The 288,358-nt window shown below is 42.6% G+C and overlaps 3 protein-coding genes and 1 long non-coding RNA gene across 18 annotated transcripts in view; 2 read left to right on the top strand and 2 right to left on the bottom strand.

The window, feature by feature from the left end:
• The window catches only part of MTM1 (myotubularin 1), a 141,141-nt gene extending 53,540 nt beyond the window's left edge, over positions 1-87,601 (top strand). For 5 of the 7 annotated variants that reach the window (XM_037821227.1, XM_037821230.1, XM_037821232.1 and 2 more), the window contains 10 exons: positions 1,888-1,989; positions 24,207-24,290; positions 26,442-26,591; positions 30,496-30,684; positions 34,012-34,197; positions 40,538-40,744; positions 42,355-42,447; positions 43,030-43,143; positions 81,591-81,767; positions 85,774-87,600. In XM_037821227.1, the coding sequence (XP_037677155.1) occupies positions 1,888-1,989; positions 24,207-24,290; positions 26,442-26,591; positions 30,496-30,684; positions 34,012-34,197; positions 40,538-40,744; positions 42,355-42,447; positions 43,030-43,143; positions 81,591-81,767; positions 85,774-85,941 (1,470 nt within the window). In that variant the 3' untranslated portion in view covers positions 85,942-87,600. Of the gene's footprint in view, positions 989-1,887; positions 1,990-24,206; positions 24,291-26,441; positions 26,592-30,495; positions 30,685-34,011; positions 34,198-40,537; positions 40,745-42,354; positions 42,448-43,029; positions 43,144-81,590; positions 81,768-85,773 lie in introns of all 7 variants that reach the window. The other 2 variants (XM_037821234.1, XM_037821233.1) reach the window with 2 other exon arrangements.
• Positions 87,602-94,221: 6,620 nt separating this feature from the next.
• On the bottom strand, positions 94,222-98,327 carry LOC119522626. 2 transcript variants are annotated; one of them, XR_005214486.1, is made up of 5 exons: positions 98,253-98,327; positions 97,663-97,809; positions 97,273-97,370; positions 94,717-94,744; positions 94,222-94,506 (listed from the first exon to the last, which is right to left on the bottom strand). It is a non-coding gene; the product is annotated as an uncharacterized LOC119522626 (long non-coding RNA). The 2 variants fall into 2 exon arrangements; XR_005214485.1 differs by having other exon boundaries at positions 94,222-94,744.
• Positions 98,328-98,430: 103 nt separating this feature from the next.
• On the top strand, positions 98,431-155,668 carry MTMR1 (myotubularin related protein 1). 5 transcript variants are annotated; one of them, XM_037821087.1, is made up of 17 exons: positions 98,431-98,700; positions 104,204-104,309; positions 113,984-114,007; positions 116,127-116,177; positions 119,687-119,762; positions 126,176-126,270; positions 126,647-126,754; positions 128,886-128,987; positions 129,275-129,358; positions 130,163-130,312; positions 131,042-131,230; positions 132,318-132,503; positions 132,868-133,074; positions 139,796-139,888; positions 144,842-144,955; positions 149,268-149,444; positions 154,306-155,668. In XM_037821087.1, exons 1-17 carry the CDS (start codon positions 98,567-98,569, stop codon positions 154,423-154,425), a joined length of 2,016 nt encoding a protein of 671 aa, XP_037677015.1. In that variant the 5' UTR covers positions 98,431-98,566; the 3' UTR covers positions 154,426-155,668. The 5 variants fall into 5 exon arrangements, with proteins under 5 accessions (XP_037677015.1, XP_037677013.1, XP_037677014.1 ...); XM_037821085.1 differs by having other exon boundaries at positions 98,432-98,700; positions 154,056-154,444; XM_037821086.1 differs by lacking the exon at positions 113,984-114,007 and having other exon boundaries at positions 98,433-98,700; positions 154,056-154,444.
• Positions 155,669-156,437: 769 nt separating this feature from the next.
• CD99L2 (CD99 molecule like 2) lies at positions 156,438-265,660 on the bottom strand. 4 transcript variants are annotated; one of them, XM_037822365.1, is made up of 11 exons: positions 265,531-265,660; positions 198,057-198,122; positions 171,889-171,951; positions 171,636-171,707; positions 171,199-171,282; positions 169,590-169,655; positions 163,621-163,659; positions 163,196-163,315; positions 160,474-160,491; positions 159,520-159,583; positions 156,438-158,224 (listed from the first exon to the last, which is right to left on the bottom strand). In XM_037822365.1, exons 1-10 carry the CDS (start codon positions 265,595-265,597, stop codon positions 159,531-159,533), a joined length of 648 nt encoding a protein of 215 aa, XP_037678293.1. In that variant the 5' UTR covers positions 265,598-265,660; the 3' UTR covers positions 156,438-158,224; positions 159,520-159,530. The 4 variants fall into 4 exon arrangements, with proteins under 4 accessions (XP_037678293.1, XP_037678294.1, XP_037678295.1 ...); XM_037822366.1 differs by having other exon boundaries at positions 156,438-158,219; XM_037822367.1 differs by lacking the exon at positions 160,474-160,491.
• Positions 265,661-288,358: the final 22,698 nt, after the last annotated feature.

The raw sequence follows: 288,358 nt of genomic DNA, 5'->3' as shown, positions 1-288,358 counted from the left end.
ATCTGGAACTATAATACAGCTGCAGATCTTTCCTGAAACAAGTAGTTAGAACGCCTATAAATCTTGTTCTACTAGCTGTGCACATGGGATTTCTTCTTGCTGGTAACAACTTTCACATGGTAGCTGTAAGTCACAGAGGAGAGGGTGAAATCACAGAAAGTAGCTCTGAAGTTGGGAATTCTTACGCACCAGGTCCCATACCTCCACAAAGCCTTCTCTCTTCTTCCACTCCCCACCCCCATTTACTAGGTTCGAAGATGATGTCATATTTTGAAGTTAGTCGTGATGTGTGTTGTGTATTAAGGCAGAAATGATGGATGCCTTAATAAATCAACCCTTCATTAGAGTTGTAAGGGGGTGTGCTTATTTCGGCTCTTGTTATATAGCAAGGCTGTGAGCATTGCCATATGACCCGCTTTTTAAATACTTCAAGGGTCTGGCCAGACTTCTTTGGCACAAGGATCTTTGCCAGGTACCTTTCCCTGACGAGTCTAATTCTGAGGAGACCAGGTGGAACTCAACTGGTTAGTATTTGCTCATACTTCTGTTAGGGATATGGTGAACTGCTGCCCATGAGACATTAACCTTGTCCACTTCAATTTTCTTGTTTGAAAATGGGGTTGTAGTCCTTTCTGCCCTTTAATTAGATCTGAATCGGGTGGCAAAAATCAGTTACTTGAAGTATTTGAGCTTTGGCACATTAAGTGTGGCTGTTTAAATCACTTATAGGTCAGAATAAATATTTACCTAGAATTGGTCTTATTTCTGGCTGAGTTGTTAAGAGAATGATGTTATAGAGTTATCATCTGCCTGGGAAGAAAGTTCCTCGCAGGTCACTGAGCCCTGAGATGCTCAGCTAATCAAGGGTTGTATTTGTGGCTGTTTGCAAACCCTTTTACAGTATATCATCCCATTGAAATAACCTTTTTCCTTCCTTTTGACTGTCACTGCATCGTGAACCAACAACTACTATCCCCATTTTCTCCAGGTATGTTTTAGTAACCACTTTAAAGAATATGAATTGGTTGTTGGGTTTATTCAGTTATGATCTTTTAAAAATGAAAGCACAGAATCTTGGAGCTGGAAAGGACCAGTAGATGCCATCTGTATGCGGAGTGATCAATCTTGAAACATTGCTAGAGGTTCTAGTCTATAGAACCTGAATAACTTATTCAGACTTTATTTGCTGTGCTTTGCATTTTGAGATGTCTTGTTCTATGGCAAGGCCTTTGCTGGTCCTTCAGATCAAAGACTTATACAGCTTTAAGAGTACTCATGAAATAATAAATGAAAAAAACACTAATATGGGGTACTTTAAGGTGGCTCATATAGGACTCTGTGAAAGTAAAATTACATAGCAAAAATGTATTGCTTATATTACTTACATGAAAGCTTAAAAGGCCAATCATTTCCTGATTTTTACAATGAGACTTTAAAGTAAAAGCATGAGGGGGGAGGGAAAGCATCTGTATATTAATGGCATGTTTGACAATTTTGAGAGTATATTTGGTAGCAGATACTCTTTTAAAAATTTATATGAATAAAATTCTGTTTTAGAATTTAAATAACCAGTTCATGTAGATAGACACATTGGATGATATGCAAGGCAGGGTTTGCTTTTCTTTTTATAAAATAAATTTTAGCTCTGTCTTTTCTTTAGTGCCCTAGTTGCTTTATTTTGTCTTCACATTCATGGCTACAGTGGGAATATTTTTGGGTGTTTTAAAATCAGGTATCTCAAAATATGATACAAAAATGTTTTTCTTAGTAGTCTAGATTAATTGCCCTTGCAGGTAAGTAAATCCTCTACCCCCATGGTTAAATGGAAGATTTTTTGCTCATTAACCTGACTTTGTTTGCAGACTAACTGTCTCCTTTGTCCTATAGGACATGAGAAACCTGAGGTTTGCATTGAAACAGGAAGGCCACAGCAGAAGAGACATGTTTGAGATCCTCACAAGATATGCCTTTCCTCTGGCACACAGTCTGGTAAATTCCGGGGCTCTCCTCAGCGTGGGAGGCTTCTCAGGGGGTTTCCTCTGTGAAAACTGCCTGCAGGCAGGAATTTTCTTTCATGTACTCTCTCTCTCACCCTTCCTAGTGTGATAAGTATGGGGGGGTTGTTTATTAAATATTATTTAATCATTCCCAGAGGAAACAGGTCTCTTCCCTGCTAGTCTGTGCTGGATGATTATGCAGTTGACTGAAACATGGGAGCGTTACGCAGAGCAACGTGTGCTCTCCCTCCCTGCGTGAGCCCTCAGCCCCGGCAAGACTTAGTGCAACACAGCACATCCCAGAGTTCATTGCTGTCAACTTTGGAGCTAATGAGCTATGTGTGTCAGGTTTTGTGGCTCAAGTTAGAAATGGGAACAAATCATCTGAGCTTAAATGTCATTTACACAAATGCACTTTTAAAATACAAATGCATTATATAGGTACTACAGACAGTAGCCAAATAGGGTGGATGCATTTTTTAAAAGCATGACATTCCAAATATCATCTGGTGGCATTTAGTATATCTTTGGCTAGACAGATTTATTGTACATTAATTAGTTATAATCTGTGATCTAGTCCATAAGGTGATTGAGTATTTGTACCTAAAACTCTTCCTTCCTATTCTTCATACTGTTTGAGTACTTGTAACTTTCTTTTACCCGGTGGCTGAAATAAACCTTTCCATGAGTCTTGTTCTTAAAGCAGTCTTTCTTTATGTTCTGCCTTGGTCTTGCCTTCTTTTTTCCTCCTATGGCATGCTTGCATCTTTTTACCTCTCGCCTTCTCTGGTTGACTCTAAACAAACTTGAAGGCAAACACCTGCTAAGGAGAGAGTGATGGAATAATCGTTTGTAAGATATATCTATAGATCCCTTTATTTTGAGTATAGGATAAATATAATGCAGCCTACGATGAAGGAGGTCATTAAGTAGAAAAACTGCTTTGTGCTGTAGCTCTTCTTCCTGTAGTGGTCTTTTTCTTATTAAATTCAGTTTTATTGACATATATTTACACATCATGCAGTCATCCATGGTGTACAATCAGCTGTTCACAGTACCATCATATAGTTGTGCATTCATCACCCAGTTTATTTTTTGAACATTTTCCTTATACCAGAAAAAGTAAAAATAAGAATAAAAAATAAAAATAAAAAAGAACACCCAAATCATCCCCCCCATCCATCCCTATTTTTCATTTAGTTTTTGTCCCCATTTTTCTACTCATCCATCCACACACTGGATAAAAGGAGTGTGATCCACAAGGCTTTCACAATCACACCATCACCCCTTGTAAGCTACATTGTTATACATTCGTCTTCAGGAGTCAAGGCTGCTGGGTTGCAGTTTGATAGTTTCAGGTATTTACTTCTAGCTATTCCAATACATTAAAATCTAAAAGGGGTTATCTATGTGGTGCGTAAGAATGTCCACCAGAGTGACCTCTTGACTCCATTTGAGATCTCTCAGCCACTGAAACTTTATTTTGTTTCATTTTGCATCCCCCTTTTGGTCACAAAGATGTTCTCAGTACTATGGTGTCAGGTCCAGATTCATCCTCAGGAGTCATATCCTGCGTTGCCAGGGAGATTTACATCCCTGGGAGTTGGATCCCACGTAGGGGAGAGGGCAGTGAGTTCCTGTAGCTGTCTTTTAATTTTAATTTTTTTTTTGGCAATAAAGGCCTGAAGTGGAACAAGGCTTCTTCATCCCCATATTTCACCAGCAGTTGTTTCAGTCAAAGGAAATTCATGGTTGAAGAAAAGGACGATTACACAAAGACCATGGAGGTCTAGAAGGAAATGCAATACTCATGCATCATCTTGATTACAAAAGAAAATTTAGTGCTTTGAAACAAATGTAACCATAACATATAGTTGAGTACATTTTCAGCCTTTACTTAGTGTGCCAGTTTGAATGTATTATGTCCCCCAGAATGCCATTGTCTTTGATATAATCTTGTGTGGGTGGACCTATCAGTGTTAATTAGATTATAATTCTTTGAGTGTTTCCATGGAGATGCACCCCACCCAACTGTGGGTGATGACGCTGATTGGATAACTTCCATGAAGGTGTTGGCCCACCCATTCAGGGTGGGTCTGAATTAAATTACTGGAGCACTATATAAGATCACACAGAAGGAGCAAGCTGCTACAGCCAAGAGGGACACTTTGAAGAAAGCACAGGAGCTGCAGATGAGAGACATTTTGAAGACAGCCATTGAAAGCAGACTCTTGCTCCGGAGAAGCTGAGAGAGGACAAATACCCCAAGTGCAACTAAGAGTGACATTTTTGAGGAACTGCAGCCTAGAGAGGAACGTCCTGGGAGAAAGCCATTTTGAAACCAGAACTTTGGAGCACACACCAGCCACGTGCCTTCTGAGCTAACAGAGGTTTTCCAGACACCATTGGCCATCCTGCAGTGAAGGTACCCAATTGCTGATGTGTTACCTTGGACACTTTACAGCCTTAAGACTGTAACTGTGTGACCAAACAAACCCCCTTTTATAAAAGCCAATCCTTCTCTGGTGTTTTGCATTCTGCAGCATTAGCAAACTAGGACAGATTTTGGTACCAGGAGTGGAGTGCTTTTGCTGCTGAGTTTGCAAATACCAAACATGTTGGAACGGCTTTTTAAATGGATAAGGGGAAGATTCTGGAAGAATTGTGAGGAGTTTGATAGAAAAGGCCTAAACTGCTTTGAAGAGACTATTGGTGGAAATATGGACTCTAAAGATACTTCTGACGAGGCCTTGAACAGAAATGATGAATGTGTTGTTGCGAACTGGAAGAAAGGCGATCCTTGTTTTAAAGTGGCAGAGAATTTGGCAAAATTGAGTCCTGGTGTCAGATGGAAGGAAGAATTTGAAAGTGACAACCTGGAATACTTAACTGAGGAGATCTCCAGACTACGTGTGGAGGATGTACCCTGGCTTCTCCTTGCAGCTTATAGTAAAATGCAAGCAGAGAGAGATAAACTTAGAACTGAACTCTTGGGTACAAAGAAACCAGAAGCTGATGGCTTAGAATATTACGGGCTTCCAGGGGGTGGAATCCCAGAAGCTACAGCCCAACATGAGGATGTAATCAAACATGAAACCCAGCCACCATTTCAGTACAAGCCAAGATTGGAAAAGGAGTTAAGCAGAAAGGATTTGTGGAAAGTCATATTGTCTGATGGCTTTCACCCCTGTGTGCTTCATGTGAAGTCAACAGAATTTTTGCGAGATCTTTATAGACAGAGCTGTTGCCAGTCTGGACTGGAGGAGACAGACAAGGAACAAATTGAAGGAAAAATTTCTTCAAAGACAGAGCCATGGAGGTTGAGGTCTGGAGTCAAGAGGCCTTGGGCTGGGAGAGTGGAGTGGCCTACACACATGGAAAGGGTGAGTTTGCCCTGGAGGTCGAGGGCGGGTCTTCTGACTTGATGCCCAGGAAATGTCCTGCCACCCCAAGCCCCAAAGAGGGTGGAGCACATTCCCAGGGAATTGGGGAGAGCCTGGCTGCCACCCCACTGTTCTGAAGGGGTTGAGCGTGTGCCCCGGAGATGGAAGGGAATCTGGGTGCTGCCCTGATGTTTGAGGAGGTTGGGGCTGAGAAGGTGGTCTCCCCAACGTGTGGATATATTGGAGCACTCACCCAAGCTTTTGGAGAGGAAGGGGCTGCCACAAAGGCCCTTAGGAAGGGTTAGACTCCCGCTCTCTGAAGCCCCAAGGATGTAACGTTGTTCTCTTAATGACTCTCAGACTGAAATCTAATCAAGTTTGTCCTGCAGGTTTTAGGAACTGTTTTGGTCCCTTAAACCCTGTTTTCTTTACTGTTTCTCCTTATGGCAATGGGAATGTTTATCCTATGAATGTCCCTCCTTTGTATATTGGAAGCACATAACTTGTTCTAAGTTCACAGATCCACAGCTAAAGGAGAATTATGCCTTAGGACTGACCACGTCTATAATTGATTTTGATGGGATCTTGTATTTAACTGTTGTTACTGAAATGATTTAAGTTTCTGTGATGTTGTGATGGGATGAATGTATTTTGTATATGGAAAGATCATGTCATTTTGGGGTCCAGGGGGTGGAATGTGCCAGTTTGAATGTATTGTGTCCCCCAAATGCCATTATCTTTGATATAATCTTGTGTGGGCAGACCTATCAGTGTTAATTAGATTATAAATTCTTTGAGTGTTTCCATGGAGATGCACCCCACCCAACTGTGGGTGATGACTCTGATTGGATAATTTCTATGGAGGTGTTGACCCGCCCATTCAGGGTGGGTCTGAATTAAATTACTGGAGCACTATGTAAGATCAGACAGAAGGAGCAAGCTGCTACAGCCAAGAGGGACACTTTGAAGAAAGCACAGGAGCTGCAGATGAGAGACAGTTTGAAGACGACCGTTGAAAGCAGACTCTTGCTCCAGAGAAGCTGAGAGAGGACAATTATCCCAAGTGCAATGAAGAGTGACATTTTTGAGGAACTGCAGCCTAGAGAGGAGCATCCTAGGAGAAGCCATTTTGAAACCAGAACTTTGGAGCAGACACTAGCCACGTGCCTTCCCAGCTAACAGAGGTTTTTCTGGGCACCATTGGCCATCCCCCAGTGACGGTACCCCGATTGGCTGATGTGTTACCTTGGACACTTTATGGCCTTAAGACTATAACTGTGTTGTAACCAAATAAACCCCCTTTATAAAAGCCATCCATCTCTGGTGTTTTGCATCTGCAAGCATTAGCAACTAGAACACTTAATTTTTTATTAAATTGTGCAATTTGAAAAATATTTCTGTTAAATGTATTTTTTTAAATTCTGTGGATAAAAATGTTTTTTGGAAATACATCTTCTAAATTACAGTGGAAGTGAGAATGTAAAACTTAATTCACAAAACTTCATTAGGGACCATGTCCTGTCTTGGTTTTTGCATATCTGGCTTAACTGATCAGAAATTTGAAGAATGGTTCACAGGGCATTGTGAAGTAGCCCCAGTCTATCTCCTACAAGGCTTTGTTTCCATCAGTCATCCCCTTTCTCTGGCCTCTTTCTGTCTTTCCTAGAGTTTGTGTGCCTAAAATAAGTCAAGTGTTGGATTAGTTTTTCTCTAAACTGCTTTCCCATTTCTCACTTCAGTGCCAACTTCTGGAAAGAATAGTCAGGTCTGTCCTCATCTCCAGCTCATTCATTCCTCCAGCCCATTCGAGTACCCGGCTTATTGAAGCTACGGTCTTAGAGCTCATGACCCCTGACCAAATCTAGTGGCTCATTTTAGTCTTCATTCTGTTCGACCTCTCCCCACCCCCTTCTTGAAGCTCTTCCAATTTGGCTTCTGTGTTACTCGACTGTCTTGACTGCTCCTTTCCAGTCTCCACTGCCTCTGTCTTTTGCCTAAATGTGAGCACCTTGTTAGTATTCCGCTCTCAGCCCTCTTCTCTTCTCATGCTGCTGGCTTTCCTTGGTGGCTTCATTTAGTCCCAGGGCCTGAGCTGTCACTGCTCTGTGGGTGATTTCTAAACCTAGTCTAAGGGGCCTAACCCTTTAACACCTTCATACGTAAATCCATGAGAATCACAAACACAACGTCTCCTTACCTCTTTTCGGTTTCACCAACACCACCTCTTCATCTATAGTCCTGTCAGGTGGATGATCCTCAGTGCTCAGGGCTGTGCTAACTTGCCAAGTCAACTTTTTTTTATTCTTTGCCCCTGACTTGGCCTCCCAAAGCCGCATCACTTCCAACTCATCTAAGTTCTACCTTCTTAGTAATCTCAAATCCCTTTCCCCATTTCTACTTGTGCATACTAATTGTCATCCATGGTAAGCCATGAGCTGTTGCAGCTGCTTCTCAGGCTGGCCCCTTCCCTTTCTATCATTTTCTTCCCTCTCCAAACCATCCTACACAATTTTGCTGCCATTTTTTAAACATCTTAGGGATGATCATGTCACACACACCACACACACACCACCACCCCGCCAAGAAAAAGCCCTTCAGTGATTTCCCATAGTGTGTACTATACTGCCTTGTGCTCCCAGCTCCAGGTCATTGCTTTTACCATCCCATTACCTACAGTCCTCTTCCTTCTTCAGCACCCATCCTCCACACACTCATCCTGCAACATCTGGTCAGAAGCCTGGGTTCTGTTCCAGGCCATTTGCGTCCCCCCAGTGGGAGTTAATCTTATGTCTTACTTGTTCTACTGATAGACTTTGCAGGGCCCTCTATTAGAGCACTTATCCCAGTCTGCCTTACATAGTAATTTATGCCTAACATGTCTGTCCCCTCTACTATGCTGCAAGTTTATCAAGGCAGGGACTGACCTTTATCTCTCCAGCTTCAACATAATGACTTCTACATGGGAGTTGTCTAATGACAGCTTTTTTTTTTTTTTCAAATGAACTCAAGTTTAGTAGATACCAAAGGAAAAATCATTATATGGAAACAAATAGGATGGATGTCAGAGGGGCTCTAACACCAGTACCTGGGATTCCTATTTGCTCTTGTTAGAGTCATCCACAGAGGGGTTGATTTCTCCAGCCTGTAACACCTAGCCATCTTTTTCAGATCTGTGCTAGGAATGTCTCCTTCCTTTAGGAAGTCAATAAAGTAACAAATTTGAGAAGAACGTGAACTGAATTACTCATACAGAGTTTGGAAAATTGCACTGAGTTTTAACCACTTAAAGTAATCCTTTAAAAAATTCAAAACCAGTCACCAACACAGTGCAAGATACCAGCCCTGGATATTCAAGTTGACATGTGCAACTGTTTCGTAAATCAAGTTGCTTTCAAGAAAATAGTGTCAGAGATATGACATCTAGCAGAAATGATATGGCAAATATGTATGGCCCCAATATGGGTTAGATTACATTCAGTGCTGTAAGAGAAATGCACAGGAAGTCTGCTGGGGACCCATGGTAATGAGAGCATATCCAGCTGAGATTGGAAAACATGTATGGAATTGGTAGTCGTTTGATTGGGCCTTGATGGTGGAATCAGTGGTACTTCAAGCAGGGACAAGACCCAGACCCTAGGCACAGAGAGGGACGTCTGGGAGCATTGCAAGGTCTTTGCAGGGAGAGCCAGTGATGTTTGGCTGGCACAGGGCAAGAGGAGGAGATTTGGAGCCATCTAGGGGAGGGTCTTGAATGCTAGGGTAGGGAACTTATACTTCAGGAAGTAATGGAGACCTCCTCAAGGTTTTGAATCAAGTGATATTGACTGAATACGTTATGATGCATGGATAGGAGGGGAGAGCTCACAAAGCTAGCAGGATGAGTCGGAGGGCCTGAACTGGGATGCTGGTGGTGAGCTGCAAAAGGGAGGAGGAGGAGAACCTACATATTGGGACATCAGGTGGTGGGGGGGAGGAGGAGGAGGATGAATTTGCCTTCCTTCTGAGATTTGGGGCTTGAGTGCTAAGAAGGATGAGGCACCATTAATAGCGTGGGAAGTCAGAAAAGAAATTCATTCAGGGAAACGTAGAAGAGAGGGGAAGGAGGGAAGAATGGTGAGCTCTGTTCTGGACACATGGCATTTAGTGGTATTTTGACAATTTACAGTGCTCCGTTGTAGGCCTGACCCTCAGAAAGGAGTCTAGAGATGTCAATTTGGAATACTGGCTCTTAATTTTTTTGGAGTGATAGACTCATTTGATAACATGATGTCAACTATAGTTTCTCTTCTTCTGAAAACTGCACTTATCCCCAAAATTTGTATAGAATTTGAGAGGACTCCCAGGCCCTGTGAAGCCCATCTCCGGGTCCCTGGTTAAGTAACCCTGATGCATATAGGGAAGTCCAAAACCAGAACCTTGGAAAAGGCCAGCTTGTAGGGAGTGGAAATGGAAAAGGAGCCAGCAAGGGAATGAAAAGAGCCTGTCTGGGTTGCAGAGGGCCAAATGAAGAGAGAGGTTTAAGAAGATGGTTATCAACGTCAAATCCTGCAGAGGGATCAAAGAGAGGGAGGGTCAAGAAGAGGCCTTTAGGATCCGTGATTCTGAGCTCTCCCTGGGATCTGTGGGCTGCTGGAGGCTGGGACTGGCTTTCCTTATCTTTGTATCCCAGGGCCTGGGACAGTGCCTGGCCTATGGTTGCTGAACTCTGTTGAATCCAGGAAAATGGTCTCACAGTGGAGGAGGCAGAAGCCAGTTTGCAGGAGTTTAAAGTGAGAGTAGGTGACTTAAAAAAAAATAAGGGCAGTAACCAGGTTGAGGGAGTTTTTTTTTTTTTTTTTTTTTCTTACAATTGGATTAAGTCAAATATATTAATGGACAGGGCAAAAGGCATCTGCTGGGAAAGAAAGTAAAAAGGCAAGAAATTGTGGAGCTCTTTTCTAGAGCAGGGTCTGGAGAAGGCAGAGGGGGATGGGATCATGCCCAGTTTGTAGGGCAGTTTTGGAAAGGAGAAGAGACTATTATTCCTCTGAGACAGAAAGGGGAGAAAAGTTTTCAAACTGCCCCAGTGGGGAATGTGAGAGCATGCCAAAAAGAGATTTCCTGGAAGTGGGATCTAAGACTGATTGATTTGAACAGTACAAAGGGCCCCTGCCTGAAAATATCCCTGTGTTAATGTTACTGAAACTGTTAAACCAGCCACAGATGATTTCTGTGATTCTTGTATTGTCATTTGAAGTCAGAATTTAACTTTGCGTTGTATCCATGAAATGGTGTGTGGCAACCCAGGGAGCTGGGTTCCAAATCCAGCCGTGGGTTGAATAGATTATGAGTAGGCTTTTGGCTTCAACCACCCCTCTCTTGCCTCCATCCGCATTTGTATTTTCACCACTCAGGGTGTTCAAGTCAGGACTTCAACTTCCACTTGAACTTTCCCCACCCCTTGAGCAATTGGGCAGCCCAGAGTGGATCCCAGACTGTTACCTTGATTTTTTCTGTATTATTTCGATTCATTAATTAAGATGTGAAAATTTTTTAGATAACATGTTTCAGCTAAAGCATTTATGTTCTTGTTTTATTTTTGCTTTGCTTTTCAAACACTAGAAATTGTACTGAATTCTCATAAACTGTTTGAAACTCACTACTAGTTCTAGGTAGATGATGAATTTTTATGATAAGAAATGTGGCAATCTTTCTAATATGATGTGGTTTTTATTTTTATTTTAAAAAGGCAGAAACCAAAATTATGTACAAAAGAACAGAGCCTGATAGTGCTACAGAAAAATAAAGAGTATGATTTTCAGGTGTACATTCAAGTACAAAGTTCTTCTTTCATTGATATATTTTACCATTTGCTCATGATACTCAGATGTGGATAATCAGAGATAATATAAATGTTAGATGGGAGTTTTTTAAACTGTGGATCCCAACCTATTAGTGAGTCATAAAATCAATTCACTAGGTTGCTACCAGCATTTTAAAATCGAATCGAATAGAAAATATAATGAGCATAATGGGTAATAAGGCTAAGTATAGGTTCATGAAACATTTCTTTCAGTTGGATGTGGGTGGGGGGATGTATAGGGTCCCAGTGTAAATTGTATTGCTTACTGTTAGTCACAGTCAAAAAAGTTGGAAGACCACTATTTTAGACAAGAGTATCAGATATAGAATAAAACACATTTTAAGTTAATTTAGGAATTCCATTCTCTTCAATTCTCTTGAATTGCTTAGTGTATAGGACTTGAGTTCATGAATTAACTCATGGGATGTAGCCTCACCCAAGGGAAGGAGAGCCAGAATAAACGAACCCCGAGGCCCAGGATCTGGGCTCACAGCAGCCGCTGACAAGGCATTGTGGGTCCAGCTGCATCACTTTCTTGCTTGGGGACTGTTGTAAGTTGAATTTTGTTCCCCCAAAAGATATATTGAAGTCCTAACCCCCAGGTCCTCAGAACATGACATTATTTAGAAATAGGGCCTTTGCAGATGGAATTAGTTAAATGGAGATGAGGCCACACCGGAGTTGGCATTGGGGAGGGGGGTGTCTTAATCCAGTGTGGCTGGTGTCCTCATAAGAGATGTTTTCCTCCCTTGCCTTTGGCGTCAGTAATCCAGACGGGTAATTTTCCCTGGGGTCCCCAGATGGTTATTTCCCCTTCATTCTTCCACTGAGGTTGCCCTGGGTGAGAAAGCCAATGTGCTCCTCTCCCATCTCCACATCCCTGTTTGCAGATCACTTTTGGCTTCTGAGTAGTTTTCCTCCCTAGCCAGCTTGATGGTGTGTTTTAAGTCTCAGCTATGACAGCTAGGCCATCATACTTCCAGACACCTTTACCACTGTCTTTGAAACATAACTTCCCCTGTTGCTTCCAGGATCTCAGTTGCCCAGTCCTTCTACCTCTGCCCTTTTCTGGCTTCTCTTCCAACTGCCTCCTAAATGTGGGTTTTCTGTAAAATTATATCCTTCCCCTTCTTGCTCAACACTATCCCTTTGGCAGTCTTTCTCACTCTTGTGTCTACCGGCATTGCCTTTCTGAACTAGACTTCCAAATCTGCAGCTTCACTTGTCCCCGTAGCTGCTACAAACCTTCTAGTGACACATAAACTCTTGTTTCAAGTAAATCTCTCATCTTTCCCCGAACTGACTTCTCTTGTGCCTCCATTTTCTCTTAATGGTCTCCTCTTCTTCCTCCTCATTCACACTTGAAATCAAGGCCATCCAAGTCATCCCTGTCCCTTCACATTTACTAAATTCTACAGGTCCTCCCTGTCAGTGTGGCCCTGCCCCCCAGCAGTCTCCATTTTTTTTTTCTACCTCTCCTACACTCTGGCAGCAAGACCGAGGTGTGTGTTCGCAGCCACATAGTCCTTGAGTTTTGCCACCATTTGTGCCTTTTTGTCGACATCCAGAGGCATCTCATCCTTTAAGGGTAGCTCAGATGCCATTAACGTCCCTCCGGGCCCGTCTGTCCAGAAGTGACTTAAGCTCAGTGTCCTCCATACCTCTCACGGCACTTGCCGCTTTCCTCTTACGCAATTGACAGCTGTGCCCTCGTCTCTCCTTTGGAAGCTTTCTAACTCCTTAAAGGTAGTGGCCATGTCTTCCTCACTTTTGTCCCTGCTTACCACCTTGCTCAAAGTAGGCCCCGAGTAAGTATTTGTGGAGTGAATATATTAGTATAAGTAGAGGGAATAAGTAGAAACCAATAGCAACCAAGCAATCAATAAGAAGCGCATTTATTCAGCAAGCATTTACTTTTTAATTTTTAAATAGATAGTATATACCTATGATTGAAAATTCAGGGAATGTAAAAGGGCATAGAGGAAAATATCTCCTTCCCAGCATGCTTCAGCCACCCCACTCTCCTCCCCACAGACAACTAGAGATGGGGTCTGCCCATACAGGCAACTTGTTTGTTTGTATTTGTTTCCCATCCCTTGACCCTAATGACAACATGCTATATGTTGATTACCTTGCTTTTTTTCCTTCCCCAATAGATAGTGCCCAATGAATGGCTTCTTTACTCTCTTTATGACCGACAGTATTCTGTTGAGTGCACCATGATTTATTCAATCTTCTATTAGCAGACATTTAGACTGTTTCCAATCTTTTTGCTATTCTATAAAATGTAGTGAATAACCTTGTGTTTCATATGTGTTCAGGTATATCTGTATGATAAATTCTCAGAATAGAATTACTGTTATTTTCAAATTCCCTTTGTAGAATATGTGCCAGTTTGCACTTCCACACCCGCTGGGTGACCCTGCCTGTTCCATACGTCCGCTTCAACTGTATTAGTTTCCTAGGGCTGTTGTAACAAATCACCACAAACTTACTGGATTAAAACAACAGAAATTTATTCTCTCATCATTCTGGAGGTCAGAAGTGCAATGTGGGTCTCACTGGGCTAAAATCAAGCAGCCAGCAGGGCTGTGTTCCTTTGGGAGGCTCTAATGCGTTTCCTTGCCTTTTCCCGCTTCTAGAGCTCACCCACATGGTTGGCTCCCGGCTCCGTTCCTCCATCCTTCAGAGCCAGCGATGGGGGGGGGGGGGGCTCACATGGGTTCACTCTGGCCTCCTCTTCCGTCTCCCTCTTCCACACACAGGGACCCTCGTGATGACACCGGGCCCACCTGGGTAACCCAGGCCGCTCGCCCTACCTTACTGTCAGCTGTCAGCAACCTGAATTCCATCCGCTACTTTCATTCCCCTGGGCCGTGGAACCAAACACAGTCACAGGTTCCAGGGATTATGACCTGGGCACGTTTGGTAGGCCACTGTTCTGCCTACCATACCAACATAGTATGTTTTCGGGCTTTTGATTTTTGCCACTCTGTTAGGGGAAAATGTAGTTTTATAGTTTTATTTTGCATTTATTTTATTTGAGTGAAATTTAATATCTTTGGGTTTGAGCTATGTTCCTATTTGCTAATGCTGCCATTATGCAAAATACCAGAAATGGATTGGCTTTTATAAAGAGGATTTATTAGGTTACAAAGTTACAGCTCTAAGGCCATAGAAGTGTCCACACTAAGGCACCAACAAGATGGTACCTTCACTGAGGAAAGGCCAATGGCATCCGGAACACCTCTGTCAACTGGGAAGGCACGTGGCTGGCGTCTGCTGGTCCTTTGCTCCTGGGTTCTGGTTTCAAAATGGCTTTCTCCAAACTGTGTCTGGGCTTCCGTCTTCACTCCTCTCTCTCAGCTCCTGTATGTCCTTGTTGCTTTCTCCCAGGGGGTTTTCTCTCTAAGCATGGGGGTTCTCTCTTAGTTTCTCTGAGTCAAACTCTGGGCTTCATCTCTTAGCTTAGCATCTCCAAACGTCCTTCTGTCTGCGTCTCTAAGCATCTCCAAGCATCAGCATCTGTGTTGGCTCTTGGGCCCTCTTAAGTACCCCAGTGAACTAATCAAGACCCACCCTGAATGGGCGGGGTCCATACCTCCATGGAAATAATTTGATCAAAGGTCTTACCCACAGTTTGGTGAGACACATCTCAATCAATCAGAAGGCTCCAACCTAATCAAAAGACTAATAAGTCTGCCCCCACAAGATTGCATCGAAGAACATGGCTTTTCTGGGGGACATAATATATTCAAACTGGCACATTCCACCCCCTGGACCCCAAAAAGACATGTTCCTTCCAAATGCAAAAATACATTCATTCCATCACAATATAGATAAGTACAAAGTCCTAACATTCACCTCCAGCTGTGGACCTGTGAAACTCAGAACAAGTTATCTGCTTCCAGTATACAAAGGAGGGACAGTACAGGGTAAACAGTCCCATTGCCATAGGGAGAAATTGAAGGGAAAACAGGGTTCATGGACCGAAACAATTAACTCCATTAGATTTTGAAGTCTGAGAGGCATTTATAGAATGACGTTTTATCCTCAGGGCTTGAGAGAGCGGCAGTCCTACCCTTTACAAATGCTTATGCAGAGGCCTTTTTCTCTCCAAACGCTGGAGTGAGTGCTCCAACATGTCCACACACTGGGGAGACCACCTTCTTTTCGACCTCACCCTTCTCAAGCATTTGGGTGCCACTGGACTCTGCCTCTCTGGGGCAAAGGCTCTCCCCTCTCTGAACAGTGTGGTGGCAGCCAGGCTCTCCCCAGTCCCTAGGGAATGTGCTCCACCCTCTCTGGGGCCTGGGGTGGCAGCACTCTTCCTGAGCATCGAGGCAGAAGGCCCACACTCTGCCTCCGGGGCAAACTCACCCTTTCCACATGCATGGGCCGCTCTGCTCTCCTTGCCCAAGATTTCTTGACTCTACACCTCAGCTTCCATGGTTCTGCCTTCTCTGAGGAAATTTTTCCTTCAGTCAGTCCCTTTTCTGGCCCTTTTAGTCCAGACTGGCAGTGTTTCCATTCATTTGTATTTCTATTTCTGCATTCTCTGTATCATCTGCTCATTTTTCTTTTGGGATTTTGGTCTTTTTCTTGTCAGTTGTAGAAATTCTTTATAAAATGAGTTTCTTTATATAATGGCTTGGAATCTGAGCTGCAAGTATTTTCCCCATATATCTTTCAACATTACTTTATGGTAGCCTTTGTAATGTAGAATTTTTAAAAATATTTATTTGGTAGACCATACCAATCTTTTCGTGTCAGGGGTCCCTGAGACCACCTCCATGTCTGATGATTTGCTAGGAGGACTCACAGGACATGCATCAACATGGGGCACAGTTCAGAGGAAACCAAGCACAGACTTCCAAGGGTCCTCTCCCAGTGGAGTCACACAATTCCTTCCTCCAGCAATGAGTTGTGACAGCACACGGGAAGTGTTGTCTACCAGGAGAGACTCAGTGTCCAGGGTTTGTATTGGGGGCTGGGCAGATGGGCACCCACTGCCTAGCATGCCCCAGAATTCCAGACTTCCAGAGGAAAAGTAGGTGTTCCATATAAATGGCGTTGTTTATACAAGCAGCTTACGCACACTGAGTCCCTCTTCTCAGCTGGGGATTGCTGGGAACCCTCCTGAATCCAAGTTTCCGGACACCAGCCAAGGGCCAGCCATGCGAGCAGGCCTTTCTAAGGGGGACAGTCTCAGTCTTTTCTGAACACTTATTTTATAGCTTCTGGGTTTAAAGTCCTAGTTAGGAAGGTCTTCTCCACTTCGAGTTATACAAGAATTACCCCATGTTCCTCTGGTACTTTGATTTCTTTTTTAAAATGTAAATCTTTGATCAATTTGGAATTTATTCAGAGATAAAGTATAAAATATGGACCCAATTCTTTCTGGCTCTGTTGTAACACCTTTTGTGGAATATTCCACTGATTTGAAATACCACCTCTATCTCATGCTGAATTCCTCTGCACATTTGGTTTTATTTCTGAACTTTTCTTGCATCAATCACTGAATCTGTGCACCACCAACCCTCACTTTCAACTCTTAAGGCCTTGTAAGATGTTCTAGTGTCTGGCAGGGCAAGTCCCCTCTTGTTCCTTTCCTTTTTCATTCCTTTCCTCCTTATTTTGGCTCAACAGGCATTTACAGAATGCCTGTGTTATAGCTAGACCTGGGGACCTAGCACTGACACCCATTCCCTGTCCCCAAGGAGTGCAGTTTGCTTAGGTGATATGGACAAACAGATGCATACCATATGGTGGTGCACAGGACATCAGGGAAGCTTCAAGGAAGGGGGTTGGGGAAGTCAAGGAGGAGTTCCTAGAAGAGGTAGATTCTGAAAGGTGAGTAGGAGTGTTAGCCAAGCGGGAAGGACGTGCCAAACCGAAAGAACAGAATGTGCAGGTGTGAAGAGGACAGCACACGCTAGACCTGCACACAGGAGCCAAGGCCATGTGGGGACAGGTGAGAGGTGGTGCTGGAGGGAAGGCTGGGACCAAAGCTTGTGGAGCCTCCCTGCCCTCCAAGGAGTTTCCTTGTTATCTGAAGGCTAGGGGAGCTGTTAAAGGGTTTAGGCAGGAAAGTAACATGATTGTGTTTGCAGAGTAGGGAGGGAAACCATTTCTGGGGCTGTTAGTCACCCAGGTGGGTGCTGATGAGGCACAGGAGAGAATGGACTTGAGAAAGAACCAGAAGGGAAAATCAGTAGAATGAGGTGACTGACTGAAAATGGGTACGAGGAGGAGGCGGGATGATAGGGAAGGAGCCACTGGATAACCGGGCCGGTGGTGGGGGGTGGGGCGGTGGCTGAGGTGGGGGGTGGAATACAGGAGGGGAGTGGGGCAAGGTGGCAGGTTCCATTTTGATATGCTGCGTAGGAAGTGTCTGTGGGACAGCGAGGTAGAGGTATCCTGGAGGCAGGCGACGCTGTGGGCCTGGCACGCTGACCCCGGGAGAGGTGTGAGAGGTAGGTGACAGTGTCGTGGCTGTGGCCAGAGTTGCCTGGGGAGGGGATTCGAGTGAGAAGAGAGGCAACACCTGAACCCTGAGAGATGTCAGCTTGAAGATTGTGATTGTGGACCAGTAGTAAAGAATAGTTTTTTTTTTTTCCAAAATGACTTCAAATGACATTTCCAATGTACTTTTGTGTGGTCCTTTCCTGAATAAATAAATATATATATTTATATATGAAGGCATTCAAGCCCCAGGATGATTAAGCAATTTACCAAGAGTTACAGGTTCAGTAAGCAGTAGAGCTAGGGTTAAGAGGAATTATTTACTACAAACTGAAGTATAAATGGTAACTTAAGTACTAACTCTTTTGGCTTACAAAGCTTTTGTCAGGTTTGTGGACTCAGTTTTGACACAGTTCTATAGGTTAGTACCCTGAAAACACTGTTCAGCATTAACATGCTACTTAGAATTATAAACTTCGCCAAATTTCAGTACCTCCTCTGATTCTTCCTTAAAATGTGTAGGCTTTTTTCCTTCCAACTTTAATGGAAGCACTTTTTTTTCCTTAAGTGTAATCGAAAAGATAAAAATGGGAAAATTTTACCTTGCTGCACCCTTAAATGGCAGGTAGCAGCTTCAAAAAAGGTGCATGTCTTCAATTTCAGGAATCAGATTTTTTTAAATGTTCACTTAAATTCCTGTTCAAACGTTGCAAAAATCTATCAGAAAAGAAGCAGTTAGCGTTTCCCTGAGTTTTTAAGGTTAAGAATTCAGCAACTTAGGTACATTTGCTCTGTAAGAAGGAGCTGATCTTCCTGAAAATCACAGGAAGATCAGCTAAGGCTCGGCAGCAGTACTTTGTGAATGTCATCAGTAACACTGAATTGTAAACTTACTGTAGAGCAATTTATTCCCCAGAATACTATGAGAATGATTTTCTTCTTACGTGTCTCCCTTTTGAATGAGATTTGACTTTTCGAAATCTGAATCTGACATCCAGTTCTGAGATGTGAGCTTGCAAGTCCTTGGAGATCCAGGAATCCTAAGGCAGTGGCACACACACAGAAGGCAGCTCAGGAATCGCTCAACATTTATAAATTCTGCTACGTGAGAATAAAACCACTCAAGGTTTTAGGCAAGTCAGTGGATCTTTATATAGGTGCCATTTTAATATAATGGCAAAATAAAGTGATAGCTAAACTCTGTTGTCATTTTGGATTTTTCCCCAACAGGACACGACAAGGTAAACATAGCTAAATGAAAATGACAAGTTATTTTCTCTTTATCAGAGCTGGTGTTATCCATAGTGTGACATCAAAAATTTTCATCTCAACTTTGTCCTTTAACATTTTTCAAATGTTACATTGTGCTAGTTTTAATCCTGACAAAGAAATGTGCACTATTGCTGTCTTTAAGTCTTGATGCATATCTCTCTCTTTAAAAATTTTATTGTGGTAAAATATATTTAACATAAAATTTGCTATTTTAACCATTTTTAAATATACAATTCAGTGACATTGATTAGATTCACAATGTTGTGCCACCATCACCGCCATCATCTCCATTTCAAAAAACCTTTCTATCACCCCAAACAGAAACTCTGTACCAGTTAAGCATCAACTCCCCATTCCCTGTCCCCAACCCCAGCCCCTGGTAACCTGTACTCTACTTTCTGTCTCTCTGTGTTTCTATAGTATAGCTATTTCATATAAGTGAGATCATACAATATTTGTCCTTTTGTGTCTGATTTCTTTCACCCTGCCTAAAGTTTTCAAGGTTCATCTGTGTATATAATATATCAAAACTCCCTTTTTATGGCTGAATAATATTCCATTATATGTACAAACCACGTTTTGCTTATCCATTCATCTGTTGATGGACACTTGGGTTGTTTCCACCTTTTGGCAATTGTGAATAATGCTGCCCTGAAACATTGGTATACACATATCTGTTTGAGTCCCTCTTTTCAATTCTTTGGAGTATATACACCTAGAAGTGGGATTTCCCAGTCATATGGTAATTCTAATTTAACCTTTTTGAGGAACTGACAAACTGTTTTCCACAGTGGCTGTACTGTTTTACATTCCCACCAGCAGTGTACAAGCCTTCCATGTTCTCTGCATCCTCACCAATACTTGTTATTTTCTGTGTTTTTAATAATAGTCAATATTGTGACATAGTATCTCATTGTGGTTTTCATTTGCATTTCCCTAATAGCTAGTGATGTTGAGCATCTTTTCATGTGTTTATTGGCCATTTGTGTATCTTCTTTAGAGAAACATCTATTCAAGTCCTTTGCCCATTTTTTAATTCATATTTATTGAGATACATTCACATACCATGCCATCATACAAAACAAAGCGTACGTTCAGTTGTTTACAGTGCCATTATATAGTTGTGCATTCATCACCAAAATTAATTTTTGACATTTTCATTACCACACACACAAAAATAATAAGAATAAAAATTAAAGTGAAAAAGAATTAAAGTAAAAAAGAACACTGGGTGCCTTTCCTTTGCCCATTTTTAAATTGGGTTGTTTGTCTTTTAGTTGTTGAATTGTAGGAGTTCTTTATATATTCTGGATATTAAATCCTTATCAGCTATAATTTGCATGGTCTCTTGATTTTAGTAGGAATCTGAATTGATGAAATCCCAAATACTAGTAGAGCAAAATAAAGGAATACCAGCTCACGTGAGGGAGCCAGGGGTGAGCACTGAGAGTGCATGTTGTCTAATAGCAGTTTCCTGCTTTTGTTATTGTACTGTAGTTATGCAAGATGTTTACATTGAGTGCAGGGGACCTTTCTGTACATTTCTTTGCAACTTCTTGGGAAACTATAATTATGTTTAAATAAATTAAAAATTTTTTTTAAATAAAACAGTGCCCCAGAGAGCTTGACCAAACAGAACCTTTAGGTTAGATTCCTAAGGGTTCTCATATATTCTTCGAGTCCCTTCTAGGACTAGGGCAGTCACCTCTTAGAGATTTTGGCTCAGGGGTGGGGTGAGGAGAGGCACAGGCATTGATTGGCATCTAGAAAAAGACATTACCACCACCCTTCTCCCGATTCTAAGGTTTCTGCCCTATTTAAGGACCATGCTGTAGAAGAAAGCCATAACATTTGACAAAATACCTCTGTGTTCTAAAGCTTTGCTATGTTGAGGCTGAATGATGCTAGCTAGCACTTTTTCATATTCAGTGAAGTGAAATTGATGCTTGGATGGGTTAATGGAGTAGACTTTATTATTACCCAGATAACAAATGAGACTCCCTGCTTGATCATTATAATGGAAAATACTCTCGAACCAGTTCTCTCAAGCAGTTCTGTTTCCCAAATAAAGGGTCAAAATTGACCAAAGTTATGGTCAGGAATAAAAAAAAAACCTGAAGGATTAAAAAAAATGTATTGACTGGAAGAGAAGATAAACAACAGTTCCAAACATCAGGACATGTAACCCATTAACTTGAGTGTTTAACAATTTTCAGACAGGAGATTTAATTAGGACTGTAACAGTTACAACTTGTAGGGAATTTTGCACTTTTAATAATGAGGTCTAGAGAAGTGGGTTTTCTTACCCTTGCTTTAATGCTTAGAGTTTTTTTTAAATTTTTTGTAATAACTCACCTTTATGTTACTTTGTTGAGAGCTTAAAATTCAAAATTCTTGCTTTGTTCTCTTACCTTGTTTTCCTTAAAGCATCAAAGGGCTACCAGATATGTAACTACCATGGGGACATTTTCTCATTCTCACATTAATAACAAAAAATGTGTTTAATGTTGCTTGTGTTTGGAGTTCTCATAAGTTAGAAATATTAAGGAAATTGTGGAAATAATTTTGGTTTGAGTCATCTCTACATAACTTTCATATTTTGATGATAATTTTGTGAATTCTCATCGGTAACTTTAATAGAAGAGGCAAGAGATCCTTTGAAGCGAAAAAGGAGTTACTTTTAATACTAGTGATTGCAGTTATGTCACATTGAAAATGTTGCTGGAAAGTCAAAGGACCCCGATAGCAGTAATCCACAGGATGATTTTTTTGGAGAGACAAGTTTTATCTGGGCCTTTGATTTAGCCATTTTAGTCACTGTTTTTAAAAGGCTGCAAAATTACCCTGCCCAGGAGCTCATGCAACTATGTATTGCTCATTTGCACTATAAAATACGTACAGAAAAGAGTAAACACAGCACGCCTGACACTGCCCTCCTTAGAAAGGCCGGCTCACAAGGCTGGCCCTTGGCTGGTGTCTGGGAACTTGGGTCCAGGAGGGTTCCCAGCAATCCCCAGCTGAGAAGAGTGGCTCCGTGTGCCTAAATAAAATAAGCAATTCCTGCTAATTGAAGCTTAACTCAAAGACAGAGGGACTTCTAGTGAAAATAGTACTAAGTGTGTGATGCACTTCCTTATCCACAAACAGAATCTATGGAACATTTCTAGGCAGTCTCTTGGTGATGGACCATCACTTTGAACATCTGCTGCTACACTGGTTAGTACATGACAAAGGTAAAAACAAACAAAGACTGCGCTGAAATCCGGGCCTTCTCCTTTGCCACGTTCTGACCAGATATGTTCCACAGATTCTGTTTGGGTCCAGAAGACAGCCTGGTGGGGTTGTGCACCTTGAGAACGTCGAAGTTAACACATCTAAAGCCTAATTCTTGACTCTGACCAATGTAGCATGATAGATACTTTGGAGTCACTAGGGTAGGGATGGTATTTTTTTTTTTTTTTATTAAATTCAGTTTTATTGAAATACATTCACACACCATACAATCATCCATGGTATACAATCCACTGTCCACAGTATGATAACATAGTTATGCGTTCATCACCACAATCTATCTCTGAACATTTTCCTTACATCAGAAAGAACCAGAACAAGAATAAAAAATAAAAGTGAAAAAAGAACACCCAAATCATCCCCCCATCCCACCCCATTTGTCCTTTAGTTTTTATCCCCATTTTTCTACTCATCCATACACTAGATAAAGGGGGTGTGATCCACAAGGTCTTCACAATCACACTGTCACCCCTTGTAATCTACATTATTATATAATTGTCTTCAGGAGTCCAGACTGCTGGGTTGGAGTTTGGTAGTTTCAGGTATTTACTTCTAGCTATTCCAATATATTAAAACCTAAGAGGTGTTATCTATATAGTGCATAAGAATATCCACCAGAGTGACCTCTCGACTCCATTTGAAATCTCTCAGCCACTGAAACTATTTTGTCTCATTTTCCATCCCCCTTTTGGTCAAGAAGATACTCTCAGTCCCATGATGCCGGGTCCACATTCATCCCCGGGAGTCATATTCTGCATTGCCAGGGAGATATACACCCCTGGGAGTTGGGTCCCACGTAGGGGGGAGGGCAGCGAGTTCACCTGTCGAGGTGGCTCAGTTAGAGAGAGGGCCACATCTGAGCAACAAAGAGGTACTCAGGGGGAGACTCTTAGGCACCATTACATGCAAGTTTAGACTCTCCTTTGTGGTAATGAGCTTCATAAGGGCAAGTCCCATGCTCGAGGGCTCAGCACATCAAACCGCCAGTCCCAATGTTTGTGACAACATCAACACCAGTCCAGGTGAGGATGTCCAACACATCCGCACCTTCCCCCAGATCCTCGGGGCTGGGGAGGGGGAGGCTGTAAATATATTTTTTATTATCTGCCCAAATTACTCTGGGATGTGTCACTATTTCACTCCAGCCTATACTAACCTACCGTATCTCACTTCCTATTCAAAGTTCCATGCAATTGTGGTGTTTGAACAAATCGACTGTAGAGTTGTACCGTTTAGAAAATTTAGATCCTGTACCAAATAGATATCTATTTAGGGATGGTATTTGAAACCATAAAATTCACCAATATCGCCTCCAGGGTGAGCAGAGATAGAGAAGAGAAGAGATGAGAGGTTTGAGCCCTGTCCCATCATAGACATGACAGTATTGATTCAGAGATCATCGAGAACAGTTAATTAAAAGCTTTCCTAATGGCCTGCCAGTTTTTAATAAACATTTCATTGTTCCCTTTTGAGACTCTCATGCCACTTAAGAATCATTCCTGAATTTTCTTTTTCTTTTTCTTTCTTTCTTTCTTTCTTTCTTTCTTTCTTTCTTTCTTTCTTTCTTTCTCTCTCTCTCTCTCTCTCTCTCTCTCTCTCTCTCTCTCTCTCTCTCTCTCTCTCTCTTTCTTTTTTTCAAGTGGCTTGTGTATCTGATCTAATGCTAATATTCTTTAAACTTGAAAGGCATTTTTGGGTCTGCAAATTTGAACAACTTAAAAGAGATGTTTGTGGCCGTAGAAATTTGCAGTTTCAAGAGTATCTAAAAGAAGATAGAGGTTAGCATAGGTCTGGTCTGAATTTCCTGCTATTATTTCTTTGTTAAAGTCTTGGTTATGGTTGTGATTTCATGGTCGGCAGATCAGGGAAAATTTATTTTGTGAAAAAAATCATAGGATATGCTACTAATAGACGATTAGTTCCTTCACACTGAACTTTAAATTATTTGTTTTCTAGCCATTATTTGCCTTTTTAAATGAAGAAAAGTTTAATGTGGATGGATGGATGGTTTATAATCCAGTTGAAGAATACAGAAGGCAGGTGAGTTGACAGAAACTATTGTCTGGTGTGTGGTTAAAAGCAAACACATGTAGTGACAATATGTTGTTGGTCTTGCTCTTTGGAAACCAATAACATCCTTGGTAAATATATTTTTAATGGCAGTGGTATTATCCACATTTTATATAATAGCTCATTAAGTCTGTCTACTTGAATTGCCATATCTCATTTCATGGCCATATTCAAGCTGTATTGAAGGCTGGGTGGCTAAATTCCACTTCCTTCTCCTACATGAAGAACATCAGTTATGCCTTTTATGAAATTAATCAAATACTTAGGGTCTGGAAAAGTCAAACCTCTATATCTTACTTATTGGGAGTTGATGTTGCTGTATATTTATATTTGGGAATGTAACTATCACTAGCAGTTAGCTTTAGATTATATTCACAACAATTTGGCAGATTCAAATGAATTAGAATTGGTTTCCCATAATGATTTCTTTTCCAAAAAAGCTTTGATAAGTATATGTTATAATTGCCTTTTCTGTTCTCTTGTGAAAACCTCACCTTTACACATGTTTATTTATTATAATAAAGTCAAGAGGTCTGGAATAATGCCGCCATTCAGGGACAGAGGTCTTTTGTAGCATTTTTGTAAAGAAGTTCCAGCATACTTTATGTAACGAGAGCCACAATTTGACCTCTGGTATAACCAAATCGGTAGGACAGCTAGGAATTTTAAGATGGAATTTTTCATAATTCTCTTTCTACACAGCTCTTAAAACAATGGGGAAATTTTGTTGAATGAGCTTTGAGAATCAAATCAAGCGCAATTGCTTTGTATTAAAAGGCAGTGAATCTAAAGTAAAATTATACTTTAAGAACCCTACACTTGAGAAGAACCTTCTAGCCATCAGCTCCACCACCAAGCACCTGGGTTGATGTCCTTTTTCAGTCTTGATGAGTGGTTTGTGTGTTCATAAGCAGATTCGATGGTCTGGAATGTGGATGTGAGGTAGTGTGTCCTGTTGGTGCCAGCATCAGATAGACACTATTGGGTTTTCATTTTAAAGCCTTCTGCTCTGGACCAGCCATTGAGGTGAAAGAAGGAAGATTAAAACATTTTGCATGCTTGGGAGACCTCTGTAGCATTATATATGGAAATATTTTTACCTTATTTTTGGAGTGATATTGGACAATATTGAGACCTATATGTTTTTTTTTTTTTTGGTTCAGAGCTTCTAGCTTGAGACAAAACAGTTCTTGTTGTTAAGACTGCATGCATAAATGAACTGTTGAAGGTATTTTCTTCCAGACTGCCATTATATTCCATCTTTTTTCTTATAACTTTCTGATGGGACTTTTAACTCTCTAAATGGACTCAGCATCAGACTCAACGTCTTTCAGGTCCATGGCCTATATGGCCAGACCTAAAGAAAAGGTACCATGTCTGTCCCCGAAGCAAACATCCACATGGTTCACTTTCGTGTGTGTATTTGTGTATTTGTGAGTATGGGGAGAGAATATTCCACCACCTCTGGATATTGTCCATACTAGAAACAATTTTGTGGGCAGATGATAGGATGGGATGACTGTATTTCTCACATGACCTATAGGGCAACCAGCAACCCCAAACCATTTGATTTAAAAGTCTCCTAGGAGGTGGCGAAATGAGCCTCCCCAGAGGGGGTTTTGCCCTGATTTCCCCTCTGTGACTCTCTCGTGAGCTTAGCCTCTTTCTACTTTGGCACAGACTGAAGCATTCACTCTGTTTTGAGTAGGGAGAGGAAGTTGCCTGATCTCTTGTCTACCCTCAATTAGATGCAGATTAAGAGGACATGATTTACTTTTTTGGGGGGTAGGGGGGTGCATGGGTGTGGGTTGAACTTGTATTTCTCTGTGTTGTACAACTAGTAAAAAACATTTTGACATGAAATAAAGGACGATCTCAAATTCAAGAGAATCTGCCTTTACAAACATAGTTTAGAACTGTGGAAACCACCAGTGTTTTGTCCTGTGTTCTTATGTTGTCTATATTATTGCTTTGGTTCCCTTGTGATAAGTAGGTAGGCCATTACCACCTGTGCTTACAAAAGCATGTGCAGATACTGTTAGAAAGAAGAAAGTAGGCCTAGGGGCCAAATCCAGAGATGAGGTCATGCAGTACTGACTTGAACTTCCTTTCTTTCTGCAGGGCTTGCCCAATCACCATTGGAGAATAACCTTTATTAATAAGTGCTACGAACTATGTGACACTTATCCTGCTCTTTTGGTGGTTCCATATCGTGCCTCAGATGATGATCTCAGGAGAGTGGCAACTTTTAGATCCCGAAATCGAATTCCAGTGAGTACTATGATTCATGTGTATCTCAAAGAGTGACTTTTATTATACATGAACTGTAGTCAAGCAATTCAAAGGAACACTCGTTTGGAATTTCAGTCCAACAAACCATTATCAAGAGCCTCTGAGTACAAAGCACCAAGCCAAAAGGGAAAGAGGTAAGACAGTACCTGCCCTCCAGGAGCCTCCCCATCAAGGACCGACAATGAACACAGGATAACTCTTACACAAGAGAGGGTGAAAGTCATGCTGGAAGACACATGCTCTGTGGAATGGACAGGGTGTTTGTTCTTTTTTTCTTTGTCTACAATACTTGACATGTAGTAGGCTCTCAATAAATGTCAGATGAATCATACTGGAAACCACACACCCTCGGGTCACAGTGTATAGGAGTACAGGCTCTTATGTAGCTCACCATTAGTAGGGTTAGTTTATCCTCATCACATTTGCAAGCACCTCAATGCCATTAGCAACCTGGAGTCAAGTGCAGATTATTCCTGACCGTATACTTCCAGTATCATGGGCCCTAGTTCATGTAGTCCTATTGTGTTCCTTGAATATTTATGTACATGGCACACTGTCAGCTCTGTATACCAGTTTTATTGACTAAAGATAATAGAGATTTTTTTTCCTCTGTTAATTTTCTGGGTCTGTCATAATAAGTAGGTGTGTTTTTTCTAAGTTAGTAGGCTTTTAAAAACAAAGGTTGAAGAAATTAAGATTTAATGTCACTTGTCTTTATCTTCCAAGTCTAGACATTCTTGTCCTTAAAAGGATAATCATTTGAAACTTTTGTAAAATGTCAACCTGTAACTTTAAAAATTCACTGGCTTCTCTAATAGTGTCTTTTCGTATCTTCACGGTGTAGGTTATACTTGAAAGTATGTTCTTTAGCTGATTTTGTTAGAATGTGGTATTCATGAAGCCAAGGTTACAAGTTCAGTCTTTTCATGCTCTGCTTATAGCCGCCACCCCTAACCTAGCCGCCTGTCTTGCCATATGGAGAACTGGGCTAGTGTCACGTGGATCAGTTTTGTCCACTCATTCATTCAGTTAACATTTATTGAGCATCTGTTTGTCAAAAATTTGTGTGTGTGTGTGTGTAAATTTCATGGGATTTGGGGCAGGAGAGGAAAGGAAACAACTGCCCAGCCCACCATCTTGATCCAATAGTCCCCATTTCTCTGAATGAATGAAAACCCACTGTAGAGCAAATAGAAGTCTTGACTTTTTACTTATTTAACTGTTTTATTGATCCTTCTTACTTTGTGATGGCCACCAATTTGCTTTTATTTTTGCTAACTCTGTATCTTTATAGATGATCTGTTATTAGATATTAATCATCATGGTAATAGGCCCCTTGCAATATGCCTTCCAACCACCTAACTAAAGAAAATGTATGTGGCTTTGATTATATCACCAGTAACCTAAAACCATTAATATTTAGTATTCAGTTCTTTTTTAAAAGCCCTTATAAACTACGAAGAATGTTGATGAAAAAAAGATCTTGTTATTTTGCACATAAATAAAATGTAAACTATAATAATATATCATTGTGTAATGAAAGGACCCACATGCATGAATATTCCCAATAACAGAAGTATATTTCTTTGTTTTCAAACAGGTTTGTCTTAATTTTAGGGAATTCATTAACATATAAGTAATATGTGTTCATTTACAACATTTTAGAAAAACTGATAAGCAAAAAGAAGGCTGCCACCAAGTGAGAACCACTGTGTATATCCCTCCAGCCTTCTGTGTCTGCATTTATACATTTTATTTGAAAAAAATGAAATTATTCTATAATTTATGTCTCATAATCTACTTTTTCTTCTTAGCAGTATCCTGTAAACAACTTTCTACATTGATAAATATGATCCATTCATATGCCAGTGTATGGAAGTACTATGATTTATTCAGTTTTTTATTGTGGCACATCTAGGTTCTGTTTAATATTTTACCGTTACAAACAGTGCTGTAATAAACATCCTTTGGTGGCTAAATCTTTGCGTACATCCTTAATTATTTATGGATTCCAGATATTAACTTTAATAAGAATAATATAAAATATCATATATTTTTAAAGTACTCATAGTAGTTGATCCTGTGAAGTGGAGTTGGTATCGTGAAATTAGCGTTATTTGTTACCTGTTCGGCTATCCAGAAAAGCATCATTTTAAAAAGGTAGTGAGAATCCCAAAAGAAAAATTAAGAGGCGAACAACTCATAAAAGGAGCATTTCCTAACATGGCATTATGATTCCAGTCTTAAATCTCCCAAGCAGTGATAAAAGGGATGGAAGAAGGGAAAGCGTTGGGAAGGGGCAGTTTCTTGCATTTGGCCCAGTTTAAATATAATACTTGATGAGGGTCTTTATCAAATAATAAGTCACTTGTATGTCTAGCAATTTGCTCTTTTAAAAGCATTCACATCACCCATTTTTCCTGGTACAAGGGCCATCGGAGGTAGATAAGGGAGGCGGGCCCCAGCTCCACTTTGCAGATTAGAAAATCGAGATTTAGGAAAGATAAGTGCCTTTCCCAGGGTTTCCCAGTTCTGAGCCTTTGGACTCATAGTCAGGGGGGACAGTGGTGTTTTTCATTGGTCTCTAGAGTGGAGCGAGGACTCAGATATTTGTTCAGTGAATGAGTATTCTAAGTATCACATAATCTTTTCTCAGTAAACCGTTATCATCATTATGATCGTAGAGGGATGACTTCAGAGACTACAGGGCTATTTGGTCTTCTATTAAGTGAGTCCAAATGGTTATGCCTTTTCAGACTTATGTCTGCTTTTTGTACTTTTTGGTATCTAACCTCACTAGCCAGGAAGATGCTAAATGCGACCTAGTAGTTCCGGTGTACTTTGCACCTTGGAGAGAACACAATGACCCAAAGAGGAAAGGGAAGTGGGAGCAGCTGTGAGTTAATTGCCCAAGGTTACCAAGTTAGAGACGCGGCAAACCTGGCCTGACCCCAAAGCCCATACTGTTGTCCACCATGCTGCACCTCCCAGCTATTTTGTTTTGTTTTGTTTTGTTTTGTTTTGTTTTGTTTTTTATTAGAGAAGTGGTAGATTTACAGAAAAACCATGTATAAAATACAGAGTTCCCATATAACACCCTATTGTTAACACCTTGCATTTGTGTGGTGAGTTTGTTACAATTCATGAAGAACATTTTTATTATTGTACTATTAACTGTAGTCCATTGTTTACATTAGGGTTCACTGTTTGTGCTACTTGTGACATGTAGGGTTTCTCATCCGCTGTGAGCTGGTCAAAGCAAGTATAAAACGTGATAGAGAAGATTGACTTGGAGAAAAGGCTCCAGGAGCTCTTCTGTGACTCAGATAGCTAGGCTTTCTTATGTAGATTATGCTAACTCTTTTGGCCATTCAAGATCTTTTTTGCTTCCCTGGGTCTTTTCTCCCATGTTATATTCTAGAATTGAGGCTGTTGGGAAAAAAATAACCGGTAGGCGTGAGTGAGTTGGTATTATGTGAAACATTGGACGAGAGGTATTTTCCTTTACTTCTCACTTTTCATTAAAGCTGTTCCTATATGATAACAATTCTAGTTCAAAGTACAGAATTAATATCAGAGGCTTTCTGTTTCCTTTAAATGATACAACTTTTTTAGGTAAGCATTTAATTTCTATTAGATGTGGTGCTAAATTAAGAATAATAGAGTGAGTGATTCGTTATTCTAATTGTTTTTGAGTAGTTATAATTGTTAAGTGTGTGTTTCTGGGTACACACACAGTGAAACCGCAAATGGACAAGTATTCCGTCTCAGCAGAATCAGATTCACTTCACTATGATTTTTAATGCTTTATTTTTTTATAGTTTTGATTGTTTTCTTGAGATTTGGTTTCTTGCTAACTAAAAAATTTCTTAACTAACCGTAGGTGCTGTCATGGATTCATCCAGAAAACAAGACGGTCATTGTGCGTTGCAGTCAGCCTCTTGTCGGTATGAGTGGTAAAAGAAATAAAGATGATGAGAAATATCTTGATGTTATCAGGGAGACTAATAGACAAATTTCTAAACTCACGATCTATGATGCAAGGCCCAATGTAAATGCAGTGGCCAACAAGGTGAGTGTACTTAAGGACCTCACAGAAACTTACCTTACTTACAGAATGCAGTGGTTTACGTGAACATTTTTGCCATGGTATATAAACTCGTTGGGTTAACTTAATAGTTAAATTGAGTTTAAATAACAAAGCTAGTTCATTTAGATAGAAAATCGTTTTAATCACAAAACTTCTTTTAACCAAAAGTTGAATACATTAAGGTCAAATGCAAATAAACTTTAGGAAAATTAGGCAAGTCTAGAACTGAAATGAGCTTGAGTTTGGGACCAGAGTCTTGGACAAAAATTAGGCTGTTGATGATCACTCTCATTGTATACCTGTTGGAACATTTGTAAGGAGTTGTGGAAAGCTGTAATTGTTCAAATCCTAAATTCATAGCTTTACCGAAACACTGCCCCCATACCCATATGTACTCATAAATGTATATTCTCATTTACATAAAATAATTCAAGAAACAAGTAGTTCTACATATATGACTTTCCAAATAACAAAACTCACTGCTTTAAGTGCGCGACACACACATGCACACACACACACACCATTTTAATGGTTTCAATGTTTTCAAAGAAATCTGTCTCAGTTGTCTTCGTACCTTCTTGATCATTGTGTACTGAATGCATTTAAGCTGATTAGGGTCATCGGTATGAACGTCAGAGATTGCATGGCCTTGCCTTCAGGAGTTCCTCAGAAGCTGTCCTTATATTAAATAGCTCCCGACTGTTGCACTTTTTCCATTTGATGTCCCCTTCGCAGTGTTTTTTCTTCTCCCATTATTGCCAGCTGTCACTTCCAGGGGAGCTCAGTGTGCCTGACCTGAGTCGTCCACTCCCATTCTGCTGTTCAGGTGTATTGTTGCAAGTCTGCTGTAGGCTTGAGTTGCATCATCTTTAATATTCACTTAGCCCAAGGTCATTGATCTGGCATCTTCAATTATTCAGAACCTAACCAGAAAGCAAAACAAGTCCTTGAGCAGTTAAGATAGATGCAGTACCTTCATAAATGGGATCAGTGTTTCCGTGTGCACCAGCATTTGTATGACCATGCATGAGGGGAGGGTCAGCTCTTAATTATCGGCACAAGGATCTTCCGTCTTATACACTAATTCTGGGGTGCTTCGCCTGCCACCAGCATGCTCTTGGACCACCTATGTGTTACCACAATTGTTTTTGTTTAGGGAGTGAAAATGATTTTGAAATTATAAGTAAAGCAGTTAGGAAGTTAATCAATAAATAAGTTAAGAATTATAAGTGAAACATTTAGGAAATTAAACCTAAGTTTCTTCTTGGATTATCCTTAGTTTTATTTATTTCTGTTCCTTCTCTCCTTCATATATAATTCAGAGTTGAATACACATATAAAATGCAATATCTCCATCTATATACTTAGCCTGAAATAGATATGATGTAACATTAAAATGAAGTATTTAGAAGGGACATTTTAAAATCCTAAATTGTATAAAATGGATACCTTAATTATATTAACACTTAAGCTTGTTGTTATAGCAGTATCATTCTTGGATGCCTTTTTAACTCTCAGGAAATGTGCTTCTATTTCTATTCCTCTTAGGCATGAAAGAAAGGAAAAAAATTACGAAAAATGCCGAGGCTTACAGACCTGTGTGTTGTCCTTTTCAAAGCCACACTCCCGCTCCCCCTCTCCCCAGGGCTGTTCTCTCCCTCAGTTGTCTGTATCCATAGCAGCAGGCCCTTAGACCTTTACGTTGTTGTGCTAGGTAATTGGAATTGCTCTGTTTGCTGTAGAATGGAAACCTGCAAAGAGCACTTCAAAACTTACCAGAGATGGAGATTTTGAACTTTGGGGAGGCTAGTCTGTGCTTGACTAATTGATTTTTACCCTTCTGTCTTCTGATCTCTTTGGACCTTATTTTTTTCTCCCTTGTGGATATTTAGAAATTTACAAGTCCAGCTGTAACAAGCAACATCACCCCATTTTAAATTAAACAGACAAAACTCGGGAGGTAGGTAAGCTCTAGCACCAAGCTGCTTCTATTTTGTGGCAGTGACACAGTGTGATGAATTAAAGCTGAATTGTATTAATGTCTGTTTTTGCCAGAAACTTTGGCAATGAGTAATCAGTTTACTTTTCCTTTTTTTTTTTCACGTCGTTTTCAGTTATTTATGAAAGAAATTCCAGTGTCAAGAACCACTATGAAAATCAAAAGTGTAGAGAAGCAGATTGCCTGTCTGTGGGAGGGTGGCATGTTTTGTTGCATTGTAGGCTTGCAGACCTAGCAAAACTTCAGCTCAACATTTCTCCCATGCCCTGAGTCTTCAGTTTGCAAAAGGACAAGATGGCTGTAAAGATGAACCAATGCTTGCCCAGGCAAGTTAAGATCTGTAGGCTGTAAGGTAGGTGGTGGCCATCTTGTCCTCTGGAGCTTTTTATTTTTGAGGGCCTGCTCTGTACTGTGCTGTCCTTGGTGTCAACATGGCAGAGAGCTTGCCATGGTGTAGTAAAGAAGGTTCGGCTTTGAAGTCAGACTAGATTCAAATTTCACTTGTTACCTGTGTGACTTTGGAAGTAAAGAGCATCTCTGAGTTTCTCTGTGTTTATACACACACACACACACACACACACACACACACACACACACATGCCAGTTGGGGATAATAATATCTGTCTTGCAGTTTTTGCTGTAAGAGTTAGGTAAAATTATGTAAATCATGTACATAAAATTATGTAAAATTATGTAAAGCAAGAAACAGTACCTGGGATATCGGAAGGACTTATTAAATGGCAATCCTGTGAGACATAGGTATCATTAGCCCCTAGTCTACAGCAGAGGAAATGGGGACTCACAGAGGTTCAGTGCCTTGCCCCAGGTCACACAGTGAAAGAGGGCTGAAGTTGAACTATCAACCTAGATCTGTCTGATTCCCAAGCCTGTGGTTTTCCTCTAACCCATTATGTCCCATGTGAACACCATCACGGGCTCTGTGAGGCCCCCCCGCCGTGAATAGCACTGTCATATCCACTGAATCGATGGAGGCCAAGGACCACTCAAAACCTGCACTTGCCTGTCCAGATCTGGAAGAAGACTTAGTAATTATAGAGCATTTTGAAAATGTTTCTTCTCACAAATGCAGATCCCTAGGGAATTGTCAGCCTGCCAACTTTTTCCTAGTTCAAAGTATGGTTATGTTCTTGAGGCTTAGTGTTGGATAGGAACTCAAGTCTAATCAATTATCGTATTTAAATGGGAGGTTTTTAGGTTGATATTTGGAGGACAAATAACTTTTGAAATATTTATTAAGTTACTGGTGAAATAGAAAACCCAACTGGTTGTTTGTGTATCTTGTTTCTTAGGCAACAGGAGGAGGATACGAAAGTGATGATGCATATCATAATGCTGAACTTTTCTTCTTGGACATTCATAATATTCATGTTATGCGGGAATCTTTAAAAAAAGTAAAAGACATCGTTTATCCTAACGTAGAAGAATCTCACTGGTTGTCAAGTTTGGAGTCTACTCATTGGTTAGAACATATCAAGGCAAGTGTATTTTTAAAAAAAAATATTTTCATGTTTTAAAAAGAACAGGAATTTTTAAATTTCTTAAAATTTAAAAAATTGAACACAGGGAGGAAATATTTGTAGTTTAGGGTTCTATGTTTGACACTTTCATGTTTCTTTATAATTTGCTTACTGATGTTAAAGATTGCATAATATCGCCTTCAGACTATTTTTAAAGTGTTTGTACATATCTCTTTCTACCTCATCAACGGTAAGTAGTTCAGTCTTTCATGCAGGTTTATTTAGTAGTGGCCAATTTATTACCTAATCATTACTGGTTATGGTCCCAAGGACCTAAATTGAGGTTATTTTTGTTGAAACTAATCTCAAATTGACTTTTCCTAAAGGTTGGGTTTTTTGTTTTTATTATGTCCAATCTTTCATCTTGATAAAAGGTGCCAAAAATCGTCCACTCTCTTAAAAGTAAAAGTACCTAAAGGTCTTTGAGGAAACTAACACTTCTAGAAGTCATTTATTCTGTAACCAAACAAAAACCAACAAAACCCACCCTACTTTAAATAGGTGAATTATTAAGATAGATTGATTTCTAGTCACATTTTATTTTCCAACATGATAGAAATTGTATTTTTATTTTGCCTACCTACATTTCATGTTTTCTTAGTTTATCATCCTCAAAAATTAATTGCAAAAAAAATGAATTGTGACAACTAAATGTATGGGTGGGATCTTGGAACAGAGGAAGGACATTTGGGAAAAACTAAGAAAATCTGGATAATGTATGGATTTTAGTTAATATGTATCAATATTGTTCATTAGTTGTGACAAATATGCCATACTAATTTAACATCTTAACAATAGGGGAACTGGATTGGATATATGGGAACTTTCTGTTCCCTCACAGTTTTTCTGTAAATCTGAAACTATTCTAAAATTAAAAATTTATTTAAAAAAAGGATTGCACACCTACTGTGTGCAAAGCACCAAGCTTTGCCTGTGAATGGGGAGAGGTTTAAGACTTATTTCCTGCCTCAAAGGAGGTTCATACGTGGTACCATGTTTTAAGTACCACGTGCGCCTTCATAGCAAAGTCAGTGGAAGGAACAGACCCTTTGCGATTTCATGGGACTTGATCTGGGCCAAAGGGATGGGAGAATCCATTCCTGAGAAAGAGGACAGCCTCAAAACCCAGAAGCAGGGGTGGGTGAGGCCTAGTTAGGACAAGTAAGGAGGGATTTGGGGGAAGCCATATGTTCAGGGTCCTTGACTGACAGGTTAGGCTATGGGGGGACCCTCAGAGATTTTTGAATAGAAGGGTATTTTAGGAAGATGTTCTGGCAGCTGCTTATAGAATAGATAGAAGGGGGAAGAAACTGACATCAGAGAAAACAGAATCATTTCAAGATTCTGGAGATGAGGTTCTAATAGCCTAGATTAGAGTACTGCCACAGGGGGTGCTAGGAAAGGGATGGACACAAGAGATGTTTCCAGTGAAGACTCTGGAGTACCTGTAGCTAGCTAAATCTGAAGAGCTAAATTTAGGATGATACCAAGAGGGTGAGCCTGGTTAACAGAGACGATGATGCCACCATTTGCAGATGAGGGGATCAGGACTTGATCAGGGCCTTGTTCAGGAAACACCAACTGAGACTCAAGATAGTGGGTTAGGACAGAGAAGTAGGTTTGGGAAGCATCTGCTAGGAAATAACCAATTACCCCTGTGCCAGTTTGAATATATTCTGTCCCCAAACGCCATTATCTTTGATGTAATCTTGTGTGGGCAGAAGTTATCGGTGTTGATTAGATTATAATTCTTTGAGTGTTTCTGTGGAGATGCGCCCCACCCAACTGTGGGTGATGACTCTGATTGGATAATTTCCATGGAGGTGTTGGTCCACCCAATCAGGGTGGGTCTAAGTTGAGTCACTGGAGCCATATAAATGAGCTGACGGACAGGGGGAAGTCAGTGCAGCTGTGAGTGATGTTTTGAAGAGGAGCTACAGCCAAGAGGGACACTTTGAAGAAAGCACAGGAGCTGCAGGTGAGACAGTTTGAAGACGCCTGTTGAAAGCAGACTCTTGCTCCAGAGAAGCTGAGAGAGGACAAATACCCCAAGTGCAACTAAGAGTGACATTTTTGAGGAACTGCAGCCTAGAGAGGAACGTCCTGGGAGAAAGCCATTTTGAAACCAGAACTTTGGAGCAGACGCCAGCCACGTGCCTTCCCAGCTAACAGAGGTTTTCTGGACACCATTGGCCATCCTCCAGTAAAGGTACCTGATTGCTGGTGTGTTACCTTGGACACTTTATGGCCTTAAGACTGTAACTGTGTAACCAAATAAACCGCCTTTTATGAAAGCCAATCCATTCCTGGTGTTTTGCATTCCAGCAGCATTAGCAAACTACAACAACCCCCCAAACCCCAATGAGTACTTTACATCCCCCCGGGATTGGGAGCTTCTGGCTGTAAAGACAGAGGTGCTGACGTGGGTTTCTGTGTGTGATTTATGATGCAGGGGCTCTCCTCAGCTGTATACTTTCCTGTGGCTGCTGTAACAAATGACTACAAACTTGGTGGCTTAAAACGGCACACATTTATTCTCTCCCAGTTCTGAGTCCAGAAATCTGAAGTCAGTTTCTCTGGACCAAACTCAAGGTGTCAGCAGGGCCAGGCTCCCTCCAGAGGTGCTAAAGGAAAGTCTGTCCCTTGCCTCTTCCAGCTTCTGGTGGCACTCTTTGACTTGTGGCCACATCACTCTAATCTCTGCCTCCATTGTCACATGTGCCAAATCTCCCCCTGCCTCCCTCTTATAAAGATACATGTGATGGCATTTAGGGCCCACCTAGATAATCCAGGATAATCTTCCCATCTCAAGAGCCTTAATTTTATCACATCTACAAAGTCCCTATTACCATGTAAGGTAGCATTCCCAGGTTCTGAGTATCAGGACCTGGCCATCTGTTCCAGTTTGCTAATGCTGCCATTATGCAAAACACCAGAAATGGATTGGCTTTTATAAGGGGGTTTATTTGGTTCCAAAGTTACAGTCTTAAGGCCATAAAGTGTCCAAGGTAAGGCATCAACAATAGGGTACCTTCACTGAAGGATGGCCAGTGGCATCTGGAAAACCTCTGTTAGCTGGGAAGGCACGTGGCTGGTGTCTGCTTGCTCCCGGTTTGCATTTCAAATGGCATTCTCCAAAATGTCTCTAGGCTTCGCTTCTTGGGGCAAACTGGGCTAGTATCTCCAAAGCATCAGCAAAAGTCTGCTTTCGATGGCCATCTCCAAAATGTCTCTCTTAGCTGCAACACTGAGCTCCTTCTCTCTGAGTTCTTATAGGGCTCAGGTAAACTAATTAAGACCCATGCTGAATGGGCGGGGCCACACCTCCATGGAAATAATCTAATCAAAGGTGTTATCCACAGTTGAGGAGGTCACATCTCCATGGAAACCACCTAATCCAAAGATTCCAACCTAATCAACACTAATACGTTTGCCCCCACAAGACTGCATTAAAGAACATGGCATTTTGGGGGATAATACATCCAAACCATTACACCATCTTTGGGGGCCATTAGTGAGCCTACCACACTGAATCCCAGTGAGTACTCAGGTGACGAGGTCCTACCACTTCTCTTGTGAAACTAGGGAAAGCTTTTGTGGCATGTCTTCCCAGTCCTCAGTCCCATCAGTTGACGGCACCCACGCTGGGTGGAAGAGGGGCTCTGTGGTTTCTGGAGCTTGCATTTCCCTTTTGTCCCTTTCAACACTCTTCCCCTATAGTTCTCTTGTTTTAAAGTGATGTGTTATTTTGTGCTTCTTGGAAGGCAGCTACCTGAACATGTGCTCTGTGTCAGCACTTCATGGGGATAATCTCTTTTAAGTCCAAAACCAGCTGGTGGAGATACATTCCTATCATTGCTTTACAGAGAGAGAAACCATGGTTCCATGAGGCCCAAGGTGAAGCTGTGTGCTGCCCAATGGCTGTTGTTTCCATCAGTGACCAGTCCTCCAAATGATTGAACAATTTTTAGTGTGTGGTTGCTGAAAATCTGATTTGGTTTCATTGGTTAATTACAACTCTTCCTGTCAGGCGTAATTGTGGGAATTCATACTTTATTGGTAAACATCTAGCTACTGAAGAACAGAGAAACAAAATTTGGTCTATCCAGATGGTGGAATGTTATTCAGCCATAAAAAGGAATGAAGTTCTGATACAAGGGACAACATGGATGAACCTCAGAAACATTATGCTAAGTGAAAAATGCCAGACACACAAGACCACTTACTGTCTGGTTCCATTTATATGAAATTTCTATAAAGGCAGACTATAGAGATAGAAAGCAAACCAGTGATTGCCTGGAGCTGAGGGTGGGAGCAGGGATTGATCTCAAACAGCATGAGGGAACATTTTGGAGAATGGAAGTGTTCTCCAACTGGATTATGGTGATGGTTGCACAACTGTATAAATTTACTAACTCTTACTGAACTGCATCCTCATGATGAGTGAATTCTATGGTTTGTGCATTATACCTCACTACCCAAATCATCAAAAAATGACATCACGGTAATTACTCTTTGTACGCATACATTTAGTGATACTTCTAAGTCTCAAGTTTTTACTGGAATGCCATAATTTTATTTTTAGGACAAATATTCCGCTATTTACAATTCAAATAAGAGTTCATATTTTGTCAGTTTAAAGGCCAAAAGGCGATTTCCATTGTGTCAGACCTTTATGGTCTAGTTTACACAGGTTGGGCCAGTGATTTTGCAGTTTGGCTCTTTGTTTCTGTTTTTTGTTGTTGTTGTTTTTGTTGTTGTTAAATACTTGGGTGGGTTTGAATACAACTTTTGTAGAGGAAGAGTGACAGAGTCTGCAGCTGCTGATGTTACATTTTCAGAAACCTTTTTGTTCTAGACATAAATCAATATTTTTTAAACAAGACGTTTTCTAGGATCAAAAAATACAGTTTCGAATATAAGCTTGCTAAATGTATTGACTTGGAAAAGTACAACAGATGATCTCTAAGTCTCTCCCATTTATCAACTTTTATGATGCTTGTGCCGGTTTGACTGTATTGTGTCCCCCAAATGCCATTATCTTTGTAGTTTTGTGGGGCAGAAGTTTTGGTGCTGGTTAGATTTACTTGGAATGTGCCCCACCCAGCTGTGGGAGATGATTCTGATGAGATGTTCCCATGGAGGCGTGGCCCCGCCCATTCAGGGTGGGCCTTGATGGGTGGAGCTATATAAATGAGCTGACTGGAGGGGGGGGAGGGGACGGAGTGCAGCTGGGAGTGATGTTTTGGAGAGGAGCAAGCTTGCTAGAGAGGAACGTCCTGGGAGAAAGCCGTTTTGAGGCCGGAGCTTTGGAGCAGACGCCAGCTGCCTTCCTGGCTAGCAGAGGTTTTCCGGACGCCATTGGCCATCCTCCGGTGAGGGTACCCGATTGCTGAGGTGTTACCTTGGACGTTTTGTGGCCTTAAGACTGTAACTGTGTAGTGAAATAAACCCCCGTTTTATAAAAGCCAATCCATCTCTGGTGTTTTGCATTCCGCAGCATTAGCAAACTAAAACAATGCTCCTCTTTCTTTTTAGCAACAATCATTGTTGGACATTACTTTTTCAGCTTCACATTCTTAAGATGGTGAAACCCATGTATGTAGATCGTTAAAACTCTAAGCAAAGATGTTTGTATCATCGGAACCTGAGTTACCTTAGGTAGTCTACTAACCTTGATGGGGTTTGGAGTTTCCCATTGCTTATTAAGAGCTTTTTAATTGCTTTGGCTCTTTAGTATTTCTTTTTGCAAAATCCTTCCTGCCACTTTAACTAAAAACCAAAGATTTGTTTTCTATTCATAAGCAGATTATAGAAAATTTGCCTTATTTTCAGAAGCACTTCATTAAAGGCTTAGGTTTCAGTAGATATTCAGAGTAATCACTGGAACAAATAGTTCAAACTAGTAAAAAATATGGGAAATAAAATACTTAGAAATACTTTATTGACATGAATTTTGATAAGGTCATGTATGAATGAACTTAAATTTATAATCATTTTTTGCATGTAGAAAATTAGTTCTAAAGTTCTTAAACAAAAATAATTTAGGGACTCCCTGAAATTTTATTTAATACTTTCCAAACTTTTACCCTTATTCTGTCTCTAAAGATACATTTAAGTTAGCCCATGTTGAATTATCAAATATCTAATAAGTGGGTCCTGAATTAATGGTTTTTGTTCTGAATTAGCTCAGTTATTTTAGACACTGCTTCCATTTGGTTTTTAATTATTAATTTAAAATACCAAATTGAACCAAAACAAAACAAAATATACTGACTAGCATCTCTTTGGTTGCCAGCTTGTTTTGACAGGAGCCATTCAAGTTGCAGACAAAGTGTCTTCTGGGAAGAGCTCGGTGGTGGTGCACTGCAGCGATGGGTGGGACAGGACTGCCCAGCTCACGTCCCTGGCCATGCTGATGCTGGACAGCTTCTATCGGAGCCTGGAAGGTTTTGAAATATTGGTACAAAAAGAATGGGTCAGTTTTGGACATAAATTTGCATCTGTAAGTAAACAAGCTAAAATTTTAAAAAGTCAACTTGTTGCCATTTGAGATTAAAAACTAGTTGTTAAACTGTGTATCCCCTTGTAAAAAGAAAATCTAAGGAACACAATAAAAACCACTTTATGGTTTTGAAAATGCATGATGCCTTGGATTATTAAGTCTTTTTGGAGACATTTGTCTCTATCTTCACTATTTACACTTTAAGTTGAGAGTAATAACAAAGTCTGCAGATAAATGTTTAAATTGAAAATAAGCAAAGGAAGGAAGATAAGATGAAAATTCTTGCTCAGCTATATTATAGCTTACAGCCAAATATAATTTATAGAACCTCTAGACTTTAGTTCAGGCCTTTTTAATTATTGTTCTTTGTTATATATTTTAAAAGTCACCTAGAGAGCCTGTTAAAATTCATATTCCCCCACTGAATGGTATGCCTGGGAGTGATTGAGATGGGAAAGTTTATCTTGTACATATGTTTTTACAATTTTTTTTTAAAAAGCCCAACTAAAGAGATAATGGCAATTAAATGCAGTATGTGATCCTGGACTGGATCTAATAATGAAAAGACATATGATAATAATAATTGGAACATATGTAACGTTGGAATACAGACTGTAAATTTTACATCAACATTAAATTTCTTGAACTTGATAATTGCACATGAGGTGTTTATGTGTATATCTGTGTTCTTAAGAAATGTATATGGAAGTATTAAGTATTCAAGGAGCATGATGTATATACATACTCTCAAATGTTTAGAAAATACACAGAGAGAAAGATGGATGGATAAATAGGAAGACAGATAGATAAATAGAATGATACAGCAAATGTGGCAAAATGCTGAAATCTAGTAGATATGGGTATCTGGGTGGGAGATATGTTGGAGTTCTCTATATTTTGTATTATTTTTGCAACTTTCTTGCAAGTTTGAAATTATTTTCAAATAAAAGTTTAAGAATAAAAAAATTCATATTCCTAGGTCTTATCTGCAGAGGCCCTTTGCACAAGCATTTATTAATAGACTCCTGGGGTAATTCTCATAAATGGGATCCCTACACCCCAGTTTCAGAAAGCCTGCTGTATGGTCTTTCATCCAAATTTCCTAGATAGTGTGAATAACATTTTCAAGTAGAAAGAATCGTTTGATAAATGAAATAATGATGAGGTTTTTGTTTTGTTCTTGTTTTTTTAATATAAAAGAACTTTTGATGGTATTCATACCCTCTTTGACATGATTTCAAGTCATGAAACTTTAGGATTGGTCACCTAGCAACTGAAAGAATTACTTTGAGTAGGCCTAAGTGCATGTTTTGGTAACATACTATTCAGCATAATCCGGTAACACTCATATAGGATGGTAATGCTTTGCCAGTTTTTTTTTTTTTTGGTGCTGTATAGAAGTATATATACTGAATCTTCATGATTTTAAAACCCAGTATTATTTGTCTATATTTCCATGAAAAAATGTATAAAATACTATTTACTCTACAAGAGACTTGGCTTTTAGAAGGCAGGTTGCTGTGCTGTCTCATCAAATTTTGTAGGTTATGTGCTTTCTTCAGATTTGTACCCATGAGTTAAAACAAATCACCCTCCCTCATTCATTTCAGAGAATAGGTCACGGCGATAAAAATCATGCTGATGCTGACCGATCTCCTATTTTCCTCCAGTTCATTGATTGTGTGTGGCAAATGTCAAAACAGGTAAGGGATATAGAGGAAGAAAAATGCATTTGAATTAATGTTAGAATTCAATATCTTGATATGATATCTGGGATTTGCTTCCAGATAATACAGGGCAGGAGGTAGAGAGGAAACAAGATTGGTCATGCATGAATAATTGTTGAAGCTGGGTGATGGGCACATAGGGTTTATTTTTCTATTCTCACTGCCATTTATATGTCTGGAATTTTCCATAATAAACCTTTAAACATTAAATACTTTACAGCATTATATCTGTCAATGGAGGAACAACAGCAGTGACAAGATCGAGTCGTTTCTCACACACTTTAAATACTGAGACGATCCTTTCTGCTCAGGAGGACACAGAAAGTGGGCCCATTTTTCTTGCCTTTTGTCTCTGGTTCCCTTTCTGGCCACTTGGTTAAACTTCTGGTCCCGTGCAATGCATCAACAAATGAGCAAGAGGGTGTGTGCAGACTGCAGCCTCTGCTGGCTTTGCAGGAACTCTGCACCGGGGCAGCCTATAGCCACTTGTACAGTGCAGCTGTATGAATGACCGATCTCAAGTTGTCATGCTTTGACTGCTTGCTTGTTTTTGTCTAGTTCCCTACAGCTTTTGAATTCAATGAACAATTTTTGATAATGATTTTGGATCACCTGTATACTTGCCGGTTTGGTACGTTCTTATACAACTGCGAATCTGTTCGAGAAAGACAGGTAAGCAGAAATGCTCACTCATCTCTTTGGCAAAGGTTCTCCAAAATGTGTATAGCCTGACATGATATAAAAGGGGAATACGAAAGCTTGGTTTGTGGTAGATGAAAAGTTTCTCATTTAAAAAATTTTTTATTTTATTAGAGAAGTTGTAGGTTTACAGAAAAATCATGCAGAAAATGCAGAGCTCCCATATACACCCCCCAAACACACCGTTTTCTCTATTATTAACAATTTGCATTACTATGGTACCTTTGTTATAACTGATGGAACAGTATTGTTATAATGATACTATTTAATTGTAGTCCATAGTTTAATTTAGGGTTCACTATTTGTGTTGTATAGTCCAATGATTTAAAAAATTTTTATTCTAGTAATATAAATACAATCTAAAATTTCCCCCTTTTACCCACATTCATACATAATTTAGTGCTGTGAATTACATGGAAAATGTTGTACTAACATCTCTACCATCCATTACCAAAACTTTCCATCACTAAAACAGAAACTCTGTACCAATTAAGCATTAACTCCCCACTCCCTACCCAACCTATCCCTGGTAACCTGTATTCTAGTTTCAGAATCTATGAATGTGATTATTCTCATTATTTCATATCAGTGGGATCATATAATATTTGTCCTATTGTGTATGGTTTATGTCACACAACATGATGTCTTCAAGATTCATCCACGTTGTTGCACGTGTCAGAACATCATGCCTTTTTACGGCTGAATAGTATTTGAACATACGTACATACCACGTTTTGTTTATCCATTCATCAGTTGATGGACACTTGGGTTGCTTCCATCTTTTGGCACTGTGAGCATCGTTGTGCAATTATCTGTGTCCTTACTTTCAATTCTTTTGGGTATACCTAGAATATGGTAATTTTATACTTAACTTTCTGAGGTACCGCCAACTATTTTCCACAGCTGCTGGGGCTGCACCATTTTACATTCCCACCAGCAAAGAATGAGTGTTCCTATTGTTCTATATCCTCTCCAACACTTGTTATCTGCCCCCCCTTTTTTTAATAGTAGCCATTCTAGCGGGTGGAAATGATATCTCGTGATGGTTTTGATTTGCATTTCCCTAATAGCTGATGATGTTGGGCATCCTTTCATGTGCCTATTGACCATTTATGTATTTTTTGGAGAAATATCTGTTCAACTCTTTTGCCCATTTTGACTGTCTTTTTGTTGTTTAATTGTAGGATTTCTTTATCTATTCTGGATATTAAACCCTTATTGGACATGTTGTTTCCAAATATTTTCTCCCATTCTGTAGGTTGTCTTTTATTTTCATGATGGAGTGCTTTGCACAAAAGTTTTAAATTTTGATGAAATCCCATTTATCTGTTTTTTCCTTTTTCTTCTTGTCCTTTTGGTGTTTAAGAAACCAGTTCCTAACACAAGGTCCTGAAGATGCTTCCCTATGTTTTCTTCTAAGAGTTTTATGGTTTGTATTTTTGTATTTAGGTCTTTCATCCTCTTTCACCTAACTCTTTTGCATATAGATATCCACTTTTCCCAGTACCATTTGTTGAAGAAACTGTTCTTTCCCTATTGAGTGGACTTTGCACCCTTCTAAAAAATCAGTTGGCCATAGACGTGAGGGTTGATTTCTGAATTCTCAGTTTGATTCCATTGGTCTACAGTGTCTCTTCTTGTGTCGGTACCACGCTGTTTTGATAACTGTGGCTTTGTAATAAGTTTTAGAATTGGGACGTTTAAGTCCTCCACCTTCGTTCTTCTTTTTAAAGATGGTTTTGGCTATTCAGAGTCCCTTACACTTCCATATTAAATATGATAATTCACTTCTCCATTTCTACAAAGAAGGCTGTTGGAATTCTGATTGGGATTGCGTTGACTCTGTAAGTGGCTTTGGGTCAAATTGACATTTTAACAACATTTAGCCTTCCAGTCCATGAACACAGAATGTCCTTCCATTTATTTAGGCCTTCTTTGATTTCTTTTAGCAATATTTTGTAGTTTTCCATTTGTAAGTCCTTTACATCCTTGGTTAAATTTATTCCTAGATATTTGATTCTTTTGGTTTCTATTGTAAATGGAACTTTTTCTTGATTTCCTATTTAGATTGTTCATTACTGGTTTATAGAAACACTGCTGATTTTTGCATGTTGACCTTGTACTCCACCACTTTGCTGAATTCGTTTATTAGCTCTAGTAGCTTTGTTGTAGATTTTTCTTAGTTTTCTATATATAGGATCATGTTGTCTGCAAATGGGAAAAGTTTTACTTCTTCCTTTCCAATTTGGATGCCTTTTATGTCTTTATCTTGCCTAACTGCTCTGGCTAGAACTTCCAGAACAGTGTTGAATAACAGTGGTGACGGCGGGCATCCTTGTCTCATTCCTGATCTTAGGGGGAAGGCTTTCAGTCTTTCACATTGAGTATGGTGTTAGCTGTGGGTTTTTCATAAATGCCCTTTACCATGTTGAGGAAGTTTCCTTCTATTCCTAGTTTCCCAATTGTTTTAATCGAGAAGGGGTGGTGGGTTTTGTCAAATGCCTTTTCTGAATCAATTTAGATGATCATGTGGGTTTTTTCTTTGTTATATTGAAGTGATGTGTTATGTTAATGAATTTTCTTATGTTCAATCACTCTTGCATACCTGAGATAAATCCCATTCGATTGTGACAGTTTGAATGTATTATGTCCCCCAAACGCCATTATCTTTGATGTAATCTTGTATGGGCAGATGTTATCAGGGTTGATCAGATTGTAATTCTTTGAGTGCTTCTATGGAATGCGCCCCACCCAGCTGTGGGTGATGACTCTGATTGGATAATTTCCATGGAGGTGTTGCTTCACCCATCCAGGGTGGGTTTAAGTTGATCAGTGGAGCCATATAAATGAGCTGACATAACAGAAGGAACTCAGTGCAGCTGTGAGTGACGTTTTGAAGAGGAGCAAGCTTGCTAGAGAGGAATGTCCTGGGAGAAAGCCATTTTGAAACCAGAACTTTGGAGCAGATGCCAGCTATGTGCCTTCCCAGCTAACAGAGGTTTTCCGGACGCCATTGGCCATCCTCCAGCGAAGGTACCCGATTACTGATGTGTTACCTTGGACACTTTATGGCCTTAAGACTGTAACTGTGTAGCCAAATAAACCCCCTTTTTATAAAAGCCAATCCATCTCTGGTGTTTCGCATTCCGCAGCATTAGCAAACTAGAATAACGTGTAATTATTTTAATGGCTGTTCAATTCAGTTTGCTGATATTTTCATGAGGATGTTTGTATCGATATTAAAAAGGGATATTGGTCTCTAAATTTCTTTTCTTGTGGTATCTTTATCTCGCTTTGTTTTTAGGGTGATATTGCCCTCATAGAATGAGTTAGGAGGTGTTCCCTCCTCTTCAGTTTTTTGGACGAGTTTGAGCAGTATTGGTGTTCATTCTTCTCGTAATGTTAGGTAAAATTCACCAGTCAAGCCATCTGGGCCTGGGCTTTTCTTTGTTGGAAGGTTTTTGATTACTGATGTATTCTTTTTGCTTGTTACTGGTCTGCTGAAATGTATTTCTTCTTGAGTCAGTGTAGGTAATTTGTGTGTATCTAGGAATTTGTCCATTTCATCTAGATTATCTAATTTGTTGATATACAGTAGTTTTAGTATCCTGTTAAAATCCTTTTTATTTTTGGGGAGTCAGTAGTAATATCCCCCCTTTCATTTCTGGTTTTCGTTATTTGCATCCTCTCTTTTTTTCTGTGTCAGTTTAGCTAGAGGTTTGTTGATTTCATCAGTCTTTTCAAAGAACCAACTTTTGGTTTCATTTATTCTATTGATTTTTTTTTTTTTACTTTCTATTTCCTTTATCACCACACTTTTCTTTTGTTATTTTCTTCCTTCTGTTCAATTTGGCGTTAGTTTGCTCTTCTTTTTCTAGATCCTCCAGTTGTGAGATTAGGTCTCTGATTTGAGATCTTTCTTCTTTTTTAATGTAAGTAATTTAGGGCTGTTACTTTCTCTCTCAGCCCCATGTTTGCTATGTTCCATAAGTGTTGGTATGTTGTGCTTTTGTTTTCATTTGCCTCAAGATATTTCCTAATATACCTTGTGATTTCTTCTACCCACTGACTGTTTAAAGAGTATGTTATTTAATTTCCACATATTAATGAATTTTCCAGTTCTCCCTCTTTTACTGAATTCTGATTTCATTTCAGTGTGGCCAGAGAAGATACTTTGTATGATTTCAATATTTTTGAATTTGAGACTTCTCTTGTGACATACCATATGGTCTGTCTTGGACAATGATCCTTGTACACTAGAGAAGAATGTGTGTTCAGCTGTTGTTGGGTAACATGTTCTGTGTATGTCTGTTAGGTCAAGTTGTCTTATAGTATTTTTCAAGTCTTCTATTTCCTTATTGATCTTCTGTCTATATGTTCTATCTGTTATTGAAAGTGGTGTACTGAAGTCTCCTACTATTAATGTAAAACCTTCAGATTTCTCCCTTCAAATCTGGCAATTATTTATTTATTTTGGGGCTCTGCTTTTAGGTGCTGTGCTGGTTTGAATCTATTAGCCATGTTCTTTTAATCCGGTGTTGTGGATGCAGACTTATTGTGGGTGGGATCTTTTGATGAGGTTGTTTCCATAGAGATGTGACCCACCCAACTGTGGGTGAGACCTTTTGATTAGGTTGTTTCCATGGAGGTGTGACTCTGCCCATTCAAGGTGGGTCTTGATTAGTTTACTGGAGTCCTTAAGAGAGCTCAGGGGCCAATACAGTCCCAGATGCTTGGAGATGCAGTCAGAAATACACTGGGAGATGCTAAGCCAAGGACTCACAAAAATAGCCAGAACCTGGAGAGAGCCAAGGGAAGCCAAGAGGTGAAATCCAGAGTTTACCCTGGAGAAGCTAAGAGAGGACCCACAGATGCTTGGAGAGAAAGCCACTGGAATCAGAAGCTAAAAGCCATGCAACTCGGGAGCAAAGAGCCAACAGACGCCAGCCACGTGCCTTCCCAGCTGACAGAGGTGTTCCGGATGCCATCAGCCTTTCTTCATTGAAGGTATCCTCTTGTTGATGCCTTAATTTGGACACTTTTATGGCCTTATAACTAAATTTGTAACCAAATAAATCCTCCTTATAAAAGCCAATCCATTTCTGGTATTTTGCCTAAGAGCAGCTTTGGCAAACCAGAAGAGGTGTATATTCATTTATAATTGTCATGTGTTCTTGTTGAAGTATATAGTGACCTTCCTTGTCCCTCTATTTTTGACTTAACTCCATTTTATCTGATATTATAGCTATGCCAGCTCTCTTTTTGTTTAACATTTGCATGGTATATATTTTTTTCCATACTTGCACTTTCAACTTACTTGTGTCTTTAAAGTTCAGGTGAGTCTCTTGTAAACAGTGTATAGTTGGGTCATGCTTTTATATCCATTCTGCCAATCTCTGTCTTTTGACCAGACGGTTTAATCCATTTATACTGAAAACAACTACTGATAATGCAGGACTTGCTTCTGCCATTTTGCTATTTGGTCTTTTTGAATCTTATACCATTTTAGTCCCTCAATTCTTTCATTAATACCTACTTCCATATTTATTTAATTTTTTGTAATGTACCATTTTGAGTCCCTTCTCATTTCTTTCTTTATATATATCTTTTCTTTGTGGTTACCATGGGGCTTAAATTTAATGTTCTAAATCTATAACAGTCATGTCTTATTTGACACCTACTTAACTTCAACAGCATATACAAACCATGTCCCTACACTCCTCTGTCCTCCTTCCTTTTTGTTGTGTTGTTACAAATTATATCTTTCTACATGGTATGTCTAAAACCATAGATTTATCATTACTTTTTTTTATTAGAGAAGTTGTGGGTTTACAGAACAATCATGCATAATGTCATTACTTTTTTTATGCAAGAACCTATCTATATTTGTAGTGTTGATCTGTGGGATATATGCCTTTAAACAACCCCTTTCAATCCTATTCACCTTCAATACAGCTCTGATACTTATAATCCCATTAACAAACAATCATCACCCCTATCCATTCCTATACCTTTGAATTCACCATCATTAACATATCTCAACATATTAGATTATCATTCTCCCTCCACTAGCTTCTGTCTATCACTTGGTCCCCAATATTCTACAGTATAAGACATTTATTTTACATTGTTCAGGGAGTTCATAGAAGCAGTAACATACAATATCTCTCCTTTTCTGTCTGACTTATTTCACTCAGCATTATATCTTCAAGGTTCATCCATGTTGCCATGTTTCCTATGCCACATTTCGTTTATCCACTCATCTGTTGAAGGACATTTGGGTTGTTTCTAACTCTTGGCAATTGTGAATATTGCTGCTATGAACATTGGTGTGCAGATAGCTGTTTGTGTCACTGCTTTCAAATCTTTTGGGTATATACCGAGAAATGGAATTGCTGGTTCGTAGGGTAATTCAATATCTAATTTTCTAAGAAACTGCCAAACTGTCTTCCACAGTTGCTGTACCATTGTACATTACCACCAGCAATGAATAAGAGTTCCAACTTCTCCACATCCCCTCCAGCATTTATTGTTTCCTGTTTGTTTAAATGGCAGCCATTCTAATTGGTTTGAGATGATATCTCATTGTGGTCTTAATTTGCATCTCCCTAATAGCTAGTGAAGATGAACGTTTTTTTCATGTGTTTTTTAGCCATCTGTATTTCCTCTTCAGAGAAATGTCTTTTCATATCTTTTGCCCATTTTATAATTGGGCTGTTTGTACTATTGTCATTGAGTTGTAGAATTTCTTAAATATGCAGGATATCAGTCTCTCACCAGATACATGGTTTCCAAATATTTTCTCCAGTTGCATTGGCTGCCTCTTCACATTTTGGACAAATTCCTTTGAGGTACAGAAGCTTTTGATTTTGAGGAGTTCCCATTCATCTGTTTTTTCTTTCATTGCTTGTGCTTTGGGTATAAGGTCTAAAAAGCAATCTCTTAATACTAGGTCTTGAAGATGTTTCCCTAAATTATCTTCTCTTCTGTTGAGTTTTTAATCCACTTTGAGTTAATTTTTGTGTAGAGTGTGAGGTAGGGGTCCTCTTTCATTCTTTTGGATATGGAGATCCTGTTCTCCCAGCCCTATTTGTTGAAGAGACTATTCTGTCCCAGTTAAGTGGATTTGGGGGCCTTATCAAAAATCTGTTGACCATAGATCTGGGATTCTATTTCTGAACTCTCACTTCAATTCCATTGGTCAATATGTCTATCTTTGTGCCAGTACCATGCTGTTTTGACTACTGTGGCTTTATAATAGGCTTTAAAGTCAGGAAGTGTAAGTCCTCCCACTTTGTTCTTCTTTTTTAGAATGTTTTTGACAATTTGAGGCTCCTTTCCCTTCCAAATGAATTTGATAACTAGCTTTTCCAAGTCTGCAAAGTAGTTTGTTGGAATTTTGATTGGAATTGTGTTGAGTCTGTAGATCAGTTTGGGTAGAATTCAAGGGATGTTGAATTTTGTCAAATGCTTTTTTAGCATCTATCAAGATGAACATTTGATTTATCCCTTTGGATTTGTTAATATGTTGAACTACCCTTGCATGCCAGGAATGAACCCTTCTTGGTTGTGGTGTATAATTCTTTTAATGTGCCTTTGGATTCAATGTGCAAGTATTTTGTTTAGGATTTCTGCATCTATATTCATTAGGGAAATTGGCCTATAGTTTTTCTTCTTTGTAATATCTTTATCTGGTTTTGGTATCAGAGTGATATTAGCTTCAGAAAATGAGTTCGGTAATGTTCCTTTTTCTTCAGTTTTTTGAAAACTTTTGAGCAGGAATATGGTGTCAATTCTTTTTGGAAAGTTTGGTAAAATTCCCCTGTGAAGCCATCTGGCCCTGGGCTTTTATTTGTAGGTAGATTTTTTTAAATTGAATTCAGTTTTATTGAGATATATTCACATACCATACAATCATCCATGGTGTACAGTCAACTTCACAGTACCATCATATAGTTGTGCCTTCATCACCCCAATCTATTTTTGAACATTTTCCTTACACCAGAAAGAATAAGGACAAGAATAAAAAATAAAAGTAAAAAAGAACACCCAAATCATCCCCCCCACCCTATTTTTCATTTGGTTTTTGTCCCCAATTTTCTACTCATCCATCCTTATACTGGATAAAGGGACTGCGATCTACAAGGTTTTCACAATCACACTGTCACCCCTTGTAATCTACATTGTTATACAATTGTCTTCAAGAGTCAACGCTACTGGCTTGGAGTTTGGTAGTTTCAGGTGTTTACTTCTAGGTATTCCAATACATTGAAACCTAAAAAGTGTTATCTATATAGTGCATAAGAATGTCCACCAGAGTGACCTCTCGACTCCATTTGAAATCTCTCAGCCACTGAAGCTTTGTTTCGTTTCATTTTGCCTCCCCCTTTTGGTCAAGAAGATGTTCTCAATCCCACGATGCTGGGTCCAGATTCATCCCTGGGAGTCATATCTTGCCTAGCCAGGGAGATTTACACCCTTGGGAGTCAGGTCCCACATAGGGGGGAGGGCAGTGAGTTCACCTGCCAAGTTGGCTTAGAGAGAGAGGCCACATCTTAGCAAAAAGAGGCACTCAGGGGGAGACTCTTGGGCTCAAGTATAAGCAGGTTTAGTCTCTCCTTTGCAGTAACAAGTTTCATAAGGGCAAGCCCCAAGATAGAGGGCTTGGCATACCAAACTGTCTGTCCTCAGTGTTTGTGAGACCATCAGCAACGATCCAGGTGAGGAAGTCCAACACTTCTGCATTTTCCCCCAGCTCCTCGAGGGGCCCCTGCATATATATTTTTATTCTCTGCCCAAATTACTTTGGGATGTGTCGCTATTTCACACTAACCTGTACAAACCTATCAGATCTCACTTCCTATTCAAAGTTCCATGTAGTTATGATGTTTGAACAAACTGTACAAGTTAAATTGTTTAGAGAATATAGATCCTGTACCAAATAAACATCTCTTCCCTTGGTCTCACATAGAAGTTGAAGTTCTAAAATACGCTGAGTATCGATCTTTACCTGATTTGCCCTAGTCCTAACCATATCTGCTTCATTCATATCTCTAATTGAAGTTTGGGCTCTTTTTTAGCTTTTTTAAACAGTTGCTGTATGTGCTAACATTGACATTCATAGCTGCCGAGTTCTTGCTCTGAGTTTCAGGTGTCACACAGCTATCCAAAGTTCCAGTGAAATCGATCAGGTTATACAAAGGGATCAGCATCTCAGAATCTGGAGATAGCCATTACAATTCAGGAATAGATGTGACCGTTGTAAGAGCTTACAATCCAGAGACCATTACAGTAATCATTCCCCTGATAAGCTGTGCTCTAAGATTCAATTCTGAGTTTACACATTGTAGTTAGTGCATATGGTGAGGCATTATAGTGTTTGCCTTTGTTTCTGGTGTACTTCACTCACAATGCTGTCTACAGGATCCATTCACCTCCTTACGTGTCTCACAGCTTCACTCCTCATATTTACTCTATATCCCATTGTATGCATACACCACTTCACCATTCTGTTCCTCAGTTGATGTACCCTTAGGCCACCTCCACCTGTTGCAAATCATGAATACTGCCTCCACGAACACCAGTGTGCAAATGTCCATTCATGTCTCTGCTCTCAGATCTTCCAAGTATATACCCCATGATGAGGTTGCAGGGCCTTATGGCCCCCACATACTTAGCTTCTTGTGGAACCACCACACTGACCTCCAGAAAGGCTACACCATTCTGCCTCCTCATCAACAGTAAATAGGTACATGCCTCTCTCCACGTTTTCTCCAGCACTTTTATCCCTATTTATATTTTTTCCTACAATTTTATAGAGATATAGTCACATACCATGCAATTATGCAGAGTTCAGTTCAATAAGTTCAATTCAGTAAGTTGAACTGAACACCAAAGGGTAAAGAACAAAGCCAAACAACAAGAAAACCCTAGGTAAAAGAGTGAAAACTAACTCCAGAATAAACTAATCAAGAAAATCAGATGCCTAGACAGTTTAAATTAACGAGCCATACTAGGAAATATGAAAATATGAATCAGCCAAAGGAACAAACTAACACTTCATCTGAGATACAGGAATTGAAACAAATAATAATCAAACAGATCTTCTAAATCAATTAAAAAATCAAATCAGTGAGCTGAGGGTAAATATGACAAAAGAGATTAAGGATATAAAGAAGACACTGGATGATCATAAGGAAGAATTCACAAACTTGAAAAAACAAATGTAGGTAGATTTTTAATGACTGATTAGATCTCTTTGCTTGTGATTGGTTTGTTGAGGTCTTCTGTTTCTTCTTGGGTCAGTCTAGGTTGATCGTGTGTTTCCAGGAAATTGTCCATTTCCTCTAAATTGTCTAGCTTGTTGGCATACAATTGTTCATAGTATCCTCTTATGACTTTTTTTTATTTCTTCGGGATCCATAGTAATTATCCCTTTGTCATTTCTGATTCTGTTTATTTGGGTCTTCTCTCTTTTTTACTTTGTTAGTCTAGCTAAGGGTCTGTCAATTTTGTTGATCTTCTCCAAGAACCAACTTTTGGTTTTATTTATTCTCTCTATTGTTTTTTTTGATCTCCAGCTTATTTATTTCTGCTTTAATCTGTGTTATTTCTTTTTTTCTGCTTACTTTACAGTTCATTTGCTGATCATTCTCTAGCCTCTTCCGTTGTTCAGTTAGGTCTTTGGTTTTAGTTCTTTCTTGCCTTTTGGTATGTGCATTTAGAGCTACAAATTTCCCTCTCAGCACTGCCTTTGCTGCATCCCATAGATTTTTTTAAAATTCAATTTTATTGACATATGACAAACCATGCAATCATCCACACTGTACAATTAATTGTTCACAGTACCATTATACTGTTATGCATTCATCACTACAATCAATTTTTGAACATTTTCATTAGCATGCAAAAAAAAGAATAAGAATTCAAGTAAAAAAGAACACCTAAAACATCCCATACTGTGCCAGTTTGAATGTATTGTGTCCCCCAAATGCCATTATCTTTGTAGTCTTGTGTGGGGCAGAAGTTTTGGTGTTGGTTAGATTTGCTTGGAGTGTGCCCCACCCAGCTGTCGGAGATAATTTTGATGAGATGTTCCCATGGAGGCGTGGTCCCACCCATTCGGGGTGGGCCTTGATCGGTGGAGCTATATAAATGAGCTGACTCAAAGAGGAAAGGGAGTGCAGCTGGGAGTGATGTTTTGAAGAGGAGCAAGCTTGCTAGAGAGGAACGTCCTGGGAGAAAGCCATTTTGAGGCCGGAGCTTTGGAGCAGATGCCAGCTGCTTTCCTAGCTAACAGAGGTTTTCCGGAGGCCATTGGCCATCCTCCGGTGAGGGTACCCGATTGCTGAGGGTACCTTGGATGCTTTGTGGCCTTAAGACTGTAATTGTGTAGTGAAATAAATCCCCATTTTATAAAAGCCTATCCATCTCTGGTGTTTTGCATTCTCCAGCATTAGCAAACTAGGACAGATTTTGGTACCAGAGAAGTGGGGTGCTTTTGCTGCTGAGTCTGCAAATACCAAACATGTTGGAACGGCTTTTTAAGTGGATAAGGGGAAGATTCTGGAAGAGTTGTGAGGAGCTTGATAGAAAAGGCCAAAACTGCTTTAAAGAGACTGTTTGTGGAAATATGGACTCTAAAGATACTTCTGATGAGGACTTGAACAGAAATGATGAATGTGTTGTAAACTGGAAGAAAGGCGATCCTTGTTTTAAAGTGGCAGAGAATTTGGCAAAATTGAGTCCTGGTGTCAGATGGAAGGAAGAATCTGGAAGCAACAACTTGGAATACTTAGTTGAGGAGATCTCCAGACTACGTGTGGAGGACGTATCCTGGCTTCTCCTTGCAGCTTATAGTAAAATGCGAGCAGAGAGAGATAAACTTAGAACTGAACTCTTGGGTTCAAAGAAACCAGAAGTTGATGGCTTGGAAAATTACAGGCTTCCAGGGAGTGGAATCCCAGAAGCTACAGCCCAACGTGAGGATGTAACCAAACATGGAACCCAGCCGCCATTTCAGTACAAGCCAAGATTGGAAAAGGAGTTAAGCAGAAAGGATTTGTGGAAAGTCCTATTGTCTGATGGCTTTGACCCTTGTGTGCTTCATGCAAAGCCAACAGAATTTTTGCGAGATCTTTATAGACAGAGCCATTGCTGGTCTGGACTGGAGGAGACAGACAAGGAAAAAATTAAAGGAAAAATCTCTTCAAAGACAGAGCCATGGAGGTTGAGGTCTGGAGTCAAGAGGTTTAGGGCTGGGAGAGCGGAGCAGCCCACATGCATGGAAAGGGTGAGTTTGCCCTGGAGGTCAAGGGCGGGCTTTCCGCCTCGATGCTCTGGAAGAGTTTTGCCACCTCAGGTCCCAAAGAGGGTGGAGCACATTCCCAGGGAATTGGGGAGAGCCTGGCTGCCACCACACTGTTCTGAAGGGGTTGAGCGTGTGACCCGGAGATGGAAGGGAATCCGGGAGCTGCCCCGATGTTTGAGGAGGGTGGGGCCGAGAAGGTGGTCTCCCCAATGTGTGGAAATGTTGGAGCACTCACCTAAGTGTTTGGAGAGGAACGGGCTGCCGAAAAGGCCCTTAGGAAGGGTTAGGCTCCCACTCTCTCAAGCCCCAAGGATGCAACGTTGTTTTGTTAATGACTCTCAGACTTTGAAATCTAATGGAGTTTGTCCTGCAGGTTTTAGGAACTGTTTTGCTCCTGTTAACCCTGTTTTCCTTACTGTTTCTCCTTATGGCAATGGAAATGTTCATCCTATGAATGTCTCTCTTTTGTATATTGGAAGCACATAACTTGTTCTAGGTTCACAGATCCACAGCTAGAGGGGAATTATGCCTTAGAACTGACCAAGCCTAAACTGATTTTGATGGGATTTTGTACTTAACTTTTGTTACTGAAATGATTTAAGTTTTTGTGATATTGTGATGAAATGAATGTATTTTGTATTTGGAAAGATAATGTCATTTTGGGTTCCAGGGGGTGGAATGTGCCAGTTTGAATGTATTGTGTCCCCCAAATGCCATTATCTTTGTGGTCTTGTGTGGGGCAGAAGTTTTGGTGTTGGTTAGATTTGCTTGGAGTGTGCCCCACCCAGCTGTCGGAGATAATTTTGATGAGATGTTCCCATGGAGGCGTGGTCCCACCCATTCGGGGTGGGCCTTGATCGGTGGAGCTATATAAATGAGCTGACTCAAAGAGGAAAGGGAGTGCAGCTGGGAGTGATGTTTTGAAGAGGAGCAAGCTTGCTAGAGAGGAACGTCCTGGGAGAAAGCCATTTTGAGGCCGGAGCTTTGGAGCAGATGCCAGCTGCTTTCCTAGCTAACAGAGGTTTTCCGGAGGCCATTGGCCATCCTCCGGTGAGGGTACCCGATTGCTGATGTGTTACCTTGGATGCTTTGTGGCCTTAAGACTGTAATTGTGTAGTGAAATAAATCCCCATTTTATAAAAGCCTATCCATCTCTGGTGTTTTGCATTCTCCAGCATTAGCAAACTAGGACACATACCCCCATCCCTCCCAATTATACATTTACTTTTTGTCCTTATTTTTCTACTCATCTGTCCATACACTGGATAAAGGGAGTGTGAGCCACAAGGTTTTTACAATCACACAGCCACAGTGTGTAAGCTACATAGTTATACAATCATCTTCAAGAATCAAGGATACTGGGTTGCAGTTCAACAGTTTCAGGTATTTCCTTCTAGCTATTCTAATACACTAAAAACTAAAAAGGGATATCTATATGATGCATAAGAATAACGTGCAGAATGACCTCTATTCCATTTGAAGTCTCTCAGCCACTGAAACTTTGTTTCCTTTCTCTACCTCCTTTTGGTCCAGGAAAGCTTTCTCAATCCCATGATGCCAGGTCCAGTGTCATCCCCATGAGTCATGTCACATGTTGCCAGGGAGATTTACACCCCTGGGAGTCATGTCACATGTAGGGAAGTAAGTTTACCTGCAGGGTTGGCTTAGAGAGAGGGGCCACATCTGAGCAACAAAAGAGGTTCTCTGGGGGTGACAGGCATAATTTTAAGTAGTCTTAGCCTCTCCTTTGCAGTAACAAGCTTCATAAGTGCAAGCCCCAAGAGTGAGGGCTCAGCCTACTAAACATGTAGCCCCCAATGCTTGCGAGAATTTCAGGAATTCCCCAGATGGGGAAGTTTAATATTTCCACATTTTTTCCCAGACCCTCATGAGGGTTTTGCAAATACATTTTTATTCTCTGCCCAAATTACTCTGGGATGTATCAAGGCTTCACACTAACCTGTACAAACCAACCATATTCCACTCCCCATTCACAGTTCTTTGTAATTATGGTGTTTGAATAAACTGACCATAAAAGTTAAATTATATAGCATGCTACAGAAAATATAGATTTTGTACCAAATAAACATCTCTTCCTTTGGTCTCACACAGAAGTTGACACTGTCAATATCATCCTTTACCCTTTACTAATTTTCCTTAGTCTTAACCATTTCGTTCATATCTCTAATTGAAGTCTGATCTTTTTCAGCTTCTTTAACATTTGCTGTATGCGGTAATGCTGACATTCATAGCTGCAGGACTCTGGCTCTGAGTCTCAGGTGTCACTCAGATACCCAAAGTTTCAGGGACTGACCAGGTTACACACAAACGGCTCATCATCTCAGGATTAAGAAATAACCATTGCTACTCATGAATGGATGTGACTGCTGTAAGAGGTTACAATCTAGGAACCTTTACGATAAGCCTTCCCCTGATAACCTACACTCTCAAATTCCATTCTCAAGAGTTTATAGATTATAGTTTGTCCATATTAGTGAGACATTATAATGTTTGTCTTTTCATTCTGGTTTATTTCATTCAAAATACTGTCGTCAATGTCCTTTCACCTAGTTGCATACCTCACAACTTCATTCTGTCTTGTTGCAGCTCAGTATTCCATTGTAAGTATACACCACAATTCACCATTCCATTTATCAGTGGATATACCCTTAGGCCACCTCAATCCACTGCGAATCGTGAATGATGCCACCATAAACCTCACTGTGCAAATGTCCATTTGTGTCCCTCTTTTCAGTTCTTCCAAGTATATACCCAATAATGGGGTTTCAGAACCATTTGGCAACCCCATGCTTAGCTTCCTGTGGAAACGCCACACTGCCCACACTGCACCATTCTATTTCCCCACCGACGATGATTAACTACATCCCTCTCTCCACACTTTCTCCAGCACTTGTATCCCTTGTTTATTTTTTGATGGTTTTATTCACATACCATACATTCCCTCCTAAGTAAACATCAGTGGTTCCCAGTATAATCACATAATTATGCATTCACCACCACAATCTATATGAAGACATTTCCATCTCTTCTCCAAAGAAAGAGGAAAAGGAGAAAAAAAATGAAGAATGAAAATACAAAAGATAGAAGAAAAATAAAAATCAAATACACTGAAAAGGTCAGACAACATCACCACCAAGAATCCCATATCATTCCCTTATATCCCCCTCTTATAGACATTTAGCTTTGGCATATTGCCCTTGTTACAGTTAATGGAAACTTATTACAATGTTACTGGTAACTATAGACTCTCATTTGCATTGATTGTATTTTTTCCCTTATACAAATCCCATTTTCAACACCTTGCAAAGTCGACATTCGTTTTTCTCCCTCATGTGAAAACATTCTTATATTTGTACATTTAATCACAATCATTGACCACTCTAGGTTTCACTAAGTTATACAGTCCCAGTCTTTATCTTCTATCTTTCCTTCAGGTGTCCTACATGCCCTGAACCTTCCTCTTTCAACCGTACTCACAGTCATCTTTGTTCAGTGTACTTACAGGATAGTGCTACCATCACCCAGTATTGTGCTATCTATTTCTGGATCTAAACAATCAATCCTGTTGAACATTCTGCACTCCTTCAGCATCAAATGCCCAATCTTTGCCCTCTTTGTATCTCTGGGTATCCTCATTTCTACACTCTTCTCCAAACCTCTCTCCTGTCTTTTCCTATCTGTCTGTAGCACTCCCTTTAGAATTTCTTGTAGAGAGGGTCTCCTGTTCACGAACTCTCTCAGTGTCTGTTTATCTGTAAATATTTTAAACTCCCCCTCATTTTTGAAGGACAATTTTACCAGATATAGGATTCTTGGTTGGCAGTTTTTCTCTTTCAGTATCTTGAATATATCATACCACTGCCTTCTCACCTCCATGGTTTCTACTGAGAAATCCACAGTCTTATTGAGAATCCCTTGTATATGATAGATTGCTTTTCACTGACTGCTTTCAGAATTATCTCTTTGTCTTTGACATTTGACAATCTGATTAGTAATTGTATTGGAGTAGGTCTATTTGGATCATTTCTGTTTGGGGTACGCTGTATTTCTTGGACCTGTAATTTTATGTCTTTCATAAGAGTTGAGAAATTTCCATTGATTATTTCTTCTCTTATTCTTTCTGCTGCATTTCCCTTCTCTTCTCCTTCTGTAACACCTATAACACATATATCTATGCACTTCATGTTGTCATTCAGTTCCCAGAGACCCTGCTCATATTTTTCCATTCTTTCCACTATCTGTTCTTTCTTGTGTAGGATTTCAGATGTTCCGTCCTCTCATTCAGTAATCCTTTCTTCTGCCTCTCTAAGTCTGCTGTTATATGTCTCCACTGTGTTTTTCATCTCTTCTATTGTGCCTTTCATTCCCATAAGTTCTGCCTTTTGTTTTCGCAAGCTTATGAATCTTCCTCATGTTCCTCCAGTGTCTTCTCTATATCCTTCATCTCCTTTGTCACATTTTCTTTCAATTCATCGATTTGACTTAGAAGGTTTGGTTGAACATCTTTAATTAGTTGTGTCAACTCTTGAATCTCCTTTGAAATGTTAGTTTGTTCCTTTGACTGGGCCATATCTTAAAGTTTCCTGGTGTGGCTCATGATTTTTTGCTGTCTAGGCATCTGATTCTCTTGATTGGTTTATTATAGAGGTTGTTTTCTCTCTTTTGCCTTGGATTTTCTTGTTTGTTTTATTTGATCTCTGTATTTCTTTGTTTGCCTTGCTGGCCAGATGTCATATTTGCTCTGTCCCACAGTCTTCCCCCAAAATCAGGCGCCGACTGTGGCCTGCCACAGGGATGGGAGATAGACATTGGGCACCCCAGTAAGTTCACTGTGTGTGGTATTATAGATCTGCTGGCTTCCAGTGGTGCTCTGTTTTCTGCTGGCCAGCAAGACCTGGGTTTGTTTTAAAGCCCTGCTTTCACAGTTGGGTTGTCTGTATTTCTCAGCCAAAACAGGGCCGGGTTTCCTTATAGGGCATGTAGACCAGCTCTTGTCATCCTAAGAAAGGGTCTGGGGCATCTTTTTAAAAGTGTTTCTATTCCCTTGCACTTTCTGGACTGTCCAGCAGAAGGCACTGTTCGGTATCTTAATCATTCTCAGAGGCTGCTTTGCCTCCAAGCACAGGGTGCATCTACACAGGTGAGCTGAAACTGTGGGATTCCTATGCCTCACTTCGCCAACCACAGTCTGGCTCAAAGTGGTGCTACACCTGTGGCAGAGGACTCCCTCAGCTGACCCAGTACTCCAGCTGTCTCCGAGGCAAGGAAACTGCCAGCTGCTGCTTCCCTCTAGGGTGGGGGAAGAGGTTTCAGACCCAGGGCTGGAAATGCAGTCTCTGTCCACTTTTTCTCAGTCTCTTTGTCCCTCACTGACCTGGGCCTTGAAATGTCCTCCTCTGTCCCCTGGGTCTTCAAACAGTGGGTGTATGTCTCACTGCTATGATTTTAAAATCTGTGTCCCTGGTGGGAGGGTTTCCATCTGCTGATTCTGTGCCTCTGAGACCAAGTGACAGGGAGGGGAGAGCACCGGCTTATCTGGGATGGAAGATTCCTACCTGATATTTCTTTTCTTCAATTCAGCATGTGCAGGGTCCTTCTCCAGTCTATATCCTCCTCCAGAGTTTCAAACAATTCAGAATTGTCCTTTTTTTCATTGAATCTCTGGAGAGGAGTTTTTGGTAGCTATTTAAGTCACCAAGTTGATGAAGTCACTCTAGTTAACTGCATCCCATGGGTTTTGATATGTTGTATTCTTGTTTTCATTCATCTCTAGATATTTACCTATTTCTCTTCCAATTTCTTCTTTGACCCAAAGTTGTTTAGGAGTGTGTTGTTTAACCTCCATATATTTGTGAAAGATCTGGTTCTTTAGTGGTTATTGATTTCTAATTGCATTCCATTATGGTCAGAGAATATGCTTTGAATAATTTAGTCTTTTAAAATTTATTAAGACTTGTTTTGTGCCCAAGCATATGATCTGTGCTTGAGAATGTTCCATGGGCACTAGAGAAGAAAGTATATACCTGGTATGTTGGGATATAATGATCTATATATGTCTGTTAAGTTTTATTCATTTATCATATTGCTGAGGTTCTCAATTCTTTATTGGTCCTCTGTCTAGTTCTATCTATAGAAAAAGGTAGTGTATTGAAGTCTCCCACTATTATTGTAGACGTGTCTATTGCTCTCTTCAGTTTACCCAATGTTTGTCTCATGCATTTTGGAGTCCCTTGATTGGATGCATAAACATTTATGATTGTTATTTCTTCTTGATGAATTGTCCCTTTTTAAATATATAGTGTCCTTCTTTGTCTCTTATGACATTTTTGCATTTAAAGTATATTTTGTCTCATATTAGTATAGCTACCCCAGCTTTCTTTTGTTTGCAGTGTGTGTCGAATATTCTTGTTCATCCTTTCACTTTCAGTCTCTTTGTGTCACAGGGTCTGTATCAATGGGTCATACTTTTTAATCTGTTCTACCAATCTGTATCTTTTAATTGGAGAGTTTAATCCATTCACATTCAAAGTTATTACTGTGAAAGGAGTTCTTGAACAAGCCCTCTTATCCTTTCATTTTTAGTTGTTATATTTATTTTTCCTTCTCTCCCTCTTTTTTTTTTTTTTTTTTTTTGCTTAAAGTTATCCTTACTAATACTCTTCAGTTGTGTGCCCTTCTCCAGACCTCTCTCTCCTTTTTTTTTTCTCAACAGGTAGAGCTCCCTTTAGTATTTCTTGCAGGGCAGGTCTCTTTTTAACAAATTTTCTCAGCATTTGTTTGTCTGTGAATATTTTAAGCTCTCCCTCAATTTTGAAGGAGAGCTTTGCTGGATAAAGAATTCTTGGCTAAAATCAACAAGGAGCCAAAAGAGGCTACAAGAACTAAAAGGAGACATGGTCACCGTCGACTTTCCTGTGAATGCGATGCCTGCGCGGCCTGAGAGAGCCGTCATGATCTCTCCATGACTTCTCACACTTTGTATGCCAGGATTTACTGGAAAAAACTGTGAGAAAGTAATTGACCACTGCAGACTGCTCAGCATCAACTGTCTGAGTGAAGGATGGTGTTTCAATATAATTGGAAGATTCAGAAGCAGCTGGGAATTACCCAAGAACTACATGAAACAGTGTTTTCGGGGTCTCCAGTAACCAGTCACACATTGGACACAAGTTTGGAATTGGAGGAAAAGCTGAGATTGCAGCGAACATTCTAAGTTCCCTGGACCAGGGGTCTGGCGCCCCTCCCCACCCAGACCTCACAGATTGTCTTGCTGCCGGCTCCCTGAAAGGGGGGGAAAAAAACCCAAAAAACAGCAATCTGCTGAGGGCAAGAAGGGAGGCTCAACCCAGCCTCAACTGCAGAATTAATTCACAAATTAATTAACTAACTTTGGGAGCTGGGGTGCTAAAGAAGGGCTGGGCTCTGAGAAAGTGGGGGCACGTGAAAGCGGGCACCCATTCCCAGACTCCAAAAAAGCCATTTTTTTTTCCCTCTACATTTTGTCCCTTCTGGCTTCTCACTGATCCCTTATCTTTTTGCATTTCAGTAGCCCCCAGCAGGGGTGGAACTGAAGCCTTTGGAGAGTAATTATCAGACAATAGCCCAAAGCATATCTTTAAATGCTCTATTCTGACACTGACAAAACTTCCAGGCTGGGGAAAGACTTTTAAAAGAGACTCTTTTTTTTTTTTTTTTCCTTTTTTCTTTTTCTTGATTTCTTTTCTATTTTTTTTTTTTTTTTTAAATCTAAAAGTAATATATGTGGTTATTTTCTATCAGAAAGCCCAGGTTGAGGGACTAGGCTGGGCTTGGGGGAGACAGAGTACCCACAGTGTTTTTGAATTCCGTATTCACTACTGAAGGCCTCCATCCCCGTCTTTAATTGGCAACTCAGGCTGACCAAGGAATCTACCTGGAGAGGCCCCAAAGAGGAGAGGGGAGAAGGGAGTAGTGCCCCTGAGAGACAACTGGAGTTCTGAGGATTGGGAGAGTGGAGGGAGGTCCAGCTCAACTGGCAGTCCTCCTTCTGGGAATTCAGACCCCAGGGGCTGGAATTCAGATTCCGGCTTCAGTCAGCCACGCCCCTGACAGGATCAGAGTCACCAGGAGAACTAAAGGCTCCATACCTCCTTACACTGGTGGGGGAGCTGCGGGCTGGCCAGCGCCACCTGCTGGACAGGAGAGGAAAAGCACCAATTCTAAAGGCCTCATAGGAGGGTCTCATTCTCAGGAAAACCCCATACCCTCCCAATGAGACCTGGGCCTCACTAGACTGGGAAAATCTGACTAGGGTCGACCATATCTGAGGAGACCCACTCACAAAAAGGTTACATAGAGGCAGAGCAAGAAACAGAAAAAACAAGAGGGGAAAAATTCTGATCAACTAAATAGAACCTAAGTTAGAGGTCTAGAATAAGTTGAACTGAATAACAGAGGCCAGAGAACAAAGCCAACCAACAAGAAAACCACTAGGTAAAAGACAGAAAACAAGCTCCAAAATAAACTAATCAAGAAAATCAGATGCCTAGACAACTTAAGATAACAAGCCATACCAGGAAACACGAAAACATGGACCAGCCAAAGGAACAAACTAATAGCTCAGCTGAGACACAGGAGTGGAGGCAACTAATGCTAAATAAATTTGATGAAATGAAGGAAGATATAGCAAAAGAGCTGAAGGATATAAAGAAGACACTGGCTGACCATAAAGAAGAATTCATAAACTTAAAAAAAACAAATGGCAGAACTCATGGGAATGAAGGCCACAATGGAGGAGATGAAAAACACAATGGAGGGACACAACAGTAGATTTGAACAGGCAGAAGAAAGGATCAGTGAACTGGAAGACAGGTCATTCGAATTCATACACACAAAAGAACAGATGGTGAAAAAAATGGAAAAATATGAGCAGGGTCTTAGGGAGCTGAGTGACAACATGAAACGCACAAATATAAGTGTTATGGGTATCCCAGAAGGAGAAGAGAGGGGAAAAGGGGCAGAAAGAGTAATAGAAGACATATTCACTGAAAATTTCCCAACTCTTATAAAAGACAGAAAATTAGAGATTCAAGAAGTACAACGTACCCCAAATAGAATAGATCCCAATAGACCTACTCCAAGACACTTACTGGTCAGATTGTCCAATGTCAAAGACAAAGAGAGGATTCTGAAAGCAGCAAGAGAAAAGCGATCCATCACATACAAGGGAAGGTCAATAAGACTATGTACAGATTTCTCTTCAGAAACCATGGAGGCAAGAAGACAGTGGCATGATATATTTAAGACACTGAAAGAGAAAAACTGCCAACCAAGAATTCTATATCCAGCAAAACTTTCCTTCAAAAATGAGGGAGAGATTAAAACATTTTCAGACAAACAGACACTGAGAGAGTTTGTGAGTAAGAGACCAGCACTACAAGAAATACTAAAGGGAGTGCTACAGGCTGATAGGAAAAGACAGGAGAGAGAGAGTTGGAGAAGAGTGCAGAAATGAAGATTATCAGGAAAGGTAAAAGGAGAGGAAAAAATAAGATATATAAATTCCAAAAAACAAAATGGTAGAAGAAAGTACTGCCCTTACAGTAATAACACTAAATGTAAATGGATTAAACTCCCCAATAAAAAGACACGGACTGGCAGAATGGATTAAAAAACAGGACCCATCTATATGCTGTCTACAAGAAACTCACTTTAGACACAAGGACAAACATAGACTGAAAGTGAAAGGTTGGAAAAAGATATTTCATGCAAACAACAACCAGAAAAAAGCGGGAGTAGCTATATTAATATCAGACAAGTTAGACTTCAAAAGCGAAACAATTAAAAGAGACAAAGAAGGACACTATATATTAATAAAAGGGTCAATTCATCAAGAAAACATAACACTCATAAATATTTATGCACCAAACCAGAATGCCCCAAAATTCATGAGGCAAACACTGCGATCACTGAAAGGAGAAATAGATACCTCTACAATAATAGTTGGAGGCTTCAATACACCACTCTCATCAATGGATAGAACATCTAGACAGAGGATCACTAAGGAAACAGAGATGTTGAATTGTATGATAAATGAACTAGACTTGACAGACATTTATAGAACACTACATCCAACAACAGCAGGATACACCTTTTTCTCAAGTGCTCATGGAACATTCTCTAGGATAGACCACATGTTGGGTCACAAAGCAAGTCTCAACAAATTTAAAAATATTGATATTATACAAAACACTTTCTCAGACCACAATGGAATGAAGTTGGAAATAAATAAAAGGCAGAAGGTCATAAAATTCACAAACATATGGAGGCTAAACAACACCCTCTTAGAAAACCAGTGGGTAAAGGAAGAAATTACAAGAGAAATTAGTAAATACATCGAGGCAAATGACAATGAAAACACAACTTATCAAAACTTATGGGATGCAGCAAAGGCGGTGCTGAGAGGGAAATTTATTGCCCTAAATGCCTATATTAAAAGAGAAGAGAGAGCAAAAATTGAAGAGTTAACTGCTCACCTGGAGGAATTAGAGAAAGAACAACAAACTAACCCCAAAGCAAGCAGAAGGGAAGAAATAACAAAGATTAGAGCAGAAATAAATGCAATTGAGAACAGGAAAACAATAGAGAGAATCAACAAAACCAGAAGTTGGTTCTTTGAGAAAATCAATAAAATCGATGGACCACTGGCTAGGCTAACAAAAAAAAAAGAGAGAGCAGATGCAAATAAATGCAATCAGAAATGGGAAAGGAAATATAACTACCGACCCTGCAAAAATTAAGGAGATAATGAGAAGATACTATGAGCAACTATATGCTAATAAACTAGACAACTTAGATGAAATGGACAACTTCCTAGAAAAGCATAAACAACCAACATTAACTCAAGAAGAAATAGATGACCTCAACAAACCAATCACAAGTAAAGAGATTGAGTCAGTCATCAAAAAGCTCCCAAAAAGGAAAAGCCCAGGACCAGATGGTTTCACATGTGAATTCTACCAAGCATTCAAGAACGAATTAGTACCAATCCTGCTCAATCTCTTCAAAAAAATTGAAGAAGAGGGAAAGCTACCTAACTCTTTCTATGAAGCCATCATCACCCTAATACCAAAACCAAGGAAAGATACTACAAAAAAAGAAAATTATAGACCAATTTCTTTAATGAATATAGATGCAAAAATCCTCAACAAAATACTCGCAAATCGAATCCAGCAGCACATTAAAAGAATTATACACCACGACCAGGTGGGATTTATTCCAGGTATGCAAGGCTGGTTCAACACAAGAAAATCAATTAATGTAATACACCACATCAATAAATCAAAGCAGAAGAACCACATGATCATCTCGATTGATGCAGAAAAGGCATTTGACAAAATTCAACATCGTTTCCTGATGAAAACACTTCAAAGGATAGGAATAGAAGGGAACTTTTTCAATATGATAAAGGCAATATATGAAAAACCCACAGCTAACATCACACTCAATGGGGAGAGACTGAAAGCTTTTCCTCTAAGATCAGGAACAAGACAGGGATGCCCACTATCACCATTGTTATTCAACATTGTGCTGGAAGTTCTAGCTAGAGCAATTAGGCAAGAAAAAGAAATAAAAGGCATCCAAATTGGAGAGGAAGAAGTAAAACTTTCACTATTTGCAGATGACATGATTCTATATGTAGGAAATCCAGAAAAATCTACAGCAAAGCTACTAGAACTAGTCAATGAATACAGCAAAGTAGCAGGCTACAAGATCAACACGCAAAAATCTGTAGTGTTCCTATACACAAGTAATGTGCAACAAGAGGAGGAAATCAAGAAAAAAATCCCATTTACAGTAGCAACCAAAAGAATCAAGTATTTAGGAATAAAATTAACCAAGGACACAAAAGACCTTTACATAGAAAACTATAAGAAACTGCTAAAAGAAATTGAACAAGACCTGAAAAAATGGAAGAACATACCATGTTCATGGATTGGAAGACTAAATATAGTTAAGATGGCAATTTTACCTAAACTGATTTACAGATTCAATGCAATACCAATTCAAATCCCAACAACTTACTTTACAGAAATAGAAAAACCAATAACTAAATTTATTTGGAAGGGTAAGGTGCCCCGAATAGCCAAAAATGTCTTGAGAAAGAGGAATGAAGTGGGACGTCTCACACTACCTGACTTTGAAGCATATTACAAAGCTACAGTGCTCAAAACAGCATGGTACTGGCATAAGGACAGATATACTGATCAATGGAATCGAATTGAGTGTTCAGAAGTAGACCCTCACATCTATGGAAAACTGATCTTTGATAAGGCAGTGAAGCCGAAGCAACTGGGAAAGAGCAGCCTGTTCAATAAATGGTGTTTGGAGAACTGGATATCCATTTCCAAAAGAATGAAAGAGGATGTCCATCTCACACCTTATACCAAAATTAACTCAAAGTGGATCAAAGACCTAAACATTAGCACCAAGACCATAAAACTCTTATAAGAAAATGTAGGGCAATATCTTAAAGATCTTGTGAAAGGAGGTGGTTTCTTAGACCTCACACCTGAGGCACGAGCAACCAAAGAACAAATAGACAAATGGGATCTCCTCAAAATTAAACACTTTTGTACATCAAAGACTTTGTCAGAAAAGTAAAAAGGCAACCTACACAATGGGAGATGATATTTGGAAACCACATATCAGATAAGGGTCTAATATCACGAATATATAAAGGAATCCTGCATCTCAATAACAGAAAGACAAACAATCCAATTAAAAAATGGGCAAAAGACATGAACAGACATTTTTCTGAAGAGGAAATACAAATGGCTCAAAAGCATATGAAAAAATGCTCAACTTCACTGGCTGTTAAGGAAATGCAAATCAAAACCACAATGAGATATCATCTCACACCTACCAGAATGGCCATTATCCAAAAAAACAGAAAATGACAAGTGCTGGAGAGGATGTGGAGAAAGAGGCACACTTATTCATTGTTGGTGGGAATGTAGAATGGTGCAACCACTCTGGAAGACAGTATGGAGGTTCCTCAGGAAGCTAAATATAGATTTGCCATATGACCCAGCTATTCCATTGCTGGGTATATACTCAGAGGAACTGAAACTTAAGACACAAACAGACATCTGTAAACCAATGTTTATTGCAGCATTATTCACAATTGCCAAGAGATGGAAACAGCCCAAATGTCCATCAAAGGACGAGTGGATAAACAAACTGTGGTATATACACATGATGGAATATTATGCAGCTGTAAGACAGAACAAAGATATGGATCATGTAATAATGTGGATGAACCTTGAGGACATTATGTTGAGTGAAGTTAGCCAGAAACAAAAGGACAGATTCTGTATGGTCTCACTAATATGAACAGACATTAATGAACAAACTTTGGGAGTTAAAAGCTGACAACACAGGCGACCAGGAGATAGGAAGAGGGCAGAGATCAGCCATTTGATGCTGAAGGACTACAGAATGTTTAGGATTGATTGCATAGATCCAGAAATAGATAGCATAATACTGTGTGATGGTAGCACGGTATTGTGAGTACACTGAACAAAGATGTCTGTGAATAAAGCTGAAAGAGGTGGGATAGGAGAATGTATGACAGCAGAGGTAAAGATAGATGATAAAGACTGGGACTGTATAACGTGGCAAAAACTGGAGTGGCCAATGACTGTTACTAAATATACAAATATAAAAATGTTTTTGCATGTGGGAAAGCAAATGAATGTCAACCATGTAGAAATTTGAAAAAGGGATGGTATTCAGGAAAAAACATAATCAATGCAAACTGGAGTCTATGGTCAACAGTAACATTGTAATATACCTCCATTAAATGTAACAAAGGCAATATGCCAATGCTAAATGTATATGAGAGGGGGATATAGGGGAGTAATATGGGATTCTTGGTAGTGGTGTTATTTGCTGTCCTTAGTAGTATATTGTATTGTATGACATGTTATTTTTCTTTTTATCATTTTTTCTTATTGCTAAAAAAAAAACAAAACAACTTTTCTTGTAGTAATCAGTATGTTCAAGTGCTGATTGTGGTGATAAATGTACAACTTTATGATGATACCATGAACAACTGATTGTACACTGTGGATAAATGTATGGTATGTGAATATAACTCTATAAAATTGTAGGAAAATATAAAAAAAAAAAGAATTCTTGGCTAGCATTTTTTCTGTTTCAGAATCTTAAATATGCCATACCACTGCCTTCTTGCCTCTATGGTGTCCTCTGAGTTGTCAGTACTTAGTCTTATGTTGTTTCCCTTGTATGTGGTGATTCACTTTTCTCTTGCTGCTTTCAGAACTTTCTCCTTCTCTTCAGCATTTGTCAAGCTAATCAGTATATGTCTCAGAGTTGCTTTATTTGGATTTATTCTATTTGGAGTTCATTGGGCATCTCTGATTTGCATATTTATGTCATTTAGAAGGTTTGGGAAGTTTTCCCCCACTATGTCTTGAACCACTCTTCCTAGCCCTTTACCTCTCTTTTCTCCTTCTGGGACATCAATGATTCTTATATTTGTTCGCTTCATTGTTTCCATCATTTCCCTGTGATCCATTTCTAATTTTATTATTTTTTTCACCATTCTTTTGTGCATTCTCATTCAATTGCATTATCCTCTAGGTCACCTGTTCTGTCTTCTGCCTCTTCAAATCTGCTGTTGTGTGTCTCTAGTATATTTTTAATTTGAGCCACAATGTCTTTTATTTCCATAAGATCTGCTCTTTTTTATTTACTCAAATTCTTCTTTATGCTCTTCCGGAGTCTTCTTGATGTCCTTTATGTCTTTAACCATCTTGTTGAAATTGTTATGGAGATTTTTGTGGGTACGTTTTTAATTGCTCCAAATTTTATATCTCTTCAACATTTTAATTTTTTCCTTTGGCTTGTCCATGTCTTCTAGATTCTTCAAATGCTTTATGATTTTCTGTTGGTTTTGTGGAATTTGCTTGTCTTATAAGGTTATTTTGGGAAAGGAAGGACTATTTGAGCATTTATATATAATTTGGCAGAACTAGAGCTTGTTAGATTGCAGTTTCCCTGTCCTACCAGCAGGTGCTGGTGTTGAGCTGGCTTTTACTCTCAAGCTGGCCTTCCCCAAACTTCTCCTGGGCATTGGGTTGGGTCCAAACTGGGTCAGGAACCAATCAGTACACCAGTTCTCCGTGTGCACTGGGGACCGCCTGCCCTGGGGCTGTGTCATGGGCCCTGAGCACCTAGGCAGGGAGTCCACTCAAGTGCACTCTCTTGATTAAATGTGCCCCACTCCTTGCCTGCTGTGCACCCGCGAGTCTCTGGGGAATGAGAGGGGCTCCTGCTCGCTGGTATGGCACCCTCTCCTATCCCCGCTTCTTGCTGTTGCACTCCCTGGACTTCCGTGGGGGGAGAATAAATGCTGCCTCCCATGTTCCTTCACAGGAGCTCCCAGCCATATGGCTGTGGAGGATCACCTCCCCAGCTAACTGCCAAGGGAGTGCATGGGAGTGGAGAGCCTCTGCTCACTCCCTTGCTTGGAGGTTGTCTTGCTGCTGCTGGCCTGGGAGGTGATCCCAACCTGAACAAACTCAACCCATCCCTTGAGGTGTTGTCTCTCTGCATTTTTGTCCATGTCCCCTCCCCATACTGTGGGGGACCCTCTATGGCCAGTGTGCCAGTTTGAATGTATTATGTCCCCCAAAATGCCATTATCTTTGATCAGTCTTTTGTGGGCAGATATTTTAGTGGTGATGAGATTGTAATTCCTTGATTGTTTCCATGGAGACGCGACCCACCCAACTGTAGGTGATAACTCTGATTGGATAATTTTCATGGAGGTGTGACCCTGCCCATTAGCTTGGGCCTTGATTAGTTTACTGGAGCACTATATAACCTCAGACAGAAGGAGCGAGCTTGCTACAGCCAAGAGGGACACTTTGAAGTATGCACAGGAACTGAGAGAGGAGCTGCAGATGAGAGACAATTTGAAGATGGCCGTTGAAAGCAGACTTTTGCTCCAGAGAAGCTAAGAGAGGACTAATGCCCCAAGAGCAACATTTTGGAGAATGCCATTTTGAAACACAATCTGGGAGCAAGCAGACGCCAGCCATGTGCCTTCTGAGCTAACAGAGGTTTTCCAGACACCATTGGCCATCCTCCAGTGAAGGTACCCAATTGTTGATGCAGTACCTCGGATACTTTATGACCTTAAGACTGTAACTGTGTAACCAAATAAATCCCCTTTATAAAAGTCAATCCATTTCTGGTGTTTTGCATCCCGGCAGCATTAGCGAACCAGAACAGCTGGTCACACTCCGAAACTGTGGTCCCAGCCGTCCTCTAGCCCCTCCTTAGTTTCTTTAATGGAAGGGAAGCTCGTTCTGCCTCACTTACTCCATTTTCCCCAACTGATTTTTGACAAGAGTGCCAGGTCCACTCAATGGGAAAAGAACAGTCTCCTCAATAAATTTTGCTGGGAAAACTGAACATCCATATGCAAAAAAAAAAAATGAAGTTGTTCCCTGATCTCATACCAAAATCAACTCAAAGTCCATCAACAACTTCGGCATCTTGGATCTCTTGATGTAGTAGTGTAAGACCAGTCAAATCTTCTAAGAAGAAATGTGAAGAATTAAACACCTTTGCTAGGAAATTAAATCCTTCTCATTCATATTGATCAAGAACTTTGGAAGAACAAGCTGTACATTTGTCAAATGCTTGGCTGACAGGAAGGACATTTTCAAACCATGACAAAAATCCCCATATCTGTGGTTTCCTGGCTCCTTTCCCACTCATCACTCCCAGGCCCCAAAAAGGTCGAAAGTAGGTTGAGTTGAAATCCTTATCATCAAACATGACTGAAGCAGTGTGTTGTAGTTTTGAGTTCAGCTAACAGGGCCCTGTAAGATCAGGCCTCACCAGGAGGAGCAAAAACGCTCCAAAAAAGATGCTATCATTACTTTTTATACATTTGCATTTTAGAACCTGTAAGAAGTAAAAAGTGGAGTTACATACCAAAAGCTATAATGCAATAGTACTGGCATTTATACCAATATTTACCACAAGTCTTTGTTTCTTTAGGCTGCTTCAATATACTGTTTGGTGTTATGGTGGTTTGGAACTGTAGGTACCCCAGAAAATCATGTTCTTAAAGCTAATCCATTCCTGTGAGTGTAAACCTATTGTAAGTATGTTTTTACGAGGTTACTTCAGTTAAGGTGTGGCACAGCATGGGTCTTAATCCTCTTCCTGGAGTCCTTTACAAACGGGATGAATACAGAGAGAGAGAAAAGGCCACAGAAGCAAGAAGCTGAAAGCAATGAAGCCTGGAAGAGAAGGGAGAGAACAACAGACCTGCCATGTGCCTTGCCATGTGACAGAGGAGTCCAAGATTGTCAGCAGCCTGTCTTCAGGGAGAAAGCATCATCTTAATGATTTTCTAATTTGAACATTTTCCTGGCCTCAATACTGTAAGCTTGTAAGCTAATAAATTCCTATTGTTAAAAGCCAGTCCATTTCATGGTATATTGCTTTCAGCAGCCTAGCAAACTAAAACAGTTGTCCTTTCCTTTCAGTCTGAAAAACTCCCTTTCCCATTGCTTTTATGGAAGGTCTAGTGGTGACAAACTCCCTCTGCTTTTGTTTATCTGAAATGTCTTAATCTCTCCCTCATTTTTGAAAGACAGTCTTGCTGGATGTAAAATTCTTAGCTGGCAGCATTTTCTTTCAACACTTCAAATATTTTGTCCCACTGCCCTCTTGCCTCCATGGTATCTCATGAGAAATTGGTACTTAATCTTCTTGGGGCTCCCTTGTACATAATGCATTGCTTTACTTTTGCAGCTTTTTTTTTTGTCCTTGTCTTTGGCACTTGACAGTTTGACTACAGTGTGTCTGGGCATGGTTCTCTTTGAGTTTATCCTGTATGGACTTCATTGGTCTTCTCGAATGTACATATTCATGTCTGTCTTTAAATTTGGGAAGTTTTCTACCATTATTTCTTTGACTATTCCTTCTGCCCATCTCTCTCTTTCTTCTCCTTCTGGGACTCCCATAATGAGTATGTTGGTATACTTCATGGTGTCCTACAGGTTTCTTAGGCTCTGTTCACTTTTTTTCACTCATTTTTCTTTCTACTCCTCAGCCTGAATCATTTCAGTTGTCTTGTCATTGACTTCACTGATTCATTCTTCTGCCAACTCCACTCTGCTGTTGAAACCTACAGGATTTTTCATTTCAGTTATTGTGATTTTCGACTCCAGTATTTCTGTTTGGTTCCTTTTAAAAATTTCTCTCTTTCTTGAGATTCCCTTATTGTTCATTCATTGTTTTCCCAGTATCCTTTAGTTCTTCTCCTGTTTTCCTTTATCTCCATGAGCATACTGAGGATCATTTTTTTAAAAGTCTTTGTCTGGAGTGTCCATGTCTTCTTTGTTTATGGTTTCTGAATTTTTATTTTGTTCCTTTGGATGGGCCATCATTTCCTGATTCTTTGTTTGTGTTGTCATCTTTTTTTGCATACTATACTTTTTATTATTGTTAAGTGTTAACTCTGGGATTTGGTTCCTGACCTGTCTGTTCCTTAAAATTGTATCCAGCTAGTCATATGACAGAGATTTCCTTCAGTGCCAAAAGCTAACAAAAACAAACAAATGCAAAAAAACAACCTTCACAATCTTTGCCTATTGGCTCTGCATTGGCTGGTGCTCTCCTTCAAAGTTCAGCCCTCATATCACAACAGCCTGAGGTAAATGTGAAGTGCAGGGTCCTCTCTGTCTTTTCTGAGCCTGCTTCTTGTCCTGGGCTTGTGTTCCCTCATGGCCTTAGGAATTCTCCTGTTTATAGGACTCTGAATGTTCCCTCTCGTTCTGTAAGATAGATTTTAACCCCCTCCCAGGTGTTCAGTTGTATGTCTTAAAGCAGGTATTCTTTTGCCCTGGGCTGCTTTGACTTAATCTTTTCTTACATTAACTTAGCTGTCTGAAAGCTGTTCCTACCTGCAGGGCAAGTTCTGGGAGGATGAACTAGAGAAGCGTTTCCTGGTTCAGTCTTTGAGGCTGCCACCCAGTAGACTGACAACATACAGACACCTCAGCATGCTCAATGGGGGCGGGGGTGGGGGTAAGGGCCAGCAAGTTTACTGCAACTTCGCCTACCATTTCTTAATGCTGCATTTTCTTGATTTGGCACTCACCCAGTGACTGCAATCCTTTAACTGTTTATGAAGTTCTGAGTAAGCTGCATCTGCCAGATTTTGCCGTCTGTTCAAAGATTCTGTGGGGGAATGACACCCTGGAGCATCTTACTTTACCATCTTGGTCGACTGGAAGTCAAGTTCCTCATTTTTTACCCCAAGCCTGGGCATTTTCACTTCCACCAATGTTTATTGAATGTCTAGTTTTTACCAGAGGTGTTACAAAGATGTAAGATACTGACCTTGCCCGCAGGGAGTTTTAGCAGGAATGACTTTAAGGGTATGCAAGGCACCCTCCCAAAGCTCCATAATAATTTCAGCAAAGGGAATTTTTTAAAGGCCTAAACCACAAGTACAGGGAAAATGAGAAAGGAGACCCAACCACAAAATTTTGGAAGCTATAAAGCAGGCAGATGAGTGCTAAATAACTTATCTTGAGAAAAGCAGATTTCAAACCAGCAGTGGGGAAAGCCAAGAACCAACCCAGACTTCCTCACAAGAACCCCAGATGACTCAGGGATGAATTACACCAGGTACCCGGTTCAAAGAGAGAAGGTAAAGTAAGTTGAAAGTCTATTTGGAATAAGCAGTTAGATGTTACATATCCCCTCAACCCTTTCTGCAGCTGGGGACACTGACAGAAGACTGGAGGTTTCCTCTCTGGTGAGGTAAAAGTGAGTTTCCGGTCTAGGGACCTTACTTTCATGAGGGGCATGAGGTGAATGGAAAAGGGAGGGCTCTTCCCCTACTTGACAGCCAGTACTCTGGCACCAGGTCCTTGTGTTTGAGGCAGGAGCCTGAATGAATTATTATCTCTGGGGGAAACTGCCTTGCCCAAACAGAAGGACCTAAAGATACCAACCCCTCAGTTTCCCCTACTGTGGAGCCCACAGTTGACCAGCCTCATAGCTCAGAGTTCCCAGTCAGCTCTAATCCTCCACTCCTAAATAAGACCAGATAATCAAGTGGGAGAAAAAGCATCTTGGAGGAAATAGGTACAATGTAGGGAGGGGGAAAACAGACAAGAAGTTATCATCTGAAATGTAATATCCTGGGAAAGATAAGAAAATCTGTTGGTACCATGAAATAAGAACAGTTTGCTATTGAGAAAGCATGGTATTGGCAGAAATGAAGAACTCACCAGAAGAGGTGGAATATAGAGTTGAAGAAATCTCCCATAAAGTAGAGCATAAAAGTAGAGATAGAAAATAGAGAAAATATAAGAAAATTAGAAAATAGAGAAAATGTGAGAAAATTAGAAGACCAGTCCTGGAGACCCAATGTCCAAATAATAGGAGTTCCAGATAGAAGAGGAAATCAGAGAGCAGAAAATTTTTTAAAAATAATAATTTGAAAGACTTGTCCCGGAATTGAAAATGTGAGTTGCCACATTGAAAGGCCCATGAAATGCCAAGCTTGGTGAAAGAAAATAGACCCATACTAAGGCACAGCCTTGTGAAATTTCACACCACCAGAGACAAATAAAAGATCCCACAGCATACAAAGAACTAAAAGAATGGGTTATTTGCAAAGAAATAGAAATTAGAAAGCCTTTGGATTCTTCAGCAACACCATTGGAAGCTAGAAGTCTGTAGAACATTGCCCTCAGAAACCTAAAGGAAAGTAATGTCAACCTAGAATTCTGTAGCCACAAAACTGTCAACCAAATGTGAGGGTAGAATAAAGATCTTTTTAGACATGAATGTTCTCAAGAAGAGTTTCTGTTGCACACACCCTTACTCAGGAAGCTACCGGAGTATGCGCTGTGAGAAAACAAGAAAGAAGACTACATGGAATTCAGGAAACAGGAACTCCAGCACCAGAGAGAGGCAGGGGTGGCCAGTACAGATCGGAGCTCCTCTGAGGGTGAAACTGACAGGGTGCCCGATGGGCCTAAGGGTTTTGAGAGCTTAACATTAGAGGAAAAATTGGGGGTTGGATTAATAAGTGCCAACAAAAATAATAATTGTTAAACTGAGGGGAAACAAAAAATTGAGTAGGTAAAGAAGAAAAATTACCATGTATTAACTACATGGCTCAGCTGTGAATATCATTTGCTTAATCATAGGAATCTAAATGCTAAATATTGATTGAATCAAAGTTATGCTAAGCCTTGGGAGTATGAGGCAGGATAGAAAGTGTGGGAACGTATGGCAGGAACGGAGGAGGAAAGAGATACATTCTCATGGCAGTGTTAATAGCTCTGGCCTACAAGTGAAAGCCAAGAAATAGCAATGAAAGCATGTTTTGTAGAGATATGGAAGTAAGTACAAAACAAATCAAAAGAATCAAACACAGTTGCTTCTGGGGAGAGAAGTGAGGGACTGTTTTTTTTGTCTTAACATTGTCAAACTATTTGACTTTTTAAACTATAGTTTAAAAACAAGCATGCAAATAAATACATGGCAATAAAGATTGTATCATCAGGAAGGTATGAATGAAGTATTAGGTAGTTTCAAACCAAGGCAAAATGTCTCATTATTATTGTTCACATTAATGAAATACATGTGTTGAAGAAATTTCTTGAGTTACTTATGTCACTACATTCTGTTTAATTTCCAGCTTTAATACCAGAATGATCTTTTCTTATTGCAGTCATTATTGGGAAGTTTCAGAATATGCCTTCAGTAATTTCTAATACTTGTATTTCTATTTCCTAAGCTTTGGTTTGTCCATAGTTTATGGTCAAAATTTGGTAAAGGGTATAATTAAAAACAGGAACTATGTTTGCAACTTTACTGTAAATCTAAAATTATTTCCAAATAAAAAGTTTAAAAAAGTGAAAATGTGAATATCTTTGAGATGATGGACACCTTTATCCAGATGTTTTCAAATGGATAAACTATATATCATTGGCCTGATATATATTTAAACATCTGAATGATTAATTAAAATAACTTTTTTCTAGATGTCTACTGTCAAGTAGATACAAGTTAAGATTTTGTGCTTCTAACAAATATAAAATTGAAAAAAAATAGGTGTGATTTCATGATGAAAAATTTTTATCTACTGAATTAAAAGAGCATAGTGGGATGAACCGGAACAAATGTATGACACTGTAACTAGAAGTTAATAATAGAGGGGCATATAGGGAGAAAATATATACCTATTGCAAACTATATACTACAGTTAGTACTATTTCAACGTTCTTTCATCAACAGTAACAAATGTACTATACCAATACATGAGTCAACAATGGAGGGGGGATGGTTAGGGGTATGGGAGGATTTGAGTTTCCTTTCTTTGTCTTTATTTCTTTTCTGGAGTAATGAAAATGTTCTAAAAATTGAAAAAAACTAATTGTGGTGATGGATATACAGCTGTATGATGGTACCAGGGGCAACTGATTGTACACTTTGGATCTTTGGATAATTGTATGGTATCTGAACAGTCTCAATTAAAAAAATTACCATAAAAAAAGAGCATAGTGGGTCATAAGGATGGAGGAGTAAGATGTTTTGGTGTATATCCCCCACTTAGAAACACACAACTAAAGGGTAGAAACAATTTTCTCAAAACTCTGGAAGACTATCGAGACTAGAAAACAACTCAACTAATGCTGAATTAGAGAAAAGAAAACACCTACAAATGACAGGAGATCAGTGGGACAAATTTATTGGTCTGGGCTCCTCGCCTGTACTTGGATCCACGTGGCAGTTTGTGTGACTCAAAGCAATGACTGGGTGGCCCAGGCACATTCAAGTGTGGGTCCTTGAAGCCCAGTCTACCCACAGCAGCAGCTGGGTGCCCCCCCCCCCCACACACACACACAGTGGCAGTTTAGGGCCCACGTGCAATACCTGGTCTCAGTCCCTGGGGCCTGATTACTGGTGCACCTAAATGAAAATATTGGATTCTTTGTCTGTCGACCCCAACTGGCTCCAGGGAAGACAGACTCAGGATGTGGGTCTGGGTCCCTACGCCAGAAGTTACTAGGGGCAGAAAAGTGGTAAAGAAAGGGGGACTTGAGCTGCAGAACCACTGTACGGACCTGGGGCTGAAAGCTGGAATGAAAAGGCAGACCAGAGTGCGGGAGTGGAGCTGAGCTGCATGCAGCTGACAGGGAGGAAAAACTGAAATAGAAACTGCACAGTCCAGGGCCCTGGAAGAAAAAACTGGGGAGGTGAACTTTCTTGGAAAAGAAACAGTCACACATACTGGGGAGTTTTTGAAAGTTACCACACATGCCCAGGGCAAGACACAGGCTCAGACAGACCTAAGAAGAAGTGAACTGTTAATACAGGCTGTTCTAGAGATTCAGTATAAACTCGGCTAAGCATTGAAGAAGAGCCCCAACACAGTGAATCTACACTAAAATCTTAGGAGGGGGAATCTGACTTCCTGAGTTAGCACATCAAGTAATCTAATGCCCAGACTTCAACAAAAGATCACAAGACATACAAAGAAGGAGGAAGAGATGGCCCATTCAAAGGAGCAAAATAAAACAACAGAGGAAGCACAGACATTAGAACAACTAATCAAAGATGTTGTCAACTCTCCTAAATCAGTTCAATGAACTAAAGGAAAACATGGACATAGAACTAAAGGAAATCAGGAAGGTGGTGCATGAACCAAAGGAGGAATTAGAAATTTTAAAAAGTAACCAAACAGAACTTTGGGGGATGAAAAACTCAATAACAGAGATTAAAACTACACTAGAGGTGTTCAACAGCCAATTTGAACAGGCAGAAGAAGGATTCAATGAACTAACAGATGAGATGATTGAAACCATTCAATCTGAAGAGCAGATAGGAAAAAGAATGAACAAAGGTGAGCAGAGCCCAAGGGACTTATGGGACAACATGGAGCACACCAACATATGTATTATGGGAGTCCCAGAAGGAGGAAGAGAAAGAGAAAGAGAAAGCAGCAGAAACAGTCTATGAAAAAATAATGGCCAAAATCTTCCTCAAATTGACAAAAGACATGAATAGACACATCCAAAAGGCCCAATGAACTCCAAACAGGATCGATCCAAATAGACCTACTCCAAAACATAATTGTAAAAAATGTCTAATGTCAAAGATAAAGAGAGAATTCTGAAAGCAGCAAGAGAAGATACTCGTTACATACAAAGGATCAGTGAAAGGATGGAAGAAGATATTCCTGGCAAATAGAACCATATGAGAGCAGGGATGGCTGCACTAATGTCAGATCAAATAGATTTTAAGTCAAAAGCTATAGCAAGAGGCAAGGATGCTATAGAAGAAATAACAATTATAAGCATATAGGCACCTAATTACAGAACCCTGAAATGCACAAGGCAAAATTGACAAAATTGAACTTAGAGCACAGTCCTACAATAATAGTTGGAGACTTCAGTCCACCACTTTCAGTAATGAATACATTTAGGTAGAAGATCAATAAGGAAACAGAGGGCTTGACAATACTATAAATGAATTAGACCTAACAAACACACAGAAAACTCCACCCAACAAGAGCAGAATAAACATTCTTCTCAAGTGCATATGGATCATTCTCCAGAATAGACCACAGAAAATAATAAATGTTGGTAAGGATGCAGAGAAATAGGAGCCCTTATACATTGCTGGAGGCATTGTAAAATGGTGCAGCAACTGTGAAAATAAGTTTGGCAGTTCCTCAAAAAGCTGAAAATGGAATTACCATATGACCTGGCAATCCCACTTCTTGGTGTATACCTAAAAGAATTGAAAGCAGGGACTTGAACAAATATTTGTACACCAATGTTCAGAGCAGGATTATACACAATAGCCAAAAGGTGGAAGCAACCCAAGTGTTCATCAACAGATGAATGGAGAAACAAAATGTGGTCTATCCATTCAATGGAATATTATTCATCCATAAAAAGGAATGACGTTCTGATACATGCTACAACATGGATGAGCCTTAAAGACATCATCATGTTGAGTGAAATAAGCAGACACAAAAACAAATATGATATGATCTTGTTTATGTGAAATACCTAGAATAAGCAAATTCAAAGAGACAGATGGCAGATTACAGGTTACCAGGGACCAGGGGGGCTAAATGTGTGCAGAGTTTCTGTTTGAGGTGACAGAAAAGTTGGGGTGATGGATATCGGCGGTGGTAGGACAACATTGTAAATGTAATTACCACTACTAAATTGTACACTTGTAAGTGGCTAAAATGGAAAATTTTGAGTTTTATATATTTTAATACAATAAAAAGTAAAAAAGAAAAAGCTTAAGGGAAAGAAACTGGGGGGAGGGGGAGTCTGTTCTGACAGGTAGTAGGGGCAATTGTACCCAGCTGTAGGTATGAGAGGGTCTCCAGGCCGGAAAATAGATTGATCGCTATAGGGATGAAAGGAGGGACGCAGGCTTACTGTCTGATCTAAGCCAGGGTCTGTCCGAACTTGGGAGGGGGGCCCAGCCCTCTGGCCTTCTCTTGCTGCCACTACACTGGCTCTGCTCTTCCACTTCAATTCTAGTTACTACTTTAATGTCTTATTTCAAAGATCCATATATTTCCCATTAGGAGCTTTTTCACAACAGTTGAATTAATAATTTGTTGATTTGAACCATATTTTATCAAAAAAAATTAGAAACTGTAAAAAAAAAAAAAAAAACAAGCCTAGCGCCCCTCTGTTCATAAATGTTTTACCTATCCTGGAAGAGGCTTCTTGGGTCAGTGACATGCATTTAATGTCACTGCAACTTGTGCCTCACTCTTTGGGTAGAAATAATGGCTCTCAAACTAGGGCATTATCTATGCAGGTGTCAGTGGATGGCCTCCAAGCACTCACTGGCCCACGAAGCAGGTGAGCTACTACTATGGGTGTGAGGTAAATCTGTGTGACATGGCAGAGAGTGACATAGTTCAACATGATGCAGAATAGCTTGTGGATTCGTGTGTGTTTTGACTTACCACTTACCATTTTCTCTTTCTCTGTAGAAAGTTACAGAAAGAACTGTTTCTTTATGGTCCCTGATAAACAGTAATAAAGAAAAATATAAAAATCCCTTCTATACTAAAGAAATCAATCGAGTTTTATATCCAGTTGCCAGTATGCGTCACTTGGAACTTTGGGTCAATTACTACATTAGATGGAACCCCAGAATCAAGCAGCAAGTAAGTGAAATGGCACTGTTAAAAAACCATGATGTTGACCAATCTATCACTTCCGGGCTGAGACAATGCTATTGGGAGTGGTTTTTAAGAGGAGGGGAAAATATGTAACTAAAAAACACGTGTGAATTTGTTTTTAATTACCAAACCATTTGTTTTGATTGATGTTTAACTTGAATTCCACTATGAACCTGAATAATATAATTTTTTAAATTAAAATATAGGCTGATGTAAAGCTCTGGAAAATTTCTGAGTTTTGCTAGCCAAGGATTTCCTTTAATTACTTGAAGCTGTTACACATCCCATGTACAGCATTGGGAAAAATCTTTACATTGATCATATTTAGAAGATCCTTTCGGGGTAGGAAAATAGATTTTCCCCTTTTCTGGGTCAGGTGTCTGCACTAGGTCAGCTCATATCAGAGTTCTTACTGAGAATCTTTACTTAGTAAATGAAGATAATTGATCTGTCAGTGGATAGGAAATTCATGTGGCCATTTGTCAATTGAAAATGAAAGGAGTGATTTTGAGGCAAAAGGCTCCACATTTTATTAAAGAGACACACTTGGGCTTTCCATCCTCCCACCCCCACCCCATCCAAAAACAGCCTGTTTGGAAAGGCGTGGAACTGTCTCCATTTGGCCATTAGTTCTCAGCATTGTAAGTATCCAGCATTTGTGGTCTGCAGATTTGCAAAGGTCTGCATCTTTCTTGGAGGTTCGGATGGTCGCTTCCCTGTTCTCCCAGTCTGGTCTTGCATAAGTGTGTCCTCTAATCCCAGTAGAAAGAGTCCAGTTCCAGCGGTCCCCTGGCCAGACACCAGTCAGCAGACTCTTCTCCCTGGGGAAATGCCAGTTTCAAGCGGGCACTCCCATTTCAATGTCTCTGTCGCTTGCGTGAGAGGCTTTTGTAATTTAGTGATGGTCAAAATGTAGTATTCGTTTGGCAAGTGAGAGGTTCCAGGGCTGGAGAACATTCCCTCGTTTAGTTCGGAGTTTGAGAAGCAGCACATTGAGGGGATTTATTTAGCAGTAATTGTAGTGTTTGAAATATCAAGTAAAGAGTAAAGGAGAATTTTTCCAGGGTTCCAACTGCTCTGACAGAAAACACGTTTCTTTCCTAATTAAAAAATATTTTATAGATGAGCATAAATAAGCCTTTTTCTGTATTTATTATGGCTATTATTTTGCCCGTGGCAATTAGAAAGTGTCAACAATTTCTTTAAGGTTCTGTAATTTCCCCTCCCTCACCCATTTGTACTTGAAGAAAAATTCTTGAAAGTTAAGGAATTTGGAGCAATTCATTTCTAAATATATAAAGGTAATAGTAGTAACTGTTATAATGGTTGGATAGGAAAGCTCCTTCCCTGATTGTTTTTTTTTTACTCTGAGTCAGGAATGGGTGTCTATTAGGATCTGTTGAAATTGACTTTCTGGGCAGATCTTCCAACACACATATTTATGTGTCTCAGCACTGTGCACTTTTATCTCCCAAATGTGGGGTGTTCCATGCATTGAGTGCTGGGGGGACCCAGAGATTAAAAAGAGGCATTGTCCACCCACAGGGAGTTCCCAGACTGGTAGGGGAGCCCAGAAATGTAAGCCAGTGATCATCATGCAGGGGACAAATACTAAAACAGAAGTGTGAACTGAGGACATTAGATTGAAAAGATTTCCTGGTGGAGAACGTTATTTCATGCAGAGATAGATTAAAATCAAACCACATTAGACTTTTCTTATTATATAATGTATCCCTAGAAAGTTAAATTGTGGCCCACATGGATGTGGAACGAGACAAAAGTTTCAACGGCCCCTCCCCACTCTGAGAAGGGTGGCAAATGAAAATTTTCGGCTGACATTTGATGAGTGATCAACAAGAAGATTTGGCACTTTTGTTCAATATGAGGAAATTATTCATGCCCAAAGAACAAGTATAAATGGGTCGCATCATGAAGCAGAACAGGAACCGAGGCAAGAACCACTCCACTCCACAAAGCTCAACCAGGTTTACGGCGGACAGATCCAAATTTAGCAGAGTAGTAACTAAAGGATGAGGACAAGGTCCATCAGATATGAACAGGCTGACCTGTGTGCTGTATGTCGATTCTCCTTGAAAAATTGTAAGAAATATGCAGATGAACCATCATTTGAAGCCTCCAATACTTGCTAGTTAGCTGATTTGCCTTCTATCAGGCTGAGCTGGCACGTGCTTGGCTTCATAATTCTATTCCCAAGTGAGAAACTGAGGTATCATATTTAAAGTCACTGACTTTAAATTTTATTTCTCATTATTTTGCCTTCTTTAGGCTATCACAAATGGGCCCTTTTCTTCTGTTATATCCTCTGAATAGTTTTTGTTTATCTCTAGTCTGATAACTTCTTTATATTTTGTACCCAGTTACTTTTGACTGAATTATCTTTTTACTTCTATTTACCCTCCCGAGTTTTCTCATCATACACTCCCATCATCTGCAAGCATGCTCATTTTATCTCTTCTTTTTCCTTATCTAAGTGCTCTTTGCCAGGACATCAACAACTGATTCTAAAAGTCCAGTGAAAAAGGGAGGTTTTAAAAATCGCCAACACAGTTTTGGAGGAAAATATCAAGGAATAACTTACTCTACTATATACCAAGACTTATTTTTGAAATAAGAGTCTAGAAACAGACCCACATAGAGGTGGAAACTTGGTACAGTAAGAGGCCAGCAAATCAAACCGAACTCCTGATAGTCCCCCCAAACCTGCTCCTCCTGCCGTATCCCCAGTTGAGTTCCTGGCTCTGAACACCCCTGCCCACCTGCCCTCCCCGGCCACCACCCTCCTGGAGCTTCTGTAGCCTTCCAGCTGGACTCCCTTATAAAACAGACATCAGATCATACCCCTCGTGCACTCGGAGCTCTCCGGAAGCCTGCTCCCCTGACGCTGCACCAAAGCCCAAGTCCTTCCAATGGCCTCTGAGGCCTTCCATGACGCCACTCCTTACCGCTCTGATCTGACCAACGCTCTGCTTCAGCCCTACAGATACATGCTGTTTTATTCCCATTTCACAGCTAGGGAAACGGAGGCACCCAGAAGGTGAAGTGCCTTGGCCAAGGTCACTGAGCTGCTAAGCAGACCCAGGATTCACACCCAGGCTGGTGGGCATCAGAGCCACTGCTCTCAGCCATGTAGTAATGTGGGCAGGAAGCATTTGAAAAGATGGCCCATCAGAACAGTGAAAATCAAAACGATCGTAGATACCAGGTTATAGTCATCAAATTGGCAAATCAAAACTTCAGTCTTAGAATTCCAAGTGCTGATGAAGCCATGGGGCAATGGAAGCTTCCAGACATCACTAGTGGGAGCATGATGTGACATAACTGCCTCGAGGAGCAATTGGGTGACATCCAGGAAAGTTGAAGAGGCCCATACTCTACTCTCCCAGCAACACTCCTAGGAAAATTCCTGAGAGAAACACCCACACACATGCCTGGGGAGATATGTGTACAAGGATGTCAGCACAGTGTTGTGTGTAATCGTGAGGGCACTGGAAATAGCCACATATCCATCAGTGTGGAAATGGATGAATAAATTATGGTTCATTCATTCAGTGGAACTCAACAGGATAGAATTCGAAAAATGCCAGGTCAGAAGTGCAGATTGTTAAATACAGAATGATAGCGTCACTGTAAACTTTAACAACACATAAAACAATACTGTGTTTTGTTTCCGCACACTCCCTTATAGGAAATGTGTCACAAATCCACAGGGGAAGGCTACATGCCAAATTTGGGAGAGTGACATGTGTGACAAAATATGGACACTCGTTACTTCTTGGCAGTGCATGCCTGGGTGTTGGTTTTATTACTTCTTATGCTTTTCTGTATGGGTAAATGATGCCACACTGCAAAGACATTATGTGTGTGTGTTAAACCTCAATAAAAAGGTTTATGCATAAGGAAGAAGCAGCAGTAGATGTGTAGAGCGGGTGAGTTCTTGCAGTGGGAACTCACAGCTTCTGTTTCTCTCTAGCAGCCGAATCCAGTGGAGCAGCGCTACATGGAGCTCTTAGCTTTGCGTGACGAATATATCAAGCGGCTAGAGGAATTGCAGATCGCCAACTCCGCCAAGATTTCTGATCCCCCGACCTCACCTTCAAGTCCTTCCCAAATGATGCCCCATGTGCAGACTCACTTCTGAGAGGAAACCCTCACGCTGAGTTAGATCTCTGAATAAAGGAAATATTTGACTTTCATTTTGTGCTCCTGTACAAAGTAGATTAAAACATTTGTCTCCATGTAGAACTTGAACTAACATAATCTTAAACTCTTGAATATGTGCCTTCTATAATACATATTGCGAGAAAAATACAGTGTCCACACAGCAATCAGAAGAAAGCCAAGACGATGTTTTGGAAAATCCTGACACCATTAAAAAGCATAAAACTTAATTTGCCTTTTTAGAAGTACTATGCCTACAGTATGCATGTTGTGGGTTTAATTGAAACAGTATTTTAAATTAAAAGGGAAAGACATTTGTGAAGTGGATTTTCCCCAAGCTGTTTATAATTGTTGCTTTGAACTACCTAAAATGAATACAAATGTGAAAGATACGTTACTGCCAAGCCAAATTGAGCTCAGCTTCCTAAGCATTATGCAAAAGCAATGTGTTGAAATAATTGCCAAATTTCATACCATCATATGTGGTGATTTAATAAAGGAGAGATAGCTGTGTAGGTGGGTTTTGCGTTGTTTTGAAATTTTGGAGTACACAGTGTTTCCCCCGAACCTTCAAGAGAAGCATATTTTTATATTAAAAAAATTGATGGGGCCCAGTTAACTATGATTTGATTTTTTTAAACTTCGTCAGTTCTATTTTCTAATTCTTTGGTGAGCTTGCCCAAAATTCAGTCATTGGCAAGTTGTGGCACACCCCTTCGATGGCACTGGCGACAGATGGCACATTATGCATGAAAGTTTTCGCAAACGTTGCTCTAGTCAAACCAGCTTATCTACCAAAGTAGCCTTAACCATCTTGGATGTGTGAGCTGTTGCTAGAGCGTCATTCTTTGGAGTAAATGCCCCAGATGTACATTTGTTGAGCGTATTCTTTGAAGTATTATGTTTAATGTATTTCAATTGAAATGGTGTTGGGCACCCCTTTCCCCAAGTGTGCAAAAGAAAAAAAAAAACTGGTTCTACAAATTTTTACTTGAAGTACTGGGCAGTTTGCTTTTTCAGGTGTTTTGTTTTTATTTTATTTTGTTTTGTTTTTAGTATTAAATGAAGTTTTAAATGCAGAGTTCTATTTGGTATCTGAACTAACTCATTTAGTAAATATATTTGTAAAAGTTAAGGCTAGAGTTAAAAACAATGTGTTTTACAATGCTTTGTAAAGAACTATTTATAGCTAATATGGTTTTGTTTTCAATGACTTAAGAGAGATTAAATATATCTTTGTAAATTATTTTATGTCATAGCTTAATTGGTTTACCAAATAAGACATCTCAAATATAGTAGTATAATGTATGAATTTTGTAAGTATAAGAAACTTTATTAGACATTCTCTTGCTTTTTGTAAACACTGTAAATATTTCATAAATTAACAAATTGTCACTCCATGAAAAGAAAAATAGCTAATACTAATAGCTTAAAAGACTTTGTGAAATTTCATGAAAAAATTTTCATGGCAATAATGACTAAAGACCTGCTGTAATAAATATATTAACTAAAACCTAGCACTCTATTTTCAGGGATATGACTGCGTGTGTGTGTTTTAAATGAGCATGAAGCCCATCTTATTTTCTTCTCTTGGATAGACTTCATTTGCGTTTTACTCTATCTTACTAGCAATCTGATTAGGCTCTCCAGGAATCCCAACAGAATTTGTCATTTAAGTGTATTAACAATGCAGATTTTAAGAGTCTCAGCTGTACTAAAGTAAGGGCAGCTTCTGCACAAGTGCTGGGGGGAATATACACAAAGTTCAGGCTACGTGGAGAACACAGCAGTTAATTTTAAGGGAGGGTAAGACATTAGTTAAAGTAAGCCCTACTCAATGCTTCGTGAGGTAATAATTTAAAGAATCCTTCAAATTTGTTGCCAGTTGGCAATTACAGATTGCTATGTGCTTCCTAAGAATGCTAGCTAGTTACAGCAGTAAACTAAAATTGACCATTTTAAAAATCAGAATAGGACTCTTAAAAGATTATTTGTATTTTTTAAAACGATGAGGATTTGTGATAGTTTGCAAAGTTCTTTCCGGATGGTGTTCTATCGTTCCTGTTTTTCAACTGAGGAGAATGCCCTCGCTTCAGGGATTCACTGACAGGCCCTGAATCCTGAGGATTCAAAGTATTTGAACCCAAGTCAGCCTCTCTTCAGTTCCTACTGAATGAAGGAAAATAACCTCTTTTCCTGGGACAGCCCTTCAAATAATTCAGAATCGTGTGTGTGTGTGTATTTGTAGAGATCATATATATACATGTATAGATACATGAATGATATAACAGTTTTGTTCTAAATATAGTCAGAGCACTTTTAAAATTTACCCTTTTGCTTTTCTGGTAGGGATAGTACTCACAAGTTCCAAAAGTATTTGTTGACCACAGTGCCTTCCTCATAGAACAGATTGCTGGTGTCCGTCATTCATACACCTCTTGTGGCGATTGTCATCAGGCAGAAGCTGCTGTGCTGAGGGAGAGCTCTTAAAATCGGGGCATCTATTAGAGAGGATATGCCCCTTTGCCTGGAGGACAGAGCATTATTAGAGGTTGTCCAAGTGAAAGCTGGGAACTCCCGAGGGAAATAGGAAATGGCTGCAGCATGCAATCCCAAGAATGAATACTAGTCCATTTGCCGAGAAGTGTTACATGGCTGAAACAAATTATGGTCCTATTGTTCACTGCTTGTGTGTAGAAATACTACTGATTTTTGAGTGTTGACTTTGTACCCCACGACTTTACTGAATTCATTTAAGCTCTAGGAGCTTTGCTATGGGTTTTTCAGGATTTTCTGTATACAGGATCATGTCATCTGCAAATAGGGAAAGTTTTACTTCTTCCTTTCCAATTTGGATGCCTTTTATTTCTTTGTCTTGCCAGATTGCTCTGGCTAGAACTTCTAGCAAAATGTTGAATAATAGTGGTGACAGTGGGCTTCCTTGTCTTATTCCTGATCTTAGAGAGAAAACTTGCACTGTTTCACCACTGAGTATGATGTTAGCTGTGGGTTTTTTCATATATGCCCTTTATCATGTTGAGGAAGTTTCCTTAGACTCCTAGTGTTCTGAGTGTTTTTATCAAGAAAGGATGCTGGATTTTGTCAAATGCTTTTTCTGCATCGATTGAGATGATCTTGTGGTTTCTATCCTTGGTTCTGTTAACGTGGTGCATTACATTAATGGATTTTCTTATGTTGAACCACCCTTGCATACCAGGGATAAATCCCACTTGATTATGGTGTATAATTCTTGTGCTGTAGGCTTCAGTTTGCTGGTATTTTGTTGAGGATTTTTGCATCTATATTCACAGCAGTTTTTTTAATTAATGTCATTTCAACAAATACTCTGTCTGCTCTGATTCAGAACTAGACCAACTCTTGGGAAAACAAAAACGAATAGAAACAGTGGCGTCCTTCAAGGAGCTGCTGATCTCTGGGAAGACAGTCCAGGTAACCAGTAGTTCCCATGCAGGGTGCTACCTGCTATGATAGAGGCAAATGGAGGGCCTTTGGGCCAGGATGGGGAGGTCGGGGGGACTTCTTGAAAATGTTGTCAGAACGGAGTCTTGAAAGTTAAGTGGAAGCCCAGTCACATCCAATTTCAGGGAAATATACATTCAAAGCACAATAGATACTACCAGACACCCACATATTGATATGCAACCCTTAAAAGTCTGATGATACCAAGCACTGGTGAGGATGCAGGCCAACAGGAGCTCTCATACACTGCTTTGAAAAACCATTGGCATCGAAGAGATGCCTAGTCTATGGTCTCGCATCTCCACTCTTGGGTACAGAGAAATGAGAACTTCTATGGGCCTAAAGACCTGTACAAGAGAAGTCATGGCAGCAATGTGTGTAATAGCCAAAAGACTGGGAACAATGCAAATAGCCATCTACAGTAGAACAGAAAAATGTTGGCATAGTCTTGCAATGGAAAACTCCATGCCCAGGATAAATGATCAAACCACAGCTACATACAACACAGAGCAGTCTCATAAGCATAATGTTGATTAAAAGAAGTCAGACACAAAAGAATATATATATATATATATTATTCAATTTATTTAAATTCAAAAACAAGCCAAACTGAACTCTCGTTTAAGGGTGCATAGAGGGTAAAAAATAAAGAAAAGCAAAGGAACTGTCACAATCGAAGGGAACTGATGAGTACATTTCCGCCCAGTTGAAGGCAGGTAATCTATATATAGCCAACGAGGTCTAATACCAGGTATTGTTAAGCACTCAATAATGTTTAGTTAAATGAATGTATAAATTTATACCTCTTTTTATTAAAAATAAAAAATACCACAGTGACAACCTGTAAAATAATAATATTAGGGCAATGGCAAGACATACAAAGAGATCATGTAATTTGAATTTTTGTTGCAGTTGTACTTCCTGAAATTAGAACTTTCTTGGAGAGTCACATTTTTACATTTATATTCACATCTTCTAGCCCTTGTTTCAAGAGGAGGTACCTTGGGTTAGTAGAAAGAGCAGCAAGCACAGAGCTGAGATGTAGCTTTTAGTCCTGGTGTATGAATGGGTATTACTTTTCCTCATTGTGGCAAAATTGAGCATTTGAGCCAGGTGCTTTCCAAGATCCATTGCAACCCTACGATCCACTGTCGTCCTCCCTAACACGTGAATATTTGTCTTAGGTCAGGTTCCCTAGAAGCAGAGCCTGGGACAGAGATTTGAGGGTGTGTGATTTATTAAAGGATAAAGCCCATCTAGTGAATCTGCTCAGGGCTCAACATTGTCCACGGCAATATGGAAACTACATACTCCCATTCTGGCAAGCCATGAGCCAGTTTTCATACTTGGCATTAAATAATAATAGCTGACATTTGCATCGTGCTCATCATGTGCCAGGCACTGTTTAATATGTGCTTTACACATACTAAAATTCATTTAAGTTGTCACAACCATCTTACAAGTAATTGTATGATTATTATTGTCCCCTGGTACAGAGGAGGAAACTGAGGCACAGAGAAGTCATTTGCCCAAGGTTACTCAGATACGAGGTAGTGGAGCCCTTGCTGAACTTCGCCCTTCTGGCTTGGAGTCTATGCCCCAGTGTACCACTCTCTGCTGCCTTTCCAGAGGGCTCCTGATCCTGCCAGGTAAAGAGCTTTAGCATATCTTTCTTGTCCCTAAATAAACATATCTCCACTCCTCTGTTCACCACACTCTGATGTTGACTGTCCCTCAGTTTTAAGCCCCTAATTACACCAAGTCATTTATCCATGCTATCGGAGAGTTGGGAAGAGAAGCAGATGATCCATACACAACATCTGCTATTTTAACTTACATTGAACATGGGTATCTGTAACATCAAGACATTCATAAAACTCAAAGCCAACTGTTAAAACCCCTTGGCTGAAGGCCTTGCAAAAGCAGCCCAGCACCGCTGCCTGGTGCTCCTGCCCCCCCAGGCCACCCTCGGGCTGGAAAGCACCGCCGCCTGAGGTCTAACCGCAGTGGCAAGCCAGGGACACCCAAAAGAAGCCAGGGAGGAGTCTCCCCTGCAGGTGTCAGAGGGAGCCTGGCTGGGTCGACGCCTTGATTTTGAACTTCTAGCCTCCAGAACTGCAAGAGAATCAAGTTCTGTTGTTTGAAGCCAACAAGGAAAATGAAAAAAAAATTTTTTTCTTCATTTTATTGGTCCCTGCAATTCAAAAGTGTGGGGCTAACTGGTCTGAGCTCAGTGTCTTCCATTCTTCCCCTCCCGTTCATTTGTTAAGCTTGGCTTTCAGCTCCACCTGTCTACAGAAACGGCTCCAATCCATCAACCGCCACCAACTCATTGCCAAGTCCAGGGATCACTTTTCCACCCCACCTTACTACAGGTCTCAGCAGGTTTCTCCTAGGCTATCTCAAACATTCTCGTCAGGGTGTGGCTTGGATCACTGTTGTGCTATCACCATCTTGAAATGCTTAATCATTTTTGAACAAGGTACACTGTACTTGCATTTGGCACTGGGCCCTGCGAGTTATGTAGCCAGGCCTGGCTCTCAGGTGTGCACCCCGTTAGATGGAAATCTGCAGCCTGGTCTTTCTACTGAGGGCCACACCCGTCTCCAGAACCACCCATGGGCACCCTCCATGCTCCTTCCTCCTCAGGGACTGGCACCACCTTCCACTCAGTCACCCAAGGCCAAAATTCATTCGAGGATGACATTCTCTCTTCCTTTGGCTTCTATGAGTCTCCTCCTGCTTCTGACTCTTCTGCCTCCTTTGCGGAGCTCTTCCTCAGCCCCCTGCTTAAATGTGGCTGTCCTAAGGGGCTCTATCTTGGGGGAATTTATGGAAGTGTTTACTGAGAGAGGCAGAAAGTAGGTATGTCTCCAAAACCTGCTTGACAGGTTGAGGCAAGTGACGTGACTGGAGCTTTGGAAGCACAGGGTCTCTGGGCAGCAGTTTGTGTGTGAAGGAGCTGCTGCATTTGTGGAGCGCGTGACATGAGACTGAGAACATGTTCATTTCGTTATCAAAGACAGGTGGGTGGTGGACATAATGGGTGGCTACCCCCTTCCCCCCACCTTTCAGCCCTGCCACTAATTGAACCTTTGGCTGAGAACCTTCCGGAGAAATCTGAAGGCAAAGTTAAGCAATCTGTGGCATTTTCTAATTCAGCTCATGAAGCTGCCAATATTAATAGTTCCACTCACTTAGTTGTACTTATTTGAAGTCAATGAGAATTTCAACCTCAAAAAAGGACCTTTGGCCCTAAGGCCTGTGGTAGGCAGTTGGGTCCCCTCAAGATGTCCACACCCTACTCCTTGGAACCTGTGATTATGTTACATTATGTGACAAAGGGAGACTTTGCAGATGGGGTTAAGGTTATGGACCTTGACATCTTGAACCATCCAGGTGGGCCCAGTCTAATCTCATGAGTCCTTCAAAGCAGAAACCTTCCTCTGGCTAGAAGCAGAAGAGATTCTGCAAAGGGGAAGCCAAAGAGATTTGAAGCAATGACTCAACACTACTAGAGGGGGCCATATGGAAAGCATGAGAAGGAACGTGGGCTGCCTCTGGGAGCTGAGAGCTGCCCCCGGCTGAGAGCCAGCAAGGAAACAGAGACCTAAGTCCTACAGCCCTACAAGGAACTAAATTCATCCAACAATGTGAATGGGCTTAGAAGCGGATTCTTCCCCCAAGGACTCCAGAAAGCAACACAGGCCTACAAACACCTTGATTTCAGCCTGGTGAAACCTTAAGCAGGAGATCCAGCCATGCCATTGGCTTCTGAGCTACAGAAACTGTGAGACAATGAATCAGTGTTGTTTTAAGCTGCTAAGTTTGTGGTACGTTTTTATGGGAGCAATAGGTAACTAGTACAGTGCTTAATGCTGCACAATATCAGGAAATGATTTGTTTAAATTTTATGTTAACACATATACAAAAAATAAAATTTGCCATTTTAATCAAGTTTACAATTCAGTGGCATTGAGTATATTCACAATGTTGTAGAATCACCACCACTATCTATTTCCAGAACATTTTCATCATCCCCAAAAGAAACTCTGTACCTATTAAACAAGAACTCCCCATTTCCCTGTCCCCCAACCACTGGTAAACTATAATCAATTTTCTATCACTATGGATTTGTTTATTCTAGATATAAGGGGAACCATACACTGTTTGTCCTTTTGTATCTGACTTATTTCACTTAGGATAATGTTTTCCAAGTTCATCCATGTTGTAGCATGGATTAGAACTTCATTCCTGTTTCATGACTGAACCTTCCATCGTATGGCCATACCACATTCTGTTTCTCCATTCATCTGTTGATGGGCACTTAGGCTGCTTCCACCTTTTGGCAATTGTGACTAATGCTGCTATGAACATTGGTGTATGTTTTAGTTTCTTTGGCTGCTCAAGCAAATACCATGAAATGGGTAAGGTTAAGCAATGGGAATTTATTTGCTCATGGTTTTGAGGTTAGGAAAATGTCCAAATCAAGGCATCATCAAAGTGATGCTTTCTCCCCATAGACTGTGGTGTTCTGGGGCTGACTGCTGGTGATCCTTGGTCCGTAGCTTGTCACGTGGCCATGCACATGGCGGTGTCTCCTGGTCTCTCCCTTCTCTTCCAGGTTCCATTCATGTTCAGCTGCCGGCTGCTCCCTGTGGCTCTCTCTCACTCTCTGTCTCAATTTCGTCTTTTATAAAGGACTCTAGTAATAGGATTAAGACTCATCCTGACTGAGGTGGGCAACACCTTAACTGAAGTAACTTCATCAAAAGGTCTTACTTACTGTGGGTTCACACCCTCAGGAATGGATTAGATTTAAGAACATGTTTTTCTGCATACATACGACTTCAAACCACCACAGTGTATAGGTAGGAGATTATTTATTTTTGCATTGAGAAAAGTCTGGGAAAAGTAGATAGGTCAACATTTTAAAACATGACTAGAAGGTGCTTCTGGGATGAATGGGGTTCATGCTGGGCTGGTTACAAACCTTGTTCCAAGGTGGCAGTGTTTTGTGAGGACACACAGATCTGTTGCATCACTCACCAGGAATTGCTTTGGGCTAAATCATAATAAATAATAATGGACATAAAAATGGATACCACGAACTGGACACACTCCACCAGCCTGAACCACAGAGAGCTCCATGCTTTGCTTGATGAAGCAGATGTGCTCTACTGTGGCCCGCGGTGGTGCCCCAAGCTCACAGAGCTCAGGTGGGCTGTGCTGTGGAGGAAAGCTTTTTGAACTGTTGAAAGAAATGAATTTGTACCTGTCTTCCAAGTGTCAACCAGGTTCATCTGCAAAGATCAAAGAAAGCCTTGCTCTAAATGGTGGGACTGTCTCTCACATGTAGTTCCGTAGATGATTAGATTTGCTCCTTCATAGCAAAATTATGTTTTTGAGACACTCATTTGGCAAGAAGTAATCAGGTTCACTTTCATTTGCTTATTTCATTTTCCAGAATTTAAAGGGGTGGCCTGAACCATAGTCCCCAAAGTGTAGAGCTGAAGATTAAATTTCAATAAAAGCTGATCTCTTTTCAAATTTTAAACCACCTCTTTAATGTCCCCTCTTTCTCTCCTGAACTCTAGACTGCTATGACCAACTGCCTACAGGACACCTCCATTTGGGTATCCCATAGGCACCTCACAAGTCTGCCACACACTGTTGCTTAGGTTGTGCAGTGCACAAGGGGGTGGGGCATTCACAGTAAAGACTTTGTAGATGTTATGTCTATTAGTTGGCATGTGGCAGTCCAGGATTGGGTAAAAATGAACAGTGCATCCCTCTCCAAGACCTTGCTGTGGCTCCCAGCACCCTCTAACAGGGTTTCTCAAAGTGTGGTCTGAGGTGCTTCTTAAAATGTGGATTCCTGGCCCCCCAATCTGTGCTGGTTTGGATCTGTTAAGCACCCCATAAAAGGCTATGTTCTTTTAATCTAATCTTGTGAGGGCAGACCAATAGTGGGTGGAACCTTTTGGTTAGATTGTTTCCATGGTGATGTGACCTGCCCATTCAAGGTGGGTCTTAATCTTTACTGGAATCCTTTAAGAGAGCTAACAGGGAAAGAGAGCTCATAGAGGCTGAGAGAGACATTTTGGAGAGAAGCTAAGATATGTAATACAGAGTTTGCCCCTGCGAGAAGCAAGGACCCACAGGAGCCAAGAGAAGCTAAGGGAGATGCTTAGACAGAAAAGCCCCGGGGGAAAACAAGCAGAGAGCCAAGAGAGAGACACTACGAGAGACAGAAGCCCAGAGACATTGCAGAGAAAGCCATTTTGAAACCAGAACCCAGGAGAAGAAGGGCCAGCAGATTCCAGCCATGTGCCTTCCCATGTGACAGAGGAATCCCAGATGCAATCAGCTTTTCTTCCAAAAAGGTATTGTCCTGTTGATGCCTTAATTGGGACATTTTCATGGCCTTAGAACTGTAAGTTTGTGAACTAATAAACCCCCATCATTTCTGGTACATTGCATTTCGGCAGCTTTAGCAAACCAGGACACTGTCCTTCCTTACCCACCCACTAAATCATCAGAGTCTTCGGTGGGGCTCATGCATCTGCATATTAATGGGGGTAACAGTCATCTTTATGAATGTAATTTTGAAGACTACTGCTTTAGACAGTATACTGCAGAAACATTTCATAGAGAGCAGTGCACACTCTTAAGTGCTTCCCACTTTCCCAGCAGAAACTGCAGAGTACAGCTGGGAGGACAAAGGAGGTCTTGCCTATTTCCCAGTGAGAGCCAGCACGGGACTGAAAACCCACTCCTTACCTTGCCTCCACCACACAGCTCTACCTCAGGTGGGCATCCAGAGCCATGTGCCCTTGGAGTGATTCCTGGGAAGGCAGGATGGACAACCCCACGACTATGGGTAGCTCTGATGTGGGCCTCGTGGGGTGGGAGGGGGCATGTGTGAGTTGGGAGATAATTCTCCATGAATAGTTCGCATTTCTGCACAGTCCACGTCCTCTGAGCGAGTGCATTTACAGCCAAGTTAAGAAAGTTTGTACGAAGAGACATCCCAGGACAATAAAACTGAGAGATGTCTTCCTCCTCAGAGCCAGTCCAGGTTAGTAAAGGTAAAGACCTCTCCTTCTCTTCCCCAGAGGAGATGTGCTTGTATTCCAGGGGAATGAGTAATCTCTCTCCCTGGAGGGGAGGATGGGCCAATCACTACAGTCCTATATGAGATCAGAGTTTCCTAAATTGGGGGTTCTTCTTTTGTGATGACCCCCATTGTATGTGCAGGTACCATCTGGCCCCCTACTGGTCAAAAGATGTTGCAGGAACAGCCCACATTCAAGAGGATGAGGAAGTGGCAAGGTCACCATGCAGAAGAGCACGAGGGATGGGAAATACAATCGCAGCTGTTTTTGGAGACACAAGTTGCTCCAGGGGGTACAGTAATATTTGTCCAAAGGCTGTGAGCCCTACATCAGAATCACCTGGGCACCTGCTGAAAATACAGATTGGGGGTGATTCTTGCACACTCAAATTTGAGAACCACTGATCTATGGGACGAAGTCCAACCTCCTTGGCCTCACTTGTCTTGCCTGACCTGATGCTCCAGTAACACTAAATTTCTTGGAGTTCCCTTGCACACAATCAGCTGCTTAACCGACTCCACATCTTTGCCCATAACTGTTCCTTCTGTCTGGAATGACTTGATTTCTTCACCTCATCAGTGACTTACTCATCCTTTAAGAGTCAGCTTTGTGTCACCTCTTCTGGGACATCTTCCTGACTTCCTCTGCCCTATGGGTTGGGTTAGATGTTCCCACAGCCCTGTGCAATTGCTCCCATTATAGCACTTACCCACCTGTAATGTCATTGTTGGTTTATTTGTCTGTCTCCTTCACTTGGCTGTGAACCTCTTAAACAGGGATACATGTCAGATCCTTCTCTGTCCCGTAAACCCTAAGTGTTGAAAGGTAATTTAAAAAGTTTGTCAAACTGAATTGAAAGTCAAATAGTGTTACACTGAATTCCTCTTTGACCTTATCCTCCTTGAAGAATATGATACTTAAAATATGCTTAAAATTTTACTGTTTTCTTTCTGACAAATGTCAGGGCAGCTGGGATGCTTGCAGCCACTTGTAGCAGAATAACTGACTAAAAGTGGCTTCAACATTGATTTGATGATTTTGGATCCCCACAAGCCTGCAGGAGGTGGCTCCCCAGCACTTCTGGAGGTTCTCCCCTTGCTCACCTTCTCTCGGGTGTAACGTGGCTGCTGGGGCTCCAGCACCAGATCCTCAAGGTTCATGGGTCGCCTGTCCATGCCGGAGCAAAGGGGCTTCACCATGATTCCCACCCCCAGCCCAAACTAAATCAGGGATGAGCTGAGAGGGAAGAACTGTTGGACATGGGAACAAAGCCAAATGAGCAGGGAGCGACATCTAGCCCAGAAGGCAAATGCCCTAAACGCCTTTCTCCTGAGACACTGGCTTGATTTTCCTAGCAGCCATTTTTAACCATCAAAAGTTAAATGTTACTCTGAATGGAAACCAAGGGCGGAAGTGCCCAAGGCTGCTGGGGCACAACAGGTGGCGGGGAGAGGGCGTAAGAGGGAGAGGAGTCACTAACGTGGATAGGACGGCTTGGGCTTTTCGAGATGGCCAGACCAGGGGCACCCCCCACCCAACTTTTCTGGAGGAAAAACCGAGAACAGATTGGTTTGTAATCCTTGACCTTCCCCGGGCTCCCCAGGCCCCCGAAGCCCCGCACGTATCCGTTTGGCAAACGTGGGAGCCTCCCGAGCAAAGCCCTTCAGCCCCCATCCCTTAGTAGGTTTCGAACCCAAGTGGCTTTCGATGTCCCCAGGTCGCTGGCGTGGGGTGTCCCATCTCCTCCCGGGGCTCCCCCGCGGCCCCCAGCGCCAGGTGGGGCCTGGGGGGTGGGGTGGGAGGAGGGGACGCGCCGGCGCGCTCACCCCCGCCCCCCGTCCCCCGCCCCGCGCGCCGCGCGGCCTTGTGGGTAACGCGGGGCCGCCAGGTGACAGCTAATGGCGGCAGCCGCCTGAGCCGGGCGGGCCGCAACGCGGGGACCGGAGGCGCCTGGCGGGGCTCCCACTGCGGCCTCCCGGCGGCGGGGCTCGGACGGCCTCGCACGCCATGGACAGGTCGCCGGCGGCGGGCGGCGAGGCCGGGGGGCTGGGCTCCGGCCCGGCGGGCACCAGGAGGCCCTCCAGGGCCGCGGGGCTTCCCGTCGCCGGCTCCCGGCAGCCCAGCGTGGAGACCCTGGACAGGTAAGCGGGCTCGGGCCTGGGCCTGGGCCGCCGCCCGCCCGCCCCTGAGGCCCGGGCACCCCCTCCGCTGCCTCCCGTGCTGGCCCCGCCCCCGGCACCCCGCTTTAGGGCCCGCCGCCCCCGGGCCCGCACCTGGCTCACTTCCGCCTCGCGAGCAGGACCTCGCTGGGCCCCCGTCGCCCGGCCACCTCGTCGTGCCCCTCGGCAGCGCCTCGGCCGCCCTGGCCCATCCGCGAATTCTTGGGGAGCAAATTTCGCCCTCGGGGCGCCGCGTCTCCTCCCCGGGTTCTGGGACGGGAACCCGCGGCTGCGGCCTGGGGGCTGGGGCGTGGAGGCTGCCGTTGGGGACCGGGTGACGCGGCGTCGGAATCGTGCCCGGGGAGGCTGAGAGGCTGGGACGGGAAACACTGAGATGGGAAACTTCCAGCTGCTCGCGATGCCAGGACCCGGCGTCCCCTCCTTTGCGGGGACCGGTTCGCGGGGTTCATGAACATAGGAGCATTCTGCTTCTTAGGCAGCCGCCAGACTGACGGACAGAAGTCAGAAGCAGGAACTGGCCGGGTCCAGCTGGGAGGGCCACCCCCAGGCCCCAGGGCCGCTGGACGCCGTTTCACTGACACTAGCTTGCAGTTAGGCAAGAGGCTGTTGTAAGGTGGCCCGGGCAGGTTCTCAGGCTCATTCCTCCCCCGTCTTAGTCACTCAGGGTGCTGAACTTCCGGGAGCTTCCAAAGCCCTACCAACAACAAGAAAAACTCCCTCTCTGGGTTTCTCCCTCACTGTAATTACAGTGTGTTTGAACAATCGCCCAAACGATGAACTTCAATGAAAACTCTTCGCAGCTAAGACAGTACCTGTGATGGCCAGGATTTCACTTCTTGGCGAATATTCTACTAAGTCCAAGGTCTCAGTGATTCAGAGACTAAGAGAATACACCTTTTGCTCTCTGGCTTACTGTCTACTGGAGAATACAAGCAGACCAGTGATTTAAATCAAATGTGACAAGTGCTAGGCTAGAGGTGGGTGTATAGATACTGGGTGGGGTGTCCCTGCAGGGACATGCTCAGAATCATCCCAGAACCTTCTTAAGAACTGCATATGGCCAGGTTCCATATGCAGAATCTTGAGGATTCTGAATCAAGAGGTTCACAGTTCAAAGGCATCACCCCCTCAGTTGTGATCCCCTGCACAGTGGGTACATGAAGGTAGGGTACTGATTTGTTTTATGGGGGATTGGAGCAAGGAGTCTGGGCATGAAGCAAGGACCTTATGAGGAGGCTGATGCTTGAACAGAATGGTGGAGAATGAGTAGAAGTTAGCCAGGGGTTGGGCTGGGAAGGGCTTTGGAGCCACAGGATAGAAGAGGCCAGAAGGCGAGCAACCCAGGCCGGGAGTAATTGGTAAGAGAGATCTGCAGGGGTTGTATCTTGAAGGGGCTTAGTTCTCAGGGCCTAGTTCTGTGTCACTTGCTTTGGAATCAGATGCAGTGCTTCATTCAAATGCAGATTCCTGGGCCCCAATTCTAGTCAGTCCATTTCTGGGGAAGAGCCTGGAATTCTGCCTTTTTAACCACCACCAAGGCTATGAGTAAGGTGGACCTTGCTGTGTGGCCTGGTTTACCGTTGGGGGCAGTGTCATTATTAAAAGCATCCTCCTCCAACCCTCAGTAGTGTCCTGGTTCGGATGAGAAATGCTCTGGGGACCCAGAAGGGGATTTCAATCAGATGAGCTGCAGGATCCAGTTGACGTTTTAGAAGGAAGACGTTACAGTAGTGTGCAGGACAGGAGGCAGGGATCATAGGTGATCAGCATGTTTACCCCTTCGTTCATTTGTTCCACACATAGGGGCACCTACTCTTTGTCAGGCATTGTGTTGAGCCCGAGGACACAGCAGTGAACACAAACACACACAAATCCCAGCCCTTCTGGAGCAAACATTCAGTGGGAGAGGTAGACAGTGAACAAGGAAGATGTGACCTATGTTAGCCGGTGACCGGTTCTGGGGGAAACGTTAAATTGAGCAGGATATAGAAAGTGCTAGGGGTATGTGCTTTGGGCAGTGTCGGAATTTCAGACAGGATGGCCATGGAAAGCCTAACTGAGGAAGGGGACATTTGAATAAAGACCTGAAATTGCTGAGGGATCCAGCCACACAGATAGTGGGGCGACAGCAAGAGCCCTGGGGCGGGAGTAAGTGAAGTGTTTGAGAATCAGCAAGGAGACCAGGGTCATTGGCATGGGGAGAACAGTAGGGGATGAGGTCAAGTCCGAGAGGCAGATACTGGAGCTCCTTGGAGGCCATGGGGAGGACTCTGTGCCACGGGGAGCCATTGGGGGCTTTGGAGCAGAGGAGGACATAATCTGGAGCAGACTTCCAGCTGTGTGGACAATAGATCAAATGGGGAAGGGGTGGGAGCCGGGAGACTGGCAGATAGAGGCTACTGCGTTAGTCCAAGTGAAAGCGTAGTGGCTTCGACCATAGTGATGGAGCAGAGGAAGTGAGAAGGGGTCATATTCCGAGGTAATTGACTTGTGGGGTATGGTGTTGCTGAGATGGAGATGACTGTAAGCCAGGTGCAAATATGTCTGTGAGCAGGTGTCAAAGAGGCTGTTGGTTGAGATGAGCCTGGAGTTCAGGAGTGATGTCTGGGCTGGAGGCCTAACTTTGGGAGTCATCGGCATATAGAGGGTGTTCCGGTTTGCTAAAGCTGCTATTATGCAAAATACCAGAAATGGATTGGCTTTTATAAAGGGGGTTTATTTGGTTACAAATTTACAGTCTGAAGGCCATGAAAATGTCCAAATTAAGGCATCAACATGAGTATACCCAAGTATACCTTCACTGGAGAAAGGCTGTTGGCATCCGGAAAACCTCTGTTAGCTGGGAAGGCACGTGGTTGGCGTCTGCTGATCCCGGGTTGTGCTCCAGCTCCTCTCTCAGCTCCTGTGCATTCTTCAAAATGTTGTTCTTGGGGCATTTTGTTCTCTCTTAGCTTCTCCGGAGCAAACTCTAGGCTAGCATCTCCAAAGCATTAGCAAAAGTCTGCTTTCAGCAGCCGTCTGCAAAATAAATCTTTTAGCTACTCTCCAAAATGTCCCTCTCAGCTGCTCTGAGGTCCTTCTGTTGGTGAGCTCTTTTATAGGACTCCGGTGATTAAATCAAAGACCCACCCTAAATGGGCGGGGTGCATATCTCCATGGAAGTAGTCTAATCAAAGGTATTACCCACAGTTGGGTGGGTCACATCTCCATGGAAACATCTAATCAAGAGGTCACACCCTAGTCAAAAAGATTAATCAATCTGCCCCCACAAGATTGCATCAAAGAATATGGCTTTTGGCGGGACATAATATACCCAAAATGGCACAGATGGTGCTTATATTCATGAGGAGGAGAAATCAGAGGGATGATGGGGGTCTGGAGAAGGGAATTGGGATAAGAATAGGACAGGGTGGCTTCTCAAGGCAGTTAGCAGGTAAAAGTGACCTGCCTCGGGGAGACTTCAGATGGAGGATAAAGTGGTGGGGGGGACTGTAAGGTAACCCCCCATCCAAGTTTCTGGCCCAGGATGCCTGGGTACTTGACTGTACCTTTCCCTGAGTTAGGAAACAGGAAGGGGCGGGTTGTGGGGCTGAGCAGTGATGCCAGTTTCAGCAGGTTGAATGGGCAGCACCTCTGGCACAGCCTAGTGGAGATGGCTAGTAGGAATGTTGGCGTCAGGGTCAGGATTGCCCAGTTCAGAGCCATAGAGTTTGGTTCCTCGGGCCTGGTTTGGTCATGTCCCATGGACCGTCAGCCCTGCCCTCTCTTCTGAATTCTGAACTTCTCTTACTGATGATGGAGACAAGGTCCTGCAAGAGGATGTGGCTTACTGAAGGTCACAGAGCTAGCTGGTGACAGCCGCAGGACTCGAATCCAGGCCTCCCATCTACTGGCCCCTACGCCACGCCACTTGTAGTTGTGTCAGCCAGGGCGCTTTGAGTTGCAAGTGACAAAAAACACAGTGCACATTAGCTTAAGCCAGAAGGGAAGTGTCTTGGGTTATATACCCGAGCACGGGTGGAACTAGCCTTGCAGTGTTGTCAGAACTCCTCATCTCTTTTTTTTCTCTTGTCTTGCTTTTTGTCTCTGTGGGTCCCTCAACGTGGTGGTGGTGTGGGGAGCAGCCTCTAGCAGCTCAGCATCCAAGTGTCCACCCCCCACCCCCCACAGAGCCTGTGCCTGTGATGTGGGGAGGGCCAGTTCCCCAAAGGAAAGAGAAGGGCCCTTATCAGCAGACGGGGAGGGGTGTGGGCAGAGAACAGCTCCCCATGGTCAACGGTGGGTTCCTCCTGTTTGTTTTAATCGGGGCTTGGGGGCCACAGAGAAGAAGGTAAAGAAAGGCAGGGTAAGGAAAAGCACAGCAGTGTGCTGGAATCAGGCAGTCATCGGGAGCTCTGGTTGGGCCACTTACCAGCCGTGTAACCTTGGACGAACACTGGAGCCTCAGTTGTCCCCAGTGTAAAAGAAGTATGACATCTTTCCTGCCTACTTCCCAGGGTCACTGTGGCGCCCGGTGAGGCCAAGGGTATGGAAGTGCTTTGAACCCTTTAGCGCACTATGCAAATGGAAGATGCCACTTTCCTGACATTGCTGTGTTCACATGCAAGAGGGTTTGCTAAGCATCAGTGGCACTGGCTTCAGCCCGGGGATTCGGGGACTATTGGTTGTGCCAGGTCCTGGAAGGACAGCTATAGTGGAGCTGGAGGCAGGCTTGCCACTTTCTAGCGGGCACATCACCTCTGCGTTTCAGGTTTCTCTTCTCAAAAGTGAGTTGGCTAGTTCCCAATCTGCCTTCTTGTGACACAGTGGTTGGGAGGCTCAGATATAATAATGGACGCAAAGAGCTTCTGTAGGTTGTCAAAGCACAAAGAGAAATGTAAGGTAGCATTATTACTGCAGGCAGAACTCATTTTTCTAGTCTGTTCATTATATTATTATGTTTTGTTTTGTTTTGTTTTTTAGTCTGTTCGTTATAAAATCTTACAGTTAACTTCATTCCATTGAGTCACTTTGATTACAGTGTTTCCTAGATTTAAAAATACCAATGTGAAATTGAATCCTTGAAAAGCAGATGCTATAAAATACATATTACAAAACTATCCTTTTTATGAAGATACAACTCGATATATATTTCACTTTGGAATTAATTTTCTGTAGATTGCATTTGAAATATTCATTCCATATAATTATAATAGACTAAAATTTCATTAAATGATAAAGAATAACAACTAATACCTAGAATCTTACAATAAATATTTAATTGGTTGATTCATTTAAAATTAATCTGGAATATAATCTTCCTAGTTGTCAGAATCGTAATTCTTAGTAAATGTAAAGATAAGCAAGTGGTTGAATAAAAGTTCATTCATCTAAAAAAGAAAATGTACATATATCCCTATTCAGTGTTCATTGTTCTCACCAAAAGCCTATGTTTAAACATTTTTAATGACACTATTTCTTTTAGTCCTACAGGATCGCATGTTGAATGGTGTAAACAGCTTATAGCTGCTACAATTTCTAGTCAGATTTCAGGTTCAGTGACATCAGAAAATGTATCCAGAGATTACAAGGTAAGTGATATTGAGTGCTTAATTCATTTTCAATATATGGAGTGGTCAAGAAGCTTTGCAGATTTAATTCCTTGACTCGATGCGCAATTCCATATGCTTGGGAAATAGGGGAGAATGTTCTCTGTTGTTAGAGCTGCAGTTCAGAAGAGATGCGTTACCGGTTTCCAGTACATTTGGCCATTGATTTGTAATTGAGAGGAGAAGCTGTCTTTAGATTATGATCATTCTTCTAAAAATCAAATTCCATTTTATTATAAAAATGCATATATTTACTTTGATTTTCAGAAAACATCTGACATATTTCCCTAACTCTACAATTTGTTTTTGTATTTAGGTACCAACTGTGAGTATTCAGCAAAACTTGAACAGGCTTTTAACGTATGAAACTTGAACTGAAAAAAACTTGCAAAATCTCAAAAGAGTATTGTAGGGGCAACCTCATTTTTTTAGTCTTTGCTAAAGTGAGAAATCTCTGCTTGTTTATTTTAGAAGTTGGATTCCTTGCTTATTCTCAAGTTTAGGATGACAAGCTCCTTGGCAGCAGGGACTGGGCTTTTCTCTCCATAAATACTCATGGAATCATGTGAAGGCTAAAGATGAACTTGACTTTAATGTCAATTAGTTATTAACAAGTTCATTAAATGAGACCACGTTTCCATTTCTGTAGTCTACTCTTTTTGGCTTGAATTGAGGTTTTAGCTTATTATCATCATTTTTGCCTGCTAGTATGAGATAAGTGATTTTCACAAGTCTGTGCAAATTACATTTAGTATCCTGGACTACCATCAGTTAACAGGCTCTCAAAATCATGGTCCTTGCCAGTTATCAAAAATCTTGTAAACTGTTCACCTTTTCTATAGAACTACAAGAATAATTCTAATTGATTTCTTAACAGCTGCCCCTTGTTTAGGGGCTTTCGCCTCAGTTCCTTTTAGCTCGTAACATAACCTGTGCAGAAGGTGACTCGAGAGGTCGCCTTCGATGTTGTTGATTATGCCTATCAAAGAAAAGCATATCTGTGAATAAGTGAAAATCGGATAAATTGCCCAGCTAGAAGAGTGACAGTGTATTTCTTAATAGATTTCCCTGCTATCTGTTTTTCATGTAAGCCCACACAGGAGGGGCCGGGCTCCTGGTCCTTAAATCCTGGCTGGGAAAATCACTGCCTATGGCCCGGAGAAGCATTTTGCTGCATCGTCCATGCCTGGGGGGCTAATCACTGAGCAGCACACGCCCCCACCTTAGCTGAGAAACTGCCCTGCTGAGCGGAGCGGCTCGAGGTTCCAGGTTAGCAGGAACTGGCTCTCAGATCTCTTGGAGCGATTTTCTTTGCAGACAATTATGAATTAACTGTACGGCTTTTGTTATTGTTGACTAGTTGTTAGTGTTGTGTGGGTTCTATGCAGGATTGAATGTTGGCTGTGAGCGTAGCTTTCTAACCTTTAATAGGTCACACTGAATCTGTACTTTAACACAAAGTAACTAAGTTTCTTTGATTTTAGTCTATTTACAAATAGACTGTTTGTTGTATTTGCCCTGTATCCAAGTCTGGAACATTGGCATTAAATTTATAGTTCAGGCATTGTTATGGTTTCTTCAAGGAGAGAGGGTTTGTTTTGTTTATCTGTTTTTTTAAATAATAATAAAAGCATAAAAGCTCCTCAACCACAAGGATAATTTTACATGGTACTTATAAAATAGTTCTTAAAATCAGCATACCCGAGATGGGCTTTCGGAACCCCTCTGGCGTGGAAGACATTACATGGGGTCAGCCCTGAAGGTCCAGCAGATTCAGTGGGCAAAACTTGTCAAGGTGATCTGTGAAGTGATAGAGTTTGGGAAACACTGTCCAAGCTGAAAGAGTAGCTAGCTATTATGCCGAATTGTGGATCAACTAAATGGATAGATGCCTGCTTTAGTATCGAGTCATCCTGAAGATGAGCCTGACAATTAAGACTACTAGAAGTACCCCACTTTACTTCACTACCAACTCAATTGCTTTCATTTTTACTAGGTTAACAAACAATAAAAAAAAAATCTCTCTAGAATCTGTCAATAAATTTAAGAACAAGATCTGAATGTAATTGGCTGTAGATTAGATGAAATAATGCTGTTCCTGAAGGTAATGAAACATTTTTAGGAACAATTAGAATTGACACAGTTGATCACAGCTTCCATTTTTTGGAAAGTAGAACTGAACCAGTAAGAGGAAACATGACAGAATAGTAAGAACAGTACTGGTTAGCGTGGTAAGCTTGTGATCTCTGAGTCTCAGTTTCCTTATCTGTAAGGATAAGAGGGATTGGACTAGATTATAAGCCTATAAATGCTTTTTTTTCCCCTAGGATATTCTTCAATTCTGTTGTGTCCAAAAGGGTTTGATTTGGCCAGCCTTATGGCAACGAGGCTGCTATGGTTTTAGTGTGATCGTCTTCCTTCCTGTCAGTCCACCACCAGCGCCGTCACTGCTTGCCCTCTCTTCCCCTTTCTCCCTCCTCCCCCCAGGCACACACAGGAGCTGCAGCTCCTCTCTAAGCTTTCCAAAGACAAAGGGGAAGATGGAGAGGGTCTCCTACTAAGTTTAATCATTTAACCTGCTTAGTATAGTGATTAAATTCTGCATCCTTAACAAAAATTTCCAGAGGGATGGGAAAAGCTTCAATATGCTTTAGCTAGGTATTGGTTAGTATTTCTTAAATTGAGAGTACAAGTCTGTGAAAGGGAAATCGGAGCATGATCTTTCAGAATCCGTGGCCAGAATCCATTACTGATGGCCTGGTCTCCCGACTTATTTGTTAAATTGGGGCTTGCAAATTTTAAATGCCTACACAGGGCAGTTTACAAGCTAGGCAGGCATTGGGGTGGGGGGTGGGGAGCTATGAGGAACTGTAGAATAAACATGCCCCCTAAAGGCAATTAAATTCAAAAACAAACCTTCTACTGCCTGTTTGAGCAATAGGCCTTCAGTTTATAACCACAGAATTAAATGGGTAGAAAAATACTCTCCTATTTCCCAGGGTTACTTATGAGGAAGAATTACTCCTTTAAAATGTCAAGATTTGGACTTCTGCTTCTGGGAAAATGGAATAGACATACTTTCCCCTATTTTTTCTGCTGAGTATAACTAAGAACTCTGGACACTATCTATAAAATAAACACAAAAACACTCCAAAAGGCAGAGAGGAGGCAGACTGGCTAGGAATCTCAGGACCCAAGGAATGACACGGTGGCAAGTTGTCTAGGTTTTGTTTTTGCCACATATATCCCAAATTTGTTGAAGAAGCCAGCGAACCTGGAAATGCCAGTGGCTATAGACAAGAAAAGCCTACTCTCTCTAGCCAAAGGACCAGGAAAAGGGCAGCTTAGCAAAACGGAAACCGAAAACATTTAGACACTAACCACTCTACTCCAGCCAAATTCCGCAGAGAAGACCATGGCCGCACTCATCCTGCCAGCAAAGGCCAAGTGAGGAGCCTAGACTTATACCCTTGCCCTGCTGTAACGAGGCACCCCAAACCCCCTGCGGGGGTGGTGTCAGAGGAGACAGATTAGGGAGCTGGGACTTTTATCCCTTCTGGCTGGTAACAAGGCCTCCTCCCCTGTGGTGTCGGTGGAGACCCTGTTGGGAGCCTGGACTTCCACCCCTCTTTGGTGGAAATGAGGCAACCCTTCTACCTCCCAGCTGGGGCAGTGTCAGAGGAGGCCCCTCTTGTAATGAGGCTCCCCTCTCCACTGTGGTGTCAAGGAGGCCAGCAACGAGGCACCCCTACCCCTCCCAGCCACTAAGGAAGCTTAGTGGGGAGCTAGAACTCCCCCCACCGCCCAGCAGGACCATGGAGCCCCCTCCCTTCGGTGTCAGTAGAGGCTGGGTTGGGAACCTGGACTTCTGCTCCCCACTTGCTAGTAACAAGGCAGTGCTCCTCTTCTGCTGGAGCAGTGTCAGAGAAAGCCTGCTGAAACAAGAGGTTTAAGTAACATCCCAGGCCTCATAACATAATTCCCAATGAAAGCAGGGAAAAGAAAACAGAGAAACCCAAAACAAAAAGAACAAACAGAAAAAAATAAAATGGCTGACTTAAGCCCTGCCATTAAATGTAAATGGTCTAAGTATACCAACTAAAAGACAGAGATTGATAGTGGATTTAAAACCATTGCTCAGCTATATGCTGTGTACAAGGAACTCATGTCAAATATAACAATATAGGCAGGTTGAAATTAAAAGCACTCTGGAAAACAGTTTGGCAGTTTCTAAAAAAAACTATATTAGCAACTACCACATGACCCAGTAATTGTACTCTTGGGCATTTGTTCCAGAGAAATGAAAACTTATGTTCACACAAAAACCTGTAATAGTCAAAAACTGGAAACAACCCAGATGTTCTTTATTAGGTGTATGATTAAGCAGACTGTTGTACAGCAATACCATGGAATAGTACTCAGCGATAAAAATAACTATTGAAACACACAATAGCTTGGATGAATCTCAAGGGAATGATGCTAAGTGAAAGAAGCCAATCCCAAAAGGTTACTTACTGTATGCTTCCATTTATATAACATTCTTGAAATAACAAAATTATAGAAATGGGGAATAGATTAGTGGTTGTCAGGAGTTAAGAAAGGGGAGGGGCAGAAGGGAAGTGGATGTGGCTATAAAAGTGCAACATGAGGGATCCTTGTGGTGATGAAATTGTTCTACGCCTTGACTGTATCAATGTCAATAACCTGATTGTGATATTGTACTATAGTTTTGCAATATGCTGCCACTGGGGAAAATTATATAAAGGGTACATGTGATCTCTCTGTATTATTTCTTACAATTGTATGTGAATCTACAATTATCTCAAAATAAAAAGTTTAATTTTAAAAAGTCAAGATTTTTATGGACTCTGAATAATTCTAAATTGAAGGTAAAATAAATTTTTGATTAATACTCATAACAACTCATGATACACCAGTATTATTTAAATGAAAAATACAGTTATGCTAATAAATATTATATAGTTGTGTTAACTAAAATGGTATCAACAATTACCCTTCTATTAATTTCAATTACAAATATACTCATTCCTTCTGTAAGTGAAAATTGAGGCTCGCATACCTCAGCAAGAATGGAATTGAACTGCTCTTTTGCCAGATTTCCTGGAGGGCTTCCTAGAGTGATTTAAATCCACTGGGTGGGCAGCCCAGGCCAGTGTCCAACCCAGGCAGGGTTCAGGCATGGCCTGTCTTCTGCAGACCTGGATTGTATTTTGATGGAAATACTCGTTGGAAATTGTGTCAGGAAGATCACTGGACTATTGGACAGTTTTTTTGGCCTGTCCCTGGCCTCTGACTCAGGCTGGCTGGTGAGTGCCAGCTGTGTGGACTGCTGGTTGGTGAGGCGCCTACACAACATGCCCGGTTTTACTGCAACAAGAGGCACATTCCCAGCTTCTCAGGGTGAAACTTCTTTTTAACTTATTTTATATCTGCATGCCAAAGCAAAATTACTTTATTTATACACTATACCTAAAACAGAAAAGTGTGGGGGCTTTTACTCCGATACTGTTTACTGTCTTTTCTTGAAAAGAAGCCTCTTAGAGACTTCTAAGTAATGAGTTCAAAGTACCCATCTTGAATAGATTTAAAGAGAGCCCATTTATTTAAAAAAAACAATATCTATTTGACTAATTCGACTTGTCTTATATGGTTTATTGAAAAGATCATGAGATTTGGAGTTGGAGCAAAGCATGGACTAGCTGCCTAATGAGATACTTAACCTTGCTGAGCCTCAGTGTCCTCATCTGTATAATGGGTATCACAGCAGAGGTTTAATGTATTAAATGAGGCAACATATGTATAAAACACACACAAGTGCTCATTGTGCATTATTACTCTGCAGAAATTTGTATGATCTGTCAAAGCAAATACAAGATGAATGTTATAATTGCTGGACACTAATCCAATTCTATAAACATGATATGAGCACCTATTAAGTGCAAGGAGCTGGGCTTGGCCTGCATGGAATTCACAGTGAGGAAAGAAACACATGTAATTATGGTACAGACTGGACTGTGTTGAGTGTTAAAATAGACCTGTAAACAAAGTGTGGGAGGAGTGAGGAGGGCGGGGCGAGGCATTCTGGGAACCGAGACTTCCTTGGCCACCAGAAGAAGGGGAACAGGTTTAGGTGGGGCTGGGCCAAGGTCGGCAGCATGTGTGCTAAAAAGCCAGACAGCTGGGGCTTGAATCCCCACTCTGTTGTTGCTGGCTGTATGACCTTGGGCAAGATACTTCACCGCTCGCTGCCTCAGTTTCCTCATTTGTAATTTGGGGTGGCTGGGAGGGTAGAGGAAACACATGTAAAGAAAGCATTTAGCACAGTGCCTGGCATGTAGGAGGCCTGCAACAAAGGCTTGTTATTGCTAGCACTGGCTGTGTTTAAAAACTTAATGAACAAAGGTACCCAGTGTTCTTTTTTACTTCAGTTGCTCTTTTTCACTTTAATTATTATTCTTGTTATTTTTGTGTGTGTGCTAATGAAGGTGTCAGGGATTGATTTAGGTGATGAATGTACAACTATGTAATGGTACTGTGAACAATCGAATGTACGATTTGTTTTGTATGACTGCGTGGTATGTGAATATATCTCGATAAAATGAAGATTAAAAAAAAAAAACTTAATGAAATACTTTCACACTGTTGGGGATTTAGGGGTGTCAGCTGTTCCCATATCAAGAATTAAGACACAGGAGCCCAACGGACTTAGACCCAAATATCAGTTTTATTGATTGATAAAAACAGTCTTGGAGGGTGTGGCTTAGGTGTGCGTCCAAGTGTCGTGGCAGAGTTAAACATGCACCCAAAGGCAGCCCGGGACAACTGTGGCCTCTCCCTTGGGGGCAGGGCCCACACAGGTGAACCGGCTACTGGTTCAGAGCCAAGGCTGTCCCCTTCCGGCAGGCAGACGGCCCCCTTACCCAAATGCACTGGGACTGAGGGGCCAGAGGAGGCCCTCGCCTGTCTGCTGGGGACGCCCGAGCGGGGACTAAAATGGAACCTGAGGGAGTACCTTAACTGAACTAACCCTCCCAACAACCTGCGAGGGACGTACAGTTAGCACCCCCAATTTAGAGATGAGGAGGCCACGATTCTCGGAGGCTGCAGAGTGAAGCTGGGATTCGACTCCAGAGCACTTTCTTTAACCAGTATTCTGATATTTGCACCACCCTAGGGCCCGGTCTGGGAGACGTTCTCTGAAGTCTTCTAATGAGGCTTAGATAATCTGATCCACATCAGGACCTCGCAGGCATTCGGTTGACTCCCCCCGATTTCTGTGCAAAAAAACGGAGGCCAGAGTGCACTGGTTACAGTTGGTGAACCAACAGTGATACCTGATTATTGACTGAAGTCCTTAGCTTACGGTAGGGCTCACTCTTTCTGTCGCATGGTTCTGTGGGTTTTGACAAATGTGTAATGTCACGTATCCACCATTACAGTGTCATATAAAATAGTTTCACTGCCTTAATCATCCCCCGGGCGCCACCTCTTCATTGCTCCCCATCTCCCTCGAACCTCTGATCTTTTTACCGTCTCTATAGTTTTGCCTTTTCCAGGGTGTCATATGGTTGGAGTCACACAGTCTGTAGACTTTTCAGACTGGCTTCTTTCACTTAGCAATATGCATTTAACGTTTTTCCATGGCTTTTCGTGGTTTGATAGCGCATTTCTTCTTATCATGGAATAATATTCCATTGTATGGCTATATCACAGTTTATCCATTCACCTTTTGAAGGACATCTTGATTGCTTCTGGTTTTTGGCAATTATGAATAAAGCTACTGTAAGCATTCGTGTTTTGTATGACATCAGTTTTCAGCTCATTTGGATAAATAACTAGGAGCACAATTGTGGACTCGAGACTGCCAAACTGTCTTCCAAAGCGGCTTACCATTTTGCATTCCTTCCCAGTGATGAATGAGACTTCCTGTTGTTCCACATCCTTGCCACCATTTGCTGCTGTCAGCTTTCTGGGTTTTAGCCATTCTAATAGGTGTGCAGTGGTATCTCGTTGTTTGTTTATTTTTTGGCCAACTTTTGAGGTGTAATTGATAAAAAATAAACCGCACATATTTAAAGTGTTCAATTTGATAAGTTTTGACATGTAAAAACTCTCGTGAAACCATCACCACAATTAGGATGATAAATGTGTCCATCACCCCACCCCAACCCACCCAAAAAAAGACAGGTTTAAGCATCTTAGTCTAAATAGTCTATGTTTAGGAGCTCCCGAGCTTTAATTCTCTTTGGGCTGAGCATCACTTAATTCAGAATACTTTTTTCTTTTAATTAGAGAAGTTGTAGGTTTATAGAAAATTCATGCAGAAAATAGAGTTCTCATGTACCTCCCTATTATTAACACCTTGTATTAGTATGGTATATTTGTTACAATTAATAAGAGAATATTATTATAATTATACTACTAACTATGGTCCCTGGGGTACATTAGGGTTCCCTGTTTGTTTTGTACCCGAGCTATGGGGTTTTAAAATTTTTTTTTCTAGTAACATTATCTAATCTAAAATTTCCCTTTTAACCACATTCAAATATATAATTCATTGCTGTTAATTACGTTCATAATGTTGTGCTACCATCACCACCATTTGTTACCAAAACTTTTCCATTTCAGAGAGTATTTTCTTTTCATGATGATACAGTGATGTTTTTTTGAAGTCTGTATCTTTGTATTCATGTGATCTTCTTGTCTATCCTGAGTAAAATCTATGAAGCTAATAAGAACATCTGGTGGTTTGTGGGGTTTTTTGGATGTGTTTTTCATGGCACATATAATGGTTGAGTCTAGAATTTCAGACTTTGGAATGGGGAGCAGAGACAATTAAAAAGTGTTCCCCAGACGACTCACCACCCTTCACTTTCCAGAAGTCTCATTCTGTGGGCTGTGTCCTTTCAGTGGGCCATGGGGGGTGGGGGGACATTGCTGAAGTCAGTCCCCCGATGCCATACAGCTCGACCTCCCCCCTCCAGGACGAGCCAGCTCTCTCCTCCTGCCTGGAGCTGCCCCTTCCCACCTGACAGGTGCTGGGTGGCCTCCCCAGGAGGTGTGTCCGGAGTCTCATGAAGGAATTAGAAATATAATTTCAATAGAAACCAGGTTGAGATTTGTGCTTAACTAGGTTTTGCGATGCCATTGATGTTAGAGCTGAGCTGTGCTCTCAATCAAATATGGGTGGGCTATTTATGGGTTGTTTTGTTTTGGTGGGCTATTTGGGGAGCATAACTGCCATTTTGTATCATTGTTTCTATGGGGGGAAATATATTCAGCATTCCAAAGGGATGTATAAATGAACTTTTCAAACATAGCCTGTTCACAATAGCTTGTAATAGCATTTGACAGAAGGAGCTTATGTTTAAAGTAATTCAGTTTGTCTCAACCTAAGGGCAAAACGTTTGTCCAAATCATAGACTTGCCTGAAAATTATAGGGCAAATGTGTTAGGATTGATTTGCTATGGAATGAAACTTAGAGGGCAAATGTATTAGGATTGATCTGGTTGGCTTTATCTAGAGGAGTATGATGTTTCTTAGGGAATGGCTATTCGACCTAACGCCATCTTTCACAGGTCGGTAGTAAGGTGAACGTGTCCATGATGATGATGTTCTGTATTTTAACTGACAGGTCTTCAGGAGGCCTGACATAAGGGTAAGGGTGTTCGGCTTTCAGCACGCGGGCCTCCTTGTGTGTCTGTGCTTTAGTGGACACTTAGTCTACTTAGTGTTCTCTACCTTCTCACTGGTGTTTATGAGTCACTCAGATCAATTTGCTCTGCTGTGTCATAGCTTTCAGTGTTCACTAGAAGCGCTTTATTTGTTATACAGTGTTTTTATGTGCAACAAAAGCAGACGTGTGTGAGGGCAGGGTGTTAAAATTGTTATCAATGGGCAATACTGGCTTTTTGTTGTATTACACGAATCCTGACCAAATGAGCCTTCATGGCGGGGGCTCAAAAGGCTAGGCCTACAGAGTCCTGTTGGAAGCTTGTTTGTCGTGTAATTCATGCGAAAGAATTGAGCTAAAAGCAAGTGGTCAATGGTTGTCCATCCTATCCAAGTAAGATTGCAGTTCATGTTCGTGTTTGCACCCAAAAAGCAGATGTGCTAATCTTGGACATAAATTTAGCAAAATCAGCCCCATCTAGTATTCCTTAAAATACAGATGTAGCTGTTACAACTGGTAGATTATAGTTTGTGTTTTCCTCATGATTTTCCTTCCCTTTATTTCAGAACATTCATAAAGCAAGACAAAGATTGGTAATGTGCATGCATTTAAACCTTAGCCTCAGACGTTGAAAATTAACCTATTTTCCATTAAATGAAAACAATGTAGATTTTGACAGTATCATGTAATGACTTTGGGGTTAAATTTTAATCTTACCAAAGGTAATGAAGTAGTATAAAATAAGCAGGTTAAGTCAAATTTTTATGACTCTCCTTGGTTTATCTTTTTTTGATCTTGTTTTCACCATGTTTTCTTTTGCTCATGGGAATCATTTTCTTTCATTGAGTCACACTGTTAAATATTAGTGTTTGGCTTTACATTTGCATGGACTTTAAAATGCTTCCTGTTTGTTCATTCATTTTTTTGTTTATGTTTAAAAATTTTTATCAAAGAATGATTCCGTTTTATTTGTACTTAAAAAATGGAAATTTCAAAACATTGGCTGCATTTTAAAAATTACACTCTCAGTACTGTGTACTAAATTCAATATGGTGATAATATGTAAAAATGTGTTAAGTAGCTCTTGTGCTTTATTGACAGAAATTAAAGGTGAGAAATAGTAAATCCTTTCAAAGCTCTGCCACCTCTTCAATGGTTGCTTTTTAAGAAATATAGTCATTGGAACCAAAATTTCATGAAATAAAAATATATTAGATAAATTTTAATATTTTCAGTCCCAGAAACTTGTTATGGTTCTAAGAGATTATGATCTTGTCATCTTCAGTTTTCATATTCTTTATACCAGCTGCTGAACTAAAAGTCCAGTTTTTAAAGATTGACAAAATAGTTGATTCCATGAAGAAATTAAATTAGGAACAGTATGCTTTAAAGGGACTGGAAAAGATTTTTTAAATTTAAATATTTGATCTTTTAACTGTTCCTTTGAAGCTGTAACTAGAAATATTTAATATGGCATTATTCATAAATCATAATATTTAATACACAATAAGGTAACAGAGTATACATACCTATGTGCATGTGATATGTGCATGCGTGTGTGTGCGCACACACATATAAGATCAGGACATCTTGTTTGTATCACTGGAGTTGTCCCTGGGCAATCCAACCGTTCTTTGAAGGGTAGGAACACTTACTGTGTTGAGGATGCATGTCTCTGCACTTGCTTTGTGTTTTGGCTTGACTTTGCCCTTCCCCTACTTTCTGTGGTATGCTTTCTTTTCTATGAGCATAACATGTGTCTGTTACTTTGTTTCTTTGCTATACACCATAGTATTGCTTGATTTTAAAAAGACAGTACGTTCTTTGGAATCCATGGTATTTGTTTGCTTTTCATTTTTCTGCCCATCACAAACACAGAACAGATACTTCATTTTCGGCCAAGGATGCTATAGATGGCCTACGTGTTGGTTTCTTAACTGCAAGGGGGGAAATGTTGTGAGTTGCAAAGCCGTGAAAGGTGTGTCAACTTTTACATGCTTACTGTCTCTTTAAAAAAAAGAAATTCCATCCTTTCACCTGTCTGTTTGCACGTGTTTCTCTTTCTCCTTTGCCTTCTCTTGTCCATGCACCTGGTGCTGTGCAGGAGATTCAGGAAGAACACAATGGCTACCCTTCTGAAGCTGAAGCTGACCAGGTGGCAAGTTCTACGTGTTCATCTGTTTGTAGCTACAGATTGTGTATTTAGAAGCCATTTCATACTAGAGTTCTAGATGATGAGCAAGCTTTCCAAATGCTTTTACAACTACTAGTAGTGTCCTCATGTTCAAGTTTGGTAGATTCCATTTTGACATTATTTGCAAAAATTGGTTTATCCAACATTTTGTCAATTGGAAATTTGTTCCTCTGTGCTTCTCGGTTTCCCCAGAGAAGGTTATTGCTGTTTAAAACTAATGACCATCGGTTGCTACAGGATTCCGAGGTGCCCTTACAAAGACTTAGAGGCAACCGAGGCATGTGCTGACCCCTGGAGGGGATGTGGTCAGGGTCTAGCACAATACCTGATGCCCTGTAGTTATTTGTGGAAAAACTCAGTCATCGGGTATTCTTGCTCAATTCTGCTATGCTCTCTGGTGACTTTCAAAGCAGAACTTTCCCGAAAGCTTGTGAAAGAGCCGCTCCAGGGAAGCTTGGGAAGCCCCAGGTACTTAGCTGTGCCTCCGTGCACCGCCACGCAGCCCCACTCTCCCTTGAGACCCCCAAAGCACCTGGAAGAGCCCAGTCTGAAAACCATTGCTTCGGGCATGCAGCCATTATTATAAACTGTCCCCTGGCAGTTTAGAGGGGGGATGAGGAGAACAGCAAGGAGGAGGGGGTTCAGGTATTGAGTGTTGGTGAAGTGGAGAGGCCCTGGCAATCTGGGTGGGCTGGAGCAGTTCAGGACAGATTCAGGGAGCTGGTGGGCCGTCAGCTGGACTCAGGGTCACCAGGACAGGGGTCAGATGGGATCATCAGAGGGAACTCCTCAATTGGGCAGCTCTCTGAGCAAATGCCCCGAGAAGAATGGGTGTAGTGAGGATATCAAATTTGATTTACAAGAGTATTCCATTCTCTGATCATGCTGTACATGGGTTGGATAAATCAAGAATCAAATCATGTTCTGTCCCATGTGGTAGTTGCAGTAAATGCTTAATATAGCACAAGTGTGAGCCACACCTCCTAACCCAGCTCTGTCAGGGGACACTACCCTACTCACAAAGCACGAGCCTTTAGGCACTCTTCTCTGGAGTTCACAGGCTGAAGCTAAATGTCTTTCCTTTACAAAATGAACCTCTTGTGGGGAAATCGGAAGCAGTGGTGTCATTCATTTGTTTTATTCTGGTAGTTGCTTTTTCATCATTTAAAAAGATACCCTACATTCTATTATTATTAGCAAGGGGTTTGTCTCACTATTTATGTCTCACCAAGGCATTTGTGCTTTTTGAGCCAAACTTGACATGACTATTGGAAGAGAAACGTTAGATCTTCAACCTTGAGCGCCTTGCTGTCTCCCGTATGTAACATTCTATTAGCTAGTCCTGGGTTGAGGACTTTTAAATATTTGATGTGGCTTGCTATAAAGCTTCAAGTGAATCAAATTTTCTCCTACCCCTTCCAGATTCAGTTGATTAAAACAGCTTGCTTTGGTAAATATATTTTAAATAGCTTATCCCCATTTTAAAAAAATGTAAGTTACAGTAGTGTTAAGGAACTTGTGTATAATATATGATAAGCTTTCGCAACATAACATTGGGAGTCATTTAAAACTCTGGTATTAAAATAGCTTTTCTTTTTTTAACCTTTTAACTGTGTTTTAAAATTAGTCATTATTTAGTTCAGGCAATAAATTAAGGGAAGTAGACCTTCAGATTAAGGCTTCTTGTAAGATTGGTGATCTTTTGGTGTTCCTAAAACTGGACATTTAAAAGTATAAATATTGATTATGCCTTATTGCACAAAAGAGATACTTCCAGATCAGGTGCGACTATAAAAAGAAATGACTCTCCACATCCCATTTAACATGTTTACTCCCTAAACATTTTGGCTGAAAAGTGTCTTAAAAGTGAACATGAAATAAACATTCAAATTGAATAAAGTGTTTGATGGTAAAAATGAATTCTAATCTCTACTATTCTAAGTGTGCACATTTTGATAAGGAAGATGGATTGTCTTTTGTGCCTTCCCAGTAGAACAGACAAACCCTTGATCAGCATTTAGCATTAAATTTGCTATTTATATTTTGACTTTTTTGTTTCTTTTATAAAACGTTGATGAAACTACTGTTCTAAAATTGACCTTTAAGTCCCTTTAATAAAACATATTGCAATATTCTTAAAACTATGAAAATAATAACTGTTATTTTGGATTTTCAATAATTAGATTAAAACTATAAAAGGCATCGATTTAAAATATTTTGCTTTACAAAATTATGCTGAGAAACTTGGTCTTGCCCGACCTCTTTTCCGTGGAGCACTAGTATCCTTCCCGATATTAACAGGTGTTCCTTGGAAAAAGCAGTCCTTGGCCGACTAGGTATGGGAAATGCTACGTACCCTAGCGCCCTCTTGCGGATTCCGTGTACATTAACACACTAAAAGACAAAGTCTCAGTAAAAAAAAAAAAAATCCCAGCTTAACCTGTTCTGTTTAACCTAGCATTTCCCAAATGGTTTTTGTTTGGTTTTGCTTTGTTTGTCGTCGTCGTTCTGGTTGTTGTTTTTCAAGAAGACTTATTCATATGTCTTGGAAAATTAATGCTATATGAAACACAGCTTGGGAATTGCTGTTTTTTGATCACCTTATTTTTATTCATGACACATTCTGTCAGACATGCCAAGGAGAAAACAACTGGTTTCCTTGGCTCCACCTCAAGGAGTTCAGTCTCGGGTCCCTAGCTTTGTAGTTGGAGAACACCGTTTGTTCTCAGCTCCCCTGGGTTACCCAGTACTGAGAGATTATTAGCTCGCTCTCTCCAGCCGGCTCACAGGAGACTGGCTGCTGGACCCCAGTGGCAACCTGGTCATAAGAAATGTGGGCCTGCGTCCTTCCCGCCCTCCAGGGCCTCCGGGAACCCAAGGCTTCAGTAGCAGTTTGCTTGGTGAGCATGCTCTCGTGGCCTGGATTGGACAAACACTGACATTCCCACTCTCCGCAGGGAGCTGGGCTGCAGTGTGGACGCCCAGGGGTTTCCTTAGTCAGGTTATCTTCCTGAGACCCTTCTTTGCTTGCTCTAATTAGATGTTTCCCAAACCATCACGTAGGCCCAGTCATTTCTACAGATAGCTCAGCACCTACATCCAATGTTGTTTTATTTGTATTAGTTTCATGCTCAGAAGGTAACTTTTTCTGTCCTTATTTCCAAATTCTGAAGTTACCTTTTACAGCTGTCTGTGTAGTGATTATAGTATCTGTCACGTCAAGCCAGTTCTGTATTAATGCTTTCTAACTGAAATTTAAATGTGTTGTAACAAGTTGCTAGAATATGCAGCATGGTGTCCTGTGATGCTGAGCTTTGAAATTGTCTTTTAAAAGGCGGGGGGGGGGGGGCGGTATGTGGTGCATACATTTTGTACGCTTCTGTAGCCCTGTAGCAAGAGCACAGCATATCAAAATTCACCCCAGGTATACAGAGAGAAGTGAGATTTACTCCTGTTTTGTTTTTCATCAGGCTCTAAGGGATGGGAATAAACTGGCACAGGTGGAAGAAGCGCCGCTTTTTCCAGGAGAATCAATCAAGGCCATTGGTAAGTTTAATGAGTACCCTTTGCCTTATAGAGATCCAGAAAATGAAATGGCATTTACTTGCCAGCACAGGTGATGCTGGGTTAGTGATATACGCACTGGAGATCAGCCAGAGCAATTTAATTAGTGGAAAAATGGACCAGGTCCATTAATTCTTATTAATGTCATCTCGACCTTATGAGATTGAAGACAGTATAGGATCATGTAGCACTCCAATTGGATAGTAGGTGGCATCGCCAACAGAAGAGGGGTGACTTTTCCTGGTGAATTGAAGAGCGAGCCCCCAAACACCTACCCATGCTCAATATCCTATTCTGTGGCCTGGACCCTGTTTATCCCACCCTTGATTTTGACACTCTTTCCTTGGCTTCTGGGATTCCATTCTCTCCTGGCGGTCCTCAGACCTTTCTGACTGTTCTGAATGCACACTGCTTTCTGAATGATCTGTTTAAAATGCAGAGCTAATTATGTCATGCCCCTGTTCTCCAGACAGCAGACTGTACAGATTGAAAGTGTACAATGTGAAGAGATTTTTAAAACTTTTATTGTGGTAACATATATACAACATACAGTTTGCCACTTTAACCCCTTTTAAGTATACAATTCAGCAGTATTAATTACATTCACAGTGTGATGCTACTATCACCACCGCCTATTACCAGCACTTTTCATCATACTTCAGCACCAAAACAGAAACCCTGTGCCCATTAAGCATTAACTCCCCATCTCCATTCCCCCCACCCAACCCCTGGCAACCTTAATCTACTTTCTGTTTCTATGCATATGCATATTCTAGTTATTTCATGTAAGTGAAATCATACAGTATCTATCCCTCTGTGTCTGGCTTATTTCATTCACCATGATGTCTTCAAGGTTCATCCAGATTCTGTCACATGTATCAAAACTCCATTCCTTTTTACAGATGAGTAATATTCCATTGTGTGTATAGACCACATTTTGTTTATCCCTTCATCAGTTGATGGACACTTGGGTTGCTTCCATCTTTTGGCAATTGCGTAATGCTGTTGTAGACATAGGTGTGCAAATATCTGTTTGAGTCCCTATTTTCAATTCTTTTGGGCATATACCTAGCAGTGGAATTTCCTGGTCATATGGCAGTTCTATACTTAGCTTTCTGAGGAACCCCCAAACTGTCTTCCACAGCGGCTGCACCATTTTACATTCCCACCGGCAGTGAATGAGTGTTCCTGTTTTCCACATCCTCTCCAGCACTTGTAGTTTTCTGTTTTTTTTTAATAGTGGCCATTCTAGTGGGTGTGAAATGGTATCTCACTGTAGTTCTGACCTACATTTCCCTAATGGTTAATGGTGATGAGCATCTTTAACACGGAAGATTTTGTAGAGACACAGATCTCCTTTTCTCTTGGGTAAATACCTAAGGGTGGAATGCTGGTACTTTTCAGAAAGTACCAAAGTGTTTTCACAAAGTGGTTTGACCAGCATACATTCCCACCAGCAGTCGAGGAGTGTTCCAGTTCTTCCCTTTCACTCTGGATGCCTTTTTGTTATTTTTCTTGCTTTATTGTTCTTGCTAGACTCTCCCATTCAGTGCTGAATAGAAAGGGTGAGAACAGACATCCTTGTTGAAGATCTTGGCTAAGCTTTCTCTCTTTCACTATTAAGTCTATATTAGCTGTGGGTTTTTTGTAGATGTTATATATTGTTGGAGTTGACTTGCTAAAACTTTGTTTAGAAGGTTTGCATAAATATTCATGAGGGGTAGCGGTCTGTAGTTTCCTTTTCTTGTTCAGGTTTTAGTATCAGAGCAATGCTGGCCTTATAGAATACGTTTAGAATTATTCTCTCCTCAGTTTTCTGGGAGAGTTTATTTCTGCCTTAAATATTTGGTAAAATTTACAAGTTAAGTCATCTGGATCTGGAGTTTTCTTTGTAAGAAGGTGTTTTTTTTTGAAGTTTTGTGTTTTGATTTATTAATATGTTTATATGCAGAAGGACCTTAAGCAGCAGTTTTTTGTTTATCTTAAGATATGTCTGAAACCATTTAGTTATTTAATACCTATTAAGAAAGACCAGCAAAGAACTATTTTAGCTCTGAATCTTTGTTAGAAGTTAGTCTCTTGAAGTTTAGCTCGTTGAACATTTCTTGAGTGCCTGTACTAGTAGAGTCCTTGGGATAAAAGTTTCTGTAAAAGGGCCAACCCAGAATCAATGTCCAGTTCTAGTTTATTCTGAGCAGTGAGTGCCAAGTATCCTTGGCAAAAGTCGCCATCATAGCATTTAAAAAACATGAAAAAGGATTCCTTTTTGGGTATTCTCAAAATAGATGGTATTTGATTTTGTTCCCTAAGTGGAAGGGATTGTTCTTTTTTTATTATTTTTTAAAAAATAATAAAAAATAAAACATATATAATAAAATATTATTTATTATTTTTTTAAAATAAAAAATATATCTTAATAAAGTTTTATTGAGATGTATTCACATACCCTACAATCATCCACAGTGTACAATCAGCTATTCACAGTACATCATATAGTTGTGCATTCATCACCAGAATCAACTTTTGAACATTTCCCTTACTCCAAAAATAAATAAATAAATAAAAGTAAAAAGGAACACCCAAAGCATTCCATCCCCCCAATCTCACCCTGTTTTTCATGTAGTTTTTGTCCTCATATTTCTACTCATCTGTCCATACACTGGACAAAGGGAGTGTGAGCCATGAGGTTTTTCACAATCCCACAGTCACCCCATGTAAGCTGCATAGTTACGCAATCATCTTGAAGAATCAAGGCTACTGGGTTGCAGTTCGACAGTTTCAGGGATTTCCTTCTAGCTATTCCAATACACTAAAAACTAAAGAGGGATATCTATATAGGGCATAAGAATGCCCTCCAGAGTGACCTCTTGACTCCACTTGAAATCTCTCAGCCACTGAAACTTGATTTTGTTTCATTTCTCTTCCCTTTTTTGGTCAAGAATATTTTCTCAATCCCATGATGCTGGGTCCAGGCTCATCCCCGGGAGTTATGTCCCACAATGCCAGGGAGATTTACGCCCCTGGGAGTCATGTCCTTTGTATTGGGGAGGGCAGTGAGTTCACCTGCCATGTGGGCTTAGAGAGGCCACATCTGAGCAACAGTGAAGTTCTCTGGGGGAGACTCTTAGGCACAATTATAGGTAGGCTTAGCCTCTCCTTTGCAGTAACAAACTTTACAAGGGCACTCCCCGAGATCAGGGGCTCATCCTACCAAATTGTTAGTCCTCAATGTTTGTGAGAATATCAGTAATAATCCAGATGGAGAAGTCCAACATTTCTGCATTTTCCCCCAGTTCCCCAGGGGGGCCCTGCAAATATATCCTGTGAGAAGGTTTTAACTACAAATCTAACTTCTTTAATAGTTATAGGACTATCCAGGCAATTTTTTTTTGAGTTTGTGTCTTTCAAGGAATTTGTCCATTTAATCTAATTTGTTGAGTTTGTTGGCATAAAGTTTTTTATAATATTCCCCTATTACCTTCTTATTATCTGTAGAATTTGTAGTGACGTCACCTTTGTTTCTCGGGTTGGTAATGTGTGTTTTCCCTCTTTTTTCCTGATCAGTCTAGCTAGAGGTTTATCAATTTTATTGGTCTTCTGAAAAAACCAGTTTTGGGTTTCATTATTTTCTCTATTTTTTTTTCTATCTCCCTGATTTCTACTCTGATCTTTAATATCTTTCCTTCTGCTTACTTTGGATTTAATTCACTCTTCTTTTTCTGGTGTCTTCGGGTGGAAGCTGTGATCATTGATTTGAGGCCTTTGTCCTTTTCTAGTATGCATATGCTGCTTTAGAGGCATTCCACAAGTTATGACATGTTGTGTTTTCAATTTCATTCCATTCAAAATGCTTTTGAATTTCCCTTTTGATTTCTACTTTGACCCTTGGGTTATTTAGGAGCATGTTGCTTAATTCCCACATATTTGTGAATTTCCCGGATTTCCTTCTGTTATTGATTTCCAATTTCATTCCATTGTGGTCAGAAAACAAACTTTTAATGATTTGGATCCTTTTTCGTTTATTGAGACTTGTTTTATGGTCTCAATACATTTATCTTGGTAAATGTTCCATGTGCACTTGAAAAGAATGTGTATTCTGCTGTTGTTGGGTGGCGAGTTCTATACATGTTACTTGGGCCACGTTGGTTGAGAGTGCTGTCATTCGTGTCCTTATTTTCTGTTTGCTGGTTCTGTCAATTAATGACAGAAGGGCTTTTGAAGTCTCTGACTACAAATGTGTCTGTGTCTCTTTCTTCTTGCAGTTTTGTCAGTTTTGCTTCATTTATTTGAAGCTCTGTTATGCTTAGGATGATTATGTCCTTCTGATATATCGAATACTTTTTTATTATGAAACGACCTTCTTTATTCCAAGAAATATTCTTTGCTCTGAAATCTACTTTGTCTGACATTAATCTAGCCACTCCAGCTTTCTTTTTATTATTGTTAGCATGGTGTTCCTATTGCCATCCTTTGACTTCCAAGCTATTTGTGTCTTTATGTTTGAAGTGGGTTTCTTATACACCACTTACAGTTGGGTCTTGCTTTTGTATCCAGTCTGACAATCTCTGCCTTCTAATTGGGGTGTTTAGACCATTTATGTTTTATGTAATTATTGATATGATTAGGTTTAAATCTACCATCTTGACATTTGTTTTCTCTTTGTCCTATCTGTTCTTTGTTCCCCTTTTCCTCTTTTTTTTGTCTTTTGGTTTGGTTATTTTAGTGATTACTTCTGTAACTTATCACAGTCTACCTTTAAGTGCTATTATGTCACTTCATGTATAGGATAAGAATCTTATAATAGTATACTCCCATTTGTCCCCTCCCAGTCTTTCTGCTATTGCGATCATCCATTTTACTTTTAATAAATATTGTTCTTTTGTTTACAATTATCTTTTTTTAGATGCTAAGTATAGTCATTCCGTTTATGTAAAATAAATCCATGAAGCAATGTTATGTATTGTTTATGGATACATGTATGTAGCAGGAATATAACCGCTGAAGGAAGGAGCAGGGAAGAAAGGATAGTAGTAGGGTGAGAGAGGGGGCTGTGACGAATTTTGACTTAATCTCTAAAACTTAATTCTTAACAATAACAACAAAAACTGAAGCAAAAGCAAATATGGACAAAAACAAAAAGAAAGAAAAATAACAATTATAGAAGGCCATACATGTGATTCTTAATTGTAATCATCTTGGGAAGTAGATTATGGGGGAAGTTTCACTGTTTACGTATTTCTGAATTGTTTTTAAGGTTTTACCCCCTCTTACCTGGGATTCCTTTTAAAGATGATGGTGATGATGATGATAGTAGTAATAATAATAATACCACCTCAGTATCCCACATCAGCCCCGCCCAAGCCAGCCCCTGCCCCCCTCTCTGGCCTCAGGCCCCATCGTGCTTCCCGCACCCTCTCATCCAACCACACTGACCTCCCGAAACTCACAGATGCCGCCGCCATGGCGTGCTTGTGCTGCTCTCTTCTTCCTCCACTTCCCTGCCAAGTTAAAGTGATCCTTTTCAGAGCTTTTATCACATTGTGTCTCCATCCTCATTACGGCATTTATCAGGCTGGAGCATAATGGTGATTTTCTTTGGAGTGTCTCTCACAGTCACGGGCTGCTGGTGGGCAGGAACTGTGTCTCATTACGCCCAGGGCTCAGCAGCTGCAGGCACTCGGTAACTGGTGGTTACAGACGGTGTAATGGCAGTGTTTTGGGGATTTGGTCGAATGACAGCTTCAGTACCTTTAATTGCCCCACTCGGACTCGTCTGAGGCTGGGTATGCTCCTGGGAGGGAAAGTCTTTTTGAGGGGTGTGAGCTTCTTAAGATTCATAGGAACCAAGCATGGTGAGCACTTGAGTGATATTAGTAAAAAGAAAGTAAAAATGGATATGGAAGCTGGGAAGGACTTTGAAACCGAGAGGCCTCTTTCCATTTCCTTGATGTGGTTCTAGTTTCTGTCGTCTGTGAAGTGGTTTCCTCTGAAAGTGCATTCGTGTGCAGTCTTTAGCTGTAGTTAGTTTTCGGTACCAGTACTTTATGAAATGGCAGCCCAGGGTCCTTAGAGTTCAAGTAATATGTTTCTGAATATAATTAATTTATCACACTGGGAAAAGCTTAACCACTTGGGAATAAATGTCAACTTTTAACTAATTATGAGGCCTTTTACTTAAAACCTCATTAAGTAGCAAATCAAAGTTTTGGTTAAGATGTGTGACTTTTATTAGAAGACTCTCCATCTGTGTTTTATTTAAAGTAGTAATTGGGATAATTCTTTACAAGTTTAAATTCCTAGAAAACTGGAATCACAACTATATATTTTGAAAGTTGTTAAGATTTATTGATGCAAGATGACAGCAACAGTTGCTACTTTGGGCTTTTTTCTTTCAGTTAAAGATGTCTTGTATATCTGCCCTTTTATGGGGGCAGTGAGTGGAACCCTGACTGTGACGGACTTTAAGATGTACTTCAAAAACGTAGAGAGGGTGAGTGTTTAAACATGTGTTTTATTCTTAAAAATACTTCAGAACAGTATAAAAGAGAAAGGAAAAAGTCCTCTGAAACCCCTTCACCCTGAGATAACCAGAGGGTGAGTTTTAAGATGTGCAAATTTGCAAACAGATTTTGTATCCTGAAAATAAAGCTGTTAAAATCCCACCTACAGCCAGAGGGGAATTTTAATTGTAGTCTTGCTATATATTTCATAAAAGCATGCTATAAATCAGACTTCACTGTCTTAGCTGGGACAAAGAGGAAATGCAAAGTAAAGAGACATGATTTTTCTTTAACCCAGTGAAGACTTAAATGTGAAAACTCTGTTGACTGGCATTAATGGGCATTAATCTTGATTTTTAAATCCAGGACCCTTGTTTTGTCCTTGATGTTCCCCTTGGAGTGATCAGCAGAGTTGAGAAGATTGGAGCACAGAGCCATGGAGACAATTCCTGTGGTGTAGAGATTGTGTGCAAGGTATAACACAACCGCAAATGAAAATTGAAAGGGAAACTTGTTCTGACTTGTTCTTTATGGTCTTTGTACTGTAAGGGTAGTTTGTCCTGTTAGTAACTCAAATGTTTGCAGGACAGAGACCCTTCCAAATGTCATACCAGCTAATTCAAACCAGTACGTCACCCATTAATGTAAACCTTTGTGTTTTCTACTGAAGTATTTCTAAATACCGTGGACCTGTAACCTAAGTGCTGACACTGTTTGTTAGAGCTTGGGGAAATCAAGTGGAAAGCAGAGATCAATGCTTTTTTTCCAGTTTGTTGTTTGGAAACTACTCTGCAGACCAGTGGATGGTCAGAGCCTTTCTGAGGGTTCAGCAGTACCCTATAAATTCTGTGCGTAAAGGCCTGAGTAAGTTTCTACATTGGTGGAATTTGCACCTTGAGCTGTACTTATTTTCGGTGTGGTACCTTCCTCCAGTGAGTAAAGTAGAAATGTGTGCGATAACTTTAATATGGAATATTCATTTAAGAAACAGTCTGAACTGACATGTTTTATTCCCAATGACTTGACCTCATATAATACAGTTTATTAAAACTAAGCTAAATAAGGCACCCAGGAAAGAGATCCAGCCTCCAGAATTGTTCAAGAACCCTTTCACATTTTGGCTTGGGATTCTTCCCAGTCTGTTGGCTTTGATCAAACCTCTGAGGACAGGCCTCTCTGGTTGGACCTAGGCTGCAGTTGAATTTGTTTTTCAAAGAACCCTTTACTCCTTCCTGATTATGTATCCATTGGCTTACCAGACTAACTTCTGGTTTTCTCCCCTTCGTTCATTCCTGTAGCTGCTCACGCTGGCCTCGGTTTCCCCTCCCGCAGGGTCGTTGCACCTGCTCTTTCCCTTGCTTGTGATGCTGCTCTCCCTGAGCAACCCTGAGAAGCCAGTCAGCCAGTCAGTTGCTAAGGGTGTTGCCAGCATAGTTTGGAGAGAGAACATGACAGGAAGTTGTGTCACTTAGGCAGGCGTCCTCAGATATGAACAGGTGACGCACGATTCAAAAGATACAAAAGCTGTGTATGCTTAAAAAGTAAGTCTCCTGCAGCCCACGCCGAACAACCCAGTTCCACTCCCTGCAGGCACTCCCGTTACCAGTTTCAGATGTCCCCCTCTGCAGATGCCCTGTGCCTGTCCCCGTGCACGTCGGCATAGTCTGTCTTGGAAAATGTCAATGGTAGCATATTGTGCACACTGTTCTGCCCTTTTCTTTTTCGTCTGGGCAATATATCTTGGAACTCCTCTATACCAGTACATAGAGAGCTGCTTCTTGTTTTTAACAGCTCTGTAGTATCCCAAGAGCTGTACTGTAGTTTATTTAACCAGCCCCCTATTGACGGACATTTAGGTTATTTTCCCCCTTTCGCTGTCATACATCATATCATAACAACAACTTTTTTACTTCCTGAGTATTGCTTTAATTTGTTTGTGGCCATATTTGTTTTCAATTTTCACATTAAAGAAGAAGGAGCTTTTTGTGCTTAACTCAGAGGAGTGTAGGTTTGAGAAGGTTGGGGAGCATTGCTCTGAATGTTGTCCTGGGAGTTTGTCACCCCATCTGAGTGGGCCTTGCTGGGGTCCTTCCTGCTCACGGGTGCTGGGGGGCGAGTTGAGGAACTGCAGTCCTGGAGAGCAGCCGTAAGGAGGTTGCTGTGGGCGGCAGTCTCGCCATGACACCGGGTCCTCTCCGTGAGGGCCCAGGGAGCCCAGGGAGAAGCAGCCCACAGTTCTCTGTCCTGGATGGTGGGAATTCTATAACTGCCTCTGTTTTGGCAGCTGACAAATTTGCAGCTAATTCTGTGACCTGTCTTTAGCAAGTGCATGCACAGGACTTGACTGCACACCTTTTGTGTACTAATCGTATTCTTGGCTTCATCTGATGTTTTTTTTCCCTACACACATCCTTTTTGTTCCAATTTCCTCATTCCACTATTTTATCTTGTTGGGGTGTTTTTGTTAATCGCCCTTGGTTGTTAGAGCAAGATAGAGTATAAAATGAGAGATGAATAAAAATATTTTCTCTATTTTTGACATGGTACCAGGCCCATAGGTACTGAGTAAATGTTGAATAAATAAACTATGCTACTCATTTAACAGGATATGAGGAACTTACGACTTGCTTATAAACAGGAAGAACAGAGTAAACTGGGAATATTTGAAAACCTCAACAAACACGCATTTCCTCTTTCCAATGGGCAGGTAAGCACACCAAAATAAACTTTTTTTTGCATGGATTTGTGGCAGTCCAAAAATTCTATGTTTAATTATTCTTCTTTCCAAAGGTTTCTTTTCTCTCTCTCTTCTCTTTTGCCTCTATTGGTACCTGATATTAGAATATTTGAAATTTGTCAGTTCTGTATAAAGATTAAGAAAGACTGCCAATTGGTTACTTCAAAATTTACAGATTAAAATAGGAGTCTTAAAATTGGGTATCTGGTATAAAAAAGAAATACTGACATATGTATTTTTGTGCTTTTTGTATCCAGACACTATTTGCATTCAACTATAAAGAAAAATTTCCAGCTAATGGCTGGAAAGTTTATGATCCAGTGGCCGAATATAAGAGACAGGTAAAGTATGCTGCTGATCCAACTGAAAGTAATAGGTTGAGCCTCTTTTTCTCTTCTAAACAGTTAGAGATGTAATGGAGAAGAAATCTTTAAAACAAATTGTGCATAGGTATGACTTACAAAGGTTGTGGGTTCTTCATCTCCTCGATGCCCTTTTGCCCAATCCTTTGACTATGTCGTGTTTCTTCATCCTTATTCCAGAGGGTAGGGATTTAAAAAGCAAATTAACCAGATGGTTTTTATTAGATGTCCTGATAAAGAGTTGATGAATAAACATCAGAACTAATGAGAAATTAGCTTTTTAAGTGTATAGCATGATGAAATCAGTGTGATATAATGTTCTGAATATCTAGAGACTCTTTAGTATGTTGTCAGTTTCAAAATATCCCAGCAAGATATACTTTCATTGCATTTAATCTTTATCTCTACCTTAAATTTGGTATAGCATCTTGCAATACTTATCTTAGACACTGGCAAGAAATTTCCATGTTTTTAAAGCACTTTCATGTGTATTTTCATTTGTACCCTTAAAACAGCACTATTCTCATTTTTATATAGTAAACAGGATACAGAATGTATAGGACCAGGATTCTAGTGCATACATTTCAATTTTTAGTAAGGCTTGGAAATTTTTATGCTTCATTAGATTTTTTAAATGACAAGGTAATAGGTTATATTAGATCAATATATTTTTAAACTTTTAATTAACAATGAACAGCACATTATAGTGGATTGTGGTTAATGCTTTCTGAAAGTGTTAAAATATGCTTTTCCCACCCTTTCCCCTTCTCTAACATCCTTCAGGGCTTGCCAAATGAGAGTTGGAAAATATCCAAAATAAACAGTAATTATGAGCTCTGTGACACCTACCCTGCCATCATTGTTGTGCCAACTAGTGTAAAAGACGATGACCTTTCAAAAGTGGCAGCCTTTAGAGCAAAAGGCAGAGTCCCTGTAAGTAACAGACAGTGTCATTTCATTTAGATGGAAACATATACTGTATCAGATCGAATATGGAAAGACACAAGACAGAAAAGAGCCTAGTGAGCAAAGTGGAAAGTAGAAAAATAAGCCTAAAAGCATGAAAATAGCTTTGGATTCTTAAGTACTACCTATTATACAAACATTCTGTTGGCTGTGCACTGGATGATTTCGTATTACTAAGCACAGGGGTGACTTAAAACTCTTGTACCTGGCTAGACAGTTGTGCTTTCAAAATGTACTAGAGAATAACAAAGGAGTAGCAAGAAGGCGTTGGCCTGCTGTTTTATTAATTCACGTCACTGGTTTCCATGACTCTTCCTAGAGAAAATGCACTCTTCCTTAGATGCTCAGTGGGATGCTCTAGCTGCCTGGGAGGGAGACCATTACAGCACAGTTTTCGATTTTCTGAGAGACCATGTGTGCACTTGGCCCTCACCCTGCTATATGTGTCATTGTCAGTGCAGGTAACACTAGGCAATCAGACAGGAATGGGGCTGGATTCTAATGATGGGTTGACTTTGTTTTTGTTTTACTTGGAATCACAGAATTTTAGAGGTGGAAGGGGATTCTTAGAGCTCACCTTTGGGGGGAACATGCAGCAGAGACTGTGGTTGAGGAGGGAACTTGTTTTCACTACCTAATGATTAAAGCACATGCATTTTAGGAACTATACTAATATTTGTTCCTTAAAAATACTAGGTGTTGTCATGGATTCATCCAGAAAGTCAGGCAACAATTACCCGTTGCAGCCAGCCCCTTGTGGGTCCAAACGATAAACGCTGCAAAGAAGATGAAAAATACCTGCAGACAATAATGGATGCTAACGCACAGTCCCACAAACTTATCATCTTTGATGCCCGACAAAACAGCGTTGCTGATACCAACAAGGTACATTCTCGATAGCGTTGCAGATGCATTGGATGTTTTCTTACATACTGTCTGAAAATCGTTAAGCCACTCGGATAAACCTTGCCTCCTGAAGTTGGATTCTTTCTGAGTAGCCCATTGCTATCCCTTTCCAGTGTACCCCCTTGGGCTATGTTTGGTGTCGCCTGGGAGTTGGAATCTTGTCTCTCTCTTTGCTTGCCCACCATTTTGTCTGTTGAATCAATTAGGCAAAGACTGTCTTCACGTGACCCTCTGCCCTGTGTGTCTCTCCGTAAAGACCCTCTTTCCAAATAAGGTCACGTTCACAGGTACTGGGGCTTAGGACCGGAACAGATCTTTTTGGGGGGCACAATTCAACCCCTAACACTGGGTTGCATGGTAATTCTATGTTTATCTTTTTAAGAACTGCCAAACTGTTTTTCTTTCCCATTGGCAATGTATGAAAGCTCCAATTTCCCCCCATTCTCATCACAGATGTGTTTTGAATGCTGACCTTATAAAATATAAGCTAATTGCAGATCATATTTTGTTATGGGATCACCAAGGGTTGGGCCATTTCCCCCTTTTTTGTTATATTTGCATTTTGTGTTACTTACATGGCTTAAATCAGTCTCGTTGTTTGGGACTTGCAAAATGTCTTATTAGACACAAACTTTGTGGTGGTACAACCTTTTTTGTTCAGGTAGATGGCACTAACAGATGGAACCTGTTTAAACCGATTTCTCCCTGAGTTAAGATCCAGTTGTTAATGGTTTAAAAATTGATAATGGTGGTGGAGGATGGAGGAGATTTATTAACAGATTAGTTGGTTGCTTCTTTTTTTTATTATGGCAACATATATATAACAAAAACTTGCCATCATAACCACTTCTAAGTATACAGTTCAGTGGCATTAAAAATATTCAAAATGCTGTGCAACCCCCTTCCCCCTCCTCCCAGGCCCCAGTAACGTCTAATCCACTTTCTGCCTATGAATTTGCTTATTCTGAATATCGGCTGCTTCTTTAGTAGCCTATATCTGGCAATACTGGAAAGAACAGAAAAGTTAAATCCAGATAAAGTAATTTGTATCTTTTGTTTCTAACAGGCCAAGGGTGGAGGGTATGAAAGTGAAAGTGCTTACCCAAATGCTGAGCTGGTGTTCTTAGAAATCCACAACATTCACGTGATGAGAGAGTCACTCCGAAAGCTCAAAGAGATCATCTACCCTTCAATCGATGAGGCCCGGTGGTTCTCCAACGTGGATGGCACGCACTGGCTGGAATACATACGGGTAAAGAAGCCCAGTCCTTTCGATGCTTTCGGGTTCAGACTTCTCGGCCTCTGTCCCATCTTTGGCCTAAAGTAATCGCCGTGGGCAGGGTCCAGACTCTGATAAACGGGACTGTGCTTACCTCAGATCAGGTTTGAAAAGAAATTTGTGGCCCTTTAATAAAGGAGCCTATTTACCACTGTACTTTATCTTATAATTTTTTCACATGCTGTAGTTTTCTAGTGATTCTCTTAGTGATTCTCAATTTATTGCTTGGCATTCTTGTTTTGTTTCTTGTCTTGACTTCAGAAGTCCTCCCCAGAATCATTTTATGCTGTAGTAGTAACTGAATGTAGCATCATTTAATGTGGCTTCTTTTCCAAAGATGCTTCTTGCTGGGGCGGTGAGAATTGCTGACAAAATAGAATCTGGGAAAACCTCGGTGGTGGTGCACTGCAGCGACGGCTGGGATCGGACAGCCCAGCTCACAGCCCTGGCCATGCTGATGCTGGACAATTATTACCGGACCATCAAAGGATTCGAAGCTCTCATAGAAAAGGAGTGGATAAGCTTTGGACATAGGTTTGCACTAGTAAGTTGAGATGATTAGCTTCAAGCTTGACTGTTTTGCTCCGTCGGATGTGTGTGGAAGTCACACGTAACATACACACACACACACACACACACACACTTTGTAGCACAAGCGGCAGCTCATTCCTAGTCCGTTGGGGCTGGTGAGCTGTTTGGGATTCCTCTGGTCTTTGCATTGGATCAGAATCCTTCCAGAAGTTCCCGTTCAGACTTGCTGGTGGAAAGTAGAGGATGGGGCTCCAGCCTTGCTGGCTCTAAGTGCACTCCCAGGGAGGAGAGCCTTAGAACAGGCCCCGTAGAGACAAGGGGCGAGTCCACACCCTCTGCACTGCTTATACTTTGGGAGCTATGGGCAGCTCCTTGGGCAGCTCCTTACTTCCCCTTGCTGTGTCTTGGTCTCCTCATCTCTAAAACATGCTGCTGGGAGGATGAAATGAGTTTGTAGACATCTGGTGCCTGGCCCATGGTTCAGGGCTGGCTAAGTTTTAGCTCCTGTCAATTTTATTGAGATTTATTCACATACCATACAGTCATCCACAGTGTATAATCAAATGTTTACAGTATCATCATATAGTTGTGCATTCATCACCACAATCAGCCCTTGAACACATTCAATTCATTTCTCCAAAAAATTAAAATTAAAATTAAAATTAAAATTAAAGTAAAAAAGAACACCCAAAACATCACATACTCCTTTTTGCCTCCTATTATTCATTTACTTTTTGTCCCCATTTTTCTACTCATTTGTCCATACACTGGATAAGGGAGTGAGAGCCACAGATTTTTCACAATCACGTGGTCACATGGTATAAGCTATATAGTTATACAGTCATCTTCAAGAATCAAGGCTACTGGGTTGAAGTTCAACAGTTTCAGGTATTTCCTTCTAGCAATTCTAATACACTAAAGACTAAAAAAGGATATCTGTATAATGCATAGGAACACTCACCAGAATGACCTCTCAACTCCATTTGAAATCTCTCAGCCACTGAAACTATTTTGTTTTATTTCTCTTCCCCCTTTGGTCAAGGAGGCTTTCTCAATCCCATGATGCCAGATCCAGGCTCATCCCCAGGGTCATGTCCCATGCAGGGGGGAGGGCAGCAAGTCTACCTGCCAAGTGGGCTTAGAGAGAGAGGCCCATCTGAGCAACAAGAGATTCTCTGGGGGTGTCCTGTCATCATTTTTAAACACTATCATTCACTCCTTTGTTTCTTTTCACTTTAGCGAAGGCTGTGCTCTGTGGGGAGGCGAAAGAGCATGGGGTCTTCCCAAATGTTTGCACCTGGCCACTTCTGAATCATCAGAGGCTATTCTCCCCTACTAGTCCTCCCCAGACTGCATGTATCAGAGGGGAGAAAGCTGGCAGGGCCCTTCACTAACAGGGCCGTGGTAAAGGCTAGCTGTGGACGTGCCAGGGCTGGCTGGAGCTTGCATAGCACGCTGCTCCATCCCCAGTCGCTGACACTGGCCTAGCCAGGCCACACTGGAGGCGAGAAGATCGCCAGGTTCATAGTGGCCTCAGTTGAGTAAGCACTTAACTGTGCACCAGGCACTTGTTGGGTGCATGTCGTTTACTCCCATGACTACCATAGAGGCAGAAACTGTCATTCACCATTGAGGAAATTGAGGTTTTGAGAGTGTATGAGTTTCCTAATTCTGCCATAACAAAGTACCATGCACTGGGTGGTACAATGGAAATGTATCCTCTCCTAGTTCTGGAGGCTGGAAATTTCAAATCAAGTTGTCAGCAGGTTGGGTTCCTTCTGGAGGCTCTGCTGGAGGCTCTGTCCCAGGCCTCTCTCCTGGGCCTCCCTGGCTTGTGCCTGCATCACTCATCTCTGCGTCTGTCGTCACATGGCTTTCTCCCCTCGCTGTGTCTCTGTATGATCTTGATTATGTCTGCCAAGACGATTCCACCTAAGGCCCCTTCACAGGTACTAGGGGTTAGGATGTGAGCAGATCTTTTGGGGGGGGTGGGGAAGCACTAAGTCCCTCCCTTGTGAAAACCCTTCAGAGGCATCCTGTGTCACTAAGAGTAAAAGCCCCCATCCTTAAGCTGGTCCCTCAGCTCCTCCCTGCCCTCACTGGCCACTCTGCCTCTACCACACGGGACCCCTGGCTCATCCTCAAACGTGCCAAGCATGCGCCTGTCTTGGGGCTGTGCACTTGCTGCTCCCCTTTGCTTGCTACCTCTTCCCCCAGGTATCTGCATGATTTGTGCCTTTATTTCCTCCCAGTCTTTGGTCACTGAGGGCCTTCCCTGACCCTTATCTAAAATTGAAACCCCCTGCCCCAACACTCCCTATCCCCTGTTCCTGCTTTGTTTTTCCTGTAGCACGTCACCATTTACATGCTGTGTGTGTATGTGGGTGTGTATCTATATATATATTATTTGAGGTATACCTTATTCAACCCATTTCACATTAAAATCATATTAGATTCAAATGCATGAATGCATAATTACATATAAAATTCGGTTTTCTCCACATGTTTATTTTTTGTGGTTACTCTGTAACTCTATTTCAATTTACCCCTTAGATATTTAGAAAGCATTCATAAGCCCACCTAGAACATACAATTATTAGAGTTTAAATATTACATGCTGTATATTTTAACTCATTTATTTGTTTTCCAGTGTCTGTCACTGTAGCTAGAATGGCATGTCCATAAGGTAGAGGATTTGTCTCTTGTACGAGATTGTATCCCCAACGTCTAGCACAGTCGTGGCTCATGATGAGTGCTTGTTAACTGTCTGTGTATGAGTGCGTGAATGGTGCCCCAGAGCTGTTAGGGGAAGGGGTTCCTTTCCTCTCCGCCCTCCCCCTTTTTCCCGTAACACTGCGTTCTCAGCTTCGTCCCAGGTCCCTGTGTCTGGACTCGGCCCGTTTTTTTCTCTTATTCTCTCTCCCTCCCTCCCTCCCTAGCTCCATCCCCTTCCCCTTCCCCTCGTCCTCCTCCTTCTTCATCTCTCTCCCTACACACCTCTGCTCTCAAGTCTGCCCTAGCTCCTCTCTCACCAGCACCCTTGCCTCCTTGGCTTGTTCGTCTCCTTTACAACACCCTGCCATTCTCTGGCTTGGAGCCTGCCACCCTGCCGTTTGTTGCATGTGAGCTGCTAAGCATATTTGGAGCAAATGAATCATGAGACCCCTTGGAACATTACTGATGTGGTTTCCAGCCCCAGCAGGTGAGAATAATATTGGTCTGCAGTCTTTCTCTTCATCCTTGTCAGGTCACTTGCTTGTTCCCCAAGAAGCTATTCCAGACCTTCTCCATGATTCTAAGCCCTCTTTGCCCACCCCACCTGCCATACTTACTTGTAGCAGCCACCCTGGCCTCCCAGCCCACAGAGAAATCCACATTCTCAGGTGTGACCTCCCTCCGCTCTGTGCACCCCACCGCACCTTGGGAGCCCACAGCCTCTCCTGCCCCAGCATGTGTTCTCCGCTTGGCCTCACAGCTTTGCCCACTCTCTGAAGGGTGCCTACCTCTTAAGTATGTCAACTTAGTATCTTTCATCCTAAACAGCCCTCCCTTCATCTTTTCCTCTCTTTCTACTTACCAACCAGGTTCTCTACTTCCTTGCCTCCCATTCCCTCCTCTACCCAGGGTGCTCTGGCTTCCGGCCCACCTCTCCATTGACCCTGTTCATGCAGGGACAACCAGAGGCCTTCGAACTGCAGAGCCCACTGGGTCTCTTCTAGTCTTTGTCCTGCCAGCCCCTTTGCAGCACTTAGCTCAGTGGCTCTTCTGTTTTCATGACTTGCAGGTTCTCTAAGCGCAGTGTGTCCAAAAGGTAGCAAATGATCTTTCTTCCTACATTGCTTCCTCCTCTATAGTTTTGTGTCACCATCCACCCAGCCATCCTAGCTTGAACTTCAGAATCATCCTTGACCCTTTTAAAAATTATCTTCCATAATCAGTTTCAAACCAGAGTGGAATGATTTTACCTTCTAAATGGATCCTTGTCCATTGAGGAATTTAAAATCTAGTGTTGGCTCGCCAAGATGATTTGCTTATTTCTTCATGTAGGGGATAAAAATATGAAAGCAGCTGTATCCTGCTTGAGGGGCGGGCCTCTAGGTCAGAACAGGGCTTCAGAGGGTAGTCAGGGCAGGCTTCCCAGAGGAGGTGATATTTTGATCTAGTGGACAAATCAGTGCAGCAGAATAGAGCCTCCAGAAAACAACCCCAGTAAGGATTTAGGGAGTAATTAGTATGTGAACACAAATCTTGGGGAGAGGAAGAATCCTGCAGTAGATGATGCTGGGATAATTGGTTAAATGTTTGGGAAAAATAGAGATTTTTGACCAAATACCATGCCCCACATGAAAGGTCACATGGATGAAAAAGGTAAATGTGAATGTTAAATCAGAGTTTAAAATTTTTGGTTAATGGGCTGGGGAAGGGCTCCCCAAACCCACAACCCATCCACCTCCCCTTTTTGGCATAAGAGCAGCAGAAGACACTTGAAAAGATAGCTGCATTTGACTACATCAGTTTCAAAGTTGGTATGTTAGAAATGACCACAAACAAAATCCAGTAGATTGGTAGGGAAAATAAATTTTAAATAAATTTAGATACATTCAGTAAAATACCATGTGAGGCACGGGTGACCAAGGATGAACCCCTTCTGGAACTTCTCCTGTTGCATCCAGGCCGCCACCTGCCCCGGCCTTCCACCTGCCTCTCCGCTGATGGCTTCTCAGGCTCCTTTGTTGGAGGTGGACCAATTTGGTTCACATCCTTGCTCCTCTACTTATTATTCGAGTTGCCTTTGGGCAAGTTACTTAACCTCTCTGAGCCCATCTCCTCATCTGTAAAATGGGAGTAATAAAGTACATACCTCATGGATGTTGTGAGGGTTGAGCTTGGATGTCATTTAAGTGACACGTGTGGCAGTGTGCTTGGGCCGTGGGAAATGCACCTTGAGGCGTGGCCGTTATTACCTTCTTAGAAGCACAGTGCCTGGCACACAGCAGGTACCTGATAAATGGTAGTTTTCTGCTTACTCCAACTCTGCATTTCTATACTTAACTCCCAGCTGCCCAAGTCCAAACCCTCACACCGCGCCTATAGGCAGTGGCCAAGTCCTGCCAGTTGGCCTCCAGAAGAGCTTTCAAATCTGTCGCCTCCTCACCTCTCTCCATCCTCTCCAATATCCCCTCAATTCAGGCCTCATCCTCCTCTCCCTCTGGACTGTTGTGGCAGTCTCCCAAGCAGCGTCTTTGCTGCCTGTCCCCTCCCAATCTGTGTTCCCCACCGTAGTCAGGCAGAAAGCAGATCTGGTGCCGTGAGCCCCTCAGTGCCTTTCAGTGGCAGTGGAAGCATGGGCCCCCTCCTCAGTGTGGCCTGCAAGGCCCTCAGTGATCTGGCCCATGGCCACCTCGCCTGCCTCCTCAGTCACCTCTGTGCCCCTGCCTTAGCCCCTGAGCCTCAGCCAGGCCCAACCACCTGCTTGTGTGCCATCCCCGCTGCTTAGAGGGCTGCTGCCTCCCCGGCACCTGGGAGGCAGGACTTGCCCCCCCTTAAGGTTTATCTCAAACGAGACCACCTTCCCGACTGTGACTTTGGAGACTCTTCCCCGTTCCCATCCCAGGATGGCCCACTCATTCCTTTGGGCCCCCACCATGTCCATTGCAGACTTGGAGCCCTTGGGACGCTTGCTTACCTTGTCCTTTACTAGACCACAAATGAATTCATTGAGCAGACATACTGTATCTTATTTGTCTTGTGTGCCAAGGGCCTGGCCTCTACTAGACACAAAGAAAGGGGTTGAAATTCCCGGAGCCAGGTGTGGTGCCTTGCACACTCCAGAGGTGCTCAGTAAAGGTCTGTTGAAAGAATGAATGAATCCTGAACTGTGGACTGTAGGTGAAAGTGTTCCCTAGGCCCCTTAAGTACTTCAGAGTAGGGTCTACAGATGATCTGATGGAGGGCAAGTATGGAAATATTACTCTGAGGGGTTGGCGTTGACTTGGTCATTTCCTTTTCTATGCCTTTCCGGGTGGCAATTTCATAGATCCAGTTTTTCCATGTGGTAATAGTGTTGTATTTTTATGTTTCTTTGTTTCTCTCATCATATTATTTGAAGTCTTCTTTTAGGATGCTCACTCGTAAGCTTTTTTTTTTTTTACTTGTGACATTTTCAATGTTTTTGTCAATCTCACTTATGTGTATGAGAATATTCTCTATTACCTTTTAGTATGAGCCTCCACCCCATAACCATTTGAAGAAGGAGCTTTTGGGATCACCAACTCAAGTAGAATTGGTTCAAACTTGTGGATTGTCAGTCATTACTTTGGTCCCCAAACTTCCTGACATTTCTGCAAAATGGAAGCAAATATTTTTACACTTTGGGAGAAACTGGTATTCAAACTGTACTCTGTGAGATGCTAATCACACTTTATGCCTTGGTACGGTGGCTGGTGTAGACTCCCATCGTTCAAACTGAAAAGTGTGCTGATAACTTCTTGATCTCAGCTAGAGTAAAGGGAAATGATAAAACATTCAATATGTAAAAATAGAGTAGACTGAAATTTTGTTTCCTAAAAGTAATGGAAGTCAATTTGATTCAGTATACATTTTTGAGTGTCTGTTACGTGCTAGGAATTATGTTAGGCCTTGGACATACGGATGAGACATGATTCTTGCCATCAGGCAATTGAATGTGGCTTCCATGGCCTATGTTAATATGTGCGACCTTTTGTTTCTTTCAGCGAGTGGGCCATGGCAATGACAACCACGCCGATGCTGACAGATCCCCTATATTTCTCCAGTTTATTGATTGTGTTTGGCAAATGACAAGACAGGTGAGAGATTTCGAGTATATTTCTGACCTATACAGTCTATGATTCAAATACAAGTTTCTCCTAAAATTGAAGGTTAGATAAACTTTCAATACAATTTCATTCAAAATCATGTCATGTGTATGTGTGTAAAATATGACCTCTTCCATTATTTAACTCCGTTTGATTCGAATTTGTTTAGAAATATAAGCAGAAAATTAGAAACAACCAGTTCATGCCAAAATTACTTTCTGGTGCAAATGGGTTTTGTCAATTATCTTTTCCACCAGCTGGGCAAACCGAGCCCCTGCTTCTCAGTGGGTGCTGCTTTGGTGGCTCTCTTTCATCGGGTTGAGAGTCCTGGTAAAGGGTTGAGCCTGGCCTGGCATCATGGGATTGAGAAAGCCTTCTTGACCAAAAGGGGGAAGAGAAATGAAACAAAATAGAGTTTCAGTGCCTGAGAGATCTCAAATAGAGTTGAGAGGTCACTCTGGGGTGTATTCTTATGTATTATATAGATATCCCTTTTTTAGTTTTTAGTGTATTTGAATAGCTAGAAGGAAATACCTGAAACTGTTGAACTGCAACCCAGTAGCCTTGATTCTTAAAGACACCACACAGCTTATGTGGTGTGACTGTGATTGTGAAAATCTTGTGGCTCACACTCCCTTTATCCAGTGTATGGACAGATGAGTAGAAAAATAGAGACAAAAAGTAAATGAATAAAAGGAAAGTATGGGGATATGGGATGTTTTTCGTGTTCTTTTTTATTTTTATTTTTTTATTTTGAAGTAATGAAAATGTTCTGATATTGATGGTGGTGATGAATGCACAACTATAGATGATACTGTGAGCCACTGATTGTACACTTTGGTTGGATTATATGGTGTGTGACTGTATCTCGATAAAATTGCATTTTAAAAAAAGAGAGTCCTGGTAAGCAAGGGGGCCACGCAGGGACCCTCCCCCTGAGCTGGTCAGGCCCGCATGGCTTGGCCTGGGCTGTTTTACCCCCTGGTCTCCTGAGTTTGGAGCCTTACCCTCAAGACAGGGAAACAGACCTGGAACTAGAGAGGGAAGTGGCGAGAAAGGAGTTTCCCTGCCTGCCTGGGGCCAAGCTGGCCGAGGCAGGGCTGTGGGGAGAGCGAGCTGGGGAGAGGGGCCAGTGCCTGGGCCCTTCCTGTTGTCCAGTAGCTCTGGCCTTTGCTGCTTCCGTCTGAGGGGAGGGAACGTGCAGTGGCTCCACCAGTAGCCGGGATCCTCAGCAGGGGACAGATCCTCCGGGCAGCCTGATCCCAAGCCCCTGGGGCCTGCCCCGCCCCAGTATTTCCCCAACAGAGCCCCCCTAGCCCTGGGAGCACCGCTCGCCTGGGCCACCCTCTCCGCCTCAGCTGGGTGCCTCCACAGCGCTCCCCCCACAGCGCTGAGTGCCTGTGCTGGTGGGCCTGGGGACTCCCACAGACGCCTGGACAGCCTCCTTCCAGTGGCCCTGGGGGGGCCCAGGGGTGCGCAGTTCTCCAGAGCGCCCCAGGTGACTCTGATGTACGAAGGACTTGTGACCGGTGAGCTAGACAAGTGGTTTTCCAGTTCTGGTGCTCCTGACCAGCAGCCTCAGCATCCCCTGGGAATTTAGACATGCACATTCTCAGGCCCCACCTCAGACCCCCAGGGTGGGGACTCTAATGCGGCTCACCTCTGAGAGCCACTGCTCTAGATCAGCACTATTCGAACTTGTTAAAACAGATCAGAACTTGGGGGTCTGGGACGGGGCCCGAGAGGCTGCAGGTGAGGCCAGTGCAGCTGGGTGGGTCCTCAGCCCTTCCTGCTCGGGGACCCTTTCTGCAAGCTGACAGGGCTCTCCCGGGAGCTGAGTGCCAGGCCACAGCTGGGCTTGGCATCAGAGGAATGGTGGGGGTCAGGGGGTGGTCTCGGGTAACAGCAAACACATGCCAAGGCACAGGGGCTGGCCAGAAGGCCCACCGTTGGTCTATAGCAGGTGCAGTGACTGCCGTTTGTACTGATGGGACAACATGAAATGATCACTACATTCAGATTAAGACAAGAAAGTAGTTTTAGAAATATTTAGAATTTTTTTTAGAAAAATTGCATCAAAAAGTTGAACACAAAAAAAGAATTTTAATGGTCCTATAAGGAATAAGCACCAAGTATACAGAAAATTTGTGGATGTGAAGTACCTTATTCCTCCAGAAAGCCTAGAGAAATGTGTATGTTTTAAACATCTTCAAACTGACTTCTATTCTCCATAATACTTAGTGCCTATCTTCATATCTAAACTATATCATTTTTGAATTGTTTATTGGATTTTAAGAAAGAAAAAAGGAGTCTGGATTAGAAGATTTCAGATGTTACTCACAGCCATAAAATTCTGTTCATGAAATGTGTACTTAATTGTTCTTTTAAAATAGCATTGTTAATGCATTAGAAGCAGAAATATCCATAAGTCACAAGTGAATGAGATATGCAGCTTGTTTGTAAACGATGCAATAATGTAAGAGGAACTTATTTTTAAATTGTCTACTGCTAAATCAAGAAAGCTAAATCGGGGTACAGTTGTCAGAAATTTCAAAATAAAATGAACTAGTCTGTATGTCCATAAATTACATAAAAGTAGAATTAAAGGAAAAAGTAATGGAGGGGATCTTCAGAGAACAGTCAAGCATTCTGCAATACCCTAGTTTAATAGAATCTTTACCATTTTGGATAGTTATAATACTCATTGATATTTTTGCCCCCTCAAGAGTTGCAGAATTTTATTATAGATTATTATGTCTTTTTGAGGTAAATGGTATAGTTTTTAGGAGAAGTCAAAACAAACTATGAATTGCAGAGTTAATCTTTATTTGGATGACTCGAACTGCCACTGCTTCCCCTACTGAAATGTTTTCTGAGTTGACTTTAATGCCACGATGTTCTTGCACATGAATGGCAGTCATGACCCAACATGATAGAGGACCTTTGTGTTCCAGTTTTCATGGGTCCGGATGGGCTTGTACCGAATGCCTTTCACCTCCCACACCTGGTGCCCAGTTGGTTGGAGTAGGCTGGAAGTCAGTGGCCACAGAACATGTCCGGCCAAGCTCCCAGCTCCAAAATGCAGGCTGGGGCTGGAGACCAAGACTCTTAGAACTTAAAGAGCCTTGACAGCCTGGCTGTCTTTTTTGTGCACATGAATTTTAACGTGGCTTGAAAATAAAATCTAGGGCAAAACCCTCGATCTTCCATTCCTCTCCTTGATTGGATAGAGCTTAAATATACGTAATTGTTATATATTTGTTTAAAATTCATAAATTTTGTTGTGCCAGTAATCTACAAATGGGGTATGACTAAGATGCCTGGGTACATGCTGGGGAATGGGGACCTAGATTACTTGGCCCTATAAAGGACCATTTAGCTTGTGAAGCCATCTTCAGAATTGCCAGGGGCAGTCTCAAGGGCTGTGGGGTGACAGGGGAGAGGATTAGCCTCTAGCCATCGTTGGGATTTTAGCCAGAGCCATCACATCATTGAGTTAATCCATCGAAGAACAAGAATGTTGGTAAGAGCAACCACCACAGCTAGTTTCCAGAGGTTTCTGAAGAAGTGGCATTCTGATTGGGGCTGCTCCTTAGGGGAGAGTTGTCTGTTTCTTTGAAAGGCAAATCTTCATTCAAGGTAATTGAGCCTAACTCCTTAAATAAGCTAATTTAATAGCCTGGTGAGAAAAGTTTTCAGGTGGAGTTTGGACAGTCCTGCATTGGCTCTTGTTTCTCATTGAAAATCAATTAATAATGCTCAGCTACAAAATAAATTTGTCTATCAGCTGCCCTGATTGTCACTCTAGAGGTGACAGGATTAGACATGATAGTGTGTGGACATCACTATGATTGGGAAATAGGTGTTTAAGGTAAAGCGACTTAAATAAGAATATGCTAGGTATTTCTGTTTGGTTTTGCTCTAATTGGCTTTGCTTCATTCAGAGTGATTTTTTTTGTAGTTGATCAATGAATATTTCACTGTGTTTTTAAATTGGAACCCTGGCACCTGGTAGCATCATTTCCAGATTGTCTCCCCACAGCTACTAATACCAGGTATTGGCTAGAACCTGCTAGCAATGGTAATACAGTCTTAGTTGGAATTCTGCAAAACTCCATTAAGAATTAACTAAAACAACAATTGAGTTGAGCCTGTAGTTTTTCTTTCTTTGGTTAATATGGTGAATTGCAGTAATTAAATTTGTTATTGTTGTGTTTTGTAACATTGATTTTCAAATGTTAAAGCAACCTTGCATTCCTGAAATAAACCCCACTTGACCATGTCATGCTACCCCCCCCCCCTTTTTTACATATATTTCCAGGTTCAATTTGCTAAAATATTGGTAAGCATTTTTACACGTGTGTTCCTGGAGATGTCTTTGTGAGGAGGTTTTTAATTTTCAGTTCAATTTCCTTACCACATCTAGAACTTTTCAGAACGTCTCTCTCTTTTGAGTCACCTTTGGTCTATGCTGTTGTGCTGTGCCTGGGGTTCCCCTCCCTGCTCCATGGCCCAGAAAGCTTGCAGGGACCAGGGGCTCCCCTCACTTTTTCCCCTTCTCCCAGGGATCACAGTCCTGTGCTACCTGTTGCCAGTAACTGCAAACAGTTGTTTCATTTACTGTGTCCAGCTTTCTAGTTGTTTCTGGCGGAAGCATGAATCTGGGCTTTTATTCCACTGTGGCAAGAAGTGGAGGGAAGCTATATGAGGTTTTTTAGGCATTGCAGAGTGCAACCAGTGTTGTTGCTTCTGGTTATTTCTCAGACAGATCTATAAGCTTGAACTTGAAACTGTGGATGGAAAAGTTCTGCATGGGTTCAGGCTTCTTTTTCATCGTTGATATATCCCCAGTTACAGTATCGCTGTCTTTCACAAAAAAGTATATTACTTTGTTTTAAAAAATTGGACTTTAGAATTAAACCATATTTTTCCTCTCTATTTAAGTTTCCTTCAGCCTTTGAGTTCAATGAACTATTCTTGATTACAATTTTGGATCACCTTTATAGCTGTCTCTTTGGGACTTTTTTGTGCAACTGTGAACAACAGCGATTCAAAGAGGTAAGTGATTCTATTTTTGTCTGTTGCTTTCCTTATTTCTCTCTTACCTTCCCCCATTAAGTGCCACCGTAGAAAGAGGACTGAGCAGAACTGTGTGTTAATGGCGGGTTGGACTAGATGCTCGCTCAGGGGTCTCCCACTCCCACCACCTGCCCCTTCCTTGATGAACAGGTAGAGGTGGGGACTGGGACCCAGCAGGCCCAGCTCTCTCAGGGGTAGGGCCCATACTAAACCTTGGACTAACAACAAGTTTGTGTACTTCCTACTGCCCAGACTCCAAAATCTACTTGGTGTGTGACAATGTGATTCCCCTTTGAATTCTCTGTGGTGTTGGACAGAAGGTCATTTGGAGAATGAAGTCTGTGGATTAGCCAAAACTGTCACTCTGGGTAGCAAGCTAAACTTTCTTGCCATCAAGCTGGCAAAGAAGCAGCTACCAAGCTTCTCAAGGCACAGCACCTCCTCTTCCTCTTCTCCTCATTTTGGAATAAAGGAAAGAAAAGTGATCAAAAGCGAGGAAGTACCAGAAAACAACAGTGTAAAGCACCCTCTGGATAATAGAAAAGGACTATAGCCCTTGGGCGAAGTATATTTGAAAATAGAGAATTTGGGGTACCACTGGCCACCTGCCTGGCTCTCAGAGTAGCATCTCCCCACACCCCAGCCGACTGCACCCCCACCCTCCTGGTTGTCCTGAACCCCACTGGCCTCTCCTGCCAGGTCTCCTTTGGTTGGCTTCCACTTTCACTGATTTCTAAAATAGGGCACTTGTGGGCCCGGTCCTGACTCCTCTTCTTGCCCACAGTCTCTTCTTTTACTGCCAAATACACGGGGGTTGGCCTCGTTCTGCCCTCGCCCTCACCCCCACCACCCCATCTCGTCCATCCGCCGGTACTGCTGGCCCTGTCGCCAAAAGATAGGCCTAATCTGGCCACTTCTTACCATTTTACAGCTACAAGCCTAGGTCAAGCCCCCATCGTCTCACATCAACTGGTGTGTGATGACGTGATTCTGCTTTGAATTCTCTGTGGTGTTGGACAGAAGGTCATTTGGAGGCCTTGGAAATGAAAGTCCGTAGATTAGCCAAGAACCTCATTCTCCCCTACTTGAAATCTTCCCGTGGCTTCCCATTGCATTTAGGCTAAAATCCACACTCCTACAGGCCTAGCGTGATGGGGCCCTGTTAACCTCTTACTATATACATATGCATACGTGTATATGTTAATTATAGACGGTGAATTTTATGGTATATGAATTTGTATTGATAAAGCCATTTAACAAAGCAATAAAAGAGTGAAGTTCATATGTAGAATCTGAGCCTATATGTTTTTATCCATTTTTTTTGCCAAACTTACTCTTTTTAAAACAATATCCCCTCTATTGAGATTTAATTCACATACCATAAAATTTGCCCTTTTGAAGTATAAAGTCAATAATTTTAATATATTCACAAGATTATGCAACCATCATCACTATCTCACTTCATGAAATTTACATCACCCCAAAAAGAAACTCCATCCCCATTAGCAGTCACTCTCTGTGCTCCCCTCCCCCCAGCCCCTGACACCCACTCATCTCCTTTCTGTCTCCATGGATTTGCCTACTCTGGACATTTCATATCAGTGCATTCATACAATATGTGACTTTTTGTGACTGGCTTCTTCCACTTAGCAGAATGTTTTCAAGCTTCATCCACATTGTAGAACATTATCAGTACCTCATTTCTTCTGATGGCTGAATAATATTCCATTCTATGGATACACCACATTTTATTTATCCATTCATCCATTAATGGACATTTGGGTTGTTTCTACTTTTTGGCTATTTTGAATAAGGCTGCTATGAACATTCATATACAAGCTTTTGCATGCACATACATTTTCATTTTTCTTGGATACATACCTAGGAGTAGAATGGCTGGCTCATCTGGTAGTTCTATGTTTAACTTTTTGAGGAACTACTAGACTGTTTTCCAACGCAGCTGCACCATTTTACATTCCCACCAGAAATGTATGAGGGTTCCAATTTCTCCACATCCTCAGCGACTTATTATAGTCTTTTATTTTAGCCATCTTGGTAGGTAATAGGTGTAAAGTGGTATCTCGTTGTGGCTTTGATTTGACTATTCTTAATGACTAACGATGGTTTTAAGCATCTCTTCATGTGCTCATTGGCCATCTGTGTATCTTCTTTGGAGAAATGTCTATTCAGATCCTTGGCCCAATTTTTAGTTGGGCTATTTGAATTTTTGTTCTTGAGTTGTAAGAGTTCTTCACGTATTCTAGATTCAAGTCCCTTATCAGATATTTGATTTACAAACGCTTTCTTGAATTTCATGGACTGTCTTTTCACTTTCTTAATGGTGTCTTTTGAAGCACAAAAGCTTTAATTTTGATAAAGTCCAATTAATCTACTTTTGCTTTTATTGCTTGTGCCTGTGGTGACCTAAGCAACCATTGCCCAGTCCAAGGTGTCAAAGATTTGCTCCTGTTTTTTCTTCTAGAGTTGTCTACTTTTAGCCTGTGTATTTAGGTCGATGGTCCATTTTGATTTAATTTTCATATATGATGTGAAGTAGTCCAACTTCATTCTTTCACTTGTGGATCCAGTTGTCCAGCACCATTTGTCAGAGACTGTTCTTTCCCCTTGCTGAAAATCAGTTGACCATGGAAGTGTGGGTCTCTCTCTGGACTCAGTTCTAGTCACTGGTCTCTTTGTCTCTCCTTGTGCCAGGCCCACACTGTCTGATGACTGTAGCTTTATAGTATGCTTCAAAATCGGGAAGTATGAGTCCTCCAACTTTGTTCTTTTTCAAGATTGTTTTGGCTATTCTAATTCCCTTGAATTATTATATTAAAAACAAAAGGGCCTGTTCTAGTTTGCTAATGCTGCTGGAATGCAAAACACCAGAGATGGACTGGCTTTTATAAAAAGGTGGTTTACTTGGTTACACAGTTACAGTCTTAAGGCCATAAAATGTCCACAGTAACGCATCAACAATCGGGTACCTTCACTGGAGGGTGGCCAATGGTGTCAGGAAAACCTCTGTTAGCTGGGAAAGCACGTGGCTGGCGTCTGCTCCAAGTTCTGGTTTCAAAATGGCTTTCTCCCAGGACCTTCCTCTTTAGGCCGCATCTTCTCTTCAAAATGTCACTCTCAGTTGCTCTTGGGGCATTTGTCCTCTCTCAGCTTCTCTGGAGCAAGAGTCTGCTTTCAATAGCCGTCTTCAAACCGCGGCTCCTCTCTCAACTCCTGGGCATTCTTCAGAGTGTCCCTCTTGGCTGTAGCTCCTCGTCAAAATGTCACTCACAGCTGCACTGAGTTCCTTCTCTTTGTCAGCTCATTTATATGCCTCCAGTGATTCAACTCAGACCCACCCTGAATGGGTGGGGTAACACCTCCATGGAAATTATCCAGTCAAAGTTATCACTCACAGTTGGGTGGGGCGCATCTTCACAGAAACACTCAACAAATTACAATCTAATCAACGCTGGTAAGTCTGCCCACACAAGATTTCATCAAAGATAATGGAGTTTTGGGGGACATAATTCATTCAAACTGGCACAGGGCCATAATAGAATGTTCCTGTATTTAGATGGCTTATGAGGAAGTCAGCTGGCTAGCATGCAGAATGGTAGAAAAGGTTTCTTGGCCTTGCCATTTTCTCGTTTTGACATTGTCATTGTGACCGATTCACATTTAATGTATTCCTGCCCCACCAGGCCACATGAGTTTGGGTGTGTTCTTTCAGATGAGCAATGCAAATAGTTACAGTGATTCTAAACAGTGTATTGTAAAATTAGGGGGGGGATTGTAATAATTTAATGATGTATTTATGTCTCTAAATAAAGCATTGAAGAAAAATTAAAAAACTTGCCATGAGGTGGCCAAGATTCTCCAGTGAAACTGTAAACCCTACCCACACTCCTTAACATTATGAGTCACAAAAGCAAACTCTAAACTGGGATCAAAAATGAATATGTTACTGATGGGCCTAGATCTTGTAATGCCATCATCCTGTGATTGTTAGAAAGTTCTTGCTCTGTCTGCCCACGGACATTGGCCGGATACGACCTGACCTCAGCAAAAGTTTTCCCTGGATGTTATCCAATGTGTCTTTTCATGTCATCCCAACATTTGGCCATGCCTGCCATAAGGTGGGATGGGTGGGTGCTTAGTAAATGTTCCGGAATTTTCCAGTGTTTAAATTCATTTCATTATTGAGGTTATTTTTTTCTCTATGTAATACTAATACTTGAGGATATGAAAGAAAGTTGAATTTATCTTGGTGTGTTCCATTTTTATTTTTCAGGATGTATATACGAAGACTATATCTTTATGGTCTTATATCAATAGCCAGCTAGATGAATTTTCGAATCCCTTCTTTGTGAATTATGAAAACCACGTGTTATATCCTGTTGCTAGTCTGAGTCATTTGGAATTATGGGTAAACTATTATGTACGATGGAATCCACGAATGAGACCTCAGGTATCTTTTTTTTTTTCTTCTTTTCAAAAGAGCATGTCTTTCTTTCCAGCTAAAGCTGAAGGTCCTCTTCCCTCGCCTTCTGGGGTTCAGCTTGCGTTCCGCAGGTCCCCCGCTCCCCACTGACCCAGACCCCACTTGCTGGGTTAGAGTCAATCCTCTCGGCCACTGCTGAAGGTGCCTAGAGTGTCCCCCCTCCCGCCACAGGGTCCAAAGCAGGCTCCAGACCACTGGGCTGGGGTGTGCCTTTTGAGCACCCCACCCGTCAGGGTTCCCAGGTGCTCCCCTAATCCTTACTTCGCCTGGGTTTGGCCCCACCCCCATCCCCCACTCTCCTCCACAAGGTTGCCCGGGTGTGCCTGTGCTGGGTTGGGGGCAGCTGGAGGAAGGCCGTACGGCTGAGTTTCCTTTTGTGTTTTACTACTCTTAAGGTTTAGCTGGCCGTCCACCAGGATTGTCTTGCCAGGGCCTTGTTTAACCAACTGCTTCCATAACCAGAGGACATGCAAGGCCTCTGCAGACCCTCAAATCCGCCCCTCCTCAGTCATGTCCAGGTGCTTCCGTCTCCGAGCCACACTCGCCCTGGCAGAGGCCAGAATCTGAACTGAGGCAGGCTCTTTCCCCACCTTCCCTCCCTGCTGGCTGCAGGCTCTGGCTTTTCACTGCCCACTCCTTTTCTCTGACTCCATAGCCCAAGCTCAGCATCACTTGCCTCTTCTTTCCCAGAATCCTTCCTGTTTGTTTAATTTGTCCCATGGAACGTAGCTGCAGAAGTCATTTCCTCCCCTGGCCCCCCCTGTGCCTTTGCCTCCTCCCTGCTCCACCACCCAGGCCCCCACATCCTCTGGCACCAGAAGTATCCCCCTGCCCATAGTTGGTGCACTGGGGGAACCTTCCGGAGGAGACCTTCCATGGCCCAGCCGGCCCAGACATTCCCCCAACCTGAAGCTCCCCGCAGTTTACCACTGGGGGTCGGCTTCTGTTCCTGATGTGGCTGGCTGGCCCACGAGGCCCTGGGAATTGACTTGAGAATGCCCTGCAGGAGTGGCCCCTGTGGGTCAGCTCCCCCCACTTCCCCACCAGGGTCCCTGCTGCTTGGCTTGGTGTTCCCCATTCCAGGGTCCTGCAAGCAGGAGGCGGGTGCTCTGAAGGTGAACCCGAAGCAGGTGTGGAGCTTTTCTGTGGGGCCACCTTCCGTGGGCCAGCCCACTGCGTGGCTTCTTCTCAGTGCCCCCCTTCCAGGGTGGAAGTAGGGAGCGGCAGCTCCTGAGATGTGGTTCTGCCAAGTCTGACTTGGTTCCGTGCTTTCACTGTAAGTTGCAGGCAGCACTTCCACAGCGATACAAAGAAATGGCTGTTAAAGGCCTTCAGCTGTCAGGTTGCCAGAGCACGCTGCTAACTGCCAACCCGAGTTTGGTTTGTGTGTTTTCTGTAGTGAAAATGCTAACTTTTACATTGTAAACTATTTTCTTTATTGAAGAGCACCTGAGGCTGGAGAGTCACAATTTTGGCTTTTTCCCCCATGAAAACAAGCAAGTAGTACACATTTTGTGATGTTCTTCGGTCAATCTTTCAAATACAGGTTTTCAATTTTATTTGCAGCCGGGAAGCCATTAAGTAATTGCAAGTGTTCCATCCTCCTGCTCATGCCAATTAGGGTTAGCAGTCAGGCCTGGTCTCTCCAAAGCACCCACACGAGCACTCAGATCTGTGCCCTTCCCAGGAAGCGTCCATTCCGCACACACGGCCCCAAGTTACTCCTACCAGCCCTGCTTGCAGAAACTGGTCTAGGTGAGGGCAGTTGGAGTAGAGCAAATGCAGTTCTCTCACCCCCTCTGCAGGAGGGTCCAGAAGGGGAGGGCAGCACTGACTTTGCACGAGGAGGGCTGGCAGGGGCTGGGGGAAGGCGTCCTGGTGCTTCTTCAGTACACCCTCCCTGCGTCTCTGCCTGCACCCCCTTCACCCATCCTGGGAGAGCCTGCCCAGCCCTCCCGACTCCCCCAAATCTGAGTGGCCCTCTGGCCACCTCGTGTCCCCACCTGTGCTTGTTGGCCAGGCCCTGGACTCAGAGAGCAGGGCTGGCCACCTTCCATCCTGCCCACACCTGGAGCCTCCCCTGACTGGGCCCTCCTCCCTGCTCACCTCATGTGATGGCGACTCTCTGCTTCCTGTCCAACTAGTGCACTCCAGCACCCAAAGAACAACCAAAGGGGGTGCTCTTTGTGACTCCAGGGCCAAGCCAGATCTGTCCCCCTGGCTCATCTGCAGAATCCCCAGGCACTCCAGCCAGGCCCTGCCCATTCCCCAGCCCACCTCCCCTGCAGGCCAGGAGCCTGAAACGTGCCTCCCTCGGCCTCCCGGAGCTCTTTCCCCTCAGCCCCGTGCCCAGCCATTCCAGGCTCTCCCCACACCGCTCCCTCAGGCCTGCCCTCCACGCCCAAATGATAATCATAACTGTTATAATTACATTGTTCACTGACCTCCATGGTTTACATCAGGCTTCACTCTTCATGTTGGATCTGTGGCTTTGGGTTTCTGTCTATTCTGGTAACACATATACAGCCTCAGATTTCCCAGTTTACCTTTCTAATTGATTTGCCTTTGCCTCCCCCTTTAGACTTCGCCCTCCACAAGGGTAGGTCCCTGGCACAACAACTGCTTGTTACCAGGTTGGGTCCTCTCTGGAATGAGAATTGAGTTTGAGGGGGCACTCGCTTTTGAATCGGCAAGCATGTGCAGAAGGCCCTCGGTGGGGCAGCAGCTTTCCCAGCTCCCAGCTCCTTCCCCTTGAGCATTGCCTTGCAGTCTGCCGTCAGCTTCCCCAGCTTCCCCCCAACTGTGCCCGCTGCCGGCGGCTCAGGCTCTGCTCAGCTCTCCCCTGGGCAGCTCCTGCTCCGCCTGTTGTACCCCAGGGAAGACAGACCATAAAGCCGTAAACCGCAGAAGGGACAACCGAGAAAGTGAGCCAGCGGGCCTCGCTTTTATCCTAAATGCACCAGGGTGGGACACCTCCTAGGTGCTGGGCACACAGAGCCTTGGGGGCAGCTGGGTCGTGGTGGAGTCAGATGAAGGGCTGGTGAGGGCTGGTGTGGATGTCCAGTGAGGGGACTGAGCCAGGCAGGATGAGGGGGGAAGGGGGAGGTAGATGAGAAGGGGGGAGGACAGGGAGGAAAGGCCCTTTCCTCTGAGGAAGAGGAGGCCAGATTGGCTGCTGGCAGAGGGGTGGGGCTGTGAAGGGACGCCTTGCCTTGGAGCAGCCCTGCTCTCACCCAGCCCTGGCCTCCTGCCTGGGTGTTGATGCCCACAGGGGAAAATACTGGATGGGTCTGGAAGGGCCAGAGGGCAGCTCATGCCCACCTCAGTGTGGCTTCTGGGATCCACAGCAAAATTTTTTCTAGCCTTTTGAGGCCTTCACCATGAAACTCAATGTTCCTGTCCCCTCCTTTCCTCCTGGGGCTGCCAGATGCTCAGTTTGTCCTTGACCTTCCTGGCACTGGCCACTGGCCACCTGCTGCCCTCCCTCTGGCTCTCCTGTGTCTCTCAGCCCCCCTGAGGGCTGGTCACCACGGGGCCCGTCAACGCATAGCCCACTCTGGTGCCATGTCCACAGGGCACAGTGGAGGCTGTGGGGAAGAGGGTGGGAGGAGAGGGCTCCAGTTAGAAGGGACAGTGTTAGGAGAGGCTCAAGGATGTGCACCTGCTTAGCACTTTCCCAAGCTGGAAGATTCTGGAACGAGCGAGAGGAGTGGAGGCAGGAACTGGTGAGGGGGAGGCAGAGCAGCAGGCTGGGCCAGACCGTGCAGGGCCTTGAGGCCAAGGTCAAGGGAGTGGATGTTCTTCCCAGGACCGCGGGAAGAAGCCAGTGGAGGGCTAAGGGGGTCCCCTGAGCTGCCCGGGCTTCCTTGCTGCTGTGTGCAGGGCGGCCTGGGGGGTGGTGGGCCAGGAGGAGCAGAGGCTGGGGGAGCCCCTGGACCCTACCTTGTGCCTGCTGAGCACCTCCAGGAGCTCTGTGGGGAAAGAGCTGGGTGTCCGCTCCAGCCGCCTGCAGGTGCCAGCACAGCTTGTGAGCTGAGGGAGGGAGGGGTGCTGTGGCTGGAGAACAGGGGGCAGGGCAGCCCACAGGCCCCCAGGAAAACCCTTCTCATCTCTCTGATAGCCCTGGGTGGGTTGAAACGAGTAAGGATCATGGGGGTGAGGAAATGCGGTGGTTCTCCAGGGAGCGGAGGGCAGAAGGAAGGACCTGTGCCCACCAGGGCCCCCCAGTCTCCGCGGCAGCACCCACTCCTGGGGCTCCTGCCCGCCACGCCGGGGCCTGCTTCACAAGCTTCTCTGCTGAGGGAGCAAAATGCACACGGCTTTAAGTTGTTCATAGTCTTGAGTTAGCAGAAGTACTTCTTCTGGCAGAGCTGTTTATAGAAGTGCACAGTTACGGACAGAGGTAGCCAAGACAGGGGATTGGGCAGCTCGTCCTCTCCTGAGAACCCCCCTCAGCGACTGAGGACACCTTGGACAGACACGGGGTCTGGGCTTTGAAATCCCTGGGAAGTGCCCCCGCGTGGGAATGCAAACAGCTGCCAGGGCCCTAAGCGCAGCTCTGTCTGTCCCCCGCCCCAGATGCCGATTCACCAGAATCTCAAGGAGCTGCTGGCCGTGCGGGCCGAGCTGCAGAAGCGCGTGGAGGACTTGCAGCGGGAGGTGGCCGCGCGCTCCATCTCGTCCTCGTCCGAAGGGGGCTCCTCGCCGTCCCACGCGGCCACCCCGGTCCACACTTCCGTCTGAAGGGCAGGCCCACCGGCCCCGGCTGGCTAAGGCACGGGGCCTGGCGATGGCCGCTGTCGCTGTTGCTTGTGATCTTGTCTTCTAGGATAGGCCCGGCACCCTCCGCGGCTGGGTGGCCCTTGCTCCAGGATCCGTCTGTGCGGATGGGTGCAGCTCCCGCGGAGCCCCTTTCACCAAGTGCGTCCCGTCAACAACCAGGCCCTGAAGGGGCCCAGCTGTCACAGACCCCGGGGACCCACCTTCTGGCACTCAGGCTGCCTTGGAGAAACCAGGGTGAACCCAGTGCAATACTGAGATTTCATTTCCACCTTCAGTGCTTCATTCAAGACAAACCCTCTCACTCCAAGACCACCTCGGCCAGCCACGGCGCTTCCTTAGGCCGTTTGCTACAACTTGAAAACTGTTTTTAAACTAAGTATATGGTGAGGGAAGACAGAACATTGCCATCTTTCTACATTTCTCTTCACAAAGGGGGTCCCCCTGTACCAATTACTGTTGTATACATATAAGGTATTTTTAAAAAAGAGAAACATGCCTTTATTTTCCTATGTCCTTTTATATGTTTAGAGTAGCTGCTCCAGGAGGTAGTGCTTAACCGTATTGCATGAGCAACTATCTCCCAGCACACCTGCTCACTTCTTTGTGGTATCTTTCAAACAAGACTTGAGGACGGTCGTTTATGGGGATACGTTACCTCCTCACCTGCCTCTGGGCCCCACGCCAGGAGCTCCCCAAGTCAGACCCGAGGACAAGTGCACTGTAAGGTCACCTGGTTGGCTTCTGGTTACGGGACACCATGCTAAACCCTACACAGTGACCTGATTCTTGAGGATATATTCTTAAAGAAGTTTTTTTACAGGCAAATACTTAGAGAATAGACGTTGCTTCACCTTGGAACCTTCTAATTCTTATAGAAAATTATCCTGAAGATATCAGAAATATTTCTTACAGATAATTTGATAATCTAAACTCAATTCTCATTTTTTATCATCTGGGTGATTTGTTTCTAAATCCTAGTGTAATTGAAATTAGTTTTTAATTTATGCTCTGAGCATATACGAAAGCTTATCTATGGATGGAGAAAGCAGATGATTTTATACATTGATTTTTAAAATGGGAACATTTCCCAGTTTTTCCCAAGAAAGCTGCACTAGGACTGTCAAAGGCACAACCGGGGGACAGAGGGACCCCCAGCAGCTCCCATGTGACGTAAAGAAGCACAACAGACTATGTTCCTTTGTATGTTCCTAGAACAGAACTGAGTCTCTAAAACAACTTGAAGTAGAGTTTTGTTGCCTAAGCCTTTCTTTTTTCGGTTTTATTTAAGTGTACTAGAATGTAAAACCTTTACGGTTCGGGTTTTAAACAATTGGTACAGTATTGTGTTTGCCTCGTCTGATGCACTGTATTTTGAACTATAATTAAATTGATAATATGTCTGCCCCGTGGTCTTTTCTGTTGGCTCTCTTTTTAAAGAATTGTGGTAGATTTTTGCCTTTGGGGAAAATTAGTAATAGTAAAATAACATGTACTAAGTACTACTATGCACCAGGTGTAGCAAATGTATGTAAAGTGCATTTACATGATTATGTTGTTTACTGAATCATCAGTATGGCTGATTGTCAATTTGGAGATGACACAGCATCCTCTAGGGCGGGACAGGCGGGTGATGGTGGCTAGATTTCTCAAGAAGCATCCAGGCCCTCCCCATGTCCACTTCCTGCGGGCCACCCATTTTTAAAAGGACCACAGGGGACTTCAGGAAGACTCACACAGGGGCTGGGACTTGGAGGACTCGGGTGTCTTCTGCTACAAGCCTGGTTTGGCATGAAAATGCCATGTGACGTCAACATGATCACCCGCCAACCAGTGCCCAGTGCCTTGTGTCCCTGCTGCTCCTCGGTCGCCATGCCAAGCCGCGAGGTGCTGAGGAGGCGGCGCTTCAGCCCACAGGCCACTCTGCTCCTGCCTCCGTCCCACCCCAGCCCTCCACACTTTAGTCTTCTTGGTCCAATATGGTCATGGCCTGGCTGCCCCCTGGAAGCCCTGGCACCAGGCTGTCAACAGATGGGGTGAGGGCAAGGATGCTAATCTTCTAGAGAAACACCTGGGGCTGGGGAGACGGGGAGTGTGGTTGGCTCCAGCTCATGCAACACTTCAGGGAAAAACAGCTTTGCTTGGCAAAAGAAGAGCCTCAACAGCATCAGAATACAGCAATCTGTTAGGGTCTGATTTATTTAATGCAAACAGATTAGTGTACAAGTCACACTGAAACACAAGCACAGAAGATGCTACACAAGGGGTTCTGAGATCAGGCTCCAGTTCTTCCTCGAGCAGGTGCAAATGCCAACCCGCGTGGCCTCCGCTCCAGGCCCCCCACACGGCCACGAGGCCGTCGCTGCATGTGCTCAGACTTCTTACTGCAAACACTTCATCTCCCCAATCACCTTTGGCAGGTCCCCGCTGGCCAGTGCAACTTTCAGATGGACACACAGCCACAGCCAGAGCCCCCTGTGTGTCCACAGGCCCCAGCACCCCAGTATGTGTCGGGACGAGTGCACTGCAGGAGGCGTGTCCAGTCACTGGGTGCTACCGTCTATGTGTGTCTAGGTGCCAGGCTGTGGGCTTCGTGCAGAAGGCACCACAGTGGCTATGGAACAGCGAAAGGGGGCCCTTTCCCCAGAAGGCAGTGCTACCGAGACAAGGCTTTGCGGAGACTTTTTATTTTACATCACAGCTGCAGGATGTCGAGGTCTTTACTATCAGACAAGCCTCATTGTAAGGAGAAAGTGGACACGTCATATACCGTGTGGCCAGTGAGGGTGGGAGTCCCTGGAAACAGGCAGCTCTTGGAAGCAGTGCCTCCCTCGCCAAGGCCATGTTCGCCTTCCTTCCCGGTGACTCCCAGAGGTGTCCGCTCAGCGCTCGGGCCCCACTCCCAGACACAGAATTCTAGTATGTCTGGGATCCATGGGCCGAGCAGCACTATAATTACCTACCGTTCTACAAGACATTCATAAAACAACTGCTAAAACGAACGTGTGAGGCATGCATTATATAAATGGTGGGGTCTGTTCTCATTTAATTGGCTTCCTTAGGAAGTCGGAGTCACCTCATCCCAGCTTAGCAGACATGAGGGAAGCCTGTGGGCCAAAGAGAACATTCCAGGAATGCCCCAGCCCAATCCAGACAGCTTGGGGCCAGGCGAGGAGCCAGCCCCTGGGTTCTGAGGTTTCCCAGTCATGGGTGTTTCACTAAACCAAGGAAAGACCTTTACCTCCCACGCCTCGCCCCCAACGCATTTTTGCACAAAGAAGCTTGCTTCTGTAGCTTTTGTTTCTCAGATGAGAACATATATGGGGGGAGGGTGAGTACCCCCTACCCCTGTGCCCAACATAAAACTAAGTTACAATGAATAAATGATTCCTGGAAACTGTAATGTCAGCCCCAAGCCCACAACTGGGAATCAGGCCTGAAAGTCACAGTCTCCTACTTATCCGGAAGATTCCTAAACTCTCCAGGCAGTTGTGAGATGCCATGTTTGCACTGAAAGAATGGAAAAGCTTCCACTTGGACCAGCTCTCTGGAAGCCCAGCAATGTAGAGCTTGTAACTTAAAGAAAGCAGTCCGGGGTGCTGGGGTGCGGTGGTGCTGGGTGCCGACTGGGTCCCTCCTGGCAGGGGTGGGGGCACCTTGGGGCCACGATTTGCCAATTGTGGGGTACACAGGTCACACTAAGCTCCGTCCCTTCATCATTGGTGCCTCCTTCCTCACCATCCACCCCCAGCACCAAGTCTGCCCGGAGCATCTGGGGCTGGGTGGGCATCAACACCAAACTCACAAACACCAGGAGCCCCTCTGGAAAATGTAGAGCAATGAGAAGCCAAGGACATCAGCAGAGCAGCACAGCAGCCGTGGGTCCAAATGAAATAGGGAGCTGGTCACAAGCGTCAGCGGCCGGGCGCCTTCGCTGGGGCTGCAATCCGTGGTGGCTGGATGCTTCACTGGGAAAAAAAAGGCCTTAATATCACCAGGGATGCGTTTCTGGCCTGCACAGGTGGAGGTGGAAGCCTGGGTCCCCTTCCTGTGGCGCCCTGGGCCACCTCCCCCTGCCTTCTGCCCCCCACCCCACACCCAGACCCCAAGAGCAGAGTTCCAGGTGGGCCGAGGGGAGAGGGGAGGGCAATGGGCAGGACGGGAAAACAACCTTGTTTCCTCATTGGAAAAATGGGGGTGCTCCTTACAGGGCTGCTGGGGCGGTCATTTTAACTAAGCCCTCAGCACAGTACCTGGCCTGTGGGATGTGCCCCTCGATGGCGGCTGCCAGACTCAATGCTACCAGACAGGCAGCTTTTCCACATTTCAACCCAGGGATCTTTTAACCTGTTTGGTGCCTCACTGCCAGACAACCAGGCCCCGCACATGGCAAATGGTGCCCGTCTCTGAGCACCCATGCAACATGCTGACAGCTCCTGACCATGGAAGTGGGAGGGAGAGAGGGGGACAGTGGAGGGAAGGTGTGCCAGTTTGAATGTACTATGTTCCCCAAAACGCCATGTTCTTTAATGCAGTCTTGGGGGGGCAGACATATTAGTGTCGATTAGGCTGGAATCCTTTGATTAGGTTGTTTCCATGGAGATGTGACTCACCCAACTATGGGTGATGACTCTGATTAGATTAATCTCCATGGAGGTGTGGCCCCGCCCATTCAGAGTGGGCCTTGATTAGATCACTGGCCCTATAAGTGCTCAGACAGAAGGAGCTCGCTGCTGAACTTAAACATTTTGAAGAAGGCTGTTGAAAGCTGGTGCTGACATTTTGGAGAACCCCATTTTGAAATGCACCTGGGAGCAAGCTGACGCCAGCCATGTGCCTTCCCAGCTAGCAGAGGTTCTCCGGACGCCATTGGCCATCCTCCAGTGAAGGTACCTGATTACTGATGCCTTACCTTGGACACTTTATGGCCTTAAGACTGTAACTGTGTAAACAAGTAAACCCCCTTTATAAAAGCCAGTCCATCTCTGGTGTTTTGCAAAAAGGGCAGCATTAGCAAAGCAGAACAGAGGGACATGGATTTTCATAAAGGAGTCTGTGTTTTAACCAAGTTCCCTCCTGCCTTTGGGCAATCTTCAGATCAAAAGGTGACAGAACCAGGTGGAAAGATGCCCCCGGGTGGTGACACCTAGGACTCCACGAGCGGAGGGAAGGGACCCGAGTCCCACAGGAGTCCCCTGGGGCCCTGCAGCCCTGCACTCGGCTGGAAATCCTGGAGACAGGGACGGTGACAAGGCGCCCTCACCTTGCCGCTCCTCACACGACAGCTTCCAGGTTCTCCCCCTTCACGTAGTCAGCGTTGAGGCCCTCTGCAAGCAAAGGGCAGGGTCAGACGTGGGCCCCTCGGTGAACTCCCGAGTCACTGCCAGGCGTCCACGGCCCCATCCCTTTAGGGCAGCAAGGGGGCTTCTGGGGGTGCAGAGGGAGCCAAGCACTGCATGAGTGACGGATGTGGGGGGCAGGGGAGAGACGGGCTGAGGGGGCTCGCAGTGGGGAGGGCACCCACCTCTTTCCAAAGCACCCTCCTCACCCCTGCACTCAAGGTGCAGGTGGCACCTTCTGCTTGGGGAAAGCCAAGAGTCCATGGGTCACCTCCCTGGATGATCCGGGGACTGCAGCCTTAGCAGAGCCAGGCATATTAGCCAAATTGCAGGCTCTTGGCCGCCACAAACCCACACCTGCCTGCAGGCCTCACAGCCACCCCTCCCTGCACCACGAAAGTCACCCCTGGGCTCCTCGCCTGCCTTCCCTGGTGGCCGACGGGCTGGGGCAGGATGCCAGATACGCCCACGAACAGCATGCACTCTTCAGCAGGTGGTGACCGGCTGGGAGCCGCCCTGGGGTGGACCGTCCCAGCTGGTGGGCATCTGAGTCCCAGCCTCCCCTCACCCCATGCATCCCCAAACCCAGCCCCAGCCCGGCCTGGGGACAGAGGGTCTGGCAGGTGGCATTCTCTCTCTCTCTCTCTCTCTCTCTCTCTCTCTCTCTCTCACACACACACACACACACACACACACACGTACAGGAAAAACTAAGAGCTGGTGGTGCTCAGCCGGGCTGGGGAGTGCCAGGGACGTGGAGGGGGACGACAAGTGGTGACAGAGAGCATGGATGCCAGGGAGGGTGGGGTGGGGCTGCACAATGAGTGCCAAGGCCAAAGCAGAAGAGGAAGAATGAACAAAACAAAGCTGCTCTTTACCTTGACCCTCTGCTGCATCTGAAGGCAAGACTCAAAGCTTAGAGGCCTGGGAGAGGAACTCGGCCCTGGCAACCTGCCCCACGGGCCCTGGGCATTCAGGGGCCTGCCGTGGCTGCCATCCCTCCAACAGTGGGGTCCCAGCTCCCAGTCCTCCATGGGGTTAGCCAGCCCCCAAACTTCCACAGCTTCCTCCTGAGTCCCTCCCAGCACCAGCACCAACAGTCTCTCAGGGCGACATGGGGTGACCAGACCAGATCCGGGACCAGTGAGCCTGGCCAGAAGAACCAGAGCGGCTGGGAAAGGCGGGGGACAGCCGAGCAGAGAAGGGGGCCTGGGCCTTGGGCAGAGAGGTACAAGTGGGGGGTCCTGCTCCCTCCAGGGCTAACAGGGATGGGGAGACAGGGGAACAGAAGGACCCAGGGGGATTCCCAAAGGTGAGGCACTTACTGGTAAGGGCAGAGCTAGGGAACAGCCACTGAGTCATCCTAAGACTTGAGGGGCTGCAGAACGTCATAGGAGCAAGGGCTCACATGGAAGGAAACCCAACATGAACTGTCTCCCAAGTTTCAACAACCCCCCTGGATTCCATATCCCTCCCGCCACAGGCACAGCCCCACCCACCCCGCACGGCAACACCCTCACCTCTTTCTGGTTTATTCTCTCCCAAATAGCACTTTAATTTTGAACCTATATATACATCTTACTTGGCTTTGCCTGTCAATCCAATTTGTAAAAACCTCACACCAGTTTGTTTTTGGAAACAACTCGGGAAATCATGTATTTTCACAGACAAAAATAGACAACCAAGACATCTACTCTGTGGTTCAAAAATCACCCTTTTGCCACCCCCATTTCCACTGGCACCTCAGCAGCCTCAAGCCCATCCCTTGATGGGGAAACTGAGGCCCCTGTCCTCTCCCTCACAGGCTGCCCCGCTCTTGCCAGGCCACGCACCCACACGCAGCCCCAAAGGTGGGGGCCCAGGGCAGGGTGAGGTCAGAATCCCCCTTGACTTTGATGCCCCTTATCTCCCAGGCCCCAATTTCTTTGCCTGTCAGGTGGGGAGTTGTTCTTAGAAGCCCCAAGACACCCGCGTCCTGTGGGGTGGCGACGCCATCAGGCAGTGCTCTGCAAGGTCTTCCTGCCTCGGGGCCCTGTGGACAACCCGGAAGCTGAGGAGTCCCAGGGTTCCAGGGAGCAGAGTTTGAAAACCACCACCCAAGTACCACTCATGCCTGGAGTCTGTGAGTTGAGGCACTTTGGGCACTTCACTTTTGCCCCTGAAGAGCAGCCCACTGTGCATGTCCCTTGTCCTCCTTGGAAACGAGGGGGCCCGTCAGGGACTGCGGCTCCCATGTGACTCTGAGATACTTCACAGTTTCCCCCTGACCCCACATGGTAGGTGGCAGGTGCACGTTCGCTCCCTGTGAGGGGAATGTTCTGTCCTTCAGCCAGTTTGTCCTCGCTGCCAAGGACAAGCCTGGAGTTGCACTCCCTCTCGCCACCCGTCCAAGGAGGGCAAATGATCAGGATGTCCAGGCCAAACTGGACCCGCCTCTGCCGAACAGCCCCCAGCCCCTCCCCAGGGCCTCCCCAGACACCTCCGCACAGTTCTGTCCGAGAGACCCAGAGTCCAGCTGTTTTCTTTCGAAACGCGCTAGGAGGCTCACTCCAGACATGGCCCAGACGCTGCCGCAAAACTGCCCATGCCACACTCAACGCAACTCGTCCCCTCCACCAATTGGGCCTTGAGTTTCCCTTCAAACACACACGCACCCACACACACACACACACACGCACACACATGCATATCAGGAGGCAGGAGGCAGGACTCCCATCTTTCCTGCTGGTTAGAAGGTTAGAAGGATCTTTCGCCTTTGATTTGGGGCAAGGGACAGCTCTGTTAACACCACTTGGAAATCTCACAGCAGGGAGACCATGAACAGTTGTGTGGATTGTGCACTGAGATGTGAATGGTGCTCCTGGAGCAGAAGTAGGTGAGCCCCCAGGGGCTGCTCCTAGTCATTCTACCACTTCAAAGGGGCTGAGGAAGGAGAGGAAAGAGGAAAACTATGGCTGCACCAGGTTCTGTCACCTGAACTAGAGACACACTCCACTCAGTGAACACTCCGCTTATAAAACCACCAAGTGACAGTTCTCCCGTTCACTCTCCATGGCTTCCCCACAGGCTCCCTGACATGGCCGTACCTGGAGGCTTTTAAAATAGGATTCCACTGTAACGATTCCGTTTACCCACAACTTAGGCTCCCAGCTGCAGCATAAAGTGAAAGCCGCCTATATTTTAAAATCTAGCATATAAAGGGGGCAAAAGGCAAAAACTACACTTTAATTTTCCCCTTGCACTCCTAGTCCTTTAAAACAATGGATGATTCCATGTATTTGAAGACCTCCTGGCTCGAGGTGGGGAGAGGCACGGGCATCCAGACAGCACCTTCCCTGGGACAGCCACTGCCCTCGGCTCCTATGGGAGCTGGAGCCCCGGACGGTCATGGGTCCAGCCCCACCTGCCCCTCCGGCCCAGTCCACACTTCAGCTCGGCCCAGATCTGTCCCTGAGGATGCCCAGAGTCGGCCTAGGGCAGGCTGGCAAGTGGATCTGAATCTTAACTTGGTCCCATTCTGCCCCTTTCCCTGAAAAGACCTTCTGGATCTGGTCTTGTCTAGGGAAGGGGGAAGGCACCCACTGTAGCACACGCACTTACGCTGAATCCTGAAGCAGAACTTCTTCTGCTGGTAGGAGATGTAGCTGGAGATGGCGCCGATCAGGGCCATGGTGAGGGCGCTGGCCACGCTGGCGATGGTGACAGTCTCTGTCGACATTCCTGACCAAAGAAGGGTGGGAGAGAGGCGGAGAGGCAGGGTCAACCCAACAGCACCGCATGGCTGGGGCCCCTCCAGCCACCAAGCTGAGCTCTCATATGCCCAACTATGTCTAAAGTATTAGAACAATGCAGTGCCCTTTGGGTTTGTCAAGTGCTTCTCCTTTTTTGTAAGGATTTCCATGTTTAGAAGGTTGACAGTAGACAAGGAAATGGTAGAGTCCCTCTTTGACAAGGGCTCGGACAGAGAACAGGAATTAGGTGTATGGGTCTTGGGCCAGAGGGAAAGTTGGGATTCAGAAACCCACCAGATCCGGAGTTGTCACCGCCGCCATACCCGTCGTCACCTAGAAAGAGAACAAGAGCACTCAGCACCTGCTGCCACCCGGCAACCACCTAGCTCAGGGTCAGGAGGGTCTTGGACGAGGGACTGTGGCCCTGGAGTGTTGAACTGGGCCAGACCCAGGCCCTGTGGGGACAGCACTCTTGGGGCCAGGACTTAATTCTTCAACTCTGTCCTACTTCCATTTCTGAGCTTGGACACTATAGTACCTTTGGCAACTCTCTTCACCCAGTGGCAGCCAGGCCTAAGAGGGACATGTTGATTTGCCCAATCGTGACCCAAGTTGACATGCTGGTTCTACAAAAAGGTTTGAAAGGTGTGTGCACGATAGAGGGATCTGAGCTGGTCTCTTCCCTCTGACAAGCCCCTGATGCCACTTCAGGTGCCTCGAGCTCTTCCTTCTTCTCAGGACCTAAGGCTCATTCTCAGTGGGGGACCAGGGCCCAGGACCCGGGTTATGAGGGGAAACTGCACTGAGATGTTGGAAGCAGGGAGTTCATACATTCTCTCAGCCCACCAAAGAGTCTGGGGGCCAGAAAATGACGTTTCTTATGTTCTAGGCTGGGGCTGAATCCTAAAGTATATAAACATCCCTGATTAGAGACAGATGATGTTTAGAAAACAGAGTACCCTATGCCCCCATCTAGATCCTTCTGCCCCTTCTAGTTGCACAACCTTGAACTGAAGTCGGCACATATGTTAATAAAACAAAATTTAGGAAAAAAAACCACAGGAATATACTACACAAACAGTGAACCCTGATGTAAACCATGGACTATGGCTTTTTAAAATAATTTTCCCCAATATTTGATTAAGAAGATTTTCAAATATGCAAAACACTTGAAAACATTTAACAGTGAACACCTAATACCTACCATCGTGATTCTGTATTGAACATTTTGTATCACTTGCTTTATCATGTGTCCCTCTACCAATCCCTCAGTCTAGCATCTGGTTTTGATGCACTTCAAGGTAAGTTGCAGCCATCAGTGCACTTCACCCCAAAACATGTCAGCCCATGCGTTATTACCGAGTTTCACGTTTGCTTATGATTTTTACTATTAAGTAAAATCTACATATAATGAATCACACAACTCTTATGTTAGCACTCAATGAGTGTTGACATACACATGCCCCTGTGAAACCCACACGCCTGTAAAGATACAGAACAAATTACTATCACTCCAGAAAGTTCCCTGCTCAATCAATCCTTGTCCACACCCCACCCCTGTCAGCCACTGATCTCATTTCTATCCCTCTAGATTAGTTCTGCCTGTATTAGAACTTCCTATGAGTGGAATCAAATAGTATGTACTCTTTTTTTGATTGGCTTCTTTCAGTCAGCATAATGTTTTTGAGATTTATCCATCTATGAACACATCATCGTTGGTCTATCCATTCTCCTATTGACACCAGGGCTGTTTCCAGCTTTTTGTTGTTGCTGTTATAACTAAAGCTGCTATGAACATTCTTTACAAGTCTTTTTGGCAGATATCAGCTCTCATCTCTATTGTGTAAATACCTAGGAATGAAACTGTTGAGTTGCTGGGAAGGTGTATGTTCAGATTTATAACAAGTTGCCAGCTCCTTCCAATGTGGTTCCATCCTTTTTCACTCCCATCAACAATGTATGAGAGTTCTGGAGGCTCCACAACCTCAACAATACTTGGTGTTGTTGGTCTTTCTCATTTGGGCCTTTCTGGTGGGTGTGCTGTGGTATCTCGCTGTGGTTTCAATTTGCATTTCCCTAGTGACTAATGATGTTGAACATCTTCATATAACTTCCTTTCTAAGGTGTCTGTTCAAATCTTAGGCTCAGTTCTTAACTGGGCTGTTTTTCTTTTCTATATTACACTTAAGAGTTTTAAGCAGAGGAGTGATGTGATCATACTGGGCAAGAGGGGAGGTAAAAAGACAGAGAATGTGCCAGAATGGGAAGTTAAGGCTTAAAGTGTACAGAGTTTCTACTGAGAGTGATGGAAAAATTTTGATAATGGATGGTGGTGATGGTAGCACAACACTGTGAAAATAATTTACAGTACTGAATTATATATTTGAATGTGGTTAAAAGGGGGAAATTGTAGGTTGCGTATATGTTAATAAAACAAAATTTAAAAAAACACAGGAATATACAAAACAGTGAACCCTGATGTAAACCATGGACTATGGTTAATAGTACAATTATAATAATGTGCTTTCATCAATTGTAACAAATGTACCACACTAATGGAAGGCATTGATAATCGGGGGACATTTGGGAACTCTGTAAATTCCGCATAATTTTACTGTAATAAAAAATGTTTCTCTAATAAAAATAATTTGGGGAGAGTGACTTCTGGCATGAAGGAATGAGGAGGTCAACCAACCCTCTCCTTATAGAAAGCAACTATAAAGAAAGGCCACCATTTTCAGAAAAGTTTGTTGTAGTCATGAAAACTAATTTAGTTCCAGCAAGAATAGCTTGAGTCCCTGGCAGTTGTGGCTGGGGCATGTCCCATTTCCCCTCCCCCCAGGTCTTCCAGCAGCATGTTTCGATCCCAGTCCTGGTGGGGCAGACCGCGAAAACCAGAAACTTCACTGCTGTCACCAGAGGGAGGCCCACTTGATTTGGAGCATCATCAAAGTGGTGATCTCAGTGACACTAGCAATGAACACCAAGCACCCAGATCAGGGTTCCTTGGAGAAATGGCTGATTCTAGGGTTGGGGTAGGGGAAATACAAGATGACTCTGGAACATCTTGTCATGTCAGAAAGTAAGGAAATGCTCAAAAGAAAAAAAAAAAAAAAAGCCAGGAGATCAAGGTCAACATCTCCAGTGATAAACTGTGTTGATATCACGTACTCCTGATATAGCACAAGAAGGGCACTTCACGTCTGTGGAATTCTGCCACCAATCCTATCACCTCACGGGAATCCTAAAAAAAAATCAGACAGATCCTAATAGAGGGGCATCCTAAAAATCCCTGATCAGTCCTCCTGAAAACTGTCAAGGTCATCAAAAACAAGGAAAGGCTGAGAACTGTCACAGCCAAGAGGAGACTATGGAGACATGATGATGAAATGTGATGTGGAATCCCGGATGGGATCTGAGAGCAGAGAAGGACATAAGTGAAAAACTGGTGAAATCCAAGTAAATTAGTACCAATGTTGGTTTGTTAGTTGTGACAAACATACCAGAGGGGAAACTGGGTGAGGGGTATACTGGAACCCTCCATACTCCCTTTACAATCTTTCTGCAAATCTAAAATTATTCCCAAATTATGTTTATTTTACAAAGGGAAAAAGATTTGAACAGATATTTCTCTAAAGAAGATGCACAAATAGCCAATAAGCAGATGAAAAGATGCTCAACATCATTAGCCATCAGGGAAATGCAATCAAAACCATCATGAGATACCACCACACACCATTTTTTGGCCTAAATAAAAAAGACAGACAATAACAAGTGTTGGTGAGGAAGTGGAGGGAATTGTTGGTGGGAATGCAAAAGAGTACAGCCACTTTGGGAAACAGTTTGGCAGGCCCTCAAAAACTTATCAAATGACCTAAAAATTCCACTTCTAGGAATCTACCCAAGAGAAATGAAAGCATGTATTCACCCAAGGACTTAGATGCAAGTCTTCACAGCAATATTATTCACAATATCCAAATGCTGGAAACAACTCAAAAATCAACTGGTGAACGGATAACTAAAATGTGGTCTACCCCTACAATGGAATACTATTCAGGCCTAAAAAGGAACAAAGCACTTATACATGCTACAACAGGGATGAATCTTGAAAACATTATGCTCAGTGAAAGACTCCAACCACAAAAGACCACACAGTTTATGATTCCATTTATATGAAATATCCAGAAAACACACACTTAATAGAGACAGAAAGCAGATCGGTGATTGCCCGAGGCTGGGGGAAGGAACAGGGACTGATTGCAAACAGGCTCAAGAGAATTTGGGGGAGCGATGGAAATACTCTAAAGTGATTTTGGTGATGGCTGCATGACTCTATAAATTTGCTAACAATCATTGAATTGTACTCTTAGATTGGGTGAACTTAAGGCATGTAAATTATACCTTCATAAAGGCATTTTAAAATGCGATAATAGGAAGTGGAATCAACTGGACTGGATAAGGGATTAGGTGCAGGGTTGTGAGGCATCTAGGCTAATGCCCAGGTTTGGGGTTTCCTAGCACAGTTCCCAGAAGGAGGGAATTTCCCAGGAAGAGTTTTGCAGGAAAAGACAACGAGCTGGGGCTCCACCCTGCTGTGTGAGGTGCCTGCCCTACAAAGAGATTTCCGAGACCTTTCCGCTTTAGACCCTACAGAACACGGGGGTGGGCCGTGGGGCCTCAGAGAGAAGAGCCAGGGGAAGGGTGCTGAGCCGGGGGTGATCCCCAGACCACCCTGTTAGGGGAAAGCAACAGGACCCAGTGACGGAAGACAGATAAGGACCAGCAGGAATGTTTTCTTGAGCAAAAATATATAGCAGACAACATTATTTCTAGAAAGGCACCTCCAAAATACAGGCGAGCCTGTGTGCTTAGCCAGACCCAAGGCTGGAAAATTCATTAAATAGGATGTATTTTATGCTGAAGATCATCATTTCCTTAAAGGCAATGTTTTCCCTCCACTCGGGGCGTGAGCATGTCTGTGCAAAGTGTAATTTCACCGAGACCCCCTTTATCTTCATTTATTGACACCTATAAGGACAGAGGGTATAACTTAAGCTAGCAATTGATTATTCTTTACAAGAGAAGTTCAAATATGAGCCTAATTAAAGAATTTCCTAAAACTTCTTCCTTGCTAAAACATGGGCTTTTAATCAGGAAAAAAACCCAGCATGTCATTCAGACTTGCATCATGGACGAGCTTGCACACGCTCCTACTGCTCTCGCCTCCCCGTCTGGAAATACCAGTTGTCACCCGGGAGTAATTGGCTAATTTGCTGGGTTTGCCCTTTAAATGTTCCATATTCTCCTGACACCTGTGAGTTTCTCTGGGAGGCTTTCAGAGCTTTTTACTAGAGATGACACTGTCTGGAAAAGGTGTTGGGAAGGACAGATTTGACCGTGGCTTCCTTTAATCGGAAGGGAACACTGTTGCCATTCGCACGGCCTGCTGTTCCTGCAGGAAAGGAGCAAAGGCCAGAGACGCAGGGAGTTTATTAGGCTGCAATCGGACACACTCACAACTTGTTACAGGCGCAAGTTACAACCACAAAATGTTACAATCATAACTTGTTTTGCCACATAACAAATCTGGCTAACGTTCTCTCCCTACTTAGGGTCAGATCCTGATGCAAATTATGATGAAAGCTTTAAATCTTTGCCCTTTGGGGGGCGGCAGTTAGAAAGATGTGGCCGTGGGGTTGGATGTGGCCGTGAGGGCGCAGCCCCGGGGATTTTCTCGGTAGTGATGGAACAGTTCTGTACCCTGATTGTAGGGATGGTTACTCAAATCTTCGTACTGATCCAATTGCACACACACACGTACACACACACACACACACACACACACGAGTGCATGTAAACTCTGGTGAAACTAAATGAGTCCTGTGCCCGAGTTAACAGTGTTGTACTAAGGTCAACTCCCTGGAATTCTCCTGAACTATTTTTATGACTTCTTGTGGGTCTTAAACTATTTCAAAATAAAAACGTATTACAGAAAAACCATCGGGCTTGCTGTGAGTCTCTAAAAACATGCTTCGGTCACGATGAGTTTTGCTCCTCCCATCCCAAGACTGCAGGCTCCCCAAGTTGGTTCATACATTTCCCCATCAAACTGCACAGCCCACATCATTCCAGCTGAGCCCCAACTTGCAAGTTGGGGTGTCTAGAGACTGCCTTTCATTTGCCAGAGGCTCAATGACAGGGATGCAGTGTGGTCCCCTTTCCAACAAGCATAAGGTGTGTGTGGGGAGGAATCAATACTCTACCTTTATTCCTGTCAGGTTTGTATTCGCCACCCCCTACAATGTCTGCAAGATCCTTGTCTGAAAACCCTGGGGAAAATAAAATATGCATTTTAATTACAAAAAAAAAACCATGTTTAAGTGACAAGACACTTCTGTTAGCTAATGTTGCCCAACACCTGCAGAAAAGTATTGCCAGCCCCACTTAGAACGCCCCTGATGAATGTGATGGGCAGAATTCTAAGCGGCCCCCCAAATTCCCATCCACAAATTGGGAGGTAATAACTGGGTGCTGCCATAACCTGTTAAATTTGTGGTAATTTGTTACGCAGCAATAGAAGACTAACGTAAGGAAATAGAAATATTTTCAACTTTTATGATAGCTCAATTCTTGAGTACATGTTTTTAAAACACTTAGGGTGATGAAATGGGAAGCAGGTTAACGCACTTCTGTTGCACACTCAGAGTGATGGTTGAAACTTGAGGAAAACCACTTGTGCAACTGTTTCAGTTCTGAACTTTATTAGCTGCTTTTCAAATAGAATATATTTCTACCTTGAAAGAGTGAATGACGGACAAACTGTGGTTGTAGACATGAGCATCTCATGGACGTTTTCTTGGAAATGAATGAAATGAGCCCTTCACTCCAAAGAAAGCAACTGACAGTATTTGTTGTCAATGAGAAAATTTGAGCTTTCATGCAAAAATTAGAATTTTGGAATGGGTATCTGGCACTGTGAGTTTGACAGCATCCCAATACCGAGAGACTTTTCCCATCAGATCAAAAGTGACTTTGGCATTAAGTCATGAAATGTGTCAACAATTGGAAGCTTTGCCTAACTCTGTGAAGTAATATTTTTCAAATGACCAACACATGAAGCTATAAAATCATAAATGGGGAAAAAGATCCTTTCAAAGAGCAAGAGAATCCAAAGGGTTCAATGGATCGAGAACACAAAGTTCACTTCTATGGGTTCACATTATATACTACAGGTAACCTATAGGAAAAAAAACACCGATTGAGTTTTGGTGTCCTGTCAAAGAAGAGTGTCCACAATGTCTGAAAAATCTATTCAACTATCCCCTCCTTTTTCTAACTGCATACCCATGAGAGGCTGCATTTCCTTCATGTGTTTCAACCCAAACAGCATGTCACAACAAATGAATGCAGAAGCAGATGTGAGAATCCAGCTGTCTTCTACATAGTCAGACAGTACAGAAATGGACAAAATGTGTACAATGCCACACTTCTCACTAAATTTTGCTTTTGTCTTGGCAAACATAGCTATTTCTCATAAAATATATTACTTATGTTAACACGTAATGGGTTTATTATTGGTAATTTATAATTAGTCTGTAAATAAATATGTAATGATTTTTCATTTTTACATTCTAATGTAAGTATTGATAGATATGATGGACATAAACAAAAGCTCTTAAGGTCCTCAATGACTTTCAAGAGCAGTCCTGAGATGATAAGGCTAAGAACCACTGCTTTAGGTTTCTTGTGGCCCTTGAACTGACCCTGCTGTGCCAGGCCAGGGGTGGCCGTGCGGGCTGTTGTAGCAAAGGACGCAGAGCTCCAGGAGGATGCTGCAGGGCTGGCCAGTGGTTCCACCCAGTTACCACTTACCTCCTCCTCCTGCACTGGGTTTCCTGTGGCCACCATCTTGATCATTCCGATCATCCAAGGCATCAGCCAAGTTAAAATCATTATCTTCAATGGGCCCCCAAACATAAAGGAAACAGCCAATTAGTTAACAACTAGGTACAAGATTCCCTTGTTCTTACAAAACAATACCATGGGCTCAACTGAACAGGGCATACAAGTTAAGACAAAGCAATGTTTCAACTGAAATCTGAATCCTTGTACAGCTACCAGTGAAGAAAATACCAAGGAGATGGAGTGAGTTACTGCTTTCTGGTGTTGCAGTACATTACCAGGTTAACAGTGTTGAGATGGAGACCTTGGGTGGCTTTGCAAAATGGGGAGCTCATTTGGACACTGCCCCAGAGGGCACTCCAGGGTCCTCCCTTACTGCCCACCCCCACTCAGGACGGCCGTGTTACCTGCAGGATTTGCTGGAGCTCTGGTCGTTCCTGGCCTCTTTGTTGTGGTGGTGGTGAAACGGTTCCATCTCTCTAAAAGAGAGTGAGGACAGAGAGGTTAGGGTGCTTAATAACAAGACACAGCAGCCATTCTGGCTTGGGGACATTGCATTGTGGGTAGAATACTCTTGCCTTGCTCCTTGAGGCCCCTGATGAGTTTTATAGATCAAGAATGTGATCCCCAAGGTACCCATGGCCATTTATAACACAGTACCTGTCTTTTTTGGATAGGTCCTTGGTGTTGTCTGTGGATCAAAGAAATCTACATCTGAATCTTCTGCAAAGAGAGTCCAAAAAACATAGATATTACCAGGAAATTCTCATGAGGAACAAATGGGGACATCACATAACGATAAAAAGATCAACCCACATAGCAATCCTATATGTGTATTTATGTACCAAATGAGAGAGTCTTAAAATACATGAAGCAAAAACCAAGAGAGCTGAGAGGAGCAATAAACAAATTCACAATTATAGTTGGATATTTCAACACCTCACTCTCAGCCATTGATGTAACTACCACACAGAAAATCAGCAAGGATATAGAAGAACTGAACAATGCAGTCAACCAACAGGATCTAATTGGCATTCACAGAACCCCACAACCAATCACAGCAGAATAAACTTCCCTTCCCTTCCCTTTCTGCACCAATGGAATATTTGACAACAGAGACCATACCCTGGGCCAGAAAATAAATCTCAACAAATCTCAAAGTATTGAAATTATACAGTGCGGTCTATGACCATAAGGGAATAGGAAACTAGAAACAAAGAAAGAAAGTGAGCAAAAACAAGAAAACCCTCTCAACACTTGGAAATTAAACAATATACTTCTATTTTTAAAAAACACAGGTCAAAGAGAAAGTCTCAAAGAAAAAGTACATAGAAAATGAAAATACAACATAAACAGATATGTGGGATGCAGCTAAAGTCTTGCTGAGAGGGAAATATATAGCACCAAATGCTTACATTAGCAATGAGGGAAGATCTCAGATGAATAATCCAAATTCCCATCTCAAGAAACTAGAAAAAATGAGTAAAACAAACCCAAAGCAAGCAGACAGAAGGTAATAATAAATGTGTGACCAGAAATCAATAAAACTGAAAACAGGAAAGCAATATAGAAAATCAATGAGACAAAAAGCTGGTTTTTCAAAAAAAGTCAATAACATTGATAAACCTCTAGCCTTAATAACAAATATAAAAAAGAGAGAAGACATAAAACACCAATGTAAGGAATGAAATAGGAGATATTACAGATCCTGCAGCTAATTAAAGGATAATAAGGGAATACTATGAACAACTTTACGTTTATATATTCAACAACTTAGAAGAAATGGACCAATTTCTTGAAAACCACAAATTATCAAAACTTAACCTAGATGAAATAAACAATCTGACTGTTCCTAAAACCATTAAATAATTGAAACTTCAATTTAAGAAGCTCCTGGAAAGGAACTCTCAAGACACACTGGAGAATTATATCAAAACATTTAAAGAGGAATTAGCATCAATTTTACACAACCTCATCCAGAAATTAGAAGATAAGAGAACACTTGTCAACTCATTTTATGAGGTGAGTATCACCCTGAAAATAAAGATAGACAAAGACCATTCAAAAAATAAAACTATGTACTAGTATCTCCCATGAACTTACATGCAAAATCCTCAACAAAATATTAGCATGCTGCATAGAATGCATAAAAATAATTATACACTAAGAACAAATGTGACTTATTCCAGTTATGCAAGACTGAATCAACATTGGAAAAACAGTCCATTGTAACTCACCAATTCAACAGGCTAAAGAATAAAATTCACCTATTCATATCAATTAATGTGGAACAATCCAACACCCATTCATGAAAAAAAACAAATCTCAGCAAATTATGAACAAAGGGGAACTACCAAAACGTGATAAAGAGCACCTAGAAATCCCTACAGCTATCATCAGACTTAGTGGTGAAAGACTGAATACTTTTCCTCTAAGATTACAAACAGGGCAAAGACGTTAGCACTCAGCACTCTTATTTAACGTAGTATTGGAAGTTCTAGCCATTGCAATAAAACAAGAAAAAGAAATGAGGCATATAGATTGGAAAGGAAAAAAATAAAATCACCCCTATTTGCAGATGACATGACTGTCTATGTAGAAAATTCTAAGGAATCTATTTTTAAAAAACACTCATAGAAATAATAAGTGATTCAGCAAGGTAGCAGGACACAAGAGCAACAAATATCAATCACATATGATATCACATATGATAGCAATGGATATACATAATATGAAATTAAAAACCTGGCACCATTTACAACTACTCCAAAGAAAATGAAATAATTAGGTATACATTTTTAAAAACATGTATAGGATGAGTATGATGAAAATTATAAAATGCTGATGAAAGAAGTCAAAGAAGACCTAAATAAATGGAGAGAAATAATGTGTTCATGGACTAGAAGACTAAGCAGAGTAAAGATATTCCCAAATTGATCAATATATGTAACACAAGTCCTATCAAAATTCCAGGAAAGTTTTTTCCAGACATAGATAAGCTTATGCTAAACTTCAAATGGAGAGTCACAGGTCCTAGAATAGCTATAGCAATTTTGAAAAAGAAGAATGAAGTGGAAAGAATCACTCTACCCAATAGGCCCAATATTAAGGCTCTACTATCTAGTAATATAATCAAGACAGTGACAGAGACGCACACGGAAGAACAGAATGGAGAACCCAGAATGACCAAAATATGCTCAACTGATGGTTGATAAAGGTGCAAAAGCAATTCAATGGAGGAAGGATGGCCTTTTCAACAGATTCTGGTCAAACAATTGGACATCCATAGACAAAAGTAATGAACCTTGACCTAATCCTCACACTTTGTACAAAAAATTCACCCAAAATGGATCATGGGCTTAAATGTAAAATGTAAAACTATAAAACTTTCTGAAGAAAACAGGAGAAAATCTTCAGGACCTAGGGATTGTTGAAGAGTTCAGGGATTTGACACCAAAACCACGATCCATAAAAGAAAAAAAACTGATAAATTGGATCTTGTCAAAATTAAAACTGTTGCTCTGCCAAAGACCCTGTGAAGAAGGTGAAAAGAAAAGCTACAGATTGCAAGAAAATATTTGCAAACTACATATCCAACTAAGGACTAGTATCTAGAATACATAAAGAGCTCCACAATTAAAAAATAAATATCTGTTGGGGAATGAATCATGTCCCCCATAAAGACACATTCAGCTCTTAGCTTGAATTCCTGTGAGAGTGAACCCATTTGTAAATAGGACTTCTGAAGATGTTACTATTGGTTAAGGTGTGGATTCATTTGTGAATAGGATATTTGAGGATTGTATTTAGATGAGGTCAACTGAATCAGGGTGGGACTTAATCCATATGGCTAACATCCTCCTGGAGTCTGCTCAATTTTCTGTATGTTTCTCTGTAGATTTCCTGTCCTTATAAGGATGTTTGCTAAAGCTGCTGGAATGCAATATACCAGAAATGGGTTGACTTTTACAATGCGGGGTTATTAGCTTACAATTTATAGTTCTTAGGCCATGAACATGTCCAAATTAAGGCATCAACAGGATGATACATACCTTCTCTGGAAGGGTAAGAGGTGCCAAATAGTCAAAAACATCTTGTAAAAGAACAAAGTTGGAGGACTCACAATATAGGACTTTAAAGCTTATCACAAGGCTATTGTGGTCAAAAGAGCATGGTACTGGCAAATGGATACATATATCAACCAATGGAATCAAGCTGAGAATTCAGAAATAGACCCTTGCATCTATGGCCAATTGATTTTTTTTAATAATTAAATTCAGTTTTACTGAGATATAGTCACATACCGTATAGTCATCCATGGTGTACAATCAACTGTTCACAGTACCATCATATAGTTGTGCATTCATCACCCCCATCTATTTTTGAACATTTTCCTTATACCAGAAACAATCAGAATAAGAATAAGAAATAAAAGTAAAAAAGAACGCCCAAATCATCCACCCCATCCCACCCTATTTTTCATTTAGTTTTTTGTCCCCATTTATCTACTCATCCATCCATACACTGGATAAAGGGAATGTGATCCACAGGGTTTTCACAATCACACTGTCACCCCTTGTTAGCTACATAGGTATACAATCATCTTCAAGAGTCAAGGCCACTAGGTTGGAGTTTGGTAGTTTCAGGTACTTACTTCTAGCTATTCCAGTACATTAAAACCTAAGAGTTATTATCTATATAGTGCATAAGAATGTCCACCAGAGTGACCTCTTGACTCCATTTGAAATCTCTCAGCCACTGAAACTTTATTTTGTTTCATTTCACATCCCCTTTTGGTCAAGAAGATGTTCTCCATCCCATGATGCCGAGTCCAGATTCCTCCCCAGGAGTCATATTGCATGTTGCCAGGGGTATTTACATCCCTGGGTGTCAGATCCCATATAGGGGAGGGCAGTGAGTTCACCTGCTGAGGTGGCTTAGCTAGAGATAGAGGGCCACATCTGAGCAACAAAGAGGCATTCAGGGGGAGACTCGTAGGCACAATTATAGGCAGGCCTGGCCTCTCCTTTGCAGCAATTGATTTTTGGCAAGGCTACCACGTCCACTCAATTGGGAAAGAATAGTCTCTTTAACAGATGGTGCTGGGAGAACTGGATATCCATACACAAAATAATGAAAGACCCCTTTCTCATACCATATATAAAAAATAACTAAGAATGGATCAAAGACCTAAATATAAGAACCAGGAATATAAAACTCCTAGAAGAAAATGTAGGGAAGCATCTTCAGGATCCTGTGTTAGGCAATGGTTTCTAAGATTTTATACCCAAAGCACAAGCAACAAAAGAAAAAATAAATAAACGGGACCTCATCGAAATTTAAAACTTTTGTACATCAACGACTTTTCACAAAAGTGAAAAGACAACCTACTCTATGGGAGAAAATATTTGGAAAACAAATATCTGATAAGAGTTTAATATACAGAATATATAGAGAAATCCTTCAATTCAACAATAAAAAGACAAACAACCCAATTTAAAAATAGGCAAAAGACTTGAAAGACATTTTTCCAAAGAGGATATACAACTGGATAAAGGGCCCCTATAAAGATGTTTAACATCACTAGCTTTTAAGGGAAATGCAAAATCAAAACCACAATGAGATACCATTTCATACCCACTAGATGGTTATTAAAAAAAAAAAAACAGAAAATTACAAGTGTTGGGGAGGCTCTGGAGTAATAGGAACACTCATTCATTGCTGTTGGGTATGGAAAATGGTGCAGCTGCTGTAGAAGACAGTTTGGCAGTTCCTCTGAAAGCTAAGTATAGATTTACCATATAACCCGCAATCCCACTACTAGGTATACACTTAAAGGACGTGAAAGCAGGGACTTGAACAGATATTTGCACACACCAACATTCATAGTGGCATTATTCACAATTGCCAAAAGATGGAAGCAACCCATGTGTCTAACAACTGATGAATGAATAAACAAAATGTGGTATATACATATGATGGAATATTATTCACTCATAAAAAAGAATGAAGTTCTGATTCATGAAACAACATGGATGAACCTTGAGAACATCATGTTAAGTGAAATAAGCCAGACACAAAAGGACAAATATTGTATGATCTCACTGATATGAAGTAACTTGAATATGCAAACTCCTAGAGTTTAGAATCTAGAATATTAGTTACCAGGGTCTGAGTTGGGAGTTGAGAATGGCTAGTTAATTCTTATTTTGTACAGACTTTCTGTTTAGGTTGATTGTAAAGTTGTGGAAATGGATGGGGTGATATTAGCACAACATTGTGAGTGTAATTAACAGCATTGAAATATTTACGTGAATGTGATTAAAAGAGGAAATTGTAGGTCGTATATATGTTACTAGAATAAAAAATTAAAAGATAAAACAGGGCTGTACATAGTAAACTCTATTGTAAATGTTGGACTATAGTTAATAGTATAATTATAAATTATTCTTTCATGAATTATAACAAATGTACTATACTAATGCAAGGTGTTGATAATAGAGTGGTATCTTGGAAAAAATACACCTAAAGGAAACTATAGACTATAGTTAATAGTAAAGTTTTAATATTCTTTCATCAGTTGTAACAAAGGTACCACACTAATGCAAAGGGTCAACAGCAGGGGGTATATGGGAATGCTGTAATTTTTACCTGATTTTTCTGTAAACCTACAATTTCTCTAATTAAAAAAAGTAAAGGTAAGGGTAAGGGGGAGGGGCCAGCCAGGGTGCCACAGGATCCTAATGTTTTTCCATAGTTTCCCCCTGTTCCTCAAGGGAGTTTTGCAAATACATTTTTATTCTTTGCCCAAATTACTCTGGGATGTATCAAGGTTTCACACAAAACTGTGAAAACCAAGCAAATTTCTTTCCCTATTCAAAGTTCCATGTAATTATGGCACTTGAATAAACTGACCATACAAGTTAAATTACATAGTATATTTAAAAATATATAGATTTTGCACCTAATAAACATCTCTTCCTTTTGGATCACACAGAAGTTGAGGTTTTAAACACCATCACTATCATCCTTTCCTCTTTAGTCTGGTTTACCTTAGTCCTAACCAAGTTCATTTTGTTCATATCTCTAATTGAAGTCTGAACTCTTTTTCAGAGTCTTTAACATTTGCTGTATGGGGTTGTGATGGTTGGGTTCATGTGTCAACTTGGCTAGGTGGTCTACCTGTCTGGTCAAGCAGGCACTGGCCTGACGATTCCTGTGAGGCTATTTGAGGCTGGTTGGTTTGTCGGATCATCAGTCAATTGCCTGCAGCTGACTGATGACTCATCAAGGGGCGTGCTTCCACAGTGAGAGAGTGCAATTGGCTGGATTTGGTCCGGGTGATCAGTTGGAGGCTTATAAGCCGGACGGTTAGAGAACCTTCACTTCTTCTTCAGCTGCTCAGTGAAGCTTTTCCTGGGGAGCTCGTCGAAGTTGCCAGTTCGTTTCCTGAGGAGTTCGTCAAAGTTGCCGGTTCGTTTCCTGAGGAGTTCGTCAAAGTTGTCGGTTCGTTTCCCGAGGAGTTTGTCGGACGTCTTCCTTGGAGTTGACAGCTTGTTGACGGCTCTGCAGAATTTGGACTCGTGCGCTCCCGCAGTTGCGTGAGTCACTTTTACAATTTGATAATAAGAGACATCTCTCATTGATTCTGTTTCCAAGGAGAACCCTAACTAATACAGGGGTAATGCTGATATTCATACTCCCAAACTCTGGTTCTGGGTCTTAGGTGTCACATCACACAGATACCCAAAGTTCCAGGGACCAACCACATTATACACAAACAGCTCAGCATCTCAGAATTTAGAAATAACTTTTACAACTCATAAATAGATGTAACTGCTGTAAGAGCTTACAATCTAGGAACCTTTATAATAAGCCTTCCCATGATAACCTATGCTCTCAAATTCAATTCTCAGAGTTTGTACATTGTATAGTCTCCGAGTTTCAAACAATTCAGAATTGTTCTTTTTTTTCGTTGAATCTCTGGAGAGGAGTTTTCAGTAGGTGTTTATGTTGCCATGTTGATGACGTCACCTGGAAAAGTTTTAGTAATGGAAGTTGGTGAGGGTACCACAATACTGTGAATGTGATAATCCCACTGAATGGTATGCTTGGCAGTGGCTGAAATGGGAAAGTTTATGTTGTATATATGTACTGACAATTAAAAAAGAAAGAAAGATCAACTAAAGAGTAAATGTCAATTAAATGCAACACATGATCCTAGATACGATCTAATAAGGGAGGAAAGACTCAGAAGGATATTATTGGGACATATGAAAAATTGGGAATATAGGCTGTAAGCCTTGTATCATTGTTAAATTTCTTGAACTCGATAACTGCACTTAAGGTGGTTACCTAAGTGAATATCCTTGTTCTTAGGAAATGTACAGTATTAAGTGTTCAAGAGCATGATATATATATATATATATATCCTACACTCTAGTGTTCAGAAAATGGATTGATGACAGACAGATAGATAGATAGATAGATAGATAGATAGATAGACATTCAGATAAATACATGGATTGATCGACAGATGAATAGATAGATAGAATGATTCAGCAAATGTGGCAAAATGTTGATATTGGTGATTTGGGTATCCGGGGTGTGCTGGTTTATATATATTATGACTCCCAGAAAAAGCCATGTTCTTTGATGCAGTCTTGTGGGGGCAGATGTAATAATGTTGATTAGGTTGGAATCTTTGGATTGGGTTGTTTCCATGGAAATGTGACCCACCTAACTGTGGGTAATAACTTTGATTGAACTATTTCCATGGAGGTGTGACCCCGCCCATTCAGGGTGGGTCTTGATTAGTTAACCAGAGCCCTATAAAAGCTCAAAAACAGAAGGACCTCAGAGCTGCAGCTGAGAGACGCATTTTGAAGATGGCCACTGGAAGCTGACACGGACATTTTGGAGGACGCCATTTTGAAGCGTGTGCCAGTTTGAATATATTGTGTCCCCCAAATGCCATTATCTTTGATGTAATCTTGTGTGGGCAGATGTTATCAGTGTTGATTAGATTGTAATTCTTTGAGTGTTTCTTTGGAATGTGCCCCACCCAGCTGTGGGTGATGACTCTGGTTGGATGGTTTCCATGGAGGTGTTGCTCCACCCATCCAGGGTGGGTTTAAGTTGATCAGTGGAGCCATATAAATGAGCTGACATAACGGAAGGAACTGAGTGCAGCTGTGAGTGACGTTTTGAAGAGGAGCAAGCTTGCTAGAGAGGAACGTCCTGGGAGAAAGCCATTTTGAAACCAGAACTTTGGAGCAGACGCCAGCCATGTGCCTTCCCAGCTAACAGAGGTTTTCTGGACGCCACTGGCCATCCTCCAGTGAAGGTACCCGATTGCTGATGTGTTACCTTGGACACTTTATGGCCTTAAGACTGTAACTGTGTAACCAAATAAACCCCATTTATAAAAGCCAATCCATTTCTGGTGTTTCGCATAACAGCAGCATTATCAAATTGGAACATGGGGGAATAGGGGTATGTTGGAGTTCTCTGTATGGGGTTGTATTATTTTTGTAACTGTCCTGTAAGTTTGAAAGTATTCCAAAATAAAAAGTTTTTAAAAAGTATTGCAGAAACAAACAAAAATATCAGGTGACTTCTTGACAGGAGCAATAGAGGCCAGAAGATTGTGGGACACCATATTCAAAGAAAAAAACTCAACCAAGAACATTATGTACAACAAAGTTATCTTTCAAAAATGAAGGCAAAATCAAGACTCCAAGATAAACAAAACTGAAGTAATTTGTTGAAAGCAGACTGACCTTACAAGAAATATTAAAGGAAGTTCTTTAGGCTGAAGCAAGTAAGTCCAGAAGGTAATTTGAATCCAATGAAAAAACAAAGAACAATGATAAAGACAAAGAGAGACTCTTGAAAGCTGTAAGAGAGAAGCAATTCATTACATACAAGCTATCCTCAATAAGATTAAAAGCTGATTTCTCATCAGAGATGATGGAGGCCAGGAGGCAGTGGAATGACATATTCAAAATATGGAAAGAAAAAAACCTGTCAACCAAGAATTCAATATCCAACAAACCATCCTTCAAAAATGAGGGAGAAATGAAGGCATTCCAAGATAAACAAACACCAAGAGTTTGTCACTAGTAGACCTGGTCTATAAGAAAGGGTAAAGGGAGTCCTTCAAGCTGAAATGAAAGGACACTATACTGTTACTTGAGTCCATATGAAGAAATAAAGAACACTGGCAAAGATAACTGAATGGGTAAATATGAAAGTCAGTTGTAATATATTTTTGTTTATAACAGTTTTTTTTCCAATTTAAAAGACAACTTCATAAAACAATCACCATACATCTACGTTGATGGACACGCATTATTAAGATGTAATTTTTGACAAGAACAACATAAAATAGGTGATGGACAAACTATAATAGGAGCAAAGGTTTTGTATACTATTGAAATTAAGTTACTATTAATATGAACTAGACTGCTGATTGTAATTTCCAGAGCTATCACTAAGAAAATAAAAATATATAGTAAAAAAAACCAAGGGATATAAATTTTACACTATAAAATATTCACTTAAGACAAAATAAAACCCTAAATGAGGAACAGAGGAACAAAAAACATGAGATTATAGGGAACTAAAAGTAAAATACAGATACAAATCCAAGCAAAACAACACAAACAATAAATGTGAATGAATTAAACAAACTAATCAGAACTCATAGATTGTCAGACTGGATAAAGAAAGAAAACTCAACTGTATGCTACCTATAGGAGATACACTATAGATTCAAAGGTAGAACTAGGTTGAAAGTAAAAGGATGGAAAAAGTTATATCATGTGAACGACAGCCATATGAGAGCTGAGGTAGTAATATGAGTATCAGGTATCAAACAAAACACATTAAGACAAAAATTGTTACCAGAGAAAGAGGGACATTTTAAAATGATAAAAGGTCAATCCATCAAGATGACATAACAATTATAAACACATATCCAACTAACAACAGAGCCCCCAAAACAAATGAAGCAAAAAAAAAAAAAAATGACAAAATTGAAGAGAATAATAGACAATCCAACAACTAGGCAGAAGATCAACAAGTAAATATAAGACTTGAACAACACTATAAACCAATGGATCTAACAAACATCTATAGAACATTTTACCCAACAACAAGAGAATATACATTCTACTCAAGTACACATGGAACATTCTCCATGATTGATCCTATGTTGGGCAACAAAACAAATCTCAATAAATTTTAAAAGATTTAAATCGTCCAAAATATGTTCTCTGACCACAGTGGAATGAAATTAGAAATTAATAACAGAAGGCGAGGAGGCGGGGCAAGATGGCAGACTGGTGAGCTGTAAGTTTTAGTTACTCCTCCAGGAAAGTAGGTAAAAAGCCAGGAACTGCGTGGACTGGACACCACAGAGCAATCTGTCTTTGGGCATACTTCATACAACACTCATGAAAACGTGGAACTGCTGAGATCAGCGAAATCTGTAAGTTTTTGCGGCCAGGGGACCCGCGCCCCTCCCTGCCAGGCTTAGTCCCGGGGGAGGAGGGGCTGTCAGCTCCGGGAAGGAGAAGGGAGAACTGCAGTGGCTGCTCTTATCGGAAACTCATTCTACTGATTCAAACTCCAACCATAGATAGACTGAGACCAGACACCAGAGACTCTGAGAGCAGCCAGCCCAGCAGAGAGGAGACAGGCATAGAAAAAAAACAACACGAAAAACTCCAAAATAAAAGCAGAGGATTTTTGGAGTTCTGGTGAACACAGAAAGGGGAAGGGCGGAGCTCAGGCCTTGAGGCGCATATGCAAATCCCGAAGAAAAGCTGATCTCTCTGCCCTGTGGACCTTTCCTTAATGGCCCTGGTTGCTTTGTCTATTAGCATTTCAATAACCCATTAGATCTCTGAGGAGGGCCGTTTTTTTTTTTGTTTTTTTTTTTTAAATCCTTTTTTCTTTTTCTAAAACAATTACTCTAAGAAGCCCAATACAGAAAGCTTCAAAGAATTGCAATTTGGGCAGGTCAAGTCAAGAGCAGAACTAAGAGAGCTCTGAGACAAAAGGCAATAATCCAGTGGCTGAGAAAATTCACTAAACAACACAACTTCCCAAGAAAAGGGGGGTGTCCGCTCACAGCCACCATCCTGGTGGACAGGAAACACTCCTGCCCATCGCCAGCCCCATAGCCCAGAGCTGCCCCAGACAACCCAGTGTGACGGAAGTGCTTCAAATAACAGGCACACACCACAAAACTGGGCGTGGACATTAGCCTTCCCTGCAACCTCAGCTGAATGTCCCAGAGCTGGGAAGGTGGAGCAGTGTGAATTAACAAAGCCCCATTCAGCCATCATTTGAGCAGACTGGGAGCCTCCCTACACAGCCCAGCAGCCCAGAACTGCCCTGGGGGGACGGCACTCACCTGTGACATAGCACAGTCATCCCTCAACAGAGGACCCGGGGTGCACAGCCTGGAAGAGGGGCCCACTTGCAAGTCTCAGGAGCCATACGCCAATACCAAAGACTTGTGGGTCAGTGGCAGAGACAAACTGTGGCAGGACTGAACTGAAGGATTAGACTATTGCAGCAGCTTTAAAACTCTAGGATCATCAGGGAGATTTGATTGTTAGGGCCACCCCCCCTCCCCGACTGCCCAGAAACACGCCCCACATACAGGGCAGGCAACACCAACTACACACGCAAGCTTGGGACACCAATTGGGCCCCACAAGACTCACTCCCCCACTCACCAAAAAGGCTAAGCAGGGGAGAACTGGCTTGTGGAGAACAGGTGGCTCGTGGACGCCACCTGCTGGTTAGTTAGAGAAAGTGTACTCCACGAAGCTGAAGATCTGATAAATTAGAGATAAGGACTTCAATAGGTCCACAAACCCTAAAAGAACCCTATCAAGTTCAGCAAATGCCACGAGGCCAAAAACAACAGAAAATTATAAAGCATATGAAAAAACCAGACGATATGGATAACCCAAGCCCAAGCACCCAAATCAAAAGACCAGAAGAGACACAGCACCTAGAGCAGCTACTCAAAGAACTAAAGATGAACAATGAGACCATAGTACGGGATATGAAGGAAATCAAGAAGACCCTAGGAGAGCATAAAGAAGACATTGCAAGACTAAATAAAAAAATGGATGATCTTATGGAAATTAAAGAAACTGTTGACCAAATTAAAAAGATTCTGGACACTCATAGTACAAGACTAGAGGAAGTTGAACAACGAATCAGTGACCTGGAAGATGACAGAATGGAAAATGAAAGCATAAAAGAAAGAATGGGGAAAAAAATTGAAAAAATCGAAACGGACCTCAGGGATATGATAGATAATATGAAACGTCCGAATATAAGACTCATTGGTGTCCCAGAAGGGGAAGAAAAGGGTAAAGGTCTAGGAAGAGTATTCAAAGAAATTGTTGGGGAAAACTTCCCAAATCTTCTAAACAACATAAATACACAAATCATAAATGCTCAGCGAACTCCAAATAGAATAAATCCAAAAAAACCCACTCCGAGACATATACTGATCACACTGTCAAACACAGAAGAGAAGGAGCAAGTTCTGAAAGCAGCAAGAGAAAAGCAATTCACCACATACAAAGGAAACAGCATAAGACTAAGTAGTGACTACTCAGCAGCCACCATGGAGGCAAGAAGGCAGTGGCACGATATATTTAAAATTCTGAGTGAGAGGAATTTCCAGCCAAGAATACTTTATCCAGCAAAGCTCTCCTTCAAATTTGAGGGAGAGCTTAAAATTTTCACAGACAAACAAATGCTGAGAGAATTTGCTAACAAGAGACCTGCCCTACTGGAGATACTAAAGGGAGCCCTACAGACAGAGAAACAAAGAAAGGACAGAGAGACTTGGAGAAACGTTCAGTACTAAAGAGATTCGGTATGGGTACAATAAAGGATATTAATAGAGAGAGGGAAAAATATGGCAAACATAAACCAAAGGATAAGATGGCCGATTCAAGAAATGCCTTCACGGTTATAACGTTGAATGTAAATGGATTAAACTCCCCAATTAAAAGATATAGATTCGCAGAATGGATCAAAAAAAATGAACCATCAATATGTTGCATACAAGAGACTCATCTTAGACACAGGGACACAAAGAAACTGAAAGTGAAAGGATGGAAAAAAATATTTCATGCAAGCTACAGCCAAAAGAAAGCAGGTGTAGCAATATTAATCTCAGATAAAATAGACTTCAAATGCAGGGATGTTTTGAGAGACAAAGAAGGCCACTACGTACTAATAAAAGGGGCAATTCAGCAAGAAGAAATAACAATCGTAAATGTCTATGCACCCAATCAAGGTGCCACAAAATACATGAGAGAAACACTGGCAAAACTAAAGGAAGCAATTGATGTTTCCACAATAATTGTGGGAGACTTCAACACATCACTCTCTCCTATAGATAGATCAACCAGACAGAAGACCAATAAGGAAATTGAAAACCTAAACAATCTGATAAATGAATTAGATTTAACAGACATCTACAGGACATTACATCCCAAATCACCAGGATACACATACTTTTCTAGTGCTCACGGTACTTTCTCCAGAATAGATCATATGCTGGGACATAAAACAAGCCTCAATAAATTTAAAAAGATTGAAATTATTCAAAGCACATTCTCTGACCACAATGGAATACAATTAGAAGTCAATAACCATCAGAGACTTAGAAAATTCACAAATACCTGGAGGTTAAACAACACACTCCTAAACAATCAGTGGGTTAAAGAAGAAATAGCAAGAGAAATTGCTAAATATATAGAGACGAATGAAAATGAGAACACAACATACCAAAACCTATGGGATGCAGCAAAAGCAGTGCTAAGGGGGAAATTTATAGCACTAAACGCATATATTAAAAAGGAAGAAAGAGCCAAAATCAAAGAACTAATGGATCAACTGAAGAAGCTAGAAAATGAACAGCAAACCAATCCTAAACCAAGTAGAAGAAAAGAAATAACAAGGATTAAAGCAGAAATAAATGACATAGAGAACAAAAAAACAATAGAGAGGATAAATATCACCAAAAGTTGGTTCTTTGAGAAGATCAACAAGATTGACAAGCCCCTAGCTAGACTGACAAAATCAAAAAGAGAGAAGACCCATATAAACAAAATAATGAATGAAAAAGGTGACATAACTGCAGATCCTGAAGAAATTAAAAAAATTATAAGAGGATATTATGAACAACTGTATGGCAACAAACTGGATAATGTAGAAGAAATGGACAATTTCCTGGAAACATATGAACAACCTAGACTGACCAGAGAAGAAATAGAAGACCTCAACCAACCCATCACAAGCAAAGAGATCCAATCAGTCATCAAAAATCTTCCCACAAATAAATGCCCAGGGCCAGATGGCTTCACAGGGGAATTCTACCAAACTTTCCAGAAAGAACTGACACCAATCTTACTCAAACTCTTTCAAAACATTGAAAAAAATGGAACACTACCTAACTCATTTTATGAAGCTAACATCAATCTAATACCAAAACCAGGCAAAGATGCTACAAAAAAGGAAAACTACCGGCCAATCTCCCTAATGAATATAGATGCAAAAGTCCTCAACAAAATACTTGCAAATCGAATCCAAAGACACATTAAAAAAATCATACACCATGACCAAGTGGGGTTCATTCCAGGCATGCAAGGATGGTTCAACATAAGAAAAACAATCAATGTATTACAACACATTAAAAACTCGAAAGGGAAAAATCAATTGATCATCTCAATAGATGCTGAAAAAGCATTTGACAAAATCCAACATCCCTTTTTGATAAAAACACTTCAAAAGGTAGGAATTGAAGGAAACTTCCTCAACATGATAAAGAGCATATATGAAAAACCCACAGCCAGCATAGTACTCAATGGTGAGAGACTGAAAGCCTTCCCTCTAAGATCAGGAACAAGACAAGGATGCCCGCTGTCACCACTGTTATTCAACATTGTGCTGGAAGTGCTAGCCAGGGCAATCCGGCAAGACAAAGAAATAAAAGGCATCCAAATTGGAAAAGAAGAAGTAAAACTGTCATTGTTTGCAGATGATATGATCTTATATCTAGAAAACCCTGAGAAATCAACGATACACCTACTAGAGCTAATAAACAAATTTAGCAAAGTAGCGGGATACAAGATTAATGCACATAAGTCAGTAATGTTTCTATATGCTAGAAATGAACAAACGGAAGAGACACTCAAGAAAAAGATACCATTTTCAATAGCAACTAAAAAAATCAAGTACCTAGGAATAAACTTAACCAAAGATGTAAAAGACCTATACAAAGAAAACTACATAACTCTACTAAAAGAAATAGAAGGGGACCTTAAAAGATGGAAAAATATTCCATGTTCATGGATAGGAAGGCTAAATGTCATTAAGATGTCAATTCTACCCAAACTCATCTACAGATTCAATGCAATCCCAATCAAAATTCCAACAACCTACTTTGCAGACTTGGAAAAGCTAGTTATCAAATTTATTTGGAAAGGGAAGATGCCTCGAATTGCTAAAGACACTCTAAAAAAGAAAAACGAAGTGGGAGGACTTACACTCCCTGACTTTGAAGCTTATTATAAAGCCACAGTTGCCAAAACAGCATGGTACTGGCACAAAGATAGACATATAGATCAATGGAATCGAATTGAGAATTCAGAGATAGACCCTCAGATCTATGGCCGACTGATCTTTGATAAGGCCCCCAAAGTCACTGAACTGAGCCATAATGGTCTTTTCAACAAATGGGGCTGGGAGAGTTGGATATCCATATCCAAAAGAATGAAAGAGGACCCCTACCTCACCCCCTACACAAAAATTAACTCAAAATGGACCAAAGATCTCAATATAAAAGAAAGTACCATAAAACTCCTAGAAGATAATGTAGGAAAACATCTTCAAGACCTTGTATTAGGAGGCCACTTCCTAGACTTTACACCCAAAGCACAAGCAACAAAAGAGAAAATAGATAAATGGGAACTCCTCAAGCTTAGAAGTTTCTGCACCTCAAAGGAATTTCTCAAAAAGGTAAAGAGGCAGCCAACTCAATGGGAAAAAATTTTTGGAAACCATGTATCTGACAAAAGACTGATATCTTGCATATACAAAGAAATCTTACAACTCAATGACAATAGTACAGACAGCCCAATTATAAAATGGGCAAAAGATATGAAAAGACAGTTCTCTGAAGAGGAAATACAAATGGCCAAGAAACACATGAGAAAATGTTCAGCTTCACTAGCTATTAGAGAGATGCAAATTAAAACCACAATGAGATACCATCTAACACCGGTTAGAATGGCTGCCATTAAACAAACAGGAAACTACAAATGCTGGAGGGGATGTGGAGAAATTGGAACTCTTACTCATTGTTGGTGGGACTGTATAATGGTTCAGCCACTCTGGAAGTCAGTCTGGCAGTTCCTTAGAAAACTAGATATAGAGCTACCATTCGATCCAGCGATTGCACTTCTCGGTATATACCCGGAAGATCAGAAAGCAGTGACACGAACAGATATCTGCACGCCAATGTTCATAGCAGCATTATTCACAATTGCCAAGAGATGGAAACAACCCAAATGTCCTTCAACAGATGAGTGGATAAATAAAATGTGGTATATACACACGATGGAATACTACACGGCAGTAAGAAGGAACGATCTGGTGAAACATATGACAACATGGATGAACCTTGAAGACATAATGCTGAGCGAAATAAGCCAGGCACAAAAAGAGAAATATTATATGCTACCACTAATGTGAACTTTGAAAAATGTAAAACAAATGGTTTATAATGTAGAATGTAGGGGAACTAGCAGTAGAGAGCAATTAAGGAAGGGGGAACAATAATCCAAGAAGAACAGATAAGCTATTTAACGTTCTGGGGATGCCCAGAAATGACTATGGTCTGTTAATTTCTGATGGATGTAGTAGGAACAAGTTCACTGAAATGTTGCTATATTATGTAACTTTCTTGGGGTAAAGTAGGAACATGTTGGAAGTTAAGCAGTTATCTTAGGTTAGTTGTCTTTTTCTTACTCCCTTGTTATGGTCTCTTTGAAATGTTCTTTTATTGTATGTTTGTTTTCTTTTTAACTTTTTTTTTCATACAGTTGATTTAAAAAAGAAGGGAAAGCTAAAAAAAAAAAAAAAGAAAAAAGAAAAAAGACAAACAAGGAAAAAAAAAAAAAAAGATGTAGTGCCCCCTTGAGGAGCCTGTGGAGAATGCAGGGGTATTCGCCTACCCCACCTCCATGGTTGCTAACATGACCACAGACATAGGGGACTGGTGGTTTGATGGGTTGAGCCCTCTACCATAAGTTTTACCCTTGGGAAGACGGTTGCTGTAAAGGAGAGGCTAGGCCTCCCTATATTTGTGCCTAAGAGTCTCCTCCTGAGTGCCTCTTTGTTGCTCAGATGTGGCCCTCTCTCTCTGGCTAAGCCAACTTGGAAGGTGTAATCACTGCCCTCCCCCCTACGTGGGACCAGACACCCAGGGGAGTGAATCTCCCTGGCCACGTGGAATATGACTCCTGGAGAGGAATGTAGACCCTGCATCGTGGGATGGAGAACATCTTCTTGACCAAAAGGGGGATGTGAAAGGAAATGAAATAAGCTTCAGTGGCAGAGAGATTCCAAAACGAGCCGAGAGATCACTCTGGTGGGCACTCTTACGCACACTTTAGACAACCTTTTTTAGGTTCTAAAGAATTGGGGTAGCTGGTGGTGGATACCTGAAACTATTAAACTACAACCCAGAACCCATGAATCTCGAAGACAGTTGTATAAAAATGTAGCTTATGAGGGGTGACAATGGGATTGGGAATGCCATAAGGACCAAACTCCACTTTGTCTAGTTTATGGATGGATGTGTAGAAAAGTAGGGGAAGGAAACAAACAGACAAAGGTACCCAGTGTTCTTTTTTACTTCAATTGCTCTTTTTCACTCTAATTATTATTCTTGTTATTTTTGTGTGTGTGCTAATGAAGGTGTCAGGGATTGATTTAGGTGATGAATGTACAACTATGTAATGGTACTGTAAACAATCGAAAGTACAATTTGTTTTGTATGACTGCGTGGTATGTGAATATATCTCAATAAAATGATGATTAAAAAAAAAAATAAATAACAGAAGGAAATTTGGAAAATCCACAAATGCATGGAAATTAAACAACACATTCCTAAATAACCAATAGATCGAAGAAGAAGTCACAAGGGAAATCAGAAAATACTTTGAGATGAATGAAAATGAAAACATGACATACCAAAACATATGGGATGCAGCAAAGTTACTGCTCAGAGAGAAATGTATAGCTGTAAATGCTTACATTGAAAAAAGAAGAAAGATTTCAAATCAATAACCCAATCTTCCACATTAATAAACTAGGAAAAAGAGCAAACTAAACAAAGCGAGAAGGCAGGAAATAATAAAGATTAGAGCAGAAATTAATGAAATAGAGAATAGAAAAAATATTAGAGAAAATCAATTAAAATAAAGCTGGTTCTTTGAAAAGATTAACAAAATTGAAAAACCTTTAGCTAGAATGAACACCAGAAAAAGAGAAAAGACTCAGATTACTAAAAACAGAAATGAAAGAGGGGAAATTACTATCAGCCTTACAGAAATAAAAAGGATTATAAAAGACTACTATGAGCAGTTGTATTCTGATAAATTACATTAACCTAGATGAAATGGGAAAATTTCTAGAAACACACAAACTACCAAAAACCCAAGAAGAAATAGGAAATCTGAATAGACCTATAACAAATAGATACTGAGTTAGTAATCTAAAACCTTCCCACAAAGAAAAGCTCAGGACCAGATTGCCTCAATGGTGAATTCTATCAAATGTTTAAAGAATTAACACCAATTCTTAACAAAGCCTTCCAAAAATGAGAAGGGAAAACTTCCTAACTCATTCCTATGAGGCCAGTATTAACCTGATACCAAAACTAGCTAAAGACATCATGAGAAAAGAAAACTACAGAATAATATCCCTTATTCCTGGAAATCTAATGTGAAACATGCCCAGGAAAGTCCAGAGAATGCCCTAAATGCTTTCAACTCACACCATACACAAAAATTAACTTCTAAGAGTTTTATAGTTTTAGGTCTATGATTCATTTTGAGAAGAGTTTTATAGTTTCAGGTCTATGATTCATTTTGAGTTAATTTTTCTGTATGGTGTGAGGTAGGGGTCCGAATTATTTCCTTTGCATACGGACATTCAGTTGCCACTGTACCAGTTGTTGAAAAAACCATTCTTTCTCCATTGACTGATCTTGGCATCTTTGTCAAAAGCAAATTGACCACAAATGGAAGGGTTTATTTCTGAACTCTCAATTTTGTTCCATTGATCTATATGTCTATCTTTGTGCTGGTGTCACACTATCTTAATTACTGTAGGTTTGTAGCAAGTTCTGAAATCTGGAAGTATGCATCCAATTTTGTTCTTCTTTTTGAAGATTTTTTGGCTATTCTGAATCCTTTGCATGTCTATAAGTATTTTAGTATCAGCTTGTCGATTTCTGCAAATAAAAAAAGGCAGCTAAGAGTTTGACAGGGATTATGTTGCATCTCTACATCAGTTTGGGGAGTATTGCCATCCTAGCAATATACCTCTTCCAATCCATGAAAATGGGATGTCTTTCCATTTAGTTATGGAATAATTGTTACAAAATTTCTGTAAACATCTGTTTAGTAAGATTTTTTAAATAATTTTAATTAAAATTATTTAATAAATAATATTCTATCATTCTCACATTGCTGGATACTTGGGATACTTCAAAAATGCTTTACATTATAAATAATGCTGCAACAAACATATTTGGTCTTAACACTGGCTGGTTCAAATGATATGGACACTTTAAAGACTTTATATATGTACTTCTGCTTTCACAAAGGACTGCACCAATAAACTGTTTCAAATTACACTCTCATCAGCAAGTTCTAACGGTGTTTACTTCCCCACAGTGTTGTCATTTAACGTCTAATTTGATAAGCAAAACATGTTGAACTTCTTTGGCTATTAGTGAGACCGAAAATTTTCCCATATTTAGAACAAGTGGACATTGATGGTTCTGCAGAGCTGACTACCTCTTGCATCAGGAACTATTTAACAAAACCTGCTCCCTGGAATGACAGTAACTCAGGCTGCAGATCCAGATCAGCAGATGAGCCCCAAGGAGCATATCACCCAGATCCATGATTTCCAGCCACGTGTCACAGAGAACAGTCATCTGACTCGATTCTCTACCTCCAATGCTGTCACTGAGCAAATTTACCTTTCTGCTCCATAATTCGGCCCTGGGGCAAATGAATCGAGAAGTAAGCTTAGGCTTTCTCTGAGATGTTATCCAGTCATTTCATAGTTATTGCATCCAGTATACCCAGTCTTTCTTGTTTTTTTCCTAGACAAAGAAACTAAGGCCAATTAGCAAAGCACATGGACTACTAGTTCACAGAAACTACAGGGCCTGGGGAAATGAGCACATGCCAACACATGCCCTCACACAAATAGTTGTATTTAGCTAAAACTGTCCACTTGCCAGCTGCAAGGTTTGCCAAACTACCTCCATCACATATTTAGTATAAGAGTTTCCAAACAACTGGTATAGTTGAGGCAGAAACTTCAAGAAACAAAAGGAAAACAAGCTAAGCCCACAACGCACATCAAAGCATCTGTGACCATCTAAGTCAGGATGATGAAACCATCAAAAGTCCAGAAGCAGCCCACGTCCCACCCACCTGGCTTTGGAGAGCAGAGCCTAAACAAAAGTGACACATAGGGAGGAGTCAGGGAAACTTTCCTAAAATGTCTTTCAACATAACAAGAGCTGCACAAGCTCAAAAGAAATGCCTGAGGTACATTTCAATCAAGAGAACTTCTACAAAGAAAAAAATAGTCACCTTTACCCCTGACTTATCCTAATTTATTAATTCATTCAACAATTATTTGTTCTGAAAGCCAAGTGAGGAAAGCCCATCAGAGGAGGGGCAGGAACAGCTACACCAAATGCAGCAGGTAGGTTGAGGATGACAAGGATGAAGTGTGGACAGTGGGGCCCACGAGCCCTCTCAGCCCAAAGAGGACTCCCCTCCAGAGCCACCTCCAGGAGCTCCCCACCATACCGTGACAGGATTCCTGGGCCTGCTCCCAATGTCACCGGGGCCTCTGCTGCCCCAGGTGTATCAGGAGAAGGGGCTCGGAGCAACCCTGGGAACCCTCCTGCAGGGCCCGGGCTGGTGTCCCTGTGGCCTGGGAACCAAGATGGGGTAAGCTACCCCTTCTGCAACAAGGCAGCCAGGGGGCTTGAAAGGGACTTGGGGCTCACGGAGCCCACCCCCCACCCCCCACCGCACACTCCCTTCCCCTCTCTTTCTCTGTTTCCTGCATGATCATCTCACTGTTCGGGTGCAGCACATAGTGTAGAGATCACTTCTGGGAAGAGGGCTGTATTTCTGGCAGTACTGGCTGAGCAGCAAAGAACCCTTTCTAAGTTTGTCCTTTAAGAAATGTTTTACTGAAATAGGTTTCTTTATTTTGGAACTTGCTGCTTTGATGAAGCTGACCTACTATTCTCATTCCTTGATAAGTAGTTCGACACGCCTCATTCAGTTGTGGATGGTGATAAATCCCATGCAGACTCAGGACGTGAAAAACTGTGGTTAGCAATATTAAAATAGCTTCTTAACCAGTGCACAGATCCGGGTTGCTGTTCTGCATCCCCACAGGCCGCGGCTCTGGCAGCACAACTAATTCACGCTGCATGTAAGAGCACCTGCAGATCTTCAAAGACACCAGACTTCTCTGGAAACTAGGAGTGGCAGGCCAGGATCCACACGACAGCAGGCCACGGAGCTGTGCAGCTGCAGCCCTGCCCGGATGGTGGGGGTGCCCTAGGCTCTCTCAGGGTTCAACCTTCTGTGTGCCTTTATGTATGTGGGGGCGACAGACATTGCAACTTCTCTGTTCTTACACTTTTCTTAAAAAAGGTGTTGGTGCATAACAAGAACTACCACTTATTGAACAGATTTGAGTCAGTTCTGTCTGCCTCCAGGCCCTGTGATGTTTCTGCAGTTGACAACAAGGTGAGAAACAGTGGCCTAAGGGTGAATGGGACCTTAGAGATCATCTAGTTCAGTGGTTTTTAAAGTTTGTAGTTTTTAATTTTTTTTTTTTAGCTGCAGATGCCTTTGTTCAAATGCAATCCCAGTGGCACCCCAGCATGTACAACAGGTCCACAGGGCTGCTTTGTTTGAGTCCAGCTTAGTGGCCTTCCAGTGGCCTGTGATTCTTCTTACCCTGCCTGGCACACCGTGAGTTTCCCGTCTGAATACCCACAGCACAGCTACCTTGTGTGCAACGTTGCTTTATATTTTCAATTGCATTGCCCCTGAGCCGATAGATTGCAGGCGGCAGAGCTGGGACTTGGCTCCAGTCCTCAGACCCCCAGTGTAGGGCTCTTATTCATTGGAGACTCAAAGCCCAAAGAATTATTGGGGGCTGGGCACAGAGGCATGCTCTGCCTGGCACTAACCAAGGTTGCAGACTCCCAGGAGGAAAGCAGGGGTTCCACATACAACGTTGCTTGTACAAACAGTCAAGGCACAGGGGGGCACTCTTATCAGTACTGGGCAGGGGCAGACCCTCCTGAAATCTAAGTTCCCAGAAACCAGCCAAGGGCCCACTCAGGCCTGCTGTGGTAAGTCTTTTCTGCACACTTAGCAGAAGTGATCTCTACACTATGTGCTGCACCCAGTGAGATGATCATGCAGGGAACAGAGAAAGAGAGGGGAAGGGAGTGTGTGGTGGGGGGTGAGGGGTGGGCTCCGTGAGCCCCAAGTCCCTTTCCCACGGTACCCTGGCCTGCACAGCGACGTTTCATGGGGCCCTGCCCAGCAGCCCATACTGGCTGTGAGGCCAGACCACCTCTGAATTGGCCACAAGGCTCCAGCAGTCACTTTTATCCCACCCTCCATGATCCAGAAGAGAAATGGGTGCAGGAGACCTGGGAGGGGGCCCGGGGCCCCAGGAAGGGTGGGTGACCATGGACACCCTTCTCCCCCTCAGGGCGCCAGAGAAAGAGAGAGGGAGGAAGAGAGAGTGTGAGAAACTACCAAAATGCTGAAAGCAGCTCTTATAGAGGCTCAACTGAAACTGACTGAAAAATGTGTACCTAGACTGAAGTATATGAAACTATACCTGAGGCCAAAAACCCAGGAGTAAGCCTTGAGCTCTCCCTCTCCCTCATTCCCACACCCCATCCCTCAGCAAGTCCTGACTGCAGGCCCTCCTCCGAATCCGTCCACATCTTTTCATCTTCCCCTCACCTCCATGACGATGAGCGTCCCAGCTAGTCTCCCTGTGTCCACTTCTAGACCTTTCGGTAGTTGATACTCCACACAGCAACCAGACCAAGCTTTTTCAAGAATTAGATTGTAGGTGGGGTGTTGAGCTGTGTCCCCCAAAGAGAAGTCAAAGGCCTGAGCCCCCTGTACTTGTGAATGTGCCCTTGTTTAGAAATAGGGTCTTGCAGATGGAATCAAGGTGAAATGAGGTCATCCTGGAGTAGGGCGAGCCCTAAATCCAATGACTTTCTCCTTTATAAGAGACTTGGATACAAAGACATGGAGACACAGGGAAGAAGGCCACGTGATGATGGAGGCAGAGATTGGAGTGATGTGTCTACAAGCCAAGGAATGCCAAGGATTGTCAGCAAACACCAGAAGCCAGAAGAGACCAGGAAGGGTTCTTCCCAACAGACTTCAGAGGGAGCATGGGCCTACCAACACCTTGATTTCAGACTTCTGGCCTCCAGAACTGTGAGAGAATGAATTTCTAGCTTGTGATACCTTGTTATGGAAGCTCTAGAAATCAGACAGATTGTGACCTTCAGGGGCTCTCCCTTACACATAGAAAAGCCACTGTCGTGTACTGTGAGACCACGCATGACCAGGCCCCTCCTTTCCTCCAACATTCTCCGCATTTCAGCCACACAGGCTGCCTACTGGGCTCTTATGCTTGTGCCCTTGGCCATGAAGGCTCTTTCCAGTTCCTCGCATGGCTCAATTGTTGTCTCCTCAGAGATGCTGTGCTAGTTTGGATATATTATGTCCTGCCAAAAGCCGTATTCTTTAATGCAGTCTTGTGGGGGCAGACGTATTAGTGTTGATTGGGTTGGAATCCTTTGATTGAATGTTTCCATGGTGATGAGACTCAATCAACTGCAAGTGAACAAGTTTGATTGGATTATTTGCATGGAGATATGGACCCCACCCATTCAGGGTGGGTCTTGATTTAATCACTGGAGTCCTATAAAAGAGCTCACAAACAGAAGGACCTCAGAGCAGCTGCAGCTTGGAGAGACATTTTGGAGGACGCCATTTTGAAAAGCAACCTAGGAGCAAGCAGACGCCAGCCACATGCCTTCCCAGCTAAAAGAGGTTTCCCGGACGCCAACGGCCTTTCTCCAGTGAAGGTATACTTGGGTATACTTGTGTTGATGCCTCCATTTGGACATTTTCATGGCCTTCAGACTGTAACTTTGTAACCAAATAAACCCCCTTTATAATAGCCAATCCACTTCTGGTATTTTGCATAATGGCAGCATTAGCAAACCAGAACAGATGCCTTCACCATTTTATCTAAAGTACCTTCCCCCTACTACACCTTTGGGTCCCTCTCTGTCCCCTGACTCTGTTGAGAAAGAGAAACAAACATGGCAGAGCCAATAAATCAGGTATGTTGGAATATTGTTAGGAAGGAGGAGTGCCTTCCTCAGGGATGCTTGACTCTTACACCAGACACCCAGCCATGGTCAGTCCTTCTGAATAAATCAGACAAATACTAACAATAGTGGCCAATACTTATCGAGCACTCACCTGATACTGAGTACTGTGCTGCCAGGGCACGAATTTGTGTCTGATTCATTCACAGCTGTATCCCCAGTGCCTAGCCCTGTCCCCGGAATACAGCTGGCACTCATTACATGTTTGCTGAATGCATATGCAGTAGTTAAAAAGAATAAGGTAGATATAGATAGGTAGGTAGATAGGTAGATGATTGATAGAGATAGCTAGATAGTTGATTGATAGATATAGACAGATGATAGCTGATAGATATATGATAGGAAGATAGGTAGGTAGGTAGATAGATGGTAGGTAAGTAGGTAGACAGATAGATGATTGATGGATTAGATATATTGACAGATACAGATATAGATAGGTAGATATAGATAGCTATGTTCTCTCAGGCCTTCAATATATATTAAATGAAAAAAGCAAGTTGTGAAATAACGCACATTTGATGTGTAGGAAAAAGCCTACACATTATACAAAACAAAACCCACTAAACAATCTATATCTACAGATAAATACAACAGCATAGAAAACCACTCAGGACCAACATATTCCAAACTAACTGCAGTAGTTCCCTATTGGGATGGGGTGGGTGTTAGTAGGATGGAGAAGGGTCAAGGGGGACCTCAGCTTCACTTTATAGGTATTAATGCATTTTTTAAAAGAATAGTTTAAATTTTTTTCAAAATAATTCAAAAGAAAACTCATAACAAAGCTTAGCATTTGAGAGACTACATGTAGACACCATTTAATAAAAGCTACTATTAAAAATATCTTTTAAACAATGCAATTTATAATAACCATATTTCATCTGATCAAGCAAAACATAGGCCACTGTTTTCCTTGAGTGTATATTCTGAGAGGGTGGCACATAATAGTTGCCATTGTTTGCTTTTAATAGAGTTTTTTTTTTTGACCTACTACTCACGTTTTACAGACGAGGTTTCTCTCAGCGCATCTTCCAAATTGAAATCATCATTGAAGTCCCCGAGTCCTAAAAGTAAAAAAATGATTATTAAATTTACATGAAAACAAAATAATACTGAAATACTCTCTTGAAGCAGCTTTTTTTTTTATTAGATTGGAAGACTTAATATTAACACTTATTCAGTTTATATCCTTCCATAAACCAAACATTCAAAGAAGAATTAAAATTCCCATAGGAAGGTTGAAGACTCAGCTGTTTAGAAAATGAAGTACAGTCTTACAGAAAACTGTCTTCCATATGACTTTTGCAAGAAGGAGTATAGGAGACAAAGGTCTTCTGATGAAGAGCCAAGTTCTCTCAGTCCACCCCAGGTCTCACAAAGTTTGTTCCACATTTTGTCAATCCCGGGCATCTTTTCTCCTCCCCCAGGACTCCAAGCAAGACTAGCAGCCCTGACTGATCACATGTAATTGAGAAGTATCCAGGGAAAGCTTTTTGCTGAGAACCTGTCCACAGACACAGATCTATCTGCCCAACCCACAGGGCAGAGCAGGTATGGGTTGTCAATTCTAAAACAAGCCACTATACATGTATGCTGGCATTGTACAATTAAGTAAATGCATGGAGGATGGTGGGAGGCAGGTTTATCACTGTTGGAGTGGGATTTTACAGATAAGCAAGGGGAGGAGACTAGAATGATCCATGTGGTACTGGATTAGAGTTAGAGAAATCAGTAAGAACTCATGTTTAGTTTAGTGTAGATACAGATTGTGGTGGTTTGAAGCTGTTATGTGCCCCCAGAAAATACCATGTTCTTTTAATCCATTCCTGTGGGTGTAGACCTGTTGCAGGTGGGACCTTTTCATCAGGTTATTTCAGTTGAGATGTGACCCAGCCCATTTAAGGTGGGTCTTAATCCTTTACTGGAGTCCTTTATGAGAAGATAAAAGACACAGAAAAATCCCAGGGAGCTCAGAGAGAAAAACCCTGGAGAAGCTAAGAGAGGACCCATAGCCTGTCTTCAGAGTCCAGGTATCCTGTTGATGCCTTGAGTTGGACATTTTCATGGCCTTAGAACTGTAAATTTGTGAACTAATAAATCCCCATTGCAAAAGCCAACCCATTTCTGGTATATTGCATTTCCTCAGCTTTAGCAAACCAGAACATGGATTTTACATATAGAAATATTCATATATATGGGTGTAAACAGGGGTTAGGATCACAAACTTATTTCCTTGATCTGTCAACTTGGAGGACCTAGAAGAAATAACACCCCAATAGCAAAAGCACATTTAGCATTCAGATCTTGGTTTCCAACACCATTCTCCAACAAAAGGGACCAGGACTCCTTGGTGAAATGGCTGATTCTATGACAGGGGCTGGAAATACAAGGTGAGCCTGTTTCATCTTGTAGTACCAGAAAGTAAGAAAGTGATAAAAAGAAAACCTCAGCAGTGATGAGGATATGTCAAAAGCTTACAGGGGCCAACAGAAAGAGTTCCCTATGGCCAAAGCTGGGACAATTTGAACAACTAAATAAAGTAGTCCTGGATTATAATACCATAATAATGAGTCCATACAGAGATCAAATAAATGATTGATTAAATACATAAATGGGGAAGAAAAGGCAAATATCCTGTGTAGAATAATTCAAATGACTTTATGTAGCTACTTCACCCTCAATGAGGCAGAGTGTAACTCCCCACTCCTTAAGTATGGACTGCACATATTGAATTCCTTCCAAAGAGTAGAGTAGGAAAAGGTGGAGAAAAGAGTCACATTATGAGGGAGAATCGTGACAAACACTACCTCAGCCAGGTAATCAAGTACAATATCAACAGTGATAAGTCATGAAAATTACACTTCCCCTTCGTGATCTTCCTCTGAAAACCCTATAACCCCAGTCTAATCATGAGAAAAACATCAAAAAAATCCCCCCAAAAATCCCATTCTACAAAATTTCTGAACAGTACTCCTCAAAATTGTCAAAGCCATCAAAAACAAAGAAGGTCTGAGAAACTGTCACATCTAGAAGAGCATAAAGAATTATGATGACTAAATGTAATATGGTATCCTAGACGGAATCCTGGAACAGAAAAAGGACATTAGGTAAAAACTAAGGATATAAGAATTAAGTATGGACTTTAGTTAATAATAATGCATCAATATTGGTCCATTAATTGTAACCAATGTACCATACTAATATAAGATGTTAATAATAGGGGAAGCTGGGTATAGTCATATGGGAACTCTCATAAGCACTGCAGTTTTCCTATAAATCTAAGACTGTTCTAAAAAATAAAATTTATTTTAAAAATAAATTTTCTATGATGAGAAAAAAAACTAATGGAAGCCAGTAAATGATGAGATATTGGATATATAACCTCTTAACCATTCAAGAATAAATAAAACCAAAATTCAATCAATCCAACAAAAGTCACCAAAGGGAAAAAGAAATGAGAAAGCACATTATATAGAAAATACAAAAGTTAATGTAGGAATATGCAAAATCATATCAGTAAAACAAAGAGTATGAATGGTCTAAATCCCCTATTAAAAGACAAATGGGATAAAAAGAAATCTAGCTATATGCTGTTGATAAAACATAAATCTAAAACAAAATGGCAAAAATGGTTGAAAAGAGAATGGAGAAATACATACTAGGCAAATGCTAATAGGAAGAAGTCAGACATGACAATAGTAATGTAAAACAAAATAAAATCCAAGACCAAAAGCTCTAAATAGGAAAAGAGCAATATTCTATGGGGGGAAAAAGGATATAATCCACCAAGAAAATAAAAGTTATGGCACTTAACCTAGATTCTAAATTTTCTAAAGTAGATTTTGCTTCCTGCTATGAGGGAGTAAGTGGTATTAGACTAGCCCTCCCATCATAAACAACCATAAAATGGACAAGGTATTTGAGGCAACTATTTTCAGACACTGAACAACAAGCAGTGCCAAACTGTAATCCATGAGAATGAGGAAATTATGACAGCTAAATTCAACCAGTGATCTTGTATTGGATACTGAAGCTATAAAAAGCCATTATTGGTGCAATCATCAAAATTTAAATGAGGACAATGAACAGGCAGGATGGAAGCATAGAGAGGTGTGGGATTTACTTCATCCTCTAGGGCAGCTAGTAAATAGCCAGGAACTGACTGGAACAACTGTATGGGGGACTTCCGTGACCGGATGGACATTGTACACCAGCCAGGAATGAGTGGAAGAACTGAGACTGATAAATCACAGCATAGCAGGCTGACTTGGAGTGTCTCCCCAGTGGGAAACAGAAACCCTCTCTACTAGGAGCAAGGGAAGGAGCACTCAGCCAGGCTCCAACCACAGATTTGATTAATGAATTTGGATCTGAGCACAGATAAATCTACAACCCAAACAAGAGAGAAACCCAGAGATCTATACTAGCCCCATGCCCAGTAGGGAGAAGGGAGGGCTGATGAGGAAAAAAAAACAAAAAAACAGAGGTTTCTGGATTTGGTTGAGCTCAGAATACTAGAAAAGCGCTGTGCACCAAGGAAAAGGGCATATAGAACAGGGTACCAACTCCAGCTCTTGACTGGAAAACATGGGCAGCTGGGGACTGGTTCTGGGAACAGATTTTTTTCTTTTTCTCCCTCTTTTTTTCCTCCCCCCCCCCACCCCCAGCATCTCATGAAAGAAAGCAGCAGGCATTCTCTCTTTTCAGCCCTGCCCCTGGCAAGGATGGAATTAAGGAATGACTGAGAGACAAAGAAACAAATCAGATGGAAGAGAGTTCCCTAAAGGGCTTAACTTCCCCAAGAAAAGGGGGGTGACAGGATTTAGACCCCAGGGTTGGGATATCAGCAGCAGTTTCAACCTATGAAAAGTGGATCACGGCCTGTCTCAAACATGCTCCCAATAGGGGTGGAAGTGGAGCTGCTTGAGAGTCCTATAACATTTCCAGCCTGCAGGGAACAGGGGGCTGAAGAGCGACTCCTCCACCCCCCCAAAAAAAGAGGGGGCAAAGCCCAGCACAGACAGTGACTGCTATTCAGAGAATCCAGACCCCAGGAGCTGGAAAACAGAAACAATTTAAGTCCACCCTCAGCCTCAGCTTCTGTTTCAACCATGCCCCTGGCAGCAACTGGGTCTGCTGAGAATTAAAGGCAAGTACCACTTTACGCCTGTGGGGAGCAGTGGGCTGAAAAGTGCCAACTGCTAGGCTGGACAGGAAAAGCACAGAATTAAGAGGCTTCATGGGAAAGACCAGCACCCTGCTGGGTCTTATCCCTAGGGAACCTTGGTACTGATTACACCAACTTTGTGAGCCATGGGCCTGCCTTGTCTGGAAAAATCTGACTGGGGTTGATCCTATCTGGGAGGATCTTCTGCCCAGAACCAGAACTCCAGGTAAAAGTTGCTAGAGGTAACAAAAGGAGCATTAAAAACATATAGAGGCAAAAACAAAACAAAACAAAACAAACTGCAGAGCAATATTCCCTGAAGAGGAAGAGGGAGGGCAGAGCTTTTTCCTGGGGGTGAAACAAATGCACACACAAAAAAGGGCAGTCTCAAAAACTTCCATATAGGCAGGGCAACAATTGGAAAAATAAGAGCTGAAAAATTCTGATCAGTTAAACAGAAGCTATGCTAGAGGTCTAGAATAAGTTGAACTGAATGTCAAAGAACAGTTAGAGAACAAACCCAACAAACAAGAAATCCCTAAGCAAAAGAGAGAAAAAGGCCTCCAAAATAAACTAATCAAGAAAATCAGATGCTTAGATATCAGCAAAAAATCACAAGTCATATTAAAAAGCATGAAGATATGGCCCAGTCAAAAGAATAAACTAACACTCCAAATGAAATACAGGAATTGAAACAACTAATTAAAAATGTTCAAATAAATCTTCTAAATCAGTTCAATGAGTTGAAGGAAAATATGGCAAAAGAAGAACGCAAAAGCTTGAAAAAGCAAAAGGCAGAACTTATGGGAACGAAAGGCACAACAGAAGAGATGAAAAACACAATGGAGACATACAACAACAGATTTGAAGAGGCAGAAGAAAGGATTTGTGAACTAGTGGACAAGACATATGAAATCCTACCCACAAAAGCACAGATAGGGAAAAAATGGAAAAATATGAGCAGAGTCTCAGGGAACTGAATGACAACATGAAGTGCATGAATATACATGTTATGGGTATCCCAGAAGGAGAAGAGAAGGGAAAAGGGGCAGAAGCAATAATAGAGGAAATAATGAAAATTTCCCATCTCTTATGAAAGATCTAAAATTACAGATCCAAGAAGTGCAGCGTATCTCAAACAGAATAGATCTGAATAGACCTATGCCAAGACACTTAATAATCAGATTATCAAACATCAAAGACAAAGAGAGAATCCTGAAAGCAGCAAGAAAAAAAGTGATCCATCACATACAAGGATACCTCAATAAGACTACGTGCAGATTTCTCAGCAGAAACCATCAAGGCAAGAAGTCAGTGGCATGATATACTTAAGATACTGAAAGAGAAAAATGGCCAGCCAAGAATTCTATATCTGGCAAAATTGTCCTTCAAAAATGAGGGAGAGTTTCAAGTATTTACAGACAAACAAATACTGAGAGAGTTCATGAACAAGAGACCTGCTTTACAAGAAATACTAAAGGAAGTGCTATGGGCAGATAAGAAAAGACAAGAGATAGCAGTTTGAAGAAGAGTGTAGAAATGAAAGATTAACAGTAAGCATAACTAAAAGGGGAGGGAGGGAGGGAGGGGGGGGGGAGAGAGAGAGAGAGAGAGAGAGAGGGGACATATAAAATCCAAAGGACAAAATGGTGGAAGAAAGTACTGCCTTTATAGTAATAAATTAAATGTTAATGGATTAAACTCCCCAATCAAAAGACACAGATTGGCAGAATGGATTAAAAAAATAGGATCCATCTATATGCTGTCTACAAGAGACTCACTTTAGATCCAAGGACAAAAATAGGTTGAAAGTGAAAGGTTCAAAAAAGATATTTCATGCAAACAACAAGAAAAGAGAGGGGGTAGATATACTAATATCAGACAAATTAGACTTCAAATGTACAACATTAAAAGAGATAAAGAATGACACTATATATTAATAAAAGGGACAATTCATCAAGAAGACATAACAATCATAAATATTTATGCATCAAGTCAGAGCACCCCAAAATACATGAGGCAAACACTGACAACACAGAAGGGAGAAAAGACACCTCTACAATAATAGCTGGAGACTTCAATACACCACTCTCGTCTAGATAGAACATCTAGACAGAGGATCAATAAGGAAACAGAGATGTTGAATAACATGAGAAAGGAACTAGACTTAACAGACATTTACAGAACATTGCACCAGCAACAGCAGGATATATATTTTTCTCAAGTACTAATGAATCACTCTCCAGGATAGACCACACATTGGGTCACAAAGCAGGTCTCAATAAATTTAAAAAGACTGGAGTTTTACAAAACACTTTCTCAGATCATAATGGAATGAAGTTGGAAATCAATAACAGGCAGAGGGCTAGAAAATTCACAAATACATGGAGGCTAAACCACACAATCATAAACAACCAGTGGGTCAAGGAAGAAATTACAAGAGAAATCAGTAAATATCTCAAGGCAAATGAAAGTGAGAACACAATATATCAAAACCTATGGGATGCAGCAAAGGCAGTGGTGAGAGGGAAACTTATTGCCTTAAATGCCTATATTAAAAAAGAAGAAAGACCAAAATCGAGGACTTAATTGCTCATCTGAAGGAACTAGAGAAAGAACAGCAAAATAACCACAAAGCAAACAGAAGGAAAGAAATAACAAAGATTAGAGCAGAAATAAATGAAATTCAGACCATGAAAACATTAGAGAGAATCAACAAAACCAGAAGATGTTTCTTTGAGAAAATCAATAAAATCAATGGACCCTTAGCTAGGCTGCCAAAAAGAGAGAGAGGATGCAAATAAATAAAATGAGAAATAGGAGGGGGACATAATGATTGACCCTGCAGAACTAAAGGAGATAATGAGAGGATGCTATATGCTAACAAACTAGACAACCTAGGCGAAATGGACAACTTCTTAGAAAAGCATGAACAACCAACATTGACTCAAGAAGAAATAGAAGACCTCAACAAACCGATCACAATTAAAAAGATTGAATCAGTCATAAAAAACCTCCCCAAAAAGAAAAATCCAGGACCAGATGACTTACAGGTGAATTCTACCAAGCATCCAAGAAAGAATTAGTACCAATCCTTCTTGAATTCTTCAAAAGAATTGAAGAGGAAGGAAACTACTTAATTCATTCTATGAAGCCACCATCACCCTAATTCTAAAGCCAGATAAATATACTAAAGGAAAGAAAATTACAGACCAATCTCTTTAATGAATACAGATACAAAAATCCTCAACCAAATACTTGCAAATCGAATCCAGCAGCACATTAAAAGAATTATACACCATGACCAAGTGGGTTTTATTCCAGATACTCAAGGCTGGTTCAACAGAAAATCAATTAACTCAATACACTACATCAATAAATCAAAGAGGAAAAACTACATGATCATCTCGATTCTTTGCAAAAAAGGCACTTGACAAAATTCAGCATCCTTTCTTGAGGAAAACACTTCAATGGATTGGAATAGAAGGAAACTTCCTCAACATGATAAAGGCAATATATGAAAAACCCACAGCTAACATCATACTCAATGGGGAAAGACTGAAAGCTTTTCCTCTAAAATCAGGAACAAGTCAAGGATGCCCACTGTCACCATTGTTATTCAACATTGTGCTGGCAGTTGCAGCTAGAGCAATTAGGCAAGAAAAAGAAAGAAAAGGCATCCAAATTGGAGAGGAAGAAGTAAAACTTTCACTGTTTGCAGGTGACATGATCCTATATGTAGAAAATCCTGAAATACCTACAGCAAAGCTACTAGAGCTAATAAATGAGTACAACAAAGTGGCAGGATACAAGATCAACATGCAAAAATCAATAGCGTTCCTATACACTAGGAAGGAAAAATCTGAAGAGGAAATCAAGAAAAAATTCCATTTACAATAGCAACCAAAAGAATCAATATTTAGGAATAAATTTAACCAAGGACATAAAAGACCTATACACAGAAAACTACAAAACATGACTAAAGGAAATCAAGGAAGACCTAAATAAATGGAAGGACATACTGTGTTCATGGATTGGAAGACTAAGTACAGTTAAGATGTCAATTCTACCCAAATTGATTTATAGATTCAATGCAATACCAACTAAAATCCCAACAACTTACTTTTCAGAAATAGAAAAACCAATTATCAAATTTATTTGAAAGGGCAGGGTGCCCCAAATAGCTAAAACTATCTTGAAAAAGAAAAATGAAGTGGAAGGTACCATGCTACCTGACTTTAAAGCATATTACAGAGCTACGATGGTCAAAACAGCATGGTACTGGCACAAAGATAGCTATACTGATGAATGGAATCGAAAATTGAGTGTTCAGAAATAGACCCTCTCATCTGTGGACTATTGATTTTTGAGAAGGTGGTCAAGTTGACTCAATTGGGACAGAGCAGCCTCTTCAACAACTAGTGCTTGGAGAACTGGATATCCATATCCAAAAGAAGGAAAGAGGACTCCTATCTTACACCTTACACAAAAATTAACTCAAAATGGATGAAATACCTAAATATTCAAGCTAAGAACATAAAACTTTTAGAATAAAATATAGGGAAATGTGTTAAAGATCTTCTGATAGGAGGTGGTTTCCTAGACCTTACACCCAAAGCACGAGCAATGAAAGAAGAAATAGATAAATGGGATCTCTTCAAAATTGAACTCTTTTGCATATCAAAAGACTTTGCCAGGATAAAAATAAAAAGGCAGCCTGTGCAAAGGGAGACAATATTTGGAAATCACATATCAGATAAGGGTTTATTATCCAGAATACATGAATAGATCCTAGAACTCAACAACAAAAAGAAAAACAACCCAATTTTTAAAAAAATGGGTAAAAGACATGGACAGATTTCCAAAGAGGAAATACAAATGGCTCAAAGACATATGAAAATATGATCAACTTCACTGGCTATTACAGAAATGCAAATCAAAACCACAATGAGATATCATCTCACACCTACTAGAATGATCATTACCAAAAAAGAAAAAAAAAAAACCCAGAAAATTACAAGTGCTGGAGAGGATGTGGAGAAAGAGGAACGCATTCACTGTTGGTGGGAATGTGGAATGGTGCAGCCACTCTGGAAAGCAGTGTGGCAGTTCTGCAGGAAGCTAAGCATAGAATTTCCTTATGATCCATCACACCCATCACTAGGTATATACTTCAAGGAATTGAAGGTGAGGAAAAGAATGGACATTTGCACATCAATGTTTATAGTGGCATTATTCACGATTGCTAAGAGATGAAAACAGCCAAAATGTCCATCAACAGATGAGCGGATAAAAAAATGTGGTATATACACAATGGAATATTACGCAGCTGTAAGACAGAACAAAGTCACGGAACATATAATAATGTGGATGAACCTTGAGGACATTATGTTGGGCAAAATAAGCCAGAAACAAAAGGAAAAATACTGTATTGTCTCACTAATATGAACTAACTATAATGAGCAAACTCAGAGTTAAAGTTGAGAACACAGGTTATCAGGAGATTGAAAGAGGGTAGAGATTAGGCATTTGATGCTGAAGGAGTATAGAATGTTTAACAAAATTGATTTTAAAGATTCAGAAATGGATAGCACAATACTGTGTGATGGTAGCACAATATTATAAGTATAATGAACCAAGCTGAGTGTGAGTAGAGTTGAAAGAAGAAGGTTGGGGGCATGTATGACACCAGAAGGAAAGATACAGGACAAAAACTGGGATTGTATGACTTAGTGAAACCTAGAGTGGATAATGACGGTGATTAAAAGTACAAATATAAGCAAGTTTTTACATGAGGGAGAACTAATGAATGTCACCGTTGTAAGGTGTTGAATATAGGATGGTATATGGAAAAAATACAATCAAGGCAAACTAGGGTCTATAGTCAACAGTAATATTGTAACATTCTTCCATCAATTGTAACAAGGGCAATATACCAAAGCCAAATGTCAATTAGAGGAGGAGGGGTATGGGATTTTTGTTGTTGTTGTTGTCCCTTTTCTTTCTTTCTTTCTCTTCTTCTTTCTTGCAGAAGGAATGGAAATGTTCTCATATAGATTGTGGTGGTGAAAGCATAACTATGTGATTATAATGTGACCCACTGATTGTTTACTTAGGATGCATTGTACGGTATGTGAATAAAACTGTTTGAAAAATAAACATAAAAATACAAGTGCTGATGAAGATGTGGAGAGAGAGGTATACCTATTCACTGTTGGTGGGAAAGTAGAATGGTGCAGCCCCTCTGGAAGGCATGTGGAGGTTCCACAGGAGGCTAGATATGGGGTCACCATATGATCCTGCAACCCTGTTATTGGGTATACACTTGAATGAACTGCAAGTAGGGACACGAATGGACATTTGCACACTGATGTTTATGGAGAGAGTATTCACGATTAGCAATGGAAGGCGGTGGCCTAAGGGTACATCAAACGATGAACAGAATGGTGAACTGTGGTGTAGGCATACAATAGAATATTGAGTGGCTGCAAGAAGGAATGAAGTTGTGAGGCATGCAACTAGGTGAATGGACCTTGAGGACATTATGTTGAGTGAAATAAGCCAGAAGCAAAACAACAAATATTGTATGGTCTCACTAACATAAACTAACTATAATGAGCAAACTCTGAGAATTGAATTCAAGAGCACAGGTTAACAGGAGAGAGAAACTGGACAGGGTTGGGCAATCAATGGTTAAGGAGAATAGAATGTTCAATAAGGCTCATTGTAAAGGTTCCTAGGTTGCAAGTTCTTACAGCAATCACATTTATTCCTGAGTTTTAACTGTGATCTCTAAATTCTGAGATGCTGTGCTCTTTGTGTAATTCCTTGGAACTTTGGGTGTGACACCTGAGACTCAGAGTAGAGTTCTGAAGCTATGAAAGTCAGCATTACCTCATACAGCAACTGTTAAATAAGCTGAGAAAGAGATCACACTTCAATTAGAGATATGAATAAAATGGACCTGATTAGGACTAAGGTAAATCAGAATAAAGGATAAAGGATGATATTGTGTGTATTTTAAAACCTCAATTTTTGTGTGAATCCAAAGAAAATATGTTTATTTTGTCCAAAATTTAAATTTCCTGTTGCATATATCTAATTTAACCTGTCTGGTCAGTTTATTTAAAAAACACAATTACATGGAACATAGAATAGAGAATGAGATCTTCTTATTCTGTATAGGTTTATGTAATGCCCTGATACATTCCAGAGTATTTGGGGCTGAAAATAAAAAAGTATTTGCAAAGTCCCCTTCAGGGACTGGAGAAAAAATGTGGAACTATTAAACTTCCTCACCTGGGGAATTCCTGATATTCTCACTAGCATTAGGGATTCCCAATTTAATAAGCCAAGCCCTCAATCTTGAGGTTTGCCCATATAAACTTATTTCTGTAATGGCGAAGCTGAGCCTAGTTATAATTATGCCTAAGACTCACCCCCAGAGAAACTCTTATGTTGCTCAGATGTGGCCTCTCTAAGCCAACTCTGCAAATAAACTCACTACCCTCCCCTCTATGTGGGACATGACTCCCAGGGATGTAAGTCTCCCTGGCAATGTGGGACATGACTCCTGGGGATGAATCTGGACCTGGAATTGTGGGATTGAGAATGCCTTATTGACCAAAAGGGGGGAAAGAAATGAAACAAAATTAAGTTTCAGTGGCTAAGAGAGTTAAAATAGAGCTGAGAGGTCATTCTGGAGGCTACTCTTATGCAAGCTTCAGCCAGATATTGCAAATTGCCACAGTATGTCAAGCCCCAACCAATAGTATTCCTGAAAACCCCAAAGAATACCCCGGGCTCTATCTGAGACTCTATAAAAGTTTCACTTATTAAGTTTATTTTTTCAGAAACTTAAAGCCTCCAGATGATTCCTATGCCACATAAGCCCTGAAACCCAGAAGTACCAGTCTCTCCAAGAACATCAACCAGTTTCATTCTTCTACCCCAAAATGTCAACACCCTTTTTCAGCATGAAGCAGTTAGAATGGTCATTGCCCAGACATCCCTGAAGACTGAGAGAATGATCAAATGAGAGGGAGGAGGTGTAACTGAGAAGTCAGGAGTTAACAAATGATTGTGACTACTGACTCATTATATAGATATTTCTTTTTAGTTTCTAGTGTATTAGAGTAGCCAGAAGGAAAAACCTGAAAATGTTGCACTGTAACCCAGTAGCCTTGAATTTTTATCTTGTGGCTGTGTGATTGTAAAAACCTTGGGACCGACACCCCCTTTATCCAGTGTATGGGTAGATGCGTAATAAAATAAAGACATACATGAAAAAAAATAAGTAAATAATAGGTTGGGAATATGGTGGGAAATACCTCTATGTAAACTGTGGACAATAATTAATAGTACTACTTTAATAATCTTTCATCAATTGTAACAAATGTAACTACTGTTAAAAATAGTAGAATTACAAACAAGTGTCATCATCAACTGTAACAAATTTTCCACACCAATGCAAGTGTTGGTGGTGGGGTGGTGTATGTGAATCCTGTATTTTATGCATGATTGTTCTGTAAACCCACAACTTCCCTAAAAAAATTGTACTTTAGCTTTAAATAGTTGCTGCTTCTATTGGACCTTCTGCAGTTGGCAGATCTTAGGCCCAACTGGCTTTCTCAAGATGACTTGTGCCACATATCTATGCATGCTATCTACCCTATGATCCACTGACCTTCTGGCAAGTACAGAAAGACAATTGTCAGGATTTGGCCAATCCTGAAGCTTGGGCTTGGTGCTAGCTGGGAAAGTTCCCAGTTATTTTAAACCTCTGATAAACTCATTCATTTTGAGGCAAACTTTCCAGTTGGAGATCAGAGATTTCTAATCTGCTTAGTACCAACTAAGATGCAAATAATTAGCAATATTAATCTAGGTCAAATTAAAATTATTTTTAGCCTAGAGAAGATTAGTATACTAAGTCCTGATTGATTAAGTGCTGTGGCTTTGTCAAGTAGCAAGATGTTCATATATGACAGTGACCAGTGAATAATTTCTTCTTGATTTGTGAAATTGGTCCTGTGAGTATATGTGTGCACTTGTGCTTCTTTTGGACTGCTACTATTGTACAAAAATATTAGTGCATGAGAGTGAACCATGTTTCATGTGTGTTGGTATAAAGTCTCTATGATGTTTACACAAAACAATATAAAATCTCAGCTGCTTTATGAAAGAAAAAAGTTTCTCACACTTAGCTTGTGAGAAATAGGGAGTTGGGATGGGTGGGGGAAAGGGAAACATCTTAGTCTATAATAACCATTTTCTTTTTTTATAGTTATTAAGAAATTAATGATTCAGGGTGGAGACTTCTCAAATCAGAATGGAACAAATGGAGGAAGTATTTATGGTGAAAATTTTTTTTTTCATTTTTATTGAGATTGTTCAGATACCATACAATTATCCAAAGATCCAAAGTGTACAATCACTTGCCCCTGGGTACCCTCATACAGCTGTGCATCCATCACACTTAATTTTTGTTCAATTTTTAGAAACTTTTCATTACTCCAGACAAGAAATAAAGTGAAAGATGAAAAGAGAAAAAAAGAAAAGGAAACTCTAAACCTCCCCTATCCCTAACCAACCCCCCTCAATTGTTGACTCCTAGTATTGATATAGTACGTTTGTTACTGTTCATGAAAAAATGTTGGAATACTACTAACTGTAGTATATAGTTTGTAATAGGTATATGGTTCTTCCCTATATGCCCCTCTATTATTAACTTCTAATTGTATTGTCATACATTTGTTCTGGTTCATGGAAGTGATTTCTAGTATTTGTACAGTTGATCATGGACATTGCCCACCATAGGATTCAGTTTTATACATTCCCATCTTTTGACCTCCAACTTTCCTTCTGGTGACATATATGACTCTGAGCTTCCCCTTTCCACCTCATTCACACACCATTCGGCCCTGTTAGTTATTCTCACATCTTGCTACCAACACCCCTGTTCATTTCCAAACATTTAAGTTCATCCTAGTTGAACATTCTGCTCATAATAAGCAACCGCTCCCCATTCTTTAGCCTCGTTCTATATCCTGGTAACTTATATTTCATGTCTATGAGTTTACATATTATAATTAGTTCATATCAGTGAGACCCTGCAATAATTGTCCTAATGTGTCTGGCTTATTTCACTCAGTATATTGCCCTCGAGGTTTTGTCATCAACCCATTTTTTTTTTTAATATGGTTTTGTTCACTCACCATACATTCCATCCCAAGTAAATAATCGATGGTTTTCTGCATGGTCATACATTTATGTGTTCACCACCCTCACCACTATCTATGTAAGGGCATCTACATTTCTTCCACAAGGCAGGAGGGAGAGTCAAAGAAGGTAGAGAGGAAAAAGAAAGAGGGAAAAAAAATGACAGCTAGGAAGCAGCAAAAGGAAAAATAACCTTAAATCAAAGTAGAATAAAGAATCAGACAATACCACCAATGTCAAGTGTCTAACATGCCTCCCCTATCCCCCCCTCTTATCTGCATTCACCTTGGTATATCACCTTTGTTACATTAAAGGAAGCATGATACAATGATTCTATTAGTTACAGTCTCTAGTTTATGCTGATTGCATCCCTCCCCCAATGCCTCCCCATTTTTAACACCTTACAAGGTTGACATTTGCTTGTTCTCCCTCGTAAAACAACATACTTGTACATTTTATCACAATTGTTGAATACTCTAGATTTCACCAAGTTACACAGTCCCAGTCGTTATCTTTCCTCCTTTCTTGTGGTGTCTCACATGCTCCCCACCTTCCTCTCTCAACCGTATTCATAGTTACCTTTGTTCAGTATACTTACATTGTTGTGCTACCATCTCCCAAAATTGTGTTCCAAACCACGCACTCCTGTCTTCTATCACCCTGTAGTGCTCCCTTTAGTATTTCCTGTAGGGCAGGTGTCTTGTTCACAAAGTCTCTCATTGTCTGTTTGTCAGAAAATATTTTGAGCTCTCCCTCATATTTGAAGGACAGCTTTGCTGGATATAGGATTCTTGGTTGGTGGTTTTTCTCTTTCAGTATCTTAAATATATCACACCACTTCCTTCTTGCCTCCATGGTTTCTGCTGAGAGATCCGCACATAGTCTTATTAAGCTTCCTTTGTATGTAATGGATCGCTCTTCTCTTGCTGCTTTCAGGATTCTCTCTTTGTCTTTGACATTTGATAATCTGATTATTAAGTGTCTTGGCGTAGGCCTATTCATATCTCTTCTGTTTGGAGTACGCTGCGCTTCTTGGATCTGTAATTTTATGTCTTTCATAAGAGATGGGAAATTTTCATTAATTATTTCCTCTATTATTGCTTCTGCCCCCTTTCCCTTCTCTTCTCCTTCTGGGACACCAATGATATGTACATTATTGTACTTTGTTTCATCCTTGAGTTCCCAGAGACGTTGCTTATATTTTTTCATTCTTTTCTCCATCTGCTCCTTTGCGTGTAGGCTTTCAGGTGTTTTGTTCTCCAGTTCCTGAGTGTTTTCTTCTGCCTCTTGAGATCTGCTGTTGTATGTTTCCATTGTGTCTTTTTTTTTTTTTTTTATTTTTTTTATCATCATTTTATTGAGATATATTCACATACCACGCAGTCATACAAAACAAATTGTACTTTCGATTGTTTACAGTACCATTACATAGTTGTACATTCATCACCTAAATCAATCCCTGACACCTTCATTAGCACACACACAAAAATAACAAGAATAATAATTAGAGTGAAAAAGAGCAATTGAAGTAAAAAAGAACACTGGGTACCTTTGTCTGTTTGTTTGCTTCCCCTACTTTTCTACACATCCATCCATAAACTAGACAAAGTGGAGTTTGGTCCTTATGGCATTCCCAATCCCACTGTCACCCCTCATAAGCTACATTTTTATACAACTGTCTTCGAGATTCATGGGTTCTGGGTTGTAGTTTAATAGTTTCAGGTATCCACCACCAGCTACCCCAATTCTTTAGAACCTAAAAAAGGTTGTCTAAAGTGTGCGTAAGAGTGCCCACCAGAGTGATCTCTCGGCTCGTTTTGGAATCTCTCTGCCACTGAAGCTTATTTCATTTCCTTTCACATCCCCCTTTTGGTCAAGAAGATGTTCTCCATCCCACGATGCCGGGTCTACATTCCTCCCCGGGAGTCATATTCCACGTTGCCAGGGAGATTCACTTCCCTGGGTGTCTGATCCCACGTAGGGGGGAGGGCAGTGATTTCACCTTTCAAGTTGGCTTAGCCAGAGAGAGAGGGCTACATCTGAGCAACAAAGAGGCATTCAGGAGGAGACTCTTAGGCACAAATACAGGGAGGCCTAGCCTCTCCTTTGCAGCAACCGTCTTCCCAAGGGTAAAACTTATGGTAGAGAGTTCAACCCATCAAACCACCAGTCCCCTATGTCTTTGGTCATGTTAGCAACCATGGAGGTGGGGTAGGCGAATACCCCTGCATTCTCCACAGGCTCCTCAAGGGGGCACTACATCTTTTTTTTTTTTTTCCTTGTTTGTCTTTTTTCTTTCTTTTTTTTTTTTTTTAACTTTCCCTTCTTTTTTCAAATCAACTGTATGAAAAAAAAAGTTAAAAAGAAAACAAACATACAATAAAAGAACATTTCAAAGAGACCATAGCAAGGGAGTAAGAAAAAGACAACTAACCTAAGATAACTGCTTAACTTCCAACATGTTCCTACTTTACCCCAAGAAAGTTACATAATATAGCAACATTTCAGTGAACTTGTTCCTACTACATCCATCAGAAATTAACAGACCATAGTCATTTCTGGGCATCCCCAGAACGTTAAATAGCTTATCTGTTCTTCTTGGATTATTGTTCCCACTTCCTTAATTGCTCTCTACTGCTAGTTCCCCTACATTCTACATTATAAACCATTTGTTTTACATTTTTCAAAGTTCACATTAGTGGTAGCATATAATATTTCTCTTTTTGTGCCTGGCTTATTTCGCTCAGCATTATGTCTTCAAGGTTCATCCATGTTGTCATATGTTTCACCAGATCGTTCCTTCTTGCTGCCGCGTAGTATTCCATCGTGTGTATATACCACATTTTATTTATCCACTCATCTGTTGAAGGACATTTGGGTTGTTTCCATCTCTTGGCAATTGTGAATAATGCTGCTATGAACATTGGCGTGCAGATATCTGTTCGTGTCACTGCTTTCCGATCTTCCGGGTATATACCGAGAAGTGCAATCGCTGGATCGAATGGTAGCTCTATATCTAGTTTTCTAAGGAACTGCCAGACTGACTTCCAGAGTGGCTGAACCATTATACAGTCCCACCAACAATGAATAAGAGTTCCAATTTCTCCACATCCCCTCCAGCATTTGTAGTTTCCTGTTTGTTTAATGGCAGCCATTCTAACCGGTGTTAGATGGTATCTCATTGTGGTCTTAATTTGCATCTCTCTAATAGCTAGTGAAGCTGAACATTTTTTCATGTGTTTCTTGGCCATTTGTATTTCCTCTTCAGAGAACTGTCTTTTCATATCTTTTGCCCATTTTATAATTGGGCTGTCTGTACTATTGTCATTGAGTTGTAGGATTTCTTTGTATATGCAAGATATCAGTCTTTTGTCAGATACATGGTTTCCAAAAATTTTTTCCCATTGAGTTGGCTGCCTCTTTACCTTTTTGAGAAATTCCTTTGAGGTGCAGAAACTTCTAAGCTTGAGGAGTTCCCATTTATCTATTTTCTCTTTTGTTGCTTGTGCTTTGGGTGTAAAGTCTAGGAAGTGGCCTCCTAATACAAGGTCTTGAAGATGTTTTCCTACGTTATCTTCTAGGAGTTTTATGGTACTTTCTTTTTTTTTTTTTTTTTTTTTTTTTTTTTTTTTTTTTTAAAATCATCATTTTATTGAGATATATTCACATACCACGCAGTCATACAAAACAAATTGTACTTTCGATTGTTTACAGTACCATTACATAGTTGTACATTCATCACCTAAATCAATCCCTGACACCTTCATTAGCACACACACAAAAATAACAAGAATAATAATTAGAGTGAAAAAGAGCAATTGAAGTAAAAAAGAACACTGGGTACCTTTGTCTGTCTGTTTCCCTCCCCTACTTTTCTACACATCCATCCATAAACTAGACAAAGTGGTGTTTGGTCCTTATGGCTTTCCCAATCCCATTGTCACCCCTCATAAGCTACATTTTTATACAACTGTCTTCGAGATTCATGGGTTCTGGGTTGTAGTTTGATAGTTTCAGGTATCCACCACCAGCTACCCCAATTCTTTAGAACCTAAAAAGGGTTGTCTAAAGTGTGCATAAGAGTGCCCACCAGAGTGACCTCTCGGCTCCTTTTGGAATCTCTCTGCCACTGAAGCTTATTTCATTTCCTTTCACATCCCCCTTTTGGTCAAGAAGATGTTCTCCGTCCCACGGTGCCAGGTCTACATTCCTCCCTGGGAGTCATATTCCACGTTGCCAGGGAGATTCACTTCCCTGGGTGTCTGATCCCACGTAGGGGGGAGGGCAGTGATTTCACCTTTCAAGTTGGCTTAGCCAGAGAGAGAGGGCCACATCTGAGCAACAAAGAGGCATTCAGGAGGAGACTCTTAGGCACAAATACAGGGAGGCCTAGCCTCTCCTTTGCAGCAACCGTCTTCCCAAGGGTAAAACTTATGGTAGAGGGCTCAACCCATCAAACCACCAGTCCCCTATGTCTGTGGTCATGTTAGCAACCATGGAGGTGGGGTAGGCGAATACCCCTGCATTCTCCACAGGCTCCTCAAGGGGGCACTACATCTTTTTTTTTTTTTTTTTTTTTTTTTTTCCCCTTGTTTTTCTTTTTTGCTTTTTTTTTTTTTTTTTTTTTTTTTTTTTTTAACTTTCCCTTCTTTTTTCAAATCACCTGTATGAAAAAAAAAGTTAAAAAGAAAACAAACATACAATAAAAGAGCATTTCAAAGAGACCATAGCAAGGGAGTAAGAAAAAGACAACTAACCTAAGATAACTGCTTAACTTCCAACATGTTCCTACTTTACCCCAAGAAAGTTACATAATATAGCAACATTTCAGTGAACTTGTTCCTACTACAACCATCAGAAATTAACAGACCATAGTCATTTCTGGGCATCCCCAGAACGTTAAATAGCTTATCTGTTCTTCCTGGATTATTGTTCCCCCTTCCTTAATTGCTCTCTACTGCTAGTTCCCCTACATTCTACATTATAAACCATTTGTTTTACATTTTTCAAAGTTCACATTAGTGGTAGCATATAATATTTCTCTTTTTGTGCCTGGCTTATTTCGCTCAGCATTATGTCTTCAAGGTTCATCCATGTTGTCATATGTTTCACCAGATCGTTCCTTCTTACTGCCGCGTAGTATTCCATCGTGTGTATATACCACATTTTATTTATCCACTCATCTGTTGAAGGACATTTGGGTTGTTTCCATCTCTTGGCAATTGTGAATAATGCTGCTATGAACATTGGCGTGCAGATATCTGTTCGTGTCACTGCTTTCCGATCTTCCGGGTATATACCGAGAAGTGCAATCGCTGGATCGAATGGTAGCTCTATATCTAGTTTTCTAAGGAACTGCCAGACTGACTTCCAGAGTGGCTGAACCATTATACAGTCCCACCAACAATGAATAAGAGTTCCAATTTCTCCACATCCCCTCCAGCATTTGTAGTTTCCTGTTTGTTTAATGGCAGCCATTCTAACCGGTGTTAGATGGTATCTCATTGTGGTCTTAATTTGCATCTCTCTAATAGCTAGTGAAGCTGAACATTTTTTCATGTGTTTCTTGGCCATTTGTATTTCCTCTTCAGAGAACTGTCTTTTCATATCTTTTGCCCATTTTATAATTGGGCTGTCTGTACTATTGTCATTGAGTTGTAGGATTTCTTTGTATATGCAAGATATCAGTCTTTTGTCAGATACATGGTTTCCAAAAATTTTTTCCCATTGAGTTGGCTGCCTCTTTACCTTTTTGAGAAATTCCTTTGAGGTGCAGAAACTTCTAAGCTTGAGGAGTTCCCATTTATCTATTTTCTCTTTTGTTGCTTGTGCTTTGGGTGTAAAGTCTAGGAAGTGGCCTCCTAATACAAGGTCTTGAAGATGTTTTCCTACGTTATCTTCTAGGAGTTTTATGGTACTTTCTTTTATATTGAGATCTTTGGTCCATTTTGAGTTAATTTTTGTGTAGGGGGTGAGGTAGGGGTCCTCTTTCATTCTTTTGGATATGGATATCCAACTCTCCCAGCCCCATTTGTTGAAAAGACCATTATGGCTCAGTTCGGTGACTTTGGGGGCCTTATCAAAGATCAGTCGGCCATAGATCTGAGGGTCTATCTCTGAATTCTCAATTCGATTCCATTGATCTATATGTCTATCTTTGTGCCAGTACCATGCTGTTTTGGCAACTGTGGCTTTATAATAAGCTTCAAAGTCAGGGAGTGTAAGTCCTCCCACTTCGTTTTTCTTTTTTAGAGTGTCTTTAGCAATTCGAGGCATCTTCCCTTTCCAAATAAATTTGATAACTAGCTTTTCCAAGTCTGCAAAGTAGGTTGTTGGAATTTTGATTGGGATTGCATTGAATCTGTAGATGAGTTTGGGTAGAATTGACATCTTAATGACATTTAGCCTTCCTATCCATGAACATGGAATATTTTTCCATCTTTTAAGGTCCCCTTCTATTTCTTTTAGTAGAGTTATGTAGTTTTCTTTGTATAGGTCTTTTACATCTTTGGTTAAGTTTATTCCTAGGTACTTGATTTTTTTAGTTGCTATTGAAAATGGTATCTTTTTCTTGAGTGTCTCTTCAGTTTGTTCATTTCTAGCATATAGAAACATTACTGACTTATGTGCATTAATCTTGTATCCCGCTACTTTGCTAAATTTGTTTATTAGCTCTAGTAGGTGTATCGTTGATTTCTCAGGGTTTTCTAGATATAAGATCATATCATCTGCAAACAATGACAGTTTTACTTCTTCTTTTCCAATTTGGATGCCTTTTATTTCTTTGTCTTGCCGGATTGCCCTGGCTAGCACTTCCAGCACAATGTTGAATAACAGTGGTGACAGCGGGCATCCTTGTCTTGTTCCTGATCTTAGAGGGAAGGCTTTCAGTCTCTCACCATTGAGTACTATGCTGGCTGTGGGTTTTTCATATATGCTCTTTATCATGTTGAGGAAGTTTCCTTCAATTCCTACCTTTTGAAGTGTTTTTATCAAAAAGCGATGTTGGATTTTGTCAAATGCTTTTTCAGCATCTATTGAGATGATCAATTGATTTTTCCCTTTCGAGTTTTTAATGTGTTGTAATACATTGATTGTTTTACTTATGTTGAACCATCCTTGCATGCCTGGAATGAACCCCACTTGGTCATGGTGTATGATTTTTTTAATGTGTCTTTGGATTCGATTTGCAAGTATTTTGTTGAGGATTTTTGCATCTATATTCATTAGGGAGATTGGCCGGTAGTTTTCCTTTTTTGTAGCATCTTTGCCTGGTTTTGGTATTAGATTGATGTTAGCTTCATAAAATGAGTTAGGTAGTGTTCCATTTTTTTCAATGTTTTGAAAGAGTTTGAGTAAGATTGGTGTCAGTTCTTTCTGGAAAGTTTGGTAGAATTCCCCTGTGAAGCCATCTGGCCCTGGGCATTTATTTGTGGGAAGATTTTTGATGACTGATTGGATCTCTTTGCTTGTGATGGGTTGGTTGAGGTCTTCTATTTCTTCTCTGGTCAGTCTAGGTTGTTCATATGTTTCCAGGAAATTGTCCATTTCTTCTACATTATCCAGTTTGTTGCCATACAGTTGTTCATAATATCCTCTTATAATTTTTTAATTTCTTCAGGATCTGCAGTTATGTCACCTTTTTCATTCATTATTTTGTTTATATGGGTCTTCTCTCTTTTTGATTTTGTCAGTCTAGCTAGGGGCTTGTCAATCTTGTTGATCTTCTCAAAGAACCAACTTTTGGTGATATTTATCCTTTCTATTGTTTTTTTTGTTCTCTATGTCATTTATTTCTGCTTTAATCCTTGTTATTTCTTTTCTTGTACTTGGTTTAGGATTGGTTTGCTGTTCATTTTCTAGCTTCTTCAGTTTATCCATTAGTTCTTTGATTTTGGCTCTTTCTTCCTTTTTAATATATGCGTTTAGTGCTATAAATTTCCCCCTTAGCACTGCTTTTGCTGCATCCCATAGGTTTTGGTATGTTGTGTTCTCATTTTCATTCGTCTCTATATATTTAGCAATTTCTCTTGCTATTTCTTCTTTAACCCACTGATTGTTTAGGAGTGTGTTGTTTAACCTCCAGGTATTTGTGAATTTTCTAAGTCTCTGATGGTTATTGACTTCTAATTGTATTCCATTGTGGTCAGAGAATGTGCTTTGAATAATTTCAATCTTTTTAAATTTATTGAGGCTTGTTTTATGTCCCAGCATATGATCTATTCTGGAGAAAGTTCCGTGAGCACTAGAAAAGTATGTGTATCCTGGTGATTTGGGATGTAATGTCCTGTAGATGTCTGTTAAATCTAATTCATTTATCAGATTGTTTAGGTTTTCAATTTCCTTATTGGTCTTCTGTCTGGTTGATCTATCTATAGGAGAGAGTGATGTGTTGAAGTCTCCCACAATTATTGTGGAAACATCAATTGCTTCCTTTAGTTTTGCCAATGTTTCTCTCATGTATTTTGTGGCACCTTGATTGGGTGCATAGACATTTACGATTGTTATTTCTTCTTGCTGAATTGCCCCTTTTATTAGTATGTAGTGGCCTTCTTTGTCTCTCAAAACATCCCTGCATTTGAAGTCTATTTTATCTGAGATTAATATTGCTACACCTGCTTTCTTTTGGCTGTAGCTTGCATGAAATATTTTTTTCCATCCTTTCACTTTCAGTTTCTTTGTGTCCCTGTGTCTAAGATGAGTCTCTTGTATGCAACATATTGATGGTTCATTTTTTTTGATCCATTCTGCGAATCTATATCTTTTAATTGGGGAGTTTAATCCATTTACATTCAACGTTATAACCGTGAAGGCATTTCTTGAATCGGCCATCTTATCCTTTGGATTATGTTTGCCATATTTTTCCCTCTCTCTATTAATATCCTTTATTGTACCCATACCGAATCTCTTTAGTACTGAACCTTTCTCCAAGTCTCTCTGTCCTGTCTTTGTTTCTCTGTCTGTAGGGCTCCCTTTAGTATCTCCAGTAGGGCAGGTCTCTTGTTAGCAAATTCTCTCAGCATTTCTTTGTCTGTGAAAAATTTAAGCTCTCCCTCAAATTTGAAGGAGAGCTTTGCTGGATAAAGTATTCTTGGCTGGAAATTCCTCTCACTCAGAATTTTAAATATATCGTGCCACTGCCTTCTTGCCTCCATGGTGGCTGCTGAGTAGTCACTACTTAGTCTTATGCTGTTTCCTTTGTATGTGGTGAATTGCTTTTCTCTTGCTGCTTTCAGAACTTGCTCCTTCTCTTCTATGTTTGACAGTGTGATCAGTATATGTCTCGGAGTGGGTTTTTTTGGATTTATTCTATTTGGAGTTCGCTGAGCATTTATGATTTGTGTATTTATGTTGTTTAGAAGATTTGGGAAGTTTTCCCCAACAATTTCTTTGAATACTCTTCCTAGACCTTTACCCTTTTCTTCCCCTTCTGGGACACCAATGAGTCTTATATTCGGACGTTTCATATTATCTATCATATCCCTGAGGTCCATTTCAAGTTTTTCAATTTTTTTCCCCATTCTTTCTTTTATGCTTTCATTTTCCATTCTGTCATCTTCCAGGTCACTGATTCGTTGTTCAACTTCCTCTAGTCTTGTACTATGAGTGTCCAGAATCTTTTTAATTTGGTCAACAGTTTCTTTAATTTCCATAAGATCATCCATTTTTTTATTTAGTCTTGCAATGTCTTCTTTATGCTCTTCTAGGGTCTTCTTGATTTCCTTCATATCCCGTACTATGGTCTCATTGTTCATCTTTAGTTCTTTGAGTAGCTGCTCTAGGTGCTGTGTCTCTTCTGGTCTTTTGATTTGGGTGCTTGGGCTTGGGTTATCCATATCGTCTGGTTTTTTCATATGCTTTATAATTTTCTGTTGTTTTTGGCCTCGTGGCATTTGCTGAACTTGATAGGGTTCTTTTAGGGTTTGTAGACCAGTTGAAGTCCTTATCTCTAATTTATCAGATCTACAGCTTCGTGGAGTACACTTTCTCTAACTAACCAGCAGGTGGCGTCCACGAGCCACCTGTTCTCCACAAGCCAGATCTCCCCTGCTTAGCCTTTTTGGTGAGTGGGGGAGTGAGTCTTGTGGGGCCCAATTGGTGTACCAAGCTTGCGTGTGTAGTTGGTGTTGCCTGCCCTGTATGTGGGGCGTGTTTCTGGGCAGTCGGGGAGGGGGGGTGGCCCTAACAATCAAATCTCCCTGATGATCCTAGAGTTTTAAAGCTGCTGCAATAGTCTAATCCTTCAGTTCAGTCCTGCCACAGTTTGTCTCTGCCACTGACCCACAAGTCTTTGGTATTGGCGTATGGCTCCTGAGACTTGCAAGTGGGCCCCTCTTCCAGGCTGTGCACCCCGGGTCCTCTGTTGAGGGATGACTGTGCTATGTCACAGGTGAGTGCCGTCCCCCCAGGGCAGTTCTGGGCTGCTGGGCTGTGTTGGGAGGCTCCCAGTCTGCTCAAATGATGGCTGAATGGGGCTCTGTTAATTCACACTGCTCCCCCTTCCCAGCTCTGGGACATTCAGCTGAGGTTGCAGGGAAGGCTAATGTCCACGCCCAGTTTTGTGGTGTGTGCCTGTTATTTGAAGCACTTCCGTCACACTGGGTTGTCTGGGGCAGCTCTGGGCTATGGGGCTGGCAATGGGCAGGAGTGTTTCCTGTCCACCAGGATGGTGGCTGTGAGCGGACACCCCCCTTTTCTTGGGAAGTTGTGTTGTTTAGTGAATTTTCTCAGCCACTGGATTATTGCCTTTTGTCTTAGAGCTCTCTTAGTTCTGCTCTTGACTTGACGTGCCCAAATTTCAATTCTTTGAAGCTTTCTGTATTGAGCTTCTTAGAGTAATTGTTTTAGAAAAAGCAAAAAGGAGTTAAAAAAAAAAAAACAAAAAAAAAACGGCCCTCCTCAGAGATCTAATGGGTTATTGAAATGCTAATAGACAAAGCAACCAGGGCCATTAAGGAAAGGTGCACAGGGCAGAGAGATCAGCTTTGCTTTGGGATTTGCATATGCGCCTCAAGGCCTGATCTCCGCCCTTCCCCTTTCTGTGTTCACCAGAACTCCAAAAATCCTCTGCTTTTATTTTGGAGTTTTTCGTGTTGTTTTTTTTCTATGCCTGTCTCCTCTCTGCTGGGCTGGCTGCTCTCAGAGTCTCTGGTGTCTGGTCTCAGTCTATCTATGGTTGGAGTTTGAATCAGTAGAATGAGTTTCCGATAAGAGCAGCCACTGCAATTCTCCCTTCTCCTTCCCGGAGCTGACAGCCCCTCCTCCCCCGGGACTGAGCCTGGCAGGGAGGGGCGCGGGTCCCCTGGCCGCAAAAACTTACAGATTTCGCTGATCTCAGCAGTTCCACGTTTTCATGAGTGTTGTATGAAGTATGCCCAAAGACAGATTGCTCTGTGGTGTCCAGTCCACGCAGTTCCTGGCTTTTTACCTACTTTCCTGGAGGAGTAACTAAAACATACAGCTCATCAGTCTGCCATCTTGCCCCGCCTCCCCTACATTGTGTCTTTCATCTCTTGTGTTGTGCCTTTCATTTCTGTAGATTCTACTAGTTGTTTTTTTAAACTTTTGATTTCTGCCATATATATGCCCAGTGTTTCCTTACAGACTCTATCTCTTTTGCAATATCTTCTCTAAACTTTTTGATTTGATTTAGCATTAGTTGTTTAAATTCCTATATGTCAGTTGAAGTGTACGTTTGTTCCTTTGACTGGGCCATAACTTTGTTTTTCTTAGTGTAGGTTGTAATTTTCTGTTGTCTAGGCATGGCTTCCTTGGTTATCCAAATCAGGTTTTCCCAGACCAGAACAGGCTCAGGTCCCAGAGGGAAGAAATATTCAGTATCTGGTTTCCCTGTGGGTGTGTCTTAGAAAATTGCTCCACCCTGTGATGCCTCAGGTCACTGTGCTTTTCTGCCCAGCAGGTGACGCCTGTCAGCCTATAATTCTTGACTGGTGTGAGGAGGTATGGCCGTGTTCCCCCAGGCTCTGGGGTCTGGTTCTGAATGGAAAGGGCCCCACCCCTTTCCTCCTAGAGAAGACAGACCCCCCAGGGGAGGTCATTAGCATTTCAATGGTCTCACTCTCTGCTTGTGCTGTCTCCACCCTTCCCAGAGTCACAGCCCTGGAAACTGAATATGACTGGGGCTTTCTCCACTGAGCTGAAAAAGAAACAGATAGTCCCCTTCAGACCCAGTCCAAGGTGACCCTCCAGCTCTCCAAGGTCAGTCATCACCCAAAGCCTCTGTCTGTGTTTTGGGGATGCGTACCTGTAGTGAGCAGTTCACACTCGCTACTTAAAACCCCAGTTGGAGCTCAGCTGAGCTGTATTCGCTTGCTGGGAGAGAGCTTCTCTCTGGCACCACGAGGCTTTGCAGCTTGGGCTATGGGGGAGGGGGTCTCACAACTTGGATCCGCAGGTTTTACTTACAGATTTTATGCTGTGTTCTCGGGCATTCCTCCCAATTCAGGTTGGTGTATGATGAATGGATGGTCTCGTTTGTCCCCCTGCAGTTATTCTGGATTATTTACTAGTTGTTTCTGGTTTTTTGTAGTTGTTCCAGGGGGACTACTTAGCTTCCATTCCTCTCTATGCTGACATCTTGCCCCGCCTCCCTATGGTGAAAATTTTGAAGATGAATTTTCTATTATAAGGTAAAATAGATTAAAATTCATGTTTATTGCTAATATAAAGCTTACTATTTATCTGGAATCCTTGTCGGATTAAGATCCCAATAAATGTCTCAAGGGTGCTTACAAAAAAGTCTATCCCTACTTTCTCATTCAAGAATTGCAAGAGTAGGTTCTTCCAAATAATCTCTTGCACCAGTAATGAGATGTTTTTATTGCCCTACTGTTTGCTGATATATCCCTGCTACATGTCATCAAGTAAAGAGTTAAGAACAATATAACACAATTTTATATTATTTGTCAATCCTTAGCTGTCCTTGGATTCAACAGTCTCAAATACCTATGGACAAAACCAAATATGGTGCTAAAATCAAGAAGGGACCAAAAAATTGCTGGTTCTACCCTCAGGCACCCCAGTGGCCTGTGTCTGTACTGAAGTAAATTCTGTCCCTTTGGGAGGGAACACAAGCTTGACCTCGTATGGCAACTTACTCCACCGTAACTGGTGTTGGAAGCGAAGGGAGCATTTTCATGAAGGATGTAAAACAAGGCCAGCAGGCCCTTGTTAGAGAATTCTGTCATGAACTGGCTGTGATCCAGCACCTGCCAAAGTCTTGATTGAACTGTCTAATCCTTAAGCAAGACCGTCTGATGGGCCCCTTAAGTAGACTTTCATTTTGATTTGATTAGTTAATCACTCCCCACTCCAATGTCCCGGCATCCACCCCCGTCCCCACTGTGCTTAGTTCATCCTGGAAGCACTCCCAATCCAGTTAGGTGTCTGTGGACATCCTTTCACCGGGCTTGCACTGTCTACATGGGAGCCACTAGCCATGGCTGCTTAAATGAAAATTCAATAAAAATTCAAAATTCAGTTCCTTGGTCATACTAGCCATGTTTCAGATGCTCACCAGCTGCATGTGGCAGTGGCTACTGTGTTGGACAGTGCAGACAGAAGATTTCCATCATCGCAGAAAGTTCCATTGGATGTCACTGCTCATAAGGTCTGTTCCCTTTGCTTCTCCATACTGTCTCCATGCTGTGAAAGTCCCTACAGTCTCCACAGAATGATGAGTATATCGTACCCAATATCAATTTATGACAAATCCCTGTTTGGGTTTCATGCCAGGAGCAAACATCTCTGTGGAAGATTGTGTCTGCTCCCCACTGCTGGATAAAGAACTGCAGAGGCAGCCCAGACCCCTGGCTGCCGAAGACTACAGATGCCAATTGAGGACTCCATCTGGAAGATGGGCTCCTCTCAAGTGCTCGGTTAAATCTATTGCCCCCTGCTGCTCTCTTAGCATGGTCTCCACTCCACCTTCTTCCTTTAAATTGTCCTACTTTGCACATGTAAGCAGCTTTCAATTCTTTTGGAAGAGGGTCCAGTAGAAGTCCTGAAAGAATAAATACTCATCTAAACTGCTTTGGTTTTCAAATTTTAAAATCTTGATCCTTTTCTGTGGATGAATGAGTACACATGGGTGGAATATTATTACCCAGCCTTAAAAAGGAATTAAGGTTCCATTACATGACACTACATGGCTGAACCTTGAAGACATCATTTCGAGTGAAAGAAGTCAGACACAAAGGGACAGCTATTGTATGATTCCACTTATATAAAATAGCTAGAATATGCAAATTCATAGAGTACTGTTGACCAGGGCCAGGGCAGGGTAGGTGGGAATGGGGAGTTAATGGATAGAGTTTCTGTTTGGAGTGATAAGAAACTTCAGGTAATGGAAGGTGGTGAGGGTAGCACAATATGGTGAATATGATTAATCCCACCAAATGGCATGCTTGGGAGTGAATGAGATGGGAGAGTTTATGTTGTATATATGTTTCCACAATTTAAAAAAAAACAAACAGTGACTAAAGAGACAATGGCAATCAAATGCAATACATGATCCTGGACTGGGTTTAAAAATGGAGGAGAAGGGGCGCCAAAGGACACTATTGGGACATATGATAAAAATGGCACATAGACTGAAAGCTGTATGTGAATATTAAATTTCTTGAACTTGATAACCGTACTTAAGGCTACATTAACTGAATATCCTTGTTCTTAGGAAATGAACAGGGAATTAGTATGTGTTCAAGGAGCATGATGTATACAACCTACTCTCAAATGTTTAGAAAATAAGATAAATAGATGGATGGATGGATAGAATTATACAGCAAACATGACAAAATATTAAAAGTTGATAGATCTGGGTATCTGGGTAGAGAATATGTTGGAGCCTTCTGTATGGGTTTTGTATTATTTTTGCAACTGTCCTAAAGTTTGAAATTATTTTAAAATAAAAAGTTTTTAAAATGTTACAAAAAAAAAAAAAAAAAAACTCATGAGGATCTCAGACTCTAAAGACTGGTAAATTGTAGATACCTCATCTCAGGATTTTCCATTTGTCTGTTTTAATGGGGGTGCTACAAATACTCACACTATACTTAAGTTTGTCCAGGAAAGCCAGGGCACCATCCACCTGTGTATTAGTTCGGGTTCTCTAGGGAAACAGAATCAATGAGAGAGATCTATGAATATAAGATTTATAAAAGTGTCTCACTCAACTGTGGGTATGCATGAGTCCAAATTCCATAGGGCAGGCAGCAAACTGGCAACTCCAATGAAGATGTTTGATGAACTCCTCAGGAAATGCTTTGCTGGTTAGCTGAAGAAGAAGTGAAGGTCCTCTATCTGTCTCACTTAAAAGTCTTCAACTGATGGGATTAAAGCCTCCTGGTTTATTAACCAGCCACAAATGTCCTTGCAGTAATGGTTAGGCCAGTGCTTGCTTGACCAGACACCTGGGTACAATCACCTGGCCAAGTTGACATATGAACCTAACCATCACAACCTGTCTATCATCTAGGCTAGTGCCTGAGTTCAGAGAGCAGCAACACAAGGAAAGGAAGAGGAGCTACCTATCAAAGAGGAGGTCCTCTTGGTCAACGGTCCACAGTAAGACCATTAGCAAATGCAAAGAAAACCCATTGCCAGACATCCAGAATCAAATTCAGACCCAAGGGGTCAAGCCATGATCCAGCACATATAACTGTGGCACAAACCCTTTGAACACTTGTCAGGGGGTGGTGGTCAGGGAATAAGACCAAAATCAGCCCCCAATAGATTAAGCCAACTGTCCCGGTTTGCTAAAGCTGCTGGAATGCAAAATACCAGAAATGAATTGGCTTTTATAAAGGGGGTTTATTAGGTTACAAATTTACAGTTCTGAGGCCATGAAAGTGTCCAAACTAAGACATCAACAAGAGGATACCTTCACTGAAAAATGGCTGATGGCATCTGGAACACCTCTGTCAGCTGGGAAGGCACGTGGCTGGTGTCTGCTGGTCCTTTGTTCCCAGGTTGTGTTGCTTTCAGCTTCTGATTCTAGTGGCTTTCTCTCTCAGTGTCTAGGGGTCCTCTCTTAGTTTCTCCAGGGCAAACTCTGTATTTCATCTCTTGGCTTCCCTTGGCTCTCTCCAGGATCTGGCTATTTCTGTGAGTCCTTGCTTAGCATCTCCAAACGTCTTTCTGACTGCATCTTCAAGTGTCTGGGTCTGTGTCAGCCCCTGAGCTCTCTTAAGGACTCCAGTAAACTAATCAAGACCCACCTTGACTGTGTGGGCCACACCTCAATGGAAATAATCTAATCAAAAGGTCTCACCCACAATTGGGTGGGTCACATCTCCATGGAAACAACCTAATCAAAAGATCCCATCCACAAAATGTCTGCCCCCACAAGACTGAATTAAAAGAATATGGCTTTTCTGTGGTACATAGATTCAAACCAGCCTACCAACTTATGGGGGGGGGCACAGCTTGATTTAAGGTGAAATGAGCCATGTCATAAGGATGTTCCACTATAATACAATAAAGACCTCATCTCTCATCTAATGGTGCCACTGTTGTGCTGGCAAGCCAGGCATTTCCCCTACCTTCTGGCTGGGTTGGGGTGGGGGGCACAGCAACAGTGATTAACAAAAGGAAAAGTGGCAGGTCAGGAAAGCAACTTCATATCTCCCCAATGCAGGGAGATCTTCACGGGCCATGCAAACATTCTGCAAAACTGGGGGTGGAGGGGTGGGGGAATTGTGCAACAGCCTCACTGGCATGTATGGTCAATTTTCAAATGTCTCTTCGGTGAAAAGAGTTTCTCTCCCTTCACACCAACAAGTAAGTACCCCTTTCCTGCTGCATACCGGGGTGGGGGACAAACCCCAAATGCTAAATTCTGCCAGTCCCTGATTTCCCAGAATTTTTTGCACCATATTGACTCTTGCTGCCGCAGTCTAGAGTCACATACATTTGTCTTGATGATTTTATGCTTTTACACCTCAAAGCATGCTGAGTAATTAATATCCTCTGGATTAGCTAAACACTGCAGCATTGCAAGGGAACAGGGAAATGGCTTTCCTCTCATTCTGATTGCTAAATGGGTTTAGCTATTGCCACCTGAGCTCCAACTAGCTTCATGAATAAATTGAAAGCACTCACAGAGAGGAGAATAATGACACCAGAAGGCAGGGATCGCTGTGGCCGCTCATTTCAGGTACTCACGGGGACCAAGGGGATGACTTAGATGCAGGAGCCATGGCTTAGAAGTCTCTCTTTTTACATCTTTTCAGGAGGTGACACGTTGCTTGATTTTAAAGGGGAGGGATTGTTTACAAATTGTATGAGTCCCTTCGCTAATGAGTTGGTGACTTGAAAGGACAGTTTCTTTCTTCCTTTCCATACAGAAAAGAAAAGGCGCCAATGGATTTTGCAGAGGAAATCTCAAATGTGCTTCAAATGCCTACAAGGATAACCTTTTCCACAAAAGTCAGGGTCGAGTGCCAGGGGACTCCTTAGCAAGTGGAAAATGCTGGTGATGGTTGTACAACAGTGAATCTATGCAAAACCACTGAATTATAGACTTTTAAAAGGTGAACTGTTAGATATGTGAACTATATCTCAATTAAAAAATGGAGGCGCTGTCTCCAGCTACCGTCCCTAGAAGTCGGCCCTGTGATAGAGCACCCAGGCCTCAGGGGTCAGCCCCACCTTTTGCAGGTAGGAGCCCGAGGGCCAGAGCCCTTCATCTTTAGGTAGCAGAAATGGAAATGATCACTTGTCGTAGCAGTGGTCTGTTCCCCATGAGGAAAATGAAGGCATCATGCCTGCTTGCTCCTCCCTCCACAGAATAAGATGGACGACATGACAGAAGCAAGTATGGGCCAGGAGGCCTGGGGTGTCGCGATGGCCCTGGGATGAGCAGCACACTGCTCTTGGGGTCGCAGTTTCTATGAAGCAGCACAAGATACCAAGCTGCCTCGCGGAAGGTCGGGTCAGAGGGCTGGGGCCCGAGGCTTCCTGACTCTGGTTCAAGGCCGGGGCTGGCCAGCCAGGAGCAGATTCCAGCTCTTCCACTCACCTGGAAAGCTCTGTGCCTCAGTTTCCTCATCTGGAAGGATGCAGTTGATCATTATATGTAGAGTGTTAAGCACAGTGACACACAGGCAGCCCTCACATATTAATTGCCATTATTTTGTATTAACTATGAGTTTGTATGAGCAAATAAATAGCTTACAGGCAAGTCTTATTAAAATGTTCACAAGTTTAATAGATGCAGAGAGAACAAAGCCACATTCCCATCGAAACTCACCCAGTGTCTGATGAGCCTTTAGATTTTACTGATATGACATAAGTTTAGGACAAAGGGGCACAAGAATGTCAGTGATTTTCACAAGGCCACTCCAAAAGACTTGTAAACCACAACCTTTGGACTAAGACTACCTCATGTGGCAGTTCCCTTTCCAGCAGCCAACATAAATGTAAACACAAATGGATTTCTGCATAATTTCTTCAGTGAGGTGAAAAGCTGTCTCTGGTTGATGTTGCACATAAGGAAATTTCCAAATCAGAGCCAGGCAGAGCTAGTCCAACCCACTCATTTTACAGATGAAAAGAATCCATTAAAAGGTTGACTCTATTTCAGATTTTGTTTCAAGTTGGTTAAACAAAAACAGTAGAATCTCATTATGAGACAGCTCCTTATGTAGTGCAGATGTGTCTGGGTAAAACCAAGGATGCATCATGGGTCTCCAGGGAGCCAGGCCAGACACAGGGCCTGTTCTAACCCAGTCAGCCTCTAAGGCCAAGTGAACACGTCACAAGTTCAACATCAGCTTTGGATTGCCTGTCCCTGTTCATGAGCAGGCTCAGCGGTAGACTGGCCCCATCAGGATTTCAGCCCCTGCTACCAGGCCAGGCCAATGCAAAGGGAAAAAGGCATGGCCAGCCCAAAGCGGCTGCTTCTATACATCCCCAACCCGGACCTCCCTCCCAAGCTCCAACCCTGCAGGTCCTGCTGCCCAGGGAGATTTCCACAGCTCCTCTAAGGAAATGAGTCCAAACTAGCCTTGGTCTTCCCTTGTCTACCCAGCCTGCCTTCCTACAGCCTGAGTGCAGTACCATCTACCCAGACACCCAAGCCAGAAACATGCCCATTATTCTTGACTCCTTCTGCCTCATCCACGACCCATCCAAGACCAAGTTGTCTATTTTACCACCAAATACCAAAATATTTCTCATATCCATCCCACCACCTCCACTTCTGTGGCCATTTCCTTAATTTCTCATCTCAATTACTATAACAGCCTTCTAACTGCCCTCCTTGCTTCTTTATTCTACTCCATTGCCAGAAAAATGTACTATATCAAAGATCTGGTTGGGTCTCCCTTAATACACAAAAACTCTCCCACTATCTCCCCATTGCCTCAAGAATAAGTTCACATCACTTGCATGTCATTCAAACCCAACCATTTCCACACTTTTCCACCTCATTGCCCACTGCTCTCTTTATCCAAACCCCTTCTCTTCTTATGGAGGTTGCTGGCAGTCTCACAGGCACTTCCCTCATGGAACCCACCTGAAGTCTTTCTCCCTCCCCAAGTAAAACTCATCAGATTGGTCATCTTTCATTTTCCATCCTAACTATACCACCCTAACTTTATCAGACATATCAGACAAACAACCAGAATTAATTAATTGTAAACACTGTGAAGACAGGAACTGGTTTTTTTTTCCCCTTGCAATTTTATTGAGATAGAGTCACACACCATACAATCATCCAAAGTGTACAATCAGTTGTACAAAGTATCATCATATAGTTGTGCATTCATCACCATAGTCAATTTTTGAACATTTTCATTACTCCAATAATAATAATAATAATAATAATAATAATAATAAAGTAAGAATAAAAATAAAAGTAAAAAAGAACAGCAAAAACAACCCATGCCCCCCATCCCTCCCTATTACTCATTTACTTTTCTGTCTCCATTTTTCTACTCTGGGTTTTTTAAATGCAATTTTATTGAGATATATTCACATACCAGATAATCATCCAAAGGGTAAAATCAATGGCACACAGTATCATCATATAGCTGTGCATTCATCACCACAATTTTTGAACATTTTCATTACTCCAAGATAAAGAAAAAATAAAACTAAAAAAGAACAACCAAAACATCCCATACCCCTTATCCCACCTTATTATTTATTCAGTTTTTTGTCTTTGTTTTCTTACTCATCTGTCCATATACTGGATAAAGGGCATGTCAGTTGCAAGGTTTTCACAATCACACAGTCACACCATGTAAGCTACAAAGCTATACAATCGTCTTCAAGAATCAAGGCTACTGGGTTGCAGTTTGATGCTAGCTATTCCAATACACTAAAAACCAAAAAGAGATATCTATATAATGCAGAAGAATAACCTCCAGAATGACCCCTCAACTCCATCTGAAATCTCTCAATCACTGAAACTTTATTTTGTTTCATTTCTCCTCCCCCTTTTGGTCAAGAAGGCTTTCTCAAGCCCACGATGCCAGGTCCAGGCTCATCCCCATGAGTCATGTCCCACATTGCCAGGGAGATCTACACCACTGGCAGTCATGTCTCATGTAGGGGGGGAGGGCAGCAAGTACACCTGCCGTGTGGGCTTAGAGAGAGGGCCACATCTGAGCAACAAAAGAGGTTCTTCGGGGGTGACTGTTAGGCACAATTATAAGTAGGCTCAGCCTCTCCTTTGCAGTAACAAGCTTCATAAGGGCATGACCCAAGATAGAGGGCTTGGCCTACTAAACTGTTAGTCCCCAATGCTTGTGAGAATATCAGGAATTTCCCAGGTGGGGAAGTTTAATATTTCCACATTTTCCCCAGACCCTCAAGGGGGCTTTGCAAATACTTTTTATTCTCTGCCCAAATTACTCTGGGATATATTGGAGGTTCATGCTAACCTGTACAAACCAACCGGATCTCACCCCCTATTCAAGGTTCCATGTAATTTTGGTGTCTGAGTAAACTGACTGTACAAGTTAAATTATATAGTGTGCTACAGGAAATATAGATTTTGCACCAAATAAACATCTCTTCCTTTGGTCTCACACAGAAGTTGAAGTCAGCATTGCAAGCTGTTGAAAGTGGGATGGTATATGGGAAAATACAATCAATGCAAACGAGGGTCTATAGTTAACAGTAAATTGTAGTATGCTTCCTTTAATAGTAACAAAAGCAATATACCAAAGCTAAATGTCAATAAAAGGGGGATATAAAGCAGAGATGGGAGTGATACATGAAAGGGGCAGAACCAAGGGATGTGGGCGGCCTCTAGAAGCTGGAAAAGGCAAGGAAACGATTCTCCCCTACGAGCCAATATCTCGATTGGGACTTCTGACTTCCAGAACTTTAGGAGAATAAAGTTGAGTTGCTTTAAGCCACAAAGTTTGTGGAAATGTGGTAGAGAAGCCCCAGGAAGCTCATACTCTCTTTCCTTTCTTCTATGTACTTGTTCATTCATCTGTCAACAAACCCCAAGCAGGAGCCACCCTAGGCCCAGGGAAGGGCAAGCAGCACAGAGAAGTTGCTGGAGCAGCTGGCATCCATTTGAACAGGTTTGCAGTTCATTTGGAAATCTTTCCAAATCCTGTTCTGATAACCCTGTAATGGCACACTTTCAACAAGCAATTATTCTTTAAAAAAAAAAAAGACGCTACTTACAATTATATATATTCGAATTGGGTAATGTGACTGACAAAGGCCTTAGTTGTGGTCCATAATGCACACCTAGTACCTTATTAGGCCTTTGTTACAACTTGGCATTTGTGAACATGACAGCATTTGTGCAGCTCCTCCAATTATTGTACTTCAGGGCATTTGTGCAAGGCAAGGCACCAAAAGATGAACTAGCACAGCCCCTGTAGAAAACAAGCTGGCAGCACTTGAGTCAATTTGGGACGTGTATGACCCATGACCCACAATCCCACTCCTGTGCACAGGGCCAGCAGGCCCACAGAGGAGGATGCTTACTGTAGCGCCAATGGTGGGTGTGGGAAACTGGACCCAACCTGGATGCCTGTGACTGGCAGAGCAGCAAGGTGCCACACGGCAGGCCCTCACAGAGAAATCTGCATACACCAGAGCAGTCAGAAGCAACAAACCAGATGTAGCAACATGGAGAAACCATTAAAACATGGTACCAAATGAAAACTGTAAGAAACAGAAGGGGCACAATACTATTTATGTAAATCACATACTCTCTACATATTTTACAGCAACATGTGTGTCTTCTTATGGCAGGGAAGGGAAAAGTGAGTGGAGATGGGGAATGAAGGAGAATAAAAACTAATGTAAAACAAAATGAGAGAAGGGCCTTGTAGTAGGTTGGCTTATGTACTCCAGAAAAACATGTTCTTAATCTTAATCCATTCCTGTGGGTGTGAACCCATTGTAAGGAGGACCTCTTGAAGATGTTACTTTTAGTTAAGGTGTGGCCCAACTGAATGAGGATGGGCCCTAATCCTATTCCTGGAGGCTTTATGAAGAGAAAGCCATGTGGAAGAGTAGAAGCTGAAGTCAACAGAACCCAGAAGAGGAAGGAGAGGACATCACAATGTGTGGCAGAAAAACCAAGGAACCCGAGCACTGCCGGCCAGCCAAAACGCAAGGAGGAAGCAAGCCTTCTAGCCTGTGAAACCTTGAGGCAATAAATCCCTGTTATTAAGCCAACCCATTGTGTGGTATTTGTCACAGCAGCCAGGAAACTAAGACAGGCCTTGCACAGCCCTAACGGTGACACTGGGCTGGCACCTGAGGAGTGGGATAAACTCGATTGTCCACACTAAAGAGCCGATAAAGACAAAGACAAACAAGAACTTGGCCCATCCTAGTTTCCGGGGCACAGGAGGTCGTCAGGAAATGGCAGCTCTCCCCCAGTGGTAACACACCTTTCCACAGGTCTACGTGGAAACAGAATCGCTGAGTCACCTTAACCTTGAGCAGATGTAATAGTCACAGGAAAAATAAGATGAAACCCAAACTGAGGCTAGGGTAGTGGTTTTTTGAAAAACGCAATTAAGGAAGCCTTCAACAATTCCAGCTATGGACAACCCAAAGACATGGGGAACTCCAGTCTTGGAATTCTTGACCAGTAATTCTCAGATGCAAAGTGTCTAGGTAGAGGATGGGATTCTGGAACAGAAAAAGGACATTATGGGAAAACTAAGGAAATCTGAATGAAGTACAGACTTTAGCTAATAGCAATGTATTGATATTAGTTCATTAACTGTGACAAATGTACCATGCTAATGGAAGATGTTCATAACAGGAGAAACTGAAAATGTCAGATCCATGAGCAAAGAACACCGATACCAAATCAGATTTCTAGTCTTCTCCTTCCTAATCTGCAGCATTCTCTGCTCTTCTTTCCTGGATGATCAGATTAGTGTTTCTGGGAATGAGTTTGTCCTCATGTGCCCCAGATGGTCCTGGGCAAAATGCCTCTCCTTGGGCCCTGGGGGAGGCTTTCACAAGTGGAGTGTGGTTCTATAATCACAAGGAGGAAAGTCTTTAATGCTTAAATTGAGGGCTGTATCCAGTCCAACAACCTCCAAATGAATCGCCTTGAAATTTTCTTTCATTTGTCTCAAGCAGGGTCTATGCTCTTGCAAAATGTTTAGACTCTGTAGAGTCCCACTGCACAAATAATCTGCCCAGGACTCCTGGCCACCTCCCCAGCCAAGCAGGCTCTGATCTGTTCACAGGCCAGAGCCTGATGCTCAGGAGATGGAGACCCCACCCTGCCTCAGGGAGCTGAGTCTAAATAGCAGAAACACACCTGAAAAAGTCCTAAAAAAGAGCAGTTACTAAAAGAGTCAGTAAGTGTGTTACTGATGAGTGCCTACTCCAGGAGAAAGCACTGTCTTCCCAGTGCATTGCTGGGGGATGGGTGCAATCTGGAAGGATCACTTAAAATATAAACTCTGCATGCCTGTCACCCTGTAAGCCCACTTCCCAGCATGTGACTCTCATATATGCACAAGGAGTCCTGGACAAGGATGGCAACTGCAGCACAGTGACAGGGAAGATGTGGCAACAAGCCACATGCCACCCAATGGGGCAGTGCCCCATAAAATAAAGTCCATGGATAGTCTGGAGAGGAGGCAGCAATTTATGGGAATGATCGAGAACTGCATGGAAAGATCTTCCAGACACACCACTCAGTGGAACAATGATGCATGGAGTACAATGGCATTAGGTAAATATTTCCAAAGAGACATCCATTAACTGAGGAATAGATAAATGAAATGTGCCAGTTTGAATGTATTGTGTCCCCCAAACGCCATTATCTTTGATGTAGTCTTGTGGGGCAGACGTTTTGGTGCTGATTAGGTTTGCTTGGAATGTGCCCCACCCAGCTGTGGGTGATGACTCTGATGAGATGTTCCCATGGAGGTGTGGCCCCGCCCATTCGGGGTGGGCCTTGATCAGTGGAGCCATATAAATGAGCTGACTCAAAGAGAAGGAACTCAGTGCAGCTGTGAGTGACGTTTTGAAGAGGAGCAAGCTTGCTAGAGAGGAACGTCCTGGGAGAAAGCCATTTTGAAACCAGAACTTTGGAGCAGACGCCAGCCACGTGCCTTCCCAGCTAACAGAGGTTTTCCGGACACCATTGGCCATCCTCCAGTGAAGGTACCCGATTGCTGATGTGTTACCTTGGACACTTTGTGGCCTTAAGACTGTAACTGTGTAACCAAATAAACCCCCGTTTATAAAAGCCAATCCATCTCTGGTGTTTTGCATTCTGGTAGCATTAGCAAACTAGAACGCATACAATGGAATATTATTCAGGCATAAAAAGGAATAAAGTTCTGATACATGTGACAACATGGATGAACCTTCAGGACATTATGCTAAGTGAAAGAAACCAGACACCAAAGATGACATATTACATGATTCCATTTATATGAAATGTCCAGAATAGGGAAATCCACAGAAACAGAAAATAGACTGGGTGGTTGCCTGGAACAGGAGGAAGGGGGAACGGAAAGTGACTGCTAATGGGTATGTGGTTTCTCCCTGAGGTAATGAAAACATTCTGGAATTAGATAGTGGTGATACTTGTGCAACTTTGTGAGATCCTAAAAATCACTGTATTGTACACTTTAAATGGGTGAACTGTATGGTATCGGAGTTCTATCTGAATAGAGCTGTTACCAAAAACAAAAAACAGAAAACTGGGATAATGTCATATATATATAATGGTATATCCATGGCACAAAGAGGCTTTGAATGTACCCCACAAATGGCTGTAAAATATGCCTTCATACACTTCAAAATGGTTAAAATGGCAAATTTTATGTTACATGTATTTTACCACAATAAAAAAGAATAGGCCTTCATATTGATGCATTATAACTTGATACTTATTCCTCAAACAATCTGGAAGGCTATACTGAGTTGCATTTAATGTTCTGGGCTGTTCACAAGTATTTTAGTTCTCCTCCTTCTAGATATATGATAGGATAACTCTCTGTACCCACCACCCCAACCTCTCTAGTTTGAAGTCTGGGTGGCACTGATTTGCTTTGATCAATGAAATGTAAGCAGAGTGCACACATTTACTATATTCCCTCCCCATGCCCTGGTGATCATAAAAGCATAGTGGCAACCCTGGAAGTCAGTCTGGCAGTTCCTTAGAAAACTAGATATAGAGTTACCCTTCGATCCAGCAATTGCACTTCTCGGAAGATCTGAAAGCAGTGACACGAATCGATATCTGCATACCAATGTTCATAGCAGCATTATTCACAATTGCCAAGAGATGGAAACAACCCAAATGTCCTTCAACAGATGAGTGGATAAATAAAATGTGGTATATACACACGATGGAATACTACGCGGCAGTAAGAAGGAACGATCTCGTGAAACATATGACAACATGGATGAACCTTGAAGACATAATGCTGAGCGAAATAAGCCAGGCACAAAAAGAGAAATATTATATGCTACCACTAATGTAACATTGAAAAATGTAAAATAAATGGTTTATAATGTAGAATTAGGGGAACTAGTGATAGAGAGCAATTAAGGAAAGGGCAACGATAATCCAATAAGAACAGATAAGCTATCATGGGCAAATTTAACATTCTGGGAATGCCCAGGAATGACTATGGTCTGTTAATTTCTGATGGGTATAGTAGGAACAAGTTCACAGAAATGTTGCTATATTAGGTTATTTTCTTGGGGTAGAGTAGGAATGTGTTGGAAGTCAAGTAGTTATCTTAGGTTAGTTGTCTTTTTCTTACTCCCTTGTTATGGTTTGTTTGAAATATTTTTTTTACTGTATTTAAAAAAATTTTTTTATATAGTTAATAGTTAATTTTAAAGAGAGATAATTGAAAAAAAAAAGACAATGAAAAAAATATGCAGAGCCCCCCTGAGGAGCTGGTGGAGAATGCAGGGGTGTTGGGCTTCCCCACCTCGATGGTTGCTGATGTGCTCACAGACATAGGGGACCGGTGGTTTGATGGGCTGAGCCCTCTACCATGGGACTTCCCTTGAGAAGACTGTTGCTAGGCCTCCCTATAATTGTGCCTAAGAGTATCCCCGAGTGCCTCTTTGTTGCTCAGATGTGGCCCTCTCTCTCTAGCTAAGCCAACTTGGCAGGTGAAATCACTGCCCTCCCCTTACATGGGATCTGACACCCAGGGGAATGAATCCCCCTGGCAATGTGGAATATGACTCCCAGGGAGGAATCTAGACCCAGCATCGTGGGATGGAGAACATCTTCTTGACCAAAAGGGGGTTGCAAAATGAAACAAAATAAAGTTTCAGTGGCAGAGAGATTCCAAAAGGAGCCGAGAGGTCACTCTGGTAGGCACTCTTATGCACAATATAGACAACCCTTTTTAGGTTCCAATGAATTGGGGTAGCTGGTGGTAGGTGCCTGAAACTATCAAACTACAACCCAGAACCCATGAATCTTGCAGATGATTGTATAAAAATGTAGCTTATGAGGGGTGACAATGGGATTGGGAAAGCCATAAGGACCACACTCCCCTTTGTCTAGCTTATGGATGGATAAGTAGAAAAATGGGGGCAAAAAAAAAAAAAGGAGAAAAAGGCACCAGTGTTCTTTTTTACTTTAATTGTTCTTTTTCACTTTAATTTATATTCTTATTATTTTTGTGTGTGTGGTAATGAAAATGTCAAAAATCAATTTTGGTGATGAATGCACAACTATATAATGGTACTGTAAACAATTGAATGTATGGTTTGTTTTGTATGACTGCATGGTATGTGAACATATCTCAATAAAAATGAATTTAAAAAGAAAAAAAAGCATAGTGGCGAAATGAAGGCTCCTTCAGCCTGAGTGACTAGGATCAGCAGAGACACCTTCTCAACCTGGCTTGACATGCAGTGAGAATTTCAGCTTTGTTGGGTGATGCACTGAGATTCGTGGGGTTGTTTGTTACTGCAGCATTACCTAGCACACCCTGATTGATATAACATTCAATGATTTCTTTCTGAAATGATGCAAAGGTTCGTTAAAAAGAATTTTCTTCCATTGACAAAGTCTTCCATGATGAACTCTACCGAATTCTAATCACCCCATTAAGTAAGCACTTTGTACATTCCTTGTTCTATAGATAATTTCCACTTTGTTTTCATTGCATATCTGTATGTAAGTCTAACGTTTTTTTTTCACATGTGTTTGTCATGTCTGCTCCAGCAGGTTTCTTCTGGGTTTTACCACGGTGCCCTACTGATCCAACAGTAAACACCCTTTAGAATGTCTCAAATGTCCACCCAGTACACAAAGAGCCCATCAGGAGATGGTGGGTGCTCATGCCAGTGAGACTTCTGTTCAGACCCTCTCTTTGCCTTCGTCAACAAAGAGTTATTTTATAACCTTTGCACTAAAGAGAGGAAAATAAACAACCTCTCTTTGCCTTCGTCAACAAAGAGTTATTTTATAACCTTTGCACTAAAGAGAGGAAAATAAACAGCCTCTCTCTTTGAGAAATTTTCTTTAAAGATAACTATGTATAAAAGCAAGTCGATTTTAAATATAAAAATAAATAAAACCTTTCAAATATGTTTGTACCTTTGGCCTTTTAGGAGAAGTGGGTGGGAAAGTGGAGAAAAGACGGCTGACTGTGAAGGTTGTTCTCCTTCCCACTGCTGGTAAGGTGTTTGATTTCAGAAGTATCAATCAAAATCACTCTTGATTATAGCAAAAACAACCTTTGCTATAATTTTAATGCAATTAACTAGAATATATGGTAATTCTGAGCAATCTTGCTCTTGAGATTAAAGAACAGGCTGCCAAGAAACATAGGAATAAAGCTTTAAGTTCAAAATTTGCATAATTAGGTTTCTTCCCTGCTCCCCCCCCATCCCCGCCCCCCTCCAGGGTCTCTGGCTATGAGCAGTTCTGTTGAAAGGAGATGTTTAAAGCCAGCAAGCCTACAACCAGGGCTGGTATCCAATACTTCCCTCCTATGCTGGAATGTTTCCACAGAACACCCCTGAGGGGTTAACAGACAGTCAGACAGGTGGACAAATTACAAAATGCAGAGATTTTGAGCTATGCTTTCAAAGCCAGGGGAAAAAATGTAGAATTGCCTTCTAGATTATGAAACTGCTTTCTGGCTGTTTGGTATCGTCTGAATTTGTCCAACCCACTCTGTAGGGGTGTCATATTCTCTTCTTGGGAAGATAACAACCTAAGCAATACATCAAACCCCGAATCTCCAGGTTCTGTTTATGAAGCATGTTTTAATGCCTGATCACAACTGATGTCCTCCTCACATACCCCTGCCCACCCCAGGAAGTGCCGCCACCCCTCCCAGCTCCATCCAGCCCTAGAGCCCCTAACTGTCTGGAGAGAGCCTGCATTGCTCCAGGAGAGAAGAAAAGGCATCCAGCAATTACCTTTCTAAAGACGTAAGAAGCAGGACCATGCACACACACTCCTGAGGAGAGGCAGAAATGCAAGGAGTGATGGTACCACTCGCATCCATTGGGCACGCTGGGGCTGAGCATTCACGAGACCCAGTGAAACGAGCCCCACCCCTCACCTTCTGCCCTCCTTCTCATAGACAGTTTTTCCATTCGATCCTACACACAAAAAAGATCTTTAACATTTAAAAACATTCAAAATGTCAACAGTCCTGTTTCCTCTTAAATAAGTTATTCTTATACATGCAATGAGGTTTAGGCTGAAAGGTTAATATTCTTTTATCAGAAGGTGTGGTGGTCTGAGCTGTTATGCGTCCCAGAAGAGGTCATGTTCTTTTAATCCATTCCTGTGGGTGCAGACCTATTATGGGTGGGACCTTTTGGTTAGGTTATTTCAATTAAGATGTGACCCAGCCATTCAAGGTGGGTCTTAATCCTTCTACGGGAGTCCTTTATGAGAGGATAAACACATGCAGAAACTAAGAGATAAAATTCAGAGACACACACAGAAAAACACACAGAAGCTGAGAAAGGAAGCCACAGAGGGAGAAGCCAGAAGCTGGAAGCAACAAAACCAGGAAGAGAAGGACCAGCAGACGGCAGCCATGTGCCTTCCCATGTGACAGGTGACCCAGATGCTGGTGGCCTTTCTTCAGAGAAGGTATCCTCCTTTTGATGCCTTGAGCTGGACATTTTCACAGCCTAATTACTGTAAATTATAAGTTAATGGGTCATAAAAGCCAACCCATTTCAGGTATCTAGCATTTCTAACAGCTTTAGCAAACCAAAACAGAAGTGTTGGAGGAAAGAGAAATCATCATTTTAGTTATCTGCTGCTTTGAAAACAAACGCAGAAAAGAGAAGAAGACAAGAGAACAGCTGGTCCTTTTTCTCAGAGAACTTTAAGTCATGACTCTGCAGCAGAGATGATCCAGGTAAGTAAATATATGTCCTGACTTTCTGTTCAAGATGGTGGAGCAAGCATTCACCTGTCTTTTGAAAGCTCTGGGAAATATCAGCAAAGAAGCACACACGTGAGTACAGTCATAAAGGTGCTAAAACAGGAGGGGTGGGGAGGGGATCAGCAATCCAAGATTAAGATAAACTTTCAGAAGAACAAAGGTGGAGAAGATCACAATGACAGATAAATTAAAGTTGGAGGACAGGAACACCACCAAATGTTGGAGAAGATGTGCAGACAATGGAACTGTCATACACTCCTGGTGGCCATGTAAAACGGTACAACCACTTAGGAAAACTCGAGCAGTGTCCTAAAAAGTTAAAAATACACCTACCCTGTAAGTCAGCCATTCTATTCCTAGGTCTTCATCCAGGAGAAATGGAAACATATGGCCACAAAAAAGCTTTGTACACTAATGTTGAAAGAAACAGTATTCAATAGTCAAAAGGTGGAAACAACCCAAATGTCCATCAATAGGAGAATGGATAATAAATACACTGTGATATACCCATACCATGGAATACTTCTCAGCAATAAAAAGGAAGTCCTGAAACTTGCTACAGCATGGTTGAACCTTGAAGAGATGATGCTGCATGGAAGAAGCCAGGCACAAAAGAATACATACAGTATAATTCAACGGATATGAAATTCTAAAAGAAACCAAACTAACACGTGGCTTACAAATCAGATTGGTAGTTGCTTCAGGGGAAGGAGGGAGTGTTGAATATGTTAGGTCTTGATACGCATTCATCAAAACTGATTGAATGTAAAGATAGTATCTGAGCATTTTACCACATGTAAAGTATACTCAATAAAAACATACTTAAAGACTCTATTAGAGCTGCGGGAAGAAAAATTTTAAAACCACTGCTGAGGAACACAAAAGACTTGAACACATGAAAAGACATTCTGTGTTGTAGCTAGGAGGACTCTGTATCATCAAGATGTCAATTCTCCCTGGGTTAATTTCTAAGTATGACATATTCTCAATAAAAACAGTGTATTAAGTCTTCTAAGGCTGTGGAATCAAAATACCACAAAGCGAGTGGCTCAAAATAATAGAAATTTATTCTCTCACAGCTGTGGAGGCTAAAAGTCCAAAGTCAAGGTGTGGGCAGGGCTATGTTCTCTCCAAAGGCTCTAGGGGAGGAGCCTTTCTGGCCTCTTCCTACTGCTCCTTGTCTTGTACACAAATCACTCCGTCTTCACGTGGCCTTCTTCTTTGTGTCTCCAAATCTCTCTCTCCTTATAAGGACACCTGTCATCGGATTTAGGGCTCACCCTAATCCAGTATCATTCACATCTTAACTTGATTACATCTGCCAAGAACCTCTTTCCAAATAAGGTCACAGTCACAGGTACCGACATGAATTTTGAGGGACACTCTCCAACTCATACAAGGAGTAACAAAAAAAAAATGGGAAGGGGCCAAGCTCAGAAGCCACTGGCTGAGTAACTGTGATCCCCTGGCTCCCACTCAGCCCCCTTGCTGCAGAAAACCTGGACACCTCCCTTCAGAAGAAACTGAGCCAGCAGCTGAGCAGAAGCCCAGAAGCCCAAGCAGGCTAAAAAAGGCCCCCAGCATGCTCATCCATTCACCACCCACAGCTCCAGCCTGCAGCCTGCCCACCTCCACGCTACCCTGGCTGGGCTTCCATGGGGGAATTGTATGGCAAATAAGCCCACAAACTACCAGGGCATGTTCTGACACCAAGAAGTGCAAAGAAGTAAAGCCAAAGGGGCAACATGATGTGGTCGGGCCTGGAAGATAGCATTCTGGCCACTGGGTGGAGAAATGGTTGGGGAGAGCCCAGACAGGAAGTGGAGACACCAGGCAGGAACCAGCTGCAGCGGTCCAGGTGAGAGGCCATGGCAGTCTATGTTAGGGTGTGAGCAGTGGAGGTGGAGAAGTTGGGCTTCAGGAGAGTTTGGGAGGCAAATTTCACAGCTCCGGTCCCCATCCAGATCATCTTGCCCATACCCAGTTTAGATGCTGGGGCCTCTCTGGCAGGAAATGGCCTCTGGCCTCAAGGGGATATTTGAGCCAAGACTTGAAGTCAGTATGGACCAGGCCATCTTCCAAGTGCTTTATGTATTTTAAATCACTTACAACCTGGAACAACGCTGTGAGTGTTTAACATGTGCCAGACAACATAGCCCATCCCTCTCCTGCAGGGGTTCTCAACTGGGGTGTGATTAGGCACCTCCCAAGGAACATTTTTGATTGTCACAACTAGGGGGAGGGGTGCTCCTAGCATCTAGTGAGTCGAAGCCAGGGATGCTGCTCAAACATCCTACAATGCACAGGACAGCCCCCCACAGCAAAGAATGATCCCGACCCAAATGTCAACAGTGCCAAGGGGGAGAAACAGGGTTTCTCCAGTAAGCCAGCCCATCTCTACTGAGCCCTTATTGTGGGCCCAGCTGTGTGTGTCCTATTCCAGATGTCTGCCACATACTAACTGGAAGACTCCAGGTGGGGGCTTTCACCAGCCTCTGGTTCTCTATCTTTAAAATGAGTTGGGGGTGGAGCAGAACAACATGAGGTAATGCACAGGAAGCATTTGGCACATCCTAGGCAGCTGATGTGTGGGCACTGGGTTTATAACTGCTCTGATTAGATGCTGCTGATGATGCCCAGGCATGGGCGAGGCTATACTGAGAACGACTGCCCCCAGGAGACCCAGATGCTGTCTCCCAGCTTCCCTTCTGGTCCAATGCATTCCTCCTTCCAAACCACAGAAAGGGTACAAGTATCTACTAAGTACCAGGCATCGTGCCAGGCACTGGGGGGCACATGGACATGGTCCCTGCCTTCACAGAGCTTCTCTTCTACTGGGGAGGGGGCAGGCATTAACGACATAGTCACCTAACTGAATAAAGGCATAATTCCAAACTATGAATAGTGTTCTGAAAGAATGATCTTGTTTACCTTATGTAAGCTCTGTCTTCCCTGCTAGAATGGAAGCTCCATGAGGGCCAGAACCATACCTGTTTTGCTCACCACTGTATCTCTGAGACCTAAATCCCCAATACCATGGATGAAAGACAACTGAGTACCTCAGTGAAACAGAGCAATCAGAGAGGGCTCCCAAAAAAGGAGACATTTCAGCTATGATCTGAACAACAAGAGGGAGTCAGCCATGTCAAAAGTTGAGGGAAGAACGTCAATGCAGAGTGATGATGGTGGCTTGCACTGGGAGGGGGACTTCATGGGGTAGGCTGAACAATGTATCCCAAAAGGTACCATGTCCTCATCCCTGATACCTGTGAATGTGATCTTATTTGGAAAGAGGGTTTTTGCAGAAGAAATCAAGTTAAGATGAGGGCAAAATGAATTAGGAGGAGGCCCTAAATCCAGTGACTGGTGTCCTAATAAAGAAGAGAAGAGACATAGACACATACACCCAGGGGATACAGGAGGCAGAGATTGGAGTGATGTGGCTAAAAGCCAAGGGATGCTGGCAGCCACCAGAAGCTGGAAAAGGCAAGGAAGGATTATCTCCTAGAGTCTTTGGAGGGAGCATGGCCCTACCAGCACCTTGATTTCATTCCAGTGATATTATTTTGGACTTGCTGGCCTCCAAAACTGTGAGATAATAGATTTCTGTAGTTTTAACCCACCCAATTAGTGATAATTTGTTATGGCTGTGACATGAAACTCACACACTTGGTCCTAAGTTAGATGTGTCTTTCAGGTTGGTGGTAAAAACAACCTTATGGGGGAAAGTGTGACTTACTGAGATGGAGATGAAGAATCCAAGGCCTGATATTCTTAACAACCAGGCTATGTTGCCCTCTCGGTAAGTGGACACACCGAGTTTGAGCTGCCAGTTTGGATACATGCAGGATGAGTTATTGCCTTCTTCCTGCACCGTCAGTCTCATTCAGACATGTCCTGATATTTCCCATCTTCCCCAAACCCTCCAATGCCTCACACCCCCCTCCAGCTACATCTATCTTCATCCACAGACCAACCTCTGGACGAAAGGGCACCTGCTACCTCTCCTTCTTCCCAGTCACTCTTTGTCAACATTCTCCACCTGAACTCTTTACTATGAGTAAAGAAAACCTTTACTCATAGATGGCATTAGCTGACATCCATGCTCCAAAGTATTCAGAAAACTGTAAAAATCTTTATAAACAGAGGTTTTTATCAACTTTATAAAAATAAAACTGCATATCTACATGCAAAAGAATGAATGTAGACCTCCTACTTTACACCATTCACAAAAATTAACTGAAAATGGATCAAAGATCTAAACCTAAGAGCAAAAACTATAAAATACAGGATTGCATCATCATGACTTTGGAAAAGGCAACACTTTCTTAAATATGAAATCAAAAGCATAAGCGACCAAAGAAATAAAAAGATAAATTGGACTTTATAAAATTTAAAACTTTTGTGCTTCAAAGGACACTATCAAGAAGCTGAAAAGGCAACCCACGGAATGACAGAAAATAGTTGTAAATCATAGATCTGATAAGGAACTTGCTTCCAGAATATATAAAGACCTCTTACAACCTACATTTAAAAGACAAATAACCCAATTTAAAAATGGACAAAGAATCTGAATGGACATTTCTCCAAAGAAGATATTTGAATGGCCAATAAACACATGAAAAGATGCCAAATATTGTTAGCCATCAGGGAAATGCAAATCAAAACCATGATGAGATACCACTTCATATATACTAAAATGGCTAAAACCCAAAAGACCGACAGAATAACACATCTTGGCAAGGATGTGGAGAAAATGGAACCCTTGCACATTGCTGGTGGGAATGTAACATAATCCAGCTGCTATAGAAAATACTTTGACAGTTCCTTAAAAGGTTAAACATGGAGTTACTGTATTATCCAGCAATTTCACTTCTAGATTTATACCCAAGAGAAATGAAAACATAAGACCACACAAAAACTTGAGCATGAATGTTCATATCAGTATTATTCATAATAGCTAAAAAGTGAAACAACCCCAGCGACCATCATTGGATGAATGGATAAACAAAATGTGGTCTAGCCACACAAGGGAATATTATTCAGCCATGAAGAGGAATGAAGTTCTGACTATGCTACAACGTGGATGATTCTCGAAGATATGATGTTGAGTGAAATAAGTCAGACAGAAAAAGGCCATTTGTGTATGAAATGTCCAGCATAGGCAAATCCATAGAGACAGGAAGCAGATTAGTGGGTGCCAGGGGCTGGGAGAAGGGGGGAATGGCAGTGACTGCTAATGGGTACAGGGTTTCTTTTTGGAGTGATGAAAATGCCCTGGAACTAGATAGTGGTGATGGTTGCACAACCTTGTGAATATACTAAAAGTCATTGAGTTGTACACTTTTAGAGGGTGAATTTTATGGTATGTGAATTATATCTCAACTTTTTTAAAGTCATAAAATAAGAAAAATGCATTTCCAGATTCTATGTTCACAAGGAAGCCAGTGTAAAGGTGATTCTGGTCGGAGACTGCAGGGAACTGGGCTCGAGTCTAAAATCAGGGCTTGCCTGCATAATTGGAAGCAGGAGCAGGGACGAGAAGTATCCAAGCACCCAAGGTGTCTTCTAGAAGGATAGGGAGGTCAGATGTCCAGCTCACTATAAATACACCCGACCTCTAGCCAGGGCCTGAGCACGACTGCCCAAACATGAAAGAGGGTGTAGTTCCAGGGACACAAGAGAAGTGTTCCCAACCTGTAGCTTGTAATTCAAATTTCTGCAACTCCTACCCTATTTTCCATGATCTAAGGAGCTTTCATTCAAGGGAAATCCTTCAGTGAGTGTTTTTCATAGGATTGTGGAACCAGAAAGTTACCACAGAGTTCTTGGCCTCAATCCAGAGGCAGAGACAATTAAAGAAGTATGGCTATTCATGTTCTGCCTGGCAGGCTTTGGGGTGTGGGTGTCTGCTGAGCTAGGTGCTGAAAGGGGAGCAGACCTTCTCTGGGAGCAGAGGGAGAGGGCATCAGGGCACAGGGCACCTCCTGAGTCAGGCCTTTGAGGGACAGGAGCCCACCATTCTCAAAGAAAAGTGAGATGCTAGTGAGCAGGGGGAAATGAGGAGGGCCAGAGCAGTCTTTGCCAGGGAATGGCCAGAGGAGGAGAAGAAGAAGGCAGATGACAAGGGGGTGGGGGGTAGGCGGGGGGGGGAGTTCAAAGGGGCCGCAGAACAAGAGGGTGATGAGGATGGTCACATGTCTTCCCTTCCTTGAAAGACTTTTCCTAATCCCCATGACCTTCTCCTTCCGGTTTTTGTCCTCTCTCCCTCATCACCACTGCTTCTCAGTCTCTGTGGATCCTACTCTGTCCACCCCTTACATGTTGGTGTTCCCTAAATTTCTATCTTTCAGGTTTACCCACTCTCCTGGAGTGATCCTACCTGTTCCTGTGGTTTCAGTTCTTCTTGCTCCCCCATATCTCAATCCCCATGTTCACAGTGGCTCCCGAGCATTTAGCCTGAGATCTGTCTAAACGCTTCAGTGCTCACCGCCAACTGTTTCCTCCCATGACTGCCCTTTTCTGAGTTCATTATTTTGAATCATCTCTTGCTTGACTGTTTTATATTATTAAATATTTTTCCAGGAGGGTTCCCAAATAGCATGTAGCTCCTAAAGCCTTACTTTTTTTTAATGCTACAAATTTCCCTCTAAACACTACTTTCACTGCATCCCACCAATTTCACTGAGTTCTATTTCATTTCATTTGGTAGCTCTCTTTTCACCTCTTTTTGCACTGCCACAGGAAATGAATAAAGGCTTGATTGTTGCTTTCAGTTTGGCTTGTTGTCCTAATTGACCACCTCCACACCTTGTTGCTAGACAGCTCAGTTTTGTTTTATTTTAATTGCAAACACCTCCCCCATCTCATTTTTTTTTATTTGAGCAGTTGTGGGTTTACAGAAAAATCATGCAAATACTACAGAGTTCCCTATACCACCCTCACCACACCCACCTCCTTCCCACCTTCCCTCTACCCCCACCCCTGGCCCATAATCCCTGGCAGTCACCAATCTGTTCTCCATCTCTAAAATGATATGATTTCAAGAATATTATATAAATGGAACCATGCAGTATGTATCCTTTTGAGAAGCTTGTTTCACACAGCATAATGCATTTGTGATTCATCCAGGTTGTTGAATGTCAATAGTTTTTTCTTGTTTATTGCTGAGTTGTATTCTATGGTATGGAGGTACCACAGTTTGTTTATCAATTCACCCATCAAAGGACTTATGGACTGGATTCCAGCTTTATGGTGATTAGGAATAAAGCTGCTATGAACATTCGTGTACAGGAAGACTTATGTTTTTTCAGAGCGCCTTTGGGTTGCCTGTCTGTGAGTGCCAACTCAGATCATAAACTTTTCCCCTCAAAGCTAAGGAGATATATTGCCTCAGTGTCTTCTGATATCAAATGCTGTCATGAAGAAGGGTGACATGAACCAACTACTTTCTCCCTAGTAGATGGCTTGTCTCTTCTGCCCACCTTTTTTTTAAAAAATGTTCAACAAAGGGGATAAATTGCTCAGTAACCTAATGAAGAAAATAAGGAGAAAAGAACTGATGGACAATTTGGGAATGAGAGAGGAGAAATAACTATTAATACAAAGGAAATCAAAATAATTATAAGACAAAACTTCATACAGCTTTATGTTCATGAATGTGAAAACCTGAATGTATTCATTTGATGATCACTTTCTTTTACAAGTGCGTACTATGTGCCCTCCCCTGTTCTGTGCCCTGGGGATCCAACAGCAAACAAAACAGACAAAAATTTAAAACAACCTTGCCTGAGTCAAGCCTATATTCAAATGGATGAAATGGATGATATTCTAGAAATATGTAAATCTTCATAAATTAGTTACAAAGAAAAAGAAAACCTAAATAGAGCTAAAATCATGGGGGAAAATGGGAAAGTTGTTATGAACTACCACTCAACAGGACTCAACTAAGCTGAATCCACAGGAGGCTTATTTCCATCCTCAAAAGACAGATGATTCCTATACTATTCAAATTTCCCAGAGCAGATAAATGAAATGAAATCTGGAAAAGGAGCACAGAAAAAGTAAACTACAGACCAACCTCAGTTTGGAAAACGGCTATGAAAACCCTATATAAAATGTGAACAAACAGAATCCAATAGTGTATTCAAAAAGAATACATCCAAACCATGGGGGGCTCACCTAGAATCCAAATCCCAGGATCCTCAATAATGGGGGATCTATTAACATCAAATTCAGCATCTACTTCTGATTTTTAACAAAGCCAAATTCTGAGTATAATAGGAGTGAGGATTTATCCTGAACAAGATATAACCACGTATCACAAACAACAGTTACCAACAAGCAAGGAGGCCCATTAGTACCACTATTATTTACCATAGTTGTGGGAGTACCAGTCAATAGAATCAGATAAAAGAACCAGGTAAGGGATTACAAAGGACAAGAAAAAGAAATATTGGAAAAGTGGAGGCAAAGTCACCAATATTTCCAGACAATATGATCATATATCTGGAAATGCCAAGAGAATCAAGTGAAAAACTAGTAGAAATTAAAAAAAAAACATTGTTTGGTAAATTGGCTGGTAATAAAGGAAAATACAAAAAAATCAGCACTTTTCTCAGACACCCACAATCATCACTTTGAAAATTTAATGGGAAAAAAGCTCCCATTTACAAGAGGAATATATATATACAAAGTACTTGGGAACAAGTCTAACCAGAAATGTGGAGAACAAATGAAGAAAGTTATTGGGACAAAAAAGACTGAACTAAATAGAGATACCTTCTATTTGGATAGGAAAATTCAATACTGTAAAAAAAAAAAAAAAAAGACAGGTCTTCCGAAACCAACCTACCTGGTCAATGCAGTTCCTGTCAAAATCCCAATGGACATATTTTTTTTTTTTTAACTTGAGAAGTTGATTCTAAAGTGTACATGGAAAATAAGCATGGGGAAATAGGACATTTCAGAAAAAAATTTAAGGAAAGCCTGCCCTGTCAGATTTTTTAATGTCTACAATTAATCACAGCAACATCTAAATACATTTTTAAATTTCTCCCTGCTTATCTAAATGCATTTTTAAACAGACAATCTTGAGTCCAACGTAGACTCAAGGGCCCTTGCAGCCCACTGTTTGGACGTCACTGGTCTAGACACTTTCAGCCACCAGTAAGGAGGGAGCGTCACCCCTTTTCCTTCCAATCCCACTCCCAGAAGTCACTGGAGCCAATGGTTTGAGACCTGCTACTTCAATAACCAACTTAAAAAAATTTACCCTGGTGGCCTTAGTGAAACCTTCTCAACCCAAATCGATTGAGAAATCAAAGGAGATGAGGAAGAAGGGCAGGGAGTGAAGCTTTGAAGGAGGGACATGGGGTATTAGCTTAAGAGGGAGGCAGGGGAATGAGAGATGTTGCAGAATGAAGGAAAACCTGAGCATGTTTTTAGGCTGAGTGAAAAGAATTGGGGAAAGGGAGAAGGGTAACAGTTGAAAATATGGAAGGTGAGTGATAGATTTTATTAATAAGATCTCATTCTGGGGTGGTAAGGGGTGGGTGGTAAGGTCCAGGAGGTAAGAGCCATTACAACAGGAACAATATATCATAAAGTACCAGGGAATAAATCAATCTAAGAGGAAACGTGAAGGGCCCACACCCTTTTCACTAGATGGACTTTCACTCAATAACACATGATCCAACAAGCATGTGAAAAGATGCTCAACATCATTAGTCATCAGGGAAATGCCAATCAAAACCACAATGAAGTACCACTTACACCCACTTATAAGTGTTGGAAAGGATGTGGGGGAATTGGAACTGTCCTACATTGCTGGCGGAATGTAAAATGGGGCAGCCACTGTGGAAAACAGTCTTCCAGTTCATCAAAAAGCTAAACATGGAATCACCATATGACCCAGCAATTCCACTCCTAGGATTTTTCCCAGGAGAACTGAAAACAAGTGTTGAAACAAAAACCCGTACATGAATTGTTACTCATGCAGCATCATTCATGGTAGCCAAAAGTGGAAACAATTGAAATATCCATCAGCTGATGAAGGGAGGAACAAAATGTGGTCTATCCATACAACGGCATATTATTAGCTATCAAAAACAATGAAGTAGTGATATATGCTAAAACATGGGTAAACCCTGAAAACATTATGCTGAGTGAAAGAAGTCAGACACAAAAGGCTAAATATTGTGGGATTCTGTTTATTTGAAATGTCCAGATGAGGGAAATCCATCCAGGCAGAAAGTAAATAGGTGGTTGCCAGGGCCTGGGGGTGGGAGTGGGGGGGGGGGTAGAGTGCTCATGGGTGTGGGGTTTCTTTCTGGGGTAATGAAAATGTTCTAAAATTAGACAGTGGTGATGGTTGCCCAAGTCTGTGACTATACTAAAAACCATAAATTGTACACTTTAAATGGGTGAATTATACGGTGTGGGGAGAATTTGGGAACTGTTTTAACATATGGGAGGGGAAGGGAATTCCACCCGCTACACAAAGACTTGGGCAGCTTGAAGCCAAGTCCATTCGTGACGTGCTGCCTCTGTTTCCTCCTCTAGAGGGAGCATCAGGACCTGCCGAGAAACCCACCTTCACCATTCCCCACTCCCTGACTGTCACTCCATTCCTAAAGGTTGTCCTCTCCTGACTTCCAGCATATTCTCTCCCAGGTGGAGCTGGCTGGTGATGGCGGGACCCATGCATTCTCTCTCCACCTCAAGTCAGCATGGCCTATGCTGCTGCTATAGCCTAATTATTATCCAGATCCTGCCCTCAGCTCCTTCACCTCCTTCCTCAGCTCCAACACCCTTCATTCACCTCATTTCGCTGAAGTCAACTCTAACTCCACCCCCATGCTAGACAAGAAACTGCCTGCCTTGGAAATCTCACTCTCTGGCCTCAGCCCTATCTTCCCAATCCTTGCCTGCCCACCTGGTCCCCTGGACCTGCAGAGCTATCCCTTCTTGTTCTCCTCAGGCCTTACTCCTCTTCTGTCCCACCTGGCACAGTCCCAGCTCGGTCACCACAGAGACCCTAGCAGCACCAGCAATCCCTGTCACAATGCTCTGCCCTTCCCCCACATGGATCCCCAGCTTTAGGAGGAGACCCCACTCTCCAGCCCCACTAGCCTGTGAGCTCCTGGAAGCAGGACCAGGGCCTGAGTCATCTCCATTGGCCCAGCACCAAGCAGCACCCACTTAATGGTCCCTGGAGAGAACTGACTGTGCCGATCAACCCAGACACCGGCCTTGCTGCACTCCAGGTAGTGCCACGTTGCAGTAGCAGGTCCCACAACACTAGGCTGATTGGCATTGGCCCAGCTGCCAGCTCAGGGTTTGCAACTTGAGCCAGGCCCCTAGGGTGCCATGACAGTCTGCGCTTCCTTAATTGGCTCCCTTTGTCCCCTGGTGTTACTCCTTCCAATCTCGACTCCCTGCACTCTCAGCACAAGACTCAGGCCATGAGGCAGGACTGTTCCCCAAGCCCCCCTCATGCGCCCAGTGTGGACATGTGACAATACCAACATTAAGAGGTGATTTCAATTGAGCACTGACTGAGGTTCAGCTCTTCTCTCTCCAACCACTCCCAGCCACCCTCAAATATTTATGTACACGTATTAATTATTAAAACATAATTTATAACAGCAAAGACCTAGAGTCAAACTAAATATTCAGCCACTTGCCCTGAGGGCATTGGCCAATCTGGACACACTTTGACTTTGGTTTCGGCAGCCTTCAAAGGCTGGCAAAAGGGACAGAGGTCTAGGCCATGGTCATCAAAGTTGGGAAATCCAATAGAAGATTCTTCCTACATCAAGCTGGGAACCCAAAGGGCTACACTTTTGAGGTAGGAATAACTCAGAACACCTAGATATGCCAAATGACCACAATATGATAGGCTCAAGTCAACAGTGGTCCTCAAAACCTTAAACAGTGCCTGGATCCCTATCTGAGACTCTATGAAAGTTTCACTCACTAAGATTATTCGTCAGAAGCTTAAATCCTTCAGAGAACTCGTATGCCAGCTAAGTCCCAAAACCCAGAGGCAGGAGCCTCTTCAAGAACATCAACCAGATGTGTCCCCTTTGCTCATAAAGTTGACACCCCTTTTCAACATGAACAAGTTAGGGTGGTCACTGCCTAGACATCCCTGAAGATCGGGAAAGTGATTAAACTAGAGGAAGGGGCAGCAACAGACAAGATGGAATTTAACAAAGAATTATGCATACTGAATCTCTATATAATTTTCTTTTTTCTTAGTTGCTAAGGTATTAGAATAGCTGGAAGGAAAGGATTAAAATGGTGGCACTGTAACACATAGCATCCATTGAAATTTGTTCTATAGCTACTTGTTAAATTGTAATTTGAAATCTATACTTTTTTGTGTATATGCTATATTTCACAATAAGGAAATAACTGAAACTATGGTACTATAACTCATAACAACTTTGGAAATTTCCCATATATCTACTTGTTAAAGCATACTTTGAAAGATATTATCTTTTTGTATATATGTTATATTTCATAAGGAAATAATTGAAACTGTGGAATTGTAACCTATAATACTCTTTGAAATTTGCTAACTATTTGTTAAATTGCACTTGGAAAGCTATCACTTTTATGGATATATGTTATATTCTACAATAAAAAATATGATAAAAAAGAATAACTCAGAAGCAAACTTGCTACTCTCAAATTCAACCCCCAGGGGACTGCACGGAAGGCTGCCGGGGTGCTGCGCAAACAAGGAGAAAAGGTTAGGAACTTGTTTATGGTGGCCCCAGGCTAGCAATGCCCCAAGGCAGTCAGCGAAAGCAAACACGAATCTCCTCTGGAAGAATGTACTTTTATCCTTGCTTCAAAGAATCTCCCACATATATATTTCAAAGACAATGAACACTACACAGCCAAAAATAACCACACACACAAGAAAATAAAGCCTGGTGATTGAGAACCAGTAGAAAAAGAATAAACAGAAATTGAGCAAAAGAGTTGACCAGGCAATTCATAAAAGAAGAAATCTCATAGGATAATAAATATATGAAAAGATGCTCAACCCCATTAGTAATTGGAAAGATGCAAATTAAACCTTAGGCTACAATTATATACTCACCAGCAGGCTAAAATTAGAATAAAGTCTGACAATACCAGTGTTATGAGGTAAGGATGTGGCACAACAGCAACTTTCATGCATTGCTTTGGGAATATAAATGAGTACCACCACTTTGGAAGACAGCCTGGCATCATCTGGTGAAACTGAAGTTACAAACCCTGCATAACCCAGAAATTCCATTCCTAGGTATATCCCTAGAACAGCAATTTTGAAACTTTTTTTGTCTTAGGACTTCTTATATACTCAAAGATTATTGAGGACCCCAAAGTGCTTTTGTTTAAGTGGGTTATGATGTCCCTCAACATTTACTGTATTTGAAGTTAAAATTGAGAAATTTTTAAAACACCAGAAGACCTACATTCCATTAGTCGTCAGAGGAATGAAATAGTTTTGACCTGGTAAAAAGGTCCCAGGGATCCCCTAACAGTCCCTGGACCACAGTTTGAGAACCACTACCACAGACAAAGCTGTGCACACGTGCATAGGAATACTCATGGCAGCACAGCTCAAAGTGGCTCAAAACTGGAGACTACCCAAGTGACCATCAATGGAAGAACAGATAAAATAACTGGTGGTGTACTCAAACAGCAGAACAATACGTAGCGATGACATAACAACAGATCATCAACAATATTGGGTGAAAGAGACAAAACACAAAAGATCCCATACAGTGTGATTCCATTTCTACAAGGTTAAAAGACAAGCAAAACAAAAATGTATTATTTAGGGCTGCAGATATAGGTGGTAAAACTATAAAGGAAAGCAAGAAAATGTCTATCATGAAGGTCAGGGTGGCGGCTGCCTCTGGGGTCAGGAAGGGAGCTGGGATCAGCAGTCTACTCAGGTGTTGGCAACATCCTCTTTCTTGACCTACTTGGGGGTGACACCAGTTTTCACTTTATACTTCTTCATTAAACTGTGCCTATAGGCCTTCTACACTTTATTATAAATGTTATATTTCACAATAAAGGGGAAAAGCTGAAGACACAGTTTGATACCTGTGATGGTTAGGTTCATGTGTCAACTTGGCCAGGTGATGGTGCCCAGGTGTCTGGTCAAGCAAGCACTGGCCTAACCGTTACTGCAAGGACAGTTAATAAACCAGAAGGCTGGTTTATTAAATTATCAGTCAGTTGGCTGCAGCTGTGACTGATTACATCAATGAAGGATGTGTCTTCTGCAATGAGAGAATTCAATCAGTTGGATTTAACCCAATCAGTTGAAGACTTTTAAGCAAAACAGATAGAGGACCTTCACTTCTTCAGCCAGCCTGCCTCTCCTGAGGAGTTCGTCAAACACCTTCATCAGGGTTGCCTGTTCTCTGTCTGCCCTACAGAATTTGGACTTGTGCATCCTGCCCTATGGAATTTGGACTCATGCATCCCCACAGTTGCGTGAGACACTTTTATAAAATCTTATTTACAGGTATCTCTTGTTGGTTCTGTTTCCCTAGAGAACCCTAACTAATACAATACCAATAATGTGATACATATATTTCTGCATAGAAAAAAATTAAGGAAATACTGTATATCAACATGCTAACAGTGGTTATCCCTGGGTTATGGGGTCTGTGTTTTCTGTACACTTTTCTGCATTTTCCAAGATTACTAAAAAAAAACCACATATTACTCTTGTAATCAATCATAGAACATATCCAAGAAGACAAGGTCACCACCAGCCCCCAAAATGGAAAAGAATAAGGATCAACACAAAAGGGATGGGACCAGCCATCTGTGGAAAGCGACACAGAGAATAACCGCCTATGGTGAACATGCCTGATCTGACTACGATGAGCTCAGATCCCACCCAGAGTCGGCCCCAGCTGACACCCATCCACCAAGCTTGGCTGTGATCTGATTTACTCCAACATGCCTATCCTGAGGCAATGTGATGATGACAGAAAATTTTGGTGACTCATGAGAAACTCTGAAAACAGACAGAGGAATTACAAAGAAAATGTTGGTCTCTGCAGCAATGGCTCTCAATGGGGTGATCCTGCCCCCAGGGACATCTGGCAGTGCCTGGCGGTCAAGTGGGGTGGGGGGAGGGGTGCTCCTGGCATCCAGTAGACAGAGGCCCAGCGCACAGGGCAGGTCCCACGACCAAGAATTACCCAGTTGGCTCCAAATGTCGACAGTGCCAGGGTTGAGAAAACCTGCTTTACAGCCTCCCGCCAGGAAAGAAGCTGCTCAACCCTCGAGGACTGTTCTTTGAGTGGAAAGAATCCCCACCTTCATGGGGTTCTACAGCCCCTAGAGACCCCCTCTCTGTAAGTTCCTCCAAGGCAGCCAGATGCCAGGCAATGTGCTCTCAGAGGGGGCCGTCCCCCATGCCGAAAGTCTGTGCAAACGAGGCTAGCTCTAGCTAACAGGGTATCACAAATGAACCAGAGAAGTCAGGTAGGTGGTAATAGCAACTGGAAGAACCGGAGAAGGTTCCAGAGGTGGTAGCATTTGAGCTTGGCCTTGAAACCTGAGTGGGCTTTTATGGCAGTTTTTAAATTTGACTACAAATTTTTTTGACACTGCCCCATTGAGAGGTGTTCTCACCCCTCAAACATGGACTGGCCCCAGGAACTCAGAGCCTATAGAAGGCAGTGAAAGTGCAGCTGAGTGACCTCCAAGGCTGTCATAAAAGGTCATGCTTAGGGCCCTGGGTGGCCATGTCAGAAGTTCAAATATGGCTGCCACGCTGTAAGGTAGCCATGTGTAGGCGCTCCAGCTGACAGTCCCAGCTGAGCCCATCGTTGGCAACATGTGAGTGACAAAGGCTCCAGATGACTCCAGTCCCCAGCCATCTGAGTCTTCCCGGCTGAGGCCCTAGACATCGTGGAGCAGAGATGAGCCTTGGCGGCTGGGTTTGAACTTCTTAGCCCTGGCCCAGCAACCCCTCAATCATTCATTCGCAGAGAGCAAGTGAGCACTGGGCCTTCTAGCTGCCACGTCCCCCACCCCCAGCTCAGATCCACCCTCCGTGCCCTAGGCAGCTGACAAGTACAGGCTCCATCAGTGGGTTCTTGCCCTCTGGCTTCCAGTTGGGTTTAGCTCATAGGTTCCCTTAGTGTCTCAGTGATTTTTACACAGTGCTCCATTTATTAGTTAGAAGACCCAAGCAACCTAATAACAGGATTTGCACGGTGTATTAGTTAGGGTTCTCCTTGGAAACAGAATCAATGAGAGATGTCTCTTATTATCAAATTGTAAAAGTGACTCACGCAACTGCGGGCGAGTCCAAATTCTGCAGAGCCGTCAACAAGCTGTCAACTCCAAGGAAGACGTCCGACGAACTCCTCGGGAAACGAACCGACAACTTTGACGAACTCCTCAGGAAACGAACTGGCAACTTCGACGAGCTCCCCAGGAAAAGCTTCACTGAGCAGCCGAAGAAGAAGTGAAGGTTCCCTAACCGTCCGGCTTATAAGCCTCCAACTGATCACCCGGACCAAATCCAGCCAATTGCATTCTCTCACTGTGGAAGCACGCCCCTTGATGAGTCATCAGTCAGCTGCAGGCAATTGACTGATGATCCGACAAACCAACCAGCCTCAAATAGCCTCACAGGAATCGTCAGGCCAGTGCCCGCTTGACCAGACAGCTAGGCCGCCTAGCCAAGTTGACACATGAACCCAACCATCACACACGGTGTCTGACAGGTATTGCTGCATTTTCCTCAAAGATTTTAAATAGCCCGTGGCATCACCATGAGCTCACTGCCGCCGTGCGTTTGCAGCACCCAGAACACCTGGGTGCACAGTTTGGGACCCATCGGTTTAGCCATCGGGAGGCAGACACCAAAGGCTCCCTCTCTCCAGGCTGTCAGAGGTTGGCTGTGTCCCTGCGCAGGTGGCCCACCCCTCTCCAACAGGACCCCTCACTCCCTTTGCCCCTTGAGTGCCAAGGGTGGGAAACACTCCTGATGCTGCTCGCCAAAACGAACTTCACCACCCCTTGTTGCTTTGTCTTGTAAAGAGGCCCTTGATTGGACTTTCTTTAATTACTGTGTTTGAGCACACCATCACGACTGTGCCAGGTATTGTTCTAAAGGCTGATGCTAAAGTGGACACCAACCAAGTCCCCATGCTCAAGAAGCACAGAGTCTAGCAGCAGAGACAGGCAGTAAGTACACACAGGTGGACACATCGTATCAGCGGGTACCTGCTTTAAAGTAAATGGAAGCAGGCTGGGGATAGAAGGGGATTTGGGGAGACCCTTTTAAAGAGGGTAGTCAGGGAAGAGGTGAGGCAGAGAACTAGGTACCTATCTGGGGGAGGAGCTTCAAGTCAGAGGGGGCAGCAAACGCGAAGGTGCCCAGCAGGGAGGCCCGGGTGGCTGGAGCAGAGCGAGGGTGCAGGGAGGCTGCCATAAGAGTGGGACTGAAGTCATCGGAGGGTTCCAAGCAGAGGAGGGAAGGGATGTGATCTAGGTTTTGCAGATGCCTCTGGCTGCTGTGTGGACACCAGGCTATAGGGAGCAGGAGAGGACACTGAGTTGCCTGTTGGGAGGTCACTGCCAGAGGTCCAAGGGCGAGGGGACAGTGGCCGAGCCAAGGGAGGTAGAAGGGATGGGGTGGCAAAAGGTTAGAAGCTGGATGATTCTCGGGGTGGTCCTGGCAGTCATGGGGGACAGAGGCGTGGGGGAGTGGCCAGAGCCCAAAAAGGAGGCGTGGCCAGGGCTTGGCGGGGAGAAATCTGGAGAGGGAGCAGAGGCTCAGGTTTGCTCAGGGTCCCTCCGAGATGCCTAGTAGCAGGGGTAACATCCAGTTGTGCAGGGTATTAGTCCTTTGGCAGCCGGGTTACTGGGAGGCCCAAGGGTCCTGAGGGAGGGGCTGGGATTCAGCTGTCAAGGGGTGCTAGCAGGGGGCAGCAGCCCACACATGGGGCTGGGGAGCAGGCAGCTGAATCTCAGTCCAGAAGCACTGCCACCAACCCTAAGGTCTAAGGTCGGAGGTGGGTATGACCTCCCAGGGCCTGGGGTAGGGGGTGGGGAGGTGGAGGTAGGGGCAGCGCTTCTAGGAGGAGGGTGTGCTCAACACTGTCAAACAGCCCTGGGATTTAGCCCCACAAGTCACTGCTGACCTTCACCTGGGAGCAGTTTCAGGGCAGAAGTGGGAAGCAGAGCAGTGCAAGGACAGAAACGGGAGCCCCAGCGGTTAAAGGATTAAGACATGGTCTGGGTGTGTTTCTCTTTTGGACTCTTGCATGGTTTTGAGCAGACGTGACAAAGCCCAATGAATGAAAAAGTCCAAAGGGAATACTACGAGCCCGGAGCAGAGGGGCTCCTGGGTCAGTTCTTCCTTGTGAGCCAATTTGGGGTCTCTGAGCCCTGCTCGCTAATTCAACTGGCACTTTGATCCTGGCCAAGTAAAGGCTTGGGTTAACACCAGCCGCTGAATTCTTTTCGGCACCTTGACATTGCCCAGCTTATTTGCATTAGCGACTCACTGGCCTGTCCTCCAACAACTCTGAGAGGCGACAAAGCAGAGATCACAGCCCCTGGGTGCAGACGAGGCACCTGCTGCCAGCAAATAGAAAAAGGACAAAATGAACCCGGGCCGAGCGGGGCACTATTTTGGTGGTAATGAATTCTGCACTGCAGCAGCACTTCCTGCAGAGGGTACCACCTCGGATTTGGAAAAGAATCCCGAACGGAAGCCAAGGGTGGTGGAGCCTCTCCTTTAAACAGCTATTCCCTGAGCAGGGGCCTCCGACCAGTGGGGTTCAATGACAGCAGCAGTTTGCAAAGTTTGTTTACAGCTGCGGAACCTTCTGACAGCTTAGGAGACGCACAACACAGAGCCCCACATCGGTTGGGGTGGGGGTCTAGGCCCACCCATGCCTGCTCTGATCCCGCCCCCCCCACCATAATTAACTGAAGCCAGGATGGGGGGGGGTGGAGGCTGTGAACCCTGCCCCGACTGCCCTGGGGTGCGACGGAAAAGGCCTCCCGAGACCCAGCAAGGACCTCGCCCTCTAAAATGCTCACGGCGGCGCCAAGAACCTCACTGCTACCCAGTTTTCTGCGCATTTCTTTTTAAATCCTGAACTTTGAGTATGTTGGAGATTGATTTTAAATGGTGACATTGGAACAATGTACAGAAACATCACAAACCGGTTTTTTCGAAGAACGAAGAGGACGCTAAAATCTAACCCTTAGCTTCTGTCGTATTTTTTCTACTGCTGCTGTTACAAATTACCACAGATTTAGCAGCTTAAAACAATGCAAATAGGGACATCTTGGGGGGTCATTATTCTGCCTACCCAGCTTCCCACCCTCTACCAGGGAACACCTACCTGCCCGGTTCCTAATATATGTTTAGGATGCCTTTAAGCATTTAAATGCAAAGCAGGATCTGCCAGTTATTGAACATCCAGGTTGGCAGCAGAGGGACAGCAGGCTAAGAAGGTGCAAAGAGGAGGAAGGCACAGCTGCAGGAAAAACAAACACCAGGCGGGGGGTGGGGGTGGGGGGATGACAAAAACCAGAGCAGAAAAGTCAGCCCATCTGGAAGTTCTCTTCCCTGAAAGCAGGAGAACGGAAAGCAGCCACCTGCCCCATCCTTGCCCTAACCCCAGCAGTCAAAACGGGCTTCTCCACCATCATCTCCACTGGAGGTCACGTCAGGCCCTTCCACCGCCCGCTCATGCCAGCTCCTGTGTGGTGCCTCTTGTGTGGTTTCTGTGGCTTTTAAACAAACCAAACCTGTTTTAGTTACCTGGTTGTCAAGGCGATGGAGAGGGAGAGGGGCGTGACCTGTGACAGGAAGGAAGGGGCCAAAAGCCAATCAAAGCAGGTGAGACTGGAAGGCAAACAGTCCCCAGACCCTCCGTCCGTCCAAGTGTGATGAGTGGTGCTCAGTGTCCCCTCTCCCCAGGATGCCACCTGTCTCTGTACAGTCAGCCCTGTCCCTTTCCAGAAGAAGGGTTCAGCAGCTCTGGGCCAACCCTGCAGGTGTCCCGGTGGCCCCCAGGGCACCCCCAAGGCTTCTGCCCAATCCTAGCAGGCCAGAACTTGGAGCAGCTCACTGCTCGGATCTCACCCCCTCCCGACCAAACCCAAGGCCCCTGAAAACCACCCTCCAACCCCAAGGCCACACAGGCTGCCACCTCCCACATCTGTTCAGCTTGGCCTGCTGAGTGTGTGCTTTTTATTGAGACATAATTCAAATGTCACAACTCACCCTTTCAAGGTATACAATTCAGTAGTTTTTAGTGTATTTGCAGGGTTGTGCAACCATCCCCCCATCTAGTTCCAGAACATATTCATCACTCCAAAAAGAAACCCCGTACCCATCAGCAGTCACTGCCATTCCTCCCTCCCCCAGGCCCTGGCAACCCACAGATGTACTTTTTGTCTCCATGGATTCACCTGTGGTGGACATTTCATAGAAATGCAATCACACAATATGTGGCCTTTGCAGTCTGGCTTCTTTCATGGAGCATGTTGTCAAGATTTGCAAGGTGGTTTTTCATTTATTCATTTTTTAATGTGCCCTGGGGGGTCTTGGGTAATTTGAATACTGATAAAGCAACACTAAAACAGCTTAGAGTGCCAGGCGCCGTGCTAAGTGCTTTCCACATTTGTACCCGGCTAATCCTAATAACATCCCCATGAGGTGGCAGTGACGTTGTCCCCATTTTACAGATGAGGAAACTGAGGGCATAGGTTAAGTGGCTTGCCCAAGGTCCCAGGAATGCTTCAACTGTAGGCTGGATTACCTCTCTTTAAGGGAGCAGGCACTTGTTGGTTTGCCAACACGCTCGTGTCACTCATACTTGGCTCACTTCTCACATTCCTACTATCTGCCAGATCCAGAACGTAGGCATCTGTGTTCAGGACCCCTGATTTGGCTATTTGAATAAACCTCAGCTCAAATCCAGGCTAATTTACCAAACCTCTCTGGGCCACACCTATTCCATCTGAGGTATGGATGGCTTACCACTCAGTTACTTTTCAAGGTTGTGCCAAACGGTCATCATGGACATCAGGGTTGCGAAGATGGGCAAATGTGTGTGAAGCACAGAGGGCCTGGTGCATCGAAGGCTTTCTGGAAACGGAGTCCTCGTTATTACTCCCACTGGCACCACTGCTCAAAGAACAGCTGCCCATTTTTGTAGGCACACACAGATGGCATACCTGTCTTCTGAGGATTTTCCAGAACTAGTAAAATAGACAGGGGACTAAAAACCCATCCGTAACTAGAACAAGAATGCCCTCTGAACTCTTGGGAACCTGAAGTCTGTCTCTCCTTGCCCGAGTCTGGAGGGATTTCACAAAAGTGCATCAAAGTGCTTCTGTGTACCAAGGACCGGGACCGGAAATCAAATGACCCGACAGATCCTGAAAACTGGCTCCCTAACTTGAAACAAAAGCTCCCTCAGGTTCAGCTTTCTTCATTAAAACAAACAAACAAAAATAAAGATCGACTGGCAGCAGTCTTATCTGAGGCAAATCCTGGCTCTGCCTCCCGCGGATATGTGACTCCAGGCCCCTCATCTGGAACACAGGGATAATCCCTGATCAGTGTTATTGTCGGGGGAATTAGCAACCATACTTGAGAAGTGCCTGGCACACAGCAAGGTTCAGAGAAACTCACTTTGCTAAGGCCACTGAGCCAGAAAGCGGGGCAGCCTCCAGGTTCAAGGCCTTTTGCCTAGTGTTGAAAAGCAGGGATTCAGGTCAGATAAGCATGGGCTTCACTCCTAGCTGTAGCACTTAATCGCTGTGTAACCTTAGGCAATTATTTCACCTCTCTGTGTCTCTGTGCCCCGTTTCCTCATCTGGAGAATGGGTGCACTGGTTCTCAGTTTCCTCTACCATCTCCTAAATCAACAGTGAAAATCTGAGACCTGATCATTTGTATTTCATAAGGGAGACATAAAAAGGAAAATTCAATGACTCTTTATCCCCTTAACTTGCTTTATTTTTCATCACAGCATTGACAGCATATTATATATATTTGTTGTTTGTGCTTTTCTCTCTCTACTAGGATGTCAGCTCCATGAGGACAGGGTCTGAGTTTTGTTCACTGCTGCATCATCAGGGCCTGGGACAGAACCTGGCCTATTTGTAGTATGTTGAATGGCTCTTCTTGTTTCAACTCCATGAGGGTTGGTCACATGAAAAACATTTCTGCATCTTTTGCAAAATTGCCCATTGTTTTCTGGTGGGCCTGATGTGTGACATAAATCTTACTAGAACTAGGGACTAGGACAGCTAAGCTCCTGTTTTTCTCTAGCTGAGTTTACCTGCATAGCCAGGAAGTTCAGACCACAATTTTGTGCTCAATTGCGGTGTTTTCCTTAAACCCTTTTTCTGACGTGTAGATGGGATATAAATCAATATGAGAAGATTCTGTTGGTACACGTTTGAGACTATTTTTAACCGCAGATGGCATTTATTCTAAGAAAATGCTTCTCGAACCTGGAAGAGCCCGCGAATTACCCGGGGATCTTGTTAAAAGGCAAAATCAGACTCAGCAGTCTGGGGCGGGGCCTGAGATGCTGCATTTCCAACCAGGACCCCGGGGCGTCTGGTCCCTGGACCACACTCGGGTTTAAGAAACTTGCTCCCTTGATTCAGAGGAATTCTCTCTCCCCTCCTCCTTGGCAAAATATACCCAATGGCTCGAAAAAAATCGAGCAGGCACCAGAAGCACCCGCACATCGACCCCCTCCAACCCCGCCCCGCGCCCGCCGCCATCCTCAAGGTGCTTCGGCTGCAGGTGGCCTCGCGGTAAATTTTGAGGACCCCTGCTCTAGGGAATGCGTGGTCTCTTCAAGGTTTCCCAAACGCACCCTCTCCTGTGTCGACACCTGCTTGGTGAGGACTTTAGGGGAGGGGGACAAAACCATTCTGCTGTTTCTAGCTCAGTAATGAGTGAGGGCCCGGTCCGTCCTCTCCGGCCACAGCGGCCAGCGGCGGGGTCAGTCCCGGGGGGCTCGAGGCTGGGACCCCCGCCCAGCCCGCCCCACACGCCCCCACACGCCCCGCCCGCTGTCTCCGCTGCAGGCCGCTCATGCGCAGAGCGACCCCCAGGCCGCCCCGAGGGCCCTCTGGGCGTGGTCCCCGCGCGCCCTCCTCTCGCCTTACCTCTCTGGACCAGGGCGGCCAAGGAGAAAGCCAGACAGACGAGGGACGCGGAGCGCCAGGCCACCATGGCGGGGAACGGGCAGAGGGGCCCTGGGCGAGTACCGTCAGCTGGGGAGCGCCCGCGGGGAGGAGCCGGGGAGGCGCGGGGGGAGGAGCGCTGTCGCCACCGCAGGGCGCGGCCTCGAGCGGGCGGGGCAGGGGCACCCCGCCTGCGGCGGTCGGGGTGGGGTCGGGCGCTTGGCCGCGTGGCCCGCGGACTCCTCGTCTAGACTGCGGACCCCGCTGGCCTTGGAGCTGCCCGGGTGAAAGGCCGACCCTCTGGCGCCCCTCCGCCGCGGCGCCGCTGCCGAGCCTGCTTTTCCCGAGCCCGGTCCAGGGAAGCCGAGGGAAGACTGCAGCCAGGGCCGCGGACACGCAGAGGGGCGCCCGGGAGGGCGAGGGCTGGGGGCGGCGGGAGCCGGAGCGCTGCGGGCGCAGGGGCCGAGGCAGGGGCCGCGCTCTCCAGGCTTTGGTGAGTGCACGGAAAACCCAGTGCACGGTGGCGGAGTCGGTATGAACAGAGTGCCAGATGATCCGACAAGCACGCTGCAGCCCCGTGCAGGACCCCCGCAAACCGGCCCAGCTGTCGAGGACAAAGAGAAAGCACCCCTGCTCTCTGCAGCGGCGGGGCGGCGGCGTCGAGCCTGGCCCGACCATTTTGCGGCATAGGCTGCCCTGAGCCACACTCGCCTTAGAGGGCACCATCTGCCACCCTCCCCCACGGCCCTGCGGCAGCCTTCCTGTGCCCCCATCCCGCCCGGGAGCCCCCCAACTGGCTCCTGCCGCCCCATGAGCTGTAGTGGGATTAGTGGTCTGCTGCCAAGGGAGAGAAGGGTCTTCACTGCGAGGGTGCAGAAATCGTTCCCCCTCCGGCTGCCATCCATCGCACCCATATTTTGTATTCCTAAACACGGGAGCCAGAGGGAGGTCCTTTGAGGTGCGGGGTTAAGCACGTCCGGTGGTAGAGTGTCACTAGGAACCCGAGCAGGTGAATGGTTAAGACCATGCTTCAGAGCCAGATGGATGGACTTCAAATCCTGGCCCCGGGAAGTGGCGTGAGAGCCCCAAAAGCACTGTTGAGTCTTGAAACAGCTGAAGGAGTGCTGGCCCCCGTGAGTTTAGGAGGTTCCTGTGCACCTGGTGCCCTCCCTGCCCCTCCCTCCTGTGGAGGCCCCAGCTTCCTAAATACAGGTTGGCCTTTTACAGAAAGTGTTTCAACCCCTGCTCCAGCCGATTGAACCATAGCCAGGAGGAATATTAGCAAGTGATGATGCGGGACCTAAAGATGGCCTTCTCCGACTCAGGAATCAGAAGCAACAGAAAAGGACATTTACCTTGTGTCAAGACACCTTTCCTGCCCACCCCCTCCACCCCCCTCAAAGAAAAAATATTGCAAATGCCCAAAGTCAATTATCCTACCAGATACCTCTCCCTTTGTAAAAGGACTGTCTGGGGCCTGCTTTGTCTTTCAGTCTCTTAGAAGTTAGGTCAGAGTCTGAGAGGGCTGGTGACATCCAGTACCTCAGCCTGGAACTTGGTGAGCCTCCCGGCCAGACAGCTGCCACCCTGCCGAATGGTGACTGAGCGTCCAGTCGATTTACATACCGGAAATGCTACACTTAGAAACCCTGACTCTGTCCACCCCACCCCCACCCCCTGCCACTGCACATGGGTGCTGGGACCCACATCTAGCCAAGACTGCCTGTCTACACACCACCCCCTTGTCCCCACCCTCTTGCTAGCCTTCTCATTTTCTGGAAATTGCCATCAAGTAGACAAATCATTTGGCCTGCCTCTCCTAAAGTGTCCAGGCAGAGGAACGGTGGAATTGCCACCAGACTAGTCCGAGAGTACAGCAGGTAGGCGCAGATGGGGGCGGGAGGGTGCCAAGGGCAAGCTTTGCCTCCCCGACCTGGGCCGAGGAGAGGAGGTGGCCCAGGTGCCCCCCGCTGCCCATCCCCGCAGGGCCTCTCCTGCACCGCCTGCTTCTGAACTCAGGATACAATCAGTCCTACAGTTGAACTTGGGCCGCTCTGACTTAAGTAGGTTTCTGAGGACTAGTGTGGGATTCCACCACCCCACCCCCACTGACAATGTCCACCATGAGAGCTCCTCTGCCGGTGCCACGAGTGCCATTTCCTGGGGCCCCCTAAACCACCTATCCTTGGGGTGCCAGGGAGCAGAGGGATTCCACATAGGCACAGGGACAGGAACAACTAAACCAGTTTGAGGGGCCTGGCTGGTAGGGTATTGGGAAGGGAGGGAACACTCTCGCCTCCCACCCACCCCTCACCATGCCAGCCAATTAAGAGACAAAGACTGCCCCGGGGATCAATGGAAATGTAAGCGGAGCCGGGAGGAGGGGAGCACGGTGCTCTGCAACCAATCCCCCAGGTCCAGGTGAAATAAGAAAAATGAGGTGGTTGTGGCAAGTTTTACCCCATAAAGCCAAAGTACTGACCTTTATTCTGAAGTGATGAACTTGCTTTGGTATACAAAAGTCCTTTATTTCATGAAAAGGTGGCAGTGTTTTGTTGAATGTGCTAACTTTGCGAAATTTAAAGTTGGCAACCGGATCGTCCCGATTAAAAGAGAAAAAAAAAATCTCCCCGTCAGTGATGTCCATGAGCCTGGGAACCACAGCTACCCACGCCCCCACCCACCCTCCCGGTGTCTGAGCCTCCATTCAGCCGCCCAGGACCCTAATACACAGGGCTTTGGGGAATGCACCCTGTATGTAAGCAGAAGTCATGAAAATGGATGCCCAACAATGTTCCCTCTCATGTTTTTCGAGTTATAAGCCAAGTCCCCCCACCCCCCACCCCCCCAGTCTCCTCCGCGTCTCGTCTCGGCAGCGTCTTGTCTTGGATTTTATACTATTGCAAGGTCAGGCAGGGCCTTGAACGCCATGTTGAGGAGAAAGACTTGACGGCGACGGTGGAGGGAAGCTGCAGAAGGGTTTGCAGCAGTAGGCAGGAGGGTGGCGGGCGCTGGGGTGCGCTCTGGAAGATTCTGGCTGTGGTGTGGGCTCTGGGTTGGAGGGTGCTTCAGGGAAGCGGCTCTTGGCCCCTTCTGAGGGTGGAGGCCATGGGCCTGGAGAAGAGGGTTTGGATGCAGGGTATGTGGTGCGAGTATCAGTGGCCTTAGAAAGGAGAGCGGGGTGGGGGGGAGGAATTGAAGGGACCCAGGTTGGGGAGAGGGGTTCCGGCTTGGCTCAGGCTCCCGGGTATTTTGTAATGTAATGCACCAAATTCCCATGAGACCTGAATTGGCTTACCCTTTTTGCTTCGTGGTAGGATCCCCAATTGGGGTATGAGGGATTCTTGCCACACCAAGGACACACGCTACACGCAGAAGGGAAAGAGAATGGTGCAAAATGCTGGCAGGTCACGACTTGGAGTCAAGGCTCATTATCCATGAGAAGGAATCCTCGTCTTGGGAAATCTGAATGCAGAACACCCAGCCTGGCTAAGTCAGCCAGGGCTTCAGCCTTCTACCTGCCTGTTTTCCTAATGGCAGGGACTGTTCTGTAAATTTCTCTCTAGTGCTCAGTCGAGTTAATATGCAATTTGCATAAGCACTTAGCAAGAAATAACTTATGTCTCTGCAATATTTCCAAGGCAGCATTTTCCACTGCGAATCCTGACCTCTACGAACGGGACTTAACACTTAGCTCCCAAATTCCCAGTAGGGCCTTATTTAACTCACCCAGTGACATCTCCACGAAGTGCTTGGGAGAGTAACACCACAGAAACCCACATTTGGCCTCTTTATGCTGTCTCCTCTATAAGGGAAGCAGCCTAGAGACCCCCCAGAGTAAGTTACAGAACTGTGGGAAACAGCATCCGATTAATAGCAGTAACATTTTGTTCAAAAATACCTCTCATTGGTTTTCCTTGGGCATTGCCACCCCTTTGGGACCCCAATAGATCCAACACCCTCTGTACAACACACACAGACACACACCACACACTCTAGGGTGCTAGAGTACACAGAATTGGGTATTACTCATAGAGTCAAATTCCAGCCCATCCAACGTGACCATAAAACCTCAGACTGTAGACTTTTACCTCCAGGCTTGGGTAAACTGAGGCGGAGAGAAATTGGAGCAGCATGCTTCTACCTCGAAGTGGTTATGTGAGTTTGAACAGAAACTGATTAACATGTATCCACTGAGCGTCAACCCACTTCTCTTCATCCCTCCACACATATTACCACCTGGGGACAGCTGAGCAAAACCAGAGCCTCTTAATTGGGGTTCCCGCTTCCACTTTGTCCGCTCTCCAGTGCACTCTCCACACCCATTGCAGGAAGAGCCCCGTGGTAACCACAAAGAAACTATCAGAGAATTTGCAGAAATATCAGAGAATAGAGACAGAAAGTAGAATACAGTTTACCAGGGGTCAGGGCCAGGGGCAATGGGGAGTTAATGCAGAATGGATATAGGATATAGAGTATCTTTTGGAAGTGAAGGGAAAGTTCTAGTAATGGGATGGTGGTGAGGATACTGCAACATTGTAAATGTGATTAATCCCATTGAATGGCATGTTTGGAAGGGGTTGGGATGGGAAGATTCATGTTTTGTATGTTTCCACAATAAATAAAAGAAAGAGAAACTAAAGAGATAATGACAATCACATGATCCTGGATGGAATCTAAGAACGGAGGAGAAAAGGCTCAAAAGGACATTATTGAGACATTCAAAAAAATTGGAATATAGACTGTAAACTTTATATCACCATTAAATTTCTTAAACTTGATATCTGCACTTAAGATGATTACATAAGTGAATATCCTTGTTCGTGGAAAATGTTCATGGAAGTATTATGTGTTCAAGGAGTGGGATGTGTGCAACTTGCTCTCAAAATGTTCAGAACAAAGATGAAAGAATGATACGGCAAAGGTGGCAAAATGTTAAAATTGGTAGAACTGGGTATCTGGAGGGGGTGTGGGTATGTTGGAGTTCTCTGTATGGGGTTTGTATTGTTTTTATAACTGTCCTGTAAGTTTGAAATTATTTCAAAATAGCAAGTTAAAAAAAATTCTAAGAGGCACTAGTATTGTACCCATTTTACAGCAAAGGAAACTGAGGCCTGGTTAAATCGCTTGTACTCTTAGGGACCCCTGCTCTTGACCCCTGCACTTACCTGCGTCTCAGGTAGACAAATGTGTGCCACAGTGTTCCTGTTTAGAAAAGAGAAAATTGGTTCCTTGTTAGCACTGTTTCAGAAGAGGGGTTCCAGGGATCCCCAACCCATGATGACTGCATGGTCCTGAGAAGTCCTGGCGGAGCTAACTCTCCACCATAGCTCTAAACAGACGAAGCCCCCAGAGCCTATTTACAGGGGCCTGGCCCGTGGGAGGGGGTCTGCCCGCTCCATCTGCAGGAGCCTTAGGGGCGCAGGCTTCTGCTGCCCTCCCCTTCCCCCTCAGCCTTGAAAGTGGGGCCAGTAGACCCAGCCAAGTCAGCAGGCTGCTTGTTTCCAAGGTGCTCCATCCTGGAAGGCTGGGAGAGGGCCACCCCAACCGGCCACAGCTTTCCTGCTGCCAGGGCCAGGCCTCTGCCTCCGCATGTGCTGCACTTGATTGCTGTCAGGGACCCCAGGCGTGGGAAAGGGGGCTTCTGAAGCCAGTTTCGGGTCCCGCCGTTGCTTACTGCTATAGGGGATGGCATTTGGCCATGGAGGTTGAGAAGCATGGACTCTGGAGCCAACTGGCCTGGATTTGAATCCTGACTCTGCCATGTACCAGCACTTACTGTGTGACCTTAGGCAAGTCACCTTGCCTCTCTGGACCTCAGTGTCCTGATCTACAAAATGGGCATAATAGTAACAGCTCTTAGGGCTCTCATGTTGAGTATAATACTTGAACATGGAGGTGAAGTGCACAGAACAGACGGCAGGTGGGAAGGGAGGGAGACCTAACAAGAAAAACATCTCAGTGGTAGATGCTTCCTGAATCATAACAGAAGGAATTTGACATCTTTTATTCCTATATCCTTTTGGGGGTCCTTGTTCGGAAGTAGGAGGAGGGAAGTGACTGTCCTACTGTCTCCTGGTCAGCCCATGGTACCTGGACACATGTCCCATTCTGGGGACCAGCAATCTCTCTGGAAGACATTGACAAGCCGGACTTGCTCCAGGGACCAGTGATCAGGATGCCAAAGAGAACTCAGAATTTTCATACCAGAAATCATCTTGGGGGTGTTCAGGCAGGAGAAAACGATGACTGTACGTGGGGGAAAAGGAAGAGGGAGAAACGAGAGAATCCTGGAAGGGGCTCCTGGGGGATTTGATTTCTTCTTTCTGGCCTCCACTTTGGAAAGCAGCAGAAAGGGGACAAGCTATGGGGTGATGGATTCTGGAACACTGTGAGTGGCAGAATTGCCCCTTTGAAGTCCCTTCCAACCTGGCATGACTTGCTCACCTCCCCCGCCAGGTTCGCGCCAGGGTAAAATTGCAAGGCTGGGTTCCAGAACTGCCAGAGAAAAGCAAAGAGAGGGTCTGGCGGGTCCTTTGTTCAGTCTGAGCCCAAATTTGAGAAACACCTTCGAGGCTGTGCCACATCCCACCGGTGGCTGAGCTGAACTGAAAGCAAATTTCTCTGCCTACCATTTCATACTTGCCCTGTGGTCCCGAGCTGAAAGAGTCAAACTCAGAGAGCAGAATGGGTGCAGGGACCCTGCTTGGGAACTGGCCTCTTCCCTCCCTGGGAGACTCTTCTGTAGAGGCTCTTGGGTCAGGGAAATCACGCTTCTGCCAGGAGCTTTCTGTTGTCAAGAGATGTCACGTTGTCTTTAGAAACAAGGTGAATGGGTGAATTCCTAAGATTCTATAGAGATCAAGGACAGGGGCTAGCCGCTGAATTGCAGCCCAGCCTGTCCTTTGCAAGAACACAGTTCTAAAGTGCATTTCTCAGTGCACCCCCTTCATTTCTAGAAAACAAAATATGACCCTTTAAATTGACCTATGCCTTTGCAGAGTTCTTCATTCAGATCAAGGCTGAAAGGTTACATACCACAGTAGAGCAAAAGGCTTCTTCAGCGTCAGCTGGTCCAGCCCCCTGGTTTACAAATGAGAGACTGAGGCCCAGACAGGGAAAGCGACTTGTCCAAGGTCACACAGCAACGCAGCGCTGTAGGCTTGTGGGTGGTGTGGCTTCCCAGACTGTGGGTACTCAGAGACCCCTAGGGGCCACTTTAGCCGCCCCGTCCTCCCTGCTCTAAGGAGGCCTTTCCCTTTGTAGCAGGTTCTTCTGCCAAGTCCAAACCAAGGAGGATGTTTCCTGACCTGCTGCAGGCCTTCCACTAGTAAACAAGCCACCAGAGAGAGACCAGCCACCAATTCAACAGTTGAACAACTTGACTTTCTTTCTGAAGGAGCCCAGCATTGGAAGGGGTGATAATTGTCAATTTAAATGTTAGTGCATTGATGCTTGTAATTTACAAGTGATGCTGCTTCTCTTATCAAGGGTCCGGTTTCCTGTGGGCTGTTTGGAACTGCAAATGATACTAAGATGCTATGGTTGTCAGAGGATTTGTACTTCTTTTAAGTTTGGCTCGCCCATCTGATCAGAGAGAGAGAGAGGGAGAAGTTTGGAGAGTCTAATTCTAGCTGTCCATGAGTTAAGTGCTCTTCATGGGCACAGAACAGAACAAACCAACCCCAACCATTTAGCTTGCTTGACATTCTCTAGATCCCACTGCCCCCTTTAAACGTATAAGCTCAAGGCCTGTTTCTAAGGACAAGTGAAGAAATTGTTACAGATTGTACTTGGAAAGAATTCAACTAATGTTGAAATACCCTGAACTGTGGGTGGCATGTCTTCAAAGAGATTCACTTGAAAGGATTTAAGTTGAGGCACAGTCAATAACAAATAGTTATTTGTGCATTAAATATGGACAAAGCCTTGCCATATAGGGAGTCTATGGGGCTGATTTTAAATTGTGACTCAACAGGTTTGAAGCCAGAGGCTTTCTAAGTCTAAAGCAATGATTAGAAAGAGGATAGTCAAAGTGTCAACTCCATGCCCACCTGAAAACCTGCTCTTGGGGTCATTTTGTGGCTCAGGAAATGAGCTGAAACTCAAACTAGCTAATTTTGTGACACAGTAACAGCCCCAGTTGCAGTTTGGGGAGGGAAAAGAAATGGAAATATGGGCTAAGAGGGGTTTCTTTCCTTTGCCTTTGGTTTTCTGTTTCCTAGGATGTCTATATCCTCCATCAGCCTGGAGACAGATAGTTGTTGCATTGGGTTCTACTGTGAACTGCATCCTGGTAAACACAGAATAATCATATGACCCAGCAATTGCACTCCTACATATACACCTGTGGTAGTTTGGAGGCTATATGTACCCCAGAAAGGATAACGTTCTTTTATTCCATTCCTGTGGGTGCAGACCCATTGTAAGTGGGACCTTTTGATTAGGTTATTTCAGGTGAGGCCTATCCCAGGGTGGGTCTTAATCCTCTTACTGGACTCCTTTTTAAGAGGATAAAAGGCAGAAAAAGTTCAAAGAAGTTTCAAGAAGAGCCCTGGAGAACCCACAGGAAGCAGAGAGGAGGCCACTGAAGCCAGAGGCTGAAAACAATGAACCTGGGAGAGAAGGCCCAGCAGACACCGGCCATGTGCCTGCCCATGTGACAGAGGTGTCCTGGATGCTGGCAGTCTTTCCTCAGAGAAGGTATTGTCCTGTTGAAGCCTTGAGGTGGACATTTCATGGCCTTAGAAGTGTAAATTTGCAACCTAATAAACCCCCATTGTAAAAGCCAACCCGTTTCTGGTATAGTACATTCCAGCAGCTTTAGCAAACTAGAACAATACACAGCAGAAATGGAAGACATGTCCACACAGAGACTTGTATGTGAATGTTGATAATAGCATTATTCATAATATCCAAAAGTGGAAACAATCCAAATGTTCTTCATCAGATGAATGGATAAACAAAATGTGGTATATCCATACAATGGAATATTATTCATGCATAAAAAGGAACGAAGTTATGGTATATGCTTCAACATGTATGAACCTTGAAATCATTATGCTAAGTGAAAGAAACTTAGCATAAATAAATGATTCCATTTATATGAAATAGGCAACTCCACAGACAAAGAAAATAGTGGTTGTCTAGAGCTGGGAATCGGAGGGAATGGGAAATGATTGCTAAAGGATATAGGGTTTCTCTTTGGGGGAATGAAATGTTCTGGAATTAGATAGTGGTGATAGTTACACAACACTGTAAATATAATAACAACCATTTCATAGTACACTTTAAAATAGTTAAAATGGTGAATTTTGCACTTTGTGAATTTTATCTCAATTAAAAAAAAATGCATCCTGAAGTGTGGTTTCCCTATGTGTTAGGAACAGGCGCCTCTTAAATAACCTCCATGGCAGAGGATGGGACCAACCAATCATGCGGGCACTGTGGGCGCAGACAATTGCAAAGCCCAGCCCCCGTCTTGAAAGCTTGTCATGGCAGAGGGCAGACAGGCTTTCAAAGTAAAGACCAGGTAAACAGGAGACAGGATTTCTTTGGGTGGGGAGGGGCGGTGAAGGAAATTGTCCTAGAGGAAGCTGCCCTTGGCAAAACTGGGTAGAGAGAAGAATGAGTGAAAGTTCTGGAGCCAGAGAGACTTGAGCTCATGTGCTGGCTCCATGTTTGTTTCCTATGGCTGCTGTAACAAATGACCACAAACTTGGGTGTTAAAACAGCACACATTTATTACCTCGAGGTTCTGGAGGTAAAAAATCTGACATGATCTTACTGGGCTAAAATCAAGGTGCTGGCGAGGCTGCTTCCTTCTGGAAGCTCTGGGGAAGAAATCATTTCCTTGCCCTTTCCAGCTCCTAGAGGTTATCTGCTTTCCTTGGCTCGGGGCCCCTTCCTCCCATAATGCCCACCTCTTGCTTCCACCATCACATCTCCTACTACTTTTGTGACCTGCCTGCCTCCCTTGTGACTATATTGGATAATCCACATGGAGTTAAAACAAGTTATGGGGATAAAGAATTGTTGAATTTTCTTTATCTTTCCCTCATGGAATATGCGTTTGTGTGATAAAGCATAAACATTTGATTGATTTGCATCTAATGACACGGGAAATTTGAAAGTGGAAGCACAAAAAGAGTGATTCTCTCTTTGAGGTGTTTTAGTTTTAGTATCTGAGGGTGGGGAGGGGGAGGGAATGGGACTGGTCTTTCCTACCTTGCAGCAGACACTGGATGTCATCTAGCAAAGACCTGACACCCGGAAGGCATGCACCACCTCCTCGCTACTCTCAGATATGCTGAGCCTTGAAGACGGAGAGCATTTGGAGAATTTGAGAAGACAGTGTGGGCAATCCAGGCTGAAGGGATGGCAGAGACTAAAGCACAAAGGTGGCAGTCACATGGTTTGTCCTGGAAGAAGAAAGTAGTCCAGGCAGGCGGGAGTAAAGCTGCGGGTCTTAAAGGGAGGTGTTGGGGGACGTGGGAGCAATCCCTTCATAGGGTATCCTCATGGAATGCCCGGAAGGCCAAATGGGAGTCACTGACGGGCTTATAAGGGCATGACAAGGGCAGCTGGGGCATTGGGAAGTTCATTCTGGGGCAGTGGAGAGGCAGGGTGCTCAGCAGGGAGACCAGTGGGCCCTTGGAGTGGAGGTTAGACTTTGGGGCACTGCATGAATCCCACTCTGGTGGGTGCATCAGGTGGCTGCAATGGGAATTGGTGCCATTGTCACTCAAGCCAGCAGAAAGGGGGCCTCTTGAGGGAACCCGGAGGCTCGCTCACTTTCTCTTCCTTTCCATTTGTGGGGAGAAGGTTCGGGTCAGTCAATGTAGATTCCAAATCCACAGGCAGACAGTTTCAACTCCACTCCTGTGGTTGGCTGAATAATGGCCCCCAAAGGTATCTGCAACCTGATCTCTGCACCTGCAAATGCTACTTGATATGAGAAAAAGAGACTTTCTGATGGGATTAAGTTAAGGATCTTGAGAGGGGGAGATGATCCTGGATTCTTCGGGTGGGCCTAAATACAATTGCCAGTGTCCTCTTAAAGAGAGAGGCAGAATCTCCAGAGGGAGCGCAGCCCTGCCAACAACCCCCTGATTTCGGCCCAGAACCGTAAGCAACCATATTTCTGTCGTTTTAAGCCCCCAAGTCTGCGATAATTTGTTACAGCAGCCACAGGAAACGCTTACAACTCCCCCGACGTGATCAGCTTGGGAAGGTACTGCAGTCACAGAGGTCTGGGCTCAGGAGCAGGGCATTCGGTGTTCATTTGCTCCTTGTCGACCGACTTCCTTTATGTGCAGGGCCCTGGCAGCTCTGAACGTGCTAGAATGCCCTGTGGAGAAACAGTCCTGGCAGACAAGCTGGCCCAGTGTACAGATCCTGTTCCCTTAGCCCAGGGCTGTGAGCAGAGCCTGTCCCTGATTCTGCAAGGTCTACTCCAAGAAATAAGAACTCCTGATCCACTGACTCAATTCAAATACTACTGTGTTCTTTAGTTCCTTCCGACCAAGTCCTGCTCATTTAGAGAAACCTGAGTCTAGGGTGAAAAGTAAAAGTAAGCCCTCAAGGGCAGTGGAATCATATGAAATGAGGATAAATGCAGGGACTCTCACAGCCCCTAATCCCCCACTGGCTTGGACCGTCTCCTACAGGCTCCGAGAGTCTTTGGGGAATTGGCAGGTGAAGTGGCACATACATTTCCCAGCCTGCTTTGTGGTCTGACCTTGGCGGGGGACCTTCCTGGCTCTTTACCAGGTATCTGTTGGCTTGTCCAGCAATCATCAGGCCTTTAGGAGTTTTACTCTGTGCCCTCAACTGTGCTTAGCTTAAAGGCCAAGCTCTCTTTGCTTGTTCATTCACCAAACATTTCCTAAGGGCCTCTTGCCATCCCTGGCACAGACCCTGCCCTTTGGGAGATCTCAGGGGAGCAGGAAAGACAGGTATGACAACACAGGCTTTGAAGGAGGGAAGGGGGCACCGAGGAGGCATCCCAGAGGCAGCCTGCGGTGAGATGTGCGATATGAGAGGGTGATCCAAGAAAGGAAATTCAGTGCCGCCCTCCCTAGAAAGCTTGCACTGCTCCTGTCTCATCCCATGATGCATCTGCAGCTGTTTGCTAACTGTAATCCATGGTCAGACCACCGCCCTCGATTGTCAGCCATGGTGGACGGTCCATGAGGCTGCTGGCCATTCTGAAGTATCCAGTACCTGGAGATGGCTGCTTCCGGCCCCAGTATCCTAACTAGCAGAAGGAAGAGAGACACGTCCACCTTGGAACAGTCAGCTTTGCCCCAAGACAGCAAGACATTGCCAAAGACTATTGGGAAGGTGAACAACATCTGCACTGTGATACCCTATGTGAAGGGGACACGTGTAGGGCCATTAGTAAATGGAAATTCTTCTGAAGAAGAATGGCACTTCAGAATATCTTTCTGAATTTGTCTCTGCCTGTCTCTCTGCCTCTCTGCCCTCCTCTCTGCCCCCCCCCACAAGCTTCTCTCTCTCTCTCTCTCTCTCTCTCACTCACACACACACACACACACACACACACACACACACACACACACACACACACACGTGCATAGCTACAAAGAAAGGTCTCAGCTGGCCAGGCAGCCTATCTTTATCATATCACCACTCCAGTCCAGAAGGTCCCTGCTCTTAGATGCAGCAGTCTGTTCCAGAGCTCAAGTCTCAGTAATCACCAGTGGAAGGTCAGGTCCTAATTGCGGCTGCCTTGCAGTTTGTTTGCAGGCATTCAAGGTCACCAGTGAAACTCTCCAATGAGCAGGTAAAGGCAGGGGCAGGAAGGTCAAGGCTGGGCAGATGAGCACCGTCCACTGGGAGACAGATAGAGCCTGGCTTCATTTCCTAGGGCGCTCGTAGCCAAGTTCTACAAATTGGATGGCTTAAAACAACTGAAACTGATCACCTCACAGTTCCAGAGGCCAGAAACCCCAAATCAAGGTGTTGTTTCTTCCAGCTTCTGGAGTTTGCCAGAAATCCTTGCCATTCCTAGGCTTGCAGCTGCAGCACTCCAATCTCCGCCTCTCTTGTGGCCTTCTCCTTGATCTGTGTCTGGATCCAAATTTCTGCTTCTTAGAAGGACACCAGTCATATTTGATGAGCCCACCCAAGTCAGTATGACTCAATTCCATCTGCAATGACCCTATTTCTAAATAAGGCCACATTCTGAGGTACTGGGGATTAGGACTTCAACATATCTTTTTTGGGGGGGGGGGACACAATTCAACCCCTAACAGGCTCCAACATGCTAATATGATCCATGCCAGGCAGGGATGGGTTATGGGTAATTTTCATTTTTTCTTTTAACTTTCCTTATTTCTGAATTTTTAGAAAAGTATTATACTATTTATAATTATGGGGGGAAAGGCTATTTTCATTTTGGGAGTGAGCATTACTCATGCCCAAAGAAAATTCTTTGCAAAAATATACTACCACAAAACCATACTCAACATCATTGGTCAGTAGGGAGATACAAATCAAAACCACAATGAGATACCACTTTATACCTACTAGGATGGCCATAACAAATTAAAAAAAAAACAGAAAATAACAAATGTAGACAATGCTGTGGGGAAATTGGAACCATCCTGTATTGCTGGTGGGAATGTAAAATGGTGCAGCTGCTTTGGAAAACAGTCTGGCGGTTCCTCAAAAAGTTAAACATAGAATTACCATGTGACCCAGTAATTCTGCTCCTAGGTATATACTCAAGAGAGATGAAAACATATGTCCACACAGACTTGTACATGGACATTGATAACAGCATTATTCATGGTAGCCAAAAAGTGGAAACAGCCCAGATATCCATCAAGAGACGAATGGATAAGCATAATGAGGTATATCCATACAATGGAATATTATTTGGCCATAAAAAGGAATGAAGTTCTAATACATACTACAACATGGATGAAACTTGAAATCATTATGCTAAGTAACAGAAAGCCTGTCATAAAAGGCCACATGTTGAATGATTCCACTTATATGAAATGTTCTGAATGGCAAAGCTGTAGGGACAAAATGTAGATTAGTAGTTGCTTAGGGCTCAACAGGGGGATAGGAGTGTGTTTCGGTTTGCTAAAGCTGCCAGAATGCAATATACCAGAAATGGGTTGGCTTTTACAAGGGGGCTTACTAGCTTACAAATTCACAGTTCTAAGGCCATGAAAATGTCCAAATTAAGGCATCAAAAGGACAATAACTTCTCTGAGGAAAGACTGCCAGCATCTGGGACACCTGTCACATGGGAAGGCACATGGCTGGAATCTGCTGGTCCTTCTCTGCTGGGGTTCGTTGCTTTCAGCTTCTGGCCTCAGTGGTTCCCTCTGTCAGCTCCTCTGGGGGCTTTTTCTCTCCAAACTTCTCTGGGTGTTTGTGCCACTTTGGATGTATTATGCCCCCCCAAAAGCCATACTCTTTAATGCAATCTTTTGGGGGAAGATTTATTAATCTTTTTGATTAGAGTGTGACCTCTTGATTTAATGTTTCCATGGAGATTTGACCCTGCCCATTCAGGGTAGGTCTTGATTAGTTTACTGGAGTCCTTTAAAGGGAGCTCACACAGAGCAGACAGATGAAAATGCCCAGGGATGTGCTAAGCCAGGACACACAGACGTTAGACACTCGGAAGCCAACAGAGATGCTGCTGACACTTAGAGATGCTCAGAGATGCTTGGAGTTGTGGACAGAAGGACATTTGGAGATGCTAAGCTAGGGACACACAGGAGCTAAGAGAGGACAAAATGCCTCAAGAGCAGCTGAGAGAGACATGTTGAAGACAGCCATTGAAATAAGATGCTTGGAGACATTTGGAGATACTAGCCCAGAGTTTGCTCCTGAGAAGCTAAGAGAGACAAGCCCAGAGACATTTGGGAGAACACCATTTTGAAATGCAACTCAGGAGCAAAGGACCAGCAGACGCCAGCCACGTGCCTTTCCAGTTGACAGAGGTGTTCTGGATGCCATCAGCCTTTCTTCACTGAAGGTGTCCTCTTGTTGATGCCTTTTTTTGGATGCTTATTTATGGCCTTAGAACTGTAAATGTGTAACCTAATAAATCCCCTTTATAAAAGCCAATCCATTTGTGGTATATTGCAAAATGGCAGCATTAGCAAACTGGAACAGTGTTTCTCTCTGATTTCCCTGGGAATTTTCTGTGTCTTTTATCTTCTCATGAAGGACTCCAGTAAAGGATTAAGCCACCTTTAATTGGGTGGGTCACATCTCAATTGAAATAACCTAATCAAAAGGTCCCACCACAACAGGTCTACACCCACAGGGATGCATTAAAAATCATGGCCTTTTCTGGGATACAGAACAACTTCAAACCGGCACAGGATGGAATGAGGATTGACAGCTCCTGGGTCTGGGATTCCTTTTAGTGGGGATGAAGATGTTCTAAAATCAATTGTGGCAATGGTTGCACAACTCTTTGAATATACTAAAAACCATTGAATTGTATACCCTAAATGGATGAATTGTATGGTGTATGAATTACATCTCGATAAAGCTGTTAAAAACATGCTACAAATTCTTGCTATCTGTACACAGTATATAATATGCAGTATAGGTATATGTATATAGTCTATAGTTCCCATCCACTATACTTATATGAAGGCTTCATGCTCAACTACTTGCTGTTATATGGTTGTTTTATTTAATTACTTTGGATTTATACCACCCAAATTTTAAAATCATCACTAGGATTCAGTTGACATGCAATAAGGAAGCCTGAGTTTACTAAACAATGTGTATCTCATTCCTTAAGATAATTGGTATTTACCCTTACCCTGCTCTGTTTGATAGTATAAAGCTGGCCTTTAACTAAGTGAAAGTATTAGTTTCCTATTGCTGCTGTAACAAATTACTACAAACTTAGTGACTTAAAATGACACAAATGTATTATCTTACAGTTCTAGAGATCAGAAGTCCTAGAGTTAAGGCGTTGGCAGGGCTGTGTTCCTTCTGGTGGCTCTGGGGAATGATCCATTTCCTTGCTTCTCTAGCTTTTAAAGGCAGCTCCCATTCCTTGGCTCATGGCCCCTTCCTCCATCTTCAAAGCCAGCATCGTAGCATCTTCCAGTCCCTTCTCTGCCTCTGATCCTCCTGCCTCCCTCTTATAATGACCCTTGTGATCTCATTTAAGGTCCACCCAGATAATCCAGGGTCATCTCCCCATCTCAAGGTCCTTAACTCAATCACATCTGCAAAGTCCCCCTTGCCAGGTAAGGTGACATGTTCCCAGGTTCCAGGGACTAGTATGTGGACATCTTCAGGGGGCCATTATTTAGCTTACCCCAGTGAAGTTCCTTTTATATAGTCTTTTATACAGAGTCTCTCAGAAAACTATGATGAGAGTTAAAAGAGAAGGAGGCGACTTCGCAGCCTAGTTGTTCCATGCCTTCTGGAGATGATTTGACTGTTTGCAAACACCATGAGATAAAATCTCCTGCGTCTCTATGGGATGCAGGCTCTCTGTGACCGTTGACTGGAGGGATGGGTGCTTTCTGCCCCTGGTGCACCACTTTGCACACTGGATGCTCAGTAATCACTGGCCCAAGGCAGATGGGTCCCTGCTCCCAGGAGAGGATGAAGGTCCAGTGGATGGACTGTTTCAAAGTCACCACTAAAGATTCTTCTTAATTAATAGTGCCACTGCTAGAAACTCTTCATTGGAGCTAATTTAATCTCTCCTACCATGATAGAAGCCCTTTTCATTTGCTCTTGTTTGGTTCTCAGGGGAGGTGTACAATAGCTTCTGAATGGAACATTAATTTACTCCTGGGCCTTTTGAGTAAGACACAGATATTCCTCTGTGCCCAATCCTTTGCTGCTGACAGAGACTCACTGAGGGGTCTGCTGTGAGCTCGTCTTTCCTTCTCTCCCTGTTGGCCTGCTGTCTTAGGCTGATTCTTACTCATTTCATTGTAGGCAGGCTTCATGGCAGAACAGAAAGAGCATGGGTTTTGGAGTCAGAGAATATGGGTTGGAGTTCAGCTCTGCAACCGGCTGGCTGTGTGACCTTGGGCCAGCCACTTCCCCTCCAGAGCCCAAGTCTCTTCATTTGAAAAGGGTGTGGGCCTAGGGAGAGAGACACCTCCAGCCCTGCGGATGGAATCTTGCTTTCTCCAGGCCTCTTGATCAAGTTGTACCAAAGGCGCACCAATTGAACTTTGCCTTTAGAAACCCGAAATGAAATGACAGCCTTGGGGAATGAAACTTTGAACAGAGCTGTAAATCATCAACCAGCCATCCTTGCCATGAACTCAAAATGGATCAATGACCCAAGTATGACAGCTAAAACTATGAAACTATAAAGCTCTTAGAAGAAAACATAAGTGTCAATCTTCACGACCTTGGATTAGGCAATAGTTTCTTAGATATGACACCAAAAACACAAGCAACCAATGAAAAAATAGACAAATTGGACTTCATCAAAATTAAAGGTTTTTGTGCTTCAAAGGATATGTTCCAATGAGGATACTTTCTTGCTGTTAAATTATCAATAGCCCTGAATACAGAATCACACAGGCATGGTACTGGCATAAGGATGGATCGATGGAATAGAAACGAGAGTCCAGGAATGAACCCTCACATTTATGGTCAACTGATTTTGACAAGTGTGCCAAGACAATTCAAAGGGGGATGGAACAGTTTTTTCAACAAATGGTGATGGGACAATTGGATAGCCCTATTTAAAAGAACTAATCTGTACCCCTACCTCATACCATATACAAAAGTTAGCTCAAAATGGATCAAACACAAACATGTAAGAGCTGAAACTATAAAATTCTTAGAGGAAAACGTGGGCATCAACCTTGGATTAGGCAATGGCTTCTTAGGTATGACATCAAAAGAATAAGCAGCCAAAGAATAAATAGATAAATTGGACTTCATCCAAACTAACAACTTTTGTGCTTCAAAGGACGCTATTAAGAAAGTGAAAAGATTGTAATCCTTTGACGTTGCTGCTGGGATTGTAAAATGGTGCAGTCACTGTGGAAAACTTGGTCTAGCAGTTCCTCAAAGCAATGAACATAAAAGTTTCTATATAACCCAGTAACATTGCTGCTGGAACCAAAAGAGAAATGAAAACATATGCACTACAAAAAGCTGTACATGAATATTCATAGCAGCGTTATTCATAAGAGCCAAAAAGTGGAAACAACCCTAATGTCCATCAACTGAGGAATGGATAAACAAAGTGTGCTATATCCAAACGATGGAATATTATTCAGCCATGAAAAGGAGTGCAGTTTGATACATGCTATGACATGGGTGAACCTGGAAAACAGGCTGAGTGAAAGAAGCCAGACATAATAGGACAAATAGTGCATGATTCCATTCATAGGAAATGGCTAGAGTAGGCAAATCCACAGAGACAGAATGTATACTCATGTTTGCCGGGCGCTGGGGGGAGGGACTGCTAATGAGTATGGGGTTTCTTTTTGGGGTGATGAAAATGTTCTAGAATTAGATAGTAGGATGGTAGTGCAACCCTGTGAACATGCCGAAAGCTGTTGTATACTTAAAAGGGTGAATTTAATGATATGTGACTTATATCTCAATTTAAAAATTGCATGGGCAGCACTGGGGGTGGGGGAGAGGTGTGGCTGTGGGGGTCAAAAGCATGGTCAGAAGGACCTGGATTCAGATCTCAACCCTGTCCCTTACTAGCCAAGTGCCCTTCACCTGGTTGTTGAACCTCTCTGTGCCTCCGTTTTCTCATCAGTAAACTGAGTCTGATACTACTGATGGGGTATTTGTGAGGATGCAGGGGACTGTTATAATTATGGTGGTGGTGGTGGTTTTTCTCATCCTGGAAAAGAAAAGACTCAAGGAGTGCTCTTTCAAGTCTCTTCAGGGCTCTCGAGGAGAGAAGGAGTTCAATTTTCTGCCTTGAGTCCTGAACTGCAAAAACAGGAGCAACATGGGGAGGCAGGCTTCAGCTCAGGCTCAGGGAGAATTTTCTACAGGGCTTTAGCAGGCGGGAAAGAGCTGCCCTGGGAAGTGGTGAGGACCGGGTCACTGGGCCCTCCTTGAGGCTCCCTGGTTTTATGGACTAATAGCAAACCGGGCGATGACTGTGCAGGGAGGCTGCCGGTGCTTTCCGCCATGCTCCCGTGCCCTGGAGACAGGCCGACTGGCCTCAGAAAGGTTAAGAAGGGAGAAAGCAGACAGTAAATGAACAGTGAGGGCAGACACCCTTCAGGAAATGTCCTCTGCAAGTGAATGGAGGAGTCGCAGTGAGGCATGCTGCCTGCCCGTGTGTGCACGCATGTGTGTCATGTATGCACGGGTGCATGTGCAGGTACCTCTCCTCCTGGTGTCCAAACGCAGATGGCTCCCTGTAGCCTCCTCCTAGTGTAACCAGGTTGCTCTCCTGCTCGTTACTCCTTGGACAATTTTCCCTTGATAAAACCGACCATGGGGTCGTCCTCCCTCAGCAGACCTATCTCCTTAATTTTCCTGGAAGGCTCGGGGCTGGCACTGGTGCTGGGTGCCATGGCGCCAGGTGCTGCCCCGGTGGGCTGGGCACCCACCTCATTGTGATTGCAGATGGCTGGCCAAATGCACGGTGTGCATGCAGCAAGGAGAACTATCTGGAAGGCATTTAATATAGTGACTCACAGGGTCATGCTTGGAAAAGTAATTCAAATTAGCTTGGCATCAAGCCAAGGAAAACTGTCTGAAGAAGCTGTAAACAGAAGGTAATGGATTGAGTTGAAGGAGGGATGGGGGAAGGCAGCGGCAGCTGGCGGGAGGTGGCTAATGTGGTGGTGGTGGTCAGGGGGCACAGGGTCCCCGAAGCCCTAGGACTCTGTCTGGTGCCCGCTCCAACCCTCTGCCTGCCCAGCCCTCTGCCCCTCTGGAATCCCCGCTGCTGGATATTGACTCCTGTCAGGCTGCCATTTGGGCTATTTCTCGTTTGCACCTTATTGCCCCTCCACCCTGTGAGTGCTGGAGGGCAGAGAGAGGGCAAGCTGTAGACAGACCCTCGTTGTGTGCTAACCCAACAGCCCAGGGACCCTGACCTTTTAAACCCACACCTCACCAGAGGAGAATAGTAAATCAGTAGTTTGTGCATGAAAAATACAGGTTTCTTTATGGATTTTTCCAAAGAGATGTTCTAATGCTGGGGGAGCATTTTAGTGCCCAGGAAGCATCTGGAGCCTGCCATACTCTGTAAAGACCACAGAGTTGGAAGGGCAGCCCCTGGGGAATCAGATTGAGAACCACTTCTTGTCCAAGGCCCTCTCTTGCTAGGAGGGAAAATAAGACCCAGAGAGGGGGAAAGACCCAACCAAGGTCTCACAACCACTTAGGGGCAGAGCTGGGCGCACTTACCATCCCTGCCTGACCCTTCTCTCTCTTTCTCCTCCTCTCTTTTTCTCCACTCCTCCCCCCACAACACATTGTTATTTGTTTCCTGAACCATTTGAAAATAAGTTGCTTTCTTGATGCTCCATTACCTGTAAATACTTCAGTATATATTTTATAAAATCAAGGACAGTCTCCTAGATGAACACAGTACACCCATTGTGCCGGTTTGTAGATATTATGTCCCCCAGAAAAATCCATATTCTTTGATGCAGTCTTGTAGGTGCAGACATATTGGTGTTGATTAAGTTGGAACCTTTTGATTAGGTTGTGTCCATGGAGATGTGACCCACCCAACTGGAGGTGATAACTCTGATTGGATAATTTCCATGGAGGCGTGGCCCCACCCATTCAGTGTGGGCCTTAATTGGTTCACTGGAGCGCTATAAAAGCTCAGACAGAAGGAGCTCACAGCTAGCTGTAGTTGAGACAGACATTTTGAAGATAGCCGTTGGAAGCTGACACAGACATTTTGGAGGACGCCATTTTGAAACACAACTTGGGAGCAAGCAGACGCCAGCCAAGTGCCTTCCCAGCTAACAGAGGTTTTCTGGACACCGTTGGCCATCCTCCAGTAAAGGTACCCGATTGCTGATGCCTTACCTTGGACACTTTATGGCCTTAAGACTGTAACTGTGTAACCAAAGAAACCCCCTTTATAAAAGCCAATCCATCTCTGGTGTTTTGCAAAAAGGCAGCATTAGCAAACTGGAACAGCCATCAAAATCAGAAAATTAACATTTAATAATACGATCTAATCCAGAGACCCCATTCAAATTTCTCTGATTATCCAAATAATTAATGACCTGTGTAGCAAAACAAAAAAACCACCTTTCCCACCAACAATAACAACAGAAAAGGCTTCTTTCTTTTTCCTGGTTTTCTCTCTGGTCTGGGACCCAATCCCAGGTCATGTGTTACATTTAGTTTTCGTATCTCTTCAGTCTCCTTCAGTCTGGAACACTTCCTCAGTCTTTCCTTCTTTTTCATGACTCTTAGCATTTTTAAAAAGCACAGGCCAGTTATTTTGTAGAATGTCCCTCAGTTTGGGTTTGGCTGATGTTGCCACAGGAATACTTTGGAGGTGAGGCTGTGTCATCTTACTACATTATATCACCATTCCATGACTGATAACATTAACTCAGATCACCTGATTAAAGTGGTGTTTGCCAGGCTTTTCCACTGTAAGGTGAAATAATAATTATTTTGTATTTAATAATGTATAAGTAATTAATAAGTATTTGGGGGGAGATACTTTGAGATTATATAAATATCCTGTTCCTCATTAAACTTTCACCCACTAGTTTTGGCACCCACTGGTAATTTTTGCTTGAATCAATTATGATGATGATGATGCTGATGGTTGCCACATGATGCATTTCTACATTTATTAGTTGGCTTTCTACTATAGGAAGCACTTTCCCTTCTGTTATAGTTTCCCAGCTGCTCAAACAAATACCATTCAATGGGTTGGCTTAACAAGAATTTACTGGCTCATGGTCTCAGAGGCCAGAGGCTGGCATCCTGCTCTGGTCAGTTTCTTCTGGCAATCTCTGGGGTTCCTGGGCTTTTCCGTCACATGGCAATGCACATGGAGGCATCTTCTCCTTTCTCCTCCGGGTTCTGTTGGCTTCCAGCTTCTGGCTGCTGCCTGTGGCTTCTCCTCTGTGGCCTCCAGTGATAAGATTAAGACCCATCCTGATTGGGTCACACCTTAACTGAAGTAGCTTCATCAAAATGTCCTACTTATGATGGGTTCACACCCACAGGAATGGATTAAGATTAAGAACATGTTTTCTTGGGGTACATAGCACCAAGCCACCACATCTTCTCTCCCATTTGTTTATTTATTCATTTATTTTTATCAGTGTGGGCTTATGAATTTGTTTTATTCAGTTGGTTACACATAATTCATTACTATTCTTCAGTTATTTTCATGCTCATTTTGTCCCAGACAGCCAATGGGAGTCCTTTCAACCTGGTTTCTGTGTCCTTTTAACATATCCTCATCATTCTTTGAAAACACCCTTACCCTCTGGCAGTACAAGATGTACCTGGTTCATCTTGTAACTTCTACTGCCACAGAGAATCAACCATTTCTCCAAGGAACCCTGGTTCCTTTTGGCGGGCAATATTATTTAGAAACCAACATCTGGGCACTAAGGGTGCTTATTGCTACTGGGGTGTCACTGCTCTAGGTCCTCTTTGACAACAGAGATAGGGTATAGATGCATGTATGATATCACACACACACACACCATTTCTATACGGATGTCTATATACTTAAAACCATGAATTCACACCAATTCCTCCCATTATAATGCAAGACTGCACAGTCCACTCTGTGTGGCCCGAGATGTGACAGACATGGGCCCGGTTCCCCCTCTTG

This window comes from Choloepus didactylus, chromosome X (genome assembly GCF_015220235.1).
Source record: "Choloepus didactylus isolate mChoDid1 chromosome X, mChoDid1.pri, whole genome shotgun sequence".
Classification (NCBI taxonomy): domain Eukaryota; kingdom Metazoa; phylum Chordata; class Mammalia; order Pilosa; family Megalonychidae; genus Choloepus; species Choloepus didactylus.
Note: the sequence above shows the minus strand (reverse complement) of the source record. Positions and strands in the feature narration are given on the sequence as shown.

Coding starts and splice junctions, on each gene's coding strand:
- CD99L2 (XM_037822365.1), bottom strand. CDS start 265,597: ATGGTGGCCTGGCGCTCCGCGTCCCTCGTCTGTCTGGCTTTCTCCTTG. Junction 171,283..171,635: donor AGCTCCAGCAAATCCTGCAG/GTAACACGGCCG, acceptor GGCCCATTGAAG/ATAATGATTTTAACTTGGCT. Junction 163,316..163,620: donor CGGTGACAACTCCGGATCTG/GTGGGTTTCTGA, acceptor TTCTTTGGTCAG/GAATGTCGACAGAGACTGTC.
- MTMR1 (XM_037821085.1), top strand. CDS start 98,567: ATGGACAGGTCGCCGGCGGCGGGCGGCGAGGCCGGGGGGCTGGGCTCC. Junction 114,008..116,126: donor TCAGGAGGCCTGACATAAGG/GTAAGGGTGTTC, acceptor GGTGCTGTGCAG/GAGATTCAGGAAGAACACAA. Junction 132,504..132,867: donor ACTGGCTGGAATACATACGG/GTAAAGAAGCCC, acceptor TCTTTTCCAAAG/ATGCTTCTTGCTGGGGCGGT.